The sequence below is a fragment of the Pelodiscus sinensis genome, chromosome 3 (genome assembly GCF_052426305.1).
Source record: "Pelodiscus sinensis isolate ZL-2025 chromosome 3, ASM5242630v1, whole genome shotgun sequence".
Taxonomy (NCBI): Eukaryota; Metazoa; Chordata; order Testudines; family Trionychidae; genus Pelodiscus; species Pelodiscus sinensis.
In genome coordinates this window covers 56167188-56455545 of record NC_143054.1, presented here as the reverse complement: position 1 = coordinate 56455545, position 288358 = coordinate 56167188, and the positions used below count along the sequence as shown (strand labels likewise).

The 288358-nt window shown below is 42.0% G+C and overlaps 1 protein-coding gene across 1 annotated transcript; it reads right to left on the bottom strand.

Moving 5' to 3' along the window:
• Positions 1–151154: 151154 nt before the first annotated feature.
• On the bottom strand, positions 151155–287509 carry CD109 (CD109 molecule). Its single transcript, XM_075923776.2, has 33 exons — positions 287013–287509; positions 283664–283824; positions 254593–254621; positions 246730–246960; positions 246483–246608; positions 222268–222307; positions 220944–221028; positions 217754–217850; positions 216425–216563; positions 215928–216037; positions 213678–213917; positions 211464–211565; positions 211303–211365; positions 209963–210139; positions 209222–209374; positions 208170–208244; positions 207533–207593; positions 206076–206202; positions 205254–205371; positions 202169–202282; positions 201382–201600; positions 199361–199505; positions 198387–198563; positions 193749–193830; positions 191676–191904; positions 189950–190115; positions 188207–188397; positions 177518–177673; positions 177364–177429; positions 172209–172351; positions 165937–166093; positions 164637–164739; positions 151155–157747 (listed from the first exon to the last, which is right to left on the bottom strand). The coding sequence occupies exons 1-33, from the start codon at positions 287111–287113 to the stop codon at positions 157542–157544; spliced, it is 4389 nt and encodes a 1462-aa protein (XP_075779891.2). The 5' UTR covers positions 287114–287509; the 3' UTR covers positions 151155–157541.
• Positions 287510–288358: the final 849 nt, after the last annotated feature.

Genomic DNA, 288358 nt, shown 5'->3' with positions numbered 1-288358 from the left:
TACCGTTAGTGTAAAATAGTTTAAGCTACCATATACACCTGACTAATTCATAAATGGACACAATAAGATAAATGAAACAAATGTAAAACTTTAATATCTTTTTTTCTTTCATATAACCATGTAGATGTTTTCATTATCTGTATATTAATTGTATGGAATAAAAATTCAAAGTGTTAAATTATAAATATTATTTAAATGTTGATGCCTATGCCTTCATGTCTTTAAAAAATGTTCCACATTTATTTCAAGAAACTTTATGAGATGTATCTTATATTAGAAAGACAGGAAATCTTTTTACTCTTCAGAATAAGAACTGTTGGTATTTTAGGGTCTATTCAAACCAGTTCAGGTCAACTACAGTCTTTCAATTGACTACACTGGGCTCTGGATCAGCCTCTTATATCACAGGTCAGAAAGAGCATGGTTCCTTTGTTATAACTATCTGACCTCATCCTTAAAGGAAACTGCACAGCATGTTCAAAAGATCAGTCTGAGAGCTTAAATTCATTACTCTGCTAGACACTAAATCTTGAACTAAACAGAAACTGGATGTATAACTTATTAAAACAATCTATAACCTCCACCCCTGTTATCTATGAATGCAGAGGAGTTAACAGGCAACTTTACTTTGAATTGTCCCTTACAATATGTGTTAACTACTTATGCTAAACTATTCCACCTAGCATTTTGCTATAACACTGGGGGCTCGTCTACACTGGCCCCTTTTCCGGAAGGGGCATGTAAATTTCACCAGTCGTCGTAGGGAAATCCGTGGGGGATTTAAATATCCCCCGCGGCATTTAAATAAAAATGTCCGCCGCTTTTTTCCGGCTTTTAAAAAAGCCGGAAAAGAGCGTCTACACTGGCCCCGATCCTCCGGAAAAAGTGCCCTTTTCCGGAGGGTCTTATTCCTACTTTGAAGCCGGAAAAAAGCGGCGGACATTTTTATTTAAATGCCGCGGGGGATATTTAAATCCCCCGCGGATTTCCCTACGACGACTGGTGAAATTTACATGCCCCTTCCGGAAAAGAGGCCAGTGTAGACGTAGCCTGGGAGTTTGTTTCCCATACATGAATAAGAGCCCTGTGTAGCTCAAAAGCTTGTCTCTCACCAACCAAAGTTGGTCCAATGAAAGGTATTACCTTATCCATTTTGAAGAGTCCTGTAGCACCTTAAAAGCTAACAGATTGATTTGGGCTTAAGCTTTCATAGTTAAAAACCTCTTTGTCAGATGCATTGTGTCCAATGCACCTGAAAAGTAGTTCTTAACCACGAAAGCTTATGCCCAAATAAATCTGAGGGGCCTGGTCTATGCTACATGGGAAGGCCAAAGTAAGATACGCAATTCTAGTTACAAAAATTACATAGCTGGAGTTAACGTATCTTTCATCATATTTCTGTGCCATCCACAAAGCGGGAGGCTGATGGGAGTAAACGCTCCCATTTGCTTCCCTTGCTCCTCGTGAGGAGCAGGAATACCAGTGCCAATGGGGATGCCCTTTGAGTTCAATCTAGTGAATCTATACTACACCTGCTAAATCAAACCCTGGAAGAGCAATCACAGCAGTGTCGATTTTCTATGTAGTGCAGATGTGCCCTTAGTCTTTAAGGTACAACAGGACTCCTAGTTGTTTTTGCAGATGCAGACTGACACAGCTACCCCTCTGAGACTCATCCACTTTGTCTCTCTAATACCCTGGGACCAACATGGCTACAACTGCACTACATGAAGTTATGAGGGACCATTTTAAGCATAATCTTTCAAGTCAAATGTACAGCTGTATTTCTTTTTATGTTCCATAATCTAGCTGATGAATGACAGCACAGTGCATCTTGTATCAAAATAGAAGACAGGACTAAAGAGGAAGGAGCTTAGCAGTTTCTCCCATTTCTGCTTTAATATAGTTGGATAGCATGATTTCACTACATGCTGATCACTAACACCACCTCAATTACTATAATCAATCAAGAACTTAATGCCTACATTGATAGGAAAATTCATATCTTATTGCAAAAAGATTAAATAGAACAATAGACATTAAACACTCTGTCTAGAGATAGGAAAATACTTCCATCTATGGTACGACATCTTATTCCCCAAATTTCTAGGAGCACACTGAAGTGCAATATTCCCTCCTTAGTGGAAAATTCTTTTTCACCCATGCTGAGCCTCAAATTTCTAATGGCTTAGTCATCAAACTAAATCATACAGTCAGAGCAAAAGAGTGTTAAAATCATTCACTATATCAGTAGCAAATGGACAATATGCCAACAATTGTTCATTTTGCACAGACACCATTGCAGGCCTAAGGAAAGTAACATCTAGACTTCTTTCAGGGTGCACGATCATCACTTCTATCCTGCCATCACGCCCAAGATATTGGCTACAGATACTAGGAAAAATAGCTAATTTCCCACAATAAGACAGAATTAAAAAGCAATGTCTGGTTACTGTATGGATCTTCCTGAGGATCTCCTCAGATGGTGGATAGTGTCACAACTGAACAAAAAACACTCTGGGACTCTGAGTTCACTCACATGTGGTTTCACCCATTGTCTCGATATGATCCACGGAGGGCTTGTGATTGTAGAGCATTGATCATACTAGGTACAGCTTTCAAAGTGTGCATCCAACAACAAAATGCTGAAAAGCCCAACAGGAGATTTCCAGAATTCAGAACAATAATGTCTTTTCACATCAACAGCTCGTGAAAGATTTTATATAAGCCAGATGTGTCTATTATATGATTGATCATACTCTCCTTTAGAAAGTAGCTATCCCTGAGTACATCATACACAATGACATCAGCTATAGCTCCATTCTTCATTCTTGATCATGCGGGAACATCTGTTTCACATCTTCAAACCATTGTTCATTGCCACAAAAGAAGTCAGTACTAGTAAAGTCAGCATCATTAAGTCAAGCTATCCCAGTTCTCCACCTGTTGGAAAAATAACAGAAAAATGAAGCTAGAGATACCCCCACAGACAATAAATAATTATATGTCTGTTTGACAGCTTAGGATAAACTGGAGTAAAAGAGATCTTGTGTTTTACCTTCGCCTTCTGATTCTCTCTTCTAAAAGAAATATTTCCATGGTCTTATGGCCACAAACAAGGAAAGCATTTTAGCATGTGCATAAATTTAACCAACTAGATAGTCCCATTTACTTTCAAGTGGTTGCTCAAATGCTTGAAATTACACACATGCTAAGTTCTTTGCTGGAGTGGAAATTAATTGTTTAGTTATGAAAGCTAAGCAGTTGGGAATGGAAAATGTTGAGATGCTTTGTGTTTTATGAACTTGTTAAACTAAAAAGGTTTGGGGGTTTCTTATATCATTGACTCTAAGTTTTGAAAACAGCATCTCCAATGGGTGTTTTCTTAATTGTTGGAACTAGAGGTGTGAAGGGTGCTGCCTCACACCCTAGCTTGAAAGGGTTTCCATCATATATAGGCTTTATAGTTTACTTCAATGGCTCTCAGTATACCCACTGTACAAATTGTTCCAGTTCCCCTGGGAATTTCTGGCTAAATTGGCAGCAGCTTATGCATAAGGTACAGCACAGGCACTGACAACTAAGTGAGGGAGAACTTTAAGTTCTGTTATAGACCTTCTTACTGATGCTTTTCTCCCTCTAGGACAAACACACCCAACGTTGTGAACTTTCTCGTCCAATTAAAGTCAATGGGAATTGCACACAGCTATCCAATGGCATCATTTTGCACTAACTGAGTTCTTTTTTCTTCTCGCCCTCTCTCTATTTATTTTTCAGCATTTAGGCTCAAAAGAATGTAAGAAACTAGATAAGTGATAATGAAAGTTGATAGATTTAGGTGCCTAACTCCTTTGAAACTCCAACTGAAAGTCTCCTTTCCCTTGCCCTGTTTCTTTAAAAAAAAAAAAGTGAAGTTGTTTACATTTCAGTTATTCAGGTCACAAAGAGCTCCCTGCTCTCCCAGAACCTGTCCCACAATTCCAATGAGCTAACGACACCAATTTATGTGGTTTTCAATATTGTGAGTGTCACCCCCTGTGCACTCTTTTAAAGCACACTATCTACAGTATTACCAGGCCAAAAGATGATACAGCCAGATAATTCAACCAGCATATCTTTGCTTTGGAGCAAGTAGACACTCAGGAAGTGACACCAGGTTGTGGAATTTTCTCTGCAAAAAGACATCTAATCCCCCAAAAGCTTACAACTGGATATGAGTTTGTAACTAGATGATTACTCTGTATATTATAAAAGAAAAAATCTCAAAATGATAATTAACGAAGACTTGTAAAACTTTATGGTACTTGTAAAACTTTGTATGTCCCAACCTATTGCAATAAAACAATTACGTTTTAGCAAAAAACGTACGGTTTAGTTCAAATTTAGAACTCACATTATGCAAATGGTTTCCACATTTAGCAAAAGAAATCATTCTGTAAATGATGTCTACTTAAAAATGAAAGCACAAATGATCCAGATAAAATGGCCTCTTCAGCTAATTACTCAGTTCAGTCCAGCATAGTTACTATCTACATCCTCTTTTGTATTATTCATCCCTTGTGAAATGCAGTACCAGGCTTTCTCTGCCTTTTCCTGGAGGCAAGGGTGCCCTGACACCCCTTGCTTACAGAACACCTGCTTACAATAGACTACCAATGAGACTTAGCCCTCCAGAGACCTAGAAGGGCCAGGGAGAGACATTGACCAATAAGGAGCTAGGAGGCCAGTTAAGAAGACTTACCTGTTTTCTTTGAAGGACAGTCCTGAGGGAGCAGAACATGGGAGCAGCGCTCCTCAGTATTAGCCTAGGACTTCAGGTAGCTCTTCTGCTTAAGACTTGTGTCTATTAGTTTTAGGGTGCAGACAGCCAACTCTTGTGTTTGGCTATCACTAACCATTTAAGACTGACACCAAGATTATGTCAAAGGTCATTCTGCTATAGCCTGACTGCCACATTACTACAGAGACATTTCAAAGCAAAACATGGCAGCTTTGACTTATCTAATTTACAGCACATTAACATATCACAAGAGGCAAGTGAGATCCTTGCATGGAAGACAGGTCTGAAATGCAAGAGTTAATATGAATATATTCTATTGCATGTATACAGCCACTCTCTCAGATGTGTCAAAAAGGGTCACCATCCATGTATCAGGATAGATTTCACTCTGTATAGCTTACATCTAGCAACTAAAGAAAGAAAGAAGTAGCTTTATGTGCATATTTCTATGATTATTTTCATGTCTAGATGAAGACAACACTTTTCACCACCACCAGGCAAGGACACACAAAGTTCTACTCTTATTCACTGGTGTAAAACCAGAATATCCCCATGCAAGTCAGTGGATGTATCCCAGATTAACTCTTGCATACCTTAGAGCAGGATTTGGCCTATATTGTCTTAATATTTCTCAATTCTGAAGAATGCCTGTCTTTTAGCACTCAGAAGCTGTGAGTCTATGTCATGCCAGGTGAGTAATAAACAGAAAGATTCTTTATTGTTCATGTCTTGCATGCTGGTACAGTTAAATGACAAGTCCCCATATTGCCAGAGAATGTAAGAAATAACCCAACATGTTGACAACCATGTTTCTGCCAAAATAAGTCTCTCAGTATTATTTTATCACCTCTCCAAACAATTTATGGGCTGATCTTTGAATTTTGAAAATGACTTTTGAATACAGGAGGATCATTTTCTTTGCTTCTCCCTCCCGCACCAAATAGTGAGGACAGTAACTTTTAAATACCAAATCCTGTCATCCATCAATTCACCCAAATGCATTTTTAAGTATCTCATTTCACATCAGTTTTTAAGTCTAGCCATTATTTAATATCTTCTACAAGGAGCCACCTTGTCTGTGCTGACATCATCTGCTCAGTTTTCTTTTACATTTTCTAACAGAAACTATGACACACTCCTAAAAGAATAGACACACAAAGCCAAGAAACAGACAGTATAACTCAGGGGCCAGACATATGTTTCTATAACTTATGTCCCTTACTCCATTATTTTTACTACTTTTGTACTTTTAGAGTACATTATTTTTACTACTCTTTGAGAAGAGAAAGTTTGATATACAGAAATATTACAGTGCACTAATACTTTGGAAAACATGAAATAATCAGAAATTAAGGAATCTAGCAGTACACAATGTATTTCCATCAAATTGTAATTTTCACTGTGATACACTTCATTAACAACTAGTTCATCAGATAAATACAACTGTAAATTGTAACTCTTCAATGTTAATGACTTCAGGGTGCAGTGAAAGCAGCGTCAAATTAACTATGAGATGGTGGTAGAGAAAAAAGGAATATGAATTGATTACTGCAACTAACTATGCCAACCCTGGGTATTGGCCCTTAAAGGAAACAAATTGCTTATCTTATATCGAACCACGGTGCCATGTAGACATAGTAAAAGATAGCCTGGCAGGAAAGGCATGCTTTCTGTGTTACCGGACAAAAATTCAAAGATAATTAGAACAATAGTGCGTCCATCTGCTTTCAGAGCACAATCTGAAGTCCACTGAGTACAATGAAGTCCACTGAGTTCAAATATCTAAAAGGGTGTCACAAGGAGGATGGAGAAAATTTGTTCCTCTTGGTTTCTGAGGACAGGACAAGGAGTAATGGGCTTAAAGTGCAGCAGGGGAGGTTTAGATTGGACATTAGGAAAAAATTCCTAACTGTCAGGGTGTTCAAATATTGGAATAAATTGCCAAGGAGGTGGTGGAATCTCCCTCTCTGGAGATATTTAAGAACAGGTTAGATAGACATCTGTCAGGGATGGTGTAGACGGAGCTTGGTCCTGTCTTGAGGGCGGGGGGCTGGACTCGATGACCTCTCGAGGTCCCTTCCAGTCCTATTATTCTATGATTCTAATGGAATATTTCCCATTGGTATTGCTGGGTTTTGGATCAAGACCTCAATGGATGAACTACAAGAGCCACTTCTTCAGTTTCTATTATGTAAGAAAAGTGTACACATGAAAATGTCTGTTACGTTAGAATGAGAAGAATGTCAGGTAGAAGTGAACAAGTCATTCTAAGTCTGCAACACCTCACCTATGAAAGGATAAGAGACAACAGTGATTGCAGCACAGGGACATCCTACTTATGATATAATGGCAGATTCAGCAGTATCTCTTCCCACCATTTCCCTAGCTGATAGGGCAGTGGTGGAGAACCTCCAGCCCATGGGCCTTAAGTGATTCATCAGGGTTAGCTGCTGGTGGGCCACCAGGCACTTTGTTTACCTGAGTGTCCACAGGCATGGCCACTCTCAGTGGCCATGGTTCACTGTTCCTGAGCAATGGGAGCTGTGAGAAGTGGTGGCCTGGCCCATACCACTTCCCACAGCTCCCTCTGGCCAAGAATAGTAAACTGCAGCCACTGGAAGCTGTGGGGCCCCATGTCTGTGGATGATCAGGTAAACAAAGTGCCTGGCAGCCTGCCAGCGACTAACCCTGATGAACCTCGTGCAGCTAGTGTTCTGGACGTATCCTACCCATATAGGAGATTCCATTTCTTCCCTCATTTTCTGAGTCACCCTTTGCTGACTAATGTCAAATGAGCAGCTTATTGGGGGGATGGGCTGTCTGACAAAAGAGTAAAGGTCCAATGAAAACATCTGCAGGTAGCTGGTGTGGTGAAGGAAACAGGGAGATGTCTCGCCCACACTGAATGTGCAGTTATATACTGGACTGTGTGAATGTAATTACATAATTAATGAATCCTCAATGCCATATAGTGTTATTGACTTCAGTGGGGCTGACACATGCAACTGAAAGCACTATTTGGCACAGTGCATGTGATGGCTATGCACTACGATTCTTTCATTCGCTACCTCTGGATTCATTTTCAAGATTTCTCAATGGCTGGAAAAATTAAAGGATAGAAAAATTCAAATAATTTACTTTTTCCCCATACCTGAAGATACAGCCTACTTGTATAAATAATAGGGTGAAGCAAGAGCAGACTTGTATTTCCTTCCTTCAAAGCTGCTGACCTCAATGACACTGAAGCTTCTTAACTAAATTTGGCCGGATCCCTATTGTGGCACAAAGACAGCAACTTCTCAAAAATTAGTCTCCTCTTTTTTCCTCAAATCACTTGGTTAACAGTTTCATAAATTTCATTCCGAGTTCACACACTCAGTTCTCCTCTAAGGTAGGGTCTTACAAAATAGAGCACACCAATTTCATTTAATTGGTTTTGTATATAATCAGATCAAAATTGTTTACTATTTGGTGAACATACTAGGAAAGTTTACTCTTGAGTTGCTTTCTGTGCCATATGATTGATAACTTAGTTCATGTGTCTTTCCCCTTTTCCCAATTGGTTGAACTTACCTTTCATAAGTGGGAGAAGTCACTCTTTCTGTACAAGAGTTGCCCAGAAATAGATCAGGTTTTTCAATAATATGTCCTATGTTTGCAATTTAGGAAGTCTTGTGTGTATGATAAAAAGAACTTTCTAAAATGGCCATTAAAGCACTTCCATAACAAATACTCTTACAATAAACTATTTTTGCTCATAATCATAACAATTTGTCTTTTCACAAACATACCTAAGAGTAAACATTAGCCCATCTTAATGGTTGTGAATACGCAGATAAAAGTGGTTACAAATACCAGCAAATGGAATCAGTGGATTATAATTGCAAGTATATTGATAAATTATTTATTGTTTTATACTCACTGTACTGGTCACTCTTGATCTTTCCTTGTGATGCCTCTATGAACAGCCTCTCTTATCCTCCTTTTCTGTTAAGCTGTCTCATAATGGCTGATCATATTGGTAAGAATGTTAAAGTAAAACACATATCCAAATGGAGGGGGGGGGGGGCATTTACCTTTTACTTTTCTTGCCTTTCAGAAAAGAAGTTATATTTTTATTTATGAAATGTTGACACAGCTATGCATATATCAAAAACAACTAAATTTCATCTAGAGAGAACACATATTGTTATAGTGGTCCTCATCCCTATAATTCATTGCCTAAAGTTGTTGGAGATTTAAATCTGTTCCTGGTTTTAAATCTTATTTGAAGTTTAATTTTTTGGATGTCCTTTTGATAAATATCTGTCTGTTTGTTCTGGCTTCTAAGGTTACCTGTACTTTATTTTTAAATGGAGATTAAGATTAAGTAGTTGAGCTCTGATTCAAAAGTCATTGATGTTAATGGAAAGATACCCGCTTAACTGGGCTTTAGATCAAAAATCTAGGGAGGTTTCTCCTTGAAAATCACAGTGAGTCAGACTCTTAGCTGTAAATCAGCATTAAGTAGAGCTATGCTAATTCATGCCAGTTTAAGATCTGACTCAATGTTTCAAAATTAATTTTTCATAATTTAAATCAATTGCATTGCACAGAGTGCATAGAGCTATCTCCAACCATGAATGCAAAAATCATTCAGACCTGACAACAGTATGGGGTTTCAGATGCCACAAACATCTGTGGGGAAAACTCTACAGATTGGTTAGTCTTTATGTCTCACCTCCCTGTCTGTGGAAAGGCAGCCAATGAGGACTACTCTGTGTAATGAAGGAACAGCGGCGATCCCAGTCCATGAAGTCAGGAAGCATTGGCTCCAGCTGACTGTGTAGCCATTGATCTGTCTTCCAATAACATATCCTCAAGCTACCCCTTTTATGGCTTGGGAAAGACAGTAAGAAAAAAAACCTTTCATGGATGAGGGAGAAGTAAAGAAAAACAAATCTCATCTCCTTCAGAACTAGGTAAATTACATCCGGAACTAAGGTAGAATTTTACAGCTAATTTTAAAGACTTTTTTTAATTAAGACTATTAATAGGGAAAAATCAAACACTGTCAAAATGTCCTCCACTGTTGACATATTATCTATCTCTAGTATTCTAATAAACTGAATGGAGGAGGAACAGCTAGAGGAGGATCTGTCCTCCACAAAGAAATTTTCCTACAAGGGATGTCAAATCATATGGAGATGTTTCTCATGATGACAGATACCTTTACACACTGTTTCTGTGCCTCATGAATTACTGCCACTTTGCAGATGTGAATGTATAATAATCTACCTAGTGAGCTAGCATGATAGTCTGGGAAACTCTAGAAGCTGAGTTTGAAATGGAATTTGCTGTTTTTAGTCTGAAAAGATGTATGTAAAAGGACAAAGGAAATCCAAGGAATGTTTGGTTCCAGAATCTTTCCCAGCAATAGAATGAGTGTTGGCAAATGCACTATCTTAGATAAAAGCTCTTTAGACACATTTAAATTGACTAGTTATTTATTATTATTATTTATTATTATAGGTGCTGCATAGGTACTACAGCTCATTCAAATTTCCTAAGACACACAGAGCCACTTACAGTCTATACTGGAAAATATATTACTATCAAAACAACTGAATACCCAGGACAGGAATCTCTTTTATGTTTGCACAGCTCCTAGCACAACAGGGCTTGATCAGGGCTTCAAGGTGCTATAATAATGTAAGCTATGATATTAATGGATGTAGCCATAAAATGAAATTTGCAGACTATGGTTTTCTTTATTGGTCATTTCTTTGCCAACAGAGCCTTATCCACACATGCTATTTACCCAATTATGGAACAATAGAAAACTTGGATTTGTTACCCTTCTCTGTAATTTTTCCAGTTCTAATATTTCTTTTCTGAATGAAGCCTTTGGAACTACACATAGTATTGTGGCCACACCATCGATTTATGGAGTAGTATTATAATATTTTCTGTCTTATTATCTATCCCAGGGCTGGGCAAGATGCGGCCCAGAGGCTGGATCCAGCCCACCTAACATTTTGATCCAGCACAGAGACTGCATCTGGCTGCTTTCTATTTATATCTTGCTGCCTGTGCCACCAAATTTCTAATCAATGGCTCATGCAGCAGGATCCTATTTTAATTGCTCATGGCTCCTGGTCGTGGCACTAGCTCAGCAAGGGCCAGAGCCGTAAGCCCTTTAAATAGCTGTAGCAACCCTGAGCAGCTGCCAGGCAAAGCTGTAGCAGTGGGGCCAGGAACTGGGGGGCCCTTTTCTGTGTTTTTAATTCAAAGCCTCCAGCCCCAGACAACTCTGGAGGGGAGATTAGTCCCCATCCCCACTCCTTCTGCCTCAGGCCCTGCCTCTTCTGGAGGTGGAGCCAGCCCATGACCAGGTACCGAAATTCATTAAGTGCCCCCCCTCAAAATTATTGCTCACCCCTGATCTATCCTTTTCTAATGGTTCCTAATATTTTAGGACACTGCTGCACATTGAACAGATGTTTTCAGGGAACTGTCAATGATGACTCCGATACCTCTTTCTTGAGTGGAAACAGCTTATTTAGTCCCATGGTTTGGTATGTATAGTTGGGATTATTTTTTTCAATGACCATTACTTTGCTGTTAGCATAAAATTTCATCTGCCTTTTTGTTTCCCAGTCACCCAGTTTAATCAAATTTGTTCACAGTCAGCTTTGGACTTGACTATCTTGAGCACTTCAATATCATCTGCAACTTTTCCTCTTTACCGTTTACCTCCTTTTCTCGATCATTTATGAATACTTTTAAACAGCACAGGTCCCAGGACAGATCCTTGAGGGACCCCACTATTTATCATTTTCCATTATGAATACTGACTGTTTATTCCTCCTTATCTTTTAACCCATCACTGATCCATACGTGGTCTTTCCCTTTTATTCTGTAAAATAATAACTGCCTACTTTATTTACGAACCTTTGGGGAGGGACATTGTAAAATGCTTTCTGAAAGTCCAAGTTCACTATATCACCTGGATTGCCCTTATTTACATACTTGTTGACCACCCCCCAAATAATTTTAATAAATGGTGTCCCTAACCCTTGCAATGTATGTTGGGGGGAGTGGGAGAGAGAGAGAACATGCATGCCTGAGGCTATGTTTACAATATACTTCTTTTTTGGAAAAAGGTACACAAATTGTGCTTCACAATTTGCATACCCCCATGTTTTTCAAACTGTGGGTCCCAACCCTCTGGGGAGTCGTGAGCAACTTTGAGGGGGGTCGTGAGCAACTTAGAGGGGGGTCACGGTATCAAAACATTTTAGAACCCCCGGCATACCCGATTCCTATTATTTTTTCGGAAGAGGCTTTTCCGAAATTTGGCCCGTCTACAATTTTGGCCACATTTTTGGCAAAATTTTGGCCACATTTTGGAAAAACCTCCTCTTTTGGAAGAGCCCTTCTTCTTTGTGAAATGAGGTTTACAGGGCTTCTGAAACAGTGCATCTGCTCTTCCAACATTTTTTGTGAAAGAGCAGATGCATTCCCTGGACATGGCTCCAGTATCTCAGGAAAACTCCGTAGTGTAGACATAGCCTGAGTATGAATGTGCTGTCTCTTTAAGAGAGCACCCTCGATCAAAAGTCTGAAGGTTTGTGTTCAGACACAAGCAATCAAGAGCAGCTCCAGCAAGGCATATAAATCCCCTCCCCCCAGGGCCAGTCCTAACCAGTTGGTGGCCCCAGGCAAAAAATTTGTCAAGCAAAAAAAAAAAAAGGTCATGGAGTAATCAAGGAAACCTGGGTGGAGGATTCAGGAAGTCGGGCCAAAATGCACTTGCGGCCCACTCCTAAGACCAGCTCTGCCTCCCTTCATCCCATCACCCCAGCTCAGACAGGTTGGGGAAGGAGTCACCCTGACATCAACACACACAACCCTACTGCAGCAAATAGGAGGATGATCCCACTCTACAGTGGTCACAGAGGTTTTGGAGAGGTAGCGGGAGGGGAGACAACAAAAATGACGAGCAGGGGGAGCAAATGGTCCAGAAGGCTGATTGTCCAGCTGCCCCCTGCATCTCTTGTCTCCCCTCCCACCCTCTCACCTGCCTGCCACCCACCTCAATCAGCCCAGCTGCTCATGACAGGTCAGGTGTGAATCCAAATCCTGCTCAAGACACCCGTTTTGATAGGTCACCCTGGATGAGCAACCTCACAGTCTACCCCTGCTCACCTGAATGTCTCACATCTTCTGAAGACCAATGCAAGAATTCACTTTGCTTCTGTGCAATGACCGTGTCTTCCTTGCGTGAGCCTTTAGCAGCTCATTGTCCAGTGGGCCAAATAATTGTTTGGCATCTTACTGTTTCTGGTCTTCTGAAAAAATAAATTGCTGTCAGTTTTTGTGGCTTTTGCTAGCTGCTCTTCAAATCCATTTTTGGCCTGCCAAATTACTCTTTCACAGTTTACTTGCCAAATTTCATGCCCCTTTTTATTTTTCTCCTTAGGATTCCAATTTTTAAAGGATTTTTTTTCCCTCTGACCACATCTTTTACCCTGCTGTTTAGGCATGTTGGCACTTTTGTCCTCTTCTCTGTTTTATTATTTAGTATTATGATTATTCTTATTCTTATTATTAATAATAATAATAATAATATTTGGGATAGACATATAGTTTGAGCCTCTATTATGGCATTTTAAAATCTTTCCATGCAGCTTGCAGTTATGTAATTACACCTTCATTGCTCTTTCCAAGCAGCTTATCTATAGTCACCTCTTGGACCAGAACCCACCACTTAGGAGTAAATCAGGATTTACCTCTCCTCCTGTGAATTTCAGGACTAACTGCTCTAAGAAGCAGGCATTAATAGGGTCTAGAAAAAATCATTTTCATCCACTCCTGAATTGACATGTATCCAGTCAATATGGACATAATTGAAATCCCCCATTGTTACTGGGTTTTCTGTTTGGGACTTTTTTTGGTAGCTTCTCTAATCCTTTTCACAATCACCATCACCATCCTGTTCAGCTGGCCTCTAGAATACCCCTACTGCTATGCTCTTATTAGTGAAGCATGGAATTTCTGTCCAGAGAGGTTGTATGATACATTTTGTTTCATAAAAGATTCTTACAATATTTGACTCTATGCCTTCTTTCGCATATAGTGCCAAGCACCCATCAGTGCAACCCACTCTGCCATTTCTATATCTTTTGTACCATGGTATTGCCACATTCTGTTGATTATCATTATTCCATCAGGTTTCTGTGATACTGAAATGAGGTTTATGAACCCTATACTGAGCACAGGCAGGAGGGAGAGGAGAATCTTCCCAGTTTACAGGCACTCAGCTGATCACACTCCTGGACAGCTGCCAGTACTGCCTGGTGTGAAAACATGCACCCCCAGTTGTGATCAATAAAACAAAGAAAAGCTGTTAGGGACAGAGGAGTACTGGCCAGCACCCAGTGACTAAGGGGTTAAACTCAGGTACTAGCAAGGGTATTGGCAGGAGACCAGAACAACCAACGAGGGGATACAGTGCTGAAATTTGAATTGTATTTAGATACCTGGCCTGCTCTCTTTGAAAAAGAATTCTAAGTTAAGGGCTGGAGGGAGCAGATGCAGTAATCAGAATTAACATGCCTATAAGAAATATTGGACATGGGAGTGATCTTGGTCTTGAAGTATGGATCAGCATGGATCGTGAGTAGGGGAAAAGGTGTATTCAGTCACAATCAGGATATTTTTCTTTGTTTTGGTTGTTTGGTTAAACTTCTCTCTTTGTGAATCTATGCCTTCCCTCCCCCATTCACTATCTAAGGGTCTGTCTACACTGCATTCCTCTTTCGAAAGAGGAATGTAAATGCAGCTGAGCGAAATTGCAAATGAAGTGCAGATTTGAATTTCCTGCGCTTCATTTGAATAATCGCGTCTGGGAGCTATTTCAAAATACCCTATTTCGACAAAAGAAGCGCAGTTTAGACACAGTTATTTTGAAAGAAACCCCCTCTTTCGAAATTATCCTTATTCCTTATAAAATGAGGCTTAAGGGTAATTTCGAAAGAAGAGTTTTCTTTCAAAATAACTGCATCTAGAAAGTGTTTCTTTTTTCGAAATAAGGTATTTCGAAATAGTGCCCGGATGCGTTTATGCAAATGAAGAGTGGGAAATTCAAAGTCACTCTTCATTTGCAATTTCGCTCAGCTGCATTTGCATTTCTCTCTTGAAAGAGGAATGCAGTGTAGACATACCCTAAGAGCGTACTCAGAGATGTTCTCTGTGTTTCAATTTGTTTTACTCAGTTGCTCTGTAACACCTAGCAACTAAGTTTTCTTTATCCAGTATATCTTTTTGTTTTGTTAATAAAATCACCTTTTTTAAGGCAACGATTTGATTTTTGTATCCTGGAAGGAAGCAGGAGGTGTGTGTGTGTGTGTGTGTGTGTATGCATGACATTTGAAGAAGTGGGTTGCACCCATAAAAGCTCATGATACCATCTACATGTTTTGTTACTCTTTAAGGTGCTACTAGACTATATGTTTAAGTTTTTCCAGTTACAGAGGCTAGGTCTACACTACACCTTTTTGTCAGAAAAATTGTACGCAAAATGTGCTCTGCATTTTGCATATCTTTTTCCAATTTTTTTTTCAGATGAGGCTACCAGAGACTGCAATTTATTTCCTCTTTGTTGTTTCTGTCTTGTGGTAAAAGGGCTTGGGGTACCCTTGGGGAAGAAATTCCTCCCTGTGTTTTTAGGGTTTAAATCACTTGATGATGGCAGCTTTCGTTTTTCACAGAGCCAGTGCATCTGTGACTCTGGGAAGATTTTGTAAACAGAGCCTATAGAGGCAAGGTATTTAAGGTCTCATTTTCTACACTCAGAGTGCCAGAGTGGGGATCAGCCCTGCTATAAAGGAGGGAGAATCAAGCAAGGCCGAAGGCTTGGGATAACAGAGGAGCAACAGGCCTATGCCAGGCTGCCTCTAAGAAACTGACATGGAGACAAGCCCTGGAGCTGAATGGCTGATAGACTCCATTTACCTAAGATTTTAGGAACAGATGTCATTTAAACGAAACTGAAGTGGACCAGTTAGGAGAAAGTTGGACCCCGGGGACAGGGGTGGGGAACCTTTTTTGGGTCGGAGCCACTGACGCACAGAAAAATTAGTTGAGGGCTGCACACAAGTGACAAGCAAAAAACAAAAACAAAAACCTCTTCACTGACGTGGCCTCCATCTGAGAAGGAGAAAGACACGGACTCCCCACATTCCCCTCCCAGAGCCTGGGGGTGGACAGCCCAGAAGAATTTGGGTGCTCTAGCCCTGTGGTGGGGCAGCAGGGGGTGGGGCACCAGCACAGGTTCCCCAATGCTGGGGAGGCTCTGAGCCTCAGGGGCTGGATCCAGGTAAGCTAGGGGCTGCATCCAGGCCTGAAATTCCCCCCCCCCGCCCCCGCCCCGAACCAAAAGCAGCTGTTATATCAATATTCCCATTTACTACCAGGCAATTAAGTTCATCCATCTTAATATTTAGACTTCTAGCATTTGTATATAAGGACTTATAAATTGTCTAAATAGCTAGTAAACTGACTTCCTGTGATGTGACCAGAATGGGACTCTTCTTCATTTGACTGTTCACAGGTGCGAACTTTCATTTTTCCCAAGGCCCTACCCCCACTCTGCCCCTTCCCCCAAGGCTCACCTCTTCCCACTTTGTTCCACCACCCTCACCCAGCACCTTCTTCCCGCCACTGAACAGCTGTACTGTGGGTAGCTGCTGAGTGCTAAGCACTTACTTTTTTTTGATTACTCATGGAGTTGGCATGAATGAGATATTTTGTCTTCAGTTGCTACCTGAGCTTTGTCAACTTCTATCTTCTCATATTTAATAAGATATAGTGTATCTTCTTTAATAACTACTCCCTTCAGGCATAGAACAGCTATCAGTTCCATAGGGAATAAGCAGGAAAACTTTTCCGTTAAAAGCATTTCCGGAAAATCATGCCAGTGTAGACGTAGCACTGGAGTTTAGTATAGGAGCTGCTAAAGCTTGTGCTATAAAGCCAGCTGATTTCAGCCTAGAGTTCCCTTGTTCTTATCTCTCACTGTAAGTGGTCTAAGTGCCACTACATGGGACAGTGAACCATACTAGGTCTGTGGGTTACATAAATATATCTTAGGTGATTGGCAGACAGAGAGGACAGCAGCCCTAAAACTGGCTGACATCTGAAGTCTAACTTTCTTGTCAACTAAAAGGAAATTAAAACCACTCAAGAATCTGAAATATGAATACTGCTGGCAGTTACCAAACCAGGGCTGGATTCACAAAGTGCAGAATCGCCAGAAAAACACTAAAGCATGCATCATAAATTAATCCCACTGAATTCAAGTTGCATTGAATTCAAGAGGTGAGCCCCCAATTCCCTTCTAGTTTCAGTTTTTAATTTAAAAAGACATTTCTCATACAAAGTAACATATTCACCTTCCTCTTCTGATTTCTACACTAAATCAGTACTTTATATTTTCCTGGATTGTTCTGATCATTAATGTTCCAAGTAAATATTATTCATAAGAGGTTTTTTGGCAATAACATTTTAATACATTGCCTTGTGTCTGGAATTTTACATTTTCAATATAATCCCATAAAGAAAGCCTGAAAGATTTTTTAATATTAGAAAAGAGCAAGAGACACTGTATATTTCTCATCTACAACAGCTGTTGACAGGAGGCAACAGTCACAATCACTTTAAGATGGGGAGAAACAAATGGAAGAAAGACAGCTCTGTTATCTTAAGATAAAAAAAATCCTCCACTCTGAAGTGTAGCATTTGAATGATAGTACCATGGGGCAGGCTTCTCAAATGTGTTTTTTTCCCCAACCACCACCTACCCTTTACTCTACATTTACAATTACTCTGCTCCATATTTTGACTTAGCAAGTAGCATATCCAAGATAGCAATAATGGCCTCAATATGGTGATTGTGAGAACACTGGCCAATGTTTGAGGAGACTCTCTGTTTCATAATAATAAATCTGTATATATCCCTAGTTGTGCTAGGAATGGACAGCTAAACACAGAAAATAGCACTGAGTCAGAACCTTAAAGGCCATCAAAGAATTTTGGAAGATCTCTAGTACTATAACATAAATGCCAAAATACTGACTAGAAATATTGCTAAGACATTCAGATTTTAACTCCAGTAGATATTGGACAGCTAAAATTTCAAGCAATACTTTGCAAAGGTACCTCATGTTGTTCAACCCTACAAGACTTACTGAGATTGCATTGAAAACTTGATGTTTTGCATTGATGTAATATATCTATATTTTTATTCTCCACACTTCACTGTTAATAAAGGTATTTGCATGAAAAATAGATTCTTTGGACTCATCTACTTCTCCTATCTTTACAGACACACATACACTGATGTCATCTTCCTATTCTAGAATAACATTTATTTTTTCTAAGTGTTACCACATAAAAGAATCACAAACAGAGGAATATGACCTCATCTTGCAATAGATCTGTAGTCTAGAGACTTCACTCCACAGTTGACAAAGTAAGGGTTAAACTAGCCTACTCTCTGAGCAAAAAATTTTCAGCAGGTGTCTGCCTGCAAGCTGATCAATTAAGCTAGTCCTGAGGAAGAGTGAATGTGTTCCTGAATTCAGCTGTGGTTAATTGTGCTTTTGAGGAGGAAACCCTGAAGCTATAAAAAGCAGAATGTGGGCTGCTGTTCTTTCTTTAGGAGTACAGTTAGTTAAGAACTAGAATTGCCTTGAGATAGTTGCAGGAAGGTTGTTATATATCTAAATGTTGAGGAACTTTGCTGTGCTTGAGTGAGACCACTGACCCTAGAGATGTGGGTTAGCTCTTTTGTATTTGGTCTCTGCTTCCATGTCACAGGGCTTTGAAAGTGAAATATACCTTGTGTTTTCTTATCCCCCATACTGGTCAGAGTGAATGGGAATTCATATGAATTACAAGAATATCCAGAACTATTACTGTTAATGTTTAAAAACAAAAGATGTTGAAAGGAATATAAAGCCTCATATTTTAGCACTTCACAAATTTCTTACAATTAATGATTAGGAAGAGACTCTTTGGTACAGGGAGGAATTATCCTATATCTCCCTATGGTGAGGTTCTTTTTCTTCATCCACATGTGAATTGGAACATTTTGCCTACCCTGGGCTTCAGTTCCTCAGTTATACAATGGGGATGAATATTTCCTACCTCTGAAGGTGGTATGAGGGTAAATGCAACTAAGGATTGTGAGGTGGTCAGGTATTATAGTATTGAGGGCACATAAATACTTAGACAAACAGATGGCAAATATTAGCCTTGCTGCCATCAGTGGTCCACCCAAATTAATCTCAAATCTCTCACCCCATAGCAAAGCATTTAGGAAGAAGTTACCTTTAGGAAGAAGTTAGCCATAGGGGTTGAAGTGTCACAAATAAATGCAAACCATGCTTGTGAGAACAGCCATTCTGGGTCAGACAAGTCCATCTAGCCAATTATCTGGTCTTCAGACAGTGGCCTATGCCAGGTGCCCCAGAGGGAATGAACAGAACAGGGAATTAACAAGTGATCCTTCCCCTATTGACCTGACAAACAGAGACTAGGGACACCATTCCTACCCATCTTGGCTAATAGCCACTGATGGACCTGACCTCCATTAATGTATCTTTTTTTGAACCCTGTTAAAGTCCTGACCTTCACAGCATCCTCTGGCAAGGAGTTCTATGTTGACTCATTATGCCTTTGTGTCTCCATTCACTCTAGCAACATTTATTTCTTTCCGTGGCCACTTAGTACAATTTATTTGTGTTGTTGATAAAATGACACTCCAGCACAGTAGGATGTGCTTTCAAAGCAGTCAAGAAAGTGAGCAACAAAAGTAGTCTGAAGCCCAAGCCTGTCATATCTACAATTATACAAAATATTTGACTGCAGTTTAGTCACAAGTATGACATGTAAGTGAATTTATCTTTTCCATATGGTGTTTTATGAGGTTGTGATTTAGGACCCAAGTATTGTCTGTCCTTGGAAATGAAAATTACACTATAATATATACAATGCAATGTAATCTGTACTCCTTAGATTCACCATAAAATTCATCCTTCTGGTTTTGGTAAGATGAATGTGAACACTATGATTACTTGGAGCAGAGCAGGACACACAGGGAAGTGCATGAAATTCAATCTACAAGCCGCCCAGATCAGTTAGATTGCATCACAGTATAACAGGTTGCAAATAATTTTGAATTAGTACATTTGTAGTTATTTGAGAAGCCAGAAATCAGACCCTTTCCTACCTCTGCCAGTTGATGCCATCATTAGAAGTGTGCACCTTGTACATTGTGTATGACATGGCATAAAAATAAGTGACTTCAAGTAAATGGTGTTCTGAGTTTTCTCTGGGAATGTGTGCCAGCTACACTGCAAAATCTGCTACTTAAATGGAAGGAAACATCTATGGCTTTTATATGTTTATTATTTCTACATGTATTTACTTTACTGTAGATCCTGAAGACCCCAGATGAGATCAGGTTGTGATAAAATTCACAAGACATCTTGGTTTTGCAAACATTTTAATTCTACTTGTGAGGAATTTGAAAACGTGTCAATATTAAATATACACTACAGTATAGGAATTGGGTAGTATCCCTTTAAAAAGTTTATAATCCCTCTTGTGGTGCTCAGGGTATATGATGGAGAAGCCACCAGAATTCTGCCAGAGCAGCAGTGTGTGTGTGTGTGTGTGTGTGTGTGTGTGTGTGTGTGTGTGTATGTATATATATATATATATATATATATATATATATATGCAGGTGAGCCCAAGTTGATTTAATTTGCAAAAAAGGTCTTTGGATACCTCTGTGCCCTTGTGGTTTCTTTCATATTCTGTTTGTAGTGCAAAGAGCAAAAGGAATACACTCCCTCCATAATAGCAAATCAAATCCAGGGCAGTGCCTCATTAACATGTTTTTGGATCAGGTTAATCACAGTGGTCCAGACCCTTAGTGATATTTTGGCACCTCACTCTCATTGACCTGGGTTCAAATTGCTGGAGCAACTCTAGTAACTGCATATGTCCTAGACTAGCACATAGTCTGCTATCGCTTTTAGAGAGTAAGGGAAGTAGAAAAAAGTTGTGGGTATTCTAACTATATTCCTAGGGACTCTAAAATTAGTCAGTGAACATTTACATGGCCCATAAATATAGGCAACATTTAAAAACAAGGTTACTAAAAAGTGTACACTACAGGAACACTTGGGAGGTTTAACCTTTTGAATTAAATCAAAGGAAAGTAGATTTGTTAATGAGCCATAGCATTTTTACTGCTCCTTTTAAAAAAAAAAAAAGCAGTTATCAGTTGCAGCTATGAACAGATGGCTTTGATCACAACTTTATTAACATGTTGGAAGGTAGTTAATGAGTTACAAGTACAATCTCACAAGCTGTGAACCCATTTCCTCTCATTGTTGAGACTTTTTAATGACAAGGATCTGTTTAGAAAACATTGGTTTCCATGTACTGGTTTACAATTATTTTACATAAAGAAATTTCAAGAAAAGATAGTTTTACTCAAAATAGCAGATTTACCTTTTAAAAAGTGTGGATAAATACAACAAGAGAAACTTAGAGCTATTGGTATTGACAATACAGTTACCCTCACTCTAGTGCATTTTTAAAATTCATATTGGTACCACTACATATACTTTAATCCTAATGCTAAACTGTATGCTAATGAGGAATGGCTGGGACATTATCAGCCTAATATTCAACGAAGGTGCAAACAGCTCTTTGTCTGTGTAGATTCTTGCTATTGCTATCCTTTGATCCTTATCCGCTTCTTTTTAACTATCCAATCTTCAGGTGTTTATAGATGCCAATTCTGCCTACTTGTTTTTCCCTTTGATATTTTCATATCCTCCGCTCCTTGTTTCCCTCCCCCCTCCTCTTTTTTTCCCTCCTTCCCCCATCTCCCCTATTTATTTTGGGTCTGCACATCCTAAACTCAATATTCCAGTCATCTGAAGAAGTGGGCTGTGCCCACGAACGCTCATGATACCATCTATATGTTTTGTCAGTCTATAAAGTACTACCAGACCATTTGTTGTTTTTTTGTAATTTATCCTGTACAGACTAACTCAGCTACCCCCTGATGCTTCTGTATGCTAATGGTTGGTGGTACAATACTTATCTGAACATATTTAAAACTTGTATACTGCCAACAACAGTTTATATGCTGACATCGACTTTTCTTCTGTCATTTCCTTCTGTTAAGACAATATCTAACGGTCCTTAACTTTTTTGGTGTAAACTAGGAAGAAAATTAGAGAAGAATCTTTACCCCTCTGATTAACATGGTCACTGTGCACATTTGTAATCTACTCTTTGAAGTCCCACTCTTTGTTTTATTTTTTGGCAACTCCAAAACCATTGACAATGCTTATAATCTTTTCCCACTTTCCTTTTTCCTGAAATCATTCATGCCTCTGTTTTTACTATGAAATATTTTTCACAACCATGTTGATTTATTTTTGATATATAAACAGTTTCTCCTACTTAGCTGCTGGGTACTACAAAGGGCTACTAGGAAAACCTGTGTTCAATGGATAATATAGAATATGGAGGCTCAAGCTAAAAGCACTATGGACTTTTTCTTTATACCTGTCCCAAGACATATCTATACTATGTTGATTAATGTTTACAGTGAATAAATGAAGTGTTAGGAGAATTTAGAATAAGAATGCTAGAGCCTTGTTTATTAAAAAGATAGTTGTAATATGTATTGCTCTGACCTGAAAGGGCTGATTCTGCCTCTCTTACCCTCCCCTTGAGTAGGACCTTACTCCACAGGCAATCCCATTGGCTCTCATGGAACTTCCTGTGAGGTAAGAAGCAGATAAAGAATTTATTTAGAAGAACTGGATATAATTGATTCCGACTAGAAGGAGGGTGATGGAATATCTAGAAAGATCTCCAACATCATGTGATTGACTAAAAAATGAGGTTTAAAAACCAAAAATGTTGAGGACTTTTGCGTTTACCTTCTGATTTTTGAACTTACAGATTGCACTAAGGTCACAGAAAGGCTTTCCTCCACAACCATGAGGACTGGAAACTTCCTCTTTTTATGAAAGCTGAGAACCTCACATGATTCCAGGGGATAGGGCTTTAAGAAACATAGCAAATATCATGACACTCAAGGGAAAATGTATTGTTTTGACGGCTCTGTCACTTTTCCTGCAAGCCACCTCAATGGTGAGGAATCCTCATTTGAGCAAGGTCTCAGGGGAAGCCAGGGGAGAAGCTGCAAATGAATAACTCCAGGGCTCCAGTACCTGTGAAGAGACATAGTAGCTACATGAAAATGGACCTGGCTTCCGACAGAATCTGGAATCCACAGGATGTAGGCCCTAGACCACTAATTCATTCTGGTGAGGGAGGGCCTCTTTAAGGCTATGTCTACACACCAACATTATTTTGAAATAACTAGCGTTATTTCGAAATAACTTAGTCTGCATCTACATAATCAGCAGTTATTTTGAAATAATGTCGAAATACTTTCAAGCTGGAGGACTTCTTATGCCAACTCGACGCTGTCTCAAAAAAAGGATAATTTAAGAGAAAATCCCAGAAAGAGTCATAGAGCTGGAAGAGACCTCAGGAGGTCATCAAGTCCAGCCCCCTGCCCAAGTCAGGACCAATCCCAATTAAATCAAAGCATGGAAGAAACCCTGCATACTCCCAGGCTGTGTCTACACTGGCATGAATTTCCGGAAATGCTTAAAACGGAATACTATTCCGTTTTCAGTTTTTCCAGAAAAGGAGCGTCTACATTGGCAGGCTGCTTTTCTGGAAAAGCCCTTTTTCCGGAAAAGCGTCTGTGGCCAATGTAGACGCGCTTTTCCGGAAAAGAGCCCCGATCACCATTTTCGCGATCGGGGCTTTTTTCCGGAAAAGACTACTGGGCTGTCTACACTGGCCCTTTTCCGGAACAGTGTTCCGGAATAAGGACTTATGCCCGAGCGGGAGCAGAATAGTTTTTCCGGAATAGCGGCTGATTTTGTACAGTAGAGCATCATTGCTTTTCTGGAAATTCAAGGGCCAGTGTAGACAGCTCGCAGCTTATTCCGGAAAAGCGGCTGATTTTCCGGAATAAGTGGCCCAGTGTAGACACAGCCCCATAGAATATTCAATCCTGCCTCAAGGTGGGGGGGTAGACTATATAATCCTTTGAGGTCCCTTCACTCCTGTGATTGTTCTGTTAGGGTGCATCTACACAGCGGGGCTTAACTCAAAATAAGCTACGCAAATTGAGCTATGTCAATTGCATAGCTTATTTCGAGTTTGGGTGCTGTCTACACAGCACTTATTTTGAAATAGAGCACTTTTCCTCTGAATTCCCTTACCCCTCATAAAATGAGGGTTACTCTATGCGTATGCAGGGTTTCTTCCATGAGGCCACGTCGAGTCAAAGTATCCTCCAGCTTGACAGTATTTTGACAGTACGTCAAAATAACTGCCAGCTGTATAGACGCAGACTTTGTTATTTCAAAATAACACTAGGTATGTCAAAGTAGTGTTGCTGTGTAGACATAGCCTGAGGTTTTTGACCATGCTGAGGTGAGAAGTAGCCTCTAAGATTAAATGTAAAAAAGCAGACAAAAGCAAAGCTAAAAGGAATGAGAGGCCATAGCACAGTGTATAGAAATATAAATCTGAGTCCAATTGGTAAATATTCCATATCAAACCAGCTTTCAGTAAGTCTTTTCCCTTACAAAAGTGACGAGGAGTTCTGTGGCACCTTATAGACTAACAAGTGTAGGAGCATAAGCTTTCGTGGGCAAAGACCCACTTCGTCAGATGCATCTGACGAAGTGGGTCTTTGCCCACGAAAGCTTATGCTCCTACACTTCAGTTAGTCTATAAGGTACCACAGGACTCCTCGTCGCTTTTGCAGATTCAGACTAACACGGCTACCCCTCTGATACTTTTCCCTTACATGCCACATACTCTTCTACTTTTCCCTCAGACATTTTTTCTCCAGACAGAAGGGCCTTTGCATTTCTGCCTAGTTAAATGCTGCTCTTGCTGCTTCTAAGCCAGCAGAAGATACTTTACTCTTCCAACACATGTTTCAGGGTATAGAAATGAATTAGACTCTGCTATGTGGTGTCCAAGATTACATGCTACAATCTCCATATCTAGACAGCCAACACATGGGGACTATCATTCAACAGCTCTTAGATGAGCTATCTAATTTATTTCCACAAAAGTTTTGTTCTGATTAGCTAGCAATAAAATATTTAGATTGTATTCTATTAAGAACTAAAACTGTCTCATTACTATTATAAATGATAAAGAAAATATTTGGTAATTAGTTGAGCGCAGAGAAACTTGAATCTTCAGAACTGCTTGTTCCACCAGTGATGGGTTCAGAAAGACACTAACGGATCACACAGTAGGTAAATCAGGGAGGTTGTACAGGTTGAACCTCTGTAAAGTAGGCCTCATTTTCTGGTCCTGGAACATGTTGCCGGACCAGAGAGTCCTGGTGGAGGACTAGTGGCTAACACGCCAGTGGGCTGGCAGGGAGCCTGGTTCTCCACAGTTGGGTTGCCTGGGATGGCAGCCAACGGAGGGCAGGGACCAGGAGGGCAGGGACCAGCAGGACAGTGGTGCCAGGGGCAGGGAGGGAACCAGCCAGCCGACGGCCAGGCAAAGGTCTGAAGGCTCCAGTAGGAGAGGGCTTGATATGATCTTCCCTAGTCCAGCAAAATCCCTCATCTGGGACCAGTCAGTTCCCAGGGTGCTGGTCCAACCTGTGCAATGTTCCTGGTACTGAATGCCCTTCTTGGTACTTGGTCCTGCTGTGAAGGCAGGGGACTGGATTCAATGACCTTTCAAGGTCCCTTCCAGTTCTATGAGATAGGTATATCTCCTCTGGACTGTGGGGTTCCAGATATGGTAGGGGACCTGAGACACCAGCAAAAGTCTTTTATGGTCTGTATTCGTGGGATCTGAAAAGTTAAAATAGTAAGATTTGTAGAATTTGCAAAGTTTATTAAGCAGACAAAAAGCCCAATTGTGCAAGACACTGTACCATTATTTCTTTAAAACTATGTTCCTGAGGCTTCCTAAAGAGGGCTGTCTGTCAGTAGATGTGTTCCTGTACTTGCTTTAAGATGGTTTTGGAACTCCCACTTTTAGGCCCTTTGGAGAAACTAAATATGAAAGGCAATATTTTAGGATAAATATCTCGGTGCATGCTATGTCAATTTCTCTAAGATGTATTATGATGTTACCTGGCTCAGATGTTGCCTAACTTTTTCCCCATTTTAAAAGAGAGATTATGTCCTGGATCACCTCTTCACCAATTTTGATCATGCAGACTACCTCCTCTCCCATTTATGGAAACCCTCTGGGCAGACTCTAGCAGGCGCTGGTCTGGATATTTGAAAGAAGAAAAGGATTGTTGTATTTTTTCCCCTGTGTTTAGCACAATGGGTTTGTCCTTCTTGGGGAAAAAAAGGAAATCAGACTGTGTGGCTTTTGGTTTTCGTTGTTCTCCTCTCCCCCTCTTCTATCTATTGTGTTCTTTTCTCTCCTCCTTCTCCCTGAACATGTATCTTACCAACTGTGTTGGGTTTGCAAGTAATTGTGGGAGAATTGGAAGGACAGGAGGGATGAGGACCGGCATTCTCCTACCCACTGAGCCAACCTTGTGAGGAGCAATGGAGCTTCCTGGGACCCAGTGCCAAAAGGAGATGCTGTTCTCCAGCACACATGGTTGATGGCTCTCCTCCAGGTCCCATCACCCCAAGTCAAGCCTGGCTCCCCCAGTTGGTGGACCTAATGTTTTTGAAGATTTCCTCTACTGCAGCTCACCTCCTCCCAGTGATGAAGTAGCCACTGGGCCAATCCAGGTCTCTGAAAAAATGAGTGTTCCTGCATTTCTCCCCTCTTCTACCCAGCACTTCTGCCAGAGAGTGGAGTGGGAGCACCGGGGCTTGCTCCACTCCTGCCCCTCTGCCATGCTCTAGTGGGGGAGTGAGGTTGAAGCATGGAGGTTTCCCCCATTCTGCCCACCCACCCGACATTTCAGATGGAAAGCAGGGTCAGGACACGGGGGCTTGCCCCGCTCTGTCTGCCCAGGTAGAGCACAGGGGCTTGCCGCACTCTGCCCACCTGCCTGGCACTCCAGCTCGGGTGAGGAGTCAGAGTGTAGGTGCCTGCCCCCCAGTCCTGCCACCCAGTCCAAGCAGAATCACCAGGTGGGCTGCATAGAGCAGAGCAAGCCTCCACACCCCAGCCCTGCTCCCAAGCTGGAGTGAGGCAAGCTCCCATTCCCTGGCAGGCATGCTAGGCAGGGGGCTGGAATGAGGCAAGGGCTGGGGCCAGAGCAGAACCAGGGATGAGGGGATGGGCCTGGATGCCAAGTGGATGAGCTATGGCTCACCCAGGCCCACCCATATCTATGCCCTATGTCAGGACTGTGAATTACCTCATTAGCCCCTGCCTCTGCCGAGAGGTAGCCTTTAAAATAGGTGCATTTCAGTCCCAGAGTCTCTTGAAAGCATTCCCCTATGATATCCAGCCCATGACACTGGCTACTCAAAGAAGTCCCAGATCTTCTGTCCCAAAAGGAGCAATGCGTCCCGGTTTACAGTTTGACCTTAAATCCCCACTCCTCTATAACACACAGTATTTACAACAAAACAAAAGAAATAACTAAAACAAGAGCGAGTGGTGGAAACAATGGTTACAATACAAAATTAATACCTGAATCATAGACTTACAAAAGACCACAAAGAGTCATCTAGTTTAATCCCCTTCAAAGATGCAGGATTTGTTGTGTCTAAACCATCCTACACAGATGGCTGTCCAGCCTCCTTATGAAAACCTCCAGTGAAGGAACTTTCACAATATCCCTAGGTGGTTTGTTCCATTGTTCTACTGTTCCTGCAGTTAGGAAGCTTTCCTCAGATTTAATCTAAGTCTGCTGTGCTATTGTTTGAACTCATTGCCTCTTGTCCTAATCTCTGTGACAAAAGAGAACAACTTTTCTCTATCTTTATGGCAGTTCTTCAAGTATCCTGTCCCCCATCAATCTCCTCTTTTCCAAACTAAACATACCCAGTTCCTTTAGCCTTTACTTATATTGCTTGCATTCCACCCTTTGATCATCTTTGCTCACTTCTAGATCCTTTCCAGTTTCTCCATATCCTTTCTATACTTTGGTGACCAAAATTGGACACTGTATTCCAGCTGAGGACTAGCCAGCATTAAGTAGAGCAATTTTATCACCTAATGTGACTTGCATGCAACCTAAAATTGCATTTAATATTATTGTAGAGGTGGTTGTAGTATTGCTACCCTTACTTCTGTGCTGCTACTGCAGGCAACGCTGCCTTCAGATCTGGGCAGCTGGAGAGCAGCAGCTGCTGGCCAGGAGTCCAGCGCTGAATTCAGAGTTACTGCCAGCGGTATGGTATTGCCACTCATACTTCTCCAGTGCTCCCTGCAGACCTGGGCCCTCTGTCAGCAGCTTTCACTCTCTGGTTGCCCAGCTCTGAAAGCAGCAATGTAGGAATAAGGGTGGCATGGTATGGTGTTGTCATCCTTACTTCTGCAAAAATGGCAAGGAGTCCTGTGGTGCCTTATAGACTAACTGAAGTGTAGGAGCATAAGCTTTCATGGGCAAAGACCCACTTCATCAGACGCATGTCTGACAAAGTGGGTCTTTGCTCATGAAAGCTTATTCTCCTACACTTCAGTTAGTCTATAAGGTGCCACAGGACTCCTTGCCACTTTTGCAGATTCAGACTAACACGGCTACCCCTCTGATCCTTACGTCTCTGCACCAGCTGGCAGTGCTACCTTCAGAAATGAGCACCTCGCAAATAGCACCAGTCTTCAGTCAATCAGCTCAGAAGGCAGGGCAAAAGTAAGGGTGGCAATATCAAGAAGCCTGTAAAATACCCTTAAGACCCCCCTTCTCAAAAGACTCTCAATTTGAGAAATGCTGGTCTTGTATGAAATCTGTATCATACACGATAAAAGCACACAACTGTAGTTTTCATAGTCGTGAATTTGGTAGGGTCCTACATATTATCTATATGCTAATAGTTCCTGGCAACATTAGCTTTTTTGACTGCTCCTGCCCATGATCTCTTTCCTGAGTGGTAAAGCAAATTTAGACCCCATCATTCTGTATATATTGTCAGGATTATTGTTTCTAATGTGCATTACTTTGTACTTATCAACATTGATTTTCATCTGCCATTTTGTTGCCTACTCACCCAGCTGAGTGAGATCCCTTTTTATCTCTCCACAGTCAGTTTTTGAGTTGGCTAGCTTCAGTGTTCTATTACTTGAAAAAATTGTCACCCAACTGTTCACCCTTGTGAAAGGGTGTGATACTCCCCCTCCTTCTGGGACCCGGCTCAGGCCCTCAACTTTCATATGTTTAGAGTTTTTAACATTAAGGGTACGTCTAGACTACATGCCTCTGTCGCCAGAGGCATGTAGATTAGGTTACCAGACATAGGAAAATGAAGCGACGATTTAAATAATTTGTCGACCACCCAGGTATACCTCATCCCAGGATAAATACCTTTGATGTCAACACCCGCGCGTCCAGACTATTGCTGAGCTGACAAACAGCTGATCAGCTGTTTGTTGGCTCAGCGTGGCAGCCATGTAAATTTAAATGAAGCGGCGATTATTTAAATCACCGCTTCATTTTCCTATGTCTGGTAGCCTAATCTACATGCCTCTGGCAACAGAGGCATGTAGTCTAGACGTACCCCTAGTCTGCCCCTTTGGCAATCCGTGTGAGTCCCGATTCACAATAAACTTGCACCCGACTTGGGCAGACAGGGTAGGGGGACCCAGACCCACCCTCTCTCACGGGTCCCAGCCCAGGGCACTATGGACAGGCTTAGACATGTTCCTGTCTAGCTGACGGGGACTCCTGCCTCAACTCGCCAGCCTGTGGGCCTAGGCAGGGAGGCCCTGCCCTGGGCTACTTCCTACCCCAGCTGCAGCTGGAGGGCTCCTCAGCCGTCACCGGCTGCATGTCGCAGTCATCAAGCCTCTCCTGCTCATAGAGAGAATCTGGCCCTGTTTGGTGGCTCCTTCACTCACCTTCTCTCCCTCTCTCTAGATCGCCGCTCCACCTCTCTTGCTCACTCTCTCGCCTTCCCCCTTTCTCCCGTCCCAATGCCCCTTTTGAATCTGCCTCCCCGCTCCCCCTCCCTTATGTCACTTCCGGCACGCCCGTGACCACGGCACCCCGTCCCGGGCTGTGGTACCGCGCAGCTGTGCCGCGGCGCATGAACACGTGGTGCAAGCAGTGGGCCATGTTCTGTGCTCCCCATACAGCGCAGGGGTTGGAGTGCGGTGCGATAGTGCCCCGTCACAACCCCCATTGCCAAGAAGCCTCTATGTCATACTATTCCCCCTCCAAAAAAAAAGAGTATTGTTATGCTTATAAGACTCACATGAGATCTTTTTCAGGGGGAAAAGGCAATATGCTTCTTTTGTTGCAAATATAGCATAGAAATAAGCATATGTGTTCACACACACAGATACACAAGTCCTACAGGTGGTGTCATAGTTACCTGTCTTATTGGTGTTTGTGCCAACTTAATGGCCAATTAGGCTGGATATGAGGAAGGAGCCGGGCTTTGTCGACTGTGGTTTGATGCTCTGAAGTATTGTAGGACTGATTACAGGACTGAACCCAAAGCGCCATGGCTTTTATAGTTGTAAGTCTCTATTTTAGTCTAGGTTTTCCAGTATTATGCTGGAGTCATCTAATTGTTAATTGGTGCTTACCTCAAGGCTGCTTCCATTGTCATGTTCCAGACCTTGGGAGTGACTGCAGCTACTTTATCCCATTCACAGGTATATGCCTTTGCTTTAGAGTTATCAGTACTGCACCTCTTCAGCCATCCTGAATTTGACCAATATCTGAGTTTCTGCCTCCTTGGTAACCATTCTGACCATTTGGTGCTGGAGTTTTCTCTCTTGCCTTCACACTTTCACACATTCCTCACTTATACAAGGGACAGTTCATTTCTGACAGAGCAAATTCTCTTACAAAGGAACAGGCAGGATTTTCACAGATTAACAAAATTTTTAAAAAACCAATTTATTCTATAAATATTTTCTTACTAATTTATAATACCTAATACAAAATATCTTTTTATACCTAGAAGCTGCTATAAAACAAAACTTATGAAACAAAATCTATATAACTACTTAAACAAAGAAAAAAAGCCTATATGACTGCTACTATGTATTAGGCCTATATTAGCCTTCAATCTAGAGTAAAGTGGTGAAATGAGGGATTTCTGGAGCCTCAACTCCCACCTGCAAATATCCTCCCCCTTATTAAGATATGCCATAATAACTTACTGTCCAGCAAACTAGCAAGCTTGCAGACCAAGGAGGAGTTGATCTGGCTGCACTTGAAAATCAAATTTAAAATTGTCATCAAATCAATGTATCACAGAAGAGGGTGAAAGCACAAAATAAATTCACTCCTTAATCCCAGAAAAAATGGCCAGTTTCTGCTAAGCATTGAACTATCTTTTTAGCTTATTAAATTCCACATGTCATCATACATTTCTCTGATTCTATTAATGTTAATTTGATGTAATTACATTTAGCATCCTTGTGGGAGGAAGAAATACCAAAGAAGCCCACCACAGTAGTATTTAACTTCAAGAAGGGAAAATACACAAAAAAGAGACGGGTAAGTAAATAGAAATTAAAAGGAACAGTTACAAGAGTGAAATGTCTGCAGGATGCATGGAAACTTTTTCAAAATATAGGTTGAACCTCTTTAGTCCTCAAGACCCAACTGGTGCCGAACCAGAAAACTTGCTGGACCATGAGAGGCCAATATTGTCTAGCAGCATTATCAACACTTCCACTGCTTATTGAGGGATGTATTAGAGTTAATGAGAACCAGGACAGGTGGCTATAAATAAACTTTATGGGACTGAGGGAAACTTGGCCACACCCATGATAAGTGGACATCCAGGAACTAAAATCATGCCAGACCAGAGAGTGTTGGACTAGAGAAGTTCAACCTGTATCATAAGAGAGGCTCAAACTATATGTATACCTCCAAAAAAGCAGTAGGCGAACACAAAAATGCCACCATGGCTAACTCATAGACTATAAGAGAAGGACAGAGGAAGAAAGGCATTCTGTAAAAATTAGAAGTCAAATCCTAGTGAGAAAGATAGAAAGAAAACACAAATTCTGGCAAGTGTCAAAGTATAATTAGTCAAACTGAAAAAGAATTGGAAGAGCAACAGGCCACAAAAAACAACGGCAATTTTTTTAGCACACCAGAAGAGGTGAGCCTGCCAAAAAATCAGTGGCTCTACTAGACAATGAAGGTGCTAAAGGAGCAGTTATGTAAGACAATCAGTTGAAAAGAAACCACATTCATTACTTTCATTGGTGTTTGCTGTAAAGGATGTGAGAGATTCCTACATCTCCGCCTCTTTTTCACCAACACGTCTAAGGAGCTGTCCCAGACTGAGGTGTCCATAGAGGATATTTTAGAACAAACTAATACATTAAACAGTAATAAGTCACTAGGTCCAGATGCTATTCACCCAAGAGTTTTGAAGGAATTCAGACATGACTGTGGTACGCAACCCATTGCTTAAATCAGTCTCTGCACGAGATGAGCTATCTAATGTTATATCAAATTTTTAAAAGGACTTTAGGACAATCCACAAAGTTGAAAGCTGTATGCAGACCCTACAACAGAGATCTCTAGTTCGATGGGGGGTTATTTTTTATTAAGGCAAAATTAAAACAAAATATTAACATACTGAAATGTACATTATTTATTCAGGATCTGGTTAATATTCAAAGAATCTGTCTGAAGATTCTGGTTTGCTGACTGGGGAGCCCTCCTCATTCTGTGAATGTGATAGAAATTTTGACCAAATTTCTAAATGCCTGTCCTGCAGTTTGCTAAACTAGGTCCCATTTTGAGTGAACAGATTTAGGATATTGATATAAAATACAAAGACTCTTGCTGATTTTCATAGAATCATAGAATACTAGGACTGGAAGGGACCTCGAGAAGTCATCTAGTCCAGTCCCCTGCCCACATGGCAGGACCAAGTACTGTCTAGACCATCCCTGTTAGACATTTATCTAACCTACTCTCCAGAGATGGAGATTCCACAACCTTCCTGGGCAATTTATTCCTGTATTTAATCACCCTGACAGTTAGGAACTTTTCCCTAATGTCCAACCTAAACCTCCCTTGCTGCAGTTTAAGCCCATTGCTTCTTGTTCTATCCTCAGAGGCCAAGATGAACAAGTTTTCTCCCTCCTCCTTATGACACCCTTTTAGTTACTTGAAAACTGCTATCATGTCCCCCCTCAATTTTCTCTTTTCCAAACTAAACAAACCCAATTCTTTCTGCCTTCCTGCATAGGTCGTGTTCTCTAGACCTTTAATCATTCTTGTTGCTCTTCTCTGGACCCTCTCCAATTTCTTCACATCTTTCTTGAAATGCAGTGCCCAGAACTGGACACAATACTCAGGGTCGGATTAAGGGGGGGGGGGTTAGCCGGGCAGCTGCCTGGGGCACCAATGTATGGGGGGTGCCTGATGGCAGCTGGAAGGGGCTCTGCATGCCCGATTGCAGCTGTAAAGTGCACAGCAAGCCGGGGAGCAGGGCTGCACATGCTCTGTGCACCCCGGGGCAGAGCTGCACATGCATCAAGCGCCCGCTGCCTGGGGCGCAGGAATGGCTCGAGCCAGCCCTGACAATCCTCCACTGAGGCCTAATCAGCGCAGAGTGGAAGAATGACTTCTCGTGTCTTGCTCACAACACACTTGTTAATGCATCCCAGAATCATGTTTGCTTTTTTTGCAAAAGCATCACACTGTTGACTCATTTAGCTTGTGGTCCACTATGATCCCTTTCTGCCGTACTCCTTTCTAGACAGTCGCTTCCCATTCTGTATGTGTGACACTGATTGTTCCATCCTAAGTGGAGCACTTTGCATTTGTCTTTATTAAACTTCATCCTGTTTACCTCAGACCATTTCTCCAATTTGTCCAGATCATTTTGAATTATGACCCTATCCTCCAAAGCAGTTGCAACCTCTCCCAGCTTGATATCACCTGCAAACTTAATAAATCTACTTTCAAGGCCAATATCTAAATCGGTGATGAACTTATTGAACAGAGCCAGTCCCACAACAGACTCCTGTGGAACCCCACTTGTTATATCCTAGACAGTAGGATTGAGAACCATTAATAACTACTCTCTGAGAATGGTTATCCAGCCAGTTATGCACCCACCTTATAGTAGCCCGATCTAAGTTATATTTGCTTAGTTTATTAATAAGAATTTCATGCGAGACCATATGAAATGCCTTACTAAAGTCTAGGTATACCACATCCACCGCTTCTCCCTTATCCACAAGACTTGTTATCCTATCAAAGAAAGCTATCAGATTGGGTTGACGTGATTTGTTCTTTACAAATCCATGCTGGCTGTTCCCTAGCACCTTACCATCTTCCAAGTGTTTGCAGATGATTTCCTTAATTACTTGCTCCATTATCTTCCCTGGCACAGAAGTTAAACTAACTGGTCTGTAGTTTCCTGGGTTGTTCTTATTTCCCTTTTTAGTCTTTTGGAATCTCTCCTGTCTTCCTTGAGTTTTCAAAGATGATAGCTAGAGGCTCAGATACCTCCTCTATCAGTTCCTTGAGTATTCTAGGATGCATTTCATAAGGCCCTGGTGACTTGCAGACATCTAACTTTTCTAGGTGATTTTTAACTTGTTCTTTTTTTATTTTATCTTCTAAACCCACTCCCTTCCCACTAGCATTCGCGATGTTAGCATTACTTCATCAGACTTCTCGAAGATCGAAACAAAGAAGTCATTAAGCATCTCTGCCATTTCCAAGTTTCCTGTTACTGTTTCTCCCTCCTCACTGACCAGTGGACCTACCCTCTCCTTGGTCTTCCTCTTGCTTCTAATGTATTTATAAAAAGTCTTCTTGTTTCCCTTTATTCCTGTAGCTAGTTTGAGCTCATTTTGTGCCTTTGCCTTTCTAATCTTGCCCCTGCATTCCTGTGTTGTTTGCCTATATTCATCCTTTGTAATTCGTCCTACTTTCCATTTTTTATAGGATTCCTTTTTTATTTTTAGATCATGCAACATCTTGTGGTTAAGCCAAAGCGATCTTTCCCCCAGTAGCTTTTTCAACCTTCTGAAATAAAAAGTTGTCACCCATGCAGTCCAAGAACTTATTGGATAGTCAGTGCCACGCTGTGTTATTTTCCCAACATATATCTGGATAGTTGAAGTTCCCCATCACCACCAAATCTTGGGTTTTGGATGATTTTGTTAGTTGTTTAAAAAAAAGCCTCATCCACCTCTTCCATGTGGGTAGGTGGCCTGTAGTAGGCTCCTAGCATGACATCACCCTTGTTCTTTACCCCTTTTAGCCTAACCCAGAGACTCTCAACACTTCCGTTTCCTATGTCCATCTCCACCTCAGTCCAAGTGTGTACATTTTTAATATATAAGGCAACACCTCCTCCCTTTTTTCCCGTCTATACTTCCTGAGCAATCTGTACCCTTCCATCCAAACATTCCAATCATGTGTATTATCCCACCAAGTTTCTTTGATGCCAACAATGTCATAGTTGTATTTATTTATTAGCACTTCCAGTTCTTCCTGCTTATTACCCATAGTTCTCGCATTTGTATATAGGCAACTAAGATATTGATTTGATCTTGCCTCCCAGTTTTGCCCTGACCCTCCTCTTTCTCTCTTTCTCTCTCTCTCTGCCATTATAGCCCACGCTCCCTCCATTTTCTGACCCAACTCCCAGGTCTCCATGTTCTTCATTTACCCGGGGGCTTCGCTCACCTGTCCCCATTGAACCTAGTTTAAAGCCCTCCTCACTAGCTTAGCCAGTCTGTGTCTAAATAAGGTCTTCCCCCTCCTCAAAAGGTGAACACCATCTCTGCTTAGCAATCCTTCCTGGAATAGGATCCTGTGGTCGAGGAAATTTTGACAATTTATTCTATGGCTTTTATATTAAACTGGACCTAAACACAAAAGCAAATCAAGTGCAAAAACCCAGAGAAATTAATAATGTCCACATGGACCTCTGTTTAATTGAACTAACCTATAATTCTGGTATTTTACACAACTAAAATTATTAAAGCTAGTTTACCTAGAAACCATATTCTTCTGCCTTTGCCTCAAAAAGTACAAAGAAAGAGATTATGGTTAAATTTTCTTTTTGTATGATTAATTAACTATCTTAAGGCAGTAATCTATTTAGCAATCAGGAAACAGAAACCACCAAACTTCTTCTTGTTGTACTGTAGTTAGTGGGCCAGAATAGGATTGTATCCCCTTACTAGTTGTTGAGCCCTCTAGTGGTGGTCCTGTTTTCGAAACACCAACAGCCTGTAAAAGCAGAAGGTTTTATATAGGTGAGCCTGGCTTGACTGTGGCTAGTTCATAAACATTGCTGTTTGAAACCCAGCTGTGCCTGCCTTGCTTCTTCATGATTTTCTTGTTATATAAAGAGCAAAAATGCAACATATTTTGAAATTATATTAGAAAGAGAAAACCAGGAATCCCTTATAAATATAACACTATATTTTATTCATCCACAAGAAATGTCTGATTTAAAATCCACATTAAGAAAAATTGATGCACTTTTCATTAAGATTACAGAGCCTTTCGGGTCATGAATGGGGAGATTCTTAGTTTGCTGAAGTATGAAGAAATTCCTTCCATAATCTTGATTGTAGATTTGATTTGTCTTAGCAAATGATTTGTACAAATTCTTTAGTAGCTCAGATCATCTCTTACCATTACAATCTACGACAGTTTGTGCATAAAATAAAATTCCTGTTCCTTTTAGTATAAACATTTTACATGAGAGAGGGAACATCTTATATCTGTTGTTAACCTCTCTTTTCTCTCTGCACCAGTGCCTTCCTTGGATGTTTAACTTTGACTTTCACATTTTTTTTTGTCTGAAAACAGCCAGCCTCATTTATCATTTTGATTAATGGTGACTTGGTGAGTTATCAAAGAGCTCTTCACTTTAGAACAACAACATGTTAGCCTAGAAGTGCTCCATATGAGTAATGCATAATTGATTAATATTCTGTTAGCAATAGCTTTGAGAAGGCTCCATTTTAATGCTAATAAATTACATTTCAAGTAAGTTGGCTCATGGGATTAAAAACCAGTCAGGTGAATGGAAATAACATAGCTGTTGGTAATATCTGGTGGATATAATAAAAACTTTAACTTTGTAAGATATATGGTATCAATTGAAATGTTAAAGACAAGCTAGCTCATAGGTATCTCACCAATTTTATCTTAAATTTGCATTAAAATAAGCTTGATGTAACATGCATCCCACACTGACACATGGCTCTATAATCATCTTAGCTTTTCAATAAAAAGAACATAGATAATGCTGTAGTGTAGAGATAAATACTGTAGGGGTATGTCTACACTACAGTGCTATTTCAAAGTAACTTATTTCAAATTGGTTAATTCCAAATAAGCTAATTCGAAATAACGCATCTAGACACAAAAACTAATTCGAAGTAGTGTGTCCACATTGAGTGGACCCTGAATCGAAGGTTAGGCTGGCCGGAACCAGTGCCAAAAGGACATCAGGGTCGGACTTAGTGTTTGGTGCTGCTGCCTCAGGCTAGCTGAGGTCTATGCTTAAAGGGACCCGACCCCCCATTCCAGATAGACAGTTCTCAGGTTTCTCTGCTCGCTGGTCTACCTTGCTGAGGGGCAGCAAAGCATTTGTGTCTTGGAGTGCTCTGCTTGCCCTCACTTGGGACATCACGGCACTCTGCAACATGGAACCAGACCTGCCCCTCGGGACTCTGCTGCGTCTCATGGACACGTTGCCAGCAGCCTGGCTGCACTCTCTGCAGGTTGCCATCTGGAAGCACCATCGAGGGGCTGTCAGGAACCAGGGGGCCCTGCAGGAGAGCTTCCACCCTGAGGAGCACTAACAGTCTCCCCGGTCTTCCCCACTGGGAGCTTGTGCCCCATTCCTCCCTCTTGTCCTTCCACTTACCCTTCCCTAGCCCCCCACTTCCTGATGTCAAATAAAAGATGCGTATTTTCAAAAATATAAACTGTTTTTATATAACACAACTGGGGAGGGGGAATGAAACTCTGGGGAGATGGGGGAAAGGAGGCAGGAGGGAGGGGGAGGGGGAAAACTGGGAGGAGGGAGCTGGAAGGGGGAAGCAAGGGGAAGAAGGGGGAGGAGAAGCTCAGCACTCAGCAACTGCCTATCAGCACGGCTGGGGAAGGGGCCTTGATGTCCCCGGGGGGAAGGAGAGGAGGATGTGGTGGTTGAGGTGGGGGGATTGGAGATTTAGGAGGAGGGTGTGGAGGTTGAGGAGGAAGAGATGGAAGGGGGGCAGGAGTGAGTGGAGGAACAGTAGTTGTGGGGGGCAGTAGGTGCAGGACAGGCACAGGGCAGCACGCTCTGCAGCAGGGAGTGCAGATTAGAGTTCATGGCTCAGTCCTGAGCAAGCTGCTCCCGGCAGAGCTGCAGGTCCTCCAGCATCCAGGCCTGGATGGTGCGGTGCAGGGCTTGCAGGGCCTCCAGGTGCTGGTCCTGGTACTCTTGCCACGTGCTAGTGGTCTGGAGGAGCTCTCGGGTGCAGGAGCATGTTCCGGGTGGGGTGGTGTACCCTGCACGAGCAGCTGGTGTGGCTGCAGAGAAAGAATTGAAGTGATCAGTTCTCCCTGGGGACACAGTAGATGATGTCCAGGCCCCCTGCAACGTGAGGGCAACTGTGCCCTGCACCGTCAGAGCTGCTGTGCTTGCACAGAGACCATGGTCAGGATGTCTGGCTCTCCCCAGGACTGGGAGCTGCCCCAAGACCGCACCCATGCCCCTGTGCTGTGTATAGAGTGGCCGGGATGGGGGGAAGATGTTCCCTGCCTTTGTGTAGAGGGGCAACCTGCTGCATCCCGCCCTGGTGTAGGGAGCATGTCAGGTCTCTTCACACATGCATGTGCCTATTGGGCCACAGCCCCTGAGTGTCACACAGCTGGAGCCACCTGCCCAAGGGTAGCATGGACCAAGGGTAACACTGCCTCTGTTTCATCCTCTTGAGGGCTTTTTAAGAACTTCCTGCTGCCATTCCAAAAGTAGTTTAAAACATTTCCCTCCAGGGATCCAATATATTTAGGCCTTATAACACATGGCACTCCAGCTCCCAGCTCAGTAGGTCTGGCTGGCTGGCTCTCTGTGTGTGTGTCTCTCTCTCTCTCTCTGTGTCCAGCTATAAGTTAAAGAGGGGTTTTCTGGAATATTTATCTTGATAAAGGAAACTTTGAAGCCAATCACTTGAAACTTATTTGAAGTTTAACATAAATTGTGTATTCCCATGTAAGCTATTTCTCTCTCAATCTGACATAGAGCTGACTTTGGAAAATAAGTGCTCTAGAACAAATTATTGGACTTCAAAAACCCCATTTGTCCTACAATCTGGTGGTGGTGGTGGTTTGATTTGGTTTGGTTTGGTTTTTGATGTGTTAAGCATGATTAATAGCTTCCACAAAGAGGTTTCTACAAAAGCTCTGAGATGATTAAATACCAAACAGGATTTTATTTGTTGCAATTAAAGAAAACTATGATTGTCTTACATTCCAATTTTGGAACCATTATCTTAGGGTATGTCTACACTACAGTGTTATTTCGAAATATCTTATTTCTAAATAGTTATTTTGAAATAGCTTATTTCAGAATAACGCTTCTACACACAAAATGCATTTTGAAATAGCATTTTGCTATTTTGAAATAGTGCATCCACCCTGAGTGGACTCTGAATCGTATTTAAGGCTGGCTGGAACCAATTCCAGCAGGGCACCAGGTGAGGACTTACTGTGTGGGGCTGCTGTCTGAGGCTTTCTGAGGTCTGTGCTTAAAGGGATCCCTTCCCTCCTCCTCCCGGACAGCCAGTTCTCAGGTTTCCCTGCTTGCTTGTCTACCTCAATGAGGGACAGAAAAGCATTTTGTCTCTGAGTGCTCTGGTTGCCCTCACTTGGGACACCACAGCGCTCGGCAACATGGAACCAGAGCTGCCCCTGGGCACTCTGGTTCTTCTCTTGGACATGTTGCTGTGAGCCTGGCTGCACTTTCTGCAGTATGCCATCTGGGAAGTCCATCGGGGGCTTTCAGTATCCAGGAGGCCCTGCGGGAGAGCTTCCACCCTGAGGAGCACTAAGAGCCTCCCTGGTCTGGGGGTTTGTGCCTCATTTCTCCCTCATGTCCTTCCACTTACCCCTCCCAAACCTCCCTTTCTGATTTTCATGAACACAAACTCTGTTTATTTAACAAAACTGAGGGGGAAAGAATGAAACTCTGATGAGACTGGGAGAGGGTTGGAGAGGGGAGCGGGAAACCTGGGAGGAGGGAGCTGAAAGGGGGAAGCAAGGGGAAGAAGGGGGAGGGGAAGCTCAGGGCTCAAGGTTGGGGGTCTTGTCAGACCAACTTGATTGTCATGCAAACCTGCTCCTGGGTTTGCATGTGGCCTTTGGTGGCTAGGCTGGCAGCTATCCTGCCATAGATGGCCGCGTTCTTCCATCTAGTGTGGAGATCGTGGATGTTGGGGTCATCCTCCCCAAGCCTGAATAAGGTTCGTGATCTCTGCCCTGAACCAGGAAAGTGCCCGCCTTCTCTGGTCCCTGGCAGGCTCCTGGGAGCTGGCAGACTGCTCCTGGGGAGCGGTGGTGGGCTGGCTGCCAGTGGCTTGCTGGCTCATGTTTTGGGGTCACTGGGTCAGGGGCAGAGACTGCTGGCTTTGGGCTGGCAGGCTTGGAGCTGGCACAGGCACTGTGGCCAGAGTCTACCCCTTTAAGTGCTCCGGGGACGGGGGGAGGGAGAGAAGTGTTCTTGGTTGAGGCTGGAGTGGCCACCAGGGCACCCTGGGAAGGCTGGAGGCCCCCCTATTTCAAAATAAGTGTCTACACAGCACATATTTCGAAATAGCTGTTTCTAATTTGTCATTATTCCTCGTAGAATGAGGTTTACGAAATTTGAAATAAGTGCTCCTCTATTTCAAATTTATTTTGAAATAGCAGTTTGGCTGTGTAGATGCTAGGAAAGTTATTTCGAAATAAGGGCTGTTATTTTGAAGTAACTTTACTGTGTAGACATACCCTTAGGGAAATATACTTTCCTATTTTGCACACAAAGTGTTGGCTAAAACAATTTTGAATTGTTCTGTGTACCCCAGGAACCCATCCATCACTAATTGCCCTCACAAAGGACTGGACTAATATGATACTTACCATGATGACACAACATAGTAAGCAGATCCAACAAAGTGTTATACTTAGCTAGCAGAGTTGCATAATTTTAACCCCATTTCCATTGGGATGCCATTATGTAACTTATTAATTGGATGAGATGTCAAGGATATTGGGTGAGCTTTCAATATTTCTTCACTGAAAATGTTCAGATTCTTTCATTGCCAGAATAAAATACTGTACTTAATCTTTCAGGATTGTTTTTATGTGATGTGTCTCTGCATAACACGAAAGACTTCAGGAAGGAGCTAGATGCTTCCAAAGAAAGAATATTTCCATAGAAAAGGACAAGGCAAATACTTATCTCGAGAGAGAGGAGCTAAGAATGTATCCCTTTTCCCATTGCCGTCACTCTCATATAAACAAACACAAGGCTTGTGCTGTAGTCCTTTTGTACTGCCAGAGTGATATACACCAGCCCTTTTCTTCAGAACAGTACTGTAGGTAGGTGCCTCATTTCTTTCCTGTCCTCTGATTACAATCCACTCATGCACAGAGGCACAAAACTGTCTGCCAAAACAAAAAGTGTATCTATAAAAAGGTAATAGATATTTGGAAACCACAGAGATGACCAGGCTTTTTAAAATATACTTTGACATTACTTTGAATCCCTCCCCCCCCCCCCCCAAAAAAAAGCCCTTTTAAAACATATCTGAGGGCCAGCTTCTTAGCCGGTATGCATCAGAATAGTCCGATTGAAGCCAAATGACATTGGAAGGTTAAATAACTTCTTTATAGTTGATGTTTGCTCCCTTGAAACTTTTTCTTATACTAGTCAACTCTGGTGGTGTGACATTAGGGTTATGAAACAGAATCAAAATAAAGTTCATTGGCTGGTAGGCTACACAAAGCAAGAAGGGTTTACATTATAAAAATAAATTAAATTAAAATAACTGAAAGTGAGAGAAATGAAGCAAAGTTGATGCAAACCTTTCCTTTTTCTTTATTCTGGGCTGTATAGTCATCCAAGAAAATAAAATGTGATAATCCAGACAGTTTCACATTCAAAGAAAGTGAAGACTTCCATAACTCTAGAGAAAATATTATGAAGCCAGAACAGCTGGATACTTTTGCTGTATCACATGATCCTGGTTTGTCAATCACCTGCTTGCCCTTTCAATACTTCTACAGCCGTGGTTCTCAAAGTGTAATCTGCCCCATCCTGCAGGTGGACAGCGAGTTCAGGGCTTTCTGCTCCCACCCAACTCCTGCCCCCCATAGCTGGGAGCCCCTACTGGCGTTCCAGCCCTATACCCCACTCATGAGGTTGGAGCGCCAATGCTGAGTGTTGGCTTCCCACTACTGGAGGGGAGCTCCAAGTCTCATTGACTGGATCTGGCTCACAGGGAAAGAAATGGCTCCCAGTGCTGCCAGTACCCCTGCCCCCGATTGAGGGAACAGCAGCACAAGAAACTGCTTCTCTGGAGGTTTTTGCCACTGCACCCAAAGGCTGGAATTCCTACCCCTAGCCCACTCCTACAGCCTCCCTTCCAAACCTCCCATCCCCCTCCTGCATCCATTTTGTCATCATGGGTGGTTTGTGATGAGCATGGTGGGCTGTGGGCCAAAAAGTTTGAGAACTACTGTTCTAGAGATATTTCTGTGATAAACTTTACTCTCTGGAGTTAATATGGCTGATACATATACTAGGGTCTCTTTCCCTGGGGACACTTTCACCTATTCTTGCACATGTATGTTTTCAATAAGCAATAAAAATGTTAACATCACATGTCAAGTGTGTTCCTACCCTTACTGAAACAGGCCCACATGCATCCCTGGTTTGCCATCTGTTCATTTACTTTTACGAACTAAGAAATGAATGCAAGACAAAATGTACAGATGTCCTTGCCTTGGAGGTCTTGTTGTTCTGAATTTCTACTAAGATTCCTCCTGTTCACTGCTAGAATTTCTTCGAGAGTGATTCAAAAGTTTTTGCTGGGGTATTTATCTCCACGATTGAAAGGATGTGGTGGTGGTATTGTATCATAAGTAATTAAAGTGGACCTTCCAGATTTTTATACAGATGCTAATCAGTATGTTTATCAGTGAAGATTCATCCTCTTGATTCTGATTAGTTAATATGTTTGAATAAATTAATTTCTCCTTGATTTTCTTTTCTTACCCTTTTGTCAAACTTCCCTCCATTAAGGTCTCTTCATCTTGGGAAATGCTGCCTTTTTTGTTGTGGGGGAGCCTGCATTACCTGGCCTTGGCAATACCTGGTGATGTCTGACTTGTCCAAAGTGTGGATTTCTAGCCTGTCTCAAGTCTGGTGTAACAACACACACAGGCAAGTCCCGAAAGTCAAGAATTGTTTTGCATAACAGTGCAGATTAAGCATGGTACACTAGACCAGGTCAAGAACACAGGACAAGCAACCTTGTACTGGTACTTCTGTTTCTGATAAGTAAAAAGTACAGATGCAGCCATGAAACTTAACTACGCACATAGCAGCAACATTCTGAGTAGCAGATGTACCCCAAATAAGGCATTGGGCATTTTACGTATCCTGCACAATACGTAATCAATTGGTAAATATTAGAATGAGCAGGTCTCTCTTTGCTATAAATTGGGTTTAGTAAGAACAATCGGTGGGAGGGAATGGGCAGGATTAGGCCCTTCACACTGACTACATACATACATACATACATACATAGAGGAGGTATTGGAACAAATAGAAAAACTTAATGTTAACAAATCTCCGGGACCAGATGGCATTCATCCAAGGGTTCTAAAAGAACTCAAATGGGAAATTGCTGAGCTATTATCTGTGGTTTGTAACCTATCCTTTAAATCGGCTCCCGTACCTAATGACTGGAAGGTAGTCAGCGTGACACCAATATTTAAAAAGGGTTCTAGAGGCGATCCTGGCAATTACAGACTGGTAAGTCTAACTTCAATACAGGGCAAATTAGTCAAAACAATAGTAAAGAATAAAATTGTGAGGCATGTAGAAGAACATAATTTGTTGGACAAAAGTCAACATGGTTTCTGTAAAGGGAAATCATGTCTTACTAATCTATTAGGGTATGTCTACACTACAAAGTTAATTCGAACTAACAGCCGTTAGTTCGAATTAACTTTAATAGGCGCTACACAGGCAAACCGGCAGTTCGAACTTAATTCGAACTAGCGGAGCGCTTAATTCGAACTAGGTAAATCTCATTCTACGAGGACTAACGCCTAGTTCGAATTAAGTAGTTCGAAGTAAGGGCTGTGTAGCCACTTAATTCAAACTAGTGGAAAGCTAGCCCTTTCCAGCTTGCCCTGGTGGCCATTCTGGTCACAACCAGGGAAACTTGTCTGCCCCCCTCCCGGCCCTGGAGCCCTTAAAGGGGCACGGTCTGGCTATTGTGCCCATGCCAGGTGCAAGACTGCCAGCACCCAGCCAGCCACCCACTGCCACCCAGCCCTCCGCCTCTTCCCGGGACCAGGCTGGCGGCTCCCAGGAGCCTGCTCGGGGCCGCAAGAGGTGGGCGCCCGCCTGGTCTAGTGCAGAGATCGTGGACCTCATCCAGGTTTGGGGGGAGGCATCCAACGTCCACGACCTACGCACTAGGCACAGGAAAGTGTCCTTTTAGGGCAGGATAGCTGCCAGCCTGGCCACCCAGGAGCAGGTTTGCATGAAAATCAAGGTGGTCCAGTGAGACCCCCGACCCTGAGCCCCGAGCTTAGAACATAAGAACATAAGAATGGCCGTACTGGGTCAGACCAAAGGTCCATCCAGCCCAGTAGCCTGTCTGCCAACAGCGGCCCACACTAGGTACAATGACTACGCTATTTTTCTCGTGCCATCCATCTCCAGCCTTCCACAAACAGAGGCCAGGGATACCATTTCTACCCCCTGGCTAATACCACTCCATGGACCTAATCTCCATTACTTTATCTAACTTCTCTTTAAACTCTGTTATAGTTCTAGCCTTCACAGCCTCCTGCGGCAAGGAGTTCCACAGGTTGACTATTTGCTTTGTGAAGAAGAACTTTCTTTTATTAGTTTGAAGCCTGCTACCCATTCATTTCATTTGGTGTCCTCTAGTCCTTCTATTATAGGAACTAATGAAGAACTTTTCTTTATGCACCCTCTCTACACCACTCATGCTTTTATAGACCTCTATCATATCCCCCCTCAGTCTCCTCTTTTCTAAGCTGAAAAGTACCAGTCTCTTTAGCCTCTCTTCATATGGGACTTGTTCCAAACCCCTGATCGTTTTAGTTGCCTTCCCGTCTCCCACCCTCTCTCTTCCCCTCTCCCACCTCCTTTTCCCAATCTCACCCAGTTTTGTAAATAAAGAGAGATTCTATTTTTGACCACACGGTCCTTTATTTTGTACATCAGGAAGGGTGGCTAGGGAGGGGTAAGTGGAAGGATGTGAGGGAGGAATGGGGTACAAACCCCTGATGGGGAGGACTGGGCTGGCTCTGCGAGCTCCTCGGGGTGGAAACTCTCCTGCAGCCCCCCGATTGACCCCCCCGATGGCAGCCTGCGACAAGTGCAGCCGGGGTGATGGCCGAGTGCTGTGATGTGCCGAGCGTGGGCACTCAGGGCACTCCAAGCCAGGACTGCTTTGCTGTCCCTCATCGAGGTAGACAAGCAAACGGGGAACCCTGAGAACTGTCTGTCTGGGGTGGGGGTCAGGTCCCTTTAAGCACAGCCCTCGGCTAGCCTGAGACAGAAGCTCCACGCTCTAAGTCCTAACCTGATGCCCTGCTGGCACTGCTTCCGGCCAGCCTTAACTTTGGTTCAGGGTCCACTCAATGTGGACATGCTAGTTTGAATTAGCAAAATGCTAATCTGAACTAGTTTTTAGGTCTAGATGCACTAGTTCGAATTACCTTAGTTCAAATTAACTAATTCGAATTAAGTTAGTTCGAATTAGTGCTGTAGTGTAGACATACCCTTAGAGTTCTTTGACGGGGTTAACAAACATGCAGACAAGGGGGATCCAGTAGATATAGTATACTTAGATTTTCAGAAAGCCTTTGACAAGGTCCCTCACCAAAAGCTCTTGTGTAAATTACATGGCCATGGGATAAGAAGGAAGGTCCTTTCTTGGACTGAGAACTGGTTAAAAGACAGGAAACAAAGGGTAGGAATAAATGGTAAATTTTCAGAATGGAGAGGGGTAACTAGTGGTGTCCCCCAAGGGTCAGTCCTGGGACCAATCCTTTTCAACTTATTCATAAATGATCTGGAGAAAGGGGAAAGCAGTGAGGTGGTAAAGCTTGCGGATGATACCAAACTGTTTAGGATAGTGAAGACAGAAGCAGACTGTGAGGGACTCCAAAAAGATCTCACCAAACTGAGTGACTGGGCAACAAAATGGCAAATGAAATTTAACATGGATAAGTGTAAAGAAATGCACATTGGGAAAAATAACCCCAACTATATGTACAGTACGATGGGGGCTAATTTGGCTATGACAAATCAGGAAAGAGATCTTGGAATTATCGTGGATAGTTCTCTGAAGACTTCTGCACAATGTGCAGCGGTGGTCAAAAAGGCAAATAGGATGCTAGGAATTATAAAGAAAGGGATAGAAAATAAGACACAAAATATCTTAGGCTGTGTCTAGACAACATGGCTCCATCGACGGAGCCATGTAGGTGAGGGTTGTAGGCAAAGGGAAATGAAGCCGCTATTAAAATAATCGTGGCTGTTTGTCCGCTCAGCGCGCTAGTCTGGATGCTCCCCTGCCACCATCAAAGCCCTTTGTCGGCAGCCCCGTTATTCCTCATGGGATGAGGTTTACCGGGGCTGCCGACAAAGGGCTTTGATGTCGGCTGGGGAGCGTCCAGACTAGCGCACTGAGCCGACAAACAGCTGATCAGCTGTTTGTCGGCTCAGCGCGGCAGCCATGTAAATTTAAATGAAGCCACGATTATTTTAATAGCGGCTTCATTTCCCTTTTTCAGTTTAGATGTACTCTTACTGTCCCTGCATAAAACTATGGTATGCCCACATCTTGAATACTGTGTACAGATGTGGTCTCTTCACCTCAAAAAAGATATTTTGGCTTTGGAAAGGATTCAGAAAAGGGCAACTAAAATGATTAGGGTTTGGAACGGGTCCCATATGAAGAGAGGTTAAAGCGACTGAGACTTTTCAGTTTAGAAAAGAGGAGACTGAGGGGGGATATGATAGAGGTATATAAAATCATGAGTGTTATGGAGAGGGTGAATAAAGAAAAGTTATTTATTAGTTCCCATAATAGAAGAACTAGAGGGCACCAAATGAAATTAATGGGTAACAGGTTTAAAACTAATAAAAGAAAGTTCTTCTTCACACAGTGTGTAGTCAACCTGTGGAACTCCTTGCCAGAGGAGGCTATGAAGGCTAGAACTATAACAGAGTTTAAAGAGAAGCTAGATAATTTCATGGAAGTTAGGTCCATAAAAGGCTATTAGCCAAGGAATAGAAATGGTATCCCTGGCCTCTGTTTGTCAGAGGCTGGAGAAAGATGGCAGGAGAAAAATCACTTGATCATTGTCTTCGGTCCACCATCTCTGGGGCACCTGGTGCTGGGCACTGTCAGCAGACAGGCTACTGGGCTAGATGGATCTTTGGTCTGATCTAGTACGGCCGTTCTTACGTTCTTATGTACATCAGTGGTGGCGTTCCTATGGGTGGGAAAAGATGGAACCACGACCTCCTGCCTGGCACTGTAGGTAGCATATGCGTGAAGTGTAAGTGAATTAGGATTTATTATTGTATATAGCAGAACTTTTAGTAACTGCTTTTGCATTGCTTTGTGCTGTATTATTTGCTTTAGAATTTATAGAATTTAGGGTTTAAATTGTATAGTAATTGTTCTTAAGGCTTGTAACTGTATTAACTGCATAAAGCTTGCAATAAATAAGGGTATGTCTACACTACCACCCTAGTTCGAACTAGGGTGATTAATGTAGGCAACCGAAGCTGCAAATGAAGCCCGGGATTTAAATATCCCGGGCTTCATTTGCATCTTGCCGGGCGCCGCCATTTTTAAAGCCCCGGTAGTTCGGACTCCGTGCCCGCGGCTACATGAGGAGTAACGGTAGTTCGGATTAGAGAGCCTAATCCGAACTACCTACTCCGTGCCGCGTGTAGCTGCGGGCACGGAGTCCGAACTACCTGGGCTTTAAAAATGGCGGCGCTACTGCAGCAGTGTCCCCGGCCCTTTAAACTGCTGCCAGAGCCATGCAGGGCACAGTCCGGACAGTGCTGAGGGCTGACTGCTCTGTAGCCCCACCCCTTCCTCCTGAGGCCACGCCCCCTCTGGGAGCACAGAGCCAGCCCTCTAACCTTGTCCAAGGGCACAGCATGTCTGTCGGCTCCCTCATGGACTCTGGTTCAGTTTGATCCACAATAGCTACAACATATTTTGTGTAAGCTGTGCACAAATACCCAGAAGTAGAGTCATCCTAAATATCACCAGAACACTCTTCCTTTTAATACATATCCCCACTTGCCCACCCACAAGCCACACATCCAATTATGGAAAATCAAGCATGCAGTCTTCACTCTTGCCATGAAATACTCAGAGTTCTTGGAAAGGAATCTGATTTTGAGAATTGCATGCAGTTCCTTAAAAGGTATATAGTACATAAGACAAAGATAAATAGTAAAAAGTGTTTTGAATGAGAAGTAAATAAATTTCTTGGACACAGTAGCAGCCTTGAGGAGAGGGAAAGCAGAGGTTGATATCTTGACTTCAGTAAAGCTTTTTATACTCCCTCTCACGACTTACTCATGAATAAACTAGAAAATATATAACCTAGATGAACCTACTATAAGGTGGCTGCAGAACTGGTTTTATAACCATATTCAGAGAGTACTTATCAGTGGATCGAAAGCAAGCTGGACAAGCATATTGCATAGATCCTGAATGGATCTGTCCTGGGTCCAATTCTATTCAGTAGCTCCATAAATGATTTTGCTGTTGGCATAGAGAGTACACTTACAAAGTTTGCAGATGATACTTAGTGGGAAGGTGTTGCAAGCACTTTGGAGGACAGGATTAGAATTCAAAATGATCTTCATAAAGTAGAGAAATGGTCTGAAATTCAGTTATGACAAATGTAAAGCACTACTCTTAGGAAGCAACTATAAATTGCTAAAATACAAAGGGAAAATATGAGTGTCTAGCACAGCGGTTCCCAGCCTTTTCCAGACAGGGGCCCATTTTGACAATTCAGGAAGACTTGGTGACCCAAGGCAGTTCAAAAACAGGGGGAGGAAAGGGAGCACAGCCACCTGGGGAGACACTTGGTGACCCTTTTGAAATGTAATGGCGACCTATATTTGGGTCCTGACCCATAGGTTGGGAAACCCTGGTCTAGCACAATGCACTTCATAACAAGTTCTGTGGGTTAGAATGGATCACAAACTAAAGCTAAATATGAGTCAGCAAAGAAATACTGTTGCAAACAATGTAATAGTATTGCAAAAAGTGAGCAGAAGTAGTCTGTTACATTCATTTGGGGCCTGACATGTGTAAGAGGAAACTTCTGAAACAGATAGGTCTTATTATAAGAGAAATATGAATTTTTGACTCATGTTCTGGGGGGTAAAGGACACAAGGGATTCATGGTCAGTTCAATCATCTACAGAATGATTCATTTTAAGATTCCCCCTAGATGAATGCACTGTATAAAATTAGATTTGCTGTAATTATTGGCATTTGCATGTAACTTTTATTTTGCCATTAGCAAATAGCAAAAATGATTTTCACAAAAGTATTTGACACTGTGCTGTTCAATGGAAGAGGATGCAGTCACAAGCAGCAAGTCAATTTCCATCACACTTCAGTAATGAGAAATACAAAAGTATTTACAAGTGCTGTTGCCTCATAAGTTTGATTCTTATGAGATCGAGGACTATACAAACAGCTGAATTTGCAGTTTTCTCTGTGATATATTGCACCAATTAGCATACTGCAAATGGACATTTAAAAACCTTATATCAATTACATTTTCATTGCTCTCAGTTTTATTTAGTCTCACTTAAAATAAAATATTATCAGATGTTATTTCAAAATAAGACTTCTGCTCTTTGTTTTGTTTTGTTATTATTACATATTTTCTATTAAATGTTTGACTCTTTTGCGGTTTTAAATATCCAGCTGCAATCTCTTTGTTTTTCTTATTTGTTTAATCTCAATTACAAAGGACTGCAATTAATTTTAAACATAATGAGGAAGTAAAATAAAACTGGCACCACAATTGATTTTAACAACTAGCAATGTCCAGAGCTCTTTCTGCTTCCTTTGAGCCTTCAACCTGAGTTTTCCCATGATAAGTTAGCCATCTGTTCAATGTGATTTCTTATTTCATCGTGCTGACATTCTTTGCTTTTGGTTTTGAAAGATTGTATTGTGTCCTGTTGCGTGATTTATAGCTGGAAACAACTCGCCTGTAGCTATTGTTTCTCTAGGGCAAGAACGTTTACAGGGTAACATGTACTTTTTGGTTGGAGGCTGAAACATTGGAAAATCTTTAGCATTAAGTATGTTTGTGATTTATAAGAAGTTGAGTAAGGATGCACAGCAAATTGTATTGGCTTTTCTAATATTAAGGGTTCAAATGCTTTCATCAAGCCCTTCAGGAATAAAGATCAGTGCTAATACAGGGATTGGCCCTTGCAGACTGAATTCATAATGACCTTTAAAATATTGCAAGAACCTTTTCACAATGCTTTGGAATAAGTCTTACTGGTTCAAGCCACAGTGCGTTGTTGAAAAGTTTGAGAAAAGAGGGACTATCTTTTGATACAGTCCTTTTAATTAGTGGATATGTATGCACTTTAAGCATTATGGTATTTGTCTGTATAAATCCTCATAAATGGAGATATCAAATGGATGAACAAATCCTGTTCTCCACCCCCATCCATTTGTTGTATTCACTTGTTACATCTTGTCATATGCTTAGACCAGGAGTGTGTAATAATTTTTGATGGGAGGACATTCCAAGATTTTGGTAAGTGGTCAAGGGCCATACTTTTCTATGGAGGGGGTACAGAATCTCAGGCAGAGTTTGGGTGCAGAAGGGAGTCCAGGGTAGGAGACTGGGGTGCAGGAGAGGGTGTGGGATCTCCCAATTAAATTTGGGTGAAGGAGGGCAGGAGGGCATTGTGTTCTGGGACAAGGGCTTGGGGTCCCAGCAGGGCAGCCCCTAGGCCAGATCCAGTGGGCAGATCCAGATGGGTTCTGGCCCATGGGGCTTACATTGCCCACTCTTACTTAGACAGTAGTCACTTTGTGAATATACTAGATTTACTCACTGTTGCTTGGGTTGTTCAGAGGAAGGGGCTAGGGAGCAGAGGGTGTTAGAGTCAAGACAGAGACTTGGGGATGTGGGGGGCTCAGGGAAGGGTGCTGTGAAATGGAGGGTGCAGGAGTCAGGGTTGGGGATGAGGAGGGGCTCAGAGTGGGGGGGGTTGCAAGAGTCAGGACAGGGGGTTAGGAGGTGGGGGGTGCTCAGGAGATGGTGGGGGTGCAGGAATCAGTGCAGGGGGTAGAGTAGCTACCAGTTGCTCCCTAGGGTTGGCCAGAGTGGTGGGGGCCATATTGCCTACCTGAAGGCTGCTCACCAGGACTGACCCAGTGGCAGGGGTTGCAATGCTGGGGCAGCAGCTACTGCCCTTAGGCAGACCAGGGCAGCAGGGGCTGTGCTTCCTGGCCAGCAGCTGCTCCATGGCTTTCCAGGGCTGTTGAGGTGATTTGTGGGGGCGGAGATCTCTCCCCTGGGCCAGCAGGGGCTGCACTGGATACTTAGTGGCTCCTCCACAGCTCTGTATGGCTGTCAGGGCAGTGGGAGTGCACTTGCTTGCTGCCACCCTGTGGTCATTCTGGAGTATAACTGTACCTGCTATCACAGCCCTCGTCAGGGCCATAACTTGCCCCGAGCATATCGTAATCAGGATTGAAAAGATTCAATAAGTAAAAATAATAAGCTGCAAAGTAAAGAGCGCAACGTGTGCAACCTAAGGAGAGGGGGCACATAATTAATATTTTGCCCAAGGCACAAAAATACCTATTTAAGGCACTAGTGATAGAGATGTAGCCATGTTAGTCTGGTGTAGCTGAAACAAAAAACAGGACGATGTAGCACTTTAAAGACTAACAAGATGGTTTATTACATGATGAGCTTTCGTGGGCCAGACCCACTTCCTCAGATCAAATAGTGGAAGAAAATTGTCTCAACCATATATACGAAAGGATACAATTAAAAAAAATGAACACATATGAAAAGGACAAATCAAATTTCAGAACAGAAGGGGATGGAGGGAGGTAAATGTTTGTGAGCTAATGATATTAGAGGTGATAATTGGGGAAGCTATCTTTGTAATGGGTAAGATAATTAGAGTCTTTATTCAAACTTAAGTGTAAAGTGTCGAATTTGAGCATGAATGACAGTTCAGAGGATTCTCTTTCAAGTGTAGTCTTAAAAGGCCTTTGAAGCAGGATGCAGGTAATCACTGGCCCTCCTTTTCTATTTGAGGAGAAACAATCATATTCTTCACACATCCCATTATCTTGGCACAGCCAACCTCTTACCTTACTTTGTTATGATAAGAAAAAGCTGCATGTCAAATTTGGTGGTCCTAGCTCTTACAGCTTAGCAGGAATTCTTGAAGAAACAGACTTATAAGACAGACAGACAGACAGAAAATAAACAGATGCCCAAATTCTCTCAAATATATACTAGAAATGATGCACAGTTAGAGACTGAGTTCTTTAGGTGTTACTGTAGACAAACAATTAGTAACAAACCACTTCTTATAAGAGAAGCACTTCTTAATCCTTTACCCAAACCCCAGCAACATTTTTTGATGTTCCATGTAGCTTGAATAAATTTCATTTTATTTTACCCACCCTCCCTCAGATTTTTTTGGGAGGGGAAGCTAGGAATAGTAGCAAAGAAACACGAAAATTCTCATTTGAGCATCTGAACATGTAAACTTGCCAGCTTAGTTTCTAAAATCAAAGGCTTTAGATAGTTAGACACCATCTGGGGTTGAGACGACCAAAATGAAACATCATAGGCCAAATCCTAACATAGTGTACAGCAGCATAGTTCCATCTGCCTTCAGCCAATTTATAATGATAGAGGAGCTGGCTCATCATTCAAGGTGAAGATGTGCAAGGGATTTACAAGATACTACCATTACTGCTGGTTGGGATGTTTTGGTCTGTTTATAAAGCACCAGAACAAAGGGGTCCTCATTCATGACTAGGGCTCCTAGGCAATCGAGTAATACAAATAATAATTATTAATAACAGTATGTAATGTATATATGGAATCACACAATCATAGAAGAATCATACAAGATATGGATAGGAAGAGACCTCAAAGTGATCTAGTCAAATCCCCTGCTAAAAGCAGGACCAATTCGAATTAAATAATCAAGGGTCATCAATTGGATGGGTGGTGGGTAAAAGGAGCAGTTGCCCCAGGGCACAGCAATTTTAAAGGGCCTGGGTCTCTGCTGCTGGAGCCCCATCCGACACAGCCCAGGTGGTGCGGAGTGCTGGCTGAGGGAGGCGTGGTGCAACCTGGGTGGCACTGAGGGATGGCTGGCTGTATGTAGTCCTGCCCCTTCTACCGGCAGTCCTGCCCTTTCTGAGGGCCAAGAACCAAGCACCCACTCCACCCCCGCCATACACGCACACACACACACGCTCACTCTGCCCAGGGCCCAGTGAAGTCTGCTGTCAGCCCCCTGAAATTATCCCAGCCAGATAATTGTCAAGCTGGGCCTTAAAAGCCTCTAAGGATGGAAAGATTCCACCACCTCCTAGGCCATATTCTGCAGTCCAGTGCAGCAGTCTGGGAGCTGGCCTTGTCTGTGAAGACTGAGTGGGAAAAAAAACACATCAAGTACGACAGCTTTTTCCACATCATCTGTCACTAGGTTGTCTCCCTCACTCAGTAAGGAGCCCACATGTTCCCTGACCATCTTCTTATTGCTAACATACCTATAGAAACCTTTCTTGTTACCTTTCACATCCTTTGCTAGCTGCTTTACAGAGTCTAACTCCTTTATGGTTTGACCACTAAATTTCATTCACTATATGTCTTCATGATGCAAATCTTTCTCCATAAAAAAAAATGGTTAGATAATTATTGTTGAAAAGAATTTTGACCAAACAAAGAAAAGATGGACAATGGGCTTTGTGGTAGTTTTGCTCATTCAGGGTTTGTTTTTGTTTTTTTAATTATAAAAAATATTTTTCCTTTTTAACCTGTGTTTGCTGAACAGTTACAGTTACTATACTATGCAGATCATATCAGTGGCTATTTTTTCCACTTCTGCTGCTGGAGAATTTCTAAGTCTGTGTCTTGAATCCTGGATGATACTGATGACCTAGAAATGGAAAAGTTATTGTTTTTTATATACAATACATGTTGTTTATTTAGGAAGTTTTAAGAGGTTTATAGGTCATGGCCATATAAATCTCAGAAATAAAATGTTGTTCTAAGTTATTTAAAAATCAAAAGTAATTTTGGCCCCTTCTCCATTGGTACGAGTGTCTTCGAGTTAGGCATTGTGTTTCTCAACTCTCTCACAGTTATTCTATACACAAAGTTCACTTTAATAGATGAGATGGTTTCTAGTTAATTAAGAAGGAAAATGTATAAGTAATTTATATTAGTCTTTGTAGACACTTTTCCTAACACAGAGATGCCCATATGGGACACAGTTGGAAAAGGATTTGGATGGGGAAATTACCCCAAAGGAATGGGCTGTGATGTGGAAAAAGAGGACCAACAATAGTACAATAAAAAAAATCCTGGCTGCGTCTAGACTGGTAGCTGTCTACACTGGCCGCTTGAATTTGCGCAAGAACACTGACAATCTAATGTAAGATTGTCAGTGTTCTTCTGCAAATACTATGCTGCTCCCGTTCAGGGAAAAGCCCTCTTGCACAAATGTATTTGAGCAAGAGGGCCAGTGTAGACAGATAAAACCGTTTTGCGCAAAAAAGCCCCGATGGCGAAAATGGCGATCGGGGCTTTCTTGCACAAAACCGCATCTAGATTGGCATGGACACTTTTCCACAAAAGGTGCTTTTGTGCAAAAGCGTCCGTGCCAATCTAGATGCTCTTTTCCGCAAATGCTTTTAACAGAAAAACTTTTCCGTTAAAAGCAGTTGCAGAAAAACTTGCCAGTCTAGACGCAACCCCTGTATTTGACACTCTTAAAATGGTACCTTACAGGTTCAAAATACATATAGACCAAATGGGAATAAGTGTTGGAGAAATTGTAAAGAAAAGATATTTTGTTTAATCGTCTTTCGTCTTTGGAAAGGCAGAGCTGTTTCCTCCCCCCCACCCCCTTTAGTCCAGATTCCACCTCCCACCACAAGAGAACAATAGCCCTTTCCTGTGAGGTCTGAATACAACTAAGTAGTTACATTATTACATTGGCCATTTTAAGAAATGAGAAAGTTATTGGAAATAGCATATTGTAAAATTGGCAATGATAACATGTTTTCATATATGGAGGAATATGCCAGAGCACTCTTAGAAGATACTCTACAAACATCAAAAATGATTTAAGATACGGCAGATGCCTTAGGGATTATTTTTAAAGCACTGCCTGGATTAACAACAGAGTTCATTTGATTGTTATCTGTTTAAAAGCTTAAATAAATTAGTGAGTCAATTTCAGATCCATGCAGTTTATTTGTATTCACAAATTTTTGTATAATGCATCATAAAACGCTTTACTATCAGGAAACAATGTGATAACCAAGCATTTGCAATGTATCTTCTATAATTGGGAGGCATCAACTCTGATTTGAGAACGCCAATGGTTTTTGTCTTTGAGTTCCTTGGCAGTTGTGTTGGTTAATGCTAACTGCCACCTGTACTAATGTGCACTCAGGTATAATTGCAAGGATATTTTAGCTCCCTTACTATTGCAGGATAATGTGTTTCTTTTATCAGCTTCATTCAAATGAATGGAAAACAAGTGAGTATCTGAGGGACAGCAAATGCAGTCATATGCTTGCTTTCCACACAGCAGGGGTGACAGCCTGTGGGGGGGAGGGGATACAGCATGAGAGCCACCCAGAAAGGCAGGGAAGGGGTATGTGGGAGCACCCCATTTAACAATTAATGTTTTGGCAGGGGCACAGGAGGGCAGTGCACCTCCCAAGTGCTACCCTTTCCCTGCCTTTCTGAGTGGCGCTCACGCTGCATTCCCTCTCCCCTACCCCCAACAGGCTGTCACCCCTGCTGTGTGGAAAGCAAGCAGGTTCTGTTTGGGCAGCTGGCCTTTTGCTGGGAATAGTACAGTTTGGGCAAGGAATTGTTCACCCTAAAAATATCCAGGTCAGAAGGGAAAGGGACATGTGTTCCCATGTTGGAGGGGCAACTGTGATGCAGGAGGGGTGAAAGTTTGAAAGTGGGTCCCTTTGCTGGACCACTGAAGCATCACATAAGGAACATGACAAACAATAGAAAAACCCTGCTAGTATATGTAATAAAGTACTAATGCTACCCAGCACTTCCCATGCACGCCTATTTCATTCTTAAGTTGGAAAGCATGAGAGCACAAACCAACCAACTGAGCACGTGACAGAGAGAATGCTTGATGCCTTCTCAGAGCCCTAACCCACCCCATCAATCGCCCTCTGCAGGCCTAGCCATCTTCAATGTTTCAGAGAAAGGAATCCAAAATCAAAAATACACTGGGGGAAAGGAAGGAATCCTGTCTTGGCCTTCTATAGATGGCTGAAAACCTGGGACATATGAGCTTTTAGGACCATAAGATATTAATCCAGGAGTGAGCCCCATGATTGCTCAACCCTGCCCCCTGCCATCACATCACACAATCATAAGCAATGATTTGTCCAGCTCTTCACAACTTCTTCTAGTGGAAGGTAGTTCTACAACCTCCTCCTCCAGTTTAGAGAAGGTTAGAAACCTTCTAATTTCTAGCCTGGATTTGTTCATGGAGGGAAGAATTAAGCCAAGCAGATAACATAAGAAACTACATGAGTTTTTTAGCTCATCTTTTAAAGCGATGGGTGAAGTCAATCAGTGTTTCAATTTATACATTGGAATTAGTTCATTAAATGCCTTTAAAAATCTGGCCATAAATGGTTAAATCCTGGTGTCAATAAAACCAGTGGCAGAACTTCAGATCAAACCAGGATACAATCCAAAGATGACCCCAGTTCTATCAAACAAGCAGGCCAAAGAGTCAGAGTCCATCTCGTATTGACATCCTATTGGTAGCTAAAAATAAGATTAACTTTATGAAAAAGTGTTTTCCCCACCTTCTTCCTCCCTCCCTCCCACCCCCACACACACTTTCAGTCATCGATCAAATAACCACATTCCTTGCAGACCTAAAGGCTGTGTCTAGACTGGCCAGTTTTTCCGGAAAATCAGCCGCTTTTCCGGAAAAACTTGCCAGCTGTCTACACTGGCCGCTTGAATTTCCGCAAAAGCACTGACGATATCATGTAAGATTGTCAGTGTTTTTGCGGAAATACTATGCTGCTCCTGTTCAGGCAAAAGTCCTTTTGTGCAAAACTTTTGTGCAAAAGGGCCAGTGTAGACAGCCCAGATTTGTTTTCCGCAAAAAAGCCCCGATCGCGAAAATGGTGATCGAGGCTTTTTTACGGAAAAGTGCGTCTAGATTGGCACGGACACTTTTCTGCAAAAAGTGCTTTTGCAGAAAAGCATCCATGCCAATCTAGACGCTCTGTTCCAAAAATGCTTTTAATGGAAAACTTTTCAGTTAAAAGCATTTCCGGAAAATCATGCCAGTCTAGACGTAGCCAAATGGTATTTTTTAATCCACTTCTGTCTTGTTCTTTAGTTGCCATCCTAGGCCAAATGTTTTTTTCCCCTCGGACTATCGGTATGGGACAGGCTTTCTTATGACAATGTTGTTTTTTGTTTTGTTCTTTTCCTCAGTGGTGACTGCAGAACTGTATTGCATACTTGATGCTTCTAATGAATTGGATTCAAGTAAATAACTGAAAAGATCATTTCCAGTATGACTATCATTGATATTTACACTATGTGCTGGCCTAAGGTCTACAGAGAAACAGATGCCACTATAATAGACATGCCATAAAATGACAGATAGGAAATCATCTAATCTGGGAAATTAACATCAATACAAAGTGTTATAAAACTATCCACTGTATTTTCCCAGTAGCTATTGTTTTACCACAAGTCTAGCCTAACTTTTTTTTTAATCAAGTAAATATTTCCAAGTAAAAGAATGGCCTTTCAAAAGTAAATACAAATATTATTAAAATTCAAACTGATCCAGACATGGCCTGATACCCCCACTCTCGGCTCGTTTTGGAGCAGAGTTGTTTTTCATTTCTGTCCCTTGGTCATCTGGAATCAATATGACTATTTCTAGTAGTTTTTAAATTCAGGAAGGGAGATGGAAATACTATACTTATGTGAACCAGCCTTAGTGTGAAGGTGATGTTTTCTTTGCTGTACCAGAAGCCAGAGATGTGATGGGGATTTAAATTCCCTCCCACATTCTCTTAGATGCACACCAGCTCACCCAAGTAGAGTATAGGAGGGGAACAGTTCTGTGGTTGCCATTATAATTAGCACACTAAATACATAAAGAGAGTCGTGGACTATTTACATATACATTTTCCATGGTCCTGCTAGCAGGAAGAAGCTTGTGATGACTATTTATTTATACCAGGTCAAAGATGAATTAAGTTTTTCAACCTTAGGCAAAGACTGAAGGTATGTCTACACTACCAAGTTTTGTTATCAATGTGTATGTCAACACCCAAAAGGTGACAAAACAAAAATTACCACACTTGTTCTCTCTGCCAATACATCGTGTCCACATTGGGAGTACCATCACTGGCAGTGTGAGCAATGCTCTCCGGATATGTATCACCCCGTGCATTGTTGTGGGAAGGCAGAGCTGATGGCTGTGCATCTTGGGAGTCCCTCTGGGTATGTCTACACTACCACCCTAGTTCGAACTAGGGTGGTTAATGTAGTCATTCAAAGTTGCAAATGAAGCCCGGGGTTTAAATATCCCAGGCTTCATTTGCATCTTGCCGGGCGCCGCCATTTTTAAATCCCCATTAGTGCAGACTCCGTGCCCATGGCTACACGCGGCACGGAGTAGGTAGTTCGAATTAGGTTTCCTAATTCGAACTACCGGCACACCTCGTTCCACGAGTAATTTTCAGTGACAGAGTGGCCTTTGAAGTTACAACACATGGCATTTCAAACCTTCCAAGTAGCACTGGGCACACATTAAACCATGCCCCAAGAACTCTTGTAAAAACTGGTTATTCATATTTGTCCCTTATGAGGAAATATTTGCTGCTTACCCAAAGCATGGAATAGTTAGCATAACCAATATGAATAGTATTCTTCTCCACTCCTGGATTAATACCAAGTTCCCACAGATCAAGACCTTCTGGTGGTCTTAATTTATGAAACTGCAGTAGCAAAGTGTATGGTAAGCATGATGGCATAATTGCCTAATTGTTCAAAAGTTGGGAATAACATGTCCCCTACTTATTTTTTTGTAGAACTCTACTGAATGGCTGTTTATCTTAGTGCTCATAGACCACAAACTTTCAAAACAGGCCCAGCTGCTTAATGTCAGTAATGACCTTCCATTGGTCCCAAATGTGTTCCGTAATCCAAAAGGCTGTGGGTCATAGAATGTCATCCTTTAGAGGTTTAGTAAACATCAGCTGTATGTATTAAACTTTCAAGTTTCACTGATCTGTTGGAGGTGGATGAATAATTCCATGAATCCCAGCCCAAATGTTTTATTTAGATGTCTTTGAATGACTCTCAGTCTGTAGCTGTCCATGAAAAACATCAGAGCCCTGTGTTGGGGAAGTGGTTGAAGAACATTGAAAAGCATTATCCAAAGCTTCTCCCAGCTGGAAACATTTTCAGTGGCCACCATACTGCCAGACTATGACAAAATTAACAGAAAGCACATTATGAATCTTACTTTTTTGTTATTTTTAATCCCATTGCTTTAATTTCAGAATAGGTAGAGATGAGATGTACTTACTCGTATTCTGTTCAAATCCAAATAGGGGAAATATTCCAGTCTGCAGGTGTAATTTCTACAAGATTTCACTTTGTCAGAACGGAAGAGATTTTTCATGGTATTGAATTTTGTTAAGATGTTCTGCTAGTGTTGGGTATTTTAAATCCTAGAGTACTATTTCAATAGAACTATTGTGACACAAGATGACAAAAAGGACATTCACAATTAATATAGTCATTACACTTCTCTCAAAAAAAAATGAAGCAAACCTATTGCTTTAAAAGGTTGAAGTGAGTAAAATATAAGCCAAATTGTTGCATACTTGCAGAAAATACTTCTAGTAACAGGTTAGAAGTTGGACTGCTGCAGTGCATGTAACTTCTGCTGATGTTTTAGATTTATAACTACTTGCTGCAGTTTGCTTTCCAAAATACTATCACACCTGTTGAGTCTGGATTTCCATTAGCCACTTCACCTGTCTATATGATTCCATTCCTATTAAGGGAGTACCCAATTAAGGTATTAGTTGTCTGACTCCAATCATCATGTAAGAATTTCATTCTTCACAAAAAGTCAGTTGGGCCACACTCGTTTGGAAAGCCTTTTCTATAGCACTAAAAAGTCCAATTTTCAACTTGGGATGCCTAAATCAGAGCACCCAACTCCACATACATCCTGAAATGACACTGGCCCAGTGTCATAAGGCTAATTTAAGCAGTCACATTTGAAAATTAAACTTGTAACATATAGCAACAAGTTTGTAAAGTAAAAGGAATAGAGCTATGCAGCCTAAATTGTGATAAAATGCCTGGAACTGAAGGATCCTCTATTTCAAGGACAATATTTTACACAGCTATTGCTCAACAAAAAAATAAAAGTAAGTTTTATCACACTTACCTAACATTATATGGGGGAAGGTGGTAATAGTAAATCTTATTAGAACAGGTCTATTTACTGGAATGTGCCAGTGCAACACTGTATCTTACCAAACTAACAAAATCTATATATCTTAGTATGGGCAATAATCTACAGATTTCCCAGGCAATAAAACAAAATTATAACACTTTTAAAATATGACTTTACCCAGAAAATTTAGAAGGGAAAATGATCCAGTGATCTGCCATGTATTTGTCTGTGTATGCAAGAGAGAGAGAGAAAATTGGGGCTATTACATTTAAAAAGAAGGTGCATGAGAGAGGACAAGCTAGAAATTTACAAAGTAATTATAAGACATGGAGCAGATGTTCCCAAGCTATGATGTGCAAAGCACTTGCCAGTGGCCCATGGAGAGCTGGCTGATCAGATGGTGTTGAATCCCACTTATTTATAGTTGCTAAACTTCATTAAAGAATGTTACAGATACATTAAGGATACAATTTTCAAAAATGCCTACATGATTTAAGAGTTTAGTCCAATTGAAAGTCAATGGCCTCTCACTCTGTTCATTCATTGCAGCTTTTGTCTATAATATGGACTTATACTGACGTCAAGGGAATGTAATTCTGGAAACTCTTTAACCTTTAGCTTCTCTCTTTTAGAGACTAGGTGGTTCCTGTGGTCTCGGGGATTTGTGTGAGATTACCAAGACAATGTAATTTTCATAAAAGCAAGATTTATGTAAAAGAGAAAATGTAATTAAAACAAAAGCAAGTTTGTTTAATATAGCTAGATTTACACTTTTCAAAAAATAAGTTAGTCTTTTTTCAGCTTAGTGATAGAGGATACGAAAAAGGGTGTGTTTACATAGCAAAGTTATTTCGGAATAACGGCCATATTTTGAAATGACTATGTGAGTGTCTACATAGCAATTCCTTTATTTTGAAATAATTTTGAAATAACAGACGGCTTATTTCAACTTCTTCAAACCTCATTTTATGCGTAATAACACCTATTCTGAAATAGCTATTTCAAAATAAGGCGTGAGTAGATGCTCCACTTCAGATATTTCAAAATAGCTCCTCACCAGGCCCATTCTAAGTCATTCCTCCTGGGGCTCTAAATCGAGCTAGCACGTCTACATTAGGGAAGCCTGCCTCAGACTAATTTTGAGGCTTCTCTGCAATATAGCTGTGCTATTTTGAAATAAGCTATTTCAGAATAACTATTCCAGAATAGCTTATTCCAAATTAACTGTGCAGTGTAGACATAGCCAAAGTGAGGAACTTACATCTCATGAAATCAATCCATCTCTAAACAGTTATGGTGGATTGGCCATGTCACTGAGCTATTCCAAGGCAAAAGCATGAAGGCATGCTTAGATTGGATTCTATCTGGAGGGAAAAAAGGGTGTGAAGGATAAAGAAACACCTATTACCAGACAATTAAAAGGATACTATCAACATGGAGACACCTTCTGATAGAGTCAAACATTGACTTCTGGACAGACAACAGTGGAAAAAAACTAGTAGCTTCATGTGCCACTAGACACAGGAAATTCAAAGTCTAAAGTACAGGCAGTCCCCGGGTTACGTACAAGATAGGGACTGTAGGTTTGTTCTTAAGTTGAATTTGTATGTAAGTCGGAACTGGTACATATTGTAGGGGAAACTCTAGCCAAACATTTCTCCAGAGCTCAGTTCTATTCTCCCACACCTCACTTCCCTCAGTCCTTTATTCTCCAGCTGAGGTGTCTGCTGAGAAAAGCCGCTCCGCGTCTCCCTGGTCTGCTGGGGGGGTGCTAGCTTCGTGTCTCCCTAGTCTGCTGGGGGGAAGCAGCTAGTGCGGGGTTGCCTCACCCCGTTTGTAAGTAGGGATCCGATGTAAGTCGGATCCATGTAACCTGGGGACTGCCTGTATCTGGACAGAGATGGTGTCCCTAGCCTCTGACTGCCAGAAGCTGGGAATCAGTGACGGGATATATCGTATGATGATTGTCTGTTCTGTTCATTCCCTTTGGGGCACCTGGCATTGGCCACTATTAGAAGACAGGATAGTGGGCTAGATGGACCTTTAGTCTGATCCAGTGTGGCCGTTCTTATATTCTTACAGTCAACTGCTCAGCATCACATTGGTGGCTATATACACCTCCAGCAGTATCCAGAGATTGCCTGTATTCAAGCCCCTCAATGCATGGTTTTTACCCCTGTTTTCCAATCAGTTTCCCCAGTTAGCTTCCCACATAATAGGGTCTGACTGCCTGCTTTCTCTAAGAAATGGACCACTGCGGATACAAAAATCCTTTAGTGATGATCAATAGTCATCTTTCAAAGATCTAAAGACCTAGCTTGAGTACAGTTTTCTTGGCTAGCTGTATCTAGATCCATTCAGGCCTCTTAGTAAAACAAGAAAAATACCCATCTACTATCTAAACAATTTTGGTTGACTTATGGGGCTCATTGCTACAAGATAGGTCATCGAAATAAGAAGCAGCTCTTGGCCTTAAGTTATTAATCTTGTGGGCCCCAGAGACACTAATCACTTTTAGCCCCTGTGCAAGATGCCATACAGACACAGAAGTAGTCATTAGCCCTGCTCTCCAAAAGAGTGAGCTTTTTTTAAAAACAGACACACAGAGGTCCTATATGCAGATCAGAATAAAACTCCTGATTTTTTAATTGGAAGAGTAATAGACTACAATAGGTCCTCACGTGTTCTTTCTATTGTTGGTTGGGTGCTGAAGATGAATGTTGAATACTTTTAGATGTATCAGAAATATGAAAGGAAAAGTGACTGGATTACCAAATTGCACAAAAATGTCTAGCTGATTCATTTTTCTCCCCAAAGGGCTCTTTCTTCCAGCATTTTTATAATACTTTCTTTAATACATTTTTTAAAGACGAATGTCGGAAGAAATGGAATTTTTCTGGGTCTGAGAATCAGATCAGGTTCTGATATTTGTTTAAGAAAGGAAATTATCCCCAGCTGTATCTTGCATGGTGATATTTTGGAGAGGTTACTGTGTTAGTCTGTTTCAGCAAAAACAAAGAGTCTGGTAGCACCTTAAAGACTAGCAAATTTATTAGGGTATATAAGATATTTCACAAAAGCTTATGTCCTAATAAATTTGTTAGTCTTTAAGGTGCTACTGGGCTCCTTGTTGTTTCAGCTCTATCTGATATTTGAATGCTCTGGGTAAAATTTTCTCTGACCCATAGTGCAGTCTTATACTGAATATTCTGCAGTCTGAATTCCCATTGACATCAACTGAAGACCTGCACTCAGAAGGAGAAAGAAACACACAATGGAGGTTTTCAGTGCAGTGCCGGTGAAAGATCCACAGTGTAGCTAATGGAATTTAGTGTCATACCTCCACAGTGTGCCTGTAGCCAAAAACAGTGGTGTATTTTATTAGAAACAGATTCAAACCACAAAACCTAAAGTCATGCTCAGTCAGATTTGGGGAAAAGGTATATTTTTAGCTTTTATTTAAACTGCTTTGAAGCTCTCAAAAGTATCTAAGCTTGTAATATTTTTCAATTACAAGGGCAGCCACCTCCCACACAGTGAATCCATCATTTTTGGCCCCACTCCAGCACCTAAAGGGACTCTACAAATCTACTAGCCCCAAGCCCCCAGAAGAGTTAATCCAGCCCTGGGGAGGAGAGAAGCCCTTAGTCTTGGCACCCATCCACACATGAGGCTGGAGGGGAACCCTGATGAGGGGAACCCTGATGCCTTGAGTTGCATGAGCGAGGTGAACATCTCTCTCAGTTCTGCTTATTAATTGGGGCTTCCTTTTTGCATGTAGCCCTCCCTCCCTCCCCCCCACTGATTTTTCTGTGGGTCAGTGGCAACTGACCCAAAAAACAGTTATCCACCAGAAATGAAATGTAGACATGTATCACTAGCACCATAACTCCACTGGTAGATCACTACCTCTCAGCCTTACTCACTCTTCCTCTCAAACACAGGAACAGTGAAAAATCACACGTGAATTGTTTCCATCATACCCCAGTCTCCACAGAAAACATGTGCAGTGTTCAATGGATTTATGTGGGATTGTAAATTCCTTTTTCATAACTAAACATGAGAACATAAAAATCTCTATTTTTTATTTTTTATTTTTTTTGGTACTTAAAGTTCCTCATACAAAATGAGTTGGTGCTTTATCTCAAGTCTGACTGAAAATAAATCAGAGATAGTGTTATACACTTAGTGAAATTTATGATTATTTGAAGAAAAATGGGTGGTGTTTTACTTATGCCGAGAACTGTTTTAAGGGAGTATATATGCGCTAGACTCATCAGTAACACTGGAGTCACTGTGAATGCTGGAAAAAAAACAATGCACATGTTTTATCCCTCTTTATTCCACTGGGCTTCAGAAACTGGCATGACACTTTTACATGTGCACAGTAGAGATGCCCTTTCCTTTTCATATATGAAATTGAACTGTTACTGTAATAGACTGCCAAAACATCCTGAATATTGGCTTTCTAGGACACGTTAGACAAGAGGTAATGGGGTCCTTATTAGGAAATGTTTAGGTACCGATTCAATAATTATTTTTGAACATATATTACAAAATACCATTATGTTTTAAAAGGACTGAAGTGTAAATGAGTAAAGACAATTAAAGACACATTAATCACCTTGTGCTGCAGAAAGCCATTTACAGACTTTGTACAGATCACAACAGAAAAATTATACTGAGAGAAAATATAGAGAAGTAATATGTGGATCCTCATATAAGCTCACTAACATTAAACTGGATAAGCAATATGTGAATTAAATGAACTGTAGAGCTGCTTTGCATATTTCAAGTTTAAAAATATTTCATCAGTAACATCAGATGCTAATTAACAGATCCATTCCCAGTTGATGCATATGTTTCAATTACTCAGTATTTCAATAGCAAATTGCTTGCACAGAACAGAATGATACAATAAATGTTTTGTACAAAGTTGTAATGTGTTTATTATCCTTTCCTTCCCTTCGAAGTAATTTAACTGCTGTCATTTACATACTACAGAAACTTCACAGTAGATACCTCAGTCTTACTTCACAATTTGCCCCATGCAGATAGAAGGGTGATCAGCATGACAGACTTCTGGCTAAGCCAGAACTCTACCACTCCAGCCTGCTGAAAAGGCCAATTACAGCCAACTGAGCAAGTCCAGGCTGGAAGGGCTAATGGAAACAGCTGTAGGCCTCATTAGCCAGAGGGCTATATAAGGCAACCAGAGGGGAAGTGAAATGGAAGAGCAAGGAGTTAGGGTGTGTGCGCGCGCGCGCCAGAAGGAGAGGCTAGCTGAGTTAGCTGCTAGAAAACCAAAGCTCTGTAAATAGAAGGTGGTGGGAAATTGGCACTGACAATAAAAAGCATAGTTGATTGCACCAAAAAGGCTCTCCAGTTGGTCTGTGACCCAAAAACAGGTCCCAAGGTGAGGGACCTGAGTGAGGACCTTGCCACATCAGTAAAATTCAGATCAGACAAACTTGATTACTGGGAATCTTAATTTGACAAAATTATCCATATCTTTTAAAAAATCTACTTCATTCTAACTCACTATTAAAAAGCCTGTAGTCTAGCCGTAGCCAAAAATGGAGAAGAGGGTACTATAAAGGAGGATAAGTAATATGCTAAAAGCAAATGTGTGGGACACACAAAAATAATAAGAAAGGTCACGTCTCCATACATTTATCTGGTAATCTCTCTGTACAATAACTGTTCAATAGTTATGAAAGCTAACACAGCAGATTTATTTGGAGTAATACAATGCCTAGATTAAGGTTTTACAAGCTCATAAACTCTTAGGAACACTTGTGCTCCCAAATGGAAATCTATACCAGTGTTTCTCACCTTTTTTTATAAAGTACCCCCTTAAATTTTTTTTACAGTACCCCCAGTACTTAGTTTTCAGGCACACAATTTTTTTCTATTATTGCAACACGTTTGTTTAAATAACTTAATCTTAGCCAGGCGGGCGATGAAATTTTTGGGTGTAAAAAGTACAAAAATAATAAAGCACTATAAACTTAAAACAAAAATTCAGTTTTTTCCAAGTTTCAGTTGTGTTGATGTACCCCCAAGACTTCTCTCAAGTACCCGTATGGGTACTCATACCACTTATCGAGAAATACTGATCTATACTATGTTACCAGAGACTGGGCACATTTTGATACTCTGTTTACATCAGATATACAACAATCAATTTCATTTACTTTATACAAATCTGAAAGTGAACATGATTTAGCCTTGATCACTCTAGTTACTTTCCTAAGAACACTGAGTAACCCAGTCATGAAATATAATAAAATGAATAGGTATGAAAATCTTTGTTGAGTAAACAACCATCAGAACAATTATAGTAGTCATCTAACAATGTCAAAATCACAATAAACTACAGATCCTCTATTGCTGTAACTTCTGCTCCAGCTCTACCCCTTAATAGCATATTTCTCCATTTGATTTCCAAGTTACGTTTGCAGAGAATTACAGCAGAAATGTATACAGAAAGATTCAAGGGCAGATCTGTCATCATCATGAAACTTAACCCTAATGTCTTGTAATATTTTACATAGCTTGTGTACTCCGCAAGCCACATTACCAAGCATTGATGTGTCTAGTGGCAAAAATATGCCGTGTCTTAACTGTCTTCAGCAATTCAGTTTGTCTATGACAGAAGAAAGTAGGAAACACTCATGAAGCCTCCATGCTACAGTATCATGATGTTAGAGGAGTGGTTCTCCAAAAGGGCTGGAGGCTCTTTTAGGTGGCCTTGCATTTGTAGTCTCTGGTCCAATAGGGGCTAGTTTCAGGTCCACCAAATGTGCAGCCAGCAGGAGTTTGAGACAGAGATGGGCAGATGAAGTGAAAGAAGCCAGGTGACTGCTGCAGGGTGTGAGGAGATATCTCCCTGATCATATTTCTGGAGCAGTTACTTTCATGATCACAACTGGGTTGACAGGAGGAAGAATAGAGAAGACCTACTCCCCATCTGCTTCCTGGTTGCAGCAAGACATAAGTAAATCCCTGAATCAAGTTTATTGACTGTTGTAAATGGAGTTGGATTACTCCCTTAGGAACAGTATATATCAGCATGGCTGTGTCTAGACTGGCAAGTTTTTCCACAAAAGCAGCTGTTTTTGCGGAAAAATTTGCCAGCTGTCTACGCTGGCCGCTTGAATTTCCGCAAGACCACTGACGATCTCATGTAAGAAATCAGTGCTTCTTGCGGAAATACTATGCTGCTCCTGTTCAGGCAAAAATCCTTTTGCCCAAGAGGGCCAGGGTAGACAACTCAGATTTGTTTTGCGCAAAAAAGCCCCAATCGTGAAAATGGTGATCGGGGCTTTTTTGTGCAAAAGCTCATCTAGATTGGCACAGTTGCTTTTCCACAAAAAGTGCTTTTGCGGAAAAGTGTCCATGCCAATCTAGATGCTCTTTTCTGCAAATGCTTTTAACGGAAAACTTTTCCGTTAAAAGCATTTGCAGAAAATTATGCCAGTCTAGACGTAGCCCAAGTGGCAAGGACACTGTTGAAATATGTCAGTGGGAACTCATCAAGAATATGCAACAGAGTCTGAAGTTGACATCACAGGTCGCTAGCCCCATTTAAAAGAGGAGTTGCCCAGTCTTGTTAGAAACTAGTTCAGAGAGAACCACAGATGCCTTGGCAGATCAAAACCTAGTGGACAGATGGTTGGGACAGTGAGGAGAGAGGCCTTTTGTTTAAACTCCCTCAAGCTGCCCCATGCTGGGTGATCAAAGTAACAAAGTTTTTCTCTAACACAGGTGGTTTAGAGTAAACTTTGGCAACTGCTGTAGGTCTCAGAAACTATGGTTTTCCTCCTTGCTCAGCTTTTCCACCAAATACTGTGCAATGTGTACATCAACAACCTGCCAGATAAACACTCATGCAATTTTATCTGTGCCAACAACATCAGCAACAGCTACCATGCTCAGTCCTTCTCAGAAATTGAAAAGGTCTTGAATGATGAATGAAGCTCATGGCAGACTATAGTGATCAATGGCACCAGAAGCCAAGCTTTTCCAAGATGGTTCCTCATAATAATCAGTCATTTAATGGCTTTACCTGAATTCTGACTGATAAATTATCTTACACCAAGAAGGAACCCATTATTCCATCATTACTTTTAAAACTGATCAGTTACAAATAATTTCTTTAATGTGTTTGAAGAAATTCATTATCCAAAAGATATCCAAGTTAAAATTAATACTCATTCTGATAACAAAACAAACATGTCTTATAGCTTTCATCTCTATTTTCCCTTATTTGAGTTTCCCCTTTCATCTGCTTGGTCATTCCTTACAATTAAGTCAGTTCTTTATCATACTGCCAGATTGCCTTCAGATTGTTTATCTTAATCTTGATAACTTTCATTTTATTTTAGGATTACTCAACTCTAGTCTCTGAGATGTAAACTGGTTATTAAGATCTGGATGGGGATTATGGTATGAAGCAGAGTAACAGAATGTTGTTACATCATATTCCAGAGAAATGCTAATTTAAAAGACAGGAAAACTTTTGTTTAGATTTTTTTCCCTCTGTTTGCTGCTAACAAGTTCCAAACTTAACAAAACCCAACTAATTTCACATTAGAATTCAGAGGAAAGCACAAAGTATGTAAAAGCTCCTTGAAATCAATGGTGGTCTTTTAATTGATGAAAGCTCTGACTAGATCTCTGTAGTTCTTCAGATCTGCTTAGTTCATGAATTCAGATCACTCAAATCATTATCAATCACACAGAAAAAAGCCCTGTGTGACACTGTGCAACATGGAACCAGACCTGCCCCCGGGGACTCTGCTGCATCTCGTGGACACGTTGCCAGCAGCCTGGCTGCACTGTTTGCAGGCTGCCATCTGGGAGGACCATCGAGGGGATGTTAAATCCAGAGGGCCCTGTGGGAGAGCTTCCACCCTGAGGAGCGCTAACAGTATCCCCGGTCTGCCCCACCAGGGGCTCGTGCCCCATTCCTCCCTCTCCTCCTTCCACTTCCCTAGCCCCCCCTTCCTGATGGAAAATAAAAGACATGTATTTTCAAAAATAGAAACTCTGTTTATTCAACACAACTGGGGAGAGGGAATGAAACTGTGGGGAGACAGGGGAAAGGAGGCGGGAGGGGGTAGGAGAGGGGAGGGGGAAAACTGGGAGGAGGGAGCTGGAAGGGGGAAGCAAGGGGAAGGAGGGGGAGGGGAAACTCAGGGATCAGGGGTGGGGGTCTCACCGGGCCAACTGCCTGCCAGCACGGTGAGGAAGGGGGCCTCGGCATCCCCGGGGGAGGTGGGGTGGAGGGTGCGGAGATTGAGGTGCGGGGTGTGGACATTGAGGAGGAGGGTGTGGAGGAAGAGGTGGGAGGGGGGCAGGAGTGGGAGGAGGGACAGTTGTTGGGGGGGGCAGCAGGTGCAGGAAGGGCACGGGGCACCATGCTCTGCAGCAGGGCCTGCAGGGTAGTGTTTCTGGCTCACTCCTCAGCCAACTGCTTTGGCGGAGCTGAAGGTCTGCCCACATCCAGGCCTCCACAGTGCGGTTCAGGGCTTGCAAGGAACCCCAGGTGCTGGTCCCAGTATTCCTGCTCCATGGTGGTGGTCCACAGCAGGCGGCGGGTGCGGGAGCATGTCCCGGGCAGGGTGGTGCACCCTGCATGAGCAGCTGGTGCACCTGTAATGAAAGAAGAGAAGTGGTCAGTTCTCCCTGGGGACACAGTGGATGATGCCCAGCCCCCTTCTTCCCTTCCCCCCCTCCCGCGACGTGAGGGCAACCGTGCCCTGCACCATCAGAGCCATTGTGCTTGTACAGAGGCCATGGTCAGGCTGTCTGGCTCTCCCCGGGACTGGGAGCTGCCCCAAGACCGCATACATGTCCCTATGCCATGTATAGTGTGGCTGGGGCGGGGGAGAGGTGTCCCCTGCCTCTGTGTAGAGGGGGCATTTGAAGGGAGAGCATCCTGCTGGTTCCTGCCCCAGGGTCGGAAGCGTGTCAGGTCTCTTCACACACACACACACACACACACACGCGCGCCTATTGGGCCACGGCCCCTGGGTGTCACACAGCTGGAGCCACCTGCCCAAGGGTGGCATAGCACGTGCTCGCACGTGCACAGGTGGCTGTATGATCCATGGGAGGCATGGCCCACATGTGCGGTCCCTGGTCTTTCTCCCCACCTCCCCTCCCGGGTAGGGGACACTTACCCAGTATGGCCTCCCTGGACGACCCTGCCGACTCCGGTGGTGGAACTCCTTGTGGTGGCCCCTCTGGTGCACCCAGGTCAGGGCCATCTGGTACTGGCTCGCTGCCTCCTGGGCTGGCGCGGACCGTCCCGCCCCCCCCCCCCCGAGAGTCAGTTGAGGGCGGGGAAGTAGGGGCAGGTGGCAGCCCCTGCTGTGGCACCACTCCTGGTGGCCCTGGCATATGCCTGCTGCAGCTGTTTTATTTTCAGGCGCACCTGCTCCAGGGTGCGCCTGTGTCCCTTGCGGGCCATGGCGGCTGCTATGTGGCCATAGACAGCTGCGTTCCTCCTCCTAGTGTGGAGATCATGGAGGTTGGGGGCCTGCCCCCAAACCTCAATGAGGTCCATGACCCCCGCACTAGTCCAGGAGGGCGCACGCCGTCTACGGCCCCTGGCTGGCCCCTGTGTGCTGGGGGACTGGGCGGGGGATGTCTCCCTGGCACTGGCTGCCTGGCTCATCCTGCAGCCACTCGGTCGGGGCAGAGACTGCTGGCAGGGCTGTCTCTGGAAAGTGCTGTCTGGACAGAGTCTACCCCTTTAAGGGCCCCAGGGCTGTGGGAGAGGAGAGTTTTCCTGGTTTGGCTGAGAGTGGCCACCAGGGGGAACCTGGGAAGTGCTAGCCTCCCACTACTTCGAATTAAGTGGCTACACAGCCCTTAATTCGAACTACTTAATTCAAACTAGGCGTTAGTCCTCGTAGAATGAGGTTTACCTAGTTTGAATTAAGCGCTCTGCTAGTTTGATTTAAATTCGAACTAGCGGTTTGCATGTGTAGCGCCTATGAAAGTTAATTCAAACTAACAGCCATTAGTTCGAATTAACTTTGTAGTGTAGACATACCCACTCTTAGGACTGAGCACAGAGGAGAAGGCATTATACATGGAACAGGGGATTACGTAGAGCTGAATTTGTGAGTCCTTTCCTACATTTAAAAACCCCAATAGTAGAGATTGGGGTGATTTACTGTCTAAGTTATTTTGAAATGATTCTGGTTCAAATAGAGTACTGCAGAGAAAGTGAAATTGACTGTTCCATATACACTGTAGTACTTAGGGCCAAGAGGAAAGGATGAGAACCTAGTGCTGAGCAGGAAAATTTTTCGGTCTTGTCAAAAATTTTGTCATACTGAAAAAAATGTTCTATGCTCAATTGGGACAAAAAGTTAAAATGTCATAATTCAAAACTCCAGAAAAAATGGTTTGGGTCAATTAAAACATTTTGTTTCTATTTTGAATCATTTTAATTAATTGTGTTTTACTATCATTAGCTTATATTTTTAAATAAAGGTTACTTTAAATTTGGAACCAGAACCTCTAATTTTGAGAAAGTAAAAAATATTTTGGCAGTTACATTTTTTTAAATGTGTTTTATTGAAGAATACGGTTTTTATGAATAATCATTTTCCAAAGAGTACAAAAGTTTAGACAAAAAATGTCTAACTAGCTCTTAAAACAACATGAAGAGAACATTTGCATGTTCCTGGGCACCGCCATTTTCAAATGCCCGGTAGCTTGAACTACCTGCCCGCGGCTACACGTGGCACGGGCTAGGTAGTTCGAATTAACACTCTTAATTCGAACTACTGTTACTCCTCATTGCAGGTAGTTTGAGCTACCGGGCTTTTAAAAATGGCAGCACTCGGGAACATGCAAATGAAGCCCAGGATATTTAAATCCCAGGCTTCATTTGCAAGTTTGAATGACTACATTAGCCCCCTACTTCAAACTAGGGTGGCTAGTGTAACCATACCCTCAGAATTAGTAAGTGGAAGGCTGCAGGGCAGAAGATAGAAACTATGAAGGAAGTTCAGAGATGAAGTGACAAAAGCCAGACAAACAGAAAGGGCATGTCTACGCTATTGGACAAAAGTCAAATTGAGATATTCAACTTCAGCTATGTCAATTGTGTAGCTGAAATCAAAATAGCTTAATTCGGCTTTTGGCGCTGTCTACATCGTAGGATGTTGAAGTAAGAACACTCTTCCTCTGAATTCCCTTACTTCTCATGAAATGAGGGTTACAGGAGTCAGAATAAGAAGTCTTCCATCAACATTATTTTGAAATAACGGCTTGCTGTGTAGACACGAACTTTATTTCAAAATAACAGTTATTCCAAAATAACGTTGCTGTGTAGACGTAACCAAAGTGGGGAAAATCTATTATAACAAAAATAGTACTTGTCAATTTCTTTAAAATAACTTATTTAGCCTCTCAAAAAGAATTTATAGAGAAGAACTAGTTTTGCCCACTCTAATTTACAAAGAAATGAAAATGGAAAAAGGAAGGGAAAAATTGTATTATGGATTTGTTGGAATTTGTTTTGGTATTAAAATGCCAGATTCTGCACTCAGCTATGCACTATAAAATCAAAGTTACTACCCTGAATTCAATGGAGTTATTCCTGATTTACAACAGGGTATATGTAAACAGAAATCAAGTGCTTTTTTTTTGTCTCTATTCTATTCTAGTCAAATTCGTATATCATGCTTAGTATCTGACTACTGCAGTGCATTAATGTAACTGGAATTTGTTGTGTGATTCTCTTTATGCCTTTCTCTCCTATAACATTATTATTATTATTTATTACCCCTATTAACTTAAATCTTGCCTACAAGAAAACTGGACTTTTTTTTGCTTGCTTTTCTTGCTGGGAGTCCTATAATCATTTCATTTAAAAGGCAAGAAGCATTTCAGATATGTGTTTGAAAAGAACCGGGTTTGGAGCTACTCTGGATTTATAAACTTAAAAAACAAAAACTAGTCTGGTAGCACTTTATAAAATAACAAAACATATAGATGGTATCATGAGCTTTTGTGGGCACAGCCCACTTCTATAAATCACTACCAGACCAGTTTTTGTTTTAAGTTTATCCTGTACAGACTAACTCGGCTACACCTGAAGCTTCTGGATTTATACTTATGAGACTGAGAGAAAATTGATCCTTTAACTAGAGAGTCAAAATTTTAATTCTAGTTCTACTGGCAGTGGCCAATTAGAAGAAAATTGATACAATTTTTGACAAAGTAATAAGTGCTCTGTTTTCAATTGTTGAAAAGAGTCTTACCTAATAATCATTCAAGCTGATAAGTTAAGAAAAAATGGTGGAATTGTCCTTTTAAAAATAGTCAGTTGCCAACATGACTTTTCCTCTTTTTATCAAACAAAGACCCATTGGAAAGACACAGGCCTGCCTGTGAAATGTGTTCATGATTTCCAGAGTCGTAATGGAATGAATAAGTAATTTTTAAAAATACAAGCTATAGTTATACTTTTTGGAAGTTACCACAGAAAAGCATACCATGATGAAAAACACCAATTCTTGTAACTACATAATAATCACCATCATTGCTGCTTATAGCATTGGATTACATTTCTATTCAAAAATTTAAATTATAGTAGAGATGAGTTTTATGTCAATATATACAGAATTTTTCCCATAAGTAACAACTGCTGTAGCAATGATGAAATACAATTGGCATAAATATCTTTTGATGTATCTTTCAAAGCACTAAGGACATAGATTTGGATTAGTGAGAATGAAAGGTAGTAGGCTGTTTACCTCAATGCTTCCTGAGCAAATCAGCATCACTTGCATTTATCTGACACTGAATTTGTTCAATGTCTGTTCTAGGACTCAAGTGATGAGCCCAGAGTTTCCTTGCTGATAACACTTGACTCCCAGTGAGGTGAAAAGTTTCACCTTCCAGAACTGGCATAGGACAGAGAAGATGAGTTACCAAAAGTGAGAATGAGGCTAGAGTCTCAAAACTGCCCTTTTAAAGAGACAGATTGGACAGACTAGGTCTTTTTTCTCACACCCCCAGAGAATAATTTAAACATCACATTTCTTCTCTTCAATCGATCACTGCTGCTATGCAAAGATAGAAACATACTTGTATTTGTGTACAGTATTAAAATCAATATTAGATGGAAGAAAATTCAAACTTTGGGCCAGGACATCTTTTCAGTATTTCTAAACAAACTAGATAGAAAGATAGCAGATCTGCAAAAATAGCCAATTTTAAGCAGAGCAACCTTTATGAAATATTTAGATTTGAAGGCAAAATTTAAAAACATCAGTGAAAGAAATGTAATGAACTTTAAGTCTTATCATTTGCTATAATGCTGTTAAAATTAGCTTATCCACAGAATAAAAATGTCCCACAATGTAAGAGAGCTTGGCATATAGTTGTGCAATAAAGGACTACCTGTCTTCTATAAAAAAAAACTTAGACTTTGGAGAATCCCAAATAAGATTGATAGAAATATGAATTGAGCTGTTCTGTCTCTCCAGTAGGGAGGTCGGGTCAACTTGGAGTTGCCTTGTACATGTGGGGACAAAATTATGAGGCCCCAAGTAGTCATTTATGTTGCTTGCATATAACATAGTCCTGATTCATCTTTACTTGGCCTCAGCTCAGCACCTTCTAAGAGGTTCAGAGTTCATCATTCATCATTTTTCTTTGTAATCCATGGCACTGATTTACTTTTGATGATAACATGTGGGAAGATCCTGAGAAGTGAAGGATGCTTCTTATTTTCAGTCCTGCTTATGAAAGCTGGTAGCTATACACTCTTTGGGGTTTGCCCAGAGCTGCTGAAATGTTGCCAGTTTCGGGGATAACAACCAGGATTTTTTCAACATTGTTTCTTAGGAAAGAGGCAATTGTTAACAAATGGCCAAATGGTCTACTCCATTATGCAGCTATGCCTCTGTCCATTATCATCTATCAATAAATCATGTAGGGAAATGCTCTTAGCAGTCACACACAATGAACCCATTCAAATATGCTGTGTCATTTTTGACCAACAGCAAACTGTGTAGCAAGGATCAGGAGAAAAGTTCTGTTTGTATTTAGCAGAAAGAACCTAGTTTATTTGTGGATCTAAATATACCATTGAACTGTAACAGAACTTCAGATCTGATAGCCTGCCCGCAGGGCAGGAATATATACAAAAGATAATGCAGAGGGTTGATTATACAGGTTGGACCTCCCTGGTCCAGCATCATGGGGACCTGACCAGTCCCAAACATGAGAATTTTCCATACCAGGGGAGGTCTCCTGCTACCAGACCCCAAACTCATCATCCACTGCTGGCAGGCTGCCCAGCAGGCAACCCTGCCTTGTCCTCCCTGCAACCTGGCTGGGCTGCTTGCCCAGCTACTGCTGGCTCCCTGGGCAGCACAGGCTCTGGCTTTTGTTGTGGGTCCCCATTCCTGTGCAGCCAGGAGTAGCCATGGGGCTGGAATTCCAACCCCATCCCTGTGCAGCCCCAGCCGTGGCCCCGCACAGCCAGGGAAAGCTACTGGGCTCCGGCCCTGGTCCTGCACAGCGAGAGGAAGCCTCAGGGCTCCACTCAGTCCCCATGCAGCACCATCTCTGGCCCCACACAGGCAGGGGAACCCGTGGGGCTCCAGACCAATCCCTGCACTGTCCCAGCCTGGCCCTACACAGCCAGGGAAAGCTGTGGGGCTCCTGCCCTGGCTCTGTGCTCCTGTGGGCTGCTGGAGGACTCCAGCCCCTGCCCCGCCCTGCCCCCAGCCAGGCTGCCGACTCTGATGTCCCACCTGACTGGCCCTCCTGCCTTTAGGCTCCTGGGCTTTCTGCTCCAGGAGCATCCATGGCCCTGCCGAACCGTGGATGTTTCCAGACCATAGAGTCCTGGATTTTGGAGGTACTATAAGACTTGAATTCCACTGAGGATTCGCCAATATGTTAAATTTAAAAAGGCAGCAGTTTGTAATATGTATAGTATAAAACATCACAATGTGGGGGGGGGGGGGGGGGGCTGGCCTGTCATGGAGATTAGGTTCATCAATGGCTGTAAGTCAAGTTGTCAGGGATGTACTCCAATGCAGTGAACATCCTTAAACTTCTGACTGACAGAAGCTGGAGCTGGATGACAGGGAATAATCACTTCATAGTTGGTCAGGCCTTTTCTATTTATTCCTTCTGAAGCACCCGGCATTGGCCACTGTTAGAAGACAGGATACTGGGCTAGAGGAACCACCAGTCTGATCCAGTATTGCCGTTCTTATATTCCAATCACTATTAGTCATAATCATCAATTGTGCATGTGTTCTGTACTGTAAATTATGTCCTAGTGCTACCATATATAAAATTCCGATATTTTCATTATTAAACATCCACTATATTTTCGTTTATAATTTTGTAATAAAAATTCATACCAAACTAAAGTGGGCACACATGGTCTCCTGAATGTAATGTACATTTTTGAACATCCATACAAAAGTTTCAGGAAACCAGTTTTAAGTTAGAAGAATGAAGTTTAATGATTTCTTTATTGATTTTAAATTTTTAGCTCAGTACCGTATAATGCAAATACCTCCATTTTAAAATCAAATTTAGCAACCGATTATCCCTAAATGAGGAACAAATCTTCTGTCTGTTTTTAAGAAGGCTTTAAATAATGACTTTATGATGACAGACATTTTATAATTCTGCTCTGGGAAAATGCATTATGTAACAATCCATTTGAACGTTTGCAGTTGTTGGAGACAAAATATCAGATTGAAAATGTAGCCTCTGAGCAAATCCATCCAGGTGGCTATTAAATTCAGCTCTGCCATAAAGGGTTAATCACAGATGCCATTTTGAATCCCATATTCTCTAGCTGGTGATAATCAAAGGCTTTTTATTATCCCATCTTTTATAATTGTTATTGAGCGTCAAATGTTGGAAAATTCAACTATTCTGTTACATTTCAGTAACAGGGGACAGACTTTTAAACCTTGAGATTTTTCTATGTTTTGTAAAGTACACTGTATTCTCTCAGATACAAGGAGTCCTCTGGTACCTTAAAGACTAACAGGTTTATTTGGCACGAGCTTTTGTGGGTAAAAACCACTTCTCTCATTCACCTTAGTACAGTAAAACTCCAATAGTCCGGCATCCAATAGTCCGGCACTCCTGATAGTCCGGCATCAAAATGGCAAGAGCCTAGTGAGTGAGCTTCAGCAAAAAATGAGTCAAACGGTAACAGCAGCAGCAGCTGAACTGAGCAAAAAGGGTAAAAAAGGCTTAAAAAAAGAAAACATTACAGTATACTGTATACAGTATGTACAATAAAAAGGGTTAAATACACTTTATATACATTATATAATGTATACAGTGTATATATATAACCAGTTTATAGTACCTCCTGATAGTCCGGCATATCTGATAATCCGGCACCACTTAGGTCCCATAGGTTCCAGATTATCGGAAGTCTACTGTAGTAGCAGAGAGAGGGCAATACTGAACACTTTTGAAAAGCTCACCATATAAGTTTTAATCGTACTGATCATAATCAGGGACTTTGCCTGGCAGCCAGTAATGTTTTAACCAATGCACTTTCAAAAATTATGGCCCATGCTTTCAGCTAATGTACATCAGCCAACAATCTTCATCATGCATTGGGAATGGGAGTAGATGAATGGTCATTCTTACAGAAAACAAAAGGTCAGATACCCGGCTGGTATAAATTAGCATAGCTCCACTGAAGTCAAGTGCCAGTAATCACAATAGATCTATAACAGAATCTGGGCGAAGTTTTGACTCATGTGCTGTTCTGTTTAACACATGTGACCCGTTTCACATTTGTGAGCAGGACACTCACTGATGAGTCTTTCCCTCATGTGTCACTCGGTCTTCTTTGTGCCAGCTGTGATTGTGTTACAGGCTTCTTTTTAAAAAGCTGTAAATAGCCCTATTTAATAAAGGGCAGTGAATCTTATAGCTTTCTTGAACTATGTCCAACTCAGAAAAGCAACTTAGGACTTCTGAAAACTTTTAATCTGCTCCAATCAAACCATGTGTTATGACATCATCTTAAAGCCTAAGATATTATTTCTTGACTGTAACTCGTGCCAAACTATGTCCACTACTAATCCATTTAGCATACAGGCTCCTAACACTTGTCTGAACTAACAGATCCATAAATGTCTTATATAAGAGTATCATTGGAGAAATCAGTTCTGTCATCAGCATCTCCTCCGAAAGCTCCTGCACTACTGGCCAGCTAAGGCCACAATGAAAAAGATTACCTCAGGCTTTTACATTTTTATTTGCCTGGAATAAAACCTTTCTGGATTCACTAGGACAGATCAAGACCTTGATTCTTCACTCCATCCATGCTCTGCTCAGAGAAAGGGGGAGTCTGCAAACAGTTTGCTGCAGCTCACTGATTCAGGGCTGCCCTGGCTCCAGCATACGTCCCAGGCTATGTATACATTGCAATGCTCTTCTGAAAAAAGAAGCAGAAAAAGCTATGCAAATTGTGGTTCATAATTTGCATAGCTTTTTCTGGAAGAGGATTTTCTGACATTTGTTCTGGCTACACTGAGCCAAATGTTGGGGAGGGGGAAACCCTTTCAGTACATTTCTTCCTCGTAAAACAAGGTTTACAGAGATGCCGAAAAAAGTGTCTGCTCTTCCAAAAAAATTTCGGAAGAGCAGACGCGTTCCCTGGATATAGCCTCAGTAAGTAGCACAGCTGCCCCTGCAAGCTTTCCACCAACAAGAGTTCCTCTGTTCAGGGGAGAAGTCTCCATCAGCTATCTTTGGACAGTTCAATACCACTTTTCACCAGTTAGGGTATGTCTACACTACCCCGCTAGTTCGAACTAGCGGGGTAATGTAGGCATACCGCACTTGCAAATGAAGCCCGGGATTTGAATTTCCCGGGCTTCATTTGCATAAGCCGGGCGCCGCCATTTTTAAATCCCGGCTAGTTCGAACCCCGTGCCGCGCGGCTACACGCGGCATGGAGTAGCTAGTTCGGATTAGGCTTCCTAATCCGAACTAGCTGTACTCCTCATTCCACGAGGAGTACAGCTAGTTCGGATTAGAAGCCTATTCTGAACTAGCTACTCCGTGCCGCGTGTAGCTGCGCGGCACGGGGTTCGAACTAGCTGGGATTTAAAAAAGTGGCGGCGCCTGGCTTATGCAAATGAAGCCCGGGAAATTCAAATCCCGGGCTTCATTTGCAAGTGCGGTATGCCTACATTACCCTGCTAGAACTAGTGGGGTAGTGTAGACATACCCTTTCACAGGGCAAGCATTCTCAATGGAGCAGAGAATCTGTCCTTGGTATTTTTAGAAAGAGAGCAGCACAAATACTTGGCTCTTTCCCCCTTCTTTACTACCCACACTGATTATGGTTTGTTTCCTTCTGTATTGTACAATATGGAGCCCTTGTATTTAACTTAAAAACAATGGTGGTATTGATAGGCATGGCCAAGTCTCAGAAGAGTTTGTTCAAGCATTCAAAAGTTGCAATTAATTTTGGGTCAGCACTGGGACTGTCCAAACTGCTTGAAACTGTGAAATTAGACTGAAATCTCCCAAGAACATTCTCTCTCAGATTCTTTTATCCCTTTAAGTTTGGTTTAAGTTTAGAGCAAAATGTGTGAAGATTTCAGAAGAGTCTTCCTTTTTTTCTGAATAAGTTTGTCCTTTGCTGCAGGAATCCTATTTTAGGATTGTTTTAAACCTGCGGTCAATTAATTTTACCTGGTGACCCTTAGTTCTTGTGCTATCAGGAGTAAATAATACTTCTTATTTACTTTCTCCACACCACTCATGATTTTATAGATTATAGACCTTTAGCCTATCCTCCCTTAGTCATCTCTTTTCCAAGCTGAAAAGTCTCAGTTTTATTAATCTCTCCTCCTACAAAAGCTATTCCATGCCCCTGGTTATGTGTGTTGTCTTTTTCTGAAATTTTCCAATTCCAATACATGTTGAACCTCTCTACTCCAGGACCCTAAGGACTTGATGGTGCTGAACTAGAGAATTTGCTGAACCATGGGAGGTCATTATTGTCTAGCAGCATTACCAACACTTCCACTGCTTACTATGCTCTTAGAAGACAAAGGGGTAAATTAAAGCTAAATAATAGCACAGAACACTGAGACCCAGGACTGGTGGTTGTAAACAAACTTTATGGGACTGCGGGAAACTTGGTCATACCCATGGTAAGTGGACTTCTGGCTAACTAAAAATCATCCCGGACCATGGATATTGTTGGACCAGAGTGACTAGAGAAGTTTAACCTTCACTTATTTATTGAGATGAGGTGACCGCATCTGTATGCTGTATTCAAGGTGTGGCCATGCCATGTATTTATATAGAGGCAATATGATATTTCCTGTTTTATTATCTAACCCTTACCTAATGATTCACAACATTTTAACAGCTGCTACAGCTCAAAATCACTGTGTCCTGTAGATAAAACAGACTTAACACTTTGCATTTTGATACTCCCTATCCTCTCACTCTGTCTGAGGCTCACTGATCCCCTTGCTGGGAATAGTTTTTGAATGCATTTAATCAGCAACAGAAAGAGAGAGATGGAATCTGCAACATACACGTGATTCTTTTCTACTTACAGAATTATCTATCACTCTTATACATATGGCACACCACAGAAAAACACTTCTGGGTGATTCAGTGCTATTATCTAAACAATTCTGTCAGTCAACCTAGACCATGATAAATACTTGTTTGTCCTACAAGGTAATCACAATTGTGATTCTACCCTACACTGTCATTAGCCTTGATTGTCAAAGGTTAGAGCCCTTCCAGATTTGACAGATTTCCTGGTTTCATATCCATCTACAGTGCAGAAATGATCCTGACAGATCTTAAGTAATCATTGCAATTTCTTTAGAAGTTTCATCTTTTATTTTTAGCCATGGAATGACTGATGAGTGGAACAAATCACGTGAACTCTCCAAACATCCACCAGTAAACCCACCTTCAGCCATAACCAATTTACATTATATTAATAATTCTTCCCAGTATATTGTAGTTCTTTCCTGTGCTGTAGCTATTTAGGAAAGTCCACTTTAGAGGATAGGATTATAATGACCTTGATAAATTTGGACTTGTCTTTCAAAAATTTCAGAATAATTCTCAATGTACTACACTTAGGAAGGGAAAATCAAACATGTAACTCTAAACGTGGAATAACTGAATAGGCAATAAAACTGCAGAAAAGGGTCTAAGTGTTACTCTGTTGCACATATCGAATATTTCAACAATGTGATATAGTTACAGAAAAATGCTAATAGCATTTTGGGGTACATTAAAGAGTTTCATGAGTAAGACACAGGAAGGAATTGGCCTGCTCTACTCAGCAATGGGGAGGCCTTGGTCGGAGTGCTCTGTCTGGTTTTGGGTGCCACATTACAGAAGGATGTGGACAACACAGAGAGAGTCCAAAGGACAGCAACAAAAATGATAAGATTTAGAAAGTCTGAGGAAACTATGAGGAAAAGTTTCAAAAACTGGGCATCTTTAGACTTGAGAAAGAAAGACTGATGAGGCACCTCATAGTCTACAAATGTGATAAGGGCTGTTAGAAAGAGGGCAGTGATCAATTGTTCTCCATTCCCATTGAAGGTAAGACAAGAACCAATGGGCTAAACAAGGGAGATTTGGATTAGATATTAGGAAAAAACTTTCTAATTATAAGGAGAGTTAAGCACTTGAATATTTTACCAAGGGAGATTTTTAAGAACGGATTGGACAAGCACCTGTCAGATATGGTTTAGGTATAGTTAGTCCTGTCTCAGCATGGTGGAATAATTTAGATGACCTCGCAATACCCATTCTATAATTCTATCAGTCATGTACAAAATATTATGAATACAGTTCTTTCTTTTTCATTCTGGCACCTAGATTACATGATCAGAAGAAAAATGAACAAAAAAGGCAATGAAAAGCAACTCCCATCAGTCTAAAAGAGCTAATTCCCAGTATCTTTCCCACCTGTATTACTTCTACTGCACACAATAGTGTATAATGTAGACTCTAAATTATGTATATAGTCATGTGCCATTCATGTTAATTATGACTGGTGCTCTTGGAATATATGGCATATTAGAATAAATAGCAGCTTTAAGGAAAATGTTACGGGTGAGTAAATGGTTGTATGCACGGATCTTACTTGATCACAGTGAGATTGTGTGTGTGTAGCTCCATATCCCACTTTGAAAGGGGGTATGTTGCTGTTACCTAGCACTGTAAAGCCTGTAGTGACACCAGAAATCAGATTTTGTTTATATGTACTACAGTTGGAAATGCATCCTTTGACATCTTCTAAACTTGCCTTTTTTTAACAGGTTGGAGAGATTGCTAAGCACTAATATGTGGAGAGGCCTCTCCACATAAGTAAGTCAGCATACATTGAAACAATAAGCTGTTATAACCATGGATTGATGTTACTGTCAATTTGCAGGTGTCCAATATACCTGTCCTTTGCTACACACACATGGGAAGGCAGTGTAGTCTAGTGGATTGAGTAGGGAAGTGGGAATCAGGCTGAGGCATTCAGAGTGTGGGATAGGCTGAGCCTGCACTAAGGTTACAAAGCAAGAAGATCCCAGACTCACTAAGACCAGACCCTGCACTCCTTGCCCTAGCCTGGTGAAAGTAAGTGATGGGGGAGTGAGAGGGAAATGGAGTGAGCAGGATGGGGCCTCAGAGAAAGGAGCAGGGCAAGGATATTTGGTTTTGATGTAGATCCTGTATGGTACTTAAATTCAAATAGTGATCTTGTGCTAATGCAGTCTGAAGACCACTGGCATAGACAACATGTCTATAATTATTACAGTTAACCCAAGAAGACTAGCATAAGGTCTAAGAAGTAACCTTATACAGTTAATGTTATTAGAATCTTCTGCTACACTTTAGTACTGGAAGCATCAACTATACTAAAAATGGAGAATACTATGAATAATTTGGTTCATTTCGCTACTTTCGGTAATATTAAGATTTTAATGGCACTCCTACTATTTGGATAGCATTTTATAACAAAATGACTAAGTCTGACTGTATGCCCAGTGCAGTCACTAGAAAAGTTCCCATTAATTTTAATGGTACAAGACCAGTCCCTAAAATGTCAACAATTCTTCATCTTGAAAAATACTTTTATCTAGGAAGTAGAGATACTTGTGAGGGTAAAGGAAAAATGTCCTGCATGATTGTCATGGACTGTGTCAATTCATGTTAAAATATTTTGTATCAAAAAGGTTTCTATTTATAGAGTTTGTGTTTTAGCTCTCATGTAAGACAGTGGTATACTTTGTCAAATACAAAACACGTGCTGCTTGTATTATAAAAGTCAATAATTCTAAGGATTTTCAGTAAATGTGCAATTTTAAAATGTTTCCCTTCCTCTCTGGTAATTTAGATAAAACAGAGAAACATTTTGCAGATGCCAGGAGAGTCACAGATGGTGAATAATTTTTCTTTGAAAAATAAATAGTAATAAGCAATAACCAATTCAATTACAATAGGAATTGGTGTTTGTTAGACTCATTGATCTGATTGTCTTGTTTGATATATCAGCCTCCTTATGTAAGTCACGCACGTACTGGGTGTGGTTCACTGTCCCATGCAGTGGCACTTAGACCACTTACAGTGGGAGGTAAGAATGAATGAGCTCTACAGACTGAACTGAGAGCCAGCTGGCTTTATCACTCAAGCTGTAGTGGCTCTTCCATGAACCTCCAGAGGTCCCAGGTTTGGTTCTGACAGTAGGTGGTTACACTTACACTGTGTAAAAATTTGCCCTGAGCAGAATTCTGATTCAGCACCAGTGTTCCCTCTAATGTGTGTTCCTGTGTGACTGTGCACAAGAAATTCTGAGCCTGCCCACCTCCTTTGCAGAGCTGTGCAGTGGCACCAGCCTTCCTGGACCTGGAAGGTGAGTGGCATGGTTGTTCTTGGGGCCATATGGTGGGTAGGGTTGGGGACAGGAACAGGGTTGTGACCTCGGTGAGAGGCAGCTGCTCTGGCTGCTGCCAGGGCTGACGTCATGTTGGGAGGCGGCATGGTGGGCGGCTACTGCTGCCTGGGATTGTGGCCATGGGGTTGGTTGGTGAGTGCCTCTGTGGGGAGTTGGGGCTATGGGGGGGAGAACAGTAAAGGAGGAGGGAGGGGTGCTAGCTGTGTGCCACAATGGCACACAGCCTAACAAGCGCACATGACATCAATATTGGCGCACAAGACATGGCTGGAAAATTGGAGCTCACAGATGGAAAATCTTAGAGGGAATACTGTTCAACACCTTACTCCTTCTTTCCATAACTGGAATTAGGTGGAAGCACTGAAAAATGAACATTTTATTTGTGAAAGCCATGAACTGATGCTGCAAGTTTGCAGGACAAAAAGTGCAAATCAAGGCCAACCTGGCTTCCTTTTTAAAAGTAAAGGATGGCTGAGAGATAAACACCCTGGGCTGTTTTTGGTGTTCAGCCTTCACTTGAGCACCTCTGCTCTTATAACTTCAAATTTCCAGTCAATCATTTCTCAGGGCAGTTGTCCATTTCATTGCTTAAAGCTGATTTGATCACATTCTAAGAAGCAGACCAACAAGACTAAGCATTCTTTGGTGTCTGTTAATGTAACAATGTTATTGAAAGCAGCCTCTCAGTGAAAGAGCTTTTCTTTTTCCGGGATTGTCAGGGGTTCTACTTTTCCTCTTGGATAAGCAACATTTGTATTTTGAATCATGCTGCTATACAAATTTAGGAGTCCTGGAGAACTGTGATTGCTTAGTCACACTAATATTTTGCTTGAAAAAGAATGACGTTTAAATGATGAGTCTAAGCCTTAAGCTAATGTGTATGTACATACATGGAGTTTTGAGGAAATTAATGGAAATTCAACTGTCACGAATTCTGTGTAGTCAGGCCATAATGAAGGAAAATTAATTTCCAAATGATTCACCTCTTCAGGATCAGAATATAGACTATTCATGCTTTCGAAAGTTAATTCCTCAGGAAAGATGTAACAGAAAACCTCCTTTTTTCCCAGCCTCTTCTTCCTGAACAAACTGTACCCTTCCATACGAATATTCCAGTCATGTACATTATCTCACCAAGTCTCTGGGATTCCAGTTATGTCATTGTGTGATTATGATTATCCACTAATATTTCTAGTTCTTCCTGTTTTTCCCCCACACTTTTTGCATTAGTATTCAGATCTCTGATGCTACATCTACACTAGGAGCCTCTTCTGCAAGAAGAAATGCAAATGGAGCACTTATTTGCATATGTCATGCTCTCATTTGCATTTTCTCCTCTGATCCCTTTTGCGCAGAGGTTTTTGCACAAAAAAGCACTGTGTAGACGGCTCCTTTTTCCGCAAAAAAACCCTTTTGCGCAAAAAACGGCTCTTGCGCAAAAGGGGGCATCTGCACAGTGCTTTTTTGTGCAAAAGTCTCTTACGCAAATGGGAGCTGAGAAGGAAATGCAAATAAGAGTGTAACATATGCAAATGAGTGCTCCATTTGCATTTCCTCTTGCGGAAGAGGCTCGTAGTGTAGTTGTAGCATTCGGTGTTCATTAGATTTCCCTGTCTGTGTTCCCTCTACTATTTATGAGCATAATTAGTCAGCTTGCTCAAGAATATACTAGAAAGCACAGTCCTACATTACAAAGAGTTGGACAAGATAAATTAACGGATCTATTTTATCCCTAAATTTTCTGTTATTCATCACTATGGCAGTGATGGATAATAACTGCATAACTGAATCTGATTTAAAGGTTACTCCTGCCACTGCTCCATTTTGATTTGTGATTGCAATATCAGCCAAATCATTTACACTTCGTTTCTTATAAATCGCAATTATTCAAGTCATTTGTTTACTATTATATAGCTTCTATTCATTGTTAAAACACATAAACATAGAGCATACAGTGCACGTATAATGTTAATCCCATGCAAATCCTGAATAAATACTTGCTTCTCACCAACAAACTGGCAGATCAGCAATTCACCTCATCTCTGGAAAAAAGCTGCCACTGAAAATATACATTGAAAAATGAAATATAACTGAGATCCTCTTCCCAGCCCTATAAATTACATGAACATCAGGAATGGAGACAACTTCGAGTTCTCATGAAGATCATTTTAAGGGTTTCAGACAAGCAGCAACGTATGGTAACAGTCAAAGAGCCAAATCTTCAGCTGTTGTAAATTCAGTTGGCTTAGCTTAAGGTCAGACTAAATGATCTAATGGTCCCTTCTGGCCTTAGCGCTACGAAATGAAATCTAGGAAATTCAATGAAGGATCTCCTGCAGATGGGGATTTAGCTGATGGTGTTCTTTATAACATCAAATGAACAGTATCAGGTGAGAGAGATTTTCCATTGGGGGAAGGGCTGTACTGGTTTATACAATATGCCGGAAAAGACCAGAAATTCCTGCTAACACACCTCCTGAAAGCCTTCCCCGAGAGTCAACATTCGTGGACTCGAAACACATGGGATTGAATTGTGCCCATGGTTGGGGGGGCACTATTGAAAGTCCCACCCATGATCAGGAAGGGTATGTCTACACTACCCCGCTAGTTCGAACTAGCGGGGTAATGTAGGCATACCACACTTGCAAATGAAGCCCGGGATTTGAATTTCCCGGGCTTCATTTGCATAAGCGGGGAGCTGCCATTTTTAAAACCCCGCTGGTTCGAACCCCGTGCAGCGCAGCTACACGGGGCTCGAACTAGGTATTTCAAACTAGGCTTCCTAGTTTGAACTACCATTACTCCTCGTGACTACCTAGTTAGAACTACCTAGTTCGTGCCCCGTGTAGCCGCGCTGCACGGGGTTTGAACCAGCGGGGTTTTAAAAATGGTGGCTCCCCGCTTATGCAAATGAAGCCCGGGAAATTCAAATCCCGGGCTTCATTTGCAAGTGCGATATGCCTACATTACCCTCCTAGTTCAAACTAGGAGGGTAGTGTAGACATACCCGAACAGATTTGCAATGAAACATACTGTGCCCTGGCACAGACTCCCCACCCCAACAACAGGGGGCCCCCAGAGCCAGGCAGTCCAGCACCAGGTCTGGCAGACACTGCTGGGCACCAGTCCCTCTGCAGAGAAGGCTGTGGCGGGGACAGGAGAGCAGGAAGGCTCACCTGAAGCCTGCAGCCTCAAGAAAGTTGGTAGGAGCCAGCGAGCAGCGCGTACATGGACTGGAAGACTTCAGAGGAGCACAGGGCAGCTGCCCAGCTGGCCAGAGAAAACCAGCGCTTTGAAGTGGGAAAGAGCTGCTTCTCTCCAGCAGCAAACTGTATGGCTGTGCTGGCCCCTCCTCCTGAATCTTCCCACTCCTGTAATGTTGTGTTGCTGTTGGCTGCCACCTGGTGAATGGCTGCTGTTCACAGGTGAAGGGGAGAGTAGCTGGGGGATGGAGAGGCTTTCAGCCCCCACTATTAGGAATGTTCCCATGCCACTGCTGTTAAACCTAATTGGAGAATGAGTGGTCCACACTACGGCCTATCCAGGCCCACCTGTAGCCACACCTCTGCTCTTTCAGACATTTATAATCTGCCTAAAAATCAAGGTGAATTTTTGAGCAATAATGACGTGATGTTATGAGTCTGGCAGTCAAAAACACAGTCACTCTGACCCACTATGCCCAGTTTAGTCTCTGGGAGTAGCTCTGGCCTCCTGCTGCACTCATGCACGGGGCAAGCAGCAACAAATAGTCCAACGCAGGCCTCGATTCAGGTGGGGTGGCCAACCAATCTGTGCAGAGTCCCCATGCCCTTATCTCAGGGTGGGGTGGTAAAGTAAAATATAATAAGCCCGGCCTGGGTTCAGGGCAGGCCAGCAAAATAACAGTCTGAAGTCCAGCCTTAATTCAAGGTGGGACAGCAAAGTCAATAGTTCAAAAGCCCTTCCTTGGTTCAGGGCAGGGTGGCAAAGAAAATAGTTAGACAGTTTAGACAATCGTTTGTCTCCTGGCTCAGGAGAGGGTGCAGGCAATTCACCTATGGTGGCAGAGAGGGGGAGAGTAGGTGGGTGGCAGGGGGGGGACTCAGGCCCACCCACTCCACTGCATCCCAGCCCAGGGCCCTAGAAACAGCAGTACCAAATGCTGCTGGGTCAGCAGTGACTCACGCTGATCTGGGCATCTAATTGTCAGTGCAGTTCCCTGGGCCACTTCCCTTCTCCCCCTCAGAGCGTACCTGGGTGTCCGGCAGGTCTCTCAGGGAGTCAGAGGGTTCCAGCTCCAGCTGGGGTCCAGGTGATCCTGGCCAGTCCACAGCAGCTTGCAGGTTCTCCAGAAACCCTGGTGCAGTAAGCAGTCCCTCTTGGTTACCGTCCAATAGGGGCAAGCCAGTTCTCCGCCTCTTCTAGGTTCATCTCTTCTCTTGAGTGCACAGGGGAGGCTTCTGGTTCCTTCAGTGGCTGGGGCCTCTCTGGCAGGCCTTTTATCTCTCTGCCCCTGCCCCCTGGCTTCTGGCCAGGTGGATAATTAGGCTCAAGTGCAGCCCACCAAGGCTCTGGGAGAGGCACCTCCCCTTCAGGGTCAGTGGGTGGCAAATCAGATCCACTACAGGACCACAGAAATAAGAAATTGGTTTTTCTGTTCTGTTTGTAGACTATTCTCTGACCGTAATAAAGGAAAACAAACATTTGTTGATGGGCATTCTAACTGGAGACATGTTACAAGAGATAGTGCTAATCATGAAACTTCCAAAGCTCATATTGATGCTATGTGTAAGTTTGTTCAAAGATGTAAATTATCTGGAAGAACTGATTCTGTGTTATCAGCTTAGTTTGTGAAGGATTGTTCTTATTGGAGAAAAATGCTGAGATGTGTTGTTGTCCCAGTGAAAGTGTTGTCTTCTTTGGGATGACCTCTAAGAGGACATGATGAGTCATGCATGTCAAATAAAAAAGGTAATTTTTTAATCTGCTTTGAATATCTTAGTGAATTTAACAATTTTCTCAATAAACATTTGAAAAATTATCAGAATTATTGCTTGGGGCAGACCATCTCTTATAAAGCACCAATCCTGCAATGAATTCAATTCATTACTATAATGGCAGAGCAGCTCAGAAACCAGTTCACTGATGAAGTAAAGGATGCCAAGTACCATTCCTTAATAGTCGTTTCAACATCAGATGTGAGTCATGTAGACCAATTAACATTAATTTTAAGATATTTTACTGGTAATGGTGAAGTTGTAGAGTGATTTCTTTGTTTTGTCCCACTAAATTCCCACACTTCTGAATGTCTAGAGGCAACAGTTTTGGAAATCATTGCAAATTTAGGTTTGGGTATCAAAAATTGTTCTGGGCAGAGCTTTGACAATGCCGCAAATATGTCAGGAAAATATTCAGGTCTAGACTGACGAATGCAAATCCCTGCACTTTATTAATACCATGATTCAGCCATTCCTTAAATTGAATCTGCAATTCTGCAGCTGCATCTTGTGAGGGAGCTATATGGTTTTTTGACTTTGTTCAAAACAGTTGTGCTTTTTTTTTGGTTTCCACACATTGGCGTAGTACTCTACAATCACGCTTGGAGCAGGGAAATGGAAAATATTTGACAGTCAAAAGAATGTGTGACACTAGGTGGTCTCCTCATGCAGATGCTGTTTTGGCTTTGAAAATGAGCTATGATTTTATAAGAGAACCTTATTAGACATAGCCACATCAAATTCTGAAAAACCATGTGTGAAAACTGAATCAAAACCCTTAGCAGAAAAGTTTGAAAAACAGGATATTGCTATTTTCACTGTTTTGTGGAACCATTTACTTCAAAGAATTAATGTAGTCAGCAAATCACTGCAAAAAGTTGATACAAATTTATTGAATGCTGCACAATTGTTAGTCTCTGTTACAAGTTTTGTCATGGAAGTTTGAAATGACTATAGGTCCATGGAAGCAGAGGCACTAATATTAACAGCAGGTTTCCCTGATATACCTAATGAGAAGTATTAAAAAACCCAGGAAGTTATTTTTTGATGAAACTAGAGACAATGAAATCAATTTATTTGTGACATAATAATAGTGCAATTACAGAGTGGAAGTGAATCTCTAAAGAAAACTGTTGATTTATTTTGCATGGTTTTTGACAGAAGTATAGATGAAGATGCTAAAAGCTACTACAGTAAGAAATTAAGTGAATTCTACCGAGAGGATATAGAAACAAATCTTTTTGAAGATGAAATGAAACATTTCATTCATTTTTATCGAAAAAGATGAGGTCTGTGCTTCGAGATCCCCAGTTGATTTGTAAAGAGTTGAACATGATGGTTTGCAGGCAACCTTTCCAAATGTGGAAACCAATCTGAAAATATTTTTAACAATACCTGTCACAAATGCTTCTGGTGAATGTTCTTTTTCTGTATTGAAACGAGTTAAAATTATTTATGAAATATGAGAAGTCAGAAACATTTGACAATTTCAGCAATATTGACAATTGAAAGTGCCTTTTTATGAAATATTACTTGCGATGACTTTTGTGATGATTTTGTAAAGAAAATATGTAGAAAGAAAGCTATCCGAATACATTTTTTTTTTTACAAATTGAATAAGTTTCTTCAGAGGAAATTAACTTTTATTTTTCCATCATCTACGCATTTTATTTTTAGACATTTTTCACGATAGCATAATGCAAATACAAGCTTTCATCTAGACCAGAAGTTCTCAAACTGTGCTCTGAGAACTTCATTCAAGTGAATTGAGGAAAGGTTATAAATTTTTTTTTATAAAGCTCTTATCCAAAGCACTTTACAATAATTTGCTCATGGTACAAACAAAAGATGGGATGAGGCATACCTGGGTGGTCGACAAATACCTTTTATGTCGGCGGGGAGCGTCCAGACTATCGCGCTTATCAGCTGTTTGTCGGCTCAGCGCGGCAGCCATGTAAATTTAAATGAAGCGGCGATTATTTAAATCGCCGCTTCATTTTACTGTGTCGGGTAGCCTAATCTACATGCCTCTGTCGCCAGAGGCATGTAGTCTAGACGCACCCTCAGGGAAAAGGGATCTAGAAGTCACAGTCCACTAAAATAAAGGGATAAGAGAGTCTGAAAGCACTGTTCAGCAAAAGCTTACATGGTCAGAGCAATAGTGTATATGACAGAGAGGAGTGAACCTTGAAGAACAATTAAGAAATACTTTCTCTTCTGCCAGATAACATCTGTTTCCATAGTTGAAATTTAAGTTGATAGTGTCATCTAGTGACCAAATAGCAAAGGATTTTTCATGAAGCTACATAGCTGAAGTATATATCTAAAGAAGTATCCCTTTTCTATTATTGGACATGTCCACCCCTCCTCTCTCTCTGTTGCTTCAATTTATTATTGGTAGCAACTATTTTCTAAACTGATTTCCCACAGGTGTCATTCTTTTAACAATATTTACTATCTGTTACTGAGACATAAAATAGAAACCCAGAGCAGTTTCACAGCATGTCAGAAAAATTTCCCCTTGGCACTGAGACATTTTACATAAGCCATTTGAACATGTATCAGTATATCTTGCGGTTAACCTAGAAACTGGCAAAGAATCAACAACAAATTCTTAATTCTAAAGAAAACTCCCACACTGTAATAACTCTCACCTTTACAGTCAGTTCTCTTGTCTAATCATGTTAGGTTTGGCTGCTGTAAACTATCAGGAAGATGTCAGTAAGTTAAAGAAATGTTTTATGGAAAATCCTTGGAAATGTATTTTGTGCATGTGGGCAGTACAGTGTCATCACTGTAAAAGCTTCATAAGGGAATCAATTTGGTGCTTGCTTATATTTGTAGTGCTTTGGGTTTTCATATGGTCATGCAATAAATCTAACTGGCTTCAAGACTGAGTTTGCTAATTTTAGGGGTGGGGGAGAATGATATGATGAGATTGCCTACAAATCGCCAGTGGCCAAAGATAGGTCATTTCTGGTTGAACTTCCCTGGTCCAGCACCCTCAGTACCTGACCAGTCCTGAACAAGGGACTTTGCCAGACCAAGGGTATGTCTACACTACAAAGTTAATTCGAATTAACGGATGTTAGTTCGAATTAACTTTGATAGGTGCTACACTAGCGCTCCGTTAGTTCAAACTTTAATTCGAACTAGCGGAGCGCTTAGTTCGAACTAGGTAAACCTCATTGTACGAGGACTAACGCCTAGTTCGAACTTACTAGTTCGAACTAAGGGCTGTGTAGCCCTTTAGTCCGAACTAGTGGGAGGCTAGCCCTTCCCAGGTTCCCCCTGGTGGCCTCTCTGAGCACAACCAGGAAAACTCCTCTCCTCTCCTCCAGTCCCGGGCCCTTAAAGGGTAGACTCTGGCCAGACGGCACTTTGCAGAAACAGCCCTGCCAGCAGTCACTGCCCCTGACCCAGTGGCCGCAGGATGAGCAAGGCAGCCAGTGGCAGTGACGTGTCCCCCGCCCAGTCCCCCAGCACCCAGGAGCCAGCCAGGAGCCGTAGACGGCGCGCACCCTCCTGGTCTAGTGCGGAGGTCATGGACCTCATTGAGGTTTGGGGGCAGGCCCCCAATCTCCATGATCTCTGCACTAGGAGGAGGAACGCGGCTGTCTATGGCCACATAGCAGCCGCCATGGCCCGAAAGGGACACAGGCGCACCCGGGAGCAGGTGCGCCTGAAAGTCAAGCAGCTGCGTCAGGCGAACGCCAGGGCTACCAGGGGTGGCGCCACAGCAGGGGCTGCCACCTGCCCCAACTTTGCTGCCCTCAACCGACTCTTGGGGGGCAGGGCGGTCCGTGCCAGCCCGGGGGACAGCGAGCCAGGACCGGAGGGCCCTGACGTGGGCACACCGGAGGGGCCACCGCCAGCTGTTCCAGCAGGGTCGTCCAGGGAGACCGTACTGGGTAAGTAGTTCAAATTAAGTAGTTCGGGGGGGGGGGGGGAGGCAGGAGGGAGACCAGAGACCACGCGCGTGGGCCATGCCTTCCACAGATCACGCAGACACCTGTGCACGTGTGAGCACGTGCCATGCCACCCTTGGGCAGGTGGCTCCAGCTGCGTGACACCCAGGGGCAATGGCCCAATAGGCACATGCTTGTGCAAAGAGACCTGACATGCTCCTGACCCCGGGGCGGGACCCAGCAGGATGCTTTCCCTTCACATGTCCCCTCTACACGGAGGCAGGGGACATCTCCCCCTCCCCCCCGCTGCCCCGGCCACACTATACATGGCACAGGGACATGGGTGTGGTCTTGGGGCAGCTCCCAGTCCCGGGGAGAGCCAGACATCCTGACCATGGCCTCTGTACAAGCACAGCAGCTCTGACGGTGCAGGACACGGTCACCCTCACGTCGCGGGGGGGGAGGGGCTGGGCATCATCCTCTGCGTCCCCAGGGAGAACTGACCACTTCTCTTCTTTCTCTACAGCTACACCAGCTGCTCGTGCAGGGCGCACCACCCCACCCGGGACATGCTCCCGCACCCGCAGCCTGCTCCGGACTGCCAGCACGGAGCAGGACTACTGGAACCAGCACCTGGGGGCCCTGTGAGCCCTGCACCGCACACTGGAGGCCTGGATGCGGGCAGACCTGCAGCTTCGCCAGGAGCAGCTGGCTGAGCTCCGAGGGCTGAGCACAAACCTGCAGGTCCTGCTGCAGAGCATGGTGCCCCGTGCTGGTCCTGCGCCTGCTGCCCCCCAACTGCTGTCCCTCCTCCCACTCGTGCCCCCCTCCCACCTCTTCCTTTTCCCCCACCCCTGATCCCTGAGTTTCCCCACCCCGTCCTTTCCCTTGCTTCCCCCTTCCAACTCCCTGCTCCCAGTTTTCCCCCTCCCCTCTCCCACCCTCTCTCTTCCTCTCTCCCACCTCCTTTTCCCAGTCTCCCCGAGTTTTGTTCAATAAAGAGAGTTTCTATTTTTGAACACACGTGTCCTTTATTTTGTACATCAGGAAGGGGGGGCTAGGGAGGCCTGCAGCAAGGAGTTCCACCGGTTGACTCTTTGCTTTGTGAAGAACAATTTTCTGTTACTAGTTTGAAGCCTGCTACCCATTCCTTTCCTTTGGTGTCCTCTAGTCCTTCTATTATGGGAACTAAAGAAGAACTTTTCTGTATGCACCCTCTCCACCCCACGCAAGCTTTTATAGACCTCTATCCTATCCCCCCTCAGTCTCCTTTTTTATAAACTGAAAAGTCCCAGTCTCTTTAGCCTCTCTTCATATGGGACCTGTTCCAAACCTCTGATCATTGTAGTTGCCCTCCCCTCTCCCACCTCCTTTTCCCAGTCTCCCCCAGTTTTGTTTAATAAAGAGAGATTCTATTTTTGACCACACATTTTCTTTATTTTGTACATCAGGAAGGGGGGTTTAGGGAAGGGTACGTGGAAGGAGGTGAGGGAGGAATGGAGTACGAGCCCCCGATGGGGAGGACTGGGATGGCTCTGCGGGCTTCTGGGGGTGGAAGCTCTCCTGCAGCCCCCCAATTGCCCCCTCTCCCCAGATGGCAGCCTGCGGCAAGTGCAGCCGGGCTGATGGCCGAGTGCTATGATGTTCCGAGTGTGGGCACTCAGGGCATTCCAAGCCAGGACTGCTTTGCAAGCGGGGCACCCCTGAGAACTGTCTGTCCGGGGTGGGGGTTGGGTCCCTTTAAGAACAGCCCTCGGCTAGCCTAAGACAGCAGCTCCACGCTCTAAGTCCTCATCTGATGCCCTGCTGGCACTGCTTCCGGCCATCCTTAACCTCAGTTCAGGGTCCACTCAGTGTGGACATGCTAGTTCGAATTAGCAAAACGCTAAGTCGAACTAGTTTTTAAGTCTAGATTCACTAGTTCGAATTAGTTAGTTCGAATTAGTGCTGTAGTGTAGACATACCCTATGATAGATATATATGCCCTGAATCTCAGTCTGTCTCACTCTGTCAGATGACATTTAAGGCACAAAAAAGGCTCTGCCACCCCAGTCCCAGCTTGGTCACTCTTTGCCTGTCCTCTATCTCATTGTTAAGTCCCATACATTTTCCTCCTCAGACCCGTGTTTCCTGGAGGGATCCTTTCAATCGGACCCATTTGTGAGGGCCTCCATCTGCGCAATGGCACACCTGCCATTGTAGACTCTCTAGTTTCATTCTTAATAAAAGTCATAGATACCTGCATCTTCTATTTTGGATAAAGTTGGAGATGAGTAGTTTCCCAACTCTGGTGACTCTCAGGATTTGTTCGAAATTAAATTCATGTAAGACCTACTGTTCTTCTGAAGTGTTTACTTTTGAAGGCATTTAGACATCTGGCTATGCCTTTGTTGGATTTCCACCTTTCATGTGTTTAGGCAGAAATAATGAATTGAAGATTTGTAGTTTTGCCTTTAAATTGCACATTTTCAGTGATCAAATTTTATTTAAGCTAGTAAATGCAGCTGCTGCTTAGCTCATTCATGACTTTATTTCCTTCTAGATACCCCCAAAGGCTTGCACCATTAACACCAGACTATGTGATTTGATTCATTTTGTGGCCCTTTGCCTGTCAAGATAATACTTGAATTGGGAGTTGATAGAGTCCTCAGATCTTTTTTTCACAGCTAGTTATTAACCAATATTTATTTGTGAGGTTGGACAGGCTCACATTCTTTGCTTTCATGTTGATTGTTGAATCATCACTTAGAAAAGTTACATATTAAAATCTTTTAGTGTACAGTTGAGTTACTTATCGCCTATTTTTCATCCATCTACACTTTTCCCATAATGAAGTCATGGTAATGCAAAAGAGCAGTGAAAGAATGTACCTCACATTCTTGGCAAATGTCATTGCAGAATCTTTGGCCATTATCTTTGAAAACTCATAGAGATCTGGAGAGATCACAAATAACTGGAAAAAGGAAAATGTAGTGTCCATCTTTTAAAAAGGAAAGAAGGACAATCCCAGGAATTACAGACCAGTCAGCCTTACCTCAGTCCCCAGAAAAATCATGGAGGAGATCCTCAAGAAATCCATTTTGAAGCACTTGGAAGAGAGGAAAGTGATCAGGAATAGTCAACATAGATTCATCAAGGGCAAGTCATGCCTGACCAATCTGATTAGCTTCTATGATGAGTTAACTGGTTCTGTGGACATGGGGAAGTCAGTGGATGTGATATATCTTGACTTTAGAAAAGCTTTTGATACGGTCTCCCACAATATTCTTGCCAATAAGTTAAGGAAGTATGGATTAGATAAATGGACTGTAAGGTGGATAGAAAGCTGGCTAGATTGTCAGGCCAACGGGTAGTGAACAATGGCTCAATTTCTGGTTGGTGGTCAGTTTCAAGCAGAGTGCCCTAAGTATCAGTTATACAGTCAGTTTTGTTCAGTATCTTCATTAATGACCTGGATGAGGGGATAGGCTGCACTGTCAGCAAGTTTGTAGAAGACACTAAACTAGGGAGAGAGGTAGATACATTGGAGGGTAGGGATAGGGTCCAGAGTAATCTAGACGAATTAGAGGATTGGGCCAAAAGGAATCTGATGAGGTTCAACAAGGACAAGTGCAGAGTCCTGCACTTGGGACAGAAGAATCCCAAGCATTGTTACAGGCTGGGGATTGACTGGCTAAGTAGCAGTTCTGCAGAAAAGGACCTGGGGGTTACAGTGGATGAGAAGCTGGATATGAGTTAACAGTGTGCCCTTGAAGCCAAGAAGGCTAATGTCATATTAGGGTGCATTCGGAGGAGCATTGCCAGCAGATCTAGGGAAGTTATTATTCCCCTTTATTCAGGGTTTGGGGGTAGGAAGAACGTGCAAAGTCCCCTTCCACCCTGCAAGGGGCCCAGCATTTAAAGTCAACCACCAGCTGCTGAGCACAGCACTCTAAACCTTTCAGAGTGGGGGCAGGGAGAAAGACAGTTTGCATGGTACCCCTCCTCCAGTCCCTGGTTGCTCTGGAGGCAAGTGGGGGAGTGTGTGAAGTCTCCTCCCACTGCCAGGAGTGCAGGTGCCTAGAGGGAACTGCCAGCTGTTCAGAACAGCTGGCAATTCTCTCTGGGGGTGGGGGACATAGACTTCGTGCACTCCTTCACCCCCAACCAATCAGGGTCTGTGGGTGGAGAGGCACAGAAGTGTTCTGGCCCTGCCCCTTCTGCCTGATGCCCTTCCAGGGTGGCCCAGGGCCACTTCCAAAATTTCTGAAGTGGCCCCCAGTCAAAAATTATTGCCCACTCCTATGCTATAGGTAGGTTTTGTGTTTCTATTAGTGGTGCTCATTTGCACATCTCGGTGCACATACAAATTTATTGTTCACATCGATGGAAAAAATCTGCACATGGATAGAAAAAGATTAGAGGGAATTTTGATTGACATAGCTCCACCTACACTGCTGAGCTAGTCAGCTAGACTATTCAGTCAGGGGTGTAGATGGCACCCATATTCTGATGTTTGTGCCAGCCCTCCTTGCCACCAAGTACATCAACAGGATGGGATACTTCTTGATGATGGCTCAGCCACTCGTGAATCACCGTGGGCATTTCACAAACATCAATGCAGAGTCTGGAAAGGTGCATGATACACACATCTTCAGGAACACTGGCCTATACAGAAAGCTGCAGGCTGGGACTTTCTTTCCAGACCACAAAATTACAGTGGCAGATGTGGAAATGCCCATTGTAATTCTAGGAGACCCAGCTTTTCCCTTGCAGCCCTGTCTCATGAAATTGTACATGAGGAAGGAGTGTTTTAATAGGCTGAGCAGAGACCACATGGTGGTCGAATGCAGGGATTTTCCTTCACCCCCGCTATGGGGGTATATATCCCCCCTGAATTTCCCCAACACCCAACCCCACCCCAGTTTTGTGAACTAATTACATGCCAATTTAGTGATTGTTTGGAAGTTTTAATTGAAATTGAAACATTAATACACACTTTAAAAGCATATAAGTATATGATAAGATATGTGTATCTGGAAAAGTATGAACATAGACTAGCTTCCTTATACAGCTGTTGTTTTTTATGACAATGTCAGAGCATTCATTTTGGTGATGTTGGCAAACCTAATAATTTCAAATTATGATTTCTAAGCAAAGTCAAAATGAGCTCTCCCTAACAGCTAGTGATGAGCTGGGAGCTGGGAGTTGGGGGGAAAGGCTTCAGGACCAGATTGTATTTACATTCATACCTAATCTTCCTAGGTATCCAGCAAACAGCTGTGTTGCCCAAGTGATAGATTTTGGCTGGCATTGGGTTACAAATCACTTGAATGCGGTAGGGGAGTGGGGAATGAAATGTTGTTGTTCTTATTGTATGAGTAAAGGGCAGCAGAACTGTACTTAACCTGTACTGATTGAGGGCATCAAGAGAGAGGGTGGGGACAGGTGGTTTGCTTGATGGTCTGTCTGAGTCACAAGTACTATTTGACCTGCCCCTCTCCATTGTTTAAAGACAGAGCTGATTAGGCTCCATGTATAGTCTTTTGTTTTGTTAAGTGACCACTACAGCTGAAATCACTGACAATCAGGTCTAAGTGCTTAGTCCTGCTGTGGGGACAGTGTTCCTGTGGGAACAGTGTTTTTGTGTAAGAGAAAGCCCAGACTGCACTAGAAGCAAGGTTCCCCCACTGAAAGCTCAGCTGAAATCATTGAGAGCTGGGTGGAACCTCAAGAGACCAACTCAGAGAGGTCACAGTGGCAGGTGGCAGCAGACGGTGATAGCGCAAGGCCATTGGCAACAGAGTGATGGAGCGAAAGGTGGCACAACGAACAACAGTGGCCAGAGCAAACAGTGAGCAACTGGAGGAAGAAGCAAGATGCCTTCTTGCCCCCCACCTGGGAGATGTACTCACATGAAAGTACCTCTGAACTCTGGGTCTCCACTGACCAAGGACAACACCAGTGAGTGGGGTGAGGTGGAGGAAAAAATGAGGGGCACGTTAAATAAATATTTATTTGTATGACTATATTTTAGTGACTTTGCTCCAGAATGCTAGATTTGTGACTGGGAATGGAAACTTATATAAATGTGTTTCCTAGTAGGCCAAGATTTTTAAAATGCATTATTTGCCAAGGTTGTTATCTCACATCGTTGCTATCTTCAGAGGTCATTATGTTGGGGAGTTTCTGTATAAACATTTTTATTATTATAATTGATTTTTACATAAGAAAGGTCATACTGGGTCAGACCAGTGGTCCATATAGCCCGGTATCCTGTCTTCCGACAGTGGTCAAGGCCAGGTGTTTCAGAGGGAATGAACAGAACAGGTAGATCTTTGTCCAGCAATAGAAGCTACATTTGGATCAATCATAGAGCTATCCATTGAAAAAGTACTGGAAGAAGCAAAGATTTCAGTCCAGAAGTTGACTAATGAAGGCACTTATATTGAATCCTTAAATGAAGAGGACAAGAAGTGTTTGTTAAGACAACTGTAAAAGTACAAGCGACGAGGAGTCCTGTGGCACCTTATAGACTAAGTGAAGTGTAGGAGCATAAGCTTTCGTGGGCAAAGACCCACTTCGTCAGATGCATGACATGCATCTGACGAAGTGGGTCTTTGCCCACGAAAGCTTATGCTCCTACACTTCACTTAGTCTATAAGGTGCCACAGGACTCCTCGTCACTTTTGCAGATTCAGACTAACACGGCTACCCCTCTGATACTTGTAAAAGTACAGAGACTAGATTCTTAAAAATCTACAACAGTGACTTCTAGATTCTACTCAACCTTTACGTAGCTTTTACAGATGCCTGTATTTTAAAACACCGACAGTTGAGTGGAGTGAGGCACTACCAGCAATGGGGCTTGTAGTAAGTTGAGGGTCAGTAACATGACTGACATGGAGTCAGCAGGCCTAAATAGAGGTCTGTAACATGAAAACAGCAACAGGCCTACAATCTAGCGAGCAAAACTTTGGTTCAGTAACAAGATCCAAGAGAGAGGCCCTATTGATAACTGTGTAATTGTGTAAGTTAGGTAGAGCATGGAAGGACACAGGGAGGCACTGGGTACAGACTGTAAGCCAAAGGGGAGTAATGGAACATCTTAATAAGAAATGTCTTGGTACAAAACTCTATAAAAACTAATGCACATACCGACCTAGGTTCAGGACCAGGTCGGAATTGACAGCATGAAGGATAGTAAGTAAGCCCCCCTTCCATAAGGTGAGGGGTGGTAACTAGGCAACAGAGGGTGGTAACCTGGTACGTAAAGAAATGATGTAAGTTGTTTGTACCTGTCTATAAAAGGACACCGCAGAGGGTGCTCTCCGGCCGACCTTGGGGGGGGCGCACTAGGTGCCTGAACGGCAGGTGTCATTGCCTAAACGTACAGAATGCACAGTAGCTTAACTTTGACTAACTGCTGTTAATATCTGATATATGGCAATAGGCCTGCCCGGTGTTGGTACCTTGTCAACACGGGCCATAGTGCCCAGTGATGTAACATTGTATTGATCTCTGTTACCAACTGGTAGAGCTTCACATTTGACAATAAACCTGCTCGATTGATTTCAAATCTTGCCTGCATCTGTCATTTCCGGGGCCTCTCAGGCTATGTCTACACTGCAGGCTTCTTTCGAAAGAGGCTCTTTCGAAAGCATCTTTCGAAAAAGCCTCTTTCGAAAGATCGCGTCTAGACTGCAGGCGGATCTTTCGAAAGAGCAATCCGCTTTTTCGAAAGAGAGCACCCAGCGAGTCTGGATGCTCTCTTTCGAGGAAGCCCTATTTACATTGAAGAACGCCTTCTTTCGAAAGAGGAACTTTCGAAAGAAGGCGTTCTTCCTTGTGAAACGAGGTTTACCGCCATCGAAAGAAAAGCCGCGTTCTTTCGAAATAATTTCGAAAGAACGCGGCTTGAGTCTGGACACAGGGGAAGTTTTTTCGGGAAAAGGCTACTTTTCCCGAAAAAACCCCTGAGTCTGGACACAGCCTCAGAGATCTCTTGTGTTGACCCAAGTGCATGGGGTCTAACACTCTAGATCAGGGGTCTCCAAACTACGGCCCGGGGGCCGGATGCGGCCCGCGAGGCCCTCTCATCCGGCCCGTGGAGACCTTTTTGGATTCAAAGGCAGAAGAAGTGAGATTGTTTCAAAACCCATTTGAAGCAGATGTGGCCAGTTGCCCAGATGAACTGCAGCTGGAAGTCATTGAGTTGCAAGCAAATGACCTCCTTAGGGACAAGTTCAAAATAGGACTGGTGGGTTTTTACCAGTTTTTGCCCAAGGAAGACTTTCCTAATGTCAAAACTTTTGCATCAAGGTACCTTTCAATCTTTGGAACACCATACCTGTGTGAACAAACATTTTCAAGAATGAAATACGTGAAGAACAATTTGAGAACAAACTTGTCCGATGATAATCTCAGGTCACTGTTCATGTTAGGGATAACAAATCTAAAGCCAGAAATGTCTGCTATTTTGGCATCCAGGAAACAATTTCACCATTCACACTAATACAGGTGTTCATGTATAGTGTATGAATGTGTTATTAAATAATAACTGAATAAAATAATATTAAATAAATAATTAAAAACAACATCCATGTTTTGATTGTTTTTTATTTGGACCTCAAGTGTGTAGTCGGCCCCCGAACTGCTGTTTGATAGTTAATGCGGCCCTCGGGCTGAAAAGTTTGGAGACCCCTGCTCTAGATAAAGGGAGTACCGATTGTTACGCACGCAGCCGAAAGTTTAACAATGGAGTAGAGGTCCTGTAAGGAGCGCTCCAGGACAACCCTGACCAGACGACGCTGACACTGACAGTCCAGACCACCAAAGGTACCGAGGTACGAGAACACTGAGGTACGACAGGGCTGCCATGTGCTCAGGATAGAATAGAGAATTTGAACACAGAGTGGAATATCATATGACTAATGAATGAAGATTTGACTTCAACTTCTTTTTTATCATCACTAGTGGCTCGACTGGATCTTTGTGCTATGTTTCCTGGGATGAAAGAAGTAGAAATTCATCTCTTGCTATTCCCAGTCACAACAGCTACAGTTGAGCATTCTTTATCATTGAATAGAATTGAATAGAATTTTGTGTTCTGAAAGAAGTCACCTTCTGTCTGATCATGTGAATGAACTAATGAGCATATCAATTGGAGGAATGGAAGTACCGGATGCACGAGAAGCCACCGAAGATGGCATTTGAGAAGTTCATTAACAGAGTTGTGCAAAATTATAACAAAAAACCAAGAAGGATGTAGATGTGCTTCATAGAAGGCTTGAGTAGCCAACTTTAATTTGTGTGATTTTAAAACATGAGTTAAATATAAGAAAATGGCCATGAAACAGTTTTCAGTTTTTACTATGGTGCCATATAGCCCACCTTCACCCTCATCGGCCCTGACACCTCCTCCTTCCCCCCCGTAAATTCGAACATCTCCCTTAATTTCAATTCCTGGGGAAAACACTGTACAAAGCTCCGAGCCGGAAAAAAGCGGCAGCCATTTTTATGCTAATGAAGCGGGGGGGATTTAAATCCCCACTTCATTTGCAATTGTGATATGTCTAATTTGCATCCCTTTTACGGAAAAGGGATGGAGTCTAGACACAGCCCTCAAGGCCCTGGCCTAGACTAGGGAATTATTTCAAAATAACTCCCTTAGGTCGAATTTATAAGTGGAGCGTCTACACTACCAAGCCCATTATTTCAAAATCTGTACTCCTGGTTTTCTTGGGGAATAATGCTAATTTGGAAATAATTATTTCACAGTAATGTTAGCGTGGAATGCTCAGATGCGGCTATTTCAAAATAACTACTCCCCAGAGTAACTCAAACTAATTACTCCCCAGTGCTTCCCTGGGCTTTAAGTCGAAGTAGCACATCCACATCAATGGTCCTCCCTTGGATTAAATTTAAGGCTTTCCCATAGTGGGGGGACACTATTTTGATTTTGTAAAATCAGGAGTTAAGTTGAATTTAGTTATTTCAAAATAATTTACTAATGTAGACATGCCCAGGGTGTCCACACTACCTGTTTGTTGACAACACAGGAGAGGAAAAGAAAAAAGTCCCTCAAAGTCCCAATACATGAAGTATTTTGTTGATGAAAAAGGCCATTTTTCCCAACTAAACTTGTGTTGCAGTGTGAATGTCATGAAAGGGCAATTGTCCTCCACAAAACTTTCCAGTGTAGGCAAGCCCTAATCCTGAGAGTTTATTACCTTCGTCAAAGTCATTACTTTATTGGGATGGTCTATTTTGTAACTAAGTAGTCTGTTAATTGCTGTCTGTGATCCTTTTCTGTTTAGATCTTTGCTTCTTTACAGATCCTTTGGCTGTTGTAAACTTGCCTTGATAGCATATTTTACTATCACCCCTTTCAGCAGCCACTTCAGCTTCTTTGGCAATGTTACTCATGTATTTCCATGTCTCTTCTCGCTCTGCTTTTTACTGGCTTGTCCTTCACTTTATATCAATTTTTGCTGCTTTTTCTGGAGGTGTTTTTGGAGAGCTGATGTTTGTTTTGGCCAGTTTCCTTTTTGTCACACAGTTCCATATACCCTCATTCATCCAGACCTTAGATTTGCTTGTCTGAAAGCCAGCTACAGTTCTTGCTCCATCTATGATAATGTCACATAGAAAAGATCATGCCATGTCAATGTTGACTTGTGATGGATCTAAATATATTCTTTGCGTCAGTTTGAAATTGCTGATATAATGACTTGTCTGTTAGCCTTTTGTTGTCAATTTTCTTGGTGCTCTGAGGGCTTTTGTTTTTCTTAAGATGGATCTGCAGTCATATATATATATATTGGGGTCATTTCCATTAGCAGTTCTTCTTTTTACTTTGACATCCTTGAGAGTTAATCTAAATGTCCATTCAAGTGTAAGCAGTCTCAAGCTCAGAGATAAATCAGCGATGAATCTTCACATCCTGCCAAGACACAGTCCTTTATGTTGGCATGCCATTTGTCAGAATGGTTAATGTGCTGTGTTTCTATAACCTCACCTTTTTTCAAGTACATGTTGCTGGCCTATCATTCAATCCCCAACCTGGAAGACCAGTGGGCTGCCTTTTGTCTGCTCCAACTCAGTGACCTGTTCAGCTTTGATGATCCTACCAAGAGTTAAAATTCCTTTTGACATAGTTTTCAGGGTCACTGAGGCATAAAAACATTCCCACCATGTCAAGGGGAGTCCAGATGAAAGAGGGAAGCCCAATATGTTATAAAGCCAATAGACAGAATGGGGTTATATTTACAGCATGTCTACTCATGCATTTCCCTAGGGAAATTAATAATCAATGTATGGTTAAGGGGGAAATCATGTATTATTATAACAAATGTTTTCTAGAACAAGGTCATTTTTTTCTAATTCCCAACCCCAGAGCCAAGTCTATTAATAATAGATGGTAGCAATACATTCTTGGACAAAGGAAGTACCCAGTGTGCATGTGTCAAGAAAGCCTGATCCCAGATGACTCCACATCCAAAGCCTAACCTTGCTGGCTGACTAAAAGGAAACTTGCTTCCAGATATAGCAGATACTTCTGAAGCCAAAGCTGCTATAAGCTTCCAACTCGCTGAGGCCTGATCCCGCAGACAAAAAAATGAAAGTTTTCTGGTGTTATAGCCATGCAATAGAATGAGGACACATGTAGAGTAGGTTTTTTCCCACTGTACAGTACACACTATTTTAACTGCTTGATCATTCCAATTCTCTGTTTCAAGTACTGAGAACTATATTCATCAGCAATCACCAATTGAATGTTCATGAAACTAAACAACCACAAACCTATTTTTGTATCCATATGAGCTGCTGCAATTACAGGCTGTCCCCGGGTTACGTACAAGATAGGGACTGTAGGTTTGTTCTTAAGTTGAATCTGTATGTAAGTCGGAACTGGCGTCCAGATTCAGCCGCTGCTGAAACTGACTGCCAGTTCTGACTTACATACAGATTCAACTTAAGAACCCCAAGCTCCCCAAGTCAGCTGCTGCTGAAACTGATCAGCGGCTGATTCCAGGAAGCCTGGGGCAGAGCAACTCTGCCTCGGGCTTCCTGTAGTCAGCGCTGGTCAGTTTCAGCAGCGGCTGACTTGGGGACGCCTGGGGCAGAGCAGCTGGGGTGCTGCTGGGTTGCTCCAGTAGCACCGCTCCTCGGCGCTACTGGACCAACCCAGCAGCACCCCAGCTGCTCTGCCCCAGGCGTCCTGATTCAGCCACTGCTGAAACTGACCAGCAGCGGCTGAATCAGGACCTGGGGCAGAGCAGCTGGGGTGCTGCCGGGTTGGTCCAGTAGTGCCCAGAGCGGCGCTGCAGGACCAATCGGCAGCGCCCCAGCTGCTCTGCCCCAGGGTCCACAACAAAAGCCTGGTCTGCTGGGGGGGGGGCACACTATCTGCGCCCCCCCCCAGCAGACCAGGGACAAGGGGAGCAGAGCCGCAGCAGCAGCAGGGTGCCGCGCCTCTGAGGCTTTGCTCTGGCAAAGTCTCAGAGGCAAGGGACCCCGCCGCGGCTGCGGCTTCAGTCCCGGTGCCCCTGGTCTGCTGGAGACGGTCTCCAGCAGACCAGGGGCACCGGGAGCAGCTTACGAACGGGGCTTTCTCGCCCCGGAGCTCGCAGGCAGCAATCTGCCACCTCGACCTCCGGGGCGAGAAAGCCCCGTTCGTAAGTGCGGATCCGACATAAGTCGGGGACTGCCTGTATAGGAAGAATGTTATAGGTGGGGGTAGAGGAGAGACACCGATGACTTGAAGGTAAGTGTTAGTTTAGAACAAATTTAAATTATAGCAGCTTGCAAGTGGACACGTCTTCTAAATAAAAATATGCTCAAACTTATAATAATTGGAGAAGACCAAAGATTTCACCCCATATTTTCCAGTGAATATCATGTGTTAAACCTTGATAAGCCATTCCTTTTTATATCTGCTGTCTAGAACACAGTAGACCTGTGAAGCAGTCTCTGTGTGCAAAGGAAGACTCATAACTGAAAGATAAACATGTCTAGAATTAGAGCTTACAAGATTCAACATGGCTGCGTCTAGACTGGCATGATTTTGCGGAAATACTTTTAACAGAAAAGTTTTTCCGTTAAAAGCATTTCCGCAAAAGAGCGTCTAGATTGGCAAGGATGCTTTTGTGCAAAAAGTGCTTTTGCACAAAAGCATCCGTGCCAATCTAGATGCGCTTTTGCACAAGAAAGCTCCGATGGCCATTTTAGCCATCAGGCTTTCTTGCACAAAAAATTAAGGTGCCTGTCTACACTGGCCCTCTTATGCAAGTATTCTTGTGCAAGAGGGTTTATCCCTGAGCAGGAGCGTGAAAGTATTTGCGCAAGAAGCACTGATTATGTACATTACTAAGTCAGTGCTCTTGCGCAAATTCAAGCGGCCAGAGTAGACAGCCGGCAAGTTTTTGCGCAAAAGCAACTGCTTTTGCTCAAAATCTTGCCAGTCGAGACGTACCCCAAGTGTTTAGTTCATTCTTCTGCGTTGTTGCTGTTGCCTTCTTTTAGCAACATCTTAGTGAGATGCATGTCTAAGGCTCCTTGCTCCATCCATTGTCAATGGGTTGCCATCAGCACAGAGAATCTCAGTCTGTTTACTGGCACAAAGTATATGGTCTGTCTCTTTACACCTCTGTAAAGAGACAGAGGTGCCAGCCAAATCTCCTCTGTGCCAGCCAAATCTCTTGGAAATAGAGGTTTTTTACTGTGCATAGAAGAGTCACAGTATCTTGCTGGGGCAATAATTTCTGGAGCTTCTGTGGTTATCTGCATGCCTTGAGTGAGTCATATAACCAGTGCCTCCATCCTTTGTACACCCACCTCCCAGAAACTTCAATAATCTGAAGAATAACAGAATGTCTGGCAAATCTAAGAGCCTGAAATGTATTCCCTTCTCAGACTAAAGGTATATTGTTATATGGTAATAGAATTGCACTGGCCTTCCTTATAACAGGATTTCAGGCAAGGTGAAGTCCAAACATTCTTTTTGCAGCAAAATTTGCACCCACAAAATTTGTGAATTCACTTCCGTGTTTGAAAAATAAATAGAAATCTCAGAAATGAGTTTCTGCACCTCTGATTTCCTGGTTTAAAGCAACAATCAGGCAGCTAAGGGTACAAACATTCAGATGTGCACCTGCAATTCAAAGGCAAAATACTGGTGCAAACTGAAGTTACAAAAAGGGATGCCTCTTCCTAAAAATTTACCAACAGTCTTTGTAGTCTACTAATGCTATGGTAATTGTGAAAGATCCAGTCCCATCATTGTGCTTCCTGCAAGTTCCCTGTTGTCAACCAAAATTTAGTCCCATTGACAGAAAACAACGTATTCTCCACTGAACATTTTTACTTAGCTCATGTACAGGCCCATACATGGGGGGGTGTGAACGCATATCCCCCAAATTCTCCCTTGGTCCCGCCAAACGTGAGGAGGGGATTCAGTCCCCCCCCCCCCCCCATGCTGCTGTAGTGACAGAAGTAACCACTTGTCAGAATTTGCTACTCTAGGGCATATTAACCATGCCCACTGGAACTGAGCATGCCCAGTAAGAGCTGCTGTTGCTTCTGTACTCATGTGGATTTTGCTTCTGTCCCTTTACAAGCATTAAAAAGAGATTCGAGACAAATTGCAGCAGGGGGATGAGCCGGGGCTGAAATTAACTGACTGGGGGGGTCAAATAACTTTAGGGTGAGGCAGAAGAGGGGGTGGAGAGGAAAAATAAAGTGGGAGGCAGGAGCTGTGGTTTGGCTCAGGTGCACATCTTAGCAGGAACTATACTGCTGACCCACAAAAAATCAGACTGGGGCCAAAAATAAGTGAAAAGCAAAGGAAAAAACCTCACTGATATGGCTCCTGACTGAGAAGGAGAAAGACACTTGCCACATTCCCCTTGCACACCAGAGTCCCACAGGGGCCCAGCCTGATTGATTTTGTGTGCTCCAGCTCCATGGTGGGTCAGCACCAGCGTGGGCTCCTTAATGCTGGGGAGGGGGGTCCCTGAGCTTCAGGGGCTGGATCCAGGTGAGCTGGGGGCCACATCCAGCCCCTGGGCCTGAGGTTCCCCCCGCCCGCCCCCACCCTAGCCCAACTATTGATATCTATCCAGTGGTATCTAGGGGAATCCAGCTAACAAAAAAATTAATAATGTATTCCACTGATTTTATATTCCTGGGTTTATAGAGAAAACCAAAAATGGAAAACCACTGACATGTTTCAGTGTGTGGCCCATAAAAATGTGGGATATACGTGTGAGGATCAAAATTTACAAGAAAGGGATGAATGTTTCTATGTAAAAGACAAAGGAACCCAACGACGTAATTTTTGATATATCAGGCTCATACACAATGAGAGGAGTGAGAAGGGTGCGAACGCACTCCCTCATGATTCCCCAAGTAAGCGTGCTCCTGCCAGCCAGGGAAGGCAGAAGCAGTGTGCTGCCCTCCCCCATGCTCTGGCTCAGTGGGGAAATGTTGGTGCCGAATTTCCCCATTCCACCAGGAGTGAGGCCGGGGCTGGACCTTGCTCTTGGTGGGGTGGTGAGGAATCAGCCCCATCCTTCCCCCTGCCAGCAGAAGCATGCCTACTTGGGTGTCATGGGGTGCATTTGCACCCTTGCTGTCCACATTTACGAAAAAGCACACCCCACACAAATTCCTGCATACAGGCCTGATGTAGCTCAGAAGTCTGAAGAATTTAGTTGTCTTTGGTGCTTGAATTTGTGCTGCCATGGACCCTTGGAGATGTTATGAAAATACTTAACAGAAAACCCACTGTGGCTATGTGCTGCAATGGGTTATTTCTATTAGTGTCACTCATAGGGTGCATCTACCCAACAGCCGTTATTCTGAAATAATAATGCGAGCATCTATACAGCAATTCCGTTATTTTGAAATAAATTTGAAATAACCGACAGCTTATTCCAACTTCGGTAAACCGAATATTTCGGAATAGCAATAGTGTGGACGCTCCACTACTGCTATTTTGAAATAGTTCCACCCCAGAGCCATTCAAAATAACTACTCCCCAATGCCTCCAGGGGCTCTAAATTGAGGCAGCACATCCACATTAGAATAGCCTGCCTTGGACTAATTTGGAGGCTTCCTATAGTGTAGATGCACTATTTTGAAATAAGGTATTTGGGAGTATTTTTTCAGGAATAGCTTATTTTGAAATAAGAGTACAGTGTAGACATACCCATAGGTACATGCATATGTGGAAAGGAGTCTAGATGCAAAAATACTTTAAAGCTCTAACCAAGGAAAGCATGTGAATACACACATTGAAATAATGAGGTTAAAGTTAGTCATGTACTTAACTACTTTGCTGAAATGGGACCTAAATGATCTATTCCATGATGTTCAACACAAGGAGGTAAAAGCTTTCTAAATTTTGCTTTGAGCTGCTGGCAGAAACAAGTGAAAAGCAAATGGAATAAACTATGGGAGGAAATTAATATGTCTAGCTACACTAACAGTTAAAGGCATATGGCTAATTCTCTGCTGGTCTATGTAGGTAAGTCAATGGAGATTTGCCAATTAACAGCAACAGAGAATTCAGCCCCAGATGTAATTACCGGCAAGAATATGGTTTTCATGCACATTTCCCACTAATGAGATTTTTGCATTTGCTGGGAACAATTACAAGTCAAATAAAACCACTGACAACTACAAGATCATTCCAAAATACTCTCTTTAAATGGTCTCTTATGCAGAGTATATCATGAGAGACGAGATAGATGAGGTAATATCCTTTATTGGATCAACTTATTTTGATGAACGAGACAAGCTTTTACTCACTAATAGAAGTGGGGTCAATAAGACATTACTTCACCCACCTTCTCTCTATAATGTCCTGGAAACAACATAGCTACAACACCACTGCACACAGTATGGCATTGTCATTCAACTGCAGATGTGAGAGAGAATGAAAATTCATTTCAACTATGTCAAAATCTATGAACAATTTTATAAGGTATACCTGTATGTCTGTTAAATGAGAGCCTGTGTTAATTCCTTCTCTCTGTGATTAGAAAAGTAATATTATGAATTGCTTTTGTTAAAACTTCTTCATATGCTATTAGGATCTTGCTTAAAAGTTCTTGAAGATCTGGTGAATTGAGGGTCAGTCTGGGGCTAGATGTGGTAGTGGAAAAATATCTGGCTGGCATATTCCACAGAATGTGTTGCAATTGCTTTGAAAAACTCTGGAAAGCTAAAGCTGAGGAATTTTATAGAAATGAAGGAGTTATTGGCAGCATCTGTGACTGAAGACAGCTCAAGTGGAAATATCCCCATCCTGGAAAAGTCCTGATGAAATTCCTCTTTTCTTTTTTCATTGTATGGCAAAATGCTGACATCTAGTGGATATGATAGTTATGGGGAAAATAGTGATGAAGACTGTCCAAATATACCATCTCAAGTCTTTTTCCATGGAAAATTGGGTTTTGAACAACAACAAAAAAATTATGGGAATGGTTTACTTTCCTACTTTTTTTGTCAAAAAAACCCAACCCCCTAACATGAAATTTATTTCAGTTTTTGTACTATATTTTCAGTCTTTGGTTGAAAGCCAAAACAGCTTTTCATTTTCATTTCTTCAGCAAAAGATGATAGTTTTTCATTTGTGTCACATTTTCCTAGGGAAAAAAGCTTCATTTTGCAACCAGTTATATTAGCCACACCCACACCATATAGCTTTCTGTTACTACTTTTCTTTTGTAATCCAGTCTCATTATACTATTTAAGCTCACTGACAGTTCAGCTAAGGAGAGTTAACCTCTCCTCTGAACAGATTGCATAATGATGAATGAAAGTGCTAACTATGATTAGTTTCTCTTTGCTTGGGTAAACTAGAACCAGTTCAGTTAAAGTAACTGCTGAAAGTAGTGACATTTCTAACGTAGAGGAAGCCCATGTTTAGTTTTCTGGACTGTACTATGAGGATAGAATTTATCTCACTAACCACAAGTTTGTGAGATTAATTACAGGACTTAGTGTTAAACACTATTTTTCAAGCCCGGGTCAGCAGCACATATCCTGAGTAAGCTATTTTATGCTGCTGAGCCCTACAAGGGCAAGAGGAATAGTTCAGTGGTTTGAGCATTGGCTTGTTAAACCCACGGTTGTGAGCTCAATCATTAAGAAGGCTGTTTAGAGATCTGGGGCAAATTTGTTAGGGATGGTACTTGGTCCTAGTGTGAGGATGGGGGACTGGACTTGATGACCTCTCAAGGTCCCTTTCAGTTCTATGAGGTAGGTATAACTCCATATATTATTTTTTATTTAGGGAATGGCTTCTAGCCAGGCTTCAGAGCAGTTGAGGCATTTCCCATTCCTCATGCCCTGCCCCATTGCCATCATCACTCAGTATATGAACGTCTTGAGGGGCTCCCCATCTTTGGACTCACAAAATACTCCACCTTCAAACAAGCTTTTCTTCCCATCCAATGTGTCTTCCCATAGCAGTGCTAAAGTGACAGACCCTAAAATCTGTCTCTCTGTTTAATAATCCCTCATCACTCTGGTGTCTCTTGTGAGACCCAAGGAAAAAAACATTAAAATAAAAATCTGCAATGCCTATTGCCAGCCTGCTCACAGCTGCACATTTCCTTCCCAGGCACTGTCTCTCCCCCTTTGAGCCATGATTTAATAAATCCATTTATAATTAAAGTCATCTTTTCTCCCACTTCTGAGCTTCCCATTCCCATTCCTAGGCATGATTAATGCATTTGCTTTAAAAACTGCATCCTCTTCCAGATGCAGTTTCTCACTAGTGATTTCCCCAGGCATGAAAAGATTGAAAAGAAAACCCCCACTACTCTGTTCTTCTGAATCAAATGCCACTTTCTGTGTACTTTTTACATGACTGCTTTAAAATCAGAACACTCCAGAGTGTTCCGTGATTATGTCAGCTATATCTTTGTCCCGCACCTGACTACAATGATCTGAGAGAAGAAGCAAAGCAAGCTGGACATAAGCCTAATGTGCACAGCAAGGGATTAACCCACATTTTTCATGTGAAACTACAATGGCTTTATATGCTAGTGTTCACATTTCCTGTAAGATGTTCAGAGCAACTACACTTTGGAGACAGGCTTTCTTCAGGCTGAATTCCACTGTCCTACAAATCACATGCCCATGAAATTCATGCAGTAACCCAAACTGCGGGGCCAATTAGACACACCCATCTGAGAGCTGAGCATTAAGCTGTTGTCTTGTATGTTATTATATTATTGTATTTGATGAGGAAAGAGGGGGTATTAGTAGGAAATTCAGTCATGCTGTTAGCTTTAGTGAAAACTTTTGATACCTATAAGCAAATATTACAGAACCCTAAAGCCCTACTTAGAATATATACTCCTTGAGTTACAGTATGGAATCTTAATAGATGTATTCACAGTTGGATTGGAAGCATCATGCTAACTGTAACTATGTTAAAGCAGGGTTGTTGCTAGCATGTAAAACCACACTGAAGTTTGGGCTTCAGAAAGGAAGCATACTTTATAGTGGTTCAGGTCTGAGAATAAGAGTCAGGAAATTAAGGTTTTGTTATTGGCCCAGGGCGCATGCGTGGCAGCCCAACGCAGTGCACCCTACAATGGGGCGCCCCGGGAGGTAGCCCAGTCAGCCCGTTGCTTTGGCCAGCTCTGTATTGGCCTCTATCATACAATTTGCTTTGTGACCATAGGTAAGTCATTAATTTCTGTACCTCACTTTCCCCACCCTCAGATGGGGACAATACTATTTTAACTCTTTGCCACATAGGTGTTTTAGCTTAATTCATTAATGTTGATGAAACTTCGTAAGGCTTTATAAAAGTGCAAATTAGTAGTAGTAGTTGGTGCATAGTTTCATAACAGAAGGCAGGACGATTCCTGTCCACACCCAGGTCAGAGAAACCTACAAACCACAGTAGTGTTTATACATGGATGGAGCTAGTGTTGTATTGCTTGAGGTGCACAGGATGTACAGGAAAGCTTTGGTTCACCATTTCTTTTTTACTTACTACCACTTTCAGTTTGAATTCTATAGAATCTCCATTTTAAACATGTAACATTGTTACAGTATGTACTTGAAAAAAGATCTTACATTCCATTACAGAGGTGCTGCTGCTCCCGCCCCTAGGCAAATTAGGGTCTGGAGGCAGGGGAGTGCACGAACTTTCCTCCCAGGACCTACCCTGTGAGCAGCATGTGGCGCTGCTCTCAGGGTGGGAGGAGACATCACGTGCTCCCCTGTCCCCAAGCCTTGATAGGCCTAGGGCAGGAGGAGTGTGCGAAATTTCCTCCACCCTCCCACCCCTCCACCCCCACCCCACCCCACCCTGTGAGGAGTGCATGGCACTTCAAAGTGCCGTACACTTGCACAGGGCAGGAGCAGGGCAAGGAAAGCTTTGCACAGCTCCCCTGCCCCCAGTCCAATCAGGGCCTTGGGGGCGGGAGAGTGCATGACATCTCCCACCGTGTGAGCAGCACATGGCACTTTGAAGTGCCATGTGGTCCTCGCAGGGTAGGGGTAGGGCAGGAGGAGGCTTCGCGCACTCCTCCTGCCCCCAGGCCAATGAGGGCCTGAGGATAGGGGACCTGCATAAAGCTTTCTTCCCCGGTCCCGGCCCTACAAGGAATGCACGGCACTTCAAAGTGTCACATGCGCCTCACAGGGTGAGAGGAGGCTTCCCCCCTCCCCAGGCTAATCAGAGTATGAGGGCGGAGGAGTGTGTGAAACCTCTTCCCGCCCTGCCAGGGGCATGGATGCTTAGAGGGAAGGGGGGGGGCAAAGGGGCTTTACCATCCCCAGACCAGTTATGGTCTAGAGGTGGGGAAGCCCAGATGCATTCTGGCTCTGCCCTTTCTGAATGAGGCCGTGCCCCTTCCAGCATGGCCAAAAATTATTGCCCACCCCTGTCTTAGAGACTTACCAAAATATATTGAATTATGAGCTTTCATGGGCAAAACCAACTTAATCAGATGAATTGGAATGGAAACCAAGAGATATAACAGCAGAAGGACACATGTTAATTAGGCTAATTAAGTGGGCTGGATGTGTCCCATACATAGCTTGTGATGTGGAAATTCAGATATTAATGACAGGAGAAGTTGATTTTGTAATGTGCCAACCAGTTAATGCCTTTGTTTAGGCCTGGGTTGACAGTGTCAAATCTGTAGATAAATTCCAGTTCTGCAGCCTTCTCTGTAACTGGATAGTGAAATTCCTTTACTCCATAGTAGAAGAATGTCTACTTTTAAATCCATGATTAAACAGGCAGAGTAAAGTGTACCCCAGAGGTTAATGTGTATTACCATTTCTGATGTCTGATTTGTGTCCATTTATCCTTTGTTGTAGAGACTGTCCGGTTTGGCCAATATAGATGGCATAGGAGCACTGCTGACACCTGATGGCATATATCAAATTACTGGCTACCCCTCTGAGACAATATAACTCAGTAATTCAAATGTTTCTGGAAACTGAATCCAAAACTGGCTTATGCATGGCCAAATTGAATTTGAAATTTGAATAAATATTCACAGAAAGTACAGTTGATTATTTACTCTTTTCTTCTGCGAGCCATATCTTGTGGTATTTTTCAGTGCCTGTTGTTGCTTAACTTATTTGAACTCAGGAAAGAAAAGATTGGGCCAATTTTTCCACGTCACTATAGCTGAGCAAAACTGAGATGTGGTTAAGATGCTAGATTGAATTAAGGGAAGGGGGGCTCCCAGGTGCTGAGAGCAACTATAGAATTTCTTTCTCAGTGAAAGAAGGGCACAAGTGAACAAAATCTGGGTCCTGAATTTATTTGAAAATGTAAGTAAATAAGAGAGAGAAGCCAGTTTTTTTATGTGATATCTGAGGCACACTGGGGATGCCTGAATTTTCTTGGCTTTTACTACATCACTCATTTGTTCTTTTCTTTCCGGGCACATTGTTATACTAATTAGAATTTGAATCTATTTTTAGTACTAATTTAAAAGATTAATAGTCCTATAAAACTTGGTCACAAATATCCCTAAAATCTACCAGATCTACTATTCTCTTGGACATAGTCAGCAAATGTCTGAAACTGATCAGTACAGGCTGGAAAGCTCTCCAGTCTTCCAGGCCACCCGCTACACCAGACAGTCCATTAGCACTTAAAATTGTCATATTTGGAATTTCACTGTAGCATTCAGAATAGGAAGCTTGCATCTGATTATATTCAAAGACAGATTGTCTTTGCTGCTTGGCTCCCATCCTTACCACAGCAGGGCATTCTAATTATTTCTGCAGACCGAGAACAAAACTATGTTGCCATCACTAGAAGCCTTATTAAAACTGGCTGATGGATAGTACACAGGTTAAGTGAGGCTACTGTCTGTGCTCTTTTCCCTTCTCTCATAGCAGTAAATGTGAACATTCTGAGATCACATTTCCAGAGAGAGCTTAGTGCAGAAGTCAATGTCATACCAAGGTCTGAAGATTAAAGACTAACAAGAATCTTTAAGTGGGGCGAATAACACCCATCACTTTGGATCGTCTTGATTGCTGTAACTCCATACCATCTAGTCAATGGGCAGTGTGCCAGGTGACCACAAGCTCAAAGGCAAAAGTTATAGATGCTTAAATGCAAGCCCCTTTATTACTTGTTAAGTTCCCAATAATTACTCCCATGGCGATCAAATGGAGAAGGTATTTCTAAGGGCTTGGAAAAAAGAAGAGAGTAAAATTATCTGGATATGCAAATGTTGCAGTTGGAACCGTTTCCTGTTAAGTCCCTGAGAAAATGACTACTGCAAATAAGAGGGTTCAAGATGAGAAATCTAGCATTATTGCCTTGAAAATACCAAGCACAAGAAGTATATTTTTAGTTTTGTCCAGAATTACTCACTCCTCCATAATGCTAAACACCAAAAATAGATGCCCTGTTTACGCACAAATGTAAAAATGCAGGAAAACTATTTTGAGTTTTTAGGTTTTGTTTTGTTTGCGTTTTGGGGTTGTGTGGGTTTTGTTTGTTTGTTGTTTTTTGTTTTTGTTAAAGCAATATACCTGAAAAGAAATGTGATTTGAATGGTATTTTGGCATACATGTAAGTCTATGGCACTAATATGTATCTTAATTATACTTTTTAAAGTACCTGTAGAAATTACACTAAGAGCTAGTGGTTTCTATTTTTATTTTATTTTATTTTATTTTTACTTACAAAGGGCTGATCTGGCTACACAACATTTGACATCCCTACAGCCCATTGACACAGAACAGAAATCCTCTGTTGATTAAAATTCCAGACTAAGCAGATGTATCATGGCTTAATGTTGTAAAATTCTGGCTTTGGCCACACCATAAGCAGGATCAAGTTCCAAAGGAGAGAGCTGTCTACCAGGAATAGCACCCTACACCTGGAGTTCAACTCTGGGGACAGACAGCTAAAAAGTTCCAGCCAAGTGCAACAGCTGCAGAAGGAGAGCCCCAATGTATTTAGATCTTTATAGAGCAACATTTTTCTCTTAACTATCACCTAGAAGAGAAAAGGAAGCCAAGGAGAGAGAGGAGCAGAGATGTTATATGCTTACACCTCCCTGCCTGACTTATCAAGCTGCTTTGATACATTGGAGCAATGAGACAGTTTGAGCAGGCAGTATAATTGTAACCTGAATGAATGTTAGATTTCAAACAGCAAGTGGCTGGCGACCCCTATTGCATTAAAGCCATATGTCAAACCCACCACAGGAGATCAGCTATATCATACACATGGTAAGGGGTAAAGATTCTCTTGTAGGTCATTTGGACTGACCTACTTAGTTCACTTGTGGCTTTGATAGTTAAGATTAATGGTGGGGCTATGCTTTGCATATGGGTTATGTTGCTTTGTTCACCCACAAGAGCATAGGTACTAATTCTTGCAGTCCTTTCTGAGGCAAACCTTCCTCCCCATTAGCTTTAAAAAATTAGATCCTAATCTATATCAGGATTTGCTAATCACTACCATTCTCCCTGGATGGATACATCTGGAGAACAATAAATGTTCCACTGACATCAGTGTGACTTTTGCCATTGACTTCAACAGAACTAGGTCTTCTCCCATCATTCCTGAGTTTCAGAAGTGTACAACTGTAGATGAGGAGGACTAATGAGGAGGCAGGAGATGCACTTTCTTCAGTACGCTGATAACCAGTTCCTCCATACCTGTATTTCCTGTTTATCTCTGTCTATGGGATTGGAGCAAATCTGGTTGTATCTTAGGGCTTGGCTATATACAATAGATTGAGAAATGTGTCTGGGATGAAAGCTAGAGGCATGAAAGTAAGTGTAGCTATCGGTGGGTTTCCGGTATAGGGTGATGGAGATTTGTCCATTATATTTGTCCATTATTTGTCCATTATTCCCTATATCGGAAACCCACCGACAGAGACAAACACTTCCAGGATCTTTATAGAGCATTCCTAAAACTGAAATACCCACTGGAGAAGTGAAAAAACAGATTGACAGAGCCAAAAAAGTACCCAGACTTGAACTACCCAAAAGGGAAAATAATAGAATTCCACTTATTACCAATAGTCCACAACTCAAACCCTTCCAATGCATTATATAAAATCTGCAACCCATTTTGGAAAATGATCCCTCACTCTCAGAGACGGTTGGGGAAAAGCCTATTCTCACTTAGGCCGTGTCCAGACTCAGGGGTTTTTTTGGGAAAAGTAGCCTTTTCCCGAAAAAACTTCCCCTGCGTCCAGACTCAAGCCGCGTTCTTTCGAAATTATTTCGAAAGAACGCGGCTTTTCTTTCGATGGCGGTAAACCTCATTTCACAAGGAAGAACGCCTTCTTTCGAAAGTTCCTCTTTCGAAAGAAGGCGTTCTTCAATGTAAAGAGACCGTCTTCGAAAGAGAGCATCCAGACTCGCTGGGTGCTCTCTTTCGAAAAAGCAGATTTCTCTTTCGAAAGATCCGCCTGCAGTCTAGACGCGATCTTTTGAAAGAGGCTTTTTCGAAAGCATCTTTCGAAAGAGCTTCTTTCGAAAGAAGCCTGCAGTCTAGACATAGCCTTACAGATAACCCCATAACCTGAAATTAATTATTTCTGGTCACCATGCTACATGACCACGTCATGAGCATCCAGTAACCCAGCCCTGCAATCAGCCGCGGTACCAACCCTGCCCACATATCTATACTAGCAAATTCATAACTGGAGCCAACAACACAAGTTACCAAATCAGAGGATCATTCAACTGTACCTCCAGTAATTTGATGTATGCAATCAAATGCCATCAATGCCCCACTGCTATATATATTAGACAAACTGGACAGTCCCTACGAGAAAGAATCAATTGTCACAAATCAGATATATGTAAAGGGAACATATAGAAACCTGCTGGACAGCTCTTCAATCTACCTAATCACTCTTTAAAAGATCTCCAGGTGGCTCTTATCACAAACACATTCTACAAGTCAAATACACAGAGAGGTGTTGGAATTACAATTCATCCCCAAGTTCAATTCTCATGCTAATAGCCTCAATCAAGATGAAGGATGGTTAGGACATTATCAACCTAACATTCAATGAGGGTGCAAACAGCTCTTTGTGTAGATTCTGGCATTAGTATCTATTGCCTTTGATCCTTATCTGCTTTGTTTTAACTATCCAATCTTCAGGTGCTTACTGATTGCCAGTTCTTTCTTCCTGTTTTTCCCTTTGATATTTTCATACCCTCTGCTCCTTGTTTCCCACCTTTACCCCTCTTTTTTTCCCTCCCCCCCCTATTTATTTTGGGTCTGCACATCCTAAACTCAAAACTCTGGTCATCTGAAGAAATGGGCTATGCCCATATAAGCTCATGATACCATCTATGGCTGCATCTACACTGGCATGATTTTGCCCAAATACTTCTAATGGAAGAGTTTTTCCGTTAAAAGTATTTGCGCAAGAGAGCATCTATACTGGCATGTGCCTTTGTGCAAAAGATTTGCTTTTGCGCAAAAGCATCTGTGCCAGTGTAGATGCTCTCTTGTGCAAGAAAGCTCCGATGGCCATTTTAGCCATCGGGCTTTCTTGCGCAAGAAATTGATGTTACCTGTCTACACTGGCCTCTTGCGCAAGAGGACTTATCCCTGAGCGGGGATGTCAGAGTATTTGTGCAAGAAGCACTGATTTAATATATTAGAACATCAGTGTTCTTGCGCAAATACTTACAGCCAGTGTAAACAGGTGGCAAGATTTTGCGCAAAAGCGGTCTTGCCAATGTAGATACAGCCCATATGTTTTGTTAGTCTATAAAGTTCTTCCAGACCATTTGTTGTTTTTTAAGTTTATCCTGTACAGACTAACTCAGCTGCCCCCTGAAGCTTATGATCATATATGGTTTTGGAATCTATGCAGATCAGGCTTCTGCTCTTTTGGCTATTGGTGTTAGTAAATATTTCATGTTCACTCCAAGCCAGATAGGCACCTTCAACTCCTGTGAGCTCTAATGGGAGGTGCTTGAATCCACAGTCAGGACTTTGGGCCCATTACAAATAAAATATACAGCAATACTGAACTGGAGCAATTGAAGTCAATAGCTAAGCATCATTCATGGACTACAGTGGAAATAGGATTTCACCTTAAAAGTTGTTTATTTTAAAAGCTTGTTCAAATCAAGGATTTGTAATTTTTTCTACTTAAATATATGATCAGTGTAGTCACCATGCTAAACCTACATAACTTCAGATTCTTAAAACAAGAAAAGATGCATTTGAATTATGACTGACAGATAATGACTTGTTTTAGATACAAATGATAAGACTCAAGCAATAGAGTGATGATGCTTGCAACAGCCAGATAGAACAGAAGGGAAAATATTTGATGGGTAGGATGGTACTTATCCATTCTTCAAAAATGTCTCATGGTCTTAATTTGTGGACTATCTTTATTAATAAGCATGTTTATTTAAAATGTCCTAAAAATATAAAGCATCATTACAATGGGAAAAAAAACTACTAATGTTCTGTTGGAATTTTTCATTAATGTTTCAGCGTTAAAGTCTGCATGAGATTAGGAAAAAGGGAAATTTGTGAAACTGAACTCAACAGATGAGGAAAAAAATAAAGCAGTGCAGCCTCCTCTGCAACCTTATTTCTTTTAAATCAATAGGTTCCAGCTCCAACACCTCAGTTGATTACAACTGCAGCAACATGGCACCAGGAGCAAGAGAGGGTCGTTCAGGTAGGAAGATTTTACTGAGAACATTATGGCACAAAACCAAAAACCCGTGCTCTCCTCAGGAACTAAAAGGCAGCCAATTTAGTCATCAAACCACTAGTCTGTTGTGCTCTGTAAAATGCTTCAGTTGGCAAGCATGCAACCACAGTCTGCAGCAGCCTTCTCAATAGCTGTAAGGTGCAGTTCCATGTAACCCAAGCATGTAAACTCAGTGCAATAACCTCATCTCGTGATATTGATAATGAAAGGAACAGTCACATCCAAAAACAAAGCCAAGAAGTAAATGGAAAAGAGCAGTCCCAACCACTAGTGCTATCCAGGCATCTTACTGCGTCTGTGCACCCAGACCCCAAATTGCCAACTTGTATAGTAATCGGTAGGTGAACATCCTCTCTCAAGGATAGCTGAGAATTGCTGTGTTCTCTTCTGCTTGCTTTCCTCAGCCTATCAACAGCTTCTCAGTCTTATCCTGCTTAAGGGCAAGATTGCCCCATTCTCTTAAGCCGTTGCACAGCCCCTTGTTAGGCCTGCCTGGATTGCGATAGGGCCACCACAAATTCCCTTTTGACTCCTAGATGAAGTCCATGGGAGTGCAGGTTCTCAGCAACCCTGAATGTCTGGCCTTAACTGTCTGAAGCTGGATATACAAAATGGAGGACACTGTAAACTTAACAAGAGATTTCAAAGACACCAATGGGAGGAGCTCAGTTCCCATGGAAAGTTAGCAGGGCATCTAACTCCCATTTGTAACTGCCCTGTAAGCCTTAAACATTCTGTTTTGTTTCTCCCCTTTCTAAAGTGAGGTTAACACTTGTCAGTCCCAGGGATGTATTGTGATGATTAATGTTTGAAAAGCACTGAGTAGCTGCTAAGTATTAAAGTAAGTGGCACAAATATTAGAACAGTACAGGAGAGAAAATTACTGAAGAACATTTTTCAAAATTGGCAGCTAAACACCATTAGCTGGGCTCCTTTCCTTCCACTGCAGAGGATGCTGGTGATAGCACAACAATCCACAGCTCCTCTATATATAATGAATCATTTGTGCTGTGGGATGAAGGAGAAACAAAGAATCATCTTGTCCCTTCCCAAAATTCAAAAACCTCATCTATGCATTGCAGTGTGACCCTAGTGTACCGGGGTTTGTTTTTGTTGGTGGAGATGGGAAGTATTTCATAGACTTACTCCAAAAACACTAAAACTGGCTACACCTAAAGATCGTGCATCAAGAAATTAAAGATGACAAAATGAGGAAGACCAAAGAAAGGTGAAAACTATGTCCTAATGGACCCAAATAAAATGTAAACATTGCCCACCAAACAACTTCTTACAATGCAGTAATTTTATTGCACACACAATCTTTCATATTTGCTGCATTCCAACGTGATTTACCCAGTTAAATAACTATGCCAAGGGAGATCAATAAATGTGTGTTTTCAGATTATATTTTAAAGAAGACATGAAGAATCCATATTTGGAAATTGAAAGGAACGAGAGAAAAGGAAAGAAAAAAATATAAAATGCTGACCCTAGGCCAAAATATTAGTTATTTCTGAATCTACCTTACATGGTTAGAATTATTTTTCAGAACAAATTCCTGTAAGGAAAAGCATAATTTCTGAACAGTGATGTTTGTTTGACTCTGAAAGGAATTAATAGAAGCTCTAATACTTAGTCATTTAAAGTTAGACAGGCCAAAGAACAGGAAAATAGGAGTGAGCAATCCTGCACTGGCATCCTCAAAATTAAGAATATGTACCTTGTGCTAACTGAATGAGACACTGAAAGGACAGGCAAAGAACAGGCACTGAGAAGATAAAGTGTTGGAGGAAATGGTATATAAGGAAACAGTATTGGAAATAAATTTGTGCTTCCTGGAGCAATGGAGCGTAGATAGCAATAATATTCTGGTTATTTCACAACAGAGGGAATAGCTACAAAAGAGGAGTGGGAGAAATTGCCCTCTTTGGGATAACATTAATTCAACCAAAGTAATCTGGATTTATGTAGAAGAGTGTGGGATTGAGGTGATGATAATGAGACCCACCCTTTGGCCCATAAAAAAGGGCTCTGATTTTCAATTTTGAAACTTATTAACAAGAGTTTAGAACATTCATCTCTTACCTTTAGGTTATTTATCACTCCATTGATGGAAAGGGCTCCATTACAAGTAGGCCAATGAAAAGTGGTGATTTTCAGTCTTATCAGTGCTGTACTTAAGTAGCATCTAGTCAATGTATTTCCACACATGAAGAATTAAAAACTTTTATTAACCTTCATTCCCCCAGGAATCAACACACCAACATTTCTCTCTCCATCTAAACTTTATAAATGTCCCTCTTCCACATATCATATTTTATGGACAGGAAAGAGACAGCATTTGTGGTTCTAACTATTGTGTGTATTGTAATGCAGTTCCATTATTGAATGCAATAAGAGATCCAAAGGAAGAAAAAACTCCCTTTCAAACCACAGCAGATTACTGTTGTCTTCTACCAGGTTGATTGTGGCTTAAATTTTTACATGAGGGCAATTTAAGGGATTGGACCAGCAATTGTTAAGCAATAAAAGCCATAAGTGAGAGAAAGGAACCTTTGGTTCCATGCCAAATGATCTGTCCAGTATTTTCCCCATGGCAACCCATACTGGTCTAACTGCTCAGTAATTCCACAAAGTTACTACCTTTAGGGAATTAAAATTTTAACATCTTTATGAAAACCAAAATCTTTATCATCTTGCTACTCTAGATGGATAGAATGACATCAAGGAGATAAAAACAACAAATGGTCTGGTAGCACTTTATAGACTAATGAAACATGTAGATGGCATCATGAGCTTTCGTGGGCACAGCCCACTTCTTCAGATGACCGGAGTTATGAGTTGGGGATATGAAAACTCAAAATAAATAGGAGAGGGGAAGGGGAGGGAGGAGAGAAAGAAAAGGAAGGGAGTGGCAGACAGAGCATCATTAAGAATCTGGAGAATGGGTACTTAAACCTAAGCAAATAAAATTCAAAGTCAATATATAGATTCCTAAAAATGCTACCAACACTCCTAGCTACCTCCGCGATACCACTGACTTCCTGAGAAAATTCCAAAACATCAATAATCTTCCTGAAAATACCATCCTAGCCACCATGAATGTAGAAGTCCTCTACACCAACATTCCACACACAGACGGATTACAGGCCATCAGGAACACCATCCCCAAAAACAACACTACACACCTGATGACAGAGCTCTGAGACTTTGTCCTCACCCACAACTACTTCCAATTCAGAAACAATTTCTATCTCCAAATCAGCGGCACAGCCATGGGCACTCTCATGGCACCACAATATGCCAACATCTTTATAGCTGACCTTGAACAACGTTTCCACAGCTCTCACCCCCTAACACCCCTACTTTACTTATGCTACATCGATGACATCTTCATCATATGGACCCACGGTAAAGAGACTCTTGAAGAATTCCACAAGGATTTCAACAACTTCCACCCTACTTATCAACCTCAGCCTGGACCAGTCCAAAAGGGAAATTCACTTCCTGGACCTACAGTACAGTTAAATAATGGACAAATTTCCACCACTCTATATCGGAAACCTACCGACCGCTATACTTATCTTCATGCTTCCATCCCAGACACATTTTTCAGTCAGTTGCATACAGCCAAGCCCTACGATATAACCGGATTTGCTCCGACACCACAGACAGAGACAATCACCTACAGGATCTTTATAGAGCATTCGTAAAACTGATATACCCACCTGGGAAAGTGAAAAAACAAATTGACAGAGCCAAAAAAATGCCCAGACATGAACTACTTCAAGACAGACTCAAAAGAGAAAATAACAGAACTCCTCTTGTTACCTACAGTCCACAACTCAGGCCCCTCCAAAACATTATACACAATCTACAACCCATCTTGGAAAATGATCCCTCACTCTCAGAGGCCTTAGGAGAAAAACCTATTCTTGCTTACAGACAACCCCCTAACCTGAAACGTATTCTTTCTGATAACCATGCCACACAACCACATCATAAGCCTCCAGGAACCCAGCCCTGCAAAAGATGCCAATTCTGCCCACATATCTACACTGGCAAATTCATCACTAGAGTAAACAACATAAGCCACAATATCAAAGGGTCATTTGACTGTACATCCAGTAATTTGATCTACGCCATCAAATGCCAGCAGTGCCCACTGCTATATATATTGGACAAAATGGACAGTCTCTGTGGGAAAGAATCAATGGACACAAATCAGATATACATAAAGGGAATATACAGAAGCCTGTTGGTGAACATTTCAGCTTGTCTAACCACAGTCTGACAGACCTGCAAGTAGCTGTCTTGTCACAAACCGGCTCTACAAGCCAAATACACAGAGAAGCCCTGGAATCCCAGTTCATCCACAAATTCAATTCATATCTAATGGACTCAATCGTGATATGGGCTGGTGGAGACTTTACCTACTTAATAACCACTGAAGGTGCTAACAGCTCCCTGAGTAGTATCCTTCCTGTTTTAGGAATCTATCTATTGACTTTGATTTGTATCTGCTTAGGTTTAAGTACCCATTCTCCAGATACTTAATGATGCTCTGTCTGCCACCCCCCTCCCTTTTTCTTTCTCTCTCCCTTCCCCTCCCACCCCCCATATTTATTTTGAGTTTTCATATCCCCAACTCATAACTCCAGTCATCTTAAGAAGTGGTCTGTGTCCATGAAAGCTCATGATACCATCTACATATTTTGTTAGTCTATAAAGTGCTACCAGACCATTTGTTGTTTTTTTCTGTAATAGACTAACTCAGCTACCCCCTGAAGATCAAGGAGATAGAAATCCTTACAGAACCAGTGGGCAGTCCAACAGCTGTCTTCCACAGCCAGAACATCACCAAGCCAGCCTGCAAATCGTAAATATCAGTCTTCAGTGAAATCCATCCAAAGTTTATTCCATAAAAATCCCACGCTGCAAAGTTCTGAGTGCTTCTAACTATAGTTCATGTTGACAATTGGGGGATTCAACAACTCTCAGAATCAAACCTTTAAGTATAATTGCATTTAGCTGCTCCTTCCCTTGGAAGAAGTACTGGTATCTTGGTTAAATGACAAATGCAGCAGGTCTGATATTTAACATGATGGAACCAATTGCTCTGTTGTGCGAGTTTTATTAATAGACTCTTTAAAGAAAAACAAAACTGTGAGGCAACAACTGTCTGTTGTGAGGGAAGAGCTAAATTTCAAATGCAACAGCTATGGATTCAAAAGGAAAAGTAAGGAAGAGGTTGGTTGGCTGAAATAACATGGGAGTGTTAACGGTTTACTTTGTGCCTCAAAGCAACCAACCACTTCTATAATCAAATCTGAATACAATCCTTGGCATTCAAGCATAATATTTGCTGCCATTATATTTAAACATCCTTGATTACTTCATGGTCTCCTGACCAAAAGAAGTGAGTTGCTATCTAGATAAGGCTATTTCTTAAAAAAAAAAAAAAAAAAAAAATTTCGAAGGAACCCTATACACCTCATTTTTTTAGGAAGAGGGGTTATTTCGAAAAAGGGTTTTTCTTAAAGATCTGTGTCTAGACTGCTTTTTTTTCGAAAAAACTCTTCCGAAAATGGGATTGGAAGAAGATATGCAAATTCATGCCAAATTTGCATATCTTCTTTCAAAAGCCACGGGCAGTCTAGACGTGCCCTTAGAGACATTTCCTTTATTCCCATATGCGTGAAGCACAAATTTTCACATCGTTCTCTGGTGATTGATATTATAGAACTCACTTTCTGTGTTGTGAAACTAGTGTCACAAAGAGTGAGCCAGAAAATTATCAGATGTGATTTGTACAGACTAGCTAGACTCATGTGTGAAATCATCCTACTCTTTGGGGCAACTACTTGTTTATGTTCCTTGTTTAGGTTCTTTTTTATTGGTCATTTCTTCTTACTGAGTACTTTTGGGAAAAAAAATGTTTTTTTTTCTTTATTCCTTTAAACCTCAGGTGCCCAGGTTATCCACCAGATTCTGCAATTTACTTTAGTCTTATGCTGGCCTGTTCAGTCTTTTGAATGTCAAGATGATGGATCTAGCTTATATTTCTATTTTTCCCATTTATTCTCTTTCCAGGTGGTGTCCATATTATCCTTTCATGTGGAAGTCATGTTGGTAGCATCCTTAAAAAAAGCCATCAATATGCTGATCGTTGTCTTCTTTCCATATCTGATGCTACAGATTCATTTGCTTTCCTTAGAATTTCTGATATTTCAGGGAACCCTTTCCAGTGAATTCTGGAGATCTTTTGCAGGTAGTTCCTTTGAAATTAATCATCCTATCAATTTCTGTTATAGATTTCTATAACTTTCCCCACTGAAGGACTGATATGACACCAGTGTTAAAAAGTCATGATTTTGTCAGTGACAGTCATGCTACCTTTCCAAATCTTTTCAAGTTTATGAAAGTTATTTGCTGTTGCTGACATTCATTGCTCAACATCTAGCATAGTGTCACTATCAGTGCATATCTCGATCCCTAGGTAGGTAAAATGACTTATTTCGTCCAGTATTCCCCCCATTATGGATGCTCTGGGGACATTGATAGGTGTAAATTTTATCTTCCTTTGATTGGAAGACAAACTTTTTTGGTGGCATCTACCAAAAGCTGGCTTTTCTTTCACTAAACAATGTGTTGAAGTAAGAAGGACAATGTCATAATCAAAAACAAGGTAACAAGATTGTGATTTATCATTTGTCCATGCAATTCCTTGGTTCTTCTCTGCAGTTTGTTTCCTCATTACATGGTCACTAAATGGAGCAAACAATAGAGGGGACATAATGCACTCTTGTCCTATTCAAATGTCACTGCAAAGCATTGGCTGATATTGTTGCCATCTCTGACTGCATTATAGAAAAAATCTTGGTAGGCTCCTATTGACATGTTCTTCCTCATTAGCCATCTCCCTTTGAGGTATTTTCACCAGCAAGTCCTAGTTGTCTGCAAGTGATTTGTTTTTTCAAATGTTGGTGAAACCTAGAGAGTAAAGATCCATATCTGAATTCAAACCTGTCCAAAGCTTGGAGTCTGAATTTGTGTTGGGGCCTGTTCTGAGTTAAAACAAGAAAAGACTTCTAGCCATTCACAAGAAAGGATGGATTTCTAGTTAAGATACCGGCTAGGCAATCAAGTGGTGTGTGTTTAATTCTCAGCTGTGACTATGTTTATCTCTTCTGGGTTTTTATTTGTTTGTTTTTGTTTGTTTGTTTTTGCAGTGGGGCAACCCCTCAGTAGGTATATGCTGTGCCAGTGTGAACAGTGACTTGTACTGATACAGTTTTACCATGATTTGAATCAAAATCCCAAGAGCAGACAAAGCTTTAACTTCTGTGTCCTTTAATTCCCAATCTGCAAAATACTCCCTTTCTCCCTCAGACTGTCTTGTCTCCTACGATGTAAGTACATTGAGTCAGAGACTGTGTCTTGCTATGCCTACTTCAATGAAATTCTGACCTCAACTGGGGACTCAAAATACTTCCATAATAAAAAACAACCCATGTTCTTCTTTTCCCATAGAAGCATTAGTGACAGAGAAGTTGAGAGAAGCTTAAAGAGCCCCTCCACAAAGGGAACTCAAACTTCCTCAAGATGCTTCAATAATTGAATTCATATTGGATCTAAGAGTTTTAATAACTGAGGGCAAGATAATCATTTAGGAAGAATGATCACAGCTCAATAAATTCTGGAATGTTTGACTCAAACCTGAACTTCATTATTAAAATTTCCAAGTTTCACCTGGGTAAATCAAAAAAACCCACAGGTTCTAAAATTTTATGCATTTGCTGATATTTTCCCTAACATTATAACAATGTTCAAATTTTACAGAATGAAATCATTTCCATAGAGCACTGTGTGGTGACACAACAAAGAAATGTAATGCAATTAAATATTCTCAAAATGGAAACCTTTTAACACTGGTTACATTTGAAAGTTCAGGCTAAGCATCAAAGATGAAGAGAGATCTGAGGCTCCAAAAATTCCCTCGGGAAATTGACTGCATTTCACTAACACTCTGGACAAATCCAGCTGTGCTACAGTAGGACAAGCTTTACTTACCTTGAGGCCAAATTAACAATCTGAATGCAATTTTGAAACCTCTCCACCTGTCTTGTGTCACTGTGCAAATAAGCAGTTGTCCAAATTGCAGGGATAAAATATGCATAGTGCACATGCATAACAAAATTACATACTGTGCCTCACGTATGTTTTCATTGCAGACACATGCTCATTTCGATATTTGACCCATTTATCTGCCCAGTTACTTCACATGATAAACCAGTACTGTCTAAAATAGATACCAAAAATAGTACCTATTAATACCTTTCTGTTCATGATTATGAGCTAATTTCTGTGTGCCATCAGCCTCAGGCAAGAGAGAACTTTGCTGGAGATTAAACCAATCTGACTACCTCACCAACAAACTCAAGACACTGACAAAAATTTTGTCTTGTGAGTATTAATGAGCAAACCCCAGTTGTGAAGACTTCTCTCTTCAGCAACCAGTCCCTCTCATGATGACATTCCCAAAAATGATTAAGTTCACTGCCTCCAAAGAGATAGCACACACTCCAACCTTGTAGGTTAGCCAAAGACTCACTTCACTTTACTATGCCACACTGATTCAGTTTTACTAAAAATAAGCTTGTTAAGAAAGACCAACAATTTAAGTAGTACTGAGCAAGGGGAAAAAAAGCCAAAATATAATTAAAAACAAAACACTTGAGTGAAACTTAACTCTAACAACTTCTATTTTTGCCTAAAACTGTTTCTCACAGTAAATTATCAGCAGCTCCTGCCAAGAGGATCCAGCTTTCACAGGCTGGGAGAGTGCTGTTCCCTATGTTCCATAAAACTAAAATGTCTTTTTGTCCCCCTTATATTATCCTAAATCCATTGGTTTTTTTCCCCATCAGTGTTTTCTGACCCCAGCACACCTAAGTTATCATCTCCACTCATTAACTCAACAGATGTGTTTGCCTTATATAAAAATGTATTTTCCTTGTCCTCTTCCTGTAATCAACCCAGTCAGACAGGCAAGTTCATGTTCCTTTGTCTAGACTCAATCTGGCTGGGTATATGCACATTTTAAGAACCTATTTCCAGCATACATCCATAATTCTTTGAACACAGCCCAGTCATGCATCATGAAATAATTTTCAAGACCAATGTGTTACCAGTTTACAAATGACACTTTACAGGACATCTTATAAATACATATAACAACAGTGTCCTGGGAGTAACAAGTGTGTGAGATTTGCTATGTGTTACAGTATTGTGAATCCTTTGCCAGTTGGGATTAAGGGGCTCTTAGGGACACAACCAGATACAATCAATGCATTGGACACAGAATTTTGAAGTATAAATGCTCAGTACTTAGATCTTCCTTACCTATAACCAAATGTACTCTTCATCCAGACCCACACATTTCCCAGTATAGTTGGCTGACACAAAGATTTTCCCAGCCCTAAAACACAGTTTCCCAAGCCTTTGCAATGAGGTCAGTGTCCTGGAGGTATAAAACTGCTGGCATTAGTACAGAAGTCGGAAGCATGTGTGCCTGGGAGCTCCTTAGAATTGACTCTGAATGGAGCTGCTATACCATCCCTCTCAATGCTGTGAAAATCAAGCATTAAACCACTGGAGGAAGTGTACAACACTGATATTTCCAATGTCAGGATGGAAACTTGGAAACTTTAATTACATTCAGGTTTCATTCAGAGGTTCCAATGTTATTAAATGGAATCCTCTTTCTCTTTTTCCCCAAATAGTTCTCTTGGCCCTAGTCTGTTTCTGAATTACCTTTAGGATAGTAGAATGATGCCAAAAGCTAATGGTAATCCATTCTATTTATGAACTGCACAAGCAGTATTTGCTGAACAGGAAATGGAGCCAACAATTTTAGGGTGTTTTTAATTTCTTCCATGTCTTTGTTTTGTGCCTTGGTTTTCCATTGAAAAGTTCTTGTCACAGAAGGTGGATTAGCAATCATCTAAAAAAGAGACAAGCTAACTGGAGGGGTAGCCATTTTATTTAATCAGCTTATTAAAAGGTACAATGAATACAGCTGCATATCTTTTACCATGTTATTAAATTCAAAGTATATTATTTTCCTTAGAAAAAATTGAGTAAGATGAAACTTCTCCTGTGGGCAACATTCCATTTTGAATATATATTTAATTATATTTCCAGAATTAGTTTAGTTACATGAGCAAGTAATACAACAAAGGAAGAAAAGAATTTAAAAATAATCAAACAACCTGGCAGACTATAACTTAAACACTCATGACCATTTACAAACTTAAACCATATTTCAGTCGAAGGATGATTCCTTCCTAAAGAATGTGTCCCATCCTCTAAGGGCCCAATACAAGTCAATTTGAATATTCTGCTGTGTGTGTTTTAATACTGAGGACCAGATTCATTCCAGTTGCTTTGCACTGCTCCAGAAATGCAAAGCAGCCATAGACACAGTTTATCCAGTTTAATCAGGCAGTTAAGAATAATTTATGATTGCTTTGCATCACACTGGTGAATCTGGCCCTGAATTGTTATGTGTGTTTGCAGCTTATAATAGATGTGCTGGGGGACAACTGGATACTAAGGTTCTAAACTAAAAAAATCACCTCAAAAGCGCAACAGGCAAAATTACTGATGAGCCCTTTAACAAACAGGATGCTAAACTTTGAGCAAATATTCCATGAAAACTCATATTTAGAAAAGATAAGAAATGTTTACATTAAAGGTCATGGTATTCCTCATTACTCTCCTACTCAAAATAAAAAATTAAGGGTAAATAAAAAATGTACATCTACACAGCAGTGTTAAAGAGCTCATCTACACTACAAGCTTTTATTTCAAAATAATGGTGAGCTGCAGGACTTCTTACTCCAACTCATGGTAAACCTCATTTCAGGAGGAGTAAGGGAAGTCAAAGAAAGAGTTTTCCTCCTTCAGCTTTCTGCTGTGCAGACAGCGCCAAAAGCCGAATTGAGCTATTTTAACTTAAGCTACGCAATTGACACAGCTCAAATTGCACAGCTTAATTAGATTTTAGCCCTGTTGTTTAGATGTACTCTAAAGGTTAATGATTAATTTAGGGTGTTATACTTGTTACATACATAATAAATTATGGCCTTGAAATATAAAGATGAGTAAATGTTGATTGTTAAAAATAAGGGTTTTGTTATTTTAATCTAATACTTCATAATTATGGATACTGAATGAATTTGGATGGATTAATACTTATGCCAGACTTTGGCTTTTTGAAAAGCTTTTGCCTGACATGAGTGCTGTTTTGCCAGTCTTGGAGGGTTGGGGGGAGTACTAAAGCCAACAGGACAGAGGTGGTTTGTTATTGTATTGGTGGATTGAGATAAGAGGAAGTTAATTAATATAATAAATACACAGACTGTTCTGCTAAAAATCCCCATATTGGGAAATATAGACATAAGGTAACAGGAAGACATAGTGACATGAACACAGTGTAAACTATAAAATTTACCTAAGTTAAACACAAAAAGATTAACGTTGATTGGAGAAAAGCTAATTAATATGTTATGTGGAAAGGTAAAAAACCCAGTGAAGAAAGGAGAAACTCAGAAAAATACCAGATCTCAAACTAAAGGAACAAGACTGAAAAACCAGCTAAAAGAACAAAAGCTAATCTGACCCTCGTAAAGTACAGAAGAACTTCACCAGAACTTGGTAACTTGGATTCCTACTTGTTCTGTCTTACCTGTATATTGTCTTGCATAGATATATGTTCAGAATCTATATAACAATAATTCTCATGGAGAAATGTAAACATAAAAGTAAGAATGAATTAAGCCTAAATTGGATGAATTTATAACTCAAGTTTCCCAAGTGAAAGAATTTCAAAACCTGATTACAAAGTGAGACTGCTGAACTGGAATTCATTTCTATTTCCACATCAATTGATGTGAATGAGACACTTCTACCCTGACTTGATTAGCCTCCTTTACACGAGTACCTCTTTCTTTTGTTGTCCTTTATATATGCCTATGGTTCTGTAACTTCCACTCCAATTCACCTGATGAAGTGGGTTTTACCCATGAAATCTTATATCCTAATACATCACTCAGGGTGTGTCTAGACTACATGCCTCTGCCGACAGAGGCATGTAAATTAAACATACTGACATAGTCAATGAAGCGTGGATTTAAATATCCCCTGCTTCATTAGAATAAAAATGGTCACCATGTTGTTCCGGCTCAGCTGTTTGTCGGTACAAATCGGCAGTCAAGATGGGGATCAGTTGACAAGGAAAGCCTTTGCCGACCAATCCCTTATGCCTTGTGAAACAAGGTTTACAGGATCAGTCGGCAAAGGCTTTCCTTGTCAACTGATCCCTGTCTTGACTGCTGGTTTGTGTCATCAAACAGCTGAGCCGACACAATGTGACGGCCATTTTTATTCCAACGAAGCGGGGGATATTTAAATCCCCACTTCATTGACTATGTCGGTATGTCTAATTTACATGCCTCTGTCAGCAGAGGCATGTAGTCTAGACATACCCTTAGTCTTTAAGGTGTCTTTTCTGTTAAGTTGTAAGCTTTTTGTATTTTATGTTTGTACAGCATCTAGAATTCCATTATTGGGACTCTTAGGTGCTACTATAATACAAATTATTATTGTTGTTGTTATTGGTATTAATATAGAGACTAGATCCTGAAATATAGTGCGCCCACACAACTGTCATTTGTTATTCACTTTACATTTATATGTTACGGATGTGCAGTAAGATTAGATACCAACTGGATGAGTTGTTAAATATTATGACTGGAATTAGAAAAGGATGTAAAGGTATGTCTACACTACAAAGTTAATTCGAACTAATGGACGTTAGTTCAAATTAACTTTGATAGGCGCTACACTAGCGCTCCGTTAGTTCGAATTTAATTCGAACTAGCGGAGCGCTTAGTTCAAACTAGATAAACCTCATTCTACGAGGACTAAGCCTAGTTCGAACTTACTAGTTTGAATTAAGGGGTGTGTAGCCCCTTAATTCGAACTAGTGGGAGGCTAGCCCTCCCCAGCTTTCCCTGGTGGCCACTCTGGCCAACACCAGGGAAACTCTACTGCCCCCCTCCCGGCCCCGGACCCCTTAAAGGGGCATGGGCTGGTTACGATGCCCGTGCCAGGTGCAAGCCTGCCAGCACCCAGCTAGCAGACCCTGCACCTGGCATGGCTCAAGCCAGCCACCCGATGCCCCCCAGCCCTCCCCCTCTTCCCGGGACCAGGCTGGCAGCTCCTGGGAGCTTGCCCGGGACCGCAACAGGCGGGTACCCGCCTGGTCTAGTGCGGACATCGTGGACCTCGTCCACGACCTCTGCACTAGGCACAGGAAAGCAGCCGTCTAGGGCAGGAGAGCTGCCAGCCTGGCCACCCAGGAGCAGGTATGCATGAAAATCAAGGTAGTCCTCTGAGACCCCCGACCCTGAGCCCTGAGCTTAGAATGGCCGTCCTGGGTCAGACCAAAGGTCCATCTAGCCCAGTGGCCTGTCTGACGACAGCGGCCAACCCTAGGGACCCTGGAGCGGATGGACCGAAGACAGTGACCAAGCCATTTGTCTCGTGCCATCCCTCTCCAGCCTTCCACAAACTTTGGGCAGATACACCACTCCTACCCCCCTGGCTAGTACCACTCCATGGACCCAACCTCCATGACTTGATCTCACTTCTCTTTAAACTCTGTTCTAGTTGTAGCCTTCACAGCCTCCTGCAGCAAGGAGTTCCACAGGTTGACTCTTTGCTTTGTGAAGAACAATTTTCTGTTACTAGTTTGAAGCCTGCTACCCATTCCTTTCGTTTGGTGTCCTCTAGTCCTTCTATTATGGGAACTAATGAAGAACTTTTCTGTATGCACCCTCTCTACCCCACTCAAGCTTTTATAGACCTCTATCCTATCCCCCCTCAGTCTCCTCTTTTATAAACTGAAAAGTCCCAGTCTCTTTAGCCTCTCTTCATATGGGACCTGTTCCAAACCTCTGATCATTGTAGTTGCCCTCCCCTCTCCCACCTCCTTTTACCAGTCTCCCCCAGTTTTGTTTAATAAAGAGAGATTCTATTTTTGACCACACATTTTCTTTATTTTGTACATCAGGAAGGGGGATTAGGGAAGGGTACGTGGAAGGAGGTGAAGGAGGAATGGAGTACGAGCCCCCGATGGGGAGGACTGGGATGGCTCTGCGGGCTTCTGGGGGTGGAACCTCTCCTGCAGCCCCCCAATTGCCCCCTCTCCCCAGATGGCAGCCTGCGGCAAGTGCAGGTGGGCTGATGGCCGAGTGCTATGATGTGCCCAGTGTGGGCACTCAGGGCACTCCAAGCCAGGACTGCTTTGCAAGTGGGTCACCCCTGAGAACTGTCTGTCCGGGGTGGGGGTCGGGTCCCTTAAAGCACAGCCCTCAGCTAGCCTGAGGCAGCAGCTCCATGCTTTAAGTCCTCATCTGATGCCCTGCCGGCACTGCTTCCGGCCATCCTTAACCTCAGTTCAGGGTCCACTTAATGTGGACATGCTAGTTCGAATTAGCAAAACGCTAATTCGAAGTAGTTTTTTAGTCTGGATCCGTTAGTTCAAATTAGCTTAGTTCGAATTAACTAATTCGAACTAAGTTAGTTCGAATTAGCGTTGTAGTGTAGACATACCCTAAGTTATCAGCAACTCTCTTTGCTTTAGTGTAGCAGACTGGCTGTTGAAGTAACAAAAGGTATTATATATCATGTAAAATGGGGTAGCAGAGATGAGTTGAATGACCTTGCCTTTGCTCACAACATTGCTTTACTAAGTAGGATGTAGACTAAAATGATTGGCCTTACATCAGAAGTAGAACTGTGGAAGCTGCAAGAATTGCATTGAAACTAAATGCAAAACAAAAAACAAAAAAAACCCAAGATTAGGAAGGTAGAAAAATGGATAGCAGTTGCAAAGGTATATGTGCTTGAAAAAGAAATTGAACAGGTAGAGGAGTTCTGCTACCCAGGGAATGTGATCACATTTGCAAGCGGCTGCAATACTATTAGGAAAAGCAATCATAGTAAAAGCTTTCCTGTGGCAACTCGAAAGCTCTATAAAATGGCATTTCTAATCTTCATAGAAAGTCCAACCTCTAGTCCTATTGGTGCAAGGCTGTCAGGCTCCCTACCTGGCTCAGTGGAAGCAGTGACACATCCCTGCTGCTCTTAGTGGAGGAACAGCCATAAGGGATTCAGGAACAAGGTGGGAAACTGGAGATTGGAGTTTGAGAGGGGATCCAAAACAGAGGGGGAACTAAGATTTAAAGTAGGGGTGGGGAATGTAAGGCCCGGGGGCCAGATGTATCCCCTGGCTTTCCTAGATCTGGCTCCCAAGGCTCAGGGCTCCCCCACCCCCAACAGAGCATGCTAGTGCTCCAGCCTTCCCGCCACCCCACCATGGTGCTGGAATACACAAAATCTACTAGCCTGGGGCCCCCTAGGCTTTGGGGTGTGAGGGAAATGTGGGGAGTGTCTTTCTTCTTCTCAGTCAGGGACCACATCAGTGTGGGTTTGGAGGGTGTTCCTTCTCACTTGTGTGCAGCCCCTGATTTTTCTGTGGGTCAGTGGCCCCCAACCCAAAAAAAGTTCCCGACCCTTGGTTTAAAGTAATATCTACACCTATCAGAATTGATACTGTCTGCATAGCCATGAAATTTTCATGTGCAAAGTATTTCTGAACCAAGCCCTGAGATACACTTGTTTAATGATCCAAGTAAAATATTTGGGGAGCATATGCAAACTTATCAATTACATTTTAGGTAGGTGACACTGACATCGTTCTCAGCCAGATCCATCCCTTATTGGGTGCAGTGTAAAAGCTACAGGTCACTCATAAGCAGGGGATTCAGAGAAACTAGGCAGAGGCCTGTGCAGGAGCAGGTTCAAACCAGTCATGGTTCTTTTCAGATAATCTGTACTAAACACTAACTTGGAGGAGATTTCTGAAGGCACAAATAAGAACATAAGAACGGCCAAACTGGGTCAGATCAAAGGTCCATATAGCCCAGTAGCCTGTCTGCCAACAGTGCCCCAGAGAGGGTGGACCGAAGACAACGATCAAGCGATTTGTCTCCTGCCATCCTTCTCCAGCCTTCAACAGAGGCCAGGGACACCATTTCTATCACCTGGCTAATAGCCTTTTATGGACCTAACCTCCATGAAATTATCTAGCTTCACTTTAAACTCTGTTATATTCCTAGCCTTCACAGCCTCCTCTGGCAAGGAGTTCCACAGGTTGACTACTCGCTGTGTGAAGAAGAACTTTCTTTTATTAGTTTTAAACCTGCTACCCATTAATTTCATTTGGTGTCCTCTAGTTCTTCTATTATGGGAACTAATAAATAACTTTTCTTTATCCGCCCTCTCCGCATCACTCATGATTTTATATACCTCTATCATATCCCCCCTCCATCTCCTCTTTTCTTAACTGAAAAGTCCCAGTCGCTTTAACCTCTCTTCATATGGGACCCATTCCAAACCCCTAATCATTTTAGTTGCCCTTTTCTGAATCCTTTCCAAGGCCAAAATATCTTTTTTGAGGTGAGGAGACCACATTTGTACATAGTATTCAAGATGTGGGCGTACCATAGTTTTATACAGGGGGGCTACGTCTACACTGGCCCCAAATTCCGGAAAAGGCATGCAAAGCAGGTAAGTCAGAATAGGGAAATCCGCGGGGGATTTAAATATCCCCCACGGATTTAAATAAAGATGTCCGCCGCTTTTTTTCCGGCTTGGGGAAAAGCCGGAAAAAAGCGTCTAGACTGGCACGATCCTCCGGAATAAAGCCCTTTTCCGGAGGATCTCTTATTCCTACTTTCAGGAATAAGAGATCCTCCGGAATAAAAGGGCTTTATTCCAGAGACTCGCGCCAGTCTAGACGCTTTTTTCCGGCTTTTCCCCAAGCCGGAAAAAAAGCGGCGGACATCTTTATTTAAATCCCGCGGGGGATATTTAAATCCCCCACGGATTTCCCTATTCCCACTTTCAAAATTAGCATGCCCCTTCCGAAGAAGGGGCCAGTGTAGATGTAGCCGGGCAGTAATAGCTATTGGATGCCCAATCACTTCAGCTACGTCTACACTGGCATGAATTTCTGGAAATGCTTAAAACGGAATACTATTCCGTTTTCAGTTTTTCCGGAAAAGGAGCATCTACATTGGCCGCGGAGTTTTCGTGATAACGATGCGCTTTTCCGGAAAAGCGGCTGATTTTGTACAGTACAGCGTCATTGCTTTTCCGGAAATTCAAGTGGCCAGTGTAGACAGCTCACAGCTTATTCCGGAAAAGCGGCTGCTTTTCTGGAATAAGTGGCCCAGTGTAGACACACCCTTTCAGTGGTGGTGGAATGAGGGACCAAACTGCTCTTTTATGTCTTTGAAAATATCTTCCTTTGGAAGGTTTTAATGAATACCAGGAGCACTTGCTGATGTTGCTCTGCAGTACTCATTGCAAACAGTATTTATAGCTGCCTTTAGAGGTACAAAACTATATGCTTCCATTCTGCCAAAACTTTTCAGACAGCTGAACCTCACAAGCATTTTTTAAATTCAGGCATCTCCCTTTGTTTTCACTTGCCTGGAGGAAAATTATTGAAAAACTGATAGACCATTTGGAACTTGGGGGGAAATTGGTAAATTCCTGTTCATAGTGGAATTAAAAGGAATCATGAAGTCTATCTAAATGACATTTCACATCAAAGCTAAGATGTAACATGTTCAATTGCTAACCATAGCTACACCTCTTCTTTTTGTTATCTTCATCATTCACAAACCATTGTAGCACATCAGTTTAATTTATTCAGCTGTAAGTCATAAAAGGGAAATCTAACATCATTGTTTATAAATGAAACCTTCTGCATCCTTTATCTTCTGTGCTTAAATTCCCATCTGGTACGCTCATACAAACAACTAACTAACCACTCCAACTATCCCCAGGTAATGGCCAAATAAAATCAAGAACACAGCTCCACCAATTAAAAATAGATTTGCATCATGCTGTTTGTTGGAATCAGGGAAAAGCTGACAAAAACTTATGGAATCTGGCTGCCAGATTCTTAAAGGGCTCTTTTAATGCTGGCCAACCTATATCAATAACTTATGTCTAAATTCTTGTATGGGCCATGGTTACTGTCAAGTTTTCAAACTTGAGCACGTAATGTTAGACTGCCAAATTCAGGCAGCTTACTCAGTCAGCTATATAGCAGAGAGTTAACTTTCAAAGGAACAGAACACAGATAGATCTCCCCGACTCCAGGATTTTCAGAAAATGGGACCTGAAATAAGGCTTCTATAGAGCCTCACTCACCAGTAAAAACTTCAGTCTGAACTTTGAAAGATACACACCTAAATCAGCAGATGTGCATCCAGGTATTTGCTTCATACACCCACATTTGGGAAAGTCTGTCTCCATGCCTCTGTCTAAACAATTTCCCAGGCCTACCAAAAAAACCTCCAAGCCCAGCTTTGTAGACATTCTTTTACTGAAAAGACTGACATTTTCCCACAGAACATTAACATGAATAACCATCCCTGCTGTGTTTTAAAAAATGAAGGTAATCAGCCATTTCCCAGCTTTCAGAGAGTTTAAGTGGCTCCAGGACAGCAACTTGTCTAGCATGTTCTCTAGGTCATGCTTATGTTTTCTTGAAGGGCATCTGCATCCCAGAACAGTGAAAATTAAAAAAAAAAAAAAAAAGTAATTGATGAGTTCCTGAACCTCATCAAAGCCCAATGGAGCTGCTGACAGAATATAGGACCCAGAGCCATCTGTCATTTCATTTCACTCACGTGTGTGCGGAACAGTTTCAGTGTTTATCCCTGCAGCTGCAAGCTGTAGTACAGGGAAAAAACTGCTCTGAAGAAGTTAAGGCCCCAAGTGTGCATTACTGCGGATAACTTGCAGAGGTCCCAAAGCTTTCCATACAACTATTGCTGTTGGTATGTAGGTATGCTGATGTGCTCAGCAAGGGTGTGTCTAAACTACATGGCTGCATCGATGGAGCCATGTAGATTAGGCTGATCGGCAAAGGGAAATGAAGCCGCGATTTAAATAATTGTGGCTTCATTTAAATTTACATGGCTGCCGCGCTGAGCCGACAAACAGCTGATCAGCTGTTTGTCAGCTCAGCACGCTAGTCTGAACGCTCCTGCACCGACCTGAAAGCCCTTTATCGACCTTCCCGTTATGCCTCGTAGGATGAGGTTTACCGGGGAGGTCGATAAAAGGCTTTCATGTTGACAGGGGAGCGTCCAGACTAGCGCGCTGAGCCGACAAACAGCTGATGAGCTGTTTGTCGGCTCAGCGCGGCAGCCATGTAAATTTAAATTAAACCACGATTATTTAAATCACGGCTTCATTTCCCTTTGCCAAACAAACAAATCTACATGGCTCCGTCGATGGATCCATGTAGTTTAGACGTACCCCAAAAGTGGTCTTTATGCTTAAATGCAGTTCAACCCAGACACAGAATATTCTGAATTTTGTTCTCCTCCTCTCTCTTAGTTGATTGTCGGCACAGCGCGACAGCCATTTTTATTTTAATGAAGCAGGGATTATTTAAATCCCCACTTCAATGTCTATGTTGGATAAACTAGTTTACATGGCTTCATGGATGGAGCCATGTAGTCTAGACATAACCTTTTAGTAATAGTGTTCTGTGACACTTTTTGTATTTTTATGTCTGGTTTTGTAAGCAAGTGTTTTCAAGGGAGATGAAACTTGGGGTACACAAGACAAACCAAACTGCTGAAAGGGGTACAAGAGTCTGGAAAGGTTGAGAGCCACTGAGTTAACACACTTTAGCTAACTCAAGTTAAAATAACAGAGGCGTTTTAATGCTGGTTAGCAGCTCAAATTCAAGCTTATAAGGAAACCTGAGGTTGATCTTGAGCTGATCACTCAAGTTGACACATCTTCACTGCTATTTTAACCAGAGTTAGCTCACACAGCTTAAGAATAGACCTTTATTATGTCAGTGAATCCATCCCCTGATACTGAACCTGAGAACACAATGCACTTTGAAACCTATGGCTTAATTACTGTCCTGGGGTATGTCTACACTACAAAGTTAATTCGAACTAACGGACATTTGTTCGAAATAACTTTCATAGGCGCTACACTAGTGCTCCGCTAGTTAGAACTTAATTCGAACTAGCGGAGCGCTTAGTTCGAACTAGGTAAACCTCATTGTACGACGACTAAGCCTAGTTCGAACTTACTAGTTCGAACTTACTGGGCTGGCTCTGCGGGCTTCTGGGGGTGGAACCTCTCCTGCAGCCCCCCAATTGCCTCCTCTCCCCAGATGGCAGCCTGCGGCAAGTGCAGCCGGGCTGATGGCCGAGTGCTGTGATGTGCCCAGTGTGGGTACTCCGGGCAATCCAAGCCAGGACTGCTTTCAAAGCGGGGCACCCCTGAGAACTGTCTGTCCGGGGTGGGGGTCGGGTCCCTTTAAGCACAGCCCTCGGCTAGCCTGAGACTGCAGCTCCACGCTCTAAGTCCTCCTCTGATGCCCTGCCGGCACTGCTTCCGGCCATCCTTAACCCCGGTTCAGGGTCCACTCTGTGTGGACATGCTAGTTTGAATTCGCAAAACGCTAATTCCAACTAGTTTTTTAGTCTGGATGTGTTAGTTCAAATTAGCTTAGTTCGAATTAACTAAGTTAGTTCGAATTAGCGCTGTAGTGTAGACATACCCCTGCTGAGCTAGGAGTGGCTTCCATCTTTTTTCTCATGCAAAACCACAGAGAATTTCCAATACATTACTTCCACATGTGCACATACTACTATCCTTTCCCTTTTAACCACATTTTTAATACGCATTTTTTTGGTAAGATGTATATCCTCTTGCATCAAGTGTCTCTGAACCTTATCCTTCTTTCATACCAGTGTGCACCAGAAGTACTGCCACTGAAGTTCCACTGGTGCAAAATTGTGAATCAGTCCAAAATAAAACCCTTTTCCTTAACTCCTTAACTAGTTCTTGATTATCAGATTCATAATGTTCTATTTTGCTCCTCAGCAGTTCATGTCTTTTCTGAATTAAATAGGAAACATGATACCAAGCCTATTTTTAGGGTACAAATATTCTGATTGGGTTTGAGGCATGCATTTGCATGATAAAGTAACACAGATCTTCAGACTTCAGAGTGGTTGTCTGCATTTTATTTGGTATAATTTGAAAGTTGTAACAGATGAAAAGGGTGTAATGGATCAAGAAGAATATTGACTTCAGCTGTCTGTCCTATAGATGAAGGAAATCACTACCCTAGTGGATAGTGAGTGCAGATTCCAACACTGAGTCATCATCTTGCCGAAATTATATTCCAACTCCTCACCCTGGAAACCACTGAAGCAAAATCAAGGGTGACTTCTAAATAAAATCCATCACTACTTCAGTTGAATTTTATGTCTTATTTTCAATTTTTTAAAAGTGTTGGGTTAGTTTGAGCATTGCCTAAAAACAGTCAATACTGAATGTCTTAAGGGAAGAGGTAAAACTTCTGTAATGGAAGCTAACATTGTTCAGTAGTTGGACTAAAATAGGCTAAATTATGTAAACATGTCTCCTCGGCATTAAATTAACAGTTGTGATCTTTCTGTTACTTCCAAAGCTGACTGAAAAAAGTTACAAATAAATTTCAACTAATGGGGGGGGGGGAGTAGCAGATGAAATTTATTGGTGATAAGTGAAAAGTAAGCTATATAGAAAAGCAGAAAGCCAAATATACATTCAAAAATTATGGGATCTGAATTAGCTGTTACTATTCAAGAAAGAGATCTCAGAGTCATTGTGGATAGTTCCCTGAAAACAAGCAGTATGCAGCAAGATCCAAAAAGCTAACGAAGTCTAGAAATCATTAGGAAAGGGATAGAGAATAAAGTAGAAACTTTCATAATGCCACTATATTAATCTATTGCAAGCCCTCACCTTGAAAACTGTGTGCAGTTCTGGTAGCCTCATCTTTAAAAAGATATATTAGAATTGGTATAGGCTCAGAAAAGGGCAACAAAAATTATTAGGGAGAGAGTAAGAAGATAGATCTTATCCATTTTAGAAAAGAGATAACTAGGATATTATAGAGGACTATTTATGCCAGGGAGAAAGTGAACAGGGAAGTGTTATTCACCCCCTTCAGAAACAATTACATTTATAGGCATCAAGTTTAAAACAAACATAAGGATGCATCGCTTTACACACCACACCATCAACCTGTGGAACTACTTGTCAGGGGATATTGTGAAGGTGAAAAGTACTCATGGGTTCAAAAAAGAATTATATAATTTAATGGAAGATAGGTTCAACAGCTAGAGATGCAACCCCATCCTTTAGACCTAAACCTCCAACTGTCAGAAGATGGAACTAGATGACAGAAGGGTAGAACATTAAGAATTGCTGTGTTCTGTTCATTCTCTCTCTGCTAAATGGACCATTGGTCTGATCTAGCATAAGTCATGAGCATAGATAGCATAATGCACCCAGTTGTACCCTTTTTAATAAACATGCAATGAAAAGGACTTCAGTGAGGATGGATGGATAGATGAAGAGTAAAACCAGGTCCATTTGGGGGGCATTTGAAGGGTTCTACAATTTTTTTCTTAATATGGACCCCATTTAAACATTATCTTATCTTATTAGTTTACCTTGTGAAATATTCATCCCATCTCCTATTCATGGTCATATAGATCATCTCTCAGAATCATGTTTACTTTTTTTGCAACAGTGCCACAGTTTAACTTGTGGTCCACTATGACCCCTAGATCCCTTTCTGCAATACTCCTTCCTGACAGTCATTTCCCATTCTGTATGTGTGAAACTTATTGTTCCTTCCTAAGTGGACTACTTTGCATTTGTCCTTATTAAATGTCATCCTGTTTACCTCAGACCATTTCTCCAGTTTGTCCAGATCATTTTGAATTTTGACCCTATCCTCCAAATCACTTGCAACCCCTCCCAGCTTGGTATCATCTACACACTTAATAAGTGTACTCTCTATGCCATCGTCTAAATCATTGATGAAGATATTGAACAGAACTGTTCCCAAAACAGACTCCTGCAGAACCCCACTTGTTATGCCCTTCCAGCATGATTGTGAACCAGTAATAACTACTGTCTGAGGCTACAGCTACACTGTAGCCTTCTTCTGGAAAAGCTTATGCAAATGAAGTGTGGCATGGAATATCGCCATGCTTCATTTGCATAATTAATTAGCAGCCACTTTTGCACAAGAGGCTTTTGCACAAAAAGGAGCTGTGCAGACGGCTCCTTTTTGTGCAAAACCCCCTCTTGCACAACAGCCGTTCTTCCTGAAAAAGCTTTTCTGGAAGAAGACTTCAGTGTAGCCGTAGCCTGAGAATGGTTACCTAGACCAGTGTTTCCCAATTTCATTTGGCCACGGAACCATTTTGAACTCGAAAGAATTCTGTGGAACCCCTAATAACAGTCTTATATATGGAGCTGAAAAAGTAGACCACAAATAAGTAAGGATCATAATAAACAAATGCTAAACAAGGTCATGAGATCAACACAAATGAAAATTGTTTTCAATAAAATTTATAAATGCTTAAATATTATTTTTTTTAATCATAACATGTTATTGTAATGGAATTTTCTCACGGAACCCTTATTTTCACTTTGCAGAACCCCGGGGTTCCCCGGAACACCATTTGTGAAACACTGATCTAGCCAGTTATACACCCACTTGATAGTAGCCTCATCTAGGTTATAGTTCCCTACTTTATTGATAAGGTCATGTGAGACCGCGTCAAATGCCTTACTAAAGTCTAGCTATACCACATACACTGCTTTTCCCATATCCACAAGGCTTGATATCCTATCAAAGAAAGCTATCAGATTGGTTTGACAGGATTTGTTCTTTACAAATCCATGCTGGCTGTTTCTTATCACCTTGTTATCTTCCAGGTGTCTTTCCAACTTAAAAGACTGTTAAGAAGACCTAGTGGTACATGCAATAATAGTATGTAGAACTAGTTAGTCATTTTAAACTATCCATGTAATTTAGCTGATGGAAATGAAGAAAAGTCAGCTGTCCAGGTAACATTGTTTCTCCAATCAGATATTCTTTCTGTTCATCATTTTCCATATTGTATGTAATGCATTTTGAAAGTGAATAGTATGGAAATCTCTGAAAAAATGAAAATGAAGGTTACCCACAAAATATATTTATAGATTGTGGTAAAAGTGAAAATGGCACCTTGATTTACTTGGAAAATAATCAGATTTGCATAATGGAAAACATCTCTTGGTAGTAATGAAATCTAGCCACAACACCGCTCTGCTGCGGAACAATCAAGTGCAGTAACAATGTTCTTTCATTTTTAACACGTGTAAGGCTTTAAACAGTTGAAACATTTGCACTTTGTACATTTAAATGTCCAAAGTTAAAAATGAACCAAAGGCAATAGCTGCTGTTTCAGCCCTCTCCCCAAACCAAGTACAACAAACACTGAGTGAAAAAGTAAAGTACTACTTCTCCTGTGGCCACTGAAGCAAATGAGGGGGGAGGGGACCATCAGGTCCTCAATTTGGAACAAGGAGAAAACAAGCCATTGGAGAAATGATAAAATGGAATATGGTAGGTTCTGAGGAGACCTACTGTGCTCACAGTAGAGATTTGAATTAGCATTTGGATTCATCCAGCAGAATTCCCTTTTCCTCTGCTGAATTTTTCCTCAGCCAAGGTCATTGCAACTTGAGAGTAGTCCGTGCTTTGCTACAGTGTGATTGGTTTCCCTGCGGATTTTAGCTACAACTGTGCAGTGACAACCTAAATCGCAGCATAAAAAGGACTGTGTGGTGCATTGGTAAGATATGGCTGCATTTTCACGCAAAATAATAGAACTCCTGATAACATGTAAGCAGCCCTGTAAATAATCTCTAGTATTGGCTACAACTCACCTATTTATATTCTTTCCATTTTCCCAATCAAGCTCCCCTGGCATTGGTGTCATACTCAATCATTTATAATTATAGTACCTTATTTATATAATGTGACTAATCAAAGGAATTTAAAACCTGACCACCAATGTAAACTATGTTTTGCAGCTATTCTGAAAGAAGGACAAGGAGACACTGGATAGGGTTGTAATTAGGCCACAACTTTATTATTAGATGTCTGGGAGTGCCATGACCATAACTGGGTACAGTGTAAGTTACTCCATCTTCATTCAAAAACTAGTCAGTGGGCTTCTGACAGCTGTCCCCTCCCCCCTTTCCATCCAGGTTCCCCAACCAGCCCATTGTTGGGACTTTACCATCACCTCTAAACAAAGGTTAAGTGGGCTATGAGACAGGGAGGTTGGCTTCCTGATATTCCAATCATAAGAGTCTTGAATTCTCCCCCCTAGTCCAACACTGTCTTTTTAAGTCATTTGCCACATAATGTATTTAGGGAATAGAGAATACCCATCCTGGAATGGCCCCACACTTACATAACAAGTTGTGACATCATAATCTAACTTCCTTGCCCACTTGCCGTCACAAAGCCCTCGCAAAATCTGCTGTGGTGAAGAGGGGAAAACTATGCCACCTATGTCAATTTGGTGGAGAGAGAAAAATTCCTTCCCAACCTACCTGGAAAAGAGCAACTAATGAGATGCCCACAGCAGGTCCTGACTAAACCAGGTGTTTTGGCACCTCAATGGAAGGAGGGTAGGTGCTGCTCCATCTGATCCAAGGGAAAGGGGAATTTTCCTACTGCCCTTGATTCTTTTGAACACCCCAGCCCTTTGAGTTCTGAAGACAAGTCAGTGTCACCATGCTGACACACTCCTCCTTTTGCAGAAGCTTCAGAGGCCCACTCCCCCTCTTAGCCATGAATCTCTATGCCCTCTTCCTCAGCAAACTGGACAATGTACATCATCCCCCCCACCTATGTGTGAAGGTAAGGCATAATCATTTATGTTGTTAGGAATCTGTTTTCTATGTGTTTCACTTTAAATGCAAGAAGTGAGTAAGTTCAGGATAGCAAGTACCACACTATTACTTGCTATCCTGAACTTACTGAGTTAGTGAGGAACTTGCTGCAATTTAGTTTTTTCTTCTGGAGACTTATATTGGCTCTTTGCTTTTTGCTGTCCATGTTCTGAACTGTAAGCCATACATTGTTATTTGCAACTTACTTCTATTCTGCATGTGTCTAAATACATCTTCTAGCTATTAGCTCTTGTTATGCCTTTGTTTACTAGACTGAAGAGCCCTCCTCTAGAAAACATCTTTTCCCTGTGTAAGTGCTTATAGATTGTATAGAGCAAGACATCTGTTACACCTCTTCTGAATAAACTAAATGAGCTCTTTACATCTCTCATTGCAACGCAGATCCTTTAGACCTCAAATCATTCTTGTCGCTTTTCCTTGACTTGTGTTCAATTAGTTTAATACCCTTTTTAAAGAACAGATACCAGAACTGGACACAATGTGCTAGTAATGGTATCCCTAATGCCATAAATAGTGTTGTTAACACCACTTTTCTGCTTTATTTGATATTCCCGTTTCTATCTCCAAGGATTGTGTTTGTTCACTTAGCTACTACAGTGCACTGGGAGCTCATGTCTCAGTTCGACATCCACCAATGGCTCTTCCACAATCACTCCTTCCCAAAAATACAGTCTCTATCCAAAAAGGCTGGGCTACATTCGATGTGCTTAGATGTCTGGCCTTGCTTTCGGCACTATGAAAACACAGGTTGTTTGTCAGCCCAATTTACCAATCCCTTCAGATCGCTCTGTAGACCAGACCTGACCTTAGTATTTATCACACCACCCATTTTTTGTGTCATCTGAAGAGTATTGGGAAAGAACAGATCTCTTCTGGACTTCACTTTCTTACATGCCTGGGTGAGCAGTGAAACAGTTAACAGTAGTGACATTTATCATTTCCTTATTAACATGGAAGTTAACCCCACATTAAATGAATGCAGCATTCAGATGCCAAAGCCATTGCTTCAAGTTTTTGGCAAATTCAGGTGGGCATCACTGCATCAGTTATACTGTGGTCCTGTTTTGAAGCATTTCACTCTGTCCCCATAACAAAAAGAGACTAACTTTTTTAAACACTCTATGGAACCCAGCTACTTCTCAGGCTGTGCACTTTGGGAAAGACATTCAGACAAGATATTTAAGAATGGCTTTGTCAGAGCAACTTCAATGAAATGCAACTTTATAAGTAACCTGTTCAAAGACCTACAGCACAGGATGTAGGGCTTGCCAAAAAGATATCCACACAATTTTTTTTTAATGGGAATAAATGTAGGCGATGCAGTGAAACTGATTTATTTATATTGATGAAGCTTTCCTATTTCAGTCTGTATATCTGTGTTCAATGCAGGTAATAACAGCTGTATTGAGTTTTCAATAACGGTTAGAAAAAATTGTCACATAAAGGATATATATTGATATGCTACATAACTTAACCTGGTTATGCATCAGCTGAGAGTTCTGGGGGTTTACTACCATGAAACAGTAAGTGAATCATTTTATCCTATACAATTGCCTCATATATTCAATCACATTCTCCCTCCCTTGATGCACCCTCGGTTCTAAAGGGGAAAAGTGACATATGACACAAGGAAAATGTTGTTTGTTCAGAATATTCCAAATACAGATACTTAGAATTGCACTTTCTGAAATGAATACAGCTCTCCAGAAAATACTTAATCACTGGCCTCAGACCCAAAAGTTGTAGGGCTGTGAATTACTTTTAAAGCAGGTTGTGAACTCATATGGAAGTTTACATAATGGTACAGAGATCCTGCCAATCACGTGTCCTAACTCATGAAATCGGAACCCAGTCTTTGTAAAAATGAGATTATTTACATCAGTTTCATAAAATCTCCACATTTTAAGTTCTTGTCCCCACACAGTATCCATTGCTGATAACAAGATGATCAAACGCAGCAGTAAGGAAAAGCTTTTTTGACTGTTCTAGATCTGAACAGTATGGTAACAAGTTGGAATTCAATGATGTGTTGATGACACAGGTTAACAATTGACTTTGATTACATGTGCTCATCTCTAGGTTACTCAAAACTCTAGTTGTTCAATTAGGCCTCTGTCCTACATGTTGAAGTAATCATTATACTATTTTGTTCATATTAGTATCAAAGCAGTACAACATAGAGAACAAAATCACAATGATGAGTACACAAAACAAGAGAGGAATGATTTGCAGAACATGCACTTTAGCACACATACAGTACTGTGAAGGGGTTATTATTAGAAAATGAACAGCAACAAATTCAAAGATTACAGTCTGCTAAAGTCCTCATTGACCTTAAAGATTACCACTGTTTACTTACCAAAGTACTAGCACTGAGGAATATTTAGGCAGATAGGGAGTGAATCCAAAAGGCAGACATTTTGGCATTAGACATATAGAAAAATACTGTAAAGACAATGGTTCCCTTGGGTTTGAGAAAAAATAATTTTAGAAAAGAGAAAACTATGAACCCATCTCCCACTCTTGGAATGTTTCTTTCTGTTATGAGAAACAAATTTATAAGCATAAGTTATGTGTTAAGGATAAGAACACAACTAAAAAACATATGGGGAAAGGATTAAGCATAATAATTTAATTACTTTATTATTAATCTTCTTCTATCGGACAAAAATAAAACAGCCCCGCAAAATTTATTCACATAGAATGAAAATGAAAGAAATAATTTTGACATACACTTGAGTTTGTCTAATCACCTACTGCCATCTGGTGGTAAGTATGTTTTCAGTAAGTTGTTAACTATCCCAGTTAATGGTCCAGGCAATATATTATTGTTTTTAAAACAACACTGTATTTTCAAACACTTTGAACTGATCCGGTAGATGCATTGATTTTTCCTCCATGACATTTCAACTTTAATTGAAGTTTTAATTACTTTCAAAACTAAGGACTGCTTTCAGACTGTTGTAATTTCCCCTTTTTTTAAAGCATGGGAAATCTGAAAAATCAGCTGACATTTACTCAATTATTATTCCATAAAACATTCCAGTACTGTGTAAGGATTGAACTGTGTTCCCTTGTTGCCAGCTTCGGCCCCAGTCCCACAATAAACTCTGCATTGAAAAATCCCTGCATTTATTCAAAGCAACAGTGTCATTCATGGGGCTCATTACTGACACAGATCCATACAGAGTTCACTACACATGGGTCTATTTCTGTTGAAGACAATGGCAATTGCTCCTGACCTACCAATATCGGTATGAGCCTGATCACATCCTTGTTGAATGATGTCAGTCTAGCAGAATTTCTTTGGTTAGAATAAGTAGGCAGACAACTTGTTAAAAATTAATGTAATCTTTAATAGAATTTCAAATGGGCATCACAACTTGTATCTGAATAAAAATAAAGCACATTTAATCTCAAATTCTTACATAGACTAGTCTGTATTTAATCCCGTAACATTCACAATAAAGAACTTATACTTTTGGACAACCAACTGGCTGCAATCTGTTGCACAGTAGTTAGAATAAAAAGATTTTTTTTTTTTTAGAAATCTGTGATTTAATTAAAATTGAAAAGATTCATGATGACCTCAGTCTAAATCAAAGCAGATACTTGCCCATATCTCGAAGCAAGAAGAATTCTGGCAGGTCCGTAACAAGAGCTCCGCAAGCTGGGTGCTTGCCCTGGGTGCGTCGTAATCAGGGGTGCAAAGATGCAATAAGTAAAAATAATAAGCAGAAAAAGTAAAGAGCGTGACACATGCTAACCTAAGGAGAGAGGGTGCAAAATTAATATTTTGTCCTGGTGCAAAAATACCTTGTTACAGCACTGAATTCTGGCACAATTGGCTAAGGCCTCAAGACATAAGTCAGCAGAGATTCGCTAGACTAGGACTGCTGTGCTGCAGCAAAGTAGCACATCTGCTTTAAACCAATGCTTTTATTTCCTTATTTACATTAGCATAAAATTCACCTTAAAACACCAAAAAAATTGATGCATAAGAAAAGGCATAAGATATGAGCTTTAATTAAGATTTTGTGTGAGTACCCAGAAATATCAAAACAAATGCATTATGTAAAACTAAAGAGGCTTCTTGTTCAGCAACTGGTTATACATATGTAGTATTTCACTGTACAGTTACAAATTAACACTTTTACATATCAGAAATATTGGCAACAAGAAAGGATAAGGTATTCAGAATGGTCAGATACACTAAAGCTATCAGACTTCATTGCATAAAATAATAATAGTGCAATAATGTTGCAAAATGGCATACAAAACCAGAATAAACTTGCTCTAAGAAGAACTGTAGAAATCAAACATATAGTGCCTAATACTGTAGTTCCCCTCTGTGGTAAGAAACTAATAAGGGAATGGATCAAGTAGACAATAACTGCTATTGTGTTCTCATCCATAAATTACTGAGGATATATATTTCTTGAAAACCTTGACATCAGAGCAATGGGTAAGCGCTATATAATTTAATATAGATTAAAATAGGCTTCTCTAGAAATTATAAATCGACAAAACTAAATTGACTACCAAGTAAAATCCTTTCCATGTGTTTTTGAACCATCCTATATAAATTATTTAATAGGGATATAATTCTCTATTAAATTCTACAGCTTAAAATGGTTATAAGAAGGTCATTGCTTTCTTTTCCATAGTGTGATAGTTAATAACTCTTCTACCATCATGAAAAACTGAGAGGAGAAAAACAAAAGTAGTACAGGAGCCTGTATAAAAGGAAACAGTACCTGTAGAAAATGTGACGGTGACATTATAAAAGAATACATGATGATGACGGCCAAATTAAGCACAATACTAATAAGGGTGAACTTGACTTCTCTTCTTTGATTTTGAAATAGACACAGGAGCAAACTAGCCATCAATGACCTTAGTGATTTTAGGCTTTCGTACAGTCAACCCTTTGCAAACATTGCTCTCATTTTACATATTCTGCAAATTAAAACTATATTTATTATTCTCATTTTAATATATTACATATTCTAAAGAGACAATCCTTATACACATTCAGATTCTTGAACCTGTCTAAATCCATTTAAGTTAAAGCAGTAAAACTTTGAAATGTTTTTAAAAATGATTGAGGAGCATAAGCTCCATTTTCATACGTCACTTTGGAGTCCAAGTCCCAAAGGAAATCAGCAGCTGTTAGGCACTTTTCAAAATTGCACCTTCCCACTAGATCTCCATCTCTAGTACAAGGTCTATCAAAGAGCTCTATACATTGCAATCTGGCAAACTATAGAATCTGTAGTGGGGGTCCTGGCTGGGAACCCTGGAAATAGAACTGTGCAAACTCCACAGTCCAGGTATACTTATGATAAAGTACTCAAAGCTAAGGGCAAACATTGCCTAGTGTTTCACAATGATATAATCCATCACATACAGGCCTTCAGATTTAGATACATACAGAATTTCAACATGTAGGTTCAATATCTTCCCTCAGTTAACACCATGAAGCTGTACTGCCTATAGTGAGATTGTATGGATGAAAGTGAAGGTAGAATTTGGCCTCAAATGCTTTAATTACATTGTATTTTTACTTTGAATCGTATCATATATATGGTGATTTCTTGTGGTTAGACAAATAATAATGAGCCTAGAGACTAGGCATCAATAGTGCATTGTTGAGGAGGGCATTGAGAACATCAAAGAATACTGAAACAAACAATGTTTTTCAAATACATAGCAACTATCAGACAATGCACAAGACTGCTGTTCAAAAGCATTGTTTTAACAGTGCTCTTTAAGGACTTGATCTGGCTCTAGTTGAAGGGTATGGCCAAATCTCCTATTAGCTTCTGTGGGAGAAGGGTCAAGTCCTATAGCTGAATAGACTTCCCAGAGTACTGGAAGAAATGTGTGTCTTGAACAATTTTATACAGGTTCCTATACACAATGGAGAAGTGTAGAGTCCTCTATTGTGTTTTCCTCCAATTCATCTACTGCAAAGATAAGATATAAAATCAGAATACTTTCAAAATTATCCCATGATTCTGAGGCACAACGAAAGATATTAGCTATAATTAGAAAGTGATCCAGTGATATCATTCTTGTCAATGGAATGTACAGATCCATACCCCCTCAGAGTCAATATTCTATTTTACATGTCAAATTACATGTTCATGCCTCCCTTCAATATGCTTTAGTGTGGAGGAAAATTTGGATTTTTTTAATGCTGTCCCTGCTGTACATAAAAAGGACTGTTCACAGACTGATCATGACACTTTTCATGAAAGAATGCAGCATGGGTGATGTATCTTAGTGTTGGTCTTTACACAGCTAAGAACTCTTTAAAATTTGTGTTGTTTCTGAAAAACAAAGCTACAAAAAGTCAGACAAAAGCAAACTGAACCTGTGTTTCTGGAGAGTATTTGGGAAGCTAGGAGTAGTCACAAAAAATTCAAGGTTTTTTTTTTTTTCACCACTGACAGAAAGTAGTAGTTTATCTCCCGTATATTTCCACTGGAAAACAAGCCTCTTTATCACAATAAAACCTCATGTCAATTTCCTTCTTGATAGCTTTATGTACAGTACAAGCCAAAAGTAGCCTCTGTGTTCTGGAAATTTAGAATAAATCTGAGGAACGTGACATGTCAACAGTCCCGATGGCAGCCCACCAGAACTAGAGTGTAAGGTGAAAGAAATGTTCTATAAGTTCACCAATGAGTCAGTGCCTTCTGATACAAAGTGAAAAATGGCATCCAAAGAATACACTATCTGTGACTGCCCATGTTCTATACCTGGGACCAAAGAGCTGATGGATAAGCTAAGTTGATAGACTCAGGAGGAGGAGGAATATTTATTTTACAAATGTGTGGCCTTGGTTTTCTATTAATTGTTGGCATATTCCAGACCTTTATTCAGGAGCATGGTACTGCATATAGAAGAAGCCTCATTGATTTCAAAGGGTAAGATACAAGGGTAAGTTACAAATATTCTAGCTCAGAATAAAGTACTATTAAACTACTCAGTGAGCTGGATACAACTCACATCAAAATACAGATGAAGATTATACTGACTATAATGGTGTTTTGGATCAGACCCAAAATGAGATCTTATATTCATTAATAATATTTTTAAAATTAATTCTCTCTCTCTCTCTCTCTCTCTCTCTCTCTCTCACTCACACACACACACACACACACACACACACACACACACACACACACACACACACACACACACACGTATGTATGTTTGTTTGGAGTTTTTTGTAATATTCCTGAGCTACATTTTGATTTAAACACAAAAGAAAAGAAACTCTCAGCAGGCAACAAATCCTTATACCCCTTTGTACCGGGGAAGGGATGATAAACATTGGTTAATTGAATAGTCGATTAACCGCATGAATTCTTATCAGTTAGTCGACTATTCTATAGTCCCCAGGAACCCCCTGCCATCCCGTATTGCTGCTGCTCTACCTTTAAAAAACTACTCCCCTCACGGACCAGCTGCCTACAACTCCACACTGCAGCAGCCCTTGTCCGGAGGTGCAGTTCTGGACCTGGTGCAAACTGGAACTGAGCCAGGCTGCCTGCCTACCTGGCTCCTAATACACTTTAAATGCAGAGCTGCAGCGGGGGTAGGTTCTAGACCCGGCACAAGCTGGGACTGAGACATGCTGTTGGCCAGCCTGCTAAAAAAATTACTGCCAGAGGGGAGGAATGGGTGTACTCTACAGCATTAACCTATAAGTGTTTGCTTATTGGTTAATCAACGAGACTATTACATCCCTAACCAGGGGTGGGCATGATATAGCTTGCAGGCTGGATCTGGCCCACCGAGCTGTTTGATCCAGCCTGCCCTGCCAAGACCCCAAGGCTATTCAAAATGGCAGCTCCCCTCCGCCAGGAGCATGTGGCATCTAGAGGGGAAACAGGGAGCAAGAGACTTTGTGTGCTCCTCTGCCTCCAGGCTCCAATTGGCCTGCAGGCAGGAGAGAGTGCGAAGTGTCCTCTCCCTGCCAGGGGTGCCCAACACATACAGAGAGCCACCAGCTGTTCAAAACAGCTGGTGATTCCCTCTAGGCTCCACACAACCCTGGCAGGGGTGAGAGAGTTTGCGTGCTCCCCCTACCTACAGCTGTGATGATTTATCTGGGGGTGGGGGAGCGCGCAGTCTCCTTTCTCCTCTCCTTTCCCCTCAGTGGCATGCAGCGCATGGAGAGAGCTGCCAGCTGTACAAAACAGCTGGTGGTTCCCTTTAGGCCCTGTGCAACCTTGGCAGGGGGCAAGAGAGTTTGCATGCTCCCCCACCCTGAGGTCCCACTCGCAGGTGTGATCATGGGAGCACACAAACTCTCTCATCCCCTTACCTCCCAGGGATGAGTGGCCCTGAGTTCCACACAGAGGGAACCCATGTGGCTGGGGCTGCTGCAGGAGGGAGCCTGCCTTGGGGACCCTATTGAGCAGCTGGCTGGGATCTACCTAAGGTAAGTGATGCCCAGCCAGAGCCTGCCTCCGGCACCTCAGCCCCTCGCACTTTCCAGCTCCCTGTCCCAGGTCACCACCCAAATCCTCTGCACACACATCTCCCCCAGGAGACAATTCCACACACACACACACACACACACACACACACAACCCTGCAATCCCTGCTACACCCTTCCCCCAGGTCAAAATTCACTGCACCCCTACTCCCTCCCAGACCCTGCACCCCAACCCCTGGCCCAGGTCACAGCCCCTTTCTTCACCTAAACTCCTATCTCAAGCTCCCTTCTGCACCCAACCTCCATCTCAGATCCCGCACCCCTTCCACAGAAAAGTGTGGCCCTTGACCATTTTCCAAAATCTTGGAGTGCCCCTACATAAAAAAGTATTGCCCACCTCTGCTCTATATTTACACTAAATTATAATTTTGGTTGCTTAAAAAACACAGATTAAATACTCTGGGCAGTTTTGGTAAGGATGGCGTGGGAGCATAGTTATTCAGCAAACAGGTACTTGTGGTTACTGTAAAAGCAGCAAGTTTCTGATCCTACTGTCCAACTCTGGCAGAACTTTGAAAGAGTATGATGTATATTGTTTTAAGCCACAATGCATGTCTGTAATCTGAAATAAGGAGTCCCTACCCTCCCTCCCTGGAGTCCCAATCTGGTAAAGCACTGAAGCATGTGTTTATATGTTTAAAGTTAGGCTTACACACATTCCACTTAATCTATTCCTACAGGCTTTTCCTTCAATCAATAAGGGGAGTTATGGTTTGCAGGATCAGATCCTAAAATTGCAGCAGCAGTCTCAGTGCATAGTCGCTGCTGACTAAGGTCACCAGTATCATTAACATAAAGAACACAGCCCTGAGCACCCATGTTCAGTCCAACAATGTTTCCTATAACACAGGTCCTCCAGAGTGGCATTTCTATAAGACTCAAGGACACCAGAACTGGGTCAAGCCAACTTTGATCCTGGATTCCTGCCACTGGTCACAGGTTTGCCAGTTGGCATTTGAGTATCAATCACATTTGCTTGCCAATTTCCAGAGTTCAACAGCTATAGCATTCACTATGCAGAGGAAAATTGTATTTAGTATTATTTTTAGGATATTCAGAAATAAAGTCCCAGGGATGGAGTCTCTGCTTGCCAAATTTCACTGTGAGAGTCAAAGCCATCTTTCAATGTAAGGAGTATTAAACATTTCTGAAACTTCTGAACAGATTACTTTTAAAAAGCATGTAACTTAAAAACTGCCAGGAACTGACTTCTTTGTAATGGTAAAAAGATGTGGGTGGGTTTTTTTATTATTATTATTATTATTATTATCAGCCATTTGTGAATGCATCACTTTCTGGCTTCCATAACAGCTTTATAGATAGCTGCATCAACTTTTCCTATTGTGCAATCATGAATGTGTACAATAGAGTTTAGTATTAACATGAAGTATCCTTAGGTATGCAGAACAGAACTGAGCAGGGTAATGATACAAACCTACAGTTATGCTTACTAAAAATCAAATCAAGGGATAGATAATTTTCCAAAATAATTCCATAACCTAAGATTCTTTAATTTTTAACACCAATCCATAAACAGTGAGTAAAACAAAAATAATCTTGAAAAAGGAAAAAGAACCTTTGGAAAATAAAATTAGCCTTGTTTTCTCAATCTAATTCTGTATTTCTTTTAAAAATGTAAATAACTATAGCATGATAAAAGCATTTAAGAAGTTGTTAAACGTGTCCAGTAGAAACACAAAAAATGTTTTCTGAAACAGAGTTTGCATATGGGCCCGATCCAGCTCCCAAAGAACACAATGGGAGGCCAGTTAGTCACTGATATCTCATGCTTCTGCAATTCAGCCCTGCTGAATATAACACTTTCTTTGGGTGATTTATGGAAATCTCAGAAGTGCTATATAAACATTTGTCTTCTTACACAATCCAACTCTGCAGCAAACCTGCCTGGATTACAAACAATAAGCAAAACAGAGAAATCATTGAAGAATGCTGATGCAATCCTGGAGAGCTGTCATTGGAATCTGTATCTCTTTTGCAAAGATTGCAGTCATTTTCACAGAAGGCACAAGATGATAAGCCTTGCATCACTTCTGAATTATAGCTTCTCACTGCTCTTCTTCCTGTCCAAATAAATTAGTAAGCATCAGCTTCTGATCGTAATGAGAATCATGTCAAACAAATAAATATTTAGTCTGCATTTTCACAGAAGTTTGAGATATTTTGTTCATGTTTCTTTCTTAAAATAAATATTTGGGATGAACCAAGCCACTGAAATGCTATGACTTCTAGTGGAATCTAGCATGCAAGAGGAAAGCAATGGTTTCAATCCATCAACAGCAGTTGGCCAGTGCTTCAGAAAAAATAATAACTTACAGCTGTATACTGCCGCTACAAACAATAATAGAAAAAAGATCATTTAACTTCATAGAGAAAGCATTTTTGAAGGGATGCAACCAAACACTAATGCAGACAGTGGCAAACATTGCAAAAAATTCTTCATGTTTGCTCAGATTTAGAAATGAATCTTTGCCTCTTTTAAACTGGCTCCCCTCCCGGACCCGCTCCAGCCTGGCACTTTGTGCTGCTGCCTCTGTATCAGAGGCAGCAGCGAGTGGCAGGGGGCTCCCCAAGAGTGAAGCTGGACTACACTGCCTACCGGCCCTGCCCCCGGGGCTACAGATAAGAATTCATCAGGTTAGAATTCATGATAAGCAGGGCTTGCCAAGCCGCAGCGAGCCCACTCGCCAGCCATGTGATTTGGCACGCTGCGCGTGCGCAGACTGCGCTGCACATGCGCTGACCGCATTGCGTGGCTGTGCCGGCTTGTAATCTATTCACCACGGGCGAGTAGATTACATTAATTGTCGAGCTCTGATTATAAGAATTCATGAGGTTACTCGACTATTCAATTAACCAATATAAAACATCCCTAGCCAATTCATGTTAACTTCTAGACAGGTTTCTTGCCAGCTCACCCTTTTGTCTCCCTGGTAACCCATCCAGCAGTCTAGAGAGCTCTCAAGCAGAAGCCTGCAAGTACCCCTAGTACTCCAGCTCCCAAGCTCTCTGACTCCTTAACAGCTCTACTGCTGGTAAGCTTAGGAGTCAGGGCTCCCAAACTCCTCTATAGCCCACCAGAGCCAGGTTTCTCAGGCTCCCAGGAAGCCAAAGGAGCACCTTTTGGTTTTGGAGATAGCAACGCATACCTGTTGTGGAACCATTTCAGTAGTTCTGAAATGACATGCTGCGGGACATGTCAAAGGTTTGTATTTTCCAAAGCCTCAAAAAAAATGTTTTATTTGCAGAAAGGAAATGTAGTTTCATGTCTATCTGTAGCTAAAACACTGCTTGAGACAGCCAGGAGATAAGGCCTCTCCAAACTTCTCATCAGAGCCTGGGCATAAAGACAGTTTATCAGATTAGACAAGACTCCTACAACTAACATGCACATCCAACTTTTTTCTCTCGCAACAATGGGCGATGCCAGAAAATTCCAGAGCACTGAATGCACTGCAGCTCCTGGCATATGTCATATAGGATTGAACACTGTTTATTAACACAGCACGAGGAAAGAGTCACAAAACTCCTTGCCTGTGATACCTAATAAACTTTGACTATCATCACATGCATTGGAAAAATTCTTATATTGGCCATCTTGCATGAAATTCGGAATGGCCTGCTTGTGAAATAATATGTGAAGCAATCTTTTTCTTTATTTAGAGTTAAAACTGTGAGATATTTGTGATTTATATTGCCATTTTTATCTGGTATTAGAAGATGTAACTGAACATTACACTTTCATTTTTTACAGCTCTGAGTGATGCACTGTTAAACAATCACTGTTCAAATATAGAGACTAGCCAGTGTGGATTTGTCAAGAACAAATCATGGCAAACCAATCTAATTTCCTTCTTTGACTGGGTAACCAGCCTAGTGGATAGGAGGGCAGCAGCAGCTATGATACATTTTTTGGGGGGGGTAGTTTTTGACACTTTCCCACATGATATTCATATAAGTAAGGGAGGAAAACATGGGGCAGATGAAATCACGTGAGGTGGATGCACAGCTAGCTGAAAGACCATACTCAAAGAGCCATTATCAGTGTTATGCTGTCAAATTGAGAAGTCATATCAAGTGGGTCCCACAGGGCTCTGCCTTGCAATATTTCCATTAGCACTTTGGAAGACAAAATGGAGAGTATGCTTATAAAGTTTGGGAAGGGGCTGCAAGCCCAGAAGAGAAAAGGATTAGAATTCAAAATGATCTTCATAATTCACAGAACTGATCTGAAATCAGTTAATACAAGTGCAAAGTGCTGTATTTAGGAAGTGGGTCTGACCCATGAAAGCTCATCACCTAATTAACCATCTTGTTAGTCTTTAAAGTGCTCTATAGTCCTGTCTTTTATTTCAGCTAGACCAGACTAACATGACTGCATCTCTATCACAAATCAAATGCAGATATTTAAACTGAGGACTAATTAGCTAGACCAGTGGTTCTCAAACTATGGTCCAGAGACCCCTAGTGCTCCACCATCATCTTCTAGTTCCTGATGGCTCGAGTGCAGCCCTCTCCTTCCCCCTACAGTGGGGAACCTGCACTGGTGCTCCAGGCTCGCTCTCCTTCCCCTCTCCTCCAGAAGGTTGGAGCACCAGCATTGGCTTCCCACTTGGGGGAGGGAAGAAAGACCCGAATCTCGCTGCATGATCTGGCTCATGGGGAAGAAGTTTTCTTCCTCCCCCATCTGGGGGAAGAGCATCACGTGGGTGTACTGCCTGAAGACTTTCTCCACTTCTCCCATTGGCCAGAAGTGAAGGGTGCAAAAGCAAGTGCCCCCATCCCTTTTCTGCCCAGACCCCCATACACCAGGCCCCCTCATGCAACCCCTCCGACAAGACCCTCACCCCCAGCCTGCTCGTGCACCCTCCCTCCTGGCCAGACACTTTACCCCCAGCCTGATCCTGTACCCTGACCAGACAGCCTACCTTCAGCCTGATCCTGCACCCTACCTACCATCCAGACCTTGCACCCACACCCCCTCCTACACCCCACTTCCTGCCCAGATCCTTCACCCCCATTCCTCCTACTGGCAGCCATCCTGCAAACTGACCCCCCCATTTTTGTCCTAACTCCAGAGCCTAGGGAGGTCCACAAATCCACTAACCCTGGAACCCCAGAATAGTAAATCTGGCCTATGGGAAGCCTTGAACCCAGTCCTCCCTGTCCCTCTCCTTTCCCCAGTGGGGCTGGAGGGCCAGAAGAGTCTCAGCTGTCTCAGTGGGGGGTTGTTTGTTTTGTTTTTTGGGTTTTTTTTATTTTCATTTGTGAATGAGAGACCCCCGTCCCAAAAAAGGTTTCCCCCCTGCCATTAATAAAGAAAACATGGGAACCTTTTGTGTTGGACATAAATTAATATTTAGCCTTATTTAAAATGAAGTTTGATAAACTAACATGAGAAAGTTAAAGCGCTTAGTCCAGGGGTGGACAAGAGGTGGCTAGCAGGCCGAATCCAGGCCACCTAGCCGTCAGAGCTGGCCCAAGGCCACTTTGCCGGCACCATTACTGAAGAGCAGCTGCAGCCGTTTTAAACAGCAGGCTGCAAATTGCTATGCAGTCTGGGCAGGGAGGAGAAAGGTTCACATGCTTTCCCCACCCCCTAGCAAAATCCCTCAGCTCCCATTGGTCAGTTTCAGACCAATAGGAGATGAGAAATTTTGCTGATGGCAGGGGCAGCGAAAGAAGCCTTCTCACTTCCTCACTTACCCCTCTCTCCCTCCCTACTGCCTCGTTGCTCGTGGAGCAGCCGGCCCCAGCACACAGGAAGGGAGGCTCAGGTTCCTGTAGAGCTGCTGGCTAGGAGCTGTCGAAGTAAGTGCCTCCCATCCCGAGCCTACCTCTAGCTTTCCCGCGAAGTACTTGCCCCAGGCCATCACCCAAGCCCTCTGTATCTATCCCCTCTTCCTATTTCCTCCAGGTCACAGCTCCCTCCCAGACCTTGCACTCCATCCTATACTCCTCCCCAGGCCAGAATCCTTTCCTGCACACATATCCCTCCCTGACCCTGCACTCCATTACCCTGCCCCAGATCATAACCCCCTCTTGCACCCAAACGCCCTCTCAGACCCCACACTTCGTCCTGCACCCCAGTCTTCTATCCCAAGCTCCCTTCTGTACCCCACCTGCCGTCGAAGACCCCACAGCCCCTCCAAGGAAGTGCGACCCTTGACCACTTACCAAAATCTTGGAGTGGCATCCCATTAAAAAGTATTGCCCTTTCCTGGCTTAGTCTGTTTAATAATTTAAATTAATATTTCCTTCTTACTGGTTAAATTAAACCATTCTCCCTAACTGCAGCATTAGCAAAATGGCTTGGGTATAATTATGAAATTAACAGTGAGTTTCCATTAGCAACTGGTGATCCACCGAAAGGTTTGCATTGAGCCAGGGGGCTACAGGCCAAAAAATTTGAGAACCACTGGGCTAGACAGAACTGCTGAAAAGAATATGGAGGTAATAGTGTATCATAAATTGAGTATGTGTCAAATGTGTGATGCTGTGCAAAAAAGGCTAATGTCTTTCTGGGACATATTAACAGGAGTGAGCAACAGAAGATTACTGTTCCACTGAGAAATGGTGAGTCCTCAGTCCGGTTCAGGCACCCATACTTTAAGGAAGATGTGAACAAACAGGTGAGAGTCCAGAGGAGAGCAACAAAAATCATAATATTGTTAGAATATCCGACCTATGCAGAAAAGTTGAAAGAAATGTCATGAAAGAATTGTAGAAGAGAAAGCTGAGATGGACATAACAGTAGCCAAATGCAGAAGGTTGTTATAAAGAAAATGGCAATCAATGGTGCTCTATGTTCCCTAAGGGTAGAACAAGAAGTAATCAGCTTAGTATATCAGGTAGATATTAAGGACAACTTTCGAACTATAGGGCTAGTTTATCACTGGAACAAGTTACCTAAGGAGGTTTTTGAGTCACTGTTATTGGAGGGGTTTATACTGTTATAAGGACAGGTTAGACCAGTGATGAGCAACCTGCAACCCACCGGGATGCCAAGTGTGGTTCGTGCACCCCCTCCCCTACTCTCTTTCACCACACTCACCTACTCTTCCTCCTTCCTCTTAGCACTTCTAGAGCACCATGAATCGGCTGATTCAGCCCTCATCCCTGATTCTCCCTTTTTTTCCCCAGAGCTTGGATGCGCTCTGATAGGAAGGGGAAGGAGCAAGGATAGGGCATTTCACAGTGCTCCAGAAGTGCTGGGAGGAAGGGGGAGGAGCAGAGATTGGATGCACTTGGGAGAGGAGGCGGGGAAGAGGCCAGGAAGGAATTTCAAATTGTAAAGTAAGTATAACTCTTTCTTTTTTATTTGAAGTTGATGACAGTTCTATTAATGTATGAAGGATTACAGCATTTCTACTTGTTTTAAAATATTCAGCATGCCATGTATTAATGTATTTAATCTTATTCTTGGGGTCATGATTAGTGCACATGACTGATTTCAATCTTGTGGTCCACTAAGACAAAGGAGGACCACTCATGTATCCCACTCACTAGCCTTGGTTGCCCATCCCTGGGTTAGCCAGACACCTTTCAGGGATGTCTAGACATGCTTAATCCTTCCCCTGTATAGATGGGGAAGTGAACTTGATGTCCTCTTGAGTTCTCTTTCAGCCCTACATTTTCATAAGCCTATGATTTATTTATACACTGTAAATTCAAAAGTATCAAATATTCACTCGGTCATTTCTGGAGATTAGTTCATCATCAGGGTTATATATAAAAAGCTAAATCCTACAGAACCCAGTCAGTCCTGGAAATTTCACCAAAATAAGAACTATAGGAGTTGGCCCACAGATTCCAGCTATTACATATTTACATCACCTACAAATTTTTACAGTGTGTTAACTAACACCTTAGGGTGTGAACACTCTTTAGATTTACAGAAGTGTTTCCTGTAAGCTGTTTACTACCCAGGAGAGATTCAAATACTGTCCAGCAGATGAGCAGATTGCCCACAGTTGCTCACAGCTAATAACACGTTTCTATTGGTGATACACATCCACACATGTCTCACTGCAAAAAGTTATTTTGCACATGCATGGAAAAAAATTAGAGGGAACATTAACTCACAGACATGACCTCACAGAATAAATTAATTACTTCTACCTCCTTTTAATTCCGGTCACTAGGATTTTATTATATTTATTTTACATAGAATGAATGAATTATCTCCATCCGGACAGAGTACTTTGTAAAACAGCATTCTACCAGGAATATATGAATTTTCTCTGTCATGCTAAGGGATGCACAATCAAAGCTGGATAAAATAAGTGGTACAACCCTTTCATCCATTCCTTAAACCAAACTCAAATCTTCATTAAAATTTTGGTCAGTTCGTTTCAGGAGAACCCAGTCCTCTTCCATTTTCTCTGCACCTTCTTAACCTCTCCACATGACTCCCCATCGCCTCCCACTTTATCCAAGAGCTTTGTACATTGCTGAATTTCTTCAAAACACATACCACACCTAAAAACAGAACCTGGGAAATATTTCTGCACATACATCTTTTTCACATAACTTTGGAACTCAAAATACTGGCACCCTCTTTTCTAAGGATTGCCAAGTTAAGACCATAAGAAAGAGATGGAAGGGCCACCTAAAAGATAGCCATTAACTTGAACAACACCAGAGTTCATACTTCATTTCGGTAGTCTTAGTAACACTAGAGCAAGTTCTCAGCTAGTATAAATTGACTTCAGTGGAGTTATGCTGATCCACACCAGCTGAGAACTGCTCCACTAAGACTGAAAGAGATAACAGTAATTCATTGTAACTCTTGGCACGTTTCAGATTACTGGACAGTAACCTATGGCATTTGTAAAGTATCTAGTGTTTTTTCTTGATCTACATATTTTCTCTGTTTACTTCTATGAATACAATAGTTGCATATTTTAGCTTGTGAATCACCATGATCTATCAAGAATGACTGACACTTACTGGGTTCATAGTAATCCATGATAGTCACGGAGGCGTCTTGAGTATTTGCTACTTTGAAGTCTCTCACAGCAGGAATAGCCACACAAACCTGTGTTTCATTTAGCTAGGAAAATACAAGAGAAACATTTCAGAGAATTCTAGAAAGGGTGGTGTGAGGGAAAGGATGGGTAATAAAAAACTAAAACTAAAAACTCAACTCTAAAGATCTCTTTAGTGGAAATATAGTGAAATCACAGACCATGGAAGTAAGAAAACATTTTACTAAGGGCTCAATCCAGCAAACACACACTGAGCTAAATAGTCTTTACCTACACATACTGTTCCATTGACAATAGTGGAAAAACTCATGTCCTGCGAATCATGGTTTAGCCACATTTACTCCCCAAAAGATGTAATTGTGTTTTTTATAAAGTTGTCCTTCTGTACTGAAATCAAATAGTGCAGGAGTGGGAAATAAATTTTATTCGGGGGGCCACTCCAAAATTTTGGTAAGTGGTCAATGGCTGCATTTCTGTGGAGGGGGCGCGGGGTCTGGGATAGTGGGTGAGGTGTAGAAGGGTGCTTACAATAGAGGACTGGGGTGCAGGAGGAAGTGTGGGTCTGGGGAAGGGTGTGAGAGGGGGTGCAGGGTCTGGAAGGGAGTTGTGACCAGGGGGAAGGGCTGCAGAGAGTTTGGGTAATGATGTGGGGCAGGGAAATGGGGTGCAGGATCAGGGAGGGGTAAGGGTGCAGGAAAGGATTCTGGTATGAGAGGTGAAAGGTCTGGGAGGGAGTTGTGACCTGGAAGAGGTGGGCATAGGGGATACAGAGGGCTTGGGTGGTGGCCTGGGGCAGGCAGTTGGGGCAAGAGAGCGGGTGGGGTGCCAGAGGCAGGCTCTGGCTGGGAGGCACTTACCTAGGCGGCTCCCAGCCAACAGCTCTGCAGACTCCTTTCCTGTGTGTTGGGCAGCTGCTCCACATGGCTCTGCTCCAGTGCAGGGAGGGAGAGGAGGGTTGAAGAGGCTTCATTCACTGATCCTGCCTTCACCAAAATTTCTCAGCTCCTATTGGCCAGAAACTGGCCAATGGGAGATGGAGGTTTTTGCTAGGAGGCAGGGACGGTGAGCAAAGCTTTCTTCTCCCTGCCTAGACTACATAGCAATTAGCAGCCTGCTGTTTAAAGCAGCTGCATCTATTGTGTAATAAGGGTACTGATGAGGCAGCCGAGGGCCAGATCTGACCTGCACACCCCTGAAATAGCGGGTGAGTTAAATTTAGCAGCTGCCATTACAAATGCATTTTCTTATTTTTTTCAACTTACAGAGTCTAAGTATAGGTTGACTTTCCCATTGTCCTTTTCCACTTTCTTAACTGGATCATTGAATGAAAAGAAATCTGGTGATACAGAGAAGCCACTAAGTAAGCCAACCTCCATGAGGACCATGCCATTCTTGGAAGATGCACCAGTCCCTGAGTACCTTTTAAAAATGGAGAAAGCGTATTTTATTTTGATGGCAGAATATTTGATTTCTATTAAACATTTTCTATTTACAATACACATAATATAGAAAGTATTGTATTTGCAAAATGAGGGAAACAAGATATATTTGAGAACAGATGCTGACTTTCTAAAGTTGTAAGATAATTACAGGCAGTCCCCGGGTTACATGGATCTGACTTACATCGGATCCCTACTTACAAACGGGGTGAGGCAACCCTGCACTAGCTGCTTTCCCCCAGCAGACCAGGGAGACGCAAAGCTAGCGCCCTCCCCTCCCCCCAGCAAACCAGGGAGACGCGGAGCGGCTTTTCTCAGCAGACACCTCAGCTTGAGAATAAAGGACTGAGGGAAGTGAGGTGTGGGAGAAATAAGACTGAGCTCTGGAGAAATGTTTGGCTAGAGTTTCCCCTACAATATGTACCAGTTCCAACTTACATACAAATTCAACTTAAGAACAAACCTACAGTCCCTAACTTGTACATAACCCGGAGACTGCCTGTACTTAACATACTCAGAAAATTCATGTTTTAGACAAACATTTGCATCTCAATTCCCCCAAGTAAACAGGAGCCAATTTGGCTCTGAGCCAAAGTATTGTAGTTATTTGCGATATGCAAGACCCTAATTTTGATCCCACTGAAGCCAAAAGGGAGTTTTTCTATTGGCTGCAGTGAGAACAGACATGGGCCCCAAAAACAAAGAGTAGTAATATAATTATGTGAACATCTTAAAGGAGGCCTGCAAAAAACACCCAGATGCACAATGCTGAGATTCTAAAATTTTATCACTTGGTGCTACCATTTTCTTGGTGTTTTTATGTAAATGTGTAGATGAAGAGTTTATTAAACTTGCTCCTTATTTCTCCATAAATCACTTAGTGGAATCCCTTCATTACCTATCCAACCTCCAATACAGTTTTAAAATGTTCTGTCCATATTATTGATCTGATTCTGGAAAGAAAGAGAAAGTTTAACAAGCTGAGGTTTTTCCAGTTCTCCCCTGCCTTTCCCCCAAAATTGCTTATTACAGCATCTTTTGCCAGTTTGAGAATCACGCGCTGCATGAGAAAGCTATACAGCAGGAGTTGAGCATACTATGGAACACAATGGAACTATCAAAATGTATGTATGGCTTTCTATTCTACAAGTAACACTTACATGCCCAGCCAAGATAGTTTCTTCAAATAAAGTAGGTTGTACAGGCTGCTTCCTTGGCATTCAGGCTAACCCACCATTGTTATCCGGAGACGAAGCATGTATCTAATCTGCATTTTGAATGCCTGACAGTAGTTGAATGTAATTGAATAAAATTATTTCTTTGTAGATTTTGGAGGCTTTAAAAAAAGGGGAAGACTTGCTTTTCAGAGCAAGGCCATTAAGCCTGACAGCTTGGCTGACTCAACACAGATATGACTTTGAAAAGAAATACAGCACCACAGCTGACTTCGGTTGGCTCATGAGATTAGAAACAAATGAAACCATCTGTTGGACGGTGCACTGTGCCAAAGTAGCTGCTATTGAAAACAAATAACTGAATTGGAACTTGATGTAATTATGTCTGTGTGTTACAATTACAGCTGAGAGGCTATAGAAACATCCAAGCCATCTAACTAGCCTCGGGACCATCAAAATAATGATGGGTAACCCAGTCAACTTTGTACCCCCCTTCCTCTAAAACTGAGTAAGATTTACCCTAACAAGTACTTGTGCTCCTGCCTCCAAAAAAACAAAACAAACAGAGGCAGGTATGATGCCAGCTACTGTCTATTCAGCATCATGGGTCCTTAAAAACACACATACACGTAACTAGAAGAATGGCTAGTGATAGGACAAAAGAAATGAGAAGAAAAAACTTGCCTCTTAATTAAGTTCAGGAGACCATGGGCTGAAACTTTGAGCCGTGAGATCATTCCTCCAGCAGCCTAGGAGCTGCAGTTCTCCACTGCCTCATGCAGCAGAGGGCAGTAAATAAGCACAGATATAGAGCCTACAGAGCCAGTACGCACATAAGGGAGTGAGTAGAACTAACAGAGCATGCCTTCCCATTGTTTAGGGATAGCAAAAATCCTAATGAATGCAGGGGCATGGCCAACCAGAATTAGTAACAACAGCACACACCCCTTTACCAGTCTTGCAGGTTTTCTAACAAAAAAAATATATCCCATTGCTGTCACAGTTCAGGGCAGCTGCTCCTATATTCACCTTCTATGGTCCAGCAAGGACATGCAATCTCAAGCTTCTGACTTCGCTCACTGTCATTGAGATCCAGTTCTCTTTCCTTTTGAACCTGGATCTCCAGGATAGTTTCCTGCCATCACTATGTTATTCCCAGCAGAAGCAGGCTGCCCAAGCAGGCCTGCTTGCTTCCTGGTCAGGGATGGTTAACAGAGAGACTGCCCACAGTTATAGTTACCGCCAGAGATGGACTGGCAATCAAAATAGGCCCAGGAAATGGGTTGAGAACGACCCACTTTTCACAACAAAGAATTTTTTTTAATTTACTGTTTGACCCCCCCATTAGCCACACCTCTGACCCCCATTACCCACACACCTTGGCTCCCATTAGCCAGGCCTCTGGAGGTAACACTCTCGGGGCAGATGGACACATTACCAGAAGTAAAAGGTATCATGTGACCCCTCTCTAAGGATTTTTCCCACCATCCTCCTACCAATAGGGATTAGTCTGGCCCCCACCAAGCCTCCCTCATGCAACTATCCTGCAATTGCATTACCCCAATGTGTGTGACATTAACTCGGGGGTGGAGAGGCTGGGGGAAGTGTTCCCTCTAAGAGTTTCCTCCCATGAGCAGAATGAATTTTGTGTTGTGCACCTGTACTGAGTTCATGTGGCTTGTTTGGATGTGCCACTGTGGCATCCAAGTTATTAATAAATATCTTATACACCTCTACCTTTTCCCTGTGCTGCCATGTCTCCTCTCCTTACTCCATCAGCTCCCCTGGTGCCTGCTGACCCCCAACCCCTCACCCTCCTCTGCTGTCCTGACTCCTACCCTTCTCACTGCCCTCAGCCCTCCTGCGACCTACCCCCCTCCACCAGCCCTTCTCTCCCCCCTGTGCCCACTCCTTCAGTAGCCCCACTCTGATCATGTGAGCTACTCCTCTTCATCCCCTGTCCTAACACCTCTCTCTACACACCTGCCCTACCTCTCTCCTCTGGTGTTGGTTCCTCCCCTGCAGGTATCTGCCTTTCTGCTTCACCCCCAGAATCTTCTGGTACCTGCACCTTCGCTTACCCCTGCACCCTTCTGGTGTCCCTCCTTCCCTCACTGCCCCTGCCCCCTTGCCCTCTTTTTCCCTGATACCCACCCCCTCACCACCCTCTGCCCATTCCCCTCATGCCCCTGTGCCCTCACACATGACTTACTCCATCCCCACCTTCCTCATGACCACCTCTTCTTTCAAGCCTTCTCCCAGCACCTCCTCCTCCCCCCTCTAGCTCCCAATGCCCTTACCCTCTCCTCTCCCAGCATCATCCTGTCCCCCCTCCCACTGACACCTCCCCTCCTGCCCTTTTCCTCATTGTCTCCACTTGGCCCCCTGGCATTTGTCTCTCCTCCACCCTGTCCCTTGGTGCCTTCCCCTTTCTTCTCCTGACCTGCCCCTCTCCCCTCAGCACAAGCCCCTTCCTCTCCCACCCATTCCTCCTATTTTTCCCCCTTCCTCTCCCTTCCTCTCCCCCACATTCTCCCTTATAGTTTGCAGCGCTGGAGTCTGTGATCAAGCCCCAGAAGTCCCCACAGCTCTGGCCCCAGCTGCTTCCGGGGCTCCAGACCACTTGCTGGGCCTGGAGCTGGGTCACGCAGTGCAACTCTGGGCTGGGCGGTTTTAAAGTCCAGGCTGTGACATCACGCCACACTTGGGCATCTCCCCTCTCAGCTGTTGCGCAGTGTTTGAACACACCATGCATGCTCTCCCTCGGCCCCATTGTGCCCTGTACATGACCGGCGCCAGGGAATTTAAAGTGCGGGGCTGTGGCACCCCGTCACAATCCCCCTCCCTCCTTCAGCAGCTGCCAGCTGGCCCTTCGGGGGATGGCCCACCGGGAAATTCCTGGTATCCTGTTGGGCCAGTCCATCCCTGGTTACCACACCACTCTTTCTAGTCACTGCCGTGTAGACTGTACAGTTTAAATAGGTAATGTAGAAAGAGTGTATGGATTAGGGGTATAACAAATAAGTGCTGCAAACAACATGATGATTTGCAAAGGTCATGTTTGCATGGAAATTATTATATTGTCACAAGCAGGGGGAGGGGCTGTAATTTCAAGGAAGGAAATATTCGACAGGAAAAGATAAGCTCTTAAAGACTGTTTTCCTTCCAGTGTCCTTGGTAGTAAAGCATTAAAAAGAAGGAAAAAATGTAAATATAGGATATAAAATGTCTTTGAGGTTTTCTGTGAAGTATCCGGTGCTCTTTAACCAAAACAGGATGAATCTAATCAGAAAACAGACAATTCTGTTGTCTGACTAAATAGTTCTGAAGTAACTAATGAATTATGGAGGTTATATGTCACCTGTTCACTGCTAACCCAAATATAAAATCTGACTATATTTGATGGCTGTTTAGTGGCGTATGGGCACAGGCGAAGTTCAGTTTCAACAAAACAGTATACTGGAATAATATTTCATTCCGTCAAAAATGTTCTGCACTAGCTCTACTTATTCACAAATTGTTCTGTGACAAAACTTCCAGATCTATTGCTGAGCATTGAAAGTAACCAGAAACCTTTGTGATGTCAAATGATATTATTGTGCACATAAACATTTCCATAGATCTCTAATTTTTATGTAAATCTCATACTTGATGTATGCAAAATAATGAGATGACAAATGACAGCTTTGTTTTTATAACTATGCTAATTAATAATCTGTTCAGCTCTAATAAGCTAGCTCTCTTCTCTGGTTTAAATATTTGCGTCTGAATTTAATAATCGGTTCCTTCTATGAAGTCATTCATTTGTTCTGTGATAGACAGACTTCTAAATCTAAATCTTTATTGGGCTTTCTTAAAGTTTAAATACCTACCTGGGGAAGTGAAGAAACAGATTAACAGTGCCAGATGAATACCCAGGAATCTACTTCTTCAAGAAAAGGCCCAACAAGGAAAACAACAGATTCATCACCTACAGCCCCCATCTTAAAGCCCACCAGCGCATCACTGACAATATACAACCTGTCCTGAATAACAATCCCTCATTCTCACAATCTTGGGAGACAGGACAATCCTCACCTACAGACAACCCCCTCACCTCAAGCAAATACTTTCCAGCAGTCACATATTACACCTCAATGCACTCACCCAGAAACCTACCCCTGCAACAGGCCTCATTGCCAACTCTGTCCACATATGTATACAAGAAACACCAACACAGGACCTAACCACATAAGCCACATCAAATGCTCATACAACTGCACATCCTCTAATGTGATATATGTCATCAAGTGCCAGCAATGCCCCTCTGCCATGTATATTGGCCAAACTGGACAGTCTCTACGACAAAGGATAAATAGACACAAGTTAGATATCAGAAATGGTAATGCACATAAACCTGTAGGGAACATTTTAACATGCCTGGACACTCATTAATGGATTTAAAAGTAGCCATTCTTCTACAAAACAAGTTCATCAGTCAGTTACAGAGAAGGAGTGCAGAGCTGACATTCATCTGCAAATTTGACACTGTTTCCCTGGGCTTGAACAAAGACATTAACTGGATGTCACACTATAAAGCCAGCCTTCCCTGCATTGCACACCTCATTTTTACATCAAAAGCTAAGTATGCAACACTTCCAGCCCACTTAATTAGCCACATTAGCACCAGTCCTACAACTGACAATTTTTTTTCTTTTATAAATTCTGGGTTTCTGTTATCCCTCTTCAGCTCATCTGATGAAGTGGATTTTGCCCATGAAAGCACATGATACTATATATATTTTTGTTAGTCTCTAAGGTGCCACCGGACTACTTGTTATATCTAAATCACTGGCATTAAAAACACATACTTCACAACTCAAATAATATCATTACTGCAGAAATGAGAGAACCAGCAGAAACACCAAATGAGTTACTTACCTTGTACATACATTTAAGGTCAAATGGTTTATGTCATTTTTGTCATCTTTTACAACAACATCTAAGTCAAAAGCTTCTTGACTTTGGACAGATCTGCGCCTTCTATCAGTGGCTGAATGTTTCACATTGTAAATAATGTTGAGCTACGGAAGCACAAACACAAAACGCAGATGACATTTGTACACCAAAAATGAGTTCAATAAGGTAGTCAGCTAGATCTCAAAGTCTATAATGGTAGAACTCTAGAGAACAGATAAGTGTAGATATAGTCTAAAAAATATGGATTCTCGAAGTTCTTTATTTGTGGTCCAATGTTGGCCATCAGTAGCCAGGAATATAGGAAAAGTCAGGGTCTGGAAACTACAAGTGCAACATTCTGAATGTCTTATGACAGCATTCCTCAAACTGGGGTCCACAAATCCCGCTGATAAACTCCTCCCTATTCCATCTCTCTCCCAGTGCCACCTGGGGCTAAGGCAGGCTTCATAGTCAGGTTTCATATGGGTTCAGGAAGCAGCCACCAGGTTCCTGCAGCTCCTAGGCACATGAGTGACCAGAGTGGCTCCACACACTGCCCTACACCCACGTACCAACACTGCAGCTTCCATTGGCTTAGAACCTCACTGCCAAGGAGAGCTGCAGGGATGGTACCTGAGTACGAGGGCACTGTGTGGAGGCACACTGGCCACCCATCTAGGGGCCACAGAGACCTGGTGGCTGATTCTGGACATTTCAGTCAACTCCACCAGTACCCCAAACTTTCTCTTGCACCCCAGCTCCCATGTCCTAGCTCAGGGTCCCCTCCCACACTCAAGCTCCCTACTGAAGCTTGCACCCTGCATCACACACACACACACACACAAAATCTCTGCTCCATTCTGGACCCTCATCCCTGGCCTCCCTTCAGAGTCTGTACCCTCAGCTGGAGCCATCACTCCCTCCTGCACCCCAACCCTCTACCTCAGCACAGTGAATGGGAATGAGGGTGGGGGACAGCAAGCAACAGAGGGAGGGGAGATAGAGTAAGCAGAGGGCAAAAGCTAAGGTATGGAGCAGGAGGGTCCTGGAAAATTTTTAAATCAAAATGGGGGACCTCGGTTTGTTAATGTTTGAGAACTTCAATCTTATGGCATAGTGCTATCCACTAAGACTTTGCAGAACCTAACTGAGGAAAACATGTGAGTTTTGTGAAACTTGGAGATTTTCTAACTAGCTTCCACTGTTTTATAATGTGGACTGCTGTAGACAGTTCCTCTTGACTCTGAAATGCAATGAAAGAAAACTCTGGACTGGTGACACTAAGAGAGTTAAAAAGGAAAAATATTCATGTTTTTGGGACTTTGAAAGGGGAGCAAATAGAAATTTTTACTCACAAAATAAATGGACCCCCTCTGCTGTGTGGCACCTTTGAATTTAGATGACCATCTCCACCCCCAGTGGTGTAAGTAACACCATGTACTCCTACTAAAAGATGTTTAATCCTGTCACTGTGCATAGCACCTTTGAATTTAGCAGTCAAGTATAGAGATGATTCAATAAAGACACCATAAACATGGCAAAACAGCACTGGTTCGGAAATGAAAGCTTCTCTTGAACAACATATCCTGAGGCAACTGAACAAGTTCAGGAATAGCACAGAGGATAGAGGGGTCAGTTTATAGGAAACATGTCATAAGATCGGTAAAGTAAAGCTGGAAACCACACAGCAATTTGTCATCACAGGAACAATGTTGTTTTAGCTTTTGCCAGGAAAAGCAAATGCATGAGAATTTACCACCAGCTCATGAACATCTGAAGCAACATACTGAACAGGTCAATTAGCAAACATTTTACTGGCATGAGTTACTGCTGCTAAGGTCTGACTTTCCCCTCCTCCCTTCTCATGAGTGAAGGAGGTTCACAGAGGAATGGAAACAGTTTTTAAATATATAAAGTTTAGTAGGTGCAGCCCAATTAAGTAGTAAAAGATCAGTTACTGTCACTAAGGGCAGAACTTGTCCTCTCTTCTTATAGCAAGGGCAATACTAGAGAGAGGCAGGGAGATTTAATATTTTGTATCCATTAAGAAAATAACTTCAATGGTATCACACACAAAAAATGTGAAGTATTCTGAAGGTCTCCATGCAGTCAAGGACAACTTCCTCTCCTTTTCTTATTCTTAAACTATCACCATAACAAAAATGTATTTGTCTGACGGTATATATTGAAGGAAATATTTGAATCAGTTTCTCTTTCCAATTAATTTTTCTCTCTTTTCATCATTTATTATCCTTGGTGAACATGTGCTGGGACAATGCACATCCCAGGCCAGATCCTCAGCTGGTATAAATCACTCTGGTTCCATTTCAATGGACATAGGCGGATTTACATCAGCTGGGGAGCTGGCCCTTTGTCCAAAATGCTTAAGGAGAGGAAAGAGAAATTACTTTAGGAGAGGCAGACTTTCTGTCCAAACCAGGCCAGAGCTACCATCCTTTTCAAAATGTAGGGATGGACTAATCCTGCTCCTCTCCAAGCCAGGACAACAGCAGACTGTGCAAGTTTATCAGCTGCAAAACCAAAAGACCAGAAGAAAAATGTCAGCCTCTGCAGTTATACCATCCAATATAAATAATTTTCATGGCAGCCTAGAAGCTTTGGAATGGAGGCAGCTGAAACTCATTTACAGCCCACTGAGGCTGATGTCATAGAGGGTTACAAAATAGCTAGCAGAGTCATCAAGAATTGCACAGGTTTTTCTAAGACTCTATCTCGCAGAGAGCTAAGCTTCTTCCAATAATGCTCAGTCCTTGGGATCCCAACAGTAGATGGCCTGGTGCTTTCTGGTATTTAAATAAATCAGTGTGTACCTCCAGATGTAGCATGTCAAAGTCAGATCCATGGAATAGAGGATCTGACAACTGCACTCTGACACTCTCACATGCTATCTTATTTAGCACACAAGATACAGATCCTGCTGTCAGAAATCTGATTTGAATAATATCAGACTTCCTTCTGGAAAAGCAGCCTCAGCAAAAAAAGCAGGAGAAAATAAGTGGTCCTAGCTAAGAATAGTTTTAATGGATGAGTGCCTTACTCCAATGCTTTGTCTTTGCTCAGCCAAGATGCAGGGGGAAGGAATGAGGAAAAAATTAAGGAATCTCTGCCTCTAAGCTAAAAGAAGAAATACAACTGAAGGGTGCTTTAGATGAAGCAGATGAGCTAGATACAGTAGTATAAACCTTTGTGTTTGTGTTTGGTTTTTGAACCTCAGTTATTGTGGTACTCTATTAAAAATGTACATTATACTGTGTTTGGATTAACTGCTGCATTTGAAATGCACTTTGCCGCATACTGACATGTTGATATTTTTAATAACCATGCAGTATTTCTCATTAATGGTTCAGGGTAAGTAGTATCATTGCTTTTGGAAACCATCTCTGCTAAGTTCACCTCCCTGCTCCCTATGATATGATGAATGAGCAAAAGTCGCCCCACTGATATATTCATTTTCATCTTGGCCCACTGTGTGGAATCTAAAATTATCTCTTAACAACTGGAACTTTGTTGTAAACAGAACTAGTGTTTATGTAAATGCATAAAAAACTGGAATCTAGGAATCTGCAGGCCTTGCAGCTTGATGCTGAATGAACAACATGTATACTTTAATTGCTGTTAGTTGCTAATGTCAAGTCATGCAAATTTTGTTTGTGAATGTCATTCCTCAGTTCTCTTTCCTGGCCTCCCAAAGGTGTCAGGACATTCAAGGTGACATTAAAAACTTATGGACAAGATCAGATTTTCAGTATAGAGTAAGACCAATTTTCCCTGAGTAAGCATAGCAATAGCAGGAGCTTTTTCAAGAACTGTAGTAAGCAGGCTATAACTGACAACTTTGACGTTATCTATATTTTTAAATAGGCTTAATCCCCATGCCAGATAAGCTCTAGCTTTTCCATACTGTCTGGGTTTCTTGCACCTGCTTCTAATGCATCTTGCAGTGACTACTGCTAGTCAGGATACTGAACAAGATGGCCAGAGGGCCTGATTCAGAATGGCAATTCCTATATTCCTATTTTCCCCTACACAAATTGCCTCTGAAATGTCATTCAACATAATGGACAAGACCCTTTGGCAGCTAAGCTCTCCCAGAAAAGAAACTGAGAAGCATAAAGGAGACAGTTACAGGTCCCTCTGAGAACCAATCGGTGCCAGCCCTTCCTGGTTTAAGACAAATCAGACAAAAATTAAGTTAGGGCTGCTTGAATTAATACCATAAGGTCCTCTTGACCCCAGCAGAGGTTTGGCAACATGAAGTTCCACTGCACTTCTTTCACTTCATTCCTTGCCTCCCTCTTACCCAACGGTTCCCTTATTCTGAGGTTTGGGTGACTGGTGCAAAGCACTATCGACTGACAGACTGCAGGCAGAATCTGGCCTCTTTGTGTTCTCAGAGTATCACAAAATGGCTGAAACCTACTAGGCCTTCTTCCCTCTTTGCCTTCAACAGTTGTGCAGAATTGCTATGCAATATTTAAACAATTGTGACAGTTCAGAAGGGAGAAAGGTAATTTATGAATTACTAAGAATGTATCCATGTTATGCACTGGTTTACAGCATATGCAACTGTAACCCATACACCTACCGGGTGTGGTTCACTGTCCCATGTGGTGGCACTTACACCACTTACAAAATGAAAGAATGAGCCTCCTCTATAGCCTTAGCTGAGAGCCAGCTGACTTTTAGTTCATGCACTAATCCCCAGACGCCCCAGATTCCATCCTGCCTGTGGGAGTTACACAATCACACTAGCTTCAGTGATTGTGCAGGGGAGTCTGCACAGAATTTGACCTACATCATTTTGACAAATAGTAGAGTGCCTTGGAATTAATTTAAGATACTACATAAAGATAAATTATGTGCAATGTTGTTTTGTGCAGTCATATTGGTCCCAGGATATGAGCAAAACAAGCTGGGTAAAGTAATATCTTTTATTAGACCTATTTCTGTTCATGAGAGAGACAAGCTATTACTGACCTCATCTTCCTTGTCTCTCATTGTATAAATACAACATTATTTTTTTCTTATTTATCTAGTTTTATGAAACTTCCTATTAATATTCATTCTTCAAAAAACATGTTTAAAAAAAGTATGTATAAAATATCTTCCTGCATACCTGAAAGATGGCAAACCCAACGCCCTTTGCTGAAACTGTAATGGCTGTCGGTTGCATAGGTGTAATCTGAAAGAATTACATGGTGAATTAAACACACTCAAAATATCTTCAAGTGACAGGATTGATTAGAACTCTTCCTCATTTTTAAAAGTACCTCTTTGGTCTGAAGAAGAAAACGGTTTTGAGGATCAATTGAAAACATTGCTGGAGCTTCCAGACTAGGTCCAATCACTGTTAGATCAATTCCTGTTTTTCTGGAAGTAATGAGAGCTCCAAATATACTCAAGGCTTGCAGGGCCACAATGGTGTCCTGTTGAGAGATATAAATGCTTTGCATTAAGTATATAGCATTAAGTATATAGCAGTAGGGATATATTATCGACCACCTGATCAGTGACTATGAAATGCTAAGGGAGATTAGAGAGGCTATCAAATTTAAAAACTCTATAATAGTGGAGGATTTCAACTATCCCCATATAGACTGGGTACACATTACCTCAGGTGGGGATGCAGAGATAAAATTTCTTGATATCTTAAATGACTGCCTTTTGGAGCAGCTGGTTCTGGAATCTACAAGGGGAGAGGCTATTCTTGATTTAGTCCTAAGTGGAGCACAGGGTCTGGTTCAATTGGACCGCTTGGAAATAGTGACCATAATATAATAAAATTTAACATCCTTGTGGTGGGAAAAACACCTCAACAGCCCAACACTGTGGCATTTGATTTCAGAAAGGGGAACTCCACAAAAATGAGAAAGTTAGTTAAACAAAAATTAAAAGGTATGGTGAAAAAAGTAAAATCTCTGCAAGCTGCATGGAAACTTTTCAAAGACACCATAATAGAGGCCCAACTTAAGTATACAGGCAGTCCCGGGTTACATGGATCCGACTTATATCGGATCCCTACTTACAAACGGGGTGAGGCAACCCCGCACTAGCTGCTTCCCCCCTCAGCAGACTAGGGAGATGCGAAGCTAGCGTCCCCGTCCCCCCCTCAGCAGACCAGGGAGACGCGGAGCGGCTTTTCTCAGCAGACACCTCAGCTTGAGAATAAAGGACTGAGGGAAGTGAGGTGTGGGAGAATAAAACTGAGCTCTGGAGAAATGTTTGGCTAGAGTTTCCCCTACAATATGTACCAGTTCCGACTTACATACAAATTCAGCTTAAGAACAAATCTACAGTCCCTCTCTTGTACGTAACCCGGGGACTGCCTGTATACCCCAAATTAAAAAAAAAACACAGCAAGAGAACCAAAGAAGTGCTATTGTGGCTTAATAACCAGGTAAAAGAAGCAGTGACAGATAAGAAGATATCTTTTAAAAAGTGAAAGTCAAATTATAGTGAGGAAAATAGAAAGGACCATAAACTTTGTCAAATTAAGTGTAAAAATATAATAGGAAAAGCCAAAAATGAGTTTGAAGAACAGCTAGCCAAAAACTCAAAAAGTAATAGTAAAATGTTTTTAGAGTACATCAGAAACAGGAAGCCGGCTATACAACCAGTGGGGCCCTTGGATGACTGAGATGCTAAAGGAGCAGTCAAAGATAATAAAGTCATAACGGAGAAGCTAAATGAATTCTTTGCTTCAGTCTTCCTGGCTGAGAATATTGGGGAGATTCTCAAACCTGAACCATTCTTTTTAGGTAACAAATCTAAGAAATTGTTCCAGATTGAGGTGTCATTAGAGGATGTTTTGGACCAAACTGATAAACTTAACAGTAACAAGTCACCAGGACCAGATGGCATTCACCCAAGAGTTCTGAAAGAACTCAAATGGGAAACAGAGGAACTATTAACTATGGTTTGTAACCTATCCTTTAAATCAGCTTCCAATATTAATGACTGGAAGATAGCTAACATGACACCAATATTTTAACAGGGCTGTAGCCTATCAAGTTACTTTCATATCATGCTAATAATATGTTTGTGTTAATTTAGATTAATTTGGTAATAGTTAAAAGCTGTAATGCAAGAAATTTTCTAAAAGCTGTTCTCAGCATTCCCGTAAGTCCTTTGTGTTAGCTTGACTGATGTCTGGGTCCAGGTGTAATACACTAGGCCTTATGTCTGCCCAAGTTTGTGAAGGCCCGCTAATATAGCAGCACTCAACTCCTTGGGAGGGCTTTGCCATTAACCCACCTGGGTACAGAGCCATGTCCTTTCCTAGCTGGAGCCAAGACATGTTGGTATATAAGAGTCTAGCAAGAGCCCCAAATTAATGGTCCTGCTGATTGTACTTGTCTGTGTGCATATGCTGCTTGCCTTCCCCCACACAGCCAGCCACAAGCATACTGGTGCTGTGCACTGACTGGGCTGTGTGGCAGTCCAGATGCCATTAGGTGTAGGAGCCGCATGGGTGCAGTAAAGCCCAGCCCGAGGCTGCCTGGTGAGTCAGGTTCCCCTGCAGTACAGTGGCTCCTGCTCTAGGTATAACAAACCAGTTCAGCTATTGAATGTACTTTCCAATGAGTGCCATGTCTGCATTACAACTAGAGAGCAGGGCTGCACCTGAATAAAAGAACATATGTATGTGGGGTTGCTGGATGGCTTCAGGATACCGGACACTCTTGACACTTCATCACAATCTACATTACATCTTGCTTAGAAAATACCAGACATTTCTATTTTCTCAGTTTGTTTCCCAGGCAAAGGGCTAAAGTCCAGTTCAGGTCTGGACACCTGGCAACCCTATACATAAGCTCACACTCCAGGTCAAGTAATGTGGGGTTATATTTTATCTTTGTCCATGCTGCAACAGGTCGTTTGCAAGATCAGCAGAAGCTGAGGTTTGCAGATTTCCGTGGTTTGAGACACAGTCTCACCTAGACACTGGTCATAACTTATTTATGGTTTCCCAGGCCTGAAAAAAAGGGGAACTTAGGTCTGGACATCTCATCCACACAGGACGGCAGGAAAAATACCCTCAGGCTCAGCAGATGTATTATTAAATATAAGTCCCAAATAACTGGTTCAGGATGAGTTGAGTAATCAGGACACAGGTTGCGATAGATAACCACAAAGGCCCATGGCAACGAATTGACGTATATGATAATAAGTTAAGAGCAATGATACATTGACCAACAGGAAAAGAACACTTCAGCATTAGACACATCCCCTATTAAACATGCATAAAACATGTTATCATCAGTGTCACTTGGTATAAAAGTGGGACCCCAGCCCAGGGGCGATAGGGAAGAGAAGATGTAGTCATTGGAAGGGCCAGAATGATGGCCCCTGGTGATGGGGAAGGTAAAGATAATGAGAAAGGTGATGGGCTAGCACCTAAGGTTGTTCTAGAAGGAATGATGTAAGTACAGCCTCTCTCCGAGTCACGAACGAGTTATGGACCAAACACTTGGCCATAACTCGAGCTGTTCATAACTCGGACCCCACTGAGTTACACACGACTGCGCTGTTCGTAAGCACGGGTCGCATTTGTAACTCGGGGACCGCCTTTACGACTGCTCCATGCGAGCTTTGGTCGTAAGTCGAATGGTCGTAACTCAACCGTTCGCAACTCGGGGAGCGGCTGTATATGGGATGGAAATATGAATGTACAGTCCTTGTCTTATGAAACTGAGGTGTTTGTGACTGTGCTAACCGTATTAATAAATTGTAAGTATTGTAAATAAACAAGAGTTTCTATATTGTGAGTGTTGCAACCGTGCATATGAGGGTTCCCAATCATAGTATAATTGAATACTGGGCCTGATCCTGGGACAAAGAACCTGTCAACCCCTAAAGGTGATTAATTAGTATTTAAACATACTCTTAGATCAGGCTACAGGGCTCTAGAGGTGATCCTGGCAATTACAGACCAGTAAGTCTAATGTCAGTACCGGGCAAATTAATTGAAACTACAGTGAGGAATAAAATTGTCAGACACATGGATGAATATAATTTGTTGGGGGAAAGTCAACATGGTTTCTGTAAAGGAAAATCATGCCTTACTAATTTGCTAGAGTGCTTTGACAGGGTCAACAAACAGGTGGACAAGGGGGATCCAGTGGATATAGTATACTTAGATTTCCAGAAAGCCTTTGACAAGTTCCCTCACCAAAGGCTTTTAAATAAAGTAAGTTGTTATGAGATAAAAAGGAAGGTCCTTTCATGGATTGATAACTGGTTAAAGACAGGAAACAAAGGATAGGAACAAATGGTAAGTATTCCAAGTAGAAAGAGGTAACTAGTGGGGTCCCCCAGTAGTCTGTCCTGGGATCCATCCTATTCAATTTATTTATAAATGATCTAGAGAAAGGGGTAAACAGTGAGGTGGCAAAATTTGCAGATGATATCAAACTGCTCAAGATAGTTAACACCAAAGCAGACTGTGAAGAGCTTCAAAAAGATCTCACCAAACTAAGTGATTGGGCAACTAAATGGCAAATGAAATTTAATGTTGATAAATGTAAAGTAATGCACATTGGAAACATAATCCCAACTATATATACAATATGATGGAGACTAATTTGGCTACAACTACTCAGGAGCAAGATCTTAGAGTCATTGTCGATAGTTCTCTGAAAACATCCACTCGGTGTACAGCGGCAGTCAAAAAAGCAAATAGAATGTTAGGAGTCATTAGAAAAGGGATAGAGAATAAGACAGAAAATATCTTGCCTCTATATAAAACCATGATACGCCAACATCTTGAATACTGTCTACAGATGTGGTCATCTAATCTCAAAAAAAGATATATTAGCATTGGAAAAGGTTCAGAAAAGGACAACAAAAATGATTAGGGTTTTGAAACGGGTCCAATATGAAGAGAGATTAAAAAGACTTGGACTTTTCAGCTTAGAAAAAAGGAGACTAAGGGGGGATATGGCAGAGGTCTATAAAATCATGACTGGTATGAAAAAAGTGAATAAGGAAACATTATTTACTTATTCCCACAATAAAAGAACTAGAGAGACACCAAATGAAATTAATAGGCAGCAGGTTTAAAAAAAAGGAAGTTTTTCTTAACTCAGCGCACAGTCAATTTGTGGAACTCCTTGCCAGAAGGATGCAGTGAAGGCTAGAACTTTAACAGGGTTCAAAAAAGAGCTCGATAGATTCATGGAGGTTAGGTCCATCAATGGCTATTAGCCAGGATGGGTATGAATGGTAATCCTAGCCTCTGTTTGTCTGGAGGTGGGTGACAGGGGAGGGATCACATGAGGATTACCTGTTGTGATCACTCCCTCTGGGGCATCTGGTATTGGCCACTGTCAGCAGACAGGATACTGGGCTAGATGGACTTTTGGTTTGACCCAGTATGACCATTCCTATGTTCTTCAATATAAAAGCCTGCAAATTAGGTGAGTGTCAGTTTCTGTTAGACATTGCATATATACAAAAACTGCATCAATTTAAATAAAATGTTTTTAAAACTAATTTAGTTAAAATTAATGGGACCTCTTAGCATGGATAGAGTATAACCTGATTTGAGAGTATATACATAAGAGGGTTGCATCAATTTAATAAAATAATCAGTTCCTACCTAATTCAGTTAAGTCAGGCTGCACTGTCTGTCTAGCTCACAGCAGCCATTCCTGCAAGAATATTACTATTGCTTTCTACATACATAAAATTAGACACTAGTGATAGTCACAATAGGCCACATCTCAAAAAGTCCTTTCTCAAGGCCAGATCACTCCTTCCCATAATAAATCCAGGGAAGAGGAAAGTCCTGTGAGGATTTCCTCACAGTTATGGCCACATCATTTTATCATGGGGGTTGAGACTGTCCCTCCACTACAGATCCTCTGAGATATGGGGGGTGGCCAAGGTCATCCATAGGGAGGTCCTGTATCTCTCCTAGCATTGTGGGTCCCTGGTGTTCCCCTGCCATGTTCCCTGGCATCACCGCAGGGCCTCACTCTCATCAGAGCAAGGGGATCATAATGAAAGAAATGCAGCCCCAGGTATTCCTGGAACTTTGGTGGGGGGGGGAGATGCTGTCTCTGGATGGAAGCTTGATTTTTATTTGTAGATGCCATGCAGGTCAGTGGAGTTCTGAGCTGGTCTCACACTTCCATGAAGGCCTTGGCGACTAGCAGGACAAGTTACACAGGAAAGGCTGCAATCTGACCTAACCAGAAATAATTATAAATACAGTAAAACTCTGATATTCCGGCATCTGACGGTCAGGCACTCCTGATGGTCTGGTACCATCAGGAATCCGGAAGTGCTCCGGGCAGCCGGACCATTGGAACTGCTCTGCTCCCAGCTTCCCCTATTCAGCCGCTGCTAAAACTGACCAGCGGCTGAATCGGGGAAGCCGGGGGCAGAGCAGCTGGGGCACTGCCAGATAGGTCCCCTAGAGCTGCCCCTGGGGGCTGTGGGACCAACCGGGCAGCACCCCAGGTGTCCCCGATTCAGCCGCTGCTGAAACTGACCAGCGGCTGACTCCAGGAAGCCCGAGGCAGAGCTGCTCTGCCCCGGGCTTCCTGGAATCAGCCGCTGATCAGTTTCAGCAGCAGCTGACTTGGGGACACCTGGGGTAGAGCAGCTGGGGTGCTGCCAGGTTGGTCCCTGCAGAGCCGAGGTGCGGCGCTGCGGGGACCAACTCAGCAGCGCCCCAGCTGCTCTGTCTCAGGTGTCCAGATTCAGCTGCTCTTGAAACTGACCAGCGGCTGATTCCAGGAAGCCCGGGGTTAGAACAGCTCTGCCTCGGGCTTCCTGGAGTCAGCCGCTGGTCAGTTTCAGCAGCGGCTGACTTCGGGACGCCTGGGGCAGAGCAGCTGGGGTGCTGCTGGGTTGGTCCAGTAGCGCCGCATCTCAGCACTGTGGGACCAACTCGGCAGCCCCCCAGTTGCTCTGCCCCAGGCGTCCCCAAGTCAGCCGCTGCTGAAACTGACCAGCGGCTGACTCCAGGAAGCCTGGGGCAGAGCAGCTGGGGTGCTGCCGGTTTGGTCCAGTAGCGCTGAGGAGTGGTACTGCGGGACCAACTCAGGAGCACCCCAACTGCTCTGCCCCAGGTGTCCCCAAGAGCAGCTGGGGTGCTGCCAGATTGCTCTCCCCGCGCCAAGGGTCGGCACTACCGGACCAACCCGGCAGCACTCCAGCTGCTCTCCAGCTGCTGGTCAGTTTCAGCAGCGGCTGAATCAGGGACGCCTGGGGCAGAGCCGGACTATCGGAAGGGGGGGCTATGAGGGTCTGGGGTGGCATCCCCCCACTCCACCCCAGACCCATCATGGCCCTCCCTTCCGATAGTCCAGCATACCTGATAATCTGGCACCCCCTGGGTCCCAAAGGTGCCGGATTATTGGAAGTTTACTGTATTAAGACATTCTACAGCACTTTTCCACAGCTGCTTGGTCACAGGAATAAAGTTGTACCTCTGAGATACTGCAGGTGTAAAAAATATAAAATGTAAAATAATTTTTGTCCAGTCTTACAGCCAACTTTTCAAAGTTTCCCCTCAGTTTCTAAATCCAGCTTCTACAACGTTTTGCTCTCTAATTTTTGTGTAAGCATCTGAACCCCCAAAATATAGAATGTGTTTGTACAACAGCATTCTCCAAGGACACAACAATTCCTTTTTTGTAGGTGCAAAATATCTAGGTGAATTGCAGGCCTAAGTTAAAAGGCAGTTTTGGAAATTTGGCTCTCAATTTTAGTATGGGATTTAAGTTTTTACACTGTCAGAGAGTGGATTAAGCTTAAAACATTTGCAATTCTCTTTCCACCTTTTGTAACAATAACAGATTAATGAACTGCAATTTCCTGTTCTCATTACAATTGTGTCATGATGTTCAGAATTTTAATAACTCATATTCTGAAAAATATGGTGATGAGCTGAATTTCTTTGACCTTTTCATAATTCCATTATTTGATTTATTGTTTATTCTTAGCTGTTGGTAATAGAAACACTGGGACCTGGGGGCTTGACACACAGAAGTTTTAATTATTCAATCTTAGGTCATCTTCTAGTAATAGGAAAATTATAATATGACAGCAAACATTCATTAACAATGCAGTTCTGACTGTGCCAGCCATAAATATAATAGTATGTGCTGACTAATCACTCAGGAATATGAAAAATTTCTATCTTCCCTGCTCCTAGCTGAGTTCTCAAATTTTCTGTTTCACTCATTCCTTAAAATCTGGACATTTCAGACTGAGTAGTGAAGTTGTCATAGTTCACAGAGGACTGAATCACTACCACTTGGAATTCTACTCAGATGAAGTGGTAGATATAGAAGATGGAAATTAAGGACCACAGGAGAAAATCAACAATAGATTGTACCTGGAAGACATTTCTCAGGAGAGGGTCAAGATGTTCCCTACAATAAGACTGTCTGGTGTCCCATACTTAAAAATGATGGTCCCTTTATAGTATAAGAGAAATCAATTTCAAGAGAAAATGGGGTAGCACTGCCCCCAGTCTACTCAAATTTCAGGAGTTTGTTTTCTTTGGGCACAAATAATTGAAAATCAGATCTTACAAGATCTCTTTCATCTTGAAGTGACAAAAACGTCTCATCGTATTAACGACTCTAGGATCACACCTATAAACTCCATCCTAAATATAATTGCAAACACACTGGTACTCAAACAAGCCCACGTGTCAACACGGATGAGGTTATCTGCAAGCAAATGGCTAGAGAAAATAGTAAAAGAACGTATTAATACCTTAACAGAAATTTCAATAATTCATATATCAAACTGGAAGATGGTATGTCCATGTGGAATGTTATAATACATTATTCTTTGGTCAAATTAAACATTATCCCTTTATAATTGTCCACAGTACTCTTGAAACATGTGCATACATACATTAAAAATGTTTTACAATAAAACATTCTGATCATATTTTATATATTGCAGACATACAAATTAGAAAGTACACTTGAACCTCTTCAATCTGGCAATCCTGGGAAAGAGGGTATGCCAGATTAAGGAATTTTTCAGATAATGGAGGGCAGAAGGATATGTGAGGGCAATGGGGATGGGTCACTTACCTGACACCCCGTTCCGACAGGCACATATGGCTTCACACCCCCCATTCCCAGGCACCAGCTCCTGCCATTATGGGAGTGGTGGGTAAAAGCTGTTGCACTGCCGTTCCCCCAGATGCAAGGGAAACAGGTAGCAACAATACATAGAGCTGCTTCCTCCTCCCCTTACCAGGGTCCTTACCGTGGATTTTCCAGGATCAGGGACACCCAAAATATGGAGGTTCAAATGTAGTTTATAATAGTTCAAATTAGCAAGTATGACATAGTCAGCCACCAGTTGTCTAACCACAGTCTGATGATGCAAACTATCCAATAAAGCAATATCTCACAAGTCAGGAAAATGCACTAGCTAATATAAAATAATTCACTTTCAAACTGTAACAAAGATATTTTGATGTCATATATATAATAAAGTAAGAGCAAGCTATAAAAACATTATTACCTTTGGAGTAATGGCAAATATCTAATACAGGAGTGGGCAATAATTTTTGCAGGAGGCCACTTCACGAATTTTGGCAGTGGTCATGGGCTGCCCCCCGAAGGGTAGAACCTAAGGCAGAAGAGGCGGGGCCTTGGGCGGAAAAGGGTTGTTCTCTCTAAGTGCAGAAGAGACTTTGCATGCTCCCTCGCCCCCAGGCCAATCAGGGCTTCGGGGTGGGAGGGAAAAGAAATCTCTCACTCCTGCCCCCACACTGCCAAAGGTGTGTGTTGCCTAGAGGGAACCGCCAGCCATTTTGAACAGCTGGCAGTACCCTCAAAGCGCCTGGGGGTAGGAGAGTGCGCAAACTCATTCACTGTTCAAAATGGCTGGCGAATCCCTCTGGGCACTGCACAGCCCTGGTGACGTGAGGAAGCCACCAGATGCTTGAACAGTGAATTACTTTGCGCACTCCCCCACCCCCAAGTCTTGATTGGCCTAGGGACGGGGGAGTGGCAAGGTGGCTGAAGGCCAGATCAAATAGCATGGCAGGCCATTTGCCATATTTTGCCCACCCCTGATCTAATAGATTAATTCATCCTTTATTGTGAAAAACAGTGCATAAAGGGATTAAATTAATTGGTGAGCTTTACCATGGTGGTACTACAGTAATATGCTGCTAGATTTTCAGTCTCCAAAATAAAAATGCATCTGGAAAAAACAACGGAGATACTGCTTTAATCAATTCATTAATAACAACAGAAGTAACGTGTTACAAAGAACATCCTGGAATTCCTGGGAAACTGGATTGGTTTCACAAATTTATTATTTATTTAACGCAGTGTTTCTCAAAGTGGTCTGCGGATCCACTCTGAGAAACCTGCTATCTGACTGCTCCAGTTTGTTTATTTACTGGTTCCGCAGCCACAGAGCATGGAGGCTCCCATTGGCTCCAGTTCACCGCTTGCAGCCAAGGGAACCTATGGGAAGCGGCATCCCGGCTACACTTGACGTAGCTGAAGTTGTTAGCTTAATTCAACTTTAGCCCTGCTATGTAGATGTGCCCCATGACTGCTCATTGGCTAGAAAAACAGCACCAATTTTCAAATAATTTGGCAGTTGTTCTAGTGTGAAATGTCACTTCTTATTGTTGCTAGTAATTTATAAAAACAATAAAAGGCCAGACTATGTCACATTGATTTGTAACCCTAACCCTGCCAGTTTGGAAGGTAGGGTCAGCTGATTAGTCGGCACCATCTCCCCAGCCTATTTGCACAAGCCTGTCCAAGCCTATGGTTACACATACAAACAGAGAGGCTCCTAAATGCCTAAATAACTTTTGAAAATCAAACTTATATATGGCAATGCTGAATGGAGCAACATTTAAATACCTAAAACATCTGGACTGATGCATATATTTGAAAATACATTTATATATAGCAAAGTATCAACAAAGCTTCTAATGAAGACTGTCTGACCTGAGTAGATGAATAACCTCCAAGATGGTTTCTTTGCTGACTTAACCATTTCATAATAGGGATCCCCTCTGATAGTCTATCTTGCTGAAAGTGAGAGAGCAGGGCATAGGCTGCAAGTTCAATGTCTACAGAGCGTGGCTGCCATGAGTCAGAGAGTTCAGGGGCTGGAGAGGTCCAGAATCGAAGGTCTCCTGGAAGAGAGATCATCAGATCAGGATGTCAGAGCTGAAGGCATGAATAAATGCTCTGTAGCTAAAGAAAACCTGCCTAGTTATGTTTACCTATTGGATCCAGCAAGGTGTTTAAATGCTTTACTCACTAAATTGGGGCTGGACAACAGACACCAAACCTGCCAGAGTTCATGCAATGACTCCTACTGACTTCAAAGGATTCTGGATCCACCTTTTATGTATAATTATAGAAGGAACCAATTCAGAAAATACTTACTAACAAGTCATAGTGCTTACTACCAGAAAGAATTCCACTGAAGTGAATAGGACTTCTCACAGTTGTAAGCATTATGTTTGGCAGTAAGAATTTGCTGGACCAGATCCTAGGGGTAATAAGTTCCAGTATTTTCACCCTAGAGTGGTGGTATCTAATCCCCACCAAAAATGTATTTAACAATCCAATGAACTAGAAAGGAATGTGTAATTTGACTAGCTTTCATCTAGCACCAATAAGCAAACAAATAACACTCTTATATTTTGCTTTATCTCAATTTTCCTCCTAAAACATGCAACGAAATGTACATAGGCATCCATGCACAAAGCATGTGCACTAACATTCAGTTCTAAAGGGATGAATGTTCATTTGGGGACAGGGGTCACAAAAAACCCAACATATCTCTACATCTCTTAAAGATCAAGTCTTCATTTCTCCATATTGACACTGATTTAATCAATCACCCTCACTGTTTCCTGGCCTCAGAGCTCCTTTGAGCTTTCAGGCTCATTGCCCTGCTCTGACCCTGCTGAGCTAGCGAGATCTGACAGGCACTCATAACAAGGTAGAAAGGGAAGCTCAGGCTTCACAAAAATATAGTCACATTGCACACTAGAGAACATTGCAGTTAAGGTTGAACTTACCCATCTTCACTACAAACTCCTAGTCACTTACATACAGTAATTCCTCATTTAACACTATAGATATGTTTCTGAAAATGTTCATGCTAAGCGAAAACGTGCTATGCGGGGTCAATTTTCCCATTAAAAATAGTGGGAAAGGTGGGGGTTGCATTTCAGGTGGTGGTGGCAAAGTCAATTTTCTGTTGGTGCTGGGTTGTCAACGTCAGCATTAGATATCTAGAGACCCAAGTTGCCGCGGTTTGTTAAAACACAAAGATAAACACGTGAGTGAGCAGAGGAGCACTGTGACCATGTGTATTCATCGGCTAATGCTTATTACCACTGTTTTCACCAACTTATACTGCCGCGCGAAGTAGTCTGCCACTTGATTATTTTCGTGTTATTTCGGGGATGGTCATGTTATTTGAAAAACGTTCCCTAAAAAAGAATCGTGTTATTGAGAACATGTGTTAAGCGGGCACGTGTTAAATGAGTAATTACTGTACAGTTTTCATCAGAATTATTGCTTTTAGGGTTCTCTTCTATTCTAAACAAATCCCTATACCACGCTCACAACATATGCCTATATGCAGCTCCATAGCTATTTCTTTTCTTTTCTTTTTTAAGTTTGAAGAAAATCCATTCATACTACTGCATAAAGAGCTTCTTACAGTACCTTGCTGCTCTGATCTCTGGTTTAGTGCATCCAGGGCTTCCTTTGCTTTTACACTCTTTGCCAATGACAATGCATATGTCACAAGTGCCAACGTATAGTTATCTGAAACTCCTTCTTCTAATTTAGTTTCCAAGAAGTTTACAGCATTTGTTACAGCAAAAGCATCCTGGAAATAAAGGTTATAGCAAAAGATGTTAGTTTAATGTTACTATATATTTTAGAAATGTGTGTCTGTCTATCTGCCTGTGAATCTGTTCCATCAAGAATTCATCCTAAATGGTAAGAGCTAGGACCACTAAATCTGGTACGCAGCATCCTCTTATCATAACTTAAAACAAGGTAAGGTAATTGGTTGTGCCAGGACAATGGAATATACCTGGACTTTGATAGTTTCTCATAACATTGAAAGGAGGGGTCAGCTAGAGGCAGTTTACTGTAGAATGACCATAGGGGCAGCAAGGAGTCAGAGATGGGGACGAGGACCATTCGGCCAGCAGTGGGCAGGAATGAAGAAAAGGGACAGATATCTACTATATGTTTCAGACGGTTTGTCTATTTGTGTATCTGTTTGTCTGTCTGTCCCCATGCAAGGGGATATGCCCCTCTCCCTAGACTGTGCCTGGTGCAGCTGCAGTGGCTATGGACAGGTGCTTCTCACCTGGCACCAAGTTGCTACATTGAGAGAAGGCTAGGGTTGTTTTTCTCCCTGAGGCAGCCTGCTGAACCCCTCATGCCCAGCAGAAACCCAGAGCAATGATTTAAATAAAGAAAAACAAAACTTGTTTGAGTTAAGCAACGCCAGGTAAAACTTCTAGTACCACCATAAATTTGAAAAAGTTCACAAAAAAATAAATGTAGGCAATAGCAGTATCAAATTGCAATATTAGAACTTATAAGAAATATATATTAAGGAACAGAAATAAGATAATTAATATTGTTATTTCAATTTAAAAGGAAATATAGAAAATCACTTTCAGAGGCACCGTCATGACCATTAGAATTATTAATACCTCGAGCCAAGAAACACTTTTTAAATTTGAAGTATGTGAGCACTCCTGTAGAGGTCAATGGGACTGTTCATACCCTTAAAGTTAAGCACATGTTTATCTGCTGTGCCGGGCCATTGGCCTCAACTATGATATAGCTGCCTATTTTTTCCTCAAATTTAATAATCTTTTGGAAAGACCCAGGGCTGGTCTACACTAAAGGTTTTCTTCAGAAAAAGCTATGCAAATTGTGCGCCGAAATTTGCGTAGCTTTTTCTGATTGCTTTTCCGGAAGAGACTTTTCTGTCATTTGGCCCTATATGACGGGGCCAAATGGCGGAAAAGCCTCCTCTTTCAGAGGAGCCCTTATTCCTCATAGAATGAGGTATACAGGGCTCCCCGAAAGAGCGAGTTTGCTCTTCCACAAAAAGAAGTAGAAGAGCAAACGCATTGGTTGGACACAGCAGAGTTTGTCCAGGGGTATCCCAGAAAAACCACGCAGTGTAGATGTACCCCCAATGAGTATGGATGTTCTTCAATTTTGACAGAACTCCTTACCACCAGTACATAGGAAGTATGCCATCAAGCCAAAGTGTAGCAAAACTTAACCAAAGCATGTGTTAGTATCCTTCTTAAGATTTTCCTCAATTTCTTAAAAAAACTTTATAATGATTACAAATGATTATGATAGCTTAGGAGGTATTTTACTAACTACAAGAAATACTAAAGTGTTTTAATACCTCTGCATTTTGGTACCCTAATAAAGCTGTCAGAATGTAAGCTGTGAGAGTGACTAGACTATTACTGCCTCCTTGAAGTTCGCTGTGTATCACTTTTCCAGGCTCCCAGAATTCGCCATTACGTTTCTGATGTTTGAGAATCCAGTCAGCTGTTTTCCGCAGCACATATGGATCAATGTCTATGAATGGACGAGCTTGAAGGAAACATCGTAACACAAAAGCTGATAACCTTGGGGAAAAGGTTAAGCAAATACAAAGAATTAATTATCTATTACAGCTGCTTCTACTGAACATGATTTATTATTTAGTCTGCAGTAGTGCCCTAAGTGTCCTAAATAGTTTCTGACTAAAGAGGCAGACACGTAGCCTCCCCTGAAGTGTGAACATTTAATCATAAGAAGCAATTAATTAGCAAAGAAAGTTATTTTTACAGTCCATAAAACACCATTTCTTTGTATCTTCAGCATTTCAAAACTAAATACAGATGAGAGGCTCCAATTCTGCCAGCACATGCTTTAGTCAGCTGCTGCTCATCACTGAAACTTGTGTACACCTTTGCAGCACTGAGACCTAAGTTTTCAAGGAACCTTTTAACTATATTATCTGAGGTAGAACTTCAGTGAATGAATCAGAGCATCAGAACAACCACCTGTGGCTTAACTGTGACCATTTTGAAACATATTCTAGATGTATAATCTAATACTTCACTATTTATATACAAAGGTTCATAGTCTTGATAGGACCATTTTCTCTGTTCTATCAATATTAAGCCTGGTCCACAGCTCACTTCAAAGACTCTCTTCAGAGAGTTTTGAATCAGACCAGTAATTTAAATCATTCTTAATTAGATGAGCTAGAGGAGTGTATGAAGCAGTCGATATCAACCTATCAAAATACTTTTATAGAGCCCATCATCTTGATATCCGAGTACTTCAAGAGGAAATTTAATCCCCCGAAGAGAACTAGAACAAGGCCTATTCAACACTGCAATCCCATTTAAGACCTCAAGAAATAATAGATCTAAGGGGATGTGATAGGTTGCTGTTAGTACTATAAAGAGAGTGTTTGGAAGCCAGCATCCTTTTCACTTAGAGCACCAACAAAAAAAAAAAGATGTAGGTGAAGGATTCCTGGTGGACTGTGTGTGTAGTTTGGTTTGTTCCAATGAGTTACCAGTTGGGCCTTCCAAGAGCTGTTTACAAGTAGGGGCTAGTCTGAGATTTGCTAGTCAGTCAGAGTCAGTAAGATTGGGGAGAAGCCAACGTGAAGATAAGATGAACCTGGGAAAAATGGAGATACTAATATGGTAGCTGTTAGGGCAAGAAAAGGAAAACTAGAGGACGCTGAAGGCTTTCCAGCAGACAGAGAAACAAACTCTGGTGGGATGGTCAGGACACCATGAAGGAACGGATGTAGGTACAGCAGCCGTTAACACAAACTGTGACAAGTCCTGCAATGAAGAATGGAATTCTGGGGCCTGGGACACTGTAAAATGGGTCCCAAGAATTATCCCAATGCAGACTTACTGATTTTTGAAAGAACTGCCACTGGTGTGTAGGGTTATGGCCGACAGTTAGCCCCTTATCTGGAATGAGAAGCCCAAGCTCAAACCCAAGGCACTGAACAAAGAATAGGCCAGGCATTATGAGGTATTAAAGGCTGCTATACAGGATCAGGCAGGATTGCAAACCAAAAAATACAGACAGAAATTTAGGACACCTCCAAACATTTCATTCAACAAATCCCATGGTGAAAACGATTCACTACTCATCTTTGCAAAGCTGAAAAGCTCTGTCTTAATACTGCCCTTAGATCATGTAAGCTAAAAAAAACAATTAATTCTATATAAGTCTGAAAGGTTGTCTCTTTCACCAAAAGAAGTTATTACCTTGCCAACCTTGTGTCTTAGATAACCTTATTAATTGGCCTAAGGACAAAATGAAAACCAGATCCCCAACTACTATATCTGGACATTTTTACCAGTTTCATAAATGTTTTAGTCCCAATGAAATATGCAAATATTTAACGAAATTCCAAAGTAAGTATTTTCTCTTAGCTGGGAAAACTACTTACCATGTACTCCCAGAGGAATCACTGTTTCCAAAGGCACTGAAAGAGCCATCATTCCTTTGGTAGAGAAGCTCTCTTTGGTAGCCTGAAAAGATCAAAGCAAAGTACCTGCATTGTATAAATTACTCTTGAGTAGGATTCAAACTGCAATTTATTTCTGGGGCTTTGAGAAACTAGTTTTCAGATGGTGAAGAAAGAAGAGGAATGAGCTTGCTCCTGCAGAATACATTTATGGAGACTTTACATCTCATGTTTCAAATGTGTATGCCATATGTGCAGGAGTAAATACGAGTGAGAGAATAAAAAAAAAGTTAGGTTGCAATAATATAGAGCATTTGTTTATGAAAACTGAGGTGCATAACTCAACTGTTGCAGCATCTAAGCATAAGAGTGAATTCAAGACACAGAAGCACCTGCAGCTTAGAGTTTTCTTGCTTTTGTCAGTCTGGGTCACACCATACTGAGGAATGTACCATCTTCTGAATAAAAGGAAAAAGGGAAAGCAAAAAGGAAAATACTTACCGCCTAGAAAAGCAGAAGATGCAGCATGAGACCAAATAGCTACTTTAAGGTTGCAGCTGTTTGTCACTGCCAAATTTAAAGGACTAACTATCTGTCAGAAAAATATGCTAGAAAAAGTTCTTCTGCAAGGCTGGCCCCTTAATAGACATCTCTAGATTTTCCATGATAGTTCCTATTGTTTAACAATTGACATCTTTTAGTTGATAATATGTATCTTTAATAAAAGTACAGTTTGATATTGATTGCTTACTGAGTCACAACCACTAATAGCAGTGCAAGATCCTTTTCCACAAACTGCAATGCAAAATCAATTTTCATTTTAAAAATGAAAATATACTTTTAGATTAACTGTTGTGCTTCTCCACTGACTTTTTAATGTCTCTGAAACCTTCTGTCTAGATTTTGCACGCACAGAATACTATCCAAAATGCCACACTGAGTGGCTATATAACCATATCAATAGTAATATTTACTGCATCATTAGGATTAATAAAATATGTTGAATTAATGGAACAATTAATTTGATCAAAATTGTTCAGTTTTCAATTATATAAAAAATGAAACAAAAAATTCAATGTCAAATTTTGCTCAAAAAATATCCAAAATACAAAAAACTGTCTTAATTTAAACTTTCTGCAAGAAAAAAAAACTTCTGACAAGCTCTGCTGTGTTGCTTTATGGCAGCAGTTCCCAAACTTTACCAGATGGGGACCCATTTTGACAATTCAGGAAGACTTGGTGACCAGGGCAATTCAAAATATGTGTGAAGGGCTCCTTAAAAGCCACCTGGGGAGACACCTGGTGACCCTTTTGAAATGTAATAGCAATGAATATTTGGGTCCTGACCCATAGGTTGGGAAACCCTGCCCTATGGTAACCAAAGTGTAATACAGGCAGTCCCTGGGTTACATGGATCCGACTTACATCGGATCCCTACTTACAAACGGGGTGAGGCAACCCCACACTAGCTGCTTCCCCCCAGCAGACCAGGGAGACGCGAAGCTAGCGCCCCCCTCCCCCAGCAGACCAGGGAGACGTGGAGCGGCTTTTCTCAGCAGACACCTCAGCTTGAGAATAAAGGACTGAGGGAAGTGAGGTGTGGGAGAATAAAACTGAGCTCTGGAGAAATGTTTGGCTAGAGTTTCCCCTACAATATGTACCAGTTCCGACTTACATACAAATTCAACTTAAGAACAAACCTACAGTCCCTATTTTCGCTGCCTCCGCCTAAAGGAATATTTCCAACACACCGATATACAACATGCTGACCTCACTGCTCCCCTCCCCCCCTCCCCCCCCCCCCGATAATCCCACAAGAAGAAGGCTTCTATGTGGACCCCCACCAACAGACGTAACGCAAGTCTGAATTTCTACATCGACTGCTTCCGCAAACGCGCTCAAGCTGACATTATCAGCAAACAACAACATATAACATGCCTCAGTAACGAAGAACACAATGCTATTCACAGCCTCAAAACCAATCCTAACATCATAATCCAAGTAGCTGACAAAAGGAGGAGCTGTAGTCATCATGAACAGGACAGATTATGAACAGGAGGCGAACAGCCAACTCACTAACACCAGATTCTACAGGCCTTTCTCTTGTGACCCTACTAAGGAATACCAAAAAAACATGAAAAAAACTGCTCATGAAACTCCCTGATGCTAGTCAGGATCAAATCTATGCTAACAGCCCTCCTAATCCTCAACTAGGAACTTTCTATCTTCTACCCAAAATCCACAAACCTGGTAATGCCGGATAACCCATCATCTCCAGCACTGGCACACTTACCACAGGATTATCTGGATATATTGACTCCCTCCTCAGACCCTATGCTACCAACACTCCTAGCTACCTACAAGATACCACTGACTTCCTGAGCAAACTCCAAAATATTAATAGTCTTCCTGAAAATACCATTCTGGCCACCATGGATGTAGAAGCCCTCTATGCCAACATTCCACACACAGACGGATTACAGGTCATCAGGAACACCATCCCCAAAAACAACACTGCACACCTGATTCCTTCGTCCTCACCCACAACTACTTCCAATTCAGAAACAATTTCTATCTCCAAATCAGCGGCACAGCCATGGGCACTCTCATGGCACCACAAGGTGCCAACATCTTTATGGCTGACCTTGAACAATGTCAGCCAATGTCAGCTCTTGCCCTCTAACACTCCTACTTTACTTACACTACATCGATGACATCTTCATCATATGGACCCACGGAAAAAAAGACTCTTAAAGAATTCCACAAATATTTCAACTACTTCCACCCCACTATCAACCTCAGCCTAGACCAGTCCACAAGGGAAATCCACTTCCTGGACACTACAGTACAGTTAAATAATGGACAAATTTCAACCACCCTATATCAGAAACCCACCGACCGCTACACTTACCTTCATGCTTCCAGCTCACATCATCCCAGACACATTTTCAGTCGATTGTATACAACCAAGCCCTACGATACAACCAGATTTGCTCCAACCCCACAGACAGAGACAATCACCTACAGGATCTTTATAGAGCATTTGTAAAACTGAAATACCTACCTGGGGAAGTGAAAAAACAAATTGACAGAGCCCAAAAAAGTATCCAGACGTGAACTACTTCAAGACAGACTCAAAAGAGAAAATAACAGAACTCCTCTTGTTACCTACAGTCCACAACTCAGACCCTTCCAACGCATTATACACAATCTACAACCCATCTTGGAAAATGATCCCTCACTCTCAGAGGCCTTAGGAGAAAAACCTATTCTTGCTTACAGACAACCCCCTACCTGAAACGTATTCTTTCTGATAACCATGCCACACAACCACATCATAAGCATCCAGGAACCCAGCCCTGCAACAAAAAAAGATACCAACTCTGCCCACATATCTACACTGATGAATTCATCACTGGAGCAAACAACATAAGCCACAAAATCAAAGGGTCATTTGACTTCACATCTAGTAATTTGATCTACACCATCAAATGCCAATAGTGCCCCTCTGCTATATATATTGGTCAAACTGGACGTTCTCTGCAGGAAAGAATCAATGGACACAAATACGTAAAGGTAGTACTCAAAAGCCCATTGGAGAACATTTCTGCTTGCCTAACCATAATCTGACAGATCTGCAGGTGGAGGTCTTGTCACAGTCCAGCCCCTCAAGCCAAATACACAGAAAAAGCTTGGAATTACATTACATATACAAATTCAATTCACATGCTAATGGACTCAATTGTGATTTAAACTGGTGGGGACTCTACCATTGAAGGTGCTAACAGCTTTCTGAGTGGTATCCTTCCTGTTTTAGCAATCTATCTATTGACTTTGATCTTTATCTGCTTAGGTTTAGCACCCATTATCCAGATAGTTAAAGAAAAAACAGGAAGGGGGGTGGGAGGCAGAGCATCATTCTCTTTTCTCCCACCCCCCTTTCCCTTCTCCTATTTATTTCGAGTTTTCATATTCCCTACTCATAACTCCGGTCATCTGAAGAAGTGAGATGTGCCCACGAAAGCTCATGATACCATCTATGTTTCATTAGTCTATAAAGTGCTACCAGACCATTTGTTGTTTTTTTCAGTAACAGACTAACTCGGCTACCCCCAGAAGCTTCTATTCCCAGAGCTATTTCTCCCTCTAGTGGGAAATCAGTCTAGGAATGTAGGTCAAATTTAGACCTGGTGTCTACTGTACCCAAAGGAGTTCTATCAAGGATTAATCTTATTCATTGTGTTTTCTAACTAACTTACAACTCTTTATGATTCAAGGAGTGGTTAAAATATTCAGTCTTGTGGCAAAATATAACCAGCTCCAGGAATGATGATATGGATCAACTTTTTAAAGGACAATTTTACTCTGGAAAGTTACTTTATAAAAAAGGTATCTTCACACTCAGCAGATCTTATTTTAGGAACAAATGTAAAATTATCTAACTAAGTATTATCAACTCTAGGGATCCAACACAGCTACAGACAAGAGGGCTTCTCATCTAATTCACACATAATTAAAAAATGATTAATCAAATTCTAAATGCAAGGGCACAAATAAAGTATTGTCTGTCAGCACTATTTACAAAAAAAAATCTAGGCTCTTCTCTGAAAGTTTACAGACCTTCTCTCATAAATGATGTTGCTTTCCGTTTAATATCTTCCTTCAATTGCCTTGTGTTAGTCAGGTATTCCATAACATAAATATTAGGAGCAAAAATTATCATGTTCTGTTCACCACAGCCATAAGGCATCTTAATCAGTGATTCCAAGCCATTGATAGAAGGCCCAAGAATATCACCTGAAAGATAAAATTAAAGTTCAGTGGGCTTACCTATATTGGGGAAGCACGTGAGATATTGCTTTTTTCATATCACTTTAGCCCTCTCATCTGGACACAACACACTCACCCATTTACCCCAGGACTTATTCTAATATTCCAGATTGCTCGGCTGTTACCGTTATCAGAAACCTCCCACACTGGGCTATGCGTATTGTACACATTTCTAGTTTCTGCCCCAGAATTATACTGGCCTAGAGCTTCCTTATTAAAGGCTGAATCGCTAACCATACAACAGAGACTCTCTTCATGAAGAAAACACTAAATACCATAATATCCAAGTAAATAGCCTCCACAGACACCTTCCCATTCTTATCAACATGGGTGACGGGAGAGGAAATTGGGGGTTAACCAGGGCAGTAGTCATCCCAACATTCTACATTATAATTAAGCCAACATAAATATAAGCACAGCATCATTGAAACCACAAATCAGCAACCACCTGGGGCCAAATCTTGTTTACTTTACTCTCACTGACATCCTCACTGACATCCTCAGTAGGCAGACCTAGGCCAAGGAAGAAATCTGTTATATAGAGACCCGCTCACTCCCACCCCTAATTCTTTATGGAAGTGGGTAAACTGGCTTCTCAAAAATAGCTATAATGACACAGTGTCACACCATACTATATCTTGAATGCTATGTGAGGTAAATGTAAATACAACACAAGCCCAGCAGACAGTTTTATATTTACAGTTTGCAAAAGACAGGTTGCCAGAAAATAAATGAAGGTGTAACTAGGATAAAATGATGCTTACCAATAACAGTGATTTTCACTCTTTCACTGCCACTTACAACATCAGGAGGGAAGGTGAAATTCAGAGTTTCTGATACAGTTTGTGGGTTATTCTCAGTCAAATCTAAAAGACGTGTCTGTGAATAAGACTGTTCCAGTCCCTCAGCCTATCAAAATATTAAAAAAATAATTTTAATCTCCACTATTTTATCTGCTGTCTTTAGGTTTTAATATGTGCTAGTACAAAAGTGTATGTAGGACTGCGAGACCTACAGTATGACTAACAAATATTTTCTGTTACTTGCTAGTGCAGCAAGTAGAGAATTGGCTCATCTAAGTCAATGCATATGTATGTATTTCTTAAAGACAGACAGCACTTCCACTTGTATCAAGATGAATCATTAATAACAAACAATAATATGTGAGACCTGATGCAAAATCCACTCAGATCAGTGAGAATCTTCCTACTGCTTTCAATGGCTTTTGGATAACGACTATGGAGCAGAGCACTCTAGGACAAAGGTGTGATCTTTCACACAACATGCAACACTGTAATGCTCAAAGAATGAAATTCTGCTTTCAGAGAGAAATTCACCCCTATCCAGAAGGCAATGTGGAGGGAGGAAGGGAAGATAGTCCAGTAATTAAGGTGCTGTTCAAGTCTTTATTCCATTACAGACTTCCTGTATGACCTTGAGCAAGTTGCCTAATCTCTCTGTGCCTCAGTTCCCCACCTGTAAAAAGGAGATAATAGTACTTCCCTACCTCACCGGGTGTTATGAGGATGAATATATTAAGGACTGTGAGGTGCTCAGATAGGATAGTAACAGAAGCTATATAAGTACCTTCATGTATATGTTTACACTGCAGCTGGAAGCATGCCTCCCAAACAGATTTTGTAGCTCTGCTCAAGCTATCACACGAAAAATGGCAATGTGCCTGTTGCAGTATAACTGGTGTCATGGGCTAGCCACCTGAGCTTAGATCCAGGAGATCAGGCAGGCCTGGACTCAGACAGCTAGTTCCAGCTACTGCCCATACTGGAACATCCACACTGCTACTTTTACCAAGTTAGTCTGCTTGAGCTAACACTAGTCTGTCTATCTGAGCTATGAGGTTGACTGTCTTCCAGCTGTAATGTAGACATATCTTTAGACAGTGACAGTACCGGGCTGTTTAGAGGATATGTTTGTCCTCTACATAGGAGTAAATTTCCCCCCCTAGAGCCCAAGCCTGAACTCTTATTAAATTTCACTGAATATAAAGGAACTATTCTTGTAAGTGAAAATAATGTGTTTCAGAAAGCACTAGAAGATTAGGCCCTTACTACTTAAATAGGGTCACACTGGTGTAAAACACATGGAATCTCTCATCTTAGGAAGTGGGTTGTGCCCATGAAAGCTCATGATCAGGGCTCAAAAAATACACTTATCTACTCGCCCATGACGAGTAGATTACAGCCGGTCGCCCTGTTCACTGGCGGTCCGCGCATGCCGCGATCGTTGAGCCCTGATCATGATACTATTTTTTTATATTGGTTAGTCTCTAAGATGCTATAGGACTATTCATTTTTTTAAACACATAGAATTAGTATGGCAATTTTAGTTCCTTTATTTTATATACGAATAACTTTTTGGCTAACTTTCTCCCACTCCCAAAATGCATAATTTATAATGTTAAATATTGCTAAAATAAAGTTAACTGTAGAGTTAAACTTTTTCTCATTACAAAATTATTTTACTTTCTTTGGCTAGATTATAATAAGGTGTAGCTACCATGGATGCAATCCTGAAAACCCACACTCACCCAATCACACAAACAAGGGTTTGTAAAATTTAGCTATATTTTTGTTTACATTTCTGAAATGGCATTCCAAAGCAGGTGAGTGAAAGGAAAAACTTCTGCTATCATTCACCCATTCTGAAAGCATCAGGGCAAAACATAGGTAAATATTCCATTGGTCTGCCTTTCCACAACATTCTCCTTTTTTAAGAGAATATAATCTTGGAATGCTTGAAATGGCCTAGGCCTTTGAATAGTTACCTTAACTAAAACTTTCTGGAGGATGGCATCTGAAGCAGTGGGCGATATTGCTATCACTTTAATAGGAATCTCTCCCAGCTGTTTTGGTTTGATTGGGAAATTAACAGTCTTTGCATCTTCACTTTCTACCAATACAGATTGTTGGTTTCCCGTAGCATTTATTTCATTGGACGTGATCAGAATTTCAAATGTATCACTGAGGTCAAGAGTCACCATAACCTATAAAAAAATTGAAATTAATATTTTAAATTGGAAAAAGGGTGTTAATCTTAGGCAGTCCCTTCTATAAACACTCATTTTCTGCATGTATTTAAAAATATGTGTTAGTTGTACCATTTATTCACTGAAGAAACAAGTAAGGGTCTCAAGGAGATGTGATCACCACAGTATGTGAAAGCCTTGCAGTATCTGGGCAATATCCAAAATTCAGAGCACGAAATCATGGACAAGAAGCAAAGGAGAAAAAGAAAGAACTGGAAGTTGATGGGAGCTGAAGATACTCCACACTTCCCAGGAACTGCCATTCACCAAACAGAAGGGCTGAGGAGTACAATACAGGTCATATGAGAGTAAACCATCAAATCCAAAATCCTATTTCTGTCCAATCCTATTCAGAGGAAACTAAAAACACATTAATTTAGTGCAATGATTTTACATGTAGGAAACTAGATTTTCCTGATGCCTGTAGCAAATAGTTCATATATTAAAGAATGCCTCTAGAAAAGCTGACAAACTTGAGATCATAGCAAAATGGTCAGGAAAAAAAAAAGAGTTTGCCTATTTTTACCTTGATTCTTTCTTTCAAATAATTGAAGATGTTTACTTCCAAAATAAACTGCTCTCCTCTGGTAACCGAGTAAGGAAGGTTCAAGGAAATAAAAAAGGGTTGAAAAGCTTCTAACTGGAAAACAAAAACATTATACAAAAGTGAACCCTTGTGGTCATACATTAGCTATTAAATTAGCTACAGGGAATTTAGATTTAAACCTGTTAAACTTCCCCACTGGTAAACCTTGACTACAGAACAAGTTTACTTATATTGAACAATTGCCATTAGGTGATATGTAGACTTCTGATTTTTTGTTTTAACTCAAGAACACGAAAAAAAGCACTCCCAATAAAAAACATGAAAACTGTATTTACCCAACAATCACCAAACACCAGAACTAGTTTCAGCAGATTGCTTGTCTATGCAGAGCAGTAATGTGGCTACAGCTGCATGATTTCTAAAGCATACTGATGTGTTGCACAATACTTGGTCAATGTAAATCCTGCTGATGCAAACTGAAGATTCCCTAATGAGCTTTCATATAGTGCTGTTTGAAATAGCATGACAGTACAGAATGCTAGGGAGCATGACAAAAAGATTAATTAGTGCAATACAAAGAGAGGGCCCTAAAAAAGTTGTATACATCTACACAGAACTAAAAAAATTGCTAAAAATAAGCCTCAAAAATGAAATTAAAGTCTGAAAAACAAAAGCCTTGGTAATACACCTGGACTGAAGAATGAGCCAAGGCAATTATTAGTACAATAGCAAATTCCGTTTTCCGAGAACTCTCTGGGTAGGTCTGAATTGTAAGAAAACACCTGAGTTGCTGGATGTCAGCTGGCTCAGGCTTGCGGTGCTCAGCTTGTAGGGGCTATACAAATGCAGTACAGATGTTCAGGACTCAGGCTGGAGTCTTGACTTGGACACACTGTGAGCTTGAATCAGCTGATCCGAGCCAAGCCACAGGTGTTTACTGCAGTGTAGATATAGCCTCTAGTGCTGCTCACATGGGAGTAGGTGGGCTCTTGGCAGTTTTTTGGGGTGAAAATACATGTTAGATGCATAGAATGATTTAAGAGTTTTAACTTTAGACAACCAGGTTTGAAAGTTTTAAACTTTCCCATCATTTGGGATCCTGTTAAATAATGACTTTTGACTATTTTGCATGCTTAAGCAATGGATTATTTAAAGACTTCTCTCTACGTGGCCCTATTGTTATGCTTATAAGCAGGGCTTGCCAAGCGGCGGTGAGCCCCTCTTGCCAGCCACTTGGAAGTGCACGCTGCGCATGCGCAGACCGCGCTGCGTGGCCACACCAGGCTAAAATCTACTCGCCCTGGGTGAGTAGATTGCCCTAATTGTCAAGCCCTTCTCATAAGAAGCACACTGGATCTTTTTCAGGAGAGAAGGCAATACACTGTGTTTATTGAGAATACAGTAGAGAAGCAGTTAGCATATGCTTTATAAACACACACACACACACACGTCCTGAAGATGGTGCATAATTACCAGTCCATGATGGCTTAAGTCAGTCCTACTGGCCAGGCAGGGCTGACTGAGCGAGAAGTTGGGGTTCCTCTGAGACTCCTCCAAGGATTGGTTTGCAGGACTGAACCCAGAGTCTCATGGCAAGAGTTTCCCTTCTTATCCATGGAACTTCAGGGGGTAGCTGAGTTAGTCTGTTACAGAAAAAACAGCAAATGGTCTCGTAGCACTTTATAGACTAACGAAACACGTAGATGGTATCAGGAGCTTTCATGGGCTCAGCCCACTTCTTCAGATGACTGGTCATCTGAAGAAGTGGGCTGTGCCCATGAAAGCTCCTGATACCATCTACATGTTTCATTAGTCTATAAAGTGCTACCAGACCATTTGTTTCTTCTTATCCATATCAGTTCCCATTGGAGTGTATAGGTTTTGCAGCGTCATGCTTCTGTCATCTGCCCTTAGGAGGTGTTAATTTGTGTTCCTTTGATGGTGATTGTCAGGATTCTCATCATTGTTTCTCACTCCTGGAGGTGGGGGTGTCTCTGCCTGTCTCCAGGGTTCGTCAATGCTGCCAATTCAGCCTCAAGACACTATGGATGTTTCAAAGTTTCCATTTCTTCTTGATCACCTGGGCATCTGTGATGGCTTTCACTCACACATACCCTCCATTCACACTAAACAATTGTATAGAGTTTCAAACAAGATCAATAACTACAAGAGGTACAACTTAATTTTCAATACTTAACAGGTAGCAAGGCCATGCAGTGAACATTATCTAATTATAAGAGATACAGAGAGAGAAACAGAAGCTATAGAACTTATAAGCAAGTCATTACATCAAATCATTATGTATCATACTTATAATCTTAAAAATAATATCAAAATACAGCCTGTCTCCGACTTACGAAACAATTACGGACCAAGCAATTGGTCGTAACTCAGTTTGATCATGAGTCGGACCCCACTGAGTTACACGCGACCGCGCTGTTCATAAGCGCGGATCGCGTTCGTAACTCGGGGTCCGCCATTTACGACACTTTTGGTCGTAACTGCGAATTGTCGTAAGTCGACCATTCGCAACTCGGAGACCGGCTGTATGCATTTTTGCTACACTATCTTCATAACAATGGGGAAGAATATATTTGAAAGCAAAATAATTAGCTCATCTAATAATCTATTTTTGTTTTTATGTGTTGCTTTCTATAAATGCTGTAATTTGAGGGCTTGTATTTTTAAGAGTGTATTAAGGTATATTTATAAAAGTACATAATTTTTTAACTAAAGCCATGAAATAAAGAGATGAAAGCAAGCAGATGCAATTATATTCCAACCAAAACAGACACCCAACGGCACAGAATTACTCTATTTCATTCTGCAGTAATACAGTTATTAATGTATGCAAGAGGAAGAGGGATATAGTATCATAGATTTTAAATGAGAACTCCCCACAGATTTCATTGTGCAGCTTTGCTTAAAATTTGATTGCATTTAATAAGTCTTTTTTCCTTATTAAAATTCTTTGGTTGCTACTGTTCTTGTTACAATAAAACTGAAAACAATATACTGGGGAGTTACGACTAACATAAACTGGAATTATATGGTACTATGTTACCTCAACAGGAGCAGTTGTAATTCCAAGTCCAAGGTTTTCAGATATTACAAAAGCATTGGCTACCCAAGAAGTGATGGTGTCAGGTACAGTAACTTCTATTGTTGTTTCTCTGCTGGATCTAAGAGTAGAAAAACAAATCCAAATTTCAAAAGCACTAAATTAATGCTCAATTATTACAATGTTAAATACATATCATAAATGCAGTCTGAATTCTTAACCCAAAATTTGTTGTTTACCTTTATTTCTTCTTCAAATTTTCTGTAAAAATATTTTGTCAGCCGCCAAAGTAATAATTAAATAGAAAATTAGAAACTGATCATGTTAAAAAAATAAATCCCTCTATATTCTATGGAAATACCCTCTAGATTTCAACTGCCATCTCAGTAAAATCATCTAATTTCCCGGTGCCTCATTTATCTGTATAAGGGACAAAATAATACTTCATTTTCTCTGTGGTGTTTATTTAAATTGTAAGCTCGTTAGGCAGAAATTGTCTCTTAAAATATATTTACATATTTGGACAATGTCTTGCACAGTAAAACTCCAATCTCAGTTACCACCTCTACTGTAATATAAATAGTAACAGGTTTTAAAACATAATTTCCTATTGAGATCAATCACAGAATCATAAAATATTAAAATTGGAAGAGGTCATCAAGTCCAGTCCCCTGCCCTCATGGCAGGACCACGCACGGCACTACCAAGCAGAGTATTATTTAAAATGCAATAGTGCAACATGTCCCTAGAAAAAAAAAACCTAAAATATTTCAGAAATCCAAAGCAAGTAAGAGTACAAATCTCTGTTTTCCTCTAAGCATTTACCTAGTATTGGTGTCAATCCAAAGCCAAGTCTCCGGGAAGTTTTTCCTTACATGTGGACTACTGAAAGCAGGAAATCCTCCTGCTAAATAGTCATCGAAAACTGTATCGTAGAGTATCATCTTATCATCTACAAAATTAAAATTATTGTCAAATATCAGAAAACCCCATGTAGCAAAACAAAATCAAATTAGCACCTTGTTTGTCAATTCAAAAGAAGCGTGGGAACAGTATATATGGTATTTCTGAATTGGATTCAGGTTTGTTGTACTGTTATTTTCACTTAAAAACACAAAAGTACTGCACATGATATTTAAGTTTGGCAGAGCTCTATGTCTATACAGCATTTTGGAGCAAGCAGAACAAGATTGGGCTAGCAGATCTCATGCTAGTACTTTAAAGGTGACTTTGTAGACAGTACTTTTAACTGGCAATTAGGGCTGGAGCTCAGGCTCTGAACTCTGAAGGGGAGGGCATAAGCTCCAGCCAACCCACAACCTCAAAGCGCTGTTTAAAGCACTAGTGTAAGCCCCATTAGCCCATGCCTCTTACAACCGCCTTGTATCAAGACAGCAGTAGCATGGATAGTAACCATAAAATCCATAGAGAAAAATGCATAGCCTAAATCCTATGTTCAAAAGCACCTAAACTGATTAGGAGCTTAAGTCCCATCAATTGATTTAAGCAGTTATGAAAGTATTACCCCATATCTAAAACCAGAAACTCTCCAACCATCTTAGGGTACAATCCTGGAAACCTCTATTCATTAAGGATGAAGGTCAATGGGCCTTGTCACAATGGTTAAGGATGTTCATGGGAGTAAGGATTTGCAGAATCAGACTTTTAAGGATTAATCTTGACAACAGAATATGGGCAGGAAACAGTATAAATGACAGGAATCCTTCTTCCTAGACTATATTGTAAATGCAGAGATGCTACCTAGAGATTACTCAGTCATATTACGTGAGGTCTTATGTATCCACACACATAAGACGGAGGGTGGAGAGGATCTGCAGTGAGCTCACGCAAAGTGCAATTCATCTCCAGAGTCTTGCAACAAATCTAATTGCCCAAACTGCACTGCTGAACCAGACTGGTTCCACTGCAACAAGACCTTCTCTCTAGTTCTGCAGAAAGGGCCTGTATTCAAAATATCTATTTCAGGAATTTGTCTTCAGGCCCCAGTGGGTATTGTTTCATCTCAGACAACATAATCCTGACAAATTCTCAAAACACATGCTATTAAAGAAAGTGATTCAAATAAAAAATAAAACATGTAGGCCAAATTCTCATACATTATTCCAAGTTACATTATAGGTAAATCTGTGACTTCCGTGGAGTAACTCTGGGTTTTTCCTGGAGTAATTAACCAGAATTTGGTTTTGTTTGTTTCATCTTTACTTCTCCTAGCAGATAGCAATGACTTGGTTATACCAATGTGTATTACTTGTATTACTTACAGAGAACACTATTCCTGTCCTCTGGAAGGTTTGCATCAGTCAGTACCCAAAGGTTGCATTTCTGGATTAAAAAAATTACAATATATCTCAGTACAAGATATGCACAGAAATAATTATCTTATTTTTCTTTTCTTTAATTCTTTTTAAATGTCTTTCTTTCTTTTTTAAATAAAAGTTATTTTTAAAATAAAACGAAAGCCGATTTTTAGCAAGACAAATGCACAGTAAATCAGAGGATACTTTATGACTTTTGGATCCTTACCACACCATCAGACATAACTTAAAGTGGTATGATGTTTTAGTTTAAAAAAAAAAGAATTAAATACAAAGACTTCAGTAGATTGGTAGTTCATCTGTATGCTTTAAGTTTGGCATAGCTCTATGTTTACATATTGGGGCACGTAGTGACTAATTTCAACTATTAGCTATTAAAATTCTGTGAATACTTTCATTTTAGACTTTGTTTACAACGATTACATTTTCTCCAGTCCTCTTAACAAACACAGTAGAAACTATGAAACCCGTGCATTGTCTACAATTTTCAAACTTAAAAAAATATTGAATAAATGTTCCCTCTTCAAGGACGTACAAACAATTAAGGAGAAATAAATCAAATTTTCAGATTTCAAAATGATACCTGAAAGACACTGAAAGGACTGCCGATTGAGTCAAAATATTGTTCTGTGTTGTACAAACGTAATTCATGGAGTATCTAACAAAAGAAATTGAAATTATGCAAATTGTGAAGGCAGGATGAAATTCCTTAGATAAAAATATACTGTTGGGGATGTTAATTTGCAGAAATATCCCTCAAATAGTAGATCTCTTATCCCTGGAAAACTAGAGTTACCATATAAATGGAATTAGGCAAAAAATAGTTTAAGTGAAATCAAATACAATTTTTAAAAGAGCCTAAATTCTATGGTCTTTCAATGGGACTTCAGTCATTTTTTTGCTTCTAAAAAATTTATTCAACATCAAATTATCCTCTCCACTTGCTAGTGCCTTGAAGATAATGAAAGTCAAAGGAATATAAATGAGAAGAACAATTTATTTCACTCTTCAACAAAAATGAACTCTTAAATTATTATATGATTTTTGTTATTGAAAGTGCCCAAAGTGTGTAAAGAACTTTCCTATGTTATTTGTTTCTAAAAGAAAAAGGAATTGACTGAAAACAGTTTGTTGAACAAAGTTCAAAAGTATTGGAAAAATATGAAATGCCGAGTGAAATATTAGTTCTCTAGCAGATCTAAGATCCTAGAAACTTACAGGGCAGAACAAGCATAATTCCAAATAAAGTATCTCATTTTACAAAAGTTATACTCATAAGCAGTTCACTAATGTTGATATACTAATTGAGTGGTTCTCAAACTATGTTCCGGTAGAACACCAGGGTTCCGTGAGCTGGAATGAGGTGTTCTGCTACTGAAATCGAGTAATGGCAGTCTTTGCCCAATTTGCAGAAAAAATTAGGTTAATGGATAGAATTTTCTCAATTTTACATTCTTGTCACAATGACTATCATAATTTTTTCTTAACCTTGTTGCCTGCTAGAACCTGTCATCCTGAAGTTGTATTCTACAACTAGCTATTTCTATATAAAATAACATATAAAACCTATTACATTTCCATAACCTTACACCTTTCAGAAATACATTGTATACAACATTTTTCTCTTTTACTTACAGTGTCTTCTGTAATATCACTACTTTCTTCCAGGAGCTTTGTGCTTTTGTCAACAACTGAAAGTCCAATTACAGATCTGGGTTCGGTTACACTGATTTTAAGGGAGACTTTCTCAGATGGATTGACTTTATCTTTACTCCAAGATATTTTGATCTAAGAAAAAGTAGAAAATAATGTTTGTTTAAATTACATAGTAATATTTCAGGGTCAGCCAAGAGCTTTCAATCACGAGCTTTTTAATTAATTGTAAAAATTCCACTGGCCAAGCCAATCCCACATGCCACTTCTGTGCTGCAACAAAGAGATTTGCAGCTCATGGAGGTGGGGTAAACAGGCCTTCTATGCAGCCTCTCCAGTTTGGTTCCTCTCCACACAGCAGTAATATATTTATTCCAATGTGTTTTCTACCTTCTAGATTCATTTCACTGAGAGGATCATACTTTCTGAGAAGGGCCATTCTGAATCTCTTTCTAGTGCAGTTCTGGTGAAATCATAATTGAAACAACTCTCTCCTGGTTTACTCCGATACCAATATCTTCCCAATGTCACCTGAAATGGTCTTTCAGTTGGGGCCTGAATCAAATGCCAATAAAATCAGTGGGAGTCTTTCCATTGAAATCAGTGAGCTTGAACTAGGTCTACATTAAGGATTTTTATATCTGAAAATCCTCCATTCTAAATTAATATTTAATATGTAAGACAAAAAGTAAGTTTTCCCAAACTCAGTCTTTGAAATACTACCTTGTTTTCAAGGGCAGGCTGAACAGACAGAGCCAGAGCATCATTTACAACTTCCCCATTCTCATCAATGTAGAAGATATTTATGCATGCCACAGGAACCCAGGAATTTTCTGGCTTTAAAGTGAAAGTTGTCAAAACCTCTGTGCCTACAGCCACAATCTGTTCTTTAGCTATCACCTGAAAGGGAAAATAAAATGTCAAAATAATGATACGATACTATGTTACAATCACAGATTGTCACAAGTTTTGCAATTAATTTCAAAGATAGATATATTTTCTATTAAAGGCTATCTGTGCCCTTTTTTGGAGAAGGCCTGGAAAAGTTGATCAGTTTTTGAGGGGAAATATGATGGAAAAGGAAAATGGATTGTTCTACATTAGAAACTCATGTCTTGACCAACCTCGTTTTCCCTGGAAGACTCTCCAGACAACCAGTGAACTAATAGGATAATGATAAATGATGTCACAGATATAAGCAACCTAAATCTAATTAAGAAGGGAATATTAAACAGACTAGTTAAACTATGGAAGAGATTGTAACATCTAGAGCTGATAGAAATGTTTCAAATGTTTTGAAAAAAAGGAGAATTTTGCCCGTTTTATGATCATCTCTTTTAATACCTCCAATAGCTTCCCAATAAACATTCAATGGAAAAGGTCTGCTTCAGTTAATGTTTCAACACCATTTTTCATTTCAGTGCTAAGAAAGCTCACCAAATACATACTTTAGAATTTCCATCCTTTGCTCAACAAAATCAACAAAAATATCAAACTTAACACTCCTTTATTCCTATGACATACAACACAAGGAGAACCACCAGATGTCCAAACTGTTTTGTTTTGTTTTTAAACGGTGGTTTTCTACATTATAAAGAAAAGGCACAAATCTATTTTTTCCGTTACTGGTCAAATGTAAGATTCTAAGGCCACACTTGTTGAGTTTGCTGTTAACAGAAATCCATGTATCTAACAGCATGCATATTGATCATCAGAAATTAGCTTGTGCTCTGACCTCATCTGGATGCTTGTGTGTGGGATGGCCAGGTTGGAAATGCACTCATGCCCAGTAGATGGGCACAATCTAATCAGTGAGAGCTGGCACTGCTGCTAATACTCATCAGCAGAATTGACATGTCATGGGGGGAAAAACACTGTTTCCTTCAAAAGAATGGCAGAGAGAGGACTGAGAAAATACAAAGTAAGAACTGGTTCTACTGTTTTTACTGAGTAAAAAATAAATAATGTCTTCAATATTTAATCACATTTTTTTACTAATTTGAATTCATCTCAGATTGGTAACACTCTCCTCAAGTAATACACATGTAAACTCGATAAATTACCAGATAACTGATCTCCTTTATTGGCTTATTGCTTGCAACACTCAGCTCAAAAGGAATCCCCACCTAGAAAAATAATATGATAGGAATAAACATGTGACCATGATGAATACCTGACAGTAATGTTTTATTGGCAAGTACAATTGCATATGAACATGTGTTACCTTTACATCTTGTCTTGGTTTTTTTATCTGGAGGTAAGTCATATTGGGGGAGTTGAATACATCATTAATTGCTATATTAGTGTCACTGTCAAGAAAACCAGCCTGTAAAACAATAAAAAAAGTCTGTTGGTAGAATTATAAATTCTGTTTAATGCTTGTGTATATGCTATTGTTACATATTGAATAAGACACATTAAAATGTTTTTCTCACACACACACACACACACACACACACACACACACACACACGGTTTCAACACAGGGTGACCAGATTATCAAAGTGAAAAAACCAAGAAATGTAGGAAGCCTAATCTGAACTAGCTAGTCCGTGCCGCGTGTAGCCGCGCGGCACGGGGTCCGACCCAGCCGGCATTTAAAAATGGCACCAGCCGGCTTTATGCAAATGAAGCCCGGGAAATTCCAATCCCGGGCTTCATTTGCAACTCCGTATGACTACATTATCCCCCCTAGTTCGAACTAGGGGGGTAGTATAGACATACCCCAGGAGTGCATCTACATAGCTCCACAAACTCAAAATAAGATACGCAATTTCCGCTATACAAATTGCGTAGCTTATTTCGAGTGTATTTCAAAATAGGCTATTTTGAAATTTGGCACTGTGTACACAGCACCAAATTTCGAAATAAAGTGCTATTTCAAACCATCCCTTACTCCTTGTACAATGAGGTTTACAGGGATGGCAAAATAGCACTTCCACTATATTTCGGAATAGCGGGCGCATTCACAAGACACAGGGTAGCTATTTCGGGATACCTCTGGTATCCTGAAATAACTCTGATGTGTAGACATACCCCATATGTGCTGTCATTCTGACCAGATGAGCTGCCCATGGGCTCTGATCCAGTAATCCAGTTGTGCAAAGGGATTACAAAACAATTTTTCACCAAAACTGTAGGGACTCTATGAAAGGCCCTTAAAAAAGGACATGCAGGGCACAAAGGCTGCCATTCTGATAGTACTCATGTATGTTTTTTAAACAATGACTCAATAAGCAATTGAGTGTTGATTAATTTTCAACTTTTTTTAAAGCAATATCATTGATAACATTTGTAATTCCTTGGTTTGTCATATCTCCCATTAGTTTATATTAACCATAGTTATTCTTATCATGACCTGTTTCCATTCAGTTCTACTGACATAAATGCAGAGTAACTCTACTGAAACTCACAAAGTTATTCTAGGTTTACACTGGTATGAGCTACAGAAGAATCTGGTCCCCTGGATTTCATCCAGAAACAACAACATAGCTCAAACTCAAACAAATGAAATTTTCCAAAGATCTCAGAGTCTTGTCACACTATACATGGCCTTGACCAGAATATTAATCCCCCTTCTTATTTTGTCACCCTGTTCTCCCTTACCCTTCTCAGAGGAGATAGCATTCACTGTGCCTTTCATCAAGGGAGCTATGCAAACAGACCAGGAATCACCTAACATATAACTAGATTTACACCTTCCCTCCTCTTCTTCTGGTGCTAAAAACCAGTATCTTCAAGCTCCCACATAAGGACTAGAATTCTGTCAGCACAGTTGAGTGGAGAAGACACTAGCCTGCAAAACAGAAAACCTGCCTTCCATTTCTGGCTCTGACACTGAATTACTGATTGACACTGAGGGTACGTCTAGACTACATCTGTTTGTCAGAAAAAGCTATGCAAAATGCGTTCCGTCTTTTGCGTTGCATTTCCGATACTTTTATCAGAAGAGGCTTTTCCAATATTTGGCCTGTCTAGATTGTGCCAAATGGTGGGAAAAAACCCTCTTTCGAAAGCCCCCTTCTTCCTGGCAGAACGAAGAATACAGGGGCTTTGGAAAGAGCACGTTTGCTCTTCTGCAAAAAAATGCGGAAGAACAAACACATTCTCTGGACGCGGTGGAGTTTTTTCTGGATACCTCTGGTAACCCAAAAAACTCACACAGTCTAGCTATACCCTGAGTGAGCCATTTCACCTTTATGTGCCTTTATGTGCCATCATTTCCTTTCTATTGTCTGTCTTGTATACTTAGTGTCAGGCACTATCTTTTTCTACGTATGTGGTGTGTGGGACAGTGGCCTAGGTGCTACTGTAATACAAATAATAAATAATTGCTCCCTGCACCAACTGTTGCAGAAGTCAGAAGCAATACACTGTTTATCTTATTCTTTGAACTATGCTAGATCAGTACTCTGAGTTTTCAGTATGTAAACAATACCTTAATGAGCAGACTCATCGTATTAGCCAGAACTGGGACTTCAATGTAGATGATTCCATTTTCCGGGACAGTGTAATTTAAGAAAAGCACTGTCTCATTTCTCTGCTGCCTAGCTTCATTTTCATACTTAGAAAACATAGCATGGTGAGGAACTGTGTCCGACTGTTCTGCAATGATTGTGACATAATTTTGTCTCTCTTCGGCCGTCAGCTGATTGTTGTCAGGACGTGTCACTTTTAGCTAATAACAAAACACAAGGAAGTGTCTATAAGACAGACCAGAACACAAATCCAGGATGCATAAGACATAATCATAAATTTGTTTTTAATGACATGGTTGTATCTTTAAACCACGGTCATCTTCAGGTTTGTAATACGTCTATCATGACACCTCAATTCCGTAAATCAAATTCCCGTTCTGAAATTTCACATAGAGAGTGTCCAGAGAAGAGCAACAAAAATGATAAAAGGTTAAAAAATATGGTCAGGTTTAGTCTTGAAACGGGGGGGGGGAAGGCTGAGAGGACCTGATAGCAGGTTGTGGGCTTCTAAAAGGAGTACAATGATCATTATCCTCCATGCTTACTGAAGGTAGGACAAAAAGTTATGGGATTAATCTGAATAAGGGAGATTTAGGTTAGCTATTAAGAAACACTTCTAACTGTAAGAATACTTCATCACTGGAGTAGAATTCCAAGAGAAGGGTGGAATCCCCATCACTGGTGCTTTATAAGAATGGTTTGGACAAATGCCTATCACAGATGGTCTAGGTTTACTTGTTTCTGCCTTACACAGGGGCATGGACTAGACGACATCTCAAGGTACCTTCCAATGTTTCTATGATTCTATGTCACTGACTCTGACAGGTAAATGGAATGGGAAGCAAAACAAAGCAGGCACAATAGGAAACCTCCTCCTTTCCAATTGTGAAGATTTCTAGTATTCCTGTGCAACCACCACAGCATCCCACAGCTAAGTATGCACATTGAGCACCCGTAGCTACAACAGTTATTGCAATGTCTAAGTTATAGTATGGGGAACAGGAAAAAGAAACTGTCCAAAATTTGTATGAAGTCCAAAATGAATACCTCCAGCATACAACTTCACTTCAACTCCATCAATTACCTTCTGCTATTGCATTTCCAGTCTTTTTTCCATCTAACATTCATCCCCAACTCATATGTCATTCATTTTTCTCCCGCCCTCATGTAAAAGTCTATCCCTCCCACCAGACTCTCATTTCTCCTTCACCCCTCTGGACTGCTGACATTCCCTCTCTTCACTTGGCAGCTGCTCAGCACTGGTTCAATCTTCCTCCAATAGCTCCCTCAGCATCTTGCTTTGGAGGATGAGGTGAATGCAGACTGGGAGCAAGCTAAGAGGATGGCAAAGGAAGGGAGATGGACCAAAAAGCCAGAGACGCCTGTTTTGAAGCCATAGCCTTCAGCTAAAAATGGTGAGATTAGGCTAGTTTGCTATCAATGCTCATATTAAACTCTTGTCATTTATCTACCTAGATCCAAGCTTTTCACAGATTCATGTCAGCTCATTTCAACAAGCTTTAAAGTGTTTCCCTTTTATATGGTGCAATTGTGGTTGTCTGTTAAATGCTTACATTGTCACAGAGTGGAAACCCTTTTACATGCCTAGAAACAGGAACAAGAGATTTAGTCAGATGACAGGGGTTTAGATAAATGGAAAAACACAGAGGACATAACCCAATTCCAGAAACCAGAGATTTGTGCATAAGGTGGTGTTTGGATAAACAAGTTCTATGAGATTCTATAAAACATTTGAATGCTAAGTATTAAGCATATGTTAGTAAAAGCATGAGATTCATTAGCTAACAGAGTTATTAAAAATCCACACTAGCTATAGAATGTCCTGACTAAACAAAAATATGGGTCTCAAAGTGGAAAATAATCAACCCTGATGCAAAGCCCAAAAATGTGTGAAAAATCTTTTCTTGGGGAGCCCTCACAAACCATCTCCAAATATATCCCCTGTACCTGAGGCAATTTCTACTCTACGTTTCCTATTATTTTACAATTTTCTACTGCAAATGACACTCATGCTAAAACTGCTGGCATGAATGCAATGAAATAAAAGGAGTCATTAGAAAAATTCTATAAATTTCCTCTAACCTTAAGCAAACATTTTTAGCTGAACAGCACCATCAAGGAACACTGACTATTTTTCTTACACAAGAGTTAACTTGATGAACAAATCATAATTAAATGGAAGAACTTACAGTAGCTGTGAAGTTTAGAGAAGGCTTTAGAGCTCTAGCATAATCAGAAAATTCAAGGATGTAGTTATTCTGCTTTGGAAACACAGTGGTGCTTGCATTCTGGGTGATTCCTGTTAGGGAAATTACGAGTTTTCAGAAGACATGATTTCATATATAATCCTTTTGAAAGGGTTCTTCCAGCTCTTCACATTACAGAGAAAACTCTTATATTTCAAACATTAATTCCAAATACCCCCATTCACACTTTCGTTGCTATCCTTCCCATTTAGTATCCCAGTGCCCTGATAATCCAAGCATACACATTGGCACCTTTTCCCTCAGCACCAGAGAGGCTGTACGGTACTTCTCTGAGTTCTACTGCCCCACTCCACACATTTGCCATGCTCCCTACTCTTTCCTGATTTGAAAGTACAGATTTTCAAGCCCTTTTACATATAAACAAACTGTTAAGATATGGCTTGATTGTTTGTAACAACATCACATAGTAAGTTACATACCTGTAAGTGATTCTCTAACTACAGCTATAATTTCCGTTGGCCCTCTGTAAACTATGTCATGCTGATACTCTCCATTTTGAGTCGGACTTAAGTTTTCAAACTTGAAGTAGTCAAAAGTGAAGTTCACAGACCCATTTATCTATAATGAGAAAACAAAGAGCTTATTTGTTTGACTGGATTTTTTCCAGCGGCGTCATCAAAACTCAAAGCACTTAAAATCAGGACAACATTTTTCATCCATCACTTCTAGTTAAATCTGAGTTTCCTCAATACAAAACTATAATTACAGTTAATGAATTAAGATATTAACACTTATTTGGCAATCATCATTCTTGCAATAACAGACTGATGCTGGAAATGTTTAGTGTTTTATTATGATTATTCATTATCTATACACTGCCATAATATTCGTTCATGGTGTTTTACAGTGAAATACAAATGGACAAATTTCTGCCCAGGAAACCTAGAATTTGATCCTGTAAAAGGATGTGATCTTCCATCAGTGGAAGTCTTTAAATCAAGATTGGATGTCTTTCTAAAATACATAACTTAGCTCATCTGCAAAGTATGGGCCTGATGCAAGAATTACTAGGTCAAATATTTGGTCTGTTTATATAAGAGATCAGACTAGATTACCATAATGTCCCTTCTTGACTTAAAAATCTATGAATAAAATACTGTGCATTAAGATATATCATAATGAAAGATTATAGTAAACAAAAAGTGAGCAGAGGTGAACAAAATGATAAAGGTTACAATGATGAAAGACCCTAAGATATGCTTATTAGTTATTAATATCTGTGTAATAGTAATATGCAGCTTTATGATTATGACAGGGGCCCCAACATACTGATTGCTGCACATAACTTAACTGAAGCCTGATACATGCACCTTGTTAGTCCTCTATAACGGTGAAGGAATTTCTGTTAGCTTTTTCTTTTCAATGTATTAAATGCATTAAAATTTTGGAAACAGGTAGGTATAGAGACCAGCAATGGAAAAGACACAGGAAAAGGTGAGTTTAGCTGAAGGGTGTGAAGGAGAATGTGGGTGACTGGCTAAGAACCAAGGAACATTCCACATGTACAGAAAGTGATATGAAAAAAGGGTTGGAGTGGCTTATGAGAGGAGAATCAGCAAAGAGCAGGGTGTGAGCAACACAACAGAAGGCAAAGGAGAAAAGATTGCTAAAGGGAACAGAATGTGCGTTTATAACTATAATTCATGTCATTGAGGGTTTATTCCAATAGTCCATATTGGCAGAGACATGGCTGCAGAAGCAAGTCCGTACATTCACAAAGACTCTACAAACTGTCATCAAAGACTCACCTCCAGTGTTTTAGTAACATTTCTCTTGCTCCCCCAATAGGACACAGGAATGCAGGTGACTGTTACACTTCCTCTCACTGGCTTTCCATAAGTATACCTGAAACATGGTGAGAGAGATAATATGAACCATTTTCACATAGCTTTGGAGTTCTTAAAAATTTACAAGACTGAGAAATAAATAAAAAACATAATCTGATGGTATTAAATAAAACAACAGCACATTTGTACTTGGAAATTATGTGAAACTTTTAAAGCTGGCGTAAGTTGATTTTCATCAGGGGCATGAGCCCATAATTCATGAGTGGTGGGTGGATGTGCACAGAAGTGGGAAGTGCTGCCCCAAAGCCACTGGAAGTCCATTATTATCATAAAATGTTTTTCATCAGTAGCAATGTGCTGGAAAACCTGAGACCAATCAATATCAAAATAACTGCAGAAAAACAACACGTGGCCAGTCTTTTTACATTTTATCATTTCATAATCATTATGATTAATTCACAACAAATGAGAACATGTCCCCTTTTAAAATGCCAATTGTGAAGGTAACACAACGGTAGCGCAGCAGAGTTAAAAGGCTATGTGGGAGAGTCTTGTGTTCTCTTCAAGCATTGCCTAATCTTACCAGATGCATCTAATACAGACCGAGAGATTCCAATGTATTCAGACCTAATTTTTAAAATATGCTTAGAAAAGTAACCATAAAGTAATAAATTGATCTAGCATTCTTTCAAAAAAATCCCCAGGCATCCCACCACACAAACGTAATTAAAAACAGTAAACAAACCTTTTCACTTTTAATCTGAAATCTAGAACAAATTCAGGTTTTTTTAATGTCATTGGGAAGCTTAGTCCAATTATTGTGAAGCACAGATACTAATCTGCTTTGCCACAAATGCTTCCAGATTATGTTTAAGAAAAAGCAATAGCTTAATCAGACTCAGACTTCAACAGCAAGGCAATTAAAAAGAACAAATCAAAGAGTGATTCTGGGTCATTATTGGTAGTAAGTCTATAAATAAGCACATTAAATACAATCTATACTCTGGCATCTGTCATAGAGATTATAAAACAGAGACTCAGAGAAAATATCAACAAAAATCTAGTTCCAAAAAGAATGTTCACAACAGCATTCTGCAGCAACTAATTTTTTAGAGGATAGTGATGTGAAAGATTGACTGGTGAAACCTGTAAGCATCACCGTTCATGGCTGCATTAAGGGGGGGCCACAGGCAGAGGCTGCTCAGGCTAGGCTAGAGTAGCCCCCTCCTAGTCCCTCTGTAATCAGTTAACCAGTTAAACATTATGTTTAACCGGTTAAACAATTAAACAGGATTTTACATCCCTATTAGAGGATAGGCTGAAATACCTAAAAATAGAATGAGTTACATCAATCAGCTATAATCAGTCCTAGAAATGATAGAGTGATTGGGCAACATCCTTTTGTGTTTCATATCTCAATTTGGAAATATTACTAAAATGATAAAAGAGACATTGACAAATCTGAAGATAGTGTAAATCTCCATGCTTTTTTATTCATAAAAATATTACTAGAGAGGAAGCCATGCATGTTGTACAATTAGGACCAATAAAATTTCAGGACTATGAGGGATTCAAATGGCAGAATCCTATAGCATACAAACTAGCCTGTCTTGCAATTGTCAGTCATAACTGTAACCATTCTACCACAGTTAAATGGAAAAATTAATAAACCTCTCTACATAACACTGAACCCCAGCTCAAACAGGCAAATTCCAGGCATGACTGTATCTATTTTATGGGTTTTTAAGTCCATTCATCTCTGTAGTATGTGAGTGCCTTCTATGTAACAAAGACTACAAGGGACTTTGCTGTTCCCAATCTTCTTGGACTCTCCAGTCCATTTGCCTTTGGAGATCACAGAATGCTCTATTTGAGAGACATGTGAGGACTAGATCTTATTCTCACTCCCACAACCCAATGACACTACAGGTTTCACCTTCCTTTTTGGACCCCCTTGGGACCTAACCGGTCCGGAAAAAGGAAACTGCCCACGCCAGGGGAGGTCCCCTGTCACTAGCCTCCTCACTGGCTCATTGGAAGATATCCACAATCTAGCCAGCGATGCTGGAGAGCTTGGATGTCCAACTTTGACAAAGAAATATAGCATTGAACACAACATTCAAAAGAAGACCAGCCTCCAACCCAGCCAGCCCCTCTGCCTCTGGCCCATCTAAGCTGCTGGCCCTGGCCAGGCTTGCCAGAGGCCTAGTGCAGGCCCCAGCCAGCACCCCAAGATGGCCCACTACTGGTTTGCTGCTGACTCTGGACCGGCCCTGCTGCTGGGTTGCCCAACTGCTGGCATGATACCAGACCCGCTGCCCGACTGCCAGCCAGATTGCTGCCCCCACTGCTGCCCTACTGCCCGAATGTCAGCCGCGGCATTGCCCTCTACCCCAGCAGGGCTCCCAGCCTAGGGTCTGTGGTCCAAGAACATCTGTGGTCTGGCAAGGACTCCTGGCCAGGGCCAGTGTCTGGCAGCTTGGCTACAGCTGGCAGCAGCTGATGTTGCTGGACATCAGAGTCCCAGTTTAGAGAGGCACAACCTATACCACAAATCACTGAAAGAGCCTGGCACAGTGCATAACTTTCCTGGATTGTCCAACAGGGGACTGTAAAAGATTTAAAACAGTGATTTAGAGGAACACTGCTGAGAACTCTAAAGTAAATGAACGAGAAGCAGCTACAATTAAGAAATCTTTATAAACCTTTAAGAGTGACAATATTTAGTATTAATGCAGAAACATGCATCTAAGAATTTCAAAATACTTTATAAATGTCAACTACATATCGGTTCCTCCCTCGTCACCTACAATTTCAATGCGCTGACATGCAGGCTGAACTATTTCAGGTAAAACTGAGCTATAAATGAATATGATTCCTCCTTTAACCTCATTTTCCCATCACCTTAGGAGAAGTAATCTGACATTTTTAAAAGTAGGTTCTAAATTCTCTGGTGATGCCCCATGTTTGTGCCACACTAAACAAACACTCATGTTCAATAATAATAATGTCTAAATAAGAAATGGGATGAAACACTCATTCATCACTTTTTAAAATACATAACTATTTTCCAATATAAAATAACATGTGCATATTATATAAATGACATTTACCCAGTGAGAAAGTTCTGTAAATGTATGATTTAACTTACTTTGCAGTGACAGTACCAGTAAATTCTTTCTCTTTCAAAGGATAGTATAATGATGTTGTTAGAGTAACTTCAAATTTTGGTAACACTACAAAAAATCAAAAGCTAACATTAAAACATATAAAAAAATTAATTTATACTAATGAGAGCAAATGCCAATTGTATTTCACGGGGATATATCAGTGTAATTATGATGGATTCTCCCATCACTCTGATGGATGAGTGATTTCACTGTAATATGGACTGAATTACTACAGCTTCCCACAGGACCTATGTTTTGAACCACAACTGGTAGCATGTAATATTGATCCTGCCCTGAGAGCCACACACTCAAACTGCTACACCCATGCAATGCCACACAGACTTTGATGAGACTCTCAGCAGACAGAGGTCCATTTGTGCTGAGACACTTGCAGGACTGAGGACTAATATATCATTCCTTTCTCTCTTTTTGGTCATACTTGAAAAACCAAAAACTGTTCAACCAACTGAGTCCTTTACAGTACAGCCAGTAAACTTAAAAGACCCAGAGATTATAGGGTTTCACTTCAGTTGCAGTTATGCCTTTATTCACAGCACAGAGTAGGAATTGTCCATTCAGAGAAGCAGGGAACATCCCACACAATCTATGTCCTCTGATTGCTCTTCGTAAGATACTGGCAAACCGAAGTCTTCACTGTTTTTTCTACAACTTTTCTAGTTCATCTAAAATATCATTGATTAAACTGCTAAATAACATTGACAAAATACTTTTCCTAACTGAACAGCCATGTTCTAAATATCATGCTGGGAATATTCAGGGGCAGATTTTTCCAAAACATGAATTTGGGTAAAGGAATCCTGGCTAGTGTTGTGAGCATGAGAAGTGAACACAAATAAGGCTCACACAAAACAGCAATTTAAACAACTGGCTCTCAGTTTTTTTCAATAATACAAAGGCTTCTGATACAGGAAAATTGTAGGCATCTTAAATACACAGTACAACAACTGATTAAAGTGATGTTTTTTTGATGAACAGACTCCTGATTCTGCAAGCTGTGGGTCAGTCTCAGAGATATAGGAGTTGCAAGTAGGGTTTCATGTCCATAAGTCACCAAGTAACTGTTTAGCTCCCAGAGTTTCAATACCAGATACTGATACCTGGAGAATCAAATTATCCTGTTCCACTGGAATCAATTTGAAGTATAGGAATAATTGTGATGTAAATTTAAAAAAGATACCCATCAATGTACCACTTGGACACTATTGTCCTCTTGACGCAATATAATGCTTTTCCATTTCCAAAAAAGAATTACAAGTTTCTGTCTTGCACCTGGACCATACTTACCATATTCCATCACAGTAAATCTTTGATAATGGGTTTGATCCTATAGAAAAACAAATCAAGAAATACAAAATTGTAGTTAGATTATTTCACTCAATACATGTACTCTCGCCCAATCCCATGCTCATTCAATTCAAGCAAGATTTCAGCCTACAAGTTACATTATAGTCAATGAAGTTATGTAATTTCAAGTAGTGACATAAAGAACCGCTGATTTATAATGTCAGTGAAGATACATATTATTTATGTATTTAACACCTAGAAACCGCCAATCAAGGATCCCAAGTTCTATTTTGCTAGATGGTGTAAATATACATAATGAAAAGGTGATCTCTGTCCCAAAAATCTTGTAAGCTAAATCTAAGACAAGCAATCGTAAACTTCTTCATTAACCCAAAACATCTGCAACATTCTGTTAGCCCTGTGTGTCCTGTTTAGTTTCCTTAATAAATAATAATGCTTAGCTCTTGTATAGCACGGCTCATATTTCAGATCAGAGCATATCACAAAGTAGACCAGTATCATTAACTTTGGTGGAGTACGTCAGGGCTGAACGTAGCTAAAATACTTTTGTTTATTGGATTAAAACAGATAGAAGAACTAAGTTTCTATCCAATATATAAAAGTGCAATGGGTCATTCCTTTTTATTTCCAGTCTTCCTAATTCCTTCGGTTGCTTCCTGTTTTTCTCCAGGATCACAGGTTATAGTAGTAACTCTTAAGTGCCATATTTAGCTATAGGACTGTAATGTTTTGGTTTTCTGTGCACTGTACTTTTAAACGTCTATCCTGGTATTCAGAATCTAAAAGCCACTTTTATTCTCGGATAGTAGGGCAGACTATCCAAAGAGACATACAGTCTGTGCTCTTCCTCAGAGACTTCTTTTTATTTATTTTATTCTGTTGTCCTCTTATTCTAATATGAAAATAAAGTACAATCTCTGTTGCCTCTTTATCCACATAATCCTTGATGGAACTTTTAATTTGTGCATTATTCTCCTAAAAGATACTGCCAACATTGCAGTAGGCTGACTGCTGATTTATTGATGGTGATTTACGGTCTATAAAGTTCAGGATGACCTGCAAACAAACATGTGGAATAAAATGATTAAAGTTTCCTTCAAGGTGAAGGCATTAATCACTCATATTTCTGTTTGCTCCTTTCTAAACATATGGGATACATTAATGAGCATTCTTTGGTGACAAACAACAGATCAATTAAAGAAATGTTAACACAATTGCTGACTTAATATGTTTTCTATCCTAGATCTCACTGATCCATTAGGCTTATCAGACCAATAAACATATGTGATTGTGCAAAAGAGGCTTAAAATATGTTGTGTGAAATGAAATATTCTTAATGTGTCTTATCTGAAGCAAAAGTATATGAAGAAGCCATTGGTTAATATACAATTCTAATGCCAGAGTTCATCTTTAAATGTAAAACAAATGTAGGTATTTGTTCTGTCCAATTGTCCAGGCTTGATTTTGATGGCTTTGAAGAAAGATTTCAAAAGAATGTTGTTGCCTTATATTAAACCTCATGAGTCAGTCTCAAAGATTCTGAAGCATAGTGGGAGTTAGAACCTATCTGAATAGACTACACAGCCTTGAACTTGGTGGAATCTAAGAAGGAAGGTCAGATCAGGACTGAATGGAGCAAGTACATAACTTCCTGCATTCATCTAGGAGCAGCTCCAGTTTAAACACTTCATCCTCATTGTCTGATGAAATATGGGTGAGCATATTGAGCTACAACGGAGTGGCAGCCCCATAAATCTCAAATGCTAAGTAGGGAAAGGGAGGAGAGAATTAAAGGGGTCACTCTCCACAATTTATAGGACTCTGTGTGGAAAGTCTGAGCTGGGCTTAGATGAAAAAGTAAACAAAGGAGTTCTCAATATGGAGGAAAGAAGGGGCCTGATTGAAAGATCCCTACTGTTTAACAGATTCCAGATGAAAAGATAGGGAAAAACAACACTGGATAGCAGCTTATGACTCTTAGTGGAAAGTGGCCTTTTTAAAAAAGGTAACTCTGCAGGGTGATGCCGGAGTGTATGGGGAGGTTGTGTCGTGATGAAGTAATGACTCCTGATGCAAAGGATCTCTGGTTCTCAGTCCAGTGGTCATACCAAAGGGGTTACTTCTGCTAATTGTTGTGTTTTAGCTATATGTTGAAGCAGACACGTGGAAGAGCACAAAGCAGGCTATGAAGGTCATATTTCTTCCTTCCCCATTAAAAAAGTTACAACTCTGAGAAACTGTGTGTAGCTTAGCAAACAAAGAGATTGCAAACCAAAAGGAAGTTGAAATTTAATTGGACAATTCTCGGGTAATGCACCCCGGGATTACGAATCTACCTTTCTGCTATTTGATGGTGCCTTTCTGCTATATGATGATGGGCTCTGAGATTGCTTGTTCCTCTAACAAAAAAGATCTTGGAAAAATCAGAGTAGCTCAATGAAAAGTTCTGTTCTTCGTGTAACAAAAGTTAAATATGTTAAACTGATGTTTGGATGCAATTAATAATTGCCAGAAATAGCTCATGTCGTAGGGAGGAGTTAATCCTTCTTTGAAAGGGTTAAATAAATTGAGGCAATTGACGTGTTATCACAGCCAAAGGTAAGTGAGAAGGAATAACTGTCTAGTTGGAGGAAAAGATCTAGAATGTGAACTGAGCAACCTTGAGAGAGGAACCCTAGAAGCAGCCATGCCTGAAAAGACTAACAGTTTTGTTAGGGCGCAAATGTTCATGGGTAAAACCGACTTCACCAGATGGATTGGAGTGGAAGTTACAGAAGCAAGGGTATATACCTAGGGCCGGACTGAACTATTCTGGTGCCCCAGGCAGACAGTTTAATTGCGCCCCAGGTTGGGGGAGGGCGCATGCGTGGCTCCACCCCCATGCCAGCGCGTGGGGGAGGGCGCATGCGTGGCCCTGCCCCGGCCTGGCGCGTGGGGGAGGGCGCACGGAGCTGGCGGCGGCAGGACACATGTGCGCAGCCCAGCCCAGCCCAGCCTGCCTACCACCACTGGCACGCAGCCCAGGGCCGCCTGGGGCTGGCCAAGCCTGGCCGTGCAGGGACCCGCAGCCACAGAAGGAAAGGGCACTGCTGGCCGGCGCTGCGGGGGTTAATGCGGCCCCCGCCCTGGGCGGCCTCTGCAGGGTGGCAGCTGGGAGCTTCTGCAGCCCGCGATTTGGGAGCCGGGCGCACGGCGCCTGATAGCAGCTATAAGGGGCGCTGTGCACCCCTTACAGCTGCCATCAGGCGCTCCCCACATAGGTTGGTGCCCCGGGCAGCTGCCCAGCTAGCCCATGCCTTAATCCAGCCCTGTATATACCAGGAGTCAGCAACCTTTCAGAAGTCATGTGCTGAAATTTAATTTGTTCACCTGTATGTCTGGGTCCGAGTTCCGGTGATACTTTTTAAAGTCAATAATAATCCTACTTACAGCAGTTTCATTGATAAATAAATTAAGATGCAGATCTTACCATTTAGTGTGATTCTTGACCTTGCTTTGCCTTGCTGAATTCTCCGATCCCGGGCTCACAGTTTGATACTTTAAGCAGCAGACAAGCCTCTGAGTGCTCAGTCAGACACTATACAGATGCTAGCACTCACCAACCCCTGTGGAATTTGCTCCCCCCTAGCCCAGGTGGGGACTGGGATAAAATCCTGATTCTTGAAGTAGCAAGTACCAGCATACTGTCCAGTTCTAACTCCCAACTAAAGCACAAATCACCCACACCTTCCCCACCTCACAGCATAGGCAAATTACCTCCCTGCCTCCACCTCGCCCCAATGCCAGCTCCCTCCCAACTGCTTTCCCCCACCCAGCCCATGCAGTTTCAAACTTGCTGCCCCGTCCCCAGGTGAGTTGCCAGGTGCCTCTGCCCCACTACCACAGCTCCATTACTTTGTGGGGCTACTCCCCTGTACCAGCCAGCGGTCTGTGCTCTCCCTTTTCTCCACCCAACTCCACTATAGAAGTGATCCTGTGGCAACAGCAGTGAGCAGGTGAAACTAGGTGAGCTGCTGCTGCTGCTGCTGCTGCTGCTGCTGCTGCTGGTGGTGGGCATGTGAGTAAGTGCTGCTGGATAAGCTCCAGTGGCTGGGCCATGTGGCTGCTCCTCCAGCAATGGAGCAGGGGTAGTGAGGCAGAGACAGCCTGGAAACCCAGATATGTATGGGAGCAGCACATGTGTGCTGGCCTGGTACACCGCCCCCTCTGCAGCCTCTCTGCCTGCTCCCCGGGACTAGTGCTGTGGCTGCGCACTGACCACAAGACTCAAGTGGCAGCGCAGGCTCTTGCTGTGAGGGGAAAGAGAGTCAGGGTTGAGTTCCCACCCTGCACCAGTAAAAATCCGGTCGCATGCCGCCTGCATGGTTGCTGACCCCTGCTATATATAAAGAAGAAGTTGTTTGGGTTAATGAAGCTAATCAAGTCAGGCTGAAGGTGGGTCATTCACAGCATTTGGTGTGGAAATGTGAATATACAGAGAGGGAAAATTGCTTTTGTAATGCATTTACCAGTTAAGACCTTTATTTGGTCCTAAATTGATTGTGGTGAATTTGCAACTGAATTCCACTTCATCTGTCTGCCTCTGTAATTGGATTCTGAATTCTTTGTAGAGGATGGCTACTTTCAAATCCAGTTCTGAATGTCTTGTTAAGGAAGAGAAGACCCAGCAAGAGCAAGCTTTGGAGGTATCTTTTTATATAAAGAATTATTTTTCCTAGCAAATGAATTCTAGCACAAGATAAACTCAGATTGTCCAAATTCTGAGCAATCAATCTCAAGTTGAGAGCAGTGACCAATGGAATAGCTGCCATTATTCCTTGCAAATATTCCATGTAATTTTGAAAAGGTTCTATTATGGTCTACCATTTCCTCAGTATTAGGTATTTTAAAGAAATGACAGATACTGCATTTTACTCTATGCCCGATACTATGTTTATTGGACTTAAGCCTATTCTAGGGTATGTCTACACTACCCGATAGTTCGAACTAGCGGGGGTAATGTAGTCATCCGCAGTTGCAAATAAAGCCCGGGATTTGAATTTCCCGGGCTTCATTTGCATGAAGCCGGCCGGCGCCATTTTTAAATGCCGGCTAGTTCGGACCCCGTGCCGCGCGGCTACATGCGGCACGGACTAGCTAGTTCGGATTAGGCTTCTAATCCATGGAACGAGGTGTACAGCTAGTTTGGATTAGAAGCCTAATCCGAACTAGCTAGTCCGTGCCGCATGTAGCCGCTAGTGCAGGAACCCACAAGGGGAGAGGCAATTCTCGATTTAGTCCTGAGTGGAGTGCAGGATCAGGTCCAGGATATAACCGTTACAGGACCACTTGGGAATAGTGACCATAATATAATAACATTCAACATTCCTGTGGTGGGAAGAACACCTCAGCAGTCCAGCACCCTGGCATTTAATTTCAAAAAGGGGAATTACGCAAAAATGAGGAGGTTAGTTAAACAGAAATTAAAAGGCACAGTGACTAGAGCCAAATCCCTGAAAGCTGCATGGAAACTTTTTAAAGACACCATAATAGAGGCCCAACTTAAATGTATACACCAAATTAAAAAACATAGCAAGAGACCTAAAAAAGAGTCACCATGGCTTAACCACCATGTAAAAGAAGCAGTGAGGGACAAAAAGGTATCTTTTAAGAAGTGGAAGTCCAATCCTAGTGAGATAAATAGAAAGGAACATAAACACTGTCAAATCAAGTGTAAACATGTAATAAGAAAAGCAAAAAAAAGATTTTGAGGAACAGCTAGCCAAAAACTCAAAAAGAAATAACAATATTTTTAAGTACATTAGAAGCAGGAAGCCTGCTAAAAAACCTGTGGGTCCCCTAGATGATCAAGCTATAAAAGGAGCATCAAGGACGATAAAGCCATTGCGGAGAAACTAAATGATTTCTTTGCTTCAGTCTTCATGGCTGAGGACGTTGGGGAGATTCCTGAATCTGCACCGTCCTTTGTGGGTGATGAATCTGAGGAACTGTCCCGGATTGAAGTGTCATTAGAGGAGGTTTTGGAACAAATAGAAAAACTTAATGTTAACAAATCTCCGGGACCGGATGGCATTCATCCAAGGGTTCTAAAAGAACTTAAATGGGAAATTGCTGAGCTATTATCTGTGGTTTGTAACCTATCCTTTAAATCGGCTTCCGTACCTAATGACTGGAAGGTAGCCAACGTGACACCAATATTTAAAAAGGGCTCTAGAGGCGATCCTGGCAATTACAGACCGGTAAGTCTAACTTCAGTACCGGGCAAATTAGTCGAAACAATAGTGAAGAATAAAATTGTGAAGCATGTAGAAGAACATAATTTGTTGGACAAAAGTCAACGTGGTTTCTGTAAAGGAAAATCCTGTCTTACTAATCTGTTAGAGTCCTTTGAAGGGGTTAACAAACATGCGGACAAGGGGGATCCAGTAGATATAGTATACTTGGATTTTCAGAAAGCCTTTGACAAGGTCCCTCACCAAAGGCTCTTGTGTAAATTACGTGGCCATGGGATAAGAGGGAAGGTCCTTTCTTGGACTGAGAACTGGTTAAAGACAAGAAACAAAGGGTAGGAATAAATGGTAAATTTTCAGATTGGAGAGGGGTAACTAGTGGTGTACCCCAAGGGTCAGTCCTGGGACCAATCCTTTTCAACTTATTCATAAATGATCTGGAGAAAGGGGTAAGCAGTGAGGTAGTAAAGTTTGCAGATGATACAAAACTGTTTAGGATAGTCAAGACAGAAGCAGACTGTGAGGGACTCCAAGAAGATCTCACCAAACTGAGTGATTGGGCAACAAAATGGCAAATGAAATTTAATGTGGATAAGTGTAAAGTAATGCACATCGGGAAAAATAACCCCAACTATACGTACAGTATGATGGGGGCTAATTTGGCTACGACAAATCAGGAAAGAGATCTTGGAGTTATCATGGACAGTTCTCTGAAAACTTCCACACAGAGTGCAACGGCAGTCAAAAAGGCAAATAGGATGCTAGGAATTATTAGGAAAGGGATAGAAAATAAGACCCAGAATATCTTACTGCCCCTGTATAAAACTATGGTACGCCTACATCTTGAATACTGTGTACAGATGTGGTCTCCTCACCTCAAAAAAGATATTTTGGCCTTGGAAAGGGTTCAGAAAAGGGCATCTAAAATGATTAGGGGTTTGGAACGGGTCCCCTATGAGGAGAGGTTAAAGCGACTGGGACTTTTCAGTTTAGAAAAGAGGAGACTGAGGGGGGATATGATAGAGGTCTATAAAATCATGAGTGGTGTGGAGAGGGCTGATTAAGAAAAGTTATTTATTAGTTCCCATAATAGAAGAACTAGAGGACACCAAATGAAATTAATGGGTAGCAGGTTTAAAACTAATAAAAGAAAGTTATTCTTCACACAGCGTGTAGTCAACCTGTGGAACTCCTTGCCAGAGGAGGCTGTGAAGGCTAGGACTATAACAGAGTTTAAAGAGAAGCTGGATAAATTCATGGAGGTTAGGTCCATAAAAGGCTATTAGCCAGGGGATAAAATGGTGTCCTTGGCCTCTGTTCGTCAGAGGCTGGAGAGGGATGGCAGGAGACAAATCGCTTGATCATTGTCTTCGGTCCACCCTCTCTGGGGCACCTAGTGCTGGCCACTGTCGGTAGACAGGATACTGGGCTAGATGGACCTTTGGTCTAACTCAGTACGGCCGTTCTTATGTTCTTATGTTCTTATGTAGACATACCCCTAGTTATTAAATTAAATGTTACACATAAACATTCCATTTTACTAAGCTAAGCTTTAACAATTCACTGCTTTTATAGCCAGGAAAGGGGATGATTTTCCTTCTTGAAATAAGTTTTCTGTGCACTCCATTTCACCAATCTGAGACTGAACGAGTTACTTGTCCCTGATAGCAGCATAAAACATAGATTAAACTGGATTTAGAGCTTTTGACAGCAATTTTTTTCAGTTGACAACTTCCCTGGCAGCAATATCAAAAAGTTATAGATTCATAGAAACATGGGGGCTACATCTACATTGGCACCCCTTTCGGAAAAGGGATGCTAATGTAGCACTTTGGAACAGGCAAATCTGAGGGGGAAAAGCCGGAGAAAAGCGCCAGTCTAGACTTTATTCTCTGGAAAATAAAGCCTTTTCCGGAGGATTTCTTATTCCTACTTGAATAAGCAGGGAGGCTAGGAGTGCCTGGCTCTGGAGAAGAGGTGGGTACATTGGGTTAGAGTGGGGTGGGGGGGCTGAAGCACCTTAAACTGAAAGTCTTCCTAGATGCAGAATAAAGCAGACAACTCAGATGTCATATTTAAATTCCAGGGCAAAAAAAGAATTAGCATGTACCTAGTTTACATTGTATTTCTTTAAAGAAAATTCAAAAGCTATTGTTTGCCAGGCTGAAGCAATTATTCTGCGATATGAGTCTCTCACTTATTGTTTTTGAACCTCTCATATTTGCAGTCTGGGACAGACCTGAATTTTTAGAACTATAAAAAAGCCATAATCTTCATAAGTAAAAAAAAAAAAATGAGGATACCATACCAGAGATCAGTAAGCTGGAGTGAAACAACTTCAAATTGTGTAATTTACTTCTCAGTTTTTAATTTGATATTTGTTCCTTGACATGTTCTCTGAAGATCTATGGACTGGCCATAAATTTTTTAAGTGACTAGAGACTTTTTTATTGGTTTTTTTGTAAATGGTCTGTTAATATTTGTCATCTATTACTAATTTTAATTTGCCTGTTGTATACGTTTAAATCTGTACCCTAGTACTGAATGTGAGCCAATCAGTAAATAATTAACTAGTCATTAGTAGCCAATCAGTGGACTACATAACTCTCTGACAGGTATTCTACAACAGAACCATTCCACGGAACTTAGTATTATTAACCAATCACATACCCTGTTATTTTAAAAGTCCATCTTCCTTGTCACATTTTGCTGGTGAGACATTTAAAAGTGTCTGACATTTTCTTTTTAATCTGCAGCATGTGGTACCCCTCTTTCAACGTGGAAGGAAAATGTAAAAATAAGCGCAAATATGAAGAACACGGAACATTCTTAACAGACTGGGAAAGTTCATATTTTTCATTGAGTGGAATGGCAAACCTCTCCATCTGATATGCCAGACTTCGTTAGCACATTTCAAGTGTTCAGATCTCCAGCACCATTTCAACTCACACCATGCTAAAGTTCCCAAAGGTACTGAACTACACACTCACAAACTAAAAACTTTGAAAAGTCAAATAGAAAAACAGATTGGAGTGTTCCATAAATTTTCCAAGCACTCTCACACAGTTACACTTGCCTCAAGTCAAGTTTCTTGGAACATTGCCTGCGCTAAAAAACCTTACAGTGAAGGTGAGTTTGTTAAAAAATGCCTCATAGATGTTGTTTCCATCTTGTCACCAGAAAATGCTAATCTGAAAAGAATGGTTTCAGATCTTCAATTCTCACGCCACACAGTTGAACACAGAATATCCGACATAAATGATGCACTTGAATCACATTTATATTCAGATCTTCAGAAATGCAAGTACCTCAGTATCGCACTGCACGAGTCTTGTGATATACAGGACAAACCTCAATTGGCAATATTTGTATGGACTGTGTCAGAGGATTGTGTAATTAAAGAAGAACTCCTGGATATCGTACCATTAAAAGACAGAACCCGTGGCATTAATATGAAAAAAACACTGATGGAAGTGTACGCAAAAACAAATCTGCCTTTACTGAAACTTGCAGCAATAGCACGGGATGGAGCACCATCTATGATTGGATCTGTGAATGGATTTGAGGGGCTATGTAGCACTGATGACAGGTTTCCATCAGGAGCAACTGATGTCTAAAAACCTGAATTTAGGCCACCTAATGAAACCCATGCTAGAAATTGTCAATTATATTCACACACATGCTCTTAACCACAGACAATTCAGGAATCTCATTGCTGAGGTCGACCAAGGTCTTCCCGGAGACCTGCCACTGCACTCTCACGTGGCTTTCAAAAGGCAAAGTGCTGTTTTTTTAACTTTTGGACGCTGTGAAATGGTTCATGGAAGAGAAGCATAAGGAATATCCTGAACTCTTACACCTGCACTGGGTTTTAGATTTAGCAATTCTGGTAGACGTGCTGCATCATCTGGACAGACTCAACATGGATCTACAAGGGAAATTAAAAATGCTGCCTGACCTAGTGCAAAGTGTATTTTCATTTGTCAACAAACTCAAGCTGTTCAAGGCACAGCTTTAAAGGCAGGAACTAACACGTTTCCTTCATTGTTAAATGAGGGTCAACAAGCAGCTGAAGTCCTGAAAAAAAGCACAGCACGATATGCAACATTGATCGAAGAACTTCAGAATAGTTTTGTGGAGAGATTCTATGATCTACAATTGAAAAGGCCACAGATTGTATCCTTGGTTCACCCTTTCAGTGCAGAGGCTGACTGTTTGAAAGCCCCGTTAGTCGCAAATGAAGCAGCTTCTCAGATTGAGATGACTGAACTGCCAGAGGACAATAGATTGAAGTCTTTTCTAAAAGGAAGCACACTTGAATTCTGGAAAACTGTACCGATGGAAAAATACCCCAATATTAAACAGGCTGCGCTCAGACTACTGTCAATGTTTGGTCAACGTATCTTTGTGAGTCAGTTTTTTCTACGTTGAAACAAGTGAAATTGAAGCATTGATCTATTCTAACTGACCCACAAGTGAGGGAATTACTTCAAGTGGCCTCAACCAAATACAAGCCCGATTTGAAGAGGACTGTTGAAAGCAAGGATTGCCAAAAGTCCCACTGAGTCATAAACTGGAACATGCAAGGCAAGAAATGACATTGTGGTTTATCCTTTCTCACTGATCAAACTGTTAAGACCCCATTTACTGATATTCTTTTAAGATTGGCTGCGCTTGTGCTTACATTAAATTTCTTCACATTTAATTCAAACTTCTATTCTCAAGTAAGAGGTGTTAGTATGGGCACTAAATGGGACCTTTTTATGCCTGTTTGTGGGATTTGTAGAGAAGATGTTTTTTCAACAGTTTTCTGGCAGTAAACCCAATCTCTTCATGAGGTATACTGACAACACTTTTGGAGTTGCAACTTGCTCTGATGAAAATCTCAACTAATTGATTTTGTCATTCTCTCAGTTCCACCCAGCCTTGGAACTCTGGAACCCTTTGGAATGAATGTTGTGTTTTAAGCATCACAAAAATTTGAAAGAGCAACTGGTTTGTCAACACAACACTTTGTTAACAAGCAGAGGAAGGGCTCTTGTCCGAAATGTCCTGTAATGTTATTTTTATCACTATATTTTGTGTACTAGATAGATAGATAGATAGATAGATAGATAGATAGATAGATAGATAGATAGATAGATAGATAGATAGATAGATAGATACATGGCTTTTTGCACTCTATCCTCAGCTATTTTGGCTCTTAGGGTATGGCTACACTATAGCGTTATTTCAAAATAGCTTATTTCGAAATAGTTATTTCAAAATAGCTTATTTCGAAAGAACACATCTGGACACAAAATGCATTTCGAAATAGCATTTGCTATTTCGAAATAGCACATCCACACTGATAGGACGCTGAATCGCATTTAAGGTCATCCAGAACCGGTTCTGGCAGGGCAACAGGTCAGGAGTTAGCCTCAGGCAGCAGTCACTCAAGGTATCTGAGACTTGTGCTTAAAGGGATGCCCCCCCGGACAGCCAGTTCTAAAGTTTCCCTGCTTGCTTGCCTACCTCGCTGAGAGACAGCAAAGCATTTTTTTCTCTGCATGCTCTGGTTGCTCTCACTCAGAACACCACAGCACTCTGCAGCATGGAGCCAGAGCTTCCCCTGGGCACTCTGGTGCTTCTCCTGGACGTGTTCCTACGAGCCTGCCACAGCTCCTTTTTTTTCATGCGAACCTGCTCCTGGGTTCGCATGTGGCCTTTGGTGACCAGGTTGGCAGCCATCCGTCTGTAAATGGCTGCGTTCCTCCGTTTAGTGTGGAGATCATGGACGTTGGAGGCATCCCCCCAAACCTGAATTAGGCCTCTGATCTCTGCATTGGACCAGGCAGGCGCCTGCCTTTTCCAGCCCCTGGCATGCTCCTGGGAGCTGGCAGACTGGTCCTGGGGGGTGGTGGAGGGCTGACTGGCTCATGCTGGGGCCACTGGGTCAGGTACAGCGACTGCTGGCTCTGGGCTGGCAGACTTGGAGCTGGCACAGGCACTGTGGCCAGGGTCTACCCCTTTAAGGGCTCCAGGTGGGGGGGAGGGAGAGGAGTTTTCTTGGTTGTGCCCAGAGTGGCCACCAGGGCACCCTGGGAAGGGCTGGAGGCCCCCTATTTCAAAATAAGCGTCTACACAGCACTTCCTTCGAAATAGCAATTTCGAAATTGGTGCTGTTCCTCATGGAATGAGGTTTACCAATTTTGAAATAAGCCCTCCGCTATTTCGATTTAATTTCGAAATTGCGGTTTGGCTGTGTAGGCGCTGATAAAGTTATTTCGAAATAACTTTGCTGTGTAGACATACCCTAAGTCTCTAACTGGTTGGCCACACTTGGATTAGAAGAAATCTATTTAGTGGTAAGGCATTCTCTGGAGAACCCTAAGGAGAAACTTCAGGCAGTAGTAGGTACTGTGGGTTAAATCCTAGCTCCCCAGAAATCAGTGGAAGTTTTCACACAGATTTCAATAGTGTAAGCATTTCACTCTGCATGATGTTCACTAGAATACAGAGTACATTGTAGTAGTTGTGTTAACCCAGACTCAGGCAGGCTGAGCTGTTTGGATTAAGATAGGGAAATAGCATCTTACTGCTTTTAGTTCATTTCTAAAAATAACTGATCCTTTTCTAATATCTGTAGTGTCTGACTCTCCTCTCAGTTCAGTAGTATGTGCAAATATCATTAACATTATGTCTACTCAATCTTCTAGTTCACTCATATCTTATTTAATAAGACAAAACCTAAGACAGAACCCAACAGTTCCCTGCCAATCACCTTCTCTCAGCCAAGAGTATTTTATTGTTTAACCTAGTCTTAGTTTATGGTCCTTCTGTTAGTCTTCTACCTAAATTATAAAGGGCATATCTTATGTGAGTTGAAATAAGCAAGAATATGATTTGATAATATAGTGTTTTACACACTTTGCTCATATCCAAATATCACTTCTATAGCTTTCCACTAAATTTTTATTCTTTTCCCATAAAAATGTGGTTTTTATAAATTCATGCTTCTTACTACTCTTCATGTTTGTGTTCCACTGTTTTACTTGAGATAGAAGCTCATTGTGGGAAACATTGTGGGAAAATAAATGCTAAACATTCTGTTTTGTTTTGTTTTGTTTTGTTTTTTAAATCAGTGTAACATTGCCCTTTTCCAATTTTCTGGTGCTCTAGTCACCATTTAAAACTTAGCATTTACAAAAAGTAAAAACTGAATTACTACAGTTATAATCCTGCCTTGAGTAACAACTGCTGTACCTCAGAAGCTAGCTCTTAGTAAATGTCCTGAGAATTTACAATCTAATTTGAGATAAGATATAACGAGAGAGTAATAATAAGAGAGAAGGAGGGAGAGAAATCAAGTCCAAATGAGCTTTATCTCGGCCAATAGTTTTCAAACTGTAGTATGTATTCTAGAATGGCCCACAATAAGACAGTATAAATGTACTCGCGTACAGCCTACAGTAAGACGGTATAAATGTCAGTGAAAAATATAGTGTTAAAACAATAATCCACTATAGCTACACTGATTAAAAACGTGAAGGTTGGGCACTTTTGAGTCTTGATGTAGTAAACTTGGTCTTGAAGTCTGAAAACCTCTGTTCTAAGGGGTATTTTTGTTAACAGTTGCCACTGGAGACAGTGATACTGATGCCTGTCACATAACCGAACTATACCCATTTGTCTTTAAGGGAGAGACTGGAGCTTAGAACCAAGACAGCCTGGCCACAGTCAAGGAGCATCCTGCCTCACCTCTGTGACTGGGCTGTATAAATAGGAAATGACAGCTGAAGACAGGGAAGGGCAGCTATAGTTGTAAATAACAATAATGCTGGCAGCTATAACATGAAGTTTTATTTCCTCAGGCACCAGGATGCCAGCCTGATCTGGACCCTGGAGACTTTTGATTCTCTGATTATATGTTTGCTGGCTCTGAGGTAAGGGCTTTAGAACTTCCATAAGATGCTCGTTCCCCAAACTGACACCTACAAGAAAGGAAGAAAGCCGGCTTGCCTTCCAAGGACAGTAAGGGTGCATCTACACAGTGGCACTAGCTCGAAATAAGCTATGTAATTTGAGCTATGCAAATTGTGTACCTTATTTTGAGATTATTTCGAGATAGTTAAATATCTCACTATTAAATTTCATCCTATTGCTATCACTCCAATTTACAAGTTCATCCAGATCTTCCTGTATGATATCCCGATCCTTTTCTGAATTGGCAGTACCTCCCAACTTTGTGTCATCTGCAAATTTTATCAGGACACTCCCACTTTTGGTGCCAACGTCAGTAATAAAAAGATTAAATAAAATTGGCCCCAAAACTGATCCCTGAGGAACTCCAACCTGACAGTTCACCTTTCAGTATGACCCGCTGTAGTCTCTCCTTTAACCAGTTGCTTATCCACCTCTCAATTTTCATATTTATCCCGATCTTTTCCAGTTTAACCAATAATTCCCCATGTGGTACTGTATCAAAGCTTAAAACAAATGTAGGAAAACATGAGTACTTTGACAGTAACTTAATATCTCTCATAAGGGCTTCAAAGTGTAGATATCAAGGCTAAATAAATGTAATTATACAAACTGTCAGGCATACAGGAGCCTATAACAAAACACGGCAGGATGCCTAGCTGTTCAAAATATGGGGGGGTTTTCCCAAACAGAAAATTCCATTTCATAGCATTTGCAGCCAGAACAGACAACCAGATTATCTATATATAGGGCATGATGTATATCAAGGTCACCAACACCACTCAGTACCCACATACTAAAACAGCAACCAAAATTAGATCAAAATATTAGAGCCCAGATTATGCGCTGTAGGCAAAACACAAGAGGGACTGAGGCCCCTACAATGGCAGGGAAATTATTAAGTAAAATATTCCTGGATAATCCTGGTAAGTGACCCATAACCACTCACTGTAGGGGAAGAGGAAAAAAAACCCTAATGTCACTGCCAGTCTGACTTGGGGGTGGAAGGATTCCCTCTCAAGCCCACATACAGAGATCAGGTTGCATGTGAGTAAGAACCAGCCAGCCAAACACCTGACAGAATACTCAGTGTCACCTCATCACCCTAATCTTCCCAACCCAATTCTCATCACCATCTGTGGCCATCCTTAATGCTTCAGAGGAAGAAAATGGAAAACAAACCCTTCTATAAGACACTGGGGGAAGCCTTTAAGACCCTTGCCAGTAGCCAGCTGGAACCCTGAAGCACGTGGACTAGGAACGTAAAACATAATCCAGAAGTGAGCCATACAACCCCATCATAAAGCTGCACTCCTAAATTTGCAGAGCTCTTTCTTAAAACTAATTAAGTTGTTTGGTTTGTCCCCACAACTCTTATTGGGAGGCTTTTACCAAATCTCATCCCTTTTTCTAATTGTTATAAATCATCCTCTAATTTCCAGCCTCAATGTGTTCATGGTCAGTTTATATCCATTTGTTCTTGTGCCAACACTGTCCTTTGGCCGTATCCCCTTCTCAGCCTTCTTTTTGCTAGACTAAACAAGCCAGGCTCTTTCAATCTCCTCTCATAAGACAGGCCCTCCATTCCTGTAATCACCTATCTGTTCTTCTCTGAACTCATTGCAGTTTAAATTCATCTTTCTGGTGCATGGGTTCCCAGAATGGCACACAGTATTCCAAACAAGGCCTGACCAATGCCTTGAACAATGGCATTAATGCTTCTCCATCTCTATTGGAAATGCTTCACCTGATACATCCTAGTACCACATTTGCCATTGTCAGAGCCGCATCACACTGATGGCTCTTAGTCATCCTGGGATCAACCCACACACCCAGATCTCTCTCCGTCTTCTGTCACTTCCAACTGAGAAGCCACCAGCTTGTGGAAGAAATTCTTATTATGAAACCCTAAGTCCATTTCTGTCATTCCAGTCTTGAAGGTCATCCAAATCTTCCAGTATGGTATTCTGATCCTCCTCTACATTGATGGTGTGTTCCAACTTTTTATAAGCAGCAAACTTCATTAGCACACTCCTACTTTTTGTGCCATGATCTTTAATAAAAATATTGACTTAGATTGGTCCCAAGACCAATTGTTGATTAATTTCACTAGTAACCTTCTTCCAATGTGATAATTGACTTTTCAGCACTGCCTTATTCCCTTAGTGCTAATTCCTTATTCACCATACAATGCTTTTACTGATCTCCATCCGCTCTAATTTAATTAATAATTTCTCATGGGATATTGTGAAGTACAAGTATATTAATAATTTCCCATGTGATATTGTGAAGTCCAAGTATATTAAATCTGCTGCATGCAATTCCCTTATCTAAAATATCCGTTATTTTCTCAAAGAAGGAAGTCAGGTTAATCTGGCACAATCTACCTCTAGAAAACACATGTTGCATTACATCGAGGCCCACCAACGGGGGAAAGGCAAAGGGAACCGCTGCCCCAGGGCCCAGTGACTCAAAGGGGCCTAGTGCTCAGGCCAGTAGCAGCAGCAGTGGACAGAGTCCCTGACACTTTTGAATCACCACTGGAGCCCTGGAGCCCGGCACCATGCACTCTGAGGGCTGGAAGGGGGAGGGTCCAATGCCGTAGTCCAGGCAGTGCTGCAGTCCCAGTCCCACAGCTTGTACCAGAGGCCACACCCCTTTCGGGGCACAGAGCTGCCCCCACACACACCTTGCCCTGGGACCCGCGGTAGCTGTCAGCCCCACTGATTACATCACTTTTATCACTTACCTCTCTAAATTCAATGAGTCAATTACTTGGACCACTTTTCTTCCCTTTCTTAAATACAGGCACAACATTACTTATTCTACAGTCAGATGGTGCTATCCATGAACAGAGAGATTTATTAAAAACCCTCACTACCAGACAAGCAATCGTATGTGCCAATTTTTCCCGTATTCTGGAATAGAAACAACTCAGCTCCCACGCCTCTCTCTCTCTCTCTCTCTCACACACACACACACACATACACACACACACACACACAATCTGAACACATTGAACTGAAAGTTTTTCTTCTACCTTGGATGTGCTAATATTCATTTTTAGACACCCGTATTGCCTTCATTCACATGTTCCATATTAACGTTTTTACTGATAACCAAGGCAAAGTATTCATCTAGGTTTTGGGCCATACCCAGCTTATATTTAATCTGCTTTCCATCCACAATGTCTAATGGCCTGGCCTCATCCTTCTGTATTCTCATTTCATTTACATAACTAAAAAGCTATTAATTATTTTAATTGCCTTTAATTGGCAAGAGTTAAGTCATCCTAACTTTTAGCATTTTTCACTTTTTTCTTACACTTTCTAACCTATGTATCTAACAAAATAACTTTTTTTGCTGATCAATCCCTTTTTCCATTCCTAACAGGTAGCTATAGAGCCGTTCCCTACAGGTTATTTCCTGGTGCTTGGGGTGAAAATTTCAGATAGTTTTTATATTACTGACTTGAAGAAATTCCAAGCCCCCTCTACTTTTAAGTTCTTGAGCTCTTCAGTCTAGCTGACTTCTTTAACTAATTTCTTTAACTTCTGTCCTTTAAAAATCAAAGCCCAACATTACCTAACTGATTCTCATTATCCTACCAGTTAATTTAAATTGAATCATTTAATCAAAATAATTTTTTCCCATAGGAAAGTGTTGATTTTACAATATTCTAGTTAGAAAAAATAGGGACCAACCACTTTGAATAAGGCTGAAACATTCTGTTTTACCTTATTAGAAAGGAATGTTTCAACTTCAATGAACATTTCATTTTAATTTTGTTTCTGAATAAAATTTCATCAGAATTTCATCAGATAGAATGTACACTTTAATTTTGTCACTGTGGTCAAGGAGAAATAATGCTAAAGCTTGGATTAGTGCAAAGAACACCACAGAACTTTTCTGTGGCGATGCAAAAGCATGCAGGTTTCAGTGATGCTAGTGCTTTTATCCTAGTTTTCTATTAGCTTTTCCTTGGTTATACTGACATCTAGTGGACCACATTTTAAAAAGTCCACTTTTTTTGCACTGTATTTGATTACACAGCATTTATCTAGAGTCTAAATCAGTGGTGGGCATCCTGCAGCCCACAGGCCGCATGCAGCCCATCAGGGTAATCCGACTGCAGGCCATGAGACATTTTGCTGATGGTGACTGTCCTCAGACTGATTCAGGCCCATGCTCATCAGTTAAGGCTAGGTCTAGACTACATTCTTTTATTGGAAAAAGCTACGCAAATTGAGCTCCGCAATTTGCGTAGCTTTTTCCGATTGCTTTTCCGGAAGAGGCTTTTCTGCCATTTGGCCCCATGTGCATTTGGAAATGGAGAAAAAGCCTCCTCTTTCGGAGGAGCTCTTATTCCTCATAGAATGAGGAATATAGGGCTCCCTGAAAGAGTGTGTTTGCTCTTCCACAAAAAAAGCAGAAGCACAAATACGTTCCCTGGATGCAGCAGAGTTCTTCCGGGATACTTCCGGTTTCCCAGAAAAAAACATCAGTCTAGACGTACGCTAACAATGTAAGCGGTTACATTTTCACATCCCTACTGTCAGTCAGACCCAAAAGTTGCAAAGGCCTTTATGTGTACAACAGATCAACCTAAGACTCAGATCTGAACATCCTGGAATTCTGGGAAGGTTCTGATCATGATCAGTATCCAGACCTTATTGTTTGAGCCAATTTCTACTTCCTGCAGCAACTAAATTTCCCCTAGTGGTATAAACAAGTTCTGTATAACCCTGCTTAGAAGGCTGGCTGGTGGATTTGTATAACTTTACATACCAATAGAGAAAATAATTAAACATCTTTTTTTAACACTTAGGCTGCGTCTAGACTGGCACATTTTTCCGCAAAAGCAAGTGCTTTTGCGGAAAAACTTGCCAGCTGTCTACACTGGCCGCTTGAATTTGCGCAAGAACACTGACGATCTGATGTAAGATTGTCAATGTTCTTTCGCAAATACTATGATGCTCCCGTTCGGGAAAAAGCCCTCTTGCAAAAATGTATTTGCGGAAGAAGGCCAGTGTAGACAGCTAAAAACTGTTTTGCGCAAAAAAGCCTCGATGGCGAAAATGGCGATCAGAACTTTCTTGCGCAAAATCGTGTGTCGATTGGCATGGACGCTTTTCCGCAAAAAGTGCTTTTGCGCAAAAGTGTCCATGCCAATCTAGACGCTCTTTTCCGCAAATGCTCTTAACAGAAAAACTTTTCCGTTAAAAGCAATTGCAGAAAATCATGCCAGTCTAGACGTAGCCTTAGAGTAAAAGGACCCTCTTCCTCAGAGGTAAATCCAGCTCCATCTGCAGCCAAATCAGCATAGTAGGGTGTAATCTCCATGAGTGTTGTACTTGAGGTGCCCATTCTCTGCACAATGTGAAACAGCTTGGTGCTGATTTGGTACACAATACACACAGGAGACAGATGGGAGCAGAACACTGGGGCTATGTCTACACTAGTGGGTTATTGCGCAAGTATGGCCGTTCTTGCACAAGAATCTGCAGAGCGTCTACACTGCCCACCCGCTCTTGCGCAAGAAAATTTACAGTATGGCATGTCAAGAGAGAGCTCCTTGCACAAGAGTTATGCTCTTTTTTAACAGGTGTAAGCCCTCTTGCGCAGGAGCTCTTGTGCAAAAGGGCAGTGTGGACTCTCGGCAGGGATTTCTTGCACAAGAAAGCCCTATGGTTAAAATGGCCATCGGAGCTGACTTGCGCAAGAGAGCTTCCACTCTGCCATGGGCGCGCTTGCGCAAAAGCACAGCTCACACATGGCAGTGTGGACATTTTCTTGTGCAAAACTTCTTGCACAAGAACCCGTGTGCAAGATGTTCTTGCGCAAGAAGCCGCCAGTGTAGACAAAGACCAACTGTCCAGGGGTAGAGATGGAGCAGATGGAGGCCTGATAACCATCTTGCATTTGAAAGCTATTGACTCCAAGGAGAGAGAGGAATTATTTGGAGTGGCACAAATAAGAATATAAGAACAGTAGGATTGAGCAGAGACTAAAGACAATATTTAGCCTGAGTAACAGCAAAATGTTTCTAAACAGAGAGACCGATCAGATTGTGCAATAGTCTGCAAGGCAAGTTGTGGTTGCCTTGGATTTGGGGATTTCTAACAACAGACTAGACAAAGCACCAGAAAATGTAGTACAAGAACCAATCCTACTCTGGCAGTATATGGTATGTTTTACAGACCTCTGATAATCCATGAAACACTTGCTGGTGGTCTGTAGTGAGACAATCTATATTTAAAGGTGATCTATACTAAAAAAAAATGTTTGGAACTCCTGAATTAAATAGATTCAAAAGGTTTTTAATCATAGCTAACTGCTATGATTCCAGAGTTATCGCGATAACAGGTAAAAATTTCAAAAGATTTAGGAGCTAAATTCCACTGAAAGTCAACAAGACTTAAGCTCCCAAGTGACTATGTTGCTTTCTAAAATTTTACCCAAGAAGAACAGAATTGTAATAAGGATTTTTTTAAAGATCAGATTCTGATATCCTTACTCCATTCAATAATCCTTACTCTCTTGAGGGTATGTCTACACTACAGCACTAATTCGAACTAACTTAATTTGAATGAGTTAATTCGAACTAAGCTCATTCGAACTAGTGCATCTAGACGTAAAACTAGTTCGAATTAGCATTTTGCTAATTCGAACTAGCATGTCCACATTGAGAGGACCCTGAACCAAGGTTAAGGATGGCCGGAAGCAGTGCCGGCAGGGCATCAGATTAGGACTTAGAGCGTGGAGCTGCTGTCTCAGGCTAGCCGAGGGCTGTGCTTAAAGGGACCCGACCCCCACCCCGGACAGACAGTTCTCAGGGGTTCCCCACTTGCAAAGCAGTCCTGGCTTGGAGTGCCCTGAGTACCCACACTTGGCACATCACAGCACTCGGCCGTCAGCCCGGCTGCACTTGCCACAGGCTGTCATCCGGAGGGGGGGTCAATCGAGGGGCTTCAGGAGAGCTTCCACCCCGAGGAGCCCAAAGAGCCACCCCAGTCCACCCCATCTGGGGCTCGTACCCCATTCCTCCCTCACCTACTTCCACTTACCCCTCCCTAGCCCCCCTTCCTGATGTACAAAATAAAGGACACGTGTGTTCAAAAATAGAACAAAACTTTATTGAACAAAACTCGGGGAGACTGGGAAAAGAAGGTGGGAGAGGGGAAGAGAGAGGGTGGGAGAGGGGAGGGCAACTAAAATGATCAGGGGTTTGGAACAGGTCCCATATGAAGAGAGGCTAGAGACTGGGACTTCTCAGCTTAGAAAAGAGGAGACTGAGGGGGGATATGATAGAAGTCTATAAAGGCACGAGTGGTGTGGAGAGGGTGCATAAAGAAAAGTTCTTCATTAGTTCCCATAATAGGAGGACTAGAGGACACCAAATGAAATGAATGGGTACCAGTCTTCAAACTAACAACAGAAAGTTCTTCTTCACAAAGTAAATAGTCAACCTGTGGAACTCCTTGCTGGAGGAGGCTGTGAAGGCTAGAACTAGAACAGAGTTTAAAGAGAAGTGAGATAAAGTCATGGAGGATGGGTCCATAGAGTGGTATTAGCCAGGGGGTAGGAATGGTGTCCCTGGCCTCTGTTTGTGGAAGGCTGGAGATGGATGGCATGAGACAAATGGCTTGGTCATTGTCTTCAGTCCATCCCCTCCAGGGTACCTCGTGTTGGCTGCTGTCGGCAGACAGGCTACTGGGCTAGATGGACCTTTGGTCTGACCCAATACAGCCACTGTAAGCTCAGGGCTCAGGGTCAGGGGTCTGTAGCCAGACAGCCCCCCAATCTCAATCTTGCTTGCCCTCTGAGATGTCTGTATACAGGGCAGAGAAGGAACAATAGGAAAATCAGCATAGCCATTAAGCTTTGATCTGCTTTGATGCGAGACCAGGATATGCGAGTTTCTCTGACTCTGAGTAACGATTAAGGAAATAAACTGAGCTCAAGGCTGCAAGAAGTGCCAGCTGGCACCCATGTTGATTCGAACACACACAGTCCCTGGGAAAGGAATTTCCCACTGAGAAAAAGAATGTCCAGTACTTCCAATTTAATCCTCTCAACTCTCTCTTACAAGTGTAAATTAAGTTCACAACTCCCTTGTAAGAGCTGGTCTCACAAAAGACAGACCAGCAGCATTTGGCATTACAGATAAGAAAGAGAAAATACGTGACCCAACGGGTATAAAAGGTGGTACAGCAGCACACTCTCTTTTGAGTGTCAATCTGCCCTCTACCTGCTGGTCGGGTTAGGTGTTTGACCTCCCGAGGTTCCATGGGGACGCCCACCTCGTATTTTCGTCTTTCCGAGGAATTGAGGGCCCAATCCTGGCCTGACACGCTGGGATCGAGTGACGCAGAAGGGGGTAAAAATTGTACCTGTATGTGTCCTTTTGTTATAGTGTATGCATAGAATAGAGCTCTTTAAAGATTAAGCTGTCATTTGGTACCATTATTTTCTAATTTCTATCTTTATCTTCTTTGTAACCATTTTTTTATATATATATATATTTGTCAGCAGTTAAGAAATAGAACAATAGCCATTGCAACCATATGATTTATAAGCTTCCTCAATAAACCTGTAAATGTTTTAAGTTTTAACCTGACTCCTTCAGTTGCTGTAACAGAACCAGGCACAATTTAAAAAGAACTTCAGCCGGTCATTAGGGACAGTATAGGAAGAGCTTGGGCGTTTGGATTTGTGTTACACCCAGGTGGCAAAATCCGTTGGGGCACTTCTCAGCCTCCCCAAGGCTGCCCGCTGCAAAGGAATCACAGATTCTAGCAGCTAAAATCTGAAGTGTAATAAGCTCTTCCTGTACACTTATTGGGGTGCCCATCAACCTCTTCCAGGTTGCCTACTGCAAGGGACCCCGGTCTCAGCAGTTGAAGTCTCGGGTGTATAGTATACACACACACACCACTCACTGCCCTGACCGTCGGCTGACAGGGTCTCAGTGGACCACTTTGATTTTCATGCCAACCCGCTCCTGGGTGGCCAGGCTGGCAGCTATCCTGCTCTAGACGGCCACTTTCCTGTGCCTCGTGCGGAGGTCGTGGATGAGGTCCACGATATCTGCACTAGACCAGGCGGGCGCCCGCCTCTTGCGGACCCGGGCAGGCTCCCAGGAGCCGCCAGCCTGGTCCCGGGAAGAGGCGGAGGGCTGGGTGGCAGCGGGTGGCCGGCTCGAGCCGTGCCAGGTGCAGGGTCTGCTGGCTGGGTGCTGGCAGGCTTGCACCTGGCATGGGCACCGTAGCCAGCCTGTGCCCCTTTAAGGGCTCCGGGGCCGGGAGGGGGGCAGAAGAGTTTCCCTGGTGGTGCCCAGAGTGGCAGGGAAAGCTGGGGAGGGCTAGCCTCCCACTAGTTCGAATTAAGTGGCTACACAGCCCTTAATTCCAACTACTTAATTCGAACTAGGCATTAGTCCTTGTAGAATGAGGTTTACCTAGTTCGAATTAAGCGCTCCGCTAGTTCGAATTAAGTTCAAACTAGCGGTTTGTATGTGTAGCGCCTATCAAAGTTAATTCGAACTAACGTCTGTTAGTTCAAATTAACTTTGTAGTGTAGACATACCCTGAGTGATGCCACTGAAATAAATAAGAGCACTTTATGGAGCAAGGTTCTACTTAGTATAAGGGAGGAAGGGGTCAGAATCTGGTCCAAAGAGTTTTGGAAAGGAAAATGTACTCTCTTGCTTCAGGTCATAAGACAATTCCTAATTAATAAAGTCAAGAAGAAACCATATACTATTAAAACCTTTACCTAGGTTTGGTTAGCTCTTCCAGCCTATAGCCTCAGTACTGCAATGAGCTCTGTACAGGTAGACCTACACTGGCGTCAAGAGGCCTCAGCCCTACTGCAGTATCAGGACTTATACTTGTTTCTGTTTTGTCTCATCATTGCAAACTTGTATTTCATTCTCAAACAATGGAAAATTTCAGTGTTGCAAGAGGAACCTTCTATGCATTCAACAGTATTAATACTCACATTGACTTGCACTTGTATGGACCAGTCTCCAAGTACAGGACTTGTTGATAATTGAAATTTTCTGGAAAGCACACCCAAATCACCTTTTTCTGCCAACCATTGTTGTATCAAATTCCCTCGAGGGTCCTAAAGTAAAACCATGTTAAAAGCATGTTAAACGTGAGCATATTCAGGAGCAAGACTTGACTGAAAATTCAAAAATTCAGGCTGATTTCAGTATATTGCTCGATTTCAAATGTATACTCACCCGGATGTATATGCTTAGAGAAATTTTGAAGGGTTTGAGATCAGGATCAACAGTGACAATCCGAAACTTCACTTCTTGGCCTGGTTTATACAGAGACTTGTCAGTCTGGATGAAGACAGAGATACTCTTGTGCTCAAATAACAGGCTGGTGCTGTTAGAGAATAACAGCCGGTCATTGGCATGGCCTTTCACCAGTAACTTGTAACTGCCATCCTTGCTGTTCAAAGGCAGCTGAAAGAAAAGGAGTATCTGTGTTATACCCTCAAGCACTGCAGTTTGTAAACACGAAGGGAGCGCTTGTTTCATAAACATATGCCATGTTCACCCTGAAGCCTTTGGAACAAATCAACTGACTGAATTCATTAAAAGAGAGCTATGTGAATATGTATTTCTCCGAGGGTACGTCTACTCAGCAGTGTTATTTCGGACTAACGGATGTTATTCCTAAATAACATAGTCTGTGTCTACACTATTAGCAGTTTTTTCCACCATAATGTCGATCTGGAGGACTTCTTACCCTGATTGCTGTAACCCACTTTTTAAGAGAAAAAAGGGAAATCAGAGGAAGAGTGCTCTACCTCAGACTTCCTGCTGTGCAGACAGCGCCAAAAGCCAAAACAAGCTATTTCAATTTAAGCTACACAACTGACGCAGCTCCAGTTGCGTAGCTTATTTCAGTTTTAGCTCTGCAGAATTAGATTGCCAGTAGAGGGGTAGGGCTGGGGAAAGAGACACTTTTCCCATTACAGGCAGTCCCCGGGTTACGTGCAAGATAGGGACTGTAGGTTTGTTCTTAAGTTGAATCTGTATGTAAGTCGGAACTGGCGTCCAGATTCAGCCGCTGCTGAAACTGACCAGCGGCTGACTACAGGAAGCCTGAGGCAGAGTTGCTCTGCCCCGGGCTTCCTGGAATCAGCCTCTGATCAGTTTCAACAGGCTGAATCTGGACGCCAGTTCCGACTTACATACAGATTCAACTTAAGAACCCCAGGTGTCCCCAAGTCAGCTGCTGCTGAAACTGATCAGCGGCTGATTCCAGGAAGCCCGGGGCAGAGCAACTCTGCCTCGGGCTTCCTGTAGTCAGCGCTGGTCAGTTTCAGCAGCGGCTGACTTGGGGACGCCTGGGGCAGAGCAGCTGGGGTGCTGCTGGGTTGCTCCAGTAGCGCCGCTCCTCAATATAAGTTGGATCCGCGTAACTCGGGGACTCTCACTTTTTTTAAGCTGCTGCACAGGGATAGGAAATCTATGGCCCTGGGGCTAGATCCAGTCCCCAACTTCCCTGTATTCGGCCGCTGAGGCTCAGGGCTCTCTCTCCCAGCGTCGGGGAGCCCTTAGAACCCCCTCAGGGGCTGGAGTCAGGCAAACTGGGGCCGGATCCAACCCACAGGCTCTGCCTGGTGAGGGGAGGAAGAGACTCCCTCTCCTTCCCCCCAGTTGGGAAAACAGCAGCACAGAGGGGAGTTTATATAGAGACTGCCACTTCTCCGATTGGCCTTCACTCTACCTCCCACCCATCCCTCTCCTATACCCTACCACCTTCTCAGATCCACCAACCCCCAACCCACTTCTGCACCCTTCCTCATGTCTAGACCCCACTGCCACTTCCCAGCAGTCCCCTCCCATACACCGCTGAACCCTTCATTTCAATTAGGTGGTGTTTTGTTTGCTTGCTTGCTTGCTTGCTTGCATCTCATTTTTGTGCAGCCTCCAACTGATTTTTCTGCACGTCAATGGCCCCCAAACCAAAAATGATTCCCCATCTCTACTGCAGCACCACTCACTTTGGGGTAAAAAGTGAAAATTTGAAAGAGGGATATGCCCAGATTCTTAAAGGTATTTAGAAGTATTTATTTGATTGGGAGTTAGGCACCTAAATACCTTTGAGGAATTGTGCCATCACCCTGGGAAGAGTGTCTTTCAGGGAAAACTGGATTTAATTTTGGCCATGTTATAATGCCTTAAATGTTCATACTTTGCACACATACTATAATTTTTCTAATAATACTTTTCTAATAATTATCTTTGCCCTTCCAGTATTTTATGGGAAAACAATAATACATGGGAATCTCCAAGCTCTGCCCCAACTGGCCACAGTTATAGTCTTCAATGCTGGTCCAGTGAGGAAACCCTTTTGGCTGTGCTTAGTGGGTATGCAGGGCCTGAGTAGTGTAGAGAGTCATGTGATACACAGGGGAGTTTCACCTTGAATGGGGTACTGGTACAATGAGTGAGCCTGGGGTACTGTAGATCCTTGACCCAAGCTAACTCACATTCCGAGTTCTGTTATACCATCAGATTTATAAACAAAACACTCAGCTGATGTCTGCTAAAAAAAATAAAACCCCTTATGGTGTGAGATGGCCTTCTGTTTGCAGTTATAATGGTGTAAATCTGGAATAAAATCTCTGAAGTCAAATCAAGTGAAACCCAAAAGGTATATATGAATTTCTGACTTTCCTTTATCTGACATTCCGTGTTATCCGACCTGCCTGTGGCCGCCCAACGCAACTGTGCGGGCGGCAGAGCGGGCAGAGCGGAATGCGGAAGGGAAGGTGCCAGACAGTGCAGAGACAAAGGCAGTGAAAGAAGAGGGAGAAGGGAGCAAGGCCATGCGGCAGGATGCCAGAGATCATCCGCCCCCGCCCCCTGAAGGTCGCAGGGCGCTCTGATCTCACCCATCCCCTCCGGCCAGCCGTGCTGCCTCCAACCTCCCTTATCCCTCCCGGCCAGTCGCGCTACCCCCAACTTCCTTGATCTCCCCCAGCCAGTCATGCTGCCCTCGACCTCCCCCGGCCAGTCGCACTGCCCCTGACCTCCCCTAGCTCTCCTGGCCAGTCGCACTGCCCCCGACCTCCCCTATCTCTCCTGGCCAGTCATGCTGCCGCCGACCTCCTTGATCTCCCCCAGCCAGTCGCGCTGCCCTCGACCTCCCCGATCTCTCCCGGCCGGTCGCGCTGCCCCCAACTAGGGCAGAGACGTCGGGGCAGCGCGACTGGCCGGGAGAGATAGGGAAGGTCAGGGGCAGTGCGACTGGCCAGGGGAGATCAAGGAGGTCGGCGGCAGCACGGTTCCCCATGAAGCAGCCAAGCGTCTGCAGAGCGGCTGAACATTGACTTAATGCAGCTTTGAAACTTTACTATGAAGAAAAAAAATGCTGTTTCCCTTTTATTTTCTTTAGTCATTTACATTTATCAGATTACTGAATTGTTTTTGATTTTTAACCCCTCCCCCTTTCTCTCTCTGCTGCAGCTGCCTAATTGTGTTCTTCTGTTTCCAAATGAAATATTTGTTTGACTAGTCAGTTTATAATTCTGATTCTCGTTACTCTAAGGTTCTACCATACTTTCTTCTTCTCTCTCGTTATATCTTTTTGCTTCCTATGCCAATTGCACATTTATCACAGAAACCAACACCATCATTCAAATTAGGGCTTACCAAACTAAGGAGGGAAAATGCCACACTAAACTTCATGCTTTTTTTAAACAGTAGGCTTTTGTAGACATACTGGCTACGTCTACACTGGCCCCTTTTCCGGAAGGGGCATGTTAATTTCAGCGATCGTAATAGGGAAATCCGCGGGGGATTTAAATATCTCCCGCGGCATTTAAATAAAAATGTCCGCCGCTTTCAAAGTAGGAATAAGATCCTCCGGAAAAGGGTGCTTTTTCTGGAGGATCGGGGCCAGTGTAGACGCTCTTTTCCGGCTTTTCTAAAAGCCGGAAAAAAGCGGCGGACATTTTTATTTAAATGCTGCAGGGGATTTCCCTATTACGATCGCTGAAAGGGGGCCAGTGTAGACGTAGCCACTGCCATTAACATATGATTCATGTTTTCTAAGCCTCTAACACTTCATGACCAAATGTTCTAGAAAAAGTTAACTAAAGGGACACAGCCCCTTTTATAACTTTGGTCAAAAAATTGGCTCAATATGCCAAATATAAAGAGTTAAATTTCTGAATATGTAAATGCATTCAATGAGGGGTATTCACTGTGGGTACGTCTACACTGAACATCTACATAACTTATTTCAAAATAGCCTGGCTACACTGCAGGGAAGCCTCAAAATTAGTCCGAGGCAGGCTTCCCTAGTGTAGATGTGCTATCTTGATTTAGAGCCCTAGGAGGCCCTGGGGAGGAATAACTTAGAATGGCCATGGTGGAGGGCTATTCGAAATAGCAGCAGTGGAGCATCTATGCACACTTTATTTCGAAATAGCTATTTTGAAATGGACGTTATTCCTCATATAATGAGGTTTACAGATTTTGAAATAAGCTGTCTGTTATTTCAAAATTATTTTGAAATGATAGAATGGCTGTGTAGTCACTCGCATTGTTATTTTGAAATAATGCTAGTTATCTCAACATAATGGTGTAGTGTAGATGCACTCTGTGAATAAAGGCAAGAACCCACATCAAAAAGTTCAAGAAATATTAAGAGCATTCAAAACAATGAATAAACCAAATAAAACACATGCTCTTTTTTACCATAGCAAATGAAAATATTCCTTACAATTATTATATGAGCACACTTGCAAGGATTTGGTATATGTTTTTACTGAAAAATCCACATGGATCATTTGCAATTTCCAAATATTGTTTTATAGATTTTTATTAATAATAGTAATGGCAACCAGAAAGATTGCTCTATCATCTTTTTGACTTCCCAATAACGCTAACATGTCCTGAAAAAAAATGTTTTTCCTCCTGTCACTTTCTTGCCTTTTTGATGCTGATGTCATAAGTTATCAGAATTATAAAACCAGCAGTAGGGAAATGAGGCAGCATAACTGTATTGCTAAAGTTAACTTGAATCTTTGGTCACATTTCTCAGCTTACAGCGACCACAAGCTCGGGAAATCACAGCTAAAATAATGGTAGCCAGTCACTCCAATTTTTCAGTTTCATAAAATGCTACTTCTAAAAAGGTATTTCCTGACCAAACAAGAGTTTGGTCTCTAAGGGGTACCAGTAGGAGTTTATTATGTGCTTTCCCACTTACACTCTACGTTTACATTACTCTCTCCTTCCCAGCCATGACACTAAGCATTCTCTCTCAGCATGGCCTTCGTTTTTGCTTTCTTTTTCTTAACAATAACAGTAATAATAGTCAGGCACATATCAAGCACAGCTGTAAACCACATCAGTTACTATCATGGGCTCTCATCTGAGCCCATGAAGTCATTGTTTCTTTTGGAAAATATGACAACCAAAAATAGTAACATTTTATGCAGATTGTGTTACCAGACATTTATACTGTAAGTAACATGCTTGACTACTGTAGCCATGCAACTGAAAAAAAATCCCTCAAAAGAACTAATTAGTTATAATTAAGGCTACGATTTACTGGACTTCTGTGACTTCTATGCTTTAGGAGACAGAGGCAGGACTGTGTGCCCCTGACCTGTAATTGGGGCTGACTGGAAACAGGACCTTGTAACTCCAGCCATGAAGCTTCCACCAGGGAGTGCAACTGAGGCCACGTGCTTCAGCCCCATCCATGCCTTTCGCCAGGGGCTGCATCTGGGGCCACGCACCCTGACCAGTGGCTTCTGCCAGGGGGATGCAGCTCTGGCCATGCATCCTTTGCAGCTTCCTAGGACTATGCACTCCCCCCGCCCTGGGCTCAGGGCCGGACGGAGGCATGGGTGAGCCAGGCAGCTGCCCAGGGCGCCAACCACGGGGGGCACCTGATGGCAGCTGAAAGGGGCGTCCCTTACAGCTGCCATCAGGAGCCGCGTGCCCGGCTCCCGCAGCGCCGGCCCTGCGGCGCAGGACAGCAGCACCCTTGCCCCCACGGCTGGAGGCCTTGCACAGCCCGGCACGTGTGCCAGCAGCACTGGCCGGGCTGGGCTGGGCTGGGCAGCGCATGCGTCGTGTGCCCCAGGGGCGGGCCCCGGGCTGCGCGCCAGCGACCATGGCCGGCGCATGCATGCACTGTGCGCTCCGGGGACGGGCCCGAGCCCCACGGGTGGGCGGGCCTGCGCATGCGCCCTGCGGTGGCGCCACACGCCCGGGCCCAGGGTGCCAAAAGGGCTTGGGCCAGCCCTGCCTGGGCTGTGGACAGGCTTGGCAAGGGCTGCAGCCCAGGCCACACACCCCTGTCCCACAGTTGCAGCCAGCTCTGGAATGGGGGCTGTGTGCCCTCCATGGCTACACCTCCTGCTGCAGCCACTGAAGCTAGAGCTGTGCCTCCCACACATACCCATGACAGGAGTCTGGCCCATCACACACCGCCCCCCACCATGGGACTCCATTTCCCCTCCCAAACTAGCCCTGGCCCCCTCCCAGTTATTTTTGGTAAAGTCAGGGACCAGTCACAGACTCAGAGAATTTTTGTTTACTGCCCATGGCTTGTCTGTGACTTTTACTAAAAATAACCATGAAAAAATCGTAGCCTTAGTTATCCTAACTTCAGATAGTAATTAGAGACTCGCTGAACTCTACAGACTCCTCATCAAAGCCATTTTTAGATCTAATGCTTCCTGGAACCAATTATCCAAGAATGGGCTGCAATTCTTAGTCTATTTGCTGAATGAATGTTTTGTGCAAATATATTGCAACCTATGGATTTCTCACAATTCACAAACTGCTCAGTGTGAGTGTTACTTAAAATATTTTATATTTATCAGTCACATTTAACTGTTGTTATTGAACACACATATTACTGGAGCCTGAATTTCAAAGATGCTTAACATCTGCATCACCCATTGACTTCAACTGCTGATATAGGTGCTGGAACTATGAGGTTGTGTTTAGCCTACATCCCTCTTTCGACAGAGGAAGGTAAATCAGGCACTTCGAAATTGCAAATGAAGCTGGGATTTGAATTTCCCGCATTTCATTTGCATAATCGCATCATGGCGCTTTTTTGAAAGAGCGCCATTTTGAAAGTAAAACCACAGTCTAGACGTGGTTCTTTCGAAAAAGCCTTCCCCTTTAAATAAAGTAAAACCACAGTCTAGACGCGGTTCTTTCGAAAGGGGAAGGCTTTTTCGAAAGAACCACGTCTAGACTGTGGTTTTACTTTCAAAATGGCGCTCTTTTGAAAAAGCGCCATGACACGATTATGCAAATGAAATACGGAAAATTCAAATCCCTGCTTCATTTGCAATTTCGAAGTGTCTAATTTACATCCCCCTGTCGAAAGAGGGATATAGTCTAATCGTACCCTGAGTGTGGATATGGGGGCCTGCAGCACCACTTAGTTTGAATTAGTTTCCATTTTATACAGGGTTTACAGTTTGGTTCAATGGCTCTTAGCATGCCTACTATAAAGACTGTTCCAATAACACCTTTGAAAATGAGCCCTTGGTAAAATTTGTTCCATGACAGGATAATAGAGCTCTTGAAATCAGGTTTCCAAGGTGAATACTTAGAATTACAAATTCAAAATTCATTGTCCATGCATATTCTGCAATATCTAACATTGTTTGAAGTTGGAAAATTTGCTTGCTAGAGAATGCAATTATATATTGTGACTGAACACAATCAATGTAAAATGGTTTTGGCACTATTTCCTCTAGCATTCACAGTGTGTTGGGAAGAATGATATCTACCAACCATAACCTAACTTACACTCTTTTGAGGCACTTCTCACCTGGCCCCAACCGTGGTGAAAAAGGGTAAGGGTCGGCCTCTTTCTTCAGGGTAGCCTGCATATTGAACCCATGAACTCCAGCCCCACCCCAGAACAATGATTTAAATAAAGAAAAACAAAACTTAAGTTAAGGACGCGAACAATGCCTGGTAAATCTTCTAGTAAGTCAATAAAAAAAAGCATTGAGAGACTGTAGTTATCCAACATAAACATTTGCTATGAACATTTGCTATGAACGTCAAGTATGACCAGAAAAGAATACTTACTGCTGGAAGAACAAGAGTTCCAATGGAACCTAAATTGAGAAGAGAAGAGAAAAATGCAATAAAGTTCTTCCAGAAAGCCTCATTTTATAAAAAATATCAATGTTAAAAAGATTGTAGCTCTTATTTTAAACACAATGACTCAGCAATAAATAACAATCCTCACAGAGCATGCATGTTCCTGCAACTCCAACCCCCAACCCTCATCCTGAATAGGTGGTATTCCAGGCTGGGGAGGAGATGTGTGAGAGCTTGAAGGGGAACAACTACAAACCCATGCACTGGTCAGTAAAGTAGTTCCTTTAGAGCCTACATCTAGTAATGCAAATTAGAGCAGTTTTGTGCCATAGCAAGTTCAGACTCTGGTAAGTCTCAGGACTAAGAAAGCAGAAAGGTGGCATGTGATCCCATCTCTTCTCTCCAGATGTTCTGACCACTGCGCTAGCCCACCAAAGGCTGAGAGCCAATATTCTTTCTTCTAGATGCTTATCTCCTTTATTTATTTCTTCTGTGGTTGGTTGGAAATTTTTGAAAAATTGAATAGCTATCAGTAGCAATAGGCATAGGGTGGTCTAAGAAGCACAGGATAAAATCTCACCCTTGGTGTTGTGCTGAACTGTGTAGTGCATTTCACTAGTTTCATTATAAAAATGTTTTAAACACTTTCTATACTCGTGAGCTAAGCTCCTGGACAGAATAATCGCCTTCAAGCATTTCATTCAACTGATCCCATAGGGAAAGGGACTCACTGCTTATCTTTTGCAAAGCTAAAAAATTCTGTCCTAATAATTACCTTAGATCATCTAAACTAATAAGACAATGAGCCTCCTGGAAGACCAAAATCTTGTCTCTTTCCCTCACTGAAGTTGGTCCAATAAAAGATGTTACATCATCCACCTTGTCTCTCTCAAAAAAAAACCCCAAATTAGACAAACCAATACATAAAAAAACTGTTCAAGGAGTCTGCACATCCTGACAGCTAAAAAAGTAAGCAAAACAGCATACAGTTTAAGGGCTAATACACGAAGGGAGGGGAAGGCAGGAAGATTCCCATCCACACAGATTGTTAGAGATCATCCCTCTGTAGCACATGGGAATGCACTGAAGTGCACCACCTAAGGGGGCATGCTCTGCAGGTCAGACAGCACGATCAGTTGAGCAGCCAAGTGACTCATCCCAGAGAGCTCCTCCTTGGCCTGGGTCCCAGGGAATCCTGCTCTGCCTTGCAGGGGCAGGATTCCTGCAGCAGAGGGTTTACCAGGAATCCCTCTCTGCTCTCATTGATTCAGCTATTAGTTTGATCTAAAGCAGTCACAGAACATACTGAATTCATCAGACAACAAGAAAACTTGCTATTCTCTCCCACATTATTATTGTCACGTTATGGTCTTATTACTGCATGGAAATACAGAAGATAATGGGAAAGATTGAAGCCCAGCAGTGGCACACCCTATAACTTAATTCTATGGCACACGCAGGTCTGAAGAAAAGGAGTACAGTTTTGCTCTGCGTAATGTGAATACAAGTGGAGCAGGATTATATCTGTCCAGATCCTGTCTTCAGGGTGGGCCATAGGAATCCCTGCCTGGATGGCCTGCCAAAGAAGGCAACATGCACAAGGTTTGGATTCACACCTCACCTGCAGAGAGCCAGCTGGGCTGATGGAGGCGGCAGGCAGGCAAGTGGCATTGGAGGGGGCGGGGGAGAAAGAGACTCAAGCTTCTGGGGGCAACTAGACAGCCAGCCACCTGAACCCGGTGACTCCTCCAGAGCAGGGGTGTACCTCCCTTTTCCTGTGCCATGTGTGCAGTCACTACTGTTCCTGTCCCTACCCATCTCTACCTCCACAGAGCTGCCCCTGGCTACTCCAGACTAAGAGTTCCTCCCCTCTGCTGGGCTGATGTTACGGTGTCCCTCATCCTCATACCCATGTACCAGATTTCCTCTAAACTAGGGTGATGGGACAGGGCAAATCTGTGCATAAGGTACTGACTCTGTAAGTGCTCCAAGGCTGGAGCATCCATGGGGAAAAATTAATGGGTGCAGAGCACCTGTTGGCAGCCAAGCTCTCTCCCTCTGCCTCCATCCCCCCGCCTCCCGTGCCTCTCACCTTCTGGTGGCCCTGCTGACCAGCCCTCCCAGCGCTTCCAGAACATCACGAACAGCTGATTTGTGACATTCAGGACTGTACAGGAGGAAGGAGAGGAGCATAGAAGTGCCACACTTGGGGGAGGAGACAGGGCGGGGGCTTGGAGGAAGGGGCAAAGTGAGGGCTGGACCAGTGGTAGAGCAAAGATTGAGCACCCCGCAACTGGAAGGGAAGGCAGCGCCTATGAATCTGTATGTGCTGCTGCATCTCTAGGTCCTGGCTGTTGTTTGTGTCTGAACCAGCCTCCTCCAGGCTCCGTACTCTGAGTACTTTCTTAAAGAGTCTGCACACTCATACACTCTCTCAGGTGCACACACACTCCCCTCACAAAGATGCCCCCAACACACAACACCAGGGTTTCCTGTATTGAATCAGGTCATCACTTTGACACCTGGGCTGTGCTGGAGCATCAACAGCTGCTGCAGCCCTCTTCTTACGCAGCTCAGGAAAGGAAAGTGACCTGGATACAGGGAGCTCTGACATTGCTTCTTGCTCCCCCACTCACAGCCCCTTAGGGTTCACAGGGCAGAGAAGCAGCAGTCCAGTGGGGCAGTGAGCAGCAATACCAGCTGCTTTGTGCATCCAGGTCAGTTTCCCCTCATGGGTGGAGAAGCAGGATGAGGAGGTTAGGGGCTCAGGAGAAAGGTTCATAAATAGGAGCGAATGGGGTGCAGGGATTGACCTACATGAGGGCAATGCAGAGGTTGCGGTGAAGGGGGCAAACACAATACAGGAATTAGGGGCTCAGGAGGGAAGTGCATGGATTAGGAATGAATGTGGCACCCAGTGTAGGGGCTAAGAGGGAAGGAAGGATGGGATGCCCATGGGGGGCCATGGACAGTGGGGGGCACCGTGCCCACAGGGATCAGGGTACCAAAATGCAAGTTCACCCAGGGTGCCATTTTCCCTAAGGCAAGCCCTGTATCTGTCAAAGATGAACATTGAATTTTACATTCAGATCTAGTCTATGTAACCAGTTCTCTAGGGAGTGTCCCAAATGCACATAATTCTCATGAATGCTAGATTCTTCACTGAGAGCTCTGATTTAGTTGACAGATGCACAAAGGCCCATAGAGCCAGGCCCCTCTCTGGTGACTAAACAGTTGCAAATGGTTAAAGTTATTTAAGGTAGTGACACTATTAACTTATGCTTATAATGATGTTTCCAGATCTACTTTCTTGTAATGAAGTAACATGACTTATGGCCAGTTCATGACCAATGCATTAAAAGGCACATATACCAGAGATCTGCACCAATGTTTCCTCATTAGTAAGGGAGCAGAAATTGCAACTGACTTTTCCCATAAATTTTAAATATAATTTATGGATGCGTAAATATAATTTATGGATGCATAAACTGTGCTAAAAATAAGGGAATTCCAACCCAAAAAAGTTTACAATCTAAAGAATTCCCATTATTGGCCTGTCTCTTGATGTTGTATTTTAATTGAATATCATCCTGTCTTTCATAGTCTCTTTATTTGACACATTTACAGAAAAGATGAGGTAAAGCCACTCTGGTATCAACAGATTTCCTACATACTTTCAAGTTTTAGGCCCAGGAATAGTATGAAGTCTGGACTGGTCTTATACATGTTTAGCATGTAAATACCTTGCAATGGCAGCTACAAAAGTGCCATGTGAATGCCTGCTTTCCCTTTCAAGACATAATACAAATAAGAAGGTGGCAACAACATCAACATTATCCCCCATTACTTCTCTTAACAATTGGCTGAATAAGAATTAGGACTGCTAATTAATTTACCTCCCTACTCTTCTCTTCCGCCCCACCCTCCCACCCCCCGGCCTCCCTGATAAAAAGGCCTCTCCCTCATTTAAGTCAGCCAGGCCCACATTCCTACAATGTGTCATGCATAGTATACACCACATTAGCAGGTATTAAATACCATGCATTTAATAACATACATTACATACCTAAAATGTTGGAGAATTATGCTAAAAATATATATTTCCCACAATTCCATTCACCATATCCCACTACACTCTGCAAAGCTGAAGTCAGCTTTGGCATTACAGTCATAAAATCACAGCTGCAAAGGACTGGAAGGAACCTCAAGTGGTCATCTAGTCTAGTCCCCTGCACTCCATTCAGGACTAAGTAGTAACTAGATCATTCCTGACAGGTATATGTCTAACCTGTTCTTTAAAATTTCCAAAACAGAGATTCCACAACATCCCTCAACCATTTATTCTACTGCTTACCTACCCTGACAGTTAGGTGGGTGCAGAAGAGGAATTTGAACAGGGAGAGAGGCGTAAGAGGGGGATCAGGATCTGGGAGAGAGCTGTGACCAGGGGCAGGGGTGAAAGAGGAGGTTCAGAAGATTTGGGTAGTGACCTGGGGCAGGGAGTTGGGGCGAGGGAGAGAGTAGGGTGCTAGGTGCAGGCTCTGGCTGAGAGGTGCTTGCTCTAAACAGCTCCTAGACAGCAGCCCCAGAAGGACCATCCCTTGCCCCCACATACTGCTCAAAGCAGCCAGCTGCTGGGGCCACGTGCATCTCTGGAACATCTGCCCCGTGGTGGGATGGGGGATTTTGAACGCTGCACACAACCCCTTATGCACAACACAGCCCACTCCCATTGCGTGGCATGCAGGGGAATGGCAGGCAGGGAGCCTGCCTGAAGGTTGTGGTGGGTCAGATTCAAAGGTTTGGTGAGCCAGATACACCCCACAAGCTGTATATATTGCCATAGCTTTTGTCTTATTCTCAGAAGTTAATAGGAATAACCGGCTTGTAACCACTTTTTACGCTCTTGAAAAGTATCATGTCCCACATCATTTGTCTCTTCTCCAGACTAAACAATGCCAACTTTTTCAAACTTCCCCCATAGCTTATGTCTTCTAAACCTTTAATCATTTTTGGTGTTCTTCTCTGGACTTTCTCCAATTTGTCTGCATCTTTCCTGAAATATGGCATCCAGAACCGGACACAACACTCCATTTGAGGCCTTATCCAGAATATTAGTAGGAAACTTGTGAGAGCGAATATGCACGAATAATTTGTACTAAGTAAAGTTAATACTTGTATGGCTCATCAACACTTGGAATATTGTGTTCGACATGAGATACAGAAAAGCACAGGAAGATACCAAGGACATACCTGGCACAAACTACAGTTAAAGTTACATATAGAGGACCTTTAGCTTGTAAATAAGAAATATAAACAGAAGTGTGTTTAAAAGGTGTATCTTTCAAACACACCATCTGAGATAAGAATTGCTTCTCAGAAAGAGGGTATGTATGTCTCTTTCTAATTGTACAGTTTTATATTTTGGCAATCAATTTAGCTAAACTTTCTTAGTTTGTCTTAAACATTCTAAATAACAAACCACAAGTGTAGTCCTGCCAACTGGCTACACTTTTTAACAATAATGCTTAAGTTATTGAAAATATACAGCTTCTTAAATAGTTCTAATTTTTAAAAAATCTCATTTGCTTATATGAAAATAAGGAAGTCATAAACTTTTTCACTTTAGACTAAACAATTTAGTTTATTGGCTTATTATCTGCATTATTTATCTTTTTTACATCAAATCAAAAGGAGATCGAACAACAAGATTACTTCATAGGACCAGGACTCTAATAAAATTGAGTTGTTGGTCTAGACCTAAATTCACAGAAGGTTCCTGGCAGCAGGAACTCTCTACAATTAACGACAAAGCTGTACAAGTCTACGGGGACTATTAGCCCCTTACTAAAACTCAGTGGGAGTTTTTGGTTGGCCAGCTCCCAGTACCAAAAGGGGAAGGGTCCATGAGACTGACAGACCCCAAGGACAATGGAAAGAGGCCAACATGCCATCTTAGCCTGATTGACAGATTGGACAGGCCAATGAGGAAATTAGGAGGCCAGGTCCAGTCCTCCGTGTGAGCTGGGATTTTCTGGGTCTCTGAGAAAAGGAGAGGGACCTGAGAAGAGCAGCAAGAAGAGCAAGCTGTGTGGAAAGACAGACCTGCAGTGTGAGAGCCAGACACGCCCAGCCCAAGGAGTGCAAGCTGTGCTGAGGGGCAGACCTACAGTGACAGAGCCACACACACAGCCCAAGGAGCACAGACCCTGTGGTGAGAAGCAGACCTGCAGTGACCTGAGAGCCAAAGGGGTAGAGAAGCAACACAAGGAACTGGAGGCTGGCAAAGCAGCACAGTCTGCAGCTGGGTGTGGTGAGCAGCTGGGACCAGCAAAGTGGGGGAAGAGGCTCTGGGCAGGGAGATACCACCAGCCAAGAGGCCCTGCAGGCCAGACTTGGAGAGGTATTATAACTACAACTGGGAGAGGGGTTCTTCCACCTAGAGCCTGAGACGGTGTGGTCACTGCCAGAGCAAGTGTGTCCAACCTGCAACCACCCCCCTCCCTCCCTGCAGCACAGCCAGGGCCTAAGAAAGAGCCCTGGGACTATAAGGAACAGATTGTGAACTGTCCTTACACTCTGCAAACTGCTGTTTGTCATGTCCCCGTGCTACAGAGAAGGACTGTGTGGGTGTGTCTAGACTACAGAGTTTTGTCGACAAAAGTGGACTTTTGTCGACAAAACTATACCTGCGTCCACACTACCGCTGAGTTCTGTCGACATAACGTCGACAGAACTCAGCAGTTTTGTCGACACTGGTAAACCTCATTTTACGAGGCATAACGCCTTCTGTCGACAGAGTTTCTGTCGACAGAAGGTGTTATTGCATGTAAACTGTCCTTTGCGTCCACACTACCATGTCGACAAAGCAGCTTGCTTTGTCGACAGAACTGAATGTAGTGTAGACGCTCTTTGTCGACAGAAGTTTTGTCGACAGTATCTGTCGACAAAACTTCTGTCGACAAAAGCCTGTAGTCTAGACGTACCCTGTGTTCTCATTTAACCTTCCTCACTTTTTCCTTATTCTTTTCCTTTTAATCAGTTGCTGTTTAATAAATTGTATTTGCTTTGAACTGTATGTAATGATCACTGGGTCAAGAAAACATCCCATGTGTAGAGATCACCCCGGAGTGGGGACATCCTAGCCCTTGCCCCAAGTGACTACAAGGTCGGGGATTGAGCCCCAGAAAACCTGGGCCCAGCCTTGTTGGGGTTTTGAGGACTCTGCTACTCAGGAGAGGGGGAGGAGAGCCCTCGGGGTCAGGGAGGCCTTTGGGTAAAAGAAGTGGGAGCGGGGACTCAGATCCTTTCACTGGTCCATTTCACCGGGGTAGTATAGAAGCCAGGAAAGTTCCTCACAATAGCGGGACCATTCCCCCCCTTATACAAGCTATCTGAAATCCTTGCTCTACTCCAAGCCCTATAAGAGAATGAGGCTGAAAAAAGTCAGAGGCACAGGTTAGTTTCTTCGGAGACGCAGATATGGTTGATGCAATGATATTAATGCTACCAAGGTCTGTGCAATGGTATTATCCCTGCCAAGAAAATGAAGCTCTTCTTGGTTGTAGCTGGCCCATGGAATCTAAGAATTAGATAGAATCTAAGAAATAGATTCTTAGATTGCCACTCTAAAACCCCTACAGATGTGAGGCTAATCTGGGCCAAATTTTCTGATTTTTTCAACATAATGACAGGTCCAGGCAGGAGACAAAAAAGGAGAGCTTTAAACTACATGTCAAACAGAGCAGCAAGGGTATAAAATGGCCCCTTGATCAGTTTGGTCTAGAGCTGTGGCGTCCAACATACTAGCCAGCATACTTGTGGCTATTTAGCCAGTTGAGTGTGACTAGTTCACTATAGTGGCTACTGCTTCAGAATTGGTTTGACACCATGGTTCTAGAAGTTATCTCCTATAATATGATGTGTCCACTGCTACAGAAAAAATAAAAACAGATAAAAGAGAACCAGCAGTGTAAACATAAGTCCTATATCTAAAGTCTGGTCTACAATGGGATTTTACATTGGCATAGCTACATCTCTATGGAGTGTGAAAAACCTACACCCTTGAGAAATGTAGCTATGTTGACCTAAACCCTAATACAGGCAATGCTCCTGCCTCTCAAGAAAGTGAGAAGCCCTACAGTTAATGTATGTAGTGTCTACACTGAAGCACTACAACAGTGTACCTGAAGCGCTGCACCTGTGTGCTATGGCAGCATTTTCAGTGTATATCCTAAATCGTTATATTAACATTGTAGCATTCTAAAACCTAGTGTCCTCAAGGCTTCCAGTTCCATCCAGATGCTAGGTACATAGACCTGTCCTTCAATGCTTCTTGTTTTGATGTATGGTTGTGGGAGCCTGCATGAGTCTGTGGAACATTAATCAGCTGTTCACTTCACTCTTATGGGTACTAAAGTAATATCACCCTTTGCTAAGTGAATGCAGATGTTGAGTCTGCAGGTCATTTTCCAACAGGAGGAAAAATCAGCACATTGGTGTCTATTTTCTTAGTGTAATTAGTTTAATTTACACCAGACCGTGAACAGAAATAGTCACAAACAACATGCAGGCATTCTCCTCTTGCAGAAATCTCAACCCAAATTATAACACCCACTTGTCCAAGAAGCAACTTTGTACCAAATTAGAGAGCTCCAAGGTGAGATCAAACTGTTTTGCTGAGATCTAAAGACTCTACCACACAATACTAACACCAACACAGTTTTTCTTCGAAAACTGAAAATCCTTTTTGTGTGACATCACCTTTTAGTGACTCCCACCATAACAGACTTAATTGCATCATATAAACCATTCTATTTGTTGTTCCTTCAGTGGTATTTTTCCTTTTATAAATTAGCATTTTATAAAGTGTACAAATATACTAAATTATTGTCCAAGTCCATATCTGATCTGACTCTGAATTTTCAAATGAATTTGCAATTAAGCCAAAGGTTTAAATTTTCAAAGCATTAACAAAAATTACATTGTCCTCCTAGCACCCTCAGAATTTTTACAGATGAGGAACTGAGGCACAAAGTGACTATTCTAAGATCACAAAGAAAGTCTGTGGCAAAGCCAGGAATTTAATCCAGCTCCTCCTGAGTTCTAGTCCATCATCTCAACCATAAAATTTCCCTGTCTTTACAAGAAATTTCAACTGAAAACCGAATTCTAATCTATGCAAAATTCTCCTTAGTACCTAATTTTACTATATTGTAATATTGAATTCTATATTGTGTCATTTATCAGTTATAAATGGATCACATATCAATTTCATCAGGCATCTGTTTGTTCTTTGTGAAAACTGAAAATCACAATTTTATAAAAATGGCACCCCTTCATAAAATGTTCATCCTGTGTATACTGAGTCATGTGTGCTGATTTTAATAACAAAAGTTTTTAGTAGTGTTTTCTTATTACTATTGCACACATTACATAAATTAGAGAGCAAGAGAAATGGATTACATGTCCATCATCAATGGAATTGTTCGCTAAAATCTATTCAGTTGCATCTGTGTAAATAAACCTATTGAAAACAATGGTTTTGCAGCACGGTCACAAAGGCATAATTTTAGATCAATGCTGTTGCATGGAAATAGCTGATGTCTTAATTTGGCCTGAGGAACCTTTATTACTGGTGGTGATTATTCATGAGAAGTAAAAAAATTAATCTGATTCTCAGGTATACTTGTTTCTTCGCTCTCCTGAAACATAAATTCAGGCAAACCTGCTTCTGATGTCAATGGGAGTTTTGCCAGAAGTAAGTACTTAAGGATTGTTGCTTCTTATACAGTATTTCAAAAAAATTGAATTTTCTCCTTACCAAGCTCCTGAATACAGCATTAATTCTCCTCAATGTTTTAAATGAAAAGACATCTATGTGAAGTAAAGCCAGAATAACTCAGCTGATATGAGATGGGCAAAGGAAAAACCCCACTTAGTATATGCCACACGTTAGAATTTAAACATGGGTTCAGCCACATGAGTCATAACCACAGGCCCTCATGCAGAGAAACACATTCTTCAGAAGCACCCAGGTTTTAATTGCAGCTGCTTATATGCATCTGTTGGCAGAATTTGGCCTCAGACACCTAGGAAGTTCTCTCCAATGCTATGTCTATACTGGCGGCTTCTTGCGCCAGAAATATGCAAATGAGGCTAAGCGTGGAATATCGCAGAGCCTCATTTGCATACCTAATGAGCCGCCATTTTTTGCAGAAGAGGCTCTTGCTCCAGAAGGAGTGTATACACTGCCCCTTCTTGCGCAAGAAAAACCCTCTTGCGCAATGCCGCTATGCTGATTATTTTCAGGAATAACGGCATTGTGCAAGAGGGTTTTTCTTGCGCAAAGAAGGGGCAGTGTAGATAGCTCTTTCTGGTGCAAGAGCCTCTTCTGCAAAAAATGGCGGCTCATTAGGTATGTAAATGACGCTCAGCGATATTCCATGCTGAGCCTCATTTGCGTATTTCTGGCACAAGAAGCCGCCATTGTAGACATAGCCGAAGGGCTGTTATCAGCTGCAAAGTAGTTTGTGCAGTCGCTGACAACCAGACAGTCCTCAGGCCTCTTAGGTTTCACAGCCACAGAGAATTCAGGAGCTGCAGGAAATAAGTAAATAATATTTTCGTCTCTTTGGCAACTGCTAAGTACAGCATTTAGTATCTGGTCCACTTCATCACAGCTGGGAGCCTATCATTCTGTCACCGTTGGCTGCCATATATGGGAGGAACTTCAGGAAGTCTTTCAAAGTATGTGAATAGGCAGACTCTCTTCTGATTCACTGATATATTCCTCTGGAAAACTTACCTCTCTCACCAGCAGGAGTTGCTCCAATAAAAGATATTACCTCACTTACATTGTCTCTCTGTTGATCTCTTCCTGACATTTAACATTGAACTCTATTAAGAGCAGTATAAGCTTATCTAGAGCCAGGAAAATCTGGCTGTCCCAGAGAGATATAAGGAAAAGGCTTTTCAGGAAACCAAGGGATCTGCTGTCCATCACCTGTTTTCAGCACAGTGTTGATGAAGCTCACCAACTTGACCCTGGCAATCCACCTACCTACACAATGATAAGATGTATTGCTGACAATGGTGCAGCTGAATTGGTGTTAGCAACAGTGAAAGTCATTTTTGTATATGTTTTCTAATGTTCCCATTGCTTATGAATTCTTACTACCAGGACCATTACCCTACTATTCACTAGCCAATGTTCCCTCCTACCATAAGGAATAAAATTGAAAATGTTAACTTAAAAAATGTCCAAGTTGAACCATAAATAAGCCATCTGCAATGTTAGGTCACATCTAGATTCTGATTACAGCATCTTGTTAGGAACTTAACATAGCCAAGTTTGTGACTTTACTTGTAAGTGTTAATGTGAGCTGCCTTGCCAGGAAGGTTTTCCCACTTATTCACTGTTTTCCTTAACAGTTATCCCTTCAAACTCCTGCCACATTCCATTCATAATGAGCTACCAACTTTCTCAGCTGAAAAATTCTTTTTTATGCCAGTATGCGGCTACAACATGTATTACATATTTTTTTCAAAACTTCACTTGTGAACCAAATTTTATTTAATTAACAACATTCTGCAGACAGTTAACACCATTCCAAGAGCAGCTTCTCTGGCATGAAACAACTGTGGGGTTCCCATTACTATATGTTGCTGCAGATACTTATGATTACTTTATTTGTAGTTTTAAAAGATTAGTGTGATTCCTCTAAGGGCTTGAACATTTGAGATTGGATTCTCATCAGATGTAAGTCAGCATATTTCTAATAGAGCTATGCCAGTTTATACTATACTATACTAGCTAAAGACCTGGCCCTTTATGCAACTAAAGAATATGGCTAAAAATATCAACATTTCAGTATCAAATCTTAACTCTCTTATTCAATCAAACCTCATATTGAAGCCAAGGTGTGGAGAAAGCAAATAAAGAAAAGTTATTTACTCCTTCCCATAACACAAGAACTAGTGGTCGCCAAATACAAATAATAGGTAGCAGGTTTAAAACAAACAAAAGGAAGTATTTTTTCACAAACTGCACAGCCTGTGGAACTCCTTGCTAGAGGATGTTGCGAAGGCCAGAATCTCAACAGGGTTCAAAAAAGAGCTAGATAAATTCACAGAGGAGTGTTCCATCAATGGCTGTTAGTATGAGCAGCAATGGTTTCCCTTCCCTGTTTTCCAGAAGCTGGGAATGAGTGACAAGGGATAGATCATTTGATGATTTCTGTTCTATTCACTCCTTCTGGGGCACCTGGCATTGGCCACTGTCAGAAGAGATAACACTAAGCTAGATGGATTTTTGGTCTGACCCAGCATGGCCATTCTTATGTTCTTATGACCTTTGTTCCCCTCCAGTCCTGATGGAGAGCCAAAATAAATGATACCATGAATTTACAATGATACTGGGAATCTGCACAATTTCTGTGGGGAAGGAAGACAAGAGCAGAGGTGCACCCTGTTACATGGTGCTACCAAACTCAGAGGCTCATGTTACATATTCTTGAACTCCAACTAGTAACAATGGAGCTGGTTGGGAATTTTCTATCTGAAAACGCAGTTTCTGCTAAATAATAATTTTCAATGTTTCATTTCTGCTCAGTTCAGCACTGAACACCATTTCCCTGTGGTGTCACCTTGCTTCGTGGGAGTTGTGGTTCAGGCCCTCTTTATCTTGCCTGGCTCCCTGGCCAGACTACTTCTCCCATGATACATCAATCTTTCCTCTGACTGAGTCCAGTGCTGGATGGCCTGGATGGGAAGGGAGTGAAGCTTGGTCAATAGGGCAAATAGTAGGATCAGACACCCAAACTACAGCTCCTATGAGGCACTGCACCACAATAGGACTTGAAACAAACAGAAGCAAAACATTTTTATTTGGGAAAACCAAACTGTTCTGTTTTGACTGAAAATGCTGAAAGAAAATTTTTCATCATCTCTGATTTTTTTCACATTGTTTGTTCCATGAAAAATTTTGATATTTTAACGTTTTGTCCCAATTTGGGATACAAATAAATGTTGAAATATCAGCATTTCCTATGGGATAGAAATTCCCAGTTTTGCTCATTTTTGAGTAGCACCTAATACAGAGGTGACATGTAGCTGTTGATAGCAGAGATGGGACACCACATGGCCTCCCCACGTCACCTCTGGACCTAGAATAGAGTTTTTCAAATTGTGAGTTGTATCCCTACCCACGGGGCATGGAGGAGCCTTCAGGGTGGCAAGTGACCCCAAAGAAGCTCAGGTGGATGAGAACAGATGGCTTGGGCCAACCCAAGGAAGTAGGGTTCGGGGAGGGAGCACCACCCACTAACGAACTCACCTTAGAAGCTGGCACTAAATGGAAAGCAGAAGCCCAATGGTGTGCGATTTAGGAGAACGGCCTTTGCCCCAGGGCAATCTGCAAAGCAGGCAATGGGAAGTGCTGGGACTCCAACAGCAGGGAAGGAAAAGCAGAACCAGGTATCTTGGGGGAGACTCTTGCCTGTAGCCAGACACTCTGGTGCTTTCTCTCTCCCTGCGCTGAATTGAGTCACTGCCTCCTCGCTACTGGAAATCCTGGAAGAGGCAACCTGAATACTTCCCTCCCTTTACTGCCCTGTGAAACAAAGTCTGCAGAAATCTGTAACCTCAGATGTCCCCCCACATTGCCTCTGCCTTATTAGTTACCTATTTTCATATATAGAACACTCCTGTAACGATTGTGTCTCACCTAAACAGAAGCATGGTGCCATCAAGGACTTCATGATTGGACCCAATGGAACAGAAGTTCAGCTAGTTTAAATGACTTCATTTCTTTCTTTTACCAGATGTGTTTACATATTCTTGTTCAGGACAAATTTACAATTTTTTTCTTCAGAGTAACAGATGAAAACCCTTTTTCCCCAAACAGTGTGTGTCAAAGCAGCTTAATACCAGAGAAACCAAGAAAATTTGTTCTGCAAAATTCTCCTGGTTTGGGATTTCCACAAAACCTATACAACTATTTTTATTACCTTGTTGAAAGAATCCTTATTAGTTGCTATGACATAGCCAAACACATCCCCTATAAATATTCCACAGCCTAAACAAAGATCAGGGGCTAAAATATACACAAAGAGGAAATTAATTTTCCGTTGTGAAAGAAAGCCTAGAAAAATATTTTATATGTTGATTTTATAGTTTTATTTAAAGTATGTTAAAATTCTCATCTTATATAGTAACTGAAATCATACCAGGCTCATAAAATATACTTACACTGTTATATTTTCTGCCAATCAGGTTAAATCATTAAAGAATTAACACAGTGGTTGCAACCCCAGAGGCTCCACTGGCATAGTCTTGGGGTCTACCATAGACCCCAGGATCTGAACTGGATATGGATAGAGACTTTTTAATATGGAGACCGTATTTTTAATTAAATAAATTCTACTAGGAAAAACTTTAATTTCCCTAATATAGATTGGAGGTCAAGTGCTACTAATAATGGCAGGGTCAACAGCCTTAGTTCAAGCTATTCATTTACACGTCTAGACTACATCCCTCTGTCAAAAGAAGGATGTAAATGAGCTTGATCAAAAGTGCAAATGAAGCTCAGATTTAAATATCCCGCATTTCATTTGCATATTCACATCTGATTGTTGTTTCAAAAAAGGGTATTTCAAAAGTGACACTACAGTCTAGACGTGGTTCTTTCGGAAAAAAAAAACCTTTTTCGAAAGAACCTGTACTCCTGAAAAAAATGAGGAGTACAGGTTCTTTGAAAAAAGGATTTTTTTTCGAAAGAACCATGTCTAGAGAGCAGATTCACTTTCGAAATACCCTATTTCAAAACAGGAATCAGACGTGAATATGCAAATGAAGCACGGGATATTTAAATCCGCGCTTCGTTTGAACTTTCGATCAGGCTCATTTATATCCCTCTTTCGACAGACGGATGTAGTCTAGACGTGCCCATAAACTAAATGGAAGGATAAAGAAACAAAGGTTTGCAATGAGGGTCCTTGATTTCAAAAGGGCAAGCTTTTAAAAATTAGGGGGATTAGTCAAGGAAGTGACCTGGACTGAGACCTCAAGGATCTGAATGGGCAGGAGGTTTGGAATTACTTTAAGTTAAAGTTGCAGAAGCTACCTGAAACCTGCATCTCAAACAAGAGGTAAAAACTGTAGGGAAAGGTTACAGACCAAACTGGATGATCGCCAAAAGATTATTTAGAGAAAGCAGAAAGCCTACAAGTTATGGAAAACAGGAAGGATCAGTAAAGGAAAGCCAACTCCTAAAAATCAGAAAGTATAGGGAAAAGGTAAGAATTTCCAAAAGCTGAAGTTGGACCATAGAAAGGAAATTAAAACCAATTGCAAAAGGTTCTATAGCCATATAAATAGAGAAACCAAGGAAAGAAGTGGCATGGCACTGAGGATGTGGTAGAGATTAAAGAGTACCTATTTTTTAAGACAGAAAAAAGTGATCTGAGAAACTACAGGTCTGTTAGTTTGATCTCAATTTGATATAAGGTATTAGAACAATTTTTGAAAGAGAAGGTAGTTTAGTATTTAGAGGTAATCAGTAACTGGAGTAAAATACAACAAGATTTTATGTAAGTTAGATTTTACAGAAGTGCCAAACAAACCTAATCTCTTTTTGTGAGAAGATCATTGTTTTTAGACAAAGGAAAATGCAGCAGATATAATCCACTTACCTTTCTGTAAAGCATTTGATATAGATCCACATGGGAAATTATTAATTAAAATGGAGAAGGTGGGGATTAATATGAGGACTGAAAGGTGATAAGGAACTGGTTAAAGAGGAGACCCCAATGGGTCATACTGAAAGGTTAATTGTCAGGCTGGAGAAAGATTACTAGTGAAGATCTTCAGGGACTGGTCTTGGGACTACTCATTTAACATTTTTACTCATGATCTTGGCACAAAAAGTGTGAGTGTGATAATAAAATTTGCAGGTGACACAGGGTTTGGGAAGTATTACCAATAAGGGGGAGAACTGAAATACCATACAAGAAGATCTGGATGACTGAAAAATGGTGTAATAGAAATGAATTGAAATTTCATAGTGCATTTAGGTCATGCACTGAGCCTATGTGTAGACTGCAGTTTTTCTGGGATACCAGAGGTATCCCAAGAAAACTCTGCCACATCCAGGGAACGCATCCACTTTTTAGAAGTTTCCAAAAAGGCGGGCACATTCTTTCAGCATCCCTATATTCCTCATTTTATAACCTGGGGTATGTCTACACTACCACCCTAGTTCGAACTAGGGTGGTAATGTAGGCAACCGGAGTTGCAAATGAAGCCCGGGATTTGAATTTCCCGGGCTTCATTTGCATATAGCCAGGCGCCGCCATTTTTAAATGTCCACTAATGCGGACTCCGTGCCGCACGGCTACACGCGGCACGGAGTCCACACTAGCAGACATTTAAAAATGGCGGCGCCCGGCTATATGCAAATGAAGCCCAGGAATCCCGGGCTTCATTTGCAACTCCGGTTGCCTACATTACCACCCTAGTTCGAACTAGGGTGATAGTATAGACATACCCCTGGTGATTTATTAATTGGAAATGACAGAAGAGGAGAAAGACCTAGGTGTATTTGTTGATGGTAGGATGATGAGCTACTAATGTGATGCAACTGTGATAAAGAGCTAGTGCAGTCTGAAAATGTATGAGGCAAAATATTTCCAGTATAGACAGGGAAGTGTTAGTAACACACAAGGCACTAGTGTGATCCCATCTGAAATAGTGTGTACAATTATGGCCTACCATATTTAAGAAAGATGAATTCAAAACTGGAACAAGTTCTGAGAAGAGCTATAAGGATGATCAGAGAATTGGAAAACCTATCCTATGATAGGAAACCTTTTTTAGTCTAACCAAAAGAATGCAAAGAAATGATTTCTCTCCTTAAATACATAAAAGGGATAAATGTCAGGGAGTAATTTAATTTAAATGCCAACATGGACACAAAAACAAATGGATATAAAGCCAACAAGTTTAGCCTTGAAAATAGACAAAGGTCAGAGAAGTGACATTCTAGAATAGCCTTCTGGGGGGTCTGACAAAGGCAGCAAGGATATATGCTTGCATATATGCTTGGAGGTCAAACGATTTTCTGATTATTTGCTATCTGTCTAGGTATTTCTATAGCACCTAACACCTCAAGATGTAAGTGCAGGGATCTGCCTCCTGCCTATTTTGCCCAACTGCTAATCCTGTCCCTCCAGTCAAAGTATACAGTACTATTAATCTCATGTGCTACGTCTAGACTGGCATGATTTTCCGCAAGTGCTTTTAACGGAAAAGTTTTTCCGATAAAAGCATTTGCAAAAAAGAGCGTCTAGATTGGCACGGACACTTTTGCACAAAAGCACTTTTTGCGGAAAAGCGTCTGCACCAATCTAGATTCGTTTTTTCACAAGAAAGCCCCGATCGCCATTTTCATGATCGGGGCTTTTTTGCACAAAAGAATACCACGTTGTCTACACTGGCCCTCTTGCGCAAAAGCATTTGCGCAAGAGGGCTTTTGTAAGAACGGGAGCAGCATAGTATTTTCGCAAGAACACTGACATTCGTACATGAGATCGTCAGTGTTCTTGCGGAAATTCAAGTGGCCAATGTAGACAGCTGGCAAGTTTTTCCGCAAAAGCACGTGCTTTTGCGGAAAAACTTGCCAATCTAGACGCAGACATGGATTTTTCCATTGCAGTATTGAAAAATGTTGGCATAATCCCTGTGCATCTCCTGAGGCAGTGCAAACACACGCTGTTTCCAAGCATGTTTCTCAATAGTTGGTAAAAGCAGCTCTGCATACAGCACATGGTTGCAGAACTGGCTGCACAGCTTGTATGTGCTGCCTAGTAGATATCTTCATGGATCAAGTGAAAAGGAATGGTTAGGCAGAAAATAAGTTGCAGTTTCACATTCATGACCAGAACAAATGATGGGGTAGCATGAGTAGCAGAGATTAACAGTAACTACTCTAGTCTCGGAATGTGAGCAAGGGTACGTCTACACTACAGCACTAATTCGAACTAACTTACTTCGAATTAGTTAATTCGAACTAAGCTAGGGTGTGTCTAGACTCCATGCCTCCGTCGACGGAGGCATGTAGATTAGCCAGATCGGAAGAGGGAAATGAAGCCGCGATTAAAATAATCGCGGCTTCATTTAAATTTAAATGGCTGCCCCGATCTGCCGATCAGCTGTTTGTCGGCAGATCGGGAGAGTCTGGACGCGATGCCCCGACAAAGAAGCCTTTCTTCATCGACACAGGTAAGCCTCGTGAAACCAGGTTTACCTGTGTCGATGAAGAAAGGCTTCTTTGTCGGGGCATCGCGTCCAGACTCTCCCGATCTGCCGACAAACAGCTGATCGGCAGATCGGGGCAGCCATTTAAATTTAAATGAAGCCGCGATTATTTTAATCGCGGCTTCATTTCCCTCTTCCGATCTGGCTAATCTACATGCCTCCGTCGAAGGAGGCATGGAGTCTAGACACACCCCTAATTCGAACTAGTGCATCTAGACCCAAAAACTAGTTCGAATTAGCGTTTCGCTAATTCGAACTAGCATGTCCACATTGAGTGGACCCTGAACCGAGGTTAAGGATGGCCGGAAGCAGTGCCGGCAGGGCATCAGATTAGGACTTAGAGCGTGGAGCTGCTGTCTCAGGCTAGCCGAGGGCTGTGCTTAAAGGGACCCGACCCCCACCCTGGACACAGTTCTCAGGGGTTCCCCGCTCGCTTGTCTAACTCGATGAGGGACAGCAAAGCAGTCCTGGCTTGGAGTGCCCTGAATGCCCACACTCGGCACATCACAGCACTCAGCCATCAGCCCGGCTGCACTTGCCACAGGCTGCCATCCGGGGGGGGGGTCAATCGAGGGGCTTCAGGAGAGCTTCCACCCCGAGGAGCCCAAAGAGCCACCCCAGTCCTCCCTCACCTACTTCCACTTACCCCTGCCTAGCCCCCCTTCCTGATGTACAAAATAAAGGACACGTGAGTTCAAAAATAGAAACTCTCTTTATTGAACAAAACTCGGGGAGACTGGGAAAAGGAGGTGGGAGAGGGGAAGAGAGAGGGTGGGAGAGGGGAGGGCAACTAAAATGATCAGGGGTTTGGAACAGGTCCCATATGAAGAGAGGCTAAAGAGACTGGGACTTCTCAGCTTAGAAAAGAGGAGACTGAGGGGGGATATGATAGAGGTCTATAAAAGCACGAGTGGTGTGGAGAGGGTGCATAAAGAAAAGTTCTTCATTAGTTCCCATAATAGAAGGTCTAGAGGACACCAAATTAAATGAATGGGTAGCAGGCTTCAAACTAATAACAGAAAGTTCTTCTTTTACAAAGCAAACAGTCAACCTGTGGAACTCCTTGCTGCAGGAGGCTGTGAAGGCTAGAACTAGAACAGAGTTTAAAGAGAAGTTAGATAAATTCACAGAAGGTTGGGTCCATGGAGTGGTATTAGCCAGGGGATAGAAATGGTGTCCCTGGCCTCTGTTTGTGGAAGGCTGGAGATGGATGGCACGAGACAAATGGCTTGGTCATTGTCTTGGGTCCATCCCCTCCAGGGTACCTAGTGTGGGCCGCTGTCAGCAGACAGGCTACTGGGCTAGATGGTCCTTTGGTCTGACCCAGTACGGCCGTTCTAAGCTCAGGGCTCAGGGTCAGGGGTCTCACTGGACCACCTTGATTTTCATGCAAACCTGCTCCTGGGTGGCCAGGCTGGCAGCTATCCTGGCCTAGACGGCCACTTTCCTGTGCCTAGTGCGGAGGTCGTGGATGAGGTCCATGATCTCTGCACTAGACCAGGCGGGCGCCTGCCTCTTGCGGCCCCTGGCAGGCTCCTGGGAGCCGCCAGCCTGGTCCCGAGAAGAGGCGGAGGGCTGGGTGGCAGCAGGTGGCTGGTCCGTGCCGTGCCAGGTGCAGGGTCTGCTGGCTGGGTGCTGGCAGGCTTGCACCTGGCACGGGCACCATAGCCAGACCGTGCCCCTTTAAGGGCTCCGGGGCCGGGAGGGGGGCAGAAGAGTTTCCCTGGTGGTGCCAGAGTGGTCACCAGGGAAAGCTGGGGAGGGCTAGCCTCCCACTAGTTCGAATTAAGTGGCTACACAGCCCTTAATTCCAACTACTTAATTCGAACTAGGCGTTAGTTCTCGTAGAATGAGGTTTACCTAGTTCGAATTAAGCGCTCCGCTAGTTCAAATTAAGTTCGAACTAGCAGTTTGTATGTGTAGCGCCTATCAAAGTTAATTCGAACTAACGCCTGTTAGTTCGAATTAACTTTGTAGTGTAGACATACCCCAACAGATTATGAACAAGAACCTGCTATTTTCTCTCCCAGGCTATGTCTACACTATGGGGGTTTTCCAGGGTACCAGAGGTATCGCAGAAAAATTCCACCGCGTCCAGGGAACGTATCTGCTCTTCCACTTTTTTTTGCGGAAGTGCAGAAGCACTCTTTTGGAAGCCCTGTCTTCCCCCTCCCAAGAGGAAGAAGGGCTCTTCCGAAAAAAGAGGCTTTTCCGAAATGTGGCCCAGTGGAGATGGGCAATTGGCATACCTTTTTCCGATAGATCTCTGCAGTGTAGACATAGCCTCATTTGACAGAGCTATGAAGGATCTCTGACAGGACAGTGATGGAGTACACTCTCACTTCATCTGCATGGGCCAGTGGCCAGTTTAGTAGAATCAAACAGCTCAACTGCAGCTGCTCAGTCAAAATTCCCAAGACTGTAAACATGCTGGGCCTGAAATATACAGTGCGGCTGATGTCAAACCCAATGTGGGGAGTATAGTCATTCCAGTGGATCTTTTGTTTTTGCCAAAGGTGGGTGTAAAGGTGGTGATGTTGTTCCCAGAGCCATGCTAGTGGCTGTGCTTTCTGCCACAGCTGACTTCATCAATAGCTATTCAATTTTCCCTACAATAGTCTGTGAGACAATGCCCTATTAACACTTTCAGGGCTATAAAATTGTTACCAAGGTTGCATGTTAGGCTAGGGAGTGAGGACAGGTTGCCATCCTGGACAGAGGCATATGTGGTTGAATACTTCTCTGTCACATGCAGCTCTCTTCCCCCTGAAGCCCCAAACATCACCTTCTAAAGAACATACAGCTGCTGGCAGCCAGTGGAAGTGAACAGACCTACATTCTTGCCTCCTTAAAAAAGGTCAGCTGCATGGGACTTCTGACTACTGGGATTTGCCCAGACTTGCAGAGAACACAAGACCTCTGCACAATCAGAAGATGTAAGATTTACACTGGATTTAATGCTCACCCTTTCTCCCTGGAGAAAAGTGGCCTGGAAGGAAGCAACCCAAGAATGGACTGGTGCAACATGTTGCAAGTGCATTAACTGTGTAATTATTACAGCTGATCAGTGCTGGAATACACCAACCCTTAGGTAATAGTAGCATGCCAGGCATACGATGACTTGGAGGCAAGAATTGTAGGTGCTTGAGCGGCTAGTCCTTGTAGCCAGCTACCTCTCATGAGTCCCCATAACCACTCAGACATATGGCTAAGGGGAAGGTTATTGTACCAGGGATGACAAGAAATGTTGCAAATACCCTAGGTACAGAGGTTTAAAGGGTTAGAATTCAAAGTGAGCAATAGTGGTTCTTATTTGGGCCACTGGGGCAATCCAGTTGAGGGCTAGAGTCTTCGGACTTAATGACAGGGGTGCCATCTTCAATCTAGTCTCTGTTCAAACAAATAGGGGCTTGCAGGTTTTCAGGCTAGACTCTGAAAATGTCTCCCTGGGGTCCTTCTGCATTGACTAAGGCAGGGGTGGGCAAATTCCCCTCCGCAGGCCAGATCCGGTCTGCAGAGTTAGTCTTTGGAGGGCCTCCAATTCTACATTTACCTGCACCTCCGCAAGTATTACGAGATCACATCTCGTGTTGGCCATGGATCGCCATTAGTGGACAATGCTGCCGCTCCCATTGGCCGCAAACAGCAATCCATGGCCAACAAGAGCTGTAATCACCCGATACCTGTGGAGGCACAGTTAAATATAACAGTGGCAGCCCGCTAGGCACTAAAGCTGGCAGGCCACCGTTTTTTTTATTTCCCACCCCTGGACTAAGGAAAGATTAAAATCCTGGGCATGTTTAGTCTTGAGAAAAGAAGACTGAGAAAGGGACAAATGAAATAATGAAATTAATGGGGAGCAGGTTTAAAACTAATAAAAGAAAGTTCTTCTTCACACAGCGTGTAGTCAACCTGTGGAACTCCTTGCCAGAGGAGGCTGTGAAGGCTAGGACTATAATAGAGTTTAAAGAGAAGCTAGATAATTTCATGGAGGTTAGGTCCATAAAAGGCTATTAGCCAGGGGATAAAATGGTGTCCTTGGCCTCTGTCTGTCAGAGGCTGGAGAGGGATGGCAGGAGACAAATCGCTTGATCATTGTCTTCGGTCCACCCTCTCTGGGGCACCTGGTGCTGGCCACTGTCGGTAGACAGGATACTGGGCTAGATGGACCTTTGGTCTGACCCAGTACTGCCGTTCTTATGTATATTATGTTCTTATGACGTAATTACAGGTTTCGAAGATGTTATAGGCTGTTAAAAGAGGACAGTGATCAATTTTTCTCCATACCCACAAAAGGCAGGATAATAAATAATGGGTTGTAGCACGGGAGATATAGGTTAGGTTATATATTAGGAAACATTTTTTATCTGTAAGGGTTGTTAAGCCCTGGAATAGGTTACCAAAGGGAGGCTATAGAATCCACATCATTCCAAGTTTTAAGAAGACATTAGTGGTTTAATACTTGTCAGGGATTGTCTAGGTCTACTTTGTCCTACCTCAGCACCAGGGGCTGGACTAGATGATCTCTCAAGGTCCCTTCCAGACCAGTTTGTCTATTATTCTAAATTACCTTTGCTTTGTTCATAACAGCACTATAGAAGTTATTCTAATTTCACTGCACAATTGGACTACCGCATAGGAATGATACCCATGTCTTTCTACAAAATATTCTTCATAGTTCATTATCATTAAGCTTTAGGGTGTGTAACAACTGTACAATTCCATGTTTTCTTAAAGAGCCAGTAATACTTCTCTCCTGTTTCATTTTTATTTTCAACCACAGGCACTCAGAGTACTGAGGAGGGATGAGTCTCACATCGCCCTGCCCAGCTGCTGTTGCCTGACAATTTCATAGAAACTACATTTCAGATTCTCAAGAAGATTCTCTGCAAACACCAATGAGTCACTTGACACAGATGAAGATTATTAGCTATACTGAAAAGAGACCCTGTCATATGTTTGTGTTAACACATGGGATTTAGCATCTCTCGTATTTTCATCCATAGTACATTGTTTTTGTACAGGGCCATATTATTAAATATGGAAAACACAGCTTCTGGCAAGAACAATTTTTCCAGTGTTGACATGGACAATTACTGTGCTTGTCTGAGTCATCCTCACAGCCTCTAGCATGTTTAGCAAATCTTAGACTGAAAGATAATTTTTATAGCTTTCTAATTCAAAGTTTCAGTAGTTTCCTTCACTACAAAGGAAAGGCATGATCAATGCATATACAATAATTTACTATTCCAGTAAGTTTACAGTTAGCACATACAAATGATTAAAGCTATTTTCAACCAGATCCTAAAAATGGCCATACTGGATCAGACCAGTTGTCCATTGAGCCCAGTATCCTGTCTTCCGACAGTAGCCAGTTCCAGATGTTTCAGAAAAAATGAACAGAAAAGACAGTTTACTAAGTGATTCATCTCCTATCATCCTATCCCAGCTTCTAGCAGTCACAGGTTAGGGACACCCAGAGTATGGGCTTGCATCTCAGATCATCTTGGCTAGTAGTCATTAATGGAAATATCTTACCTAATTCTTTTTTGAACATAGTTATACTTTGGCTTCACCACATCTCCTAGTCAACCTGTGGAATTTGTTGCTATGTATTGGGTGAAGAAGTTTGTTTTAAACCTACTGTCTACTATCACCATCAATTTCATTTGGTGTGAAGGATATGCTTGTGTTCATTTTAAATAAAATGTTATTTAGAAGGTATGTATGCATAAAGAAGCATGCTGTGGCTCTCCACCCTAGGAACATTCTAGAAAAGGCCAAGGGGAGGGGGGGTGAGCTCAACATGTGGAGTGGAGAAGTATAAGCATGTGATGAACAAATCCATATATGGAAATGTTAAATATGATTGGCCAGAGGTTTGTGTTATGTAACTGCCATGTGCTATAAAATAGTAAGGGGAGGGGCTCCTTGCTCAGGGACTCTGGCTGATTTTTGTACCTGGACTCTGCCTTTGTGCACATTGAATAAAGTCTTGTTGAATTGAATTGAATTGAATTGAATTGAATTGAATTGAATTGAAGTATCGAAGACCCTTGATTCTGCCCAGCATCTGACTCATTTGGTTATTATTGGGTACCACAAAATCCCAACAGGTAACACACACACACACACCTTGTTCTTATATGAAGAAGTAAATAACACCTATTCACTTTCTCCCCATCATTCATGATTTTATAAACCTCTCATATCCCCTCATTAGTCATATATTTTCTAAGCAAAACAGTCCCAGTCTTTTTAACCTCTCATTACGCAGAAGCATTTCCAAACCACATATCATTTTTGTTGTCCTTCTCTGTTGTTTTTCCTATTCTAATATATTTTCTTTGAGCTGGGGTAACCAAAAGTGCATGTAATATTCAAGGTGTGGACATACCATGAATTTGTACAGGGATGTATGATATTTTCTGTCTTGTTATCTATCCCTTTCCTAATGGTTCCTAATATTGTTAGCATTTTTGACTGCTGGAGATGTTTCTAAGAACTATCCATAAAAACACCAAAATCTCTTTCTTGAGTCACATCTAATTTAGAATAGTGATAGAAATGTAGCCGTGTTAGTCTGGGGTAGCTGAAGCAAAATGCAGGACAATGTAGCACTTTAAAGACTAACAAGATGGTTTATAAACCATCTTGTTAGTCTTTAAAGTGCTACATTGTCCTGCATCTAATTTAGACTCCAGCATTTTCTATGAGCCTTTCTAGATTAATCATCTCTACTTTATCTAGGCTTAAACAAATAAAGCTTAACATAAGTCATATTTTATTAATCAAAATGTTTTTAAAAGTTTCATTAAATTCTCTCATATATTATTACAAGTAAACATTTTTTTAAATGTTCTTTCCACACATGCTATATGCTGAGTTTTTTCAAATAATTCAGTACTGTACAGATAATGAAAACAGGCTGTTTGTTTTCACTCTATCTTAAAAGTAAGTTTCATAATCAGGCTCTGTTGTTCTAATTAAGGGTATGTCTACAAAGCAGTGTTATTTCAGAATAACTGATGTTATTCAAAATAACAAAGAGTGTGTCTGCACTGCAAGCCATTATTTTGAAATAATGCTGAGCTGGAGGACTTCTTACTCCAACTCTTGTAACTTTCATTTTTACAAGGAGTAAAGGAAGTCGAAGGAAGAGTGTTCTTCCTTTGACTTCCTGCTGTATAGACAGCACCAAAAGCTGAGTTAAGCTATGCAATTGATGAAGCTCCAGTTGCGTAGCTTAATTCGACTTTTGCCCTGCTGTGTAGACGTGCCCTTTGGTGGAATACAGGGTCCCAAGTGTTAGCATAACCTAGTCATTGTTCAACATGAAAAACTATTAAACTAGGCCCAGAATTTGGTATACAGTGATCTTAGATTGCTTAGTACCAAATCAAACATACCCTTTTTTAATCTTTTATTAAAGAGAAAGAAAGGAAGAGAAAACAGTTAAAATATGTGAAAGATAAGTAGTATTAAGTAAGGTTTTTCCTTTAGCTGGCAAGAGTTTTTAAATGGAAAACCCTCTTGTTTGACAATTCCCCTGATTTGGTATCAAAGATGGTAATAATTATCCTTTTGAAGAAAGGAGAACAAGTCAGTTGAGATGAGCTGTAGTTGACACAGACTGGAGTTACCCACAAAAACCTGTAGCAAGGCCCTACTGTCATGAAGATGTACATAGTCATATTTTCTCCAGAACTATTCTTTCCATGTTGTTCTTAGATCTACTACAGGAAATGCAAGCTCCTTCTCTTCTCATGTCCCATGGGCATGTTTTTGTCCTGTTTACTCATGTAAGCTTTTCCTTAGTTTAAGCATGTTTCTGCTTGCAAACATATTCAATGTGTTCCTTTCTACCCCAGTATCAGGAAACTAAGTCTCCAAACCAAAGCTTCACTTCTAAATAACCTCACTTGTTGCATCAGTGTCCAATATTTTGCTTCTGGTATGTGAACCCAAGCTCAAGTCATTGGCTCTTCTGTATTGTCTCTCTGTATCCACCACAGATCGGTATGTCATCAGTATATGTGTTTCAGTTGTTACATTACTCGTTAAGCAAAGCAAAGATGTGAACCTAACCATACAGCTGCAATATATATTTCATCTAAAAATATCGCTAAGGAATCAAAAATTTAATTATAATATTTAAAACTGCAAGCCTATCGAACATTAGAGAATAGACAACTCTATTCTATTTCTTACATAAAGAAAGAGTTATGTTAAATAAGGACCAAATTCTCATACCAACTGAGGTCCTGATTCTTACTTAGTACTTAGAAATACATTTTTAAGTTTATGCTTAAAGTTAAGCATCTGCTTAAGTACCTTAACGCCCAAATCATCACTGTGCTTTACTGAGTAGGAAGTGATTACTCACACATTTAAAGTTAAGCATATGCGTATGTATTTGCTGAACTGGGGCCTTCAAATTAAATGGCATAGATGACTAAGTGGAGAACTAGTCACAGGTTCTGGAATAGATGATACAGTCAATAGCTTAAAGTATCCCACCAATATCTGTCCTGCCCCTGAGTAGCATACAAACAGCTGGCAGCCTCATTATCACTGTAGTTAACAGCACCATGGAAACAGTATATATCAAAATGATGTCAACACATCAGCCAGTTGGCAAGATCAAATGAGAATGTCAACAAAATTGACAGAAGCAACTTTTACAAGCCACTATTCAATCATGACATAATTCAACACAAGATTATTTTGCTATTCAGAGGGCAGTTAAAGAGTGTCAGTCTGATAGGTTATTTTATCTCGGAGTTAAGCATATGCTTAAGTACCTTGCTGAACTAGGGCCTTCAAATTAAATGGCACAGATGACTATATGCTCACAGTTCAGGCCCTACCAAACTTATATCCAAGAAAAACATGTGTCAGACTATAAATTCGATCTCCGCCATGAAATCTGGCTATTGTAGGTTTGCTGGGCTCCTGCTAGTCCTGAGCAGGATTCCTCTTCCCCTGCAAGAAACCTCCCCCAGATGCAGGAAGCTCCATGGACGTGCCACCGTCAGAACTGCCATCCTCACTCACTTCTGTACTACTTTTAGAGCTGGACTCCCACTCAGCAGCTGCGGAGCTTCCTGCTGCAGCTTCCAGTGTGACACCCTTATGAGCCAAGATGAGCTCTAAAAGCAGAGCAGATGCTGACCTTCCTGCAGCCAAAGGAAATTCCTGGAGGCTGGGTCTGACCTGGTCCCAGGAGCAGCCCCTGGAGGAGAAGAGGAAGCCCCATCCCAACCCAGCCTGGTTGGGCTAGCAGCTGGGATCTGGTGTACAATAGAAGTCCCTGGCTGGGGCTCCCTACCCTGTTCCTCCCCAGCTCCAGGCCCAGTGGTTGGGGATTAACCACAGTGTGCCCCTCTTCCGCAATCATGGGATCCAGGGCAGCTGCCCTCATGTAAGGATGATGCTGGTCCCCCTCAAAAGTGATAATCCCACTGAGTCTGGGCAACCTTCACATCTATGCTGGAGCCCCCACCAACAGCAGTGCAGAAGTAAGGGTGGTGATGCCCCAACTCTCTGTATTTGTTCCTTTTAGATGAGGACTCCCACATACACAGTTACACCATCATGAAATTTCAGATGTAAATTTCTAAAACCATGAAACTATTTTTAAATTCTATGACTGTGAAATTGACCAAAAGGGACCATGAATTTGGTAGGGCCCTACTTATGGCCTTTTATGCTATAAGTCTTCTGTGCTTCCAGGACAGAACTCCTCCTACTCCCAACAAGTCCTGCTGTGAAAACAAGAGCTTGATACAGCTTGCTTGCTTCTGGCCCTGCTACTTTCTCAGCCCTTTGTCTCCAGTGTCTAGCTCTTGCCTTTCCAAGTATCAAACAGAAAACTAGGAAAAATATAAAAACTGACACAAAACAGAGATATTTAGGTCAGGGTTGAAATTAAATAGACCATTTTTATGTGTTGTACTAAATCCTTTCCCTGCCCCTCTCTATGTGGTATTCATAGAGGAGTCTATTGTGATCATCTAAGCTGACTTCCTGTCTCACACAAGCCTTATAGCTTCTCGAAAACAATTCCTGTTTGATTTAGATATCTTTAAAAAATATCCTCCCAAAAACAAAGGTAAAAGAGGGGACTTCTGTATTGGACTCATATGGTCCCGGTGTCCAGAGTCCTTTTAAAATCCAGACAGATATCCTGTCATGTGACACTCCCATACTACATATATTATTTCTAAAATGCTTATTGTGAGTTAATGGGTGCACACACACATAAACCATTAATTATTCAATAAACAATTCCACCGTTAGCTGGAAATAGGATTTCCAAGGTGGATTTGTTTTACCAAGTATGTTCAAACAAAATTCATGTTTTAATGTGTTTTTAACAGCCCTGATATTTTGGAGAAAGGATAATTTTTATTTAAATCTCTCTAGGCCAATGATTATGCAGGGGTTACACAGAAGCTTTCCAGGGGGTACATCAACTTATCTAGATATTTGCTAAGTTTTACAACAAGCTACAAAAACGTACTAGCAACGTCAGTGCAAACTAAAATTTCATACAGACAAAATTGGAAAGGAAGCATTTTTTCAGTAATAGTGTACTATGGCACGTTTGTATGTTTACATTTGTAAGCAAGTAGTTTTGTGAAACTTGGGGTTCACAAGACAAATCAGCCTCCTGAAAGCAATATAGCACTCCCAAAAGGTTGAGACCCACTACTCTTGGCTGTGGCTGCCAACTCACCTTTTTCAAAGGTAACTTCCCCTTGTAGCACAGTATCATTCCCTCTGAGCACTTCAGCTCTCACTGTGACTTGTGGAGGGCTATCTGTCAGCAGAGCTACCACGATAGTCACATTTGCACCAGGCCTGATGTTCTGAGGTCCAGTCACTAGAAATGTGGGTCTAGAAAACATAACAGGAAATAAAATCTACTCATCACAGCCTGGTATTTAATAATCTTGTTTTAAAAAAGTAATAACTGTATTGGTGACAAACTCTGTATTTCTGCTTTTACACACACACACACCCTTCTGCATGTTGGGGCAGAAGCTTATACAAGCATTACCATACGAGCCGGATCATTTTGCCTCTCTCTCAGGGTGTGTCTAAACTACATGGCTGCATCGATGGAGCCATGTAGATTAGGCTGATCGGCAAAGGGAAATGAAGCCGCGATTTAAATAATCGCGGCTTCATTTAAATTTAAATGGCTGCCGCGCTGAGCAGACGAACAGCTAATCAGCTGTTTGTCTGCTCAGCGCGCTAGTCTAGACGCTCCTGTGCCGACCTGAAAGCCCTTTATCGACCTCCCCGTTATGCCTCGTAGGATGAGGTTTACCGGGGCGGTCGATAAAGGACTTTCATGTCAGCAGGGGAGCGTCCAGACTGCCCCGATCTGCCGACAAACAGCTGATCAGCACAGCGGGGCAACCATTTAAATTTAAATGAAGCCGTGATTATTTAAATCGCAGCTTCATTTCCCTTTGCCAAACAAACAAATCTACATGGCTCCGTTGACGGAGCCATGTAGTTTAGACGTACCCTCAGAGGGAAAATACACTGAAGATACTTTATTGATAAGTGTAGTGTCAATGGCAGTGTACAATTTAACTTGGGGGGGACAAAAGGGTTGACCTGGCCCATGGAGGCCCTGCCACTCTCCTGCTCCCACACCCAATCAGGGCCGAGGGCGGGGGAGTGCGTGGCACTTAGAGTTAACCCTTGCAGTTGATTCTAAGTGCCGCACATCAGAGGGCAGGGAGTGAGAGACTTCACATGCTCCCCTCGCCCCCAAGCCAATGAGAACCTGGGGACAGGGGGAGCATGCCAAGTCTCCTCCCACCCTGCAAGGGGCTTGGCACACTTAAAGTCAACTGTCAGCTGCTGCTCAGCTGGTGGTTGACGCTAAACACAGCGCTCTCTTGCAGGGCGGGGGCAGGGAGCAAGAGACCTCACGGGCTTCGCCTCCCTGAGGCCCTGACTGACATGGGGGCGGGGGAGAGCGCATGAAGTCTCCTCCCACCACCAGAGGCACAGGCACCTAGAGGTAACTGCCAGCTGTTCAGAACATCTGGGGGTTCTCTTGGGGGAGGACAGAGACTTCACATGCTCCCCCACCCCCAGACTAATCAGGGGCTGTGGGTGGAGAAGCACGTAAGTGTCCTGGCTCTTCCCCTTCCGCGTGAGGCCCCATCCCTTCCAGGGCGTCAGGGCCACTTCAAAAACGTCTGAAGTGGCCCCTGGACAAAAATTATTGCCCACCCCTGGTTTAACTCCTGCCTTCTTTCCCATTTTGGTAGATAGCAATCAAGTCTGGAAGGAAACTTACAAATTAATTTTCTGTAATATAGAAGTTACCCCATGCAGGCAAACTTCACTGTCTGTGCAGACACCCACTAATGTCAATAAAACCATAGGTGGGCACCTGTACAAAGGAACCAACAGGATCAGGCCTGTTATGCTTCATCTTCCTCCACCAACTTCAGTGGGAGGAGGCTAAGGCCTCAAACTAAATGCAACAGAAAATCCCATAAAGCAGTGAGCAGTCTGCAAAACTCCTGGAAAATAAACAAGAAATGAAAAAGGGACATCACACCTATCTCAGTGTGGCAGGCTTTGGTTGTGTCACAATATATTTAGCATGTGAAAGGGCAAATCACTGAGGCACTATAAAAAGACATTCCCTAACTGGGAGGTTATTGACTCTGAAGTGGCCCAGCAGAGAGGCAGACAGATTTATCTGGTTCCTCCTGCACAGCACTAACTGATCATAGAATCATAGAATACTAAATCTGGAAAAGACTTCAAAAGATCATCAAGTCCAGTCCCCTGCCCTCATGGCAGGACCAAGCACCATCTAGATCAGTGGTCCCCAACCTTTCGGGGCTGCCAGCCACCTGGGGGGCGGGGCCGCTCTCATGCCGGGTATCTGGGGGCGGGGCCGCTCACGTGCTGCATGTCTGGGGGCGGGGCCGCCCATCCGCCACATCCCCAGGGCTGGCATCGCACATTTGCCGCGCGCCTGGGGCAGGGGTTGCCCATGGGCCACGTGCCAGGGCTGGTCCAGATCATTCGGTGGGCGCACATAAATGCCCTGGCGGGCGCCATGGCACCCATGGGCACCACATTGGGGACCACTGATCTAGATCATCCCTGACAGATGTCTATGTAACCTTTTAAATATCTCCAGTGATGGAGATGCCATAATCTCCCTAGGCATTTTATTCCAGTAATCCCCCCCCCCCAGGAAATGTTTCCTAATGTCCAACCTTAATCTCCCTTGCTGCAATTTAAGCCCACTGCTTCTTGTCCCATCATCAGAGGCCAAGACAACAATTTTTCTCCCTCCTACTTGTAACACCCTTTTAAATACTTGAAAACTGCTATCATGTCCCCTTTCAGTCTTCTCTTTTCTAAACTAAACAAGCCCAATTCTTTTAGTCTCCCCTCACAGCTCATGTTTTCTAGACCTTTAATCATTTTTGTTGCTCCTCTCTGGACCTTCTCCAATTTCTCCACATCTTTCCTGAAATGTGGTGCCCAGAACTGGTCACAATGCCCCAAGTGAGGCCTAATCAGTGCAGAGCACAGCAGAAGAATGACTTCTGGTGTCTTGCTCACAACACTCCTGTTGATGCATCCCAGAATCATGTTTGCTTTTTCAGCAACACTGTCAAACTGCTGACTCATATTTTGCTTGTGGCTCACTACGACCCTTAGATCCCTTTCTGCCATACTCCTTCCAAGACAGTCGCTTCCCATTCTGTAGGTGTGGGGGTTCCCCAATCTAGGTGTGGGGGTCCCCCAATCTAAGGAGGGACGTTAACTTTAGAATGCGAAAAGCAGGGTACAGGAAAGCGGGAAGCAGCTGGCTGCAAAATGTGCTCCCTTCATTTGCAGTGCTGGGGAGCAGCATGGGCGAACCCGTCTCAGCGGCCCCCTTCGAGGCCAATGACTGGCCCCGGGCTTCTGCAGCCTCCACCTGCCCCACGGGGAGCGCTCCATGCAGCCCCGAATTCAGGCCGAAGAGGGGCACAGCGCCTCCCCTCCAGCCCGCCCGGCCTCCCCCCGCGGCTCGCCCTTGTTCCTACCCTGCCGCCGCTGCAGCCACCGCTGCCAGGAGACACGAGACGAGGCTCGCGAAGGCTCGCGGAGCGGGGCCCCTGGGAGCCGCCCGGCCTGGGGACAGCATGGTGCTCCGGGAGTGGGCTCGCGGGATGCTGCTCGCCGCCTCCTCCTCTGGCTCCCGTCCCGCCGCGGGGAGGAGCGCGCCCGCCGGTGCGCCGAGGGAAAGAAGCTCCTTCGAGCGGCGGCTCCACCCCTCCCTCTCCTTTTGCACCGAGCTCTGCCCAGCCCGCCTCGCCGCTGCGGGCTCCGAAAGAGACAGGCACGCTCCCCCCGCCCACGCCCGGACCCAACCTCTGGCTCTTCCCTGCCAGCAGGGCCAGCTGCAGAGCGCGGGGAAAGGGGGTGGCGGCGTTTGAAGCCTGCCAGCCAACGTGCGCTCGCTATTCTCAGCCGGGCACACCACCAGGCTGCCTCTTGCAGCCGGCCGCAGCTTGCCAGCGCGCTCCCTGCCTAAACAGTCACTCCCTGCTAACGACGAGCCTGAGCTTGTAAGGAACTCGGCTAAGAGGAAGAAATGGAAACACTGCCCCAGAGTGTGAGTCAGACGTGCAGAAAGACACAGCAACACAACCAGCATGGAGCAGGGGCGTTTCCGATTCCTACATGCCTGTGTCAGATATAGCTCGCTATGGCTGCCTCTAGACTGCAAGCCTCTTTCGAAAGAGGCTTTTTCGAAAAATACTTTCGAAAAAGCTTCTTTCGAAAAAGAGCATCTAGACTACAATCAGTACTTTCGAACAAGCAAAAGAGCACTTTCGAAAAAAGGCGTTATTCCTCGTGAAATGAGGAGTACCGCCGTCGAAAGAAAAGCCGTGTTCTTTCGATTTAATTTCGAAAGAACATGGCTGTAGTCTAGACGCTGGTGACGTTTTTTTTTTTAAAAAAAAAGGTTACTTTTTTCGAAAAAACCCTACAGTCTAGAGACAGCCCAAGTGTGTCTGTCTTTAGCCACTGCTGCTCTGCTCCAGGGTCCCACCTCTTGCACTTTCTGACAGACACGCTATTCACAGAGCCCTGGTCTATACTTATTTTGAAATAACAAGCAGAGCAGCCACACTATCATGCCTGTTATTTGAAAATAACGGGCTGGTTATTTCGAAAGCTATAATCCTGCTTTTAAAATAGCAGTAGTGTGGACACTCCACTTCTGCTACTTCGAAATAACAACTCCCCAGAGTCAGTCAAAGTAATTACTCCCTGGCTGTGTCTACATTGGCATCCCTTTCCGGAAAAGGGATGCTAATGAGACACATGGCAATTGCAAATCCGCGGGGGATTTAAATATCCCCCACGGCATTTGCATTTACAT

Bases quoted from the DNA above. Each gene is read 5' to 3' on its own strand.
- CD109 (XM_075923776.2), bottom strand. From the start codon at position 287,113: ATGCTGTCCCCAGGCCGGGCGGCTCCCAGGGGCCCCGCTCCGCGAGCC. The intron at 202,283-205,253 runs GTAACATAGTAC...TTTGTTTTCCAG, and splicing joins TTACAACTGCTCCTGTTGAG to TTAGAAGCTTTTCAACCCTT. The intron at 199,506-201,381 runs GTAACTATTCAA...ATATTTTGATAG, and splicing joins TCCAGAAAGTTTTAGTTAAG to GCTGAGGGACTGGAACAGTC.